Source organism: Thalassophryne amazonica, chromosome 13 (assembly GCF_902500255.1).
Source record: "Thalassophryne amazonica chromosome 13, fThaAma1.1, whole genome shotgun sequence".
NCBI lineage: Eukaryota > Metazoa > Chordata > Actinopteri > Batrachoidiformes > Batrachoididae > Thalassophryne > Thalassophryne amazonica.
Genome location: NC_047115.1, coordinates 36,754,493 through 36,985,194, shown reverse-complemented (window position 1 = coordinate 36,985,194; position 230,702 = coordinate 36,754,493). Strand labels below are relative to the sequence as shown.

Sequence of the window (230,702 nt, the reverse complement as noted above, 5' to 3'; positions counted from 1 at the left end):
TTAACCCTTCACGCCCCAGCACTGGTAGACACGGGGTCGGAAGGGAATCTGCTGGATAGCAGATGGGCAAAGGAAGTAGGGCTCCCCCTGGTGGCTCTGCCGGCACCATTGCAGGTGCGAGCACTAGATGGCACCCTGCTTCCATTAATCACACATCAGACACAGCCAGTGACCTTGGTTGTGTCTGGAAATCATAGGGAGGAGATCGTGTTCCATGTAACACCTTCTACCTCCCGAGTGATTTTGGGATTTCCATGGATGGTGAAGCACAATCCCCGGATAGATTGGCCGTCCGGGGTTGTGACGCAGTGGAGCGAAACCTGCCACCGGAAGTGTTTAGGATCCTCGGTTCCTCCCGGCACGACGGCTAATGAGGAGGTTAAAGTCCCCCCCAATCTATCGGCGGTGCCAAAGGAGTACCATGATCTTGCTGACGTTTTCAGCAAAGATCTGGCGCTCACTCTTCCCCCGCACCGACCGTACGATTGTGCCATCGATTTGGTCCCGGGCGCTGAGTACCCGTACAGTAGGTTATACAACCTCTCACATCCGGAACGCGAATCAATGGAGACCTACATCCGGGACTCTTTAGCTGCCGGGCTGATCCGGAACTCCACCTCCCCGATGGGTGCTGGTTTCTTTTTTGTGGGCAAAAAGGACGGCGGACTCTGTCCATGCATTGATTACAGAGGGCTGAACGAGATCACGGTTCGCAACCGATACCCGTTACCTCTGTTGGATTCAGTGTTCACGCCCCTGCATGGAGCCCAAATTTTCACTAAATTGGATCTTAGAAACGCGTACCACCTGGTTCGGATCCGGAAGGGAGACGAATGGAAGACGGCATTCAACACCCCGTTAGGTCACTTTGAGTACCTGGTCATGCCGTTCGGCCTCACTAACGCCCCCGCGACGTTCCAAGCTTTGGTAAATGACGTCTTGCGGGACTTCCTGCATCGGTTCGTCTTCGTATATCTGGACGATATACTCATCTTTTCCCCGGACCCTGAGACCCATGTCCAGCATGTACGTCAGGTCCTACAGCGGTTGTTGGAGAACCGGCTGTTTGTGAAGGGCGAGAAGTGTGAGTTCCACCGCACTTCTTTGTCCTTCCTGGGGTTCATCATCTCCTCCAACTCCATCGCCCCTAATCCGGCCAAGGTTGCGGCGGTGAGAGATTGGCCCCAACCAACAAGCCGCAGGAAATTGCAGCAGTTCCTCGGCTTTGCAAATTTCTACAGGAGGTTCATTAAAGGCTACAGTCAGGTAGTTAGCCCCCTGACTGCCCTGACCTCCACCAAGGTCCCCTTCACCTGGTCGGATCGGTGCGAAGCTGCGTTCCAGGAGTTGAAACGCTGGTTCTCGACTGCACCAGTTCTGGTGCAGCCTGATCCTGATCGCCAGTACATAGTGGAAGTGGACGCCTCTGACTCAGGGATAGGAGCCGTGCTGTCCCAGAGCGTGGAGGCTGATAAGGTTCTCCATCCTTGTGCCTATTTTTCCCGCAGGTTGACCCCAGCTGAACGGAACTATGACGTCGGCAATCGGGAGCTCCTCACGGTGAAGGAGGCTCTTGAAGAGTGGAGACACCTGCTGGAGGGGGCATCGTTGCCTTTCACGGTTTTCATGGACCATCGGAACCTGGAGTACATCCGGACCGCCTAGCGGCTGAACCCCAGGCAAGCCCGCTGGTCTCTGTTCTTCGGGCGCTTTGACTTCCGGATCACGTACCGCCCCGGGACCAAAAACCAAAAATCAGATGCATTGTCCCGGGTGCACGAAGAAGAAGCCAAAGCGGGGCTGTTGAACCCCACCGAGACCATCATCCCCGAGTCCACTGTCGTGGCCTCCCTCACCTGGGACGTGGAGAAGACCGTCCGGGAGGCCCTGGCAAGGAGCCCGGACCCGGGGACCGGCCCCAAGAACAGAATGTACATCCCACCAGAGGCAAGAGCTGCCGTATTGGACTTCTGTCACGGGTCCAAGCTGTCCTGTCATCCCGGAGTGCGTAGGACCGTGGCAGTAGTCCAGCAGCACTTCTGGTGTGCGTCCCTGGAAACCGACGTCCGGGACTACGTCCAGGCCTATACCATCTGCGCCAGGGGCAAGGCAGACCATCGGAGGACCTCGGGACTCCTCCAACCCCTGCCGGTGCCTCATCGCCCCTGGTCTCACATCGGCCTGGACTTCATCACGGGCCTCCCACCGTCCCAGGGCAACACCGTTATTCTCACGATAGTGGACCGGTTCTCCAAGGCGGCCCACTTCGTGGCCCTCCCGAAGCTCCCGACTGCCCAGGAGACGGCAGACCTCCTGGTCCACCACGTCATGCGGCTGCATGGGATACCATCGGACATTGTATCAGATCATGGTCCCCAGTTCTCTTCGCAGGTGTGGAAGAGTTTCTGTAAGGAGCTGGGGGCCACCGTGAGTCTCTCGTCCGGGTACCACCCCCAGACAAACGGCCAGGCAGAGCGGGCTAACCAGGAGTTGGAACAGGCCCTTCGCTGCGTCACCTCCGCGCACCCGGCGGCCTGGAGTCACCATCTGGCCTGGATCGAGTATGCCCATAACAGCCAAGTCTCGTCTGCTACCGGCCTCTCCCCTTTTGAGGCATGTTTGGGGTACCAGCCCCATTGTTCCCGCTGGTGGAGGGAGAGGTCGGTGTGCCCTCGGTCCAGGCCCACCTCAGGAGGTGCCGCCGGGTGTGGCGGACCGCCCGCTCTGCCCTGTTAAAGGCCCGGACGAGGGCCAAGACCCATGCGGACCACCGGCGTTCCCCGGCCCCCACATACCAGCCCGGGCAGGAGGTGTGGCTCTCGACCAAGGACATCCTTCTTTGTGTTGACTCCCCGAAACTGAAAGACAGGTTCATTGGTCCGTTTCGTATGAAGTGAAGCTCCAACTCCCGGCTTCACTGCGGATTCACCCTGTTTTTCATGTTTCCCGTCTGAAGCCAAACCACACCTCACCCCTCTGTGCTCCGGGACCTACGCCGCCTCCTGCCCGGCTCATTGACGGGGAGCCTGCCTGGACAGTCCGCAGGCTCCTGGACGTCCGTCGTAAGGGCCGGGGGTTCCAATATCTGGTGGACTGGGAGGGGTATGGACCTGAAGAACGCTCCTGGGTGAAGAGGAGCTTCATCCTGGACCCGGCCCTCCTGGCCGATTTCTACACGAGACATCCGGACAAGCCTGGTCGGACACCAGGAGGCGCCCGTTGAGGGGGGGGGTCCTGTTATGTGGGCCGCTGAAGAGGAGGTACTGCTGGCCCACCATCACCAGAGGGCGCCCTGCTTAGAGTGCGGGCTCCAAGCACGAGAGGGCGCCAGACCCAGAAGAAGTGACAGCTGTCATTCATCCTCTGCACCAGCTGTCACTCATTCATCATCATCATCACCATAAAGGCCGGACTGCAGCTCCACCTCCTCGCCGAGAAATCGACTACTACTACCGAATACCCCCCCCCAAAGTCCACAGTCTGCTCCTGCAGCCTGAGGCTGAACCTTCACCCCTGGGGCCTGGGAGGCTGGCCAAGTCCCCACAGAGACTGGGGAGGAAATGCGGGAAGGAGTAGCAGGAGGAGCCTGTGTCGGTAACTGCAGAGTGTATGGCTTGAGTCTGTCGTGATGAACAACCTGGGCCCATTCCATAGCATTCAGGGGGTTAACAATGCGGTATATTAGGGCAGCTTCCCCACCTGAAATCAACACCTGCACCACCTGATAGGGGCCTCTTCAGTGTGGCGCCAGCTTGGTGCAGTTTTTGGTGGAGTTATTCAGCTACATCACCACACCCATGCCGTAGGCGCAGTGACAGCGACTGTTGTAGTACAGTTTCTGTCATGAGATGCTGCCAAATTGAGCCTAGCCATGCTGAATGCTGGCTCCAACCACTCTGCCATAGAGGACACATACTCTGCCTGCGTTCGTGTGCCCCAGTGGTCTCGAATACCGACTGGTACATGCAGGTTAGCTGGAACCCACGCCTTTGTGCATGAGGAAGTAGGGGGTGAACCTGTGTCGCCTACCGAACAGTCTCCCCTAAAATTCGTTCCGCCCTGCCTTAAATCCGAAGCTTGATAGCTCCACCAGATGGATTGAGGATGCGGGCCAACGTGACCCTATTTCTCACACTATTCACTGTGTGAGCTACCTCTAGCCCTGTCAAATCTGGTTGGTTCCTCAAAGCGGGGGCTGACATTTGAAAATCCACACTAATCAGACATGAGCTCCAGAGTCCACTGTTATGGGAATCTCATTAGTTTCCACTACACCCTGACATAAGATGTGGGACGGTCATTGTAGTCCATAACAGTGGTGTCCTCAGTCATGTCATCAGTCACGTCATGTCACAAGGGGCCCTCATTTAGAGCAGCTGGTGTTTGTTCCTCAACACTCCTACTGCCCGTATCCCTGGTGATGGCCGTTGGTAGTTGGTGAAAGAAACGCACACCGCGCCTCCTTGGCTCTTCCTCGAGGCGGGACCTCCACTCAGGACTGGTGCTCCTGCCCCCAGATGACTTGGCAGCTGGAAAGAAGCCTCGGCTGCGTGGATAGTCCTGAGGCGGGTGGTCAGGAGAGCATCCCAAGCATCTATCGTAGGACCCCCTCGGCTGACATCTAGACTCCCCGCAAGCACAGCTACAGCATCCACCAGAGGGAGAGCGAAGGTCACGCTCCCTCCTGTCAGAGTCTCTGGCCCTCAGTCTCTGATTCTCACCATACATCTCCATCATTTTTGCATGCATGTCCTCATTTAATTTGTCCATTGGCCCTCTGTAGTCTATCAGTAGCTGACATAGACTGGACAGCACTACTCTGATCCAGGTAAATGTGAATGTACTCTGTCTCTCTGTAGGGCCTCCCTGGCATTTTCACAGTGCTCAGCTACAGTCAGGACCTCCTCAATGCCCGTGGCGCCCTGCTCCAAGCACTTACCTTGTCATCTGATGGTTAATAATCCCATTAATCCATTTGATCGCTTTGGGTGAAAAGACTCTGTCTCAGACGAGCTGCTGAGGTCTGAAATGATGCATGCACATTGGAGGCAGGGTGGACCAATTTTTAGGGGCGGACCATTCGGTCTGTGACACCGGGTCCAGGCCGGCTTGGAAACATTGAAACCTCTTAAAAAGAAGATCTGAATGTTCAGCTACAATTTGCCAGAAGGTACATCTGAGATGCAAGCCTAGATTTGATATTCTAGTGAAAGAAAATCCTCCTCTATACCACTTCATCATGAAGCTGTATAATTGGTGATACAAAATACAAAATATGCATTATGCACAATTTTTCCATGCAGTCATAGCCACAGAAGCCTATAACTTCTTCTGGGTTGTCTGGGTGTCTTGATGGCTTTCCTCCTTCTTGCACAGTCATTCAATTTTTGAGAACTGTCTACTCCACACAGATTTACCAAGGAGTGTCATACTGTTTGTGTTTCTTCAAAACTGATGTAAATAAAGTCCAAGAGACAGTTGGTGGCTTTGAAATGTTCATGTATCCATCTCCGGACTTGTCTCAAGAAAAGTGGCAATAAAACATATTATTTACAGGTCTTATACAAAAGGGGCCCATTACTTATGCAACCTATCATCTTGGCTTTTAGATTTTTAATGAATTTATATTAATTTATATCACGTTTTAGAGATTTGCTTTTAGTTTGAGTTTGAGGATAATTTTAGAAATGTTTATATTGAGAAGCCTGATTTACCTTTTGTATTTGAAATTTACAAAATTAAAATGTGTGACCTACCAAGAGGCTGAATACCTTTGCAAGGCACTGTGCAGTGTGATTAAAAGCAACTCCTTCACAGCGCAAACATATAAAACAAATGATACAGGAAAGGGGGATAAGGTGCACAGTCTGAGGTGTATATACAATTTCAAAAAAATAAAACTATGTATTTACAAAAAGTATAAAAGTATGTACAGTGTGATATATTGCATGTTATTAATTAGATGTTGCACAGTAGTATCTCATTGCTCATCATATGAGAAATGAGCAATGAGAAATGTTTGAGAGAGAGATGGTGATAGATACAGAAATTGCACAGTAGTGTATTTCACAGTAGGTGGGTACAGTCTGGGGGGTTAGACTCGAGCGTCAGTGCACTTGTGTTGTGGGCTGGGGTGTTTGGCTGGCTTGGTTTTTGTTTTCTGTTTCTCCCACCAGGTGGTATGCATTCAGGACTGAGTGGCTGAGCATTAGGACCTCACCCTGAACACCTGAGGCTTGTTTTCACGTGCAGGTCATCAGGACTCACAGCTGTGGTGTATTTTGTCTTGATTAGAGATTGCTGCATTTAAACCTTGAATGCACAGTGTGTGATTGCCAGAGACTTGACCTTGTGAGCAGACGTGTGAGATCGATGTCAGGAGAACAATCTCACCATCACGGACGCAGAGACCGCTCCAGGTTTGACGCCACAGTCTGTGAAGGAGGATTGGGTGAGGTCTCACGCTCTTCAGCACACTTCCTGAGGTAATTCGGTTTTTGGTGACTTTTATGAAGTAATGACAGTGGATTTGGTGTCCCTCACACCTTGTGTTAGTGAGCTGTCACGTTATGCTAGTTATGCTTCTGGTGCAGTGGAGATTTGAACTGAGTTGTTCCGTGCCTGCAGGGTAAGAAGCTGATGTATAGATTTAAGCCAGGAAGTGTTTGCTGATTGCGTACACCTTTGAGTTGTGTCTCTCTGTGTGGAGTTGGACTCACCTCATGTTTTCTTTCTTCACAGACTTGGTTTGTCGCGGCCACCTGGGGGGTGTCGGCGGGGTCCCTGGGTCCGAACTGCTGTGGCTCCGGACCGTTTGCGCTGTTGAGAGCGCGCCGTGTTTCCACCTCACCAGACCGCAGACTTTTTAGTTGTTTAGCACTGCACACTGTTATGTTTATTAAATTCTGTTATCTTTTGAACCGTGCTCTGCTTATTTTATGCTGGGTCCTTTCAAACGCTGGGTCGGTGCTCCGACCGCGTCCGAAACATAACAACTTGTGAGTTCAGGCTGGTTATGGCTGCGAGGGAAAACGCTGTTTTTCAGTCTTTTTGTCTTTGTTCGAATGCATCAACACCACCTCCCCGAGGACAACAGGTCAAACAGTTCAAATCCAGGGTGAGAGCTGTCCTTGATGGTTTTTTTTTTTTTTTTTTTTTTTGCTCTGCTGAGGCAGTGGGAGGTGTAAATGTCCATCAGGGAGGGGAGAGGGCAGCCAAAAATTTTCTGTGCTGTAACATAACAAAATGTGGAAAAAGTGAAGTGCTGTGAAAACTTTCTGGATGCGCCGTATATCGTTAGAGTCACATGGATTTGTTGCATTTATGTCACTGACATGTACCAAATCGGTTACTTAGTGAACCTGCTTTCCTCTGCCATGTGTATGAATCAATCTTGACCCCGAGACTCATCCTGGCACCTGCGCCTTGTACATTGTAAACCAATGTAATGACCTTACAGTACTAGGGTGGTGTTATTAATTATTATCTTTGTTAAGGAGGTCACATTTTCTTTGTCATTTGTCTGTCAGTCATTTATTCATTCAGTTACTTAGATTGTCTGTGGGATATCTCAAAAGAACGACAGAATTCTTTCAAATATGGCAGCAAGGTAGATCTCAGAATCACAAAGAGTTGATAAAATTTTCATGTGGGTCTGGGTCAAAGGGTGGCTCTTTGCCTTTACTCATTGATCAATGACCTTTGATATATCAAAAGGACATGAAATTTCATTTTGACTTGGTGGAAGGGTAGGCAATGGGACAGCAAATACTTAACTGAGTTTTACTACTTTGATCTTGATTCCGTCTTTCATCATGATACTGGTTACACCAAATGTCATTACAGGAGGAGTCAGGCACCAGAGATAGGTTTCTGACAGACACACAGATGGCAAAGAAAATACAACCTTGGTTGAGGTTCAAAATTCAAAGATCAACATTACAAATAACCAATAAAATCAGCAGTCTGAATCAATGATGAATGATGAGGATCAAAAACCACAAAGCTCAGTGTGCACATCAGAGGTTAGCGATTAGGCTCGAAGTAAGTAAAGGGTCAATGTAAACACAGCAACACTGGTCATTAGCTGAGGCACCGCTGTGGGCAGATGTTTGCATACACTCATCATAGACAAGACAACCACGGCAATATAGGGCTTTCAGTGATTTTAGTGGGCATGGGTAACTGTGTCATTGGGCAAAAGGTGAGGTACACCCTGGACAAACTGCCAGCCTCAAGGAATTTCAAAGTTGTGTCTAAATTCTTGTATTTTAAATTTAAGATGTATGATGCATAAATGATTCTGCTCCAGAGCTTAATAGAAATCATTGAAAACCCAAAATTGTGATGACATTTATGTCCACAATCAGTGTATGCAAGCTGCATTGCTTTTCAGATTTTTCCACCACTGGCCCTATTCCCCTTTCTTCCCCCCCCCCCCCCCCCCCCCCCCCCCCCACACACACACCCCTGTACGAGAACCACTGGGATGAATTTCAGTCCCGCTTTTCCAAGGCTTTGGCTGGGAAAAAAACAGATTTCTTCTTAATGTAACGATGATAAATGCGGTGAACATGACGCCTGAGCCATTACATCAATCTTATTTAAAGGGATCAAGGAGAGCACAGTTGTATAGTTTGCTCAGTCAGTTTGTGCTGTGGACTGCACACATGACCACAACATACTTACAATCTGAAATTGGTTGGGAGTGGTTTATGGTAAGTTATTACTCAATCATTCTGCTGTCGAGCACTTTAGCCTGAGCAGCACTGGGACATGTAAGATGATACCCGATGTGTCATTGTTCTCGTAACCCCCGGCTCCTACCCCTTGCTCCTTCAAGCATTGTGTGTTTGCTGTCAGTTAATGATTTAACCCCAGTGAGGAAACAACTCTCACCCACATCACTGACTCAACTGTTCCCTCAAGATCACAAGAAGAGCAACATGTTCTGGTTCTCGTTCCTGAGAGATATTCCCCACACGGTATGGCTGAAAATATTCCACTTAATCTCCCTCTGTTTAATTTAAAAATATTACATTTGTTATAGATCAAAGCTGGAGTCACTGGCTGAAGATCACAGAGTGGAAAACAAATATGTAAGTACAGTAAGTCAAATTTGTCACCCATCCCCTCATTACAACAACCCAATGATTTGACAGCACTGAGCTACTCTTTACAATGTGTGTGATTTATCTATATTTATTAGCAGAAATGGAATATAGCATTCAGGACCATTGTTCATTAATGTACAAATCTGTCATGGCTGGGGTTCATTTGTTGGTATGTTTTTATTTTGTCTTGGGTTCTGTGCTCTTGTGGATTTGTTTTCTGGTTTGTTTCGTGGACTGCACTCTCTTGTCTTTTGGTGTGGGCTTTGGTTTGGTGTGTGTCTGTTCCCTTTGTTTGCCACGCCCTTCCTCTGCTTGTCTCCCACACCTGAGTTTAACTTGATATAATCACTCCCTCTGTTTTAGTCCTGTTGTGCCTGTTCTCCATGCCAGATCGTTGTGCTTTACTGCCTTCGCTTCCAGCCTTCCTTCTGAGTTTTTTGTCCTAGTTCTGATTGCCTGCCGTGTTTTTTGACCACCTGCCCATTTTCTGGATCACACCCTGCCTGATGTACTTGTTACCGTTGCTGATTATTGACTGCCTGCTTGTGTACCGAATCCTGCATGTGACCTGACTAAACCTCTTTGAACACCAAGCGCCTGAGTCTGAGTCTAGCATTTGCATCCAGCCTCCTCTGGTTCCTGAGCCTGATGAAATCACCTGTAACAGTGAACGGATGTGGGCAACATGGTGGACTAACAGCTAGCGCTGTTGCCTCACAGTGAGAGTTTGCAACATGCAATCTCACAAGTAGATGACACTATATCCATACTATGTAGCTTTAAACACATCCAAGATACAGTGAGGAAAATAAGTATTTGAACACCCTGCAATTTTGCAAGTTCTCCCACTTAGAAATCATGGAGGGGGTCTGAAATGTTCATCTTAGGTGCATGTCCACTGTGAGAGACATAGTCCAAAAAAAAAAAAAAAAAATCCAGAAATCACAATGTAATTCTTATTCCGAATTAGAAGCACCTATTTGAGGTCGTTAGCTGCATAAAGACACCTGTCCACCCCACACAATCATTAAGACTCCAACTACTAACATGGCTAAGACCAAAGAGCTGTCCAAAGACACCAGAGACAAAATTGTAGACATCCACAAGGCTGGAAAGGGCTACGGGGCAACTGCCAAGCAGCTTGGTGAAAAAAGATCAACTGTTGGAGCAATTATTAGAAAATGGAAGAAGCTAAACATGACTGTCAATCTCCCTTGGACTGGGGCTCCATACAAGATCCCACCTCGGGGCATATCAATGATCCTAAGAAAGGTGAGGAAGGATGGACTACAGGACAACAGGCAAGCAGGTTGGTGAGAAGCAAATATTAGAAAATGGAAGAAACACAAGATGACTGTCAGTCTTCCTCTGTCTGGGGCTCCATGCAAGATCCCACCTCATGGGGTAAGGATGATTCTGAGAAAGCCCAGAACTACATGAGAGGACCTGGTCAATGACCTGAAGAGAGCTGGCACCACTGTTTCCAAGGTTACTGTGAGTAATCCACTAAGACGTCATGGGTTAAAATCATGCATGGCATGGAAGGTTCCCCTGCTTTAAATCAGCACACGTCCAGGCCCGTCTTAAGTTTGCCCATGACCATTTGGATGATCCAGAGGAGTCATGGGAGAAAGTTATGTGGTCAGATGAGACCAAAATAGAATTTTTTGGTCTTAATTCCACTTGCCGTGTTTAGAGGAAGAAGAATGCTGAGTACCATCCCAAAAACACCGTCCCTCCTGTGAAGCATGGGAGTGGAAGCATCATGCTTTGGGGGTGTTTTTCTGCACATGGGACAGGACGACTGCACTGTGTTAAGGAGAGGATGACCGGGGCCATGTATTGCGAGATTTTGGGGAACAACCTCCTTCCCTCAGTTAGAGCATTGAAGATGGGCCGTGGATGGGTCTTCCAACATGACAATGACCCGAAGCACACAGCCAGGATAACCAAGGAGTGGCTCCGTAAGAAGCATATCAAGGTTCTGGAGTGGCCTAGCCAGTCTCCGGACCTAAACCCAATAGAAAATCTTTGGAGGGAGCTCAAACTCCGTGTTTCTCATCGACAGCCCAGTAACCTGGCTGATCTAAAGAAGATCTGTGTGGAGGAATGGGCCAAAATCCCTGCTGTAGAGTGTGCAAACCTGGTGAAAAGCTACAGGAAACATTTGACCTCTGTAATTGCAAACAAAGGCTACTGTACCAAATATTAACATTGATTTTCACAGGCGTTGAAATAATTATTTGCAGCAGTAACATGCAAATAAATTATTAAAAAATCATACATTGTGATTTCCAGATGTTTTTTTTTTTTTAAAGTATGTCTCTCACAGTGGGCATGCACCTAAGATGAAAATTTCAGACTCCTCCATGATTTCTAAGTGGGAGAACTTGCAAAATCGTAGGGTGTTCAAATACTTATTTTCCTCACTGTATTATGTGTACAAGTACTGTGTTGACGGAGATCCCATGCTTGGATGATGGTAGTGGACAAAACAGAATTCTCTTAAAAGTAGCTCTCAAAAAAACAAGGACATAAAAAGATATGAAGAATGCACAACAGAGTCCAATTCTTTGACATCCTTTGACCCCAGAGATGCATAATGTATTTATATACGGTGCATCCAGAAAGTATTCACAGCGCTTCAGTTTACACATTTTGTTATGTTACAGCCTTATTCCAAAAATGGAGTAAATTTATTTTTGTCCCTCAAAATTCTATTCACAACATCTGCATAATGACATGAATTTTTTTCAATTTTTGCAAATTTATTAAAAATAAAAACTAATAATTCACATGTGCATAAGTATTCACACCATTTGCTGAAATTGTTGATGCACCTTTTGTAGCGATTACAGCTTCAAGTCTTCTTGAATATGATGCCACAAGCTTGGTGCAACTATCTTTGGGCAGTTTTCCTCTTTGCAGCACCTCTCAAGCTCCATCAGGTTGGATAGGGAGCGTCGGTACACAGCCATTTTCAGATCTCTCCAGAGATGTTCAATTGGATTCAGTTCTGGGCTCTGGCTGGGGCACTCAAGAACATTCACAGAATTGTCCTGAAGCCACTCCTTTGATATCTTGGCTGTGTGCTTAGGGTCATTGTCCTGTTGAAAGATGAACTGTTGCCCCAGTCTGAGGTCAAGAGTGCTCTGGAGCAGGTTTTCATCCAGGATGTCTCTGTACATTGCTGCATTCATTTTTCCCTCAATCCTGACTAGTCTCCCAGTTCCTGCCGCTGTAAAACATCCCCACAGCATGATGTTGCCACCACCATGCTTCACTGTAGAGATGGTGTCTGGTTTCCTCCAAACATGATGCCTGGCATTCACACCAAAAAGTTCAATCTTTGTCTCATCAAACCAGAAAATTTTGTTTCTCATGGTCTGAGAGTCCTTCAGGTGCCTTTTGACAAACTCCAGGCGGGCTGCCATGTGCCTTTTACTAAGGAGTGGCTCCTGTCTGGCCACTCTACCATACTGGCGTGATTGGTGGATTGCTGTCCTTCTGGAAGGTTCTCCTTTCTCCACAGAAGAATGCTGGAGCTCTGACAGAGTGACCATCGGGTTCTTTGTCACCTCCCTGACTAAGGCCCTTCTCCCCCAATCGCTCAGTTTAGACTCTACGAAGAGTCCTGGTAGGTCAGTACTCCTTCCATTTATGGATGATGGAGGCCACTGTGCTCACTGGGACCTTCAAAGCAGCAGAAATGTTTCTGTACCCTTCCCCAGATTTGTGCCTCGAGACAATCTTGTCTCGGAGGTCTTCAGACAATTATTTTGTCTTCACGCTTGGTTTGTGCTCTGACATACACTAAATGTGCGACCTTATAGTTAGATAGGTGTGTGCTGTTCCAAATCATGTCCACTCAACTGAATTTACCCCAAGTGGACTCCAATTAAGCTGTAGAAACATCTCAAGGATGATCAGTGGAAACAGGATGGGCCTGACCTCAACTTTGAGCTTCAAGGCAAAGGCTGAATACTTATGTATATGGGATTTCTTAGTTTTTTAAATTTTTAATAAATTTGGAAAAATCTGAAAAAACAAAAAAACTTTTTTCACATTGTCATTATGGGGTATTGTGTGTAAAAATTTGAGGAAAAAATGAATTTCATCCATTTTCAAGGCAGTAACATAACAAAAGGTGGAAAAAGTGAAGCGCTGTGAATACTTTCTGGATGCACCGTAATTACAACAACAAAACCCCAAATTCACAGTCCAGTAAGAAGGATTAAACAAATGCAGAGGGAAAAGTGATGAAAACACAATCTGAAAAGTCAAAGGACATAATTCGAACAGGAAAAGAACAGAATTCGGATGATAAAAGCCTCAGTAATTTTGATTCAAGGCCCACTGTTTCAAGGCCATCAAAAAGATAATAATAACAGAAAGTCATAGCTTATTAATTCTAGAAAGCATATTAAAAATGTGTTTTAAGTTTAAAAAAAGTTGACCATCTGATGTTTGCAGGCAGATTATTCCAGAGAAATAAAGAATGAGTTGAGAAAGCCTTATAGCCTGCTGACTTCTTTTTCACCTTTGGGCAACAAAGCAAGTCTGCAGATTATGAATATAGTGAACATAAAAGAACGCAAGGCTCCACAATCCCACAATACCATTCGGTGTTTTGTATGCGAGCAACACCACCATAAAATCTGCTTACATATGTAGACGGAGCCAGAAAATGCCTTTGAAAGCCAAGTTATTGACTTCCTGGGAAATACTCTAATTCTGAATTACACCGTAGTGTGCATTTACTTTCTGTTCTACCAGGTCTGTTTTATTTCACGGTGGATTTAGGAGACAAGAGGTGTTTTAACGATGAGAGAAAGTGCATGAAGAGGTGAGAAATTAGTTGTTTGGCTTTCGAGATCGGAAAAGCTTAACAGAATGAGGTCACTTGTTAACGTTGGCAAAATATAAGGGTGGCAAAATCCACGCTGTGGTTATTTCTGAGGAAACTCACATGCTTAGATCCATGCTGCTCAAGAACAACTTCAACAAAACTATACACGTCAAACATATTAGCAGACCCTGTTGATGTGTACATGTTTGTGTGTACATTGTGAAGCGGGTGTGTGGTATGCTGCCTGCTGCCACTGCATGTGGCAAGTGAACACGTGCCAGGTAATAAACGCTTTCTACCCAGTGCCCAACCACAGATGTCGTTTCAATCATCCTTCAGTCAGGTTGAAAACTAAATCCTGGAGGTCCATACCTGCGTGATTACATTCTCTAATTATAGTTTAGAGGAGTAACTCGTAGATGACTGAACGAGACGGGTCCTCGGGGTGTTGTGAATGTAATTATATCCTGACAATTAATAGGCCTGCTCCTCTGAGAAGTTTGTTATATGATGACATACCTGACTGTTTTTAGTTTCCCAGGGAAGCCTTTGACTTAGGATATAATTAAAAGGAAAAAACATGATATACAAAGATGATAATTATCCCAAAGTACAACAGTAAATACTGTTCGCTTTAATTCTGTAAGGAAAAAAAGATGATATTTATAGTTTTTATCAACAGACTTCATCGTCATCACAGGTGGTCAGTATAAACTACTGTATTTCAAATGCTGGAACTGAATTATTATGAATTATCTTAAAATCACTACAGCAGTGTTCAGTTCAGCGGAGGTTTACAAGAGAGACGTGGCTACTCATTTCTCAGCTGTGAATTACTAAAATCAAAATGGAACAAAGCTGTGCAAAAGTCAGTTTTGGGAAACTACACTGGACAACACAAGATTTCTGGGTTTTTTAAAATTATATATCCGTATGCTAGTCTACATTCAGACCCTGTGCTGCCTGCAGCCTTGAAAATTTCAAAACATGGTGGGATTGAATGAGAATGTTTTTCCAGAAGCATTAAAAAAAAAATCAACATTGGCGTAGCTACAGGAACAGATTTTAGGGTTTAGACTTGAATCACACCAGAAATATTCCACAGAATCCATATATATACTTCCCAAAATATTCCATACAAATACTTAGTATACATGTGAAGCCTGTTAACTCGCATATGCGTTAACTTGCGTGTTGGGTTAACTCGCATGTTGGGTTAACTCGCGACCGATTTGTGGACCGCAAAGATTTAGACGTATAAAAGTCAACATTTTTGTCAAATATGACACTTTTGAGTGGGGCGTGCACGAGTATTAATTTGTGCCCGCCCCACGTGTGAGGGGCGGGGGTAGGCGCGGGCCTCGGGTGTGTGTAGAAATTCCGGCCCAATCTGAACAGAATCAGATCATTTTTTCATTGTCATAGCGTCCACGTCGTCTCCAGCAAGTCCTATGAAGTACCAGCAAATTCTGGCTGTTAAAGCAAGCAAGTTTTCAAGTGTGCAAGTGGCCATCATGTCCGGTTGCAGGAAGGATCTAAAGAGGAAGGTCACATCCAGATCCGTAAATGAAAAGCTTTGAATCATCCAGAATTGGTTGCACTGACGAAGCCTTCATCACTGAAGTGCAACAGCCTGAGGAAGAAGATCTCAACCCCTCTCCAGATTAAAAAAATCATCTGGAGTGGGTGCATAATACTTAATAAATGTATATTTGTACAATGCCATGGCACCCTGAATAATACCATTTTTATGCATGTCTACTATAGTCTTTGAATTTTCCCAGGAGGTTCTTCTTCTTCAGTTACCAAGCTTCAGCTGCGTCATGGGACTGCACAGTGAAGCCCGTTTGCACACTGTGGAGTTAGTAGAACATCCAGATACTGTTCGAGGACTACTAAATGCATACTGAGTATTTGACAACCTACAGAATGTGATGTACTGCTTTTTGCCTACTATATAATAAGCTGATATGTGTATTCATATGTGGCAAAAGTTATGGCACAATTGGAGCTTTTTGAAACATATCAGGAAGAAGAAGGGCCTTTATTGTCATTGTACAAAGATGAATACATACAATGAAACTTGTCCTCTGCATTTAACCCATCCTAGTTACAGTTAGACACCATCCAACCACTAGGAGCAGTGGACAGCCACAGTCCAGCACCGGGGACCAACTCCAGATGTAGAGATGCTGCCCTGGTTAGGGGTAGAAAAAGGAGCATAACCCCAATGAGCATGTTTTGATAGTAGGAGGACACAGGAGTGCCTGAAGAAAACTCATGCAGACACATGCAAACTCTACATAGAAAGGACCAGGTGGAAAGCGATCCCACAACCCTCTTGCTAACAGTGCTAACCACTAAGCTACCGTGCTGCCCAAATATGAACTGATTGCTTCACAGTATGATTCAGTGTGTTAAAATCTTTGGAACCTGCTCCTTTATAAAATAAATTAGTGTTTTGAAACATTCTACAAACATATCAGCCAATTGTTTCAGAAAATGATACAATTACATGTTATGGATTTGGAAGATGCTCTTATCCAAAACATCTTACAATCACTATTTCCAGGAGTTTCAATGCACCTGAGTACCTGAAGCAATATGGGATTCGGTGTCTTGCTCAAGGACACGTTTACACACAGACAAGAGCAACTGTGAGTTGATTCACTTACTTTCCCTAAATGCACAACCTATTCTACCCACTGAGTTATACAACCTCACACCCAGTGTTTCAAACCACTTAAAACTAGGGGTTCACCAGTCCAATATATGGGATTAAGAGCAATCTAATACTAGCCGGCATGGGGGATCCAAGCCTTCTTTTGCACGCCAGAGTCACATTATGGAGCATGCATTCTTTCCCTTTAAGAGAGGAAAATATTTGTTTCACAGTTTGAGTTGATGTTTTGTTAGATAGCTAGGTTAGCAAAGTACATCCAGCAGAATGTATTTATGAACAAATTAGTTGTTTTAAAACAGAGGAAACCATATCACATAAGGTTTAACTATTGTATTGCATTGGACATAAAAAGTCATATTGTACTATTCCTACTTGAAACACTAAATGAAACAGTTGCTTCAGAAAACAATTAACTGTTTTCACCACTTAAGCCATTGAATCAATCAACACTATGAAAAAATGATTCATTTTTATCAAACAATTCAACACTAACTGCACAAATTTCTTTGGATAACATCAGCTATGACATTTTGGGCAATGTGATGTCTTTCTGTGCCACATAAGGGTGGCAAAATCCACACTGTGGGTATTTATTTATTGTGACCAGCCTAAGGCACACTTGTGCAATAATCATGCTGTCTAATCAGCATCTTGATATGTCACACCTGTGAGGTGGAATGGATTATCTCGGCAAAGGAGAAGCACTCACGAATACAGATTCAGATTTGTGAACTGGTCTGACAAGGTGAAGGGAGGCTCAAGCACAGAGAAGAAGATAATCCTGAATGGAAGGTGGCAGTACTAAAGGAAAACTTTCTACACTCTGTTCCCCAAGGGGGGAAAAAAAAAACAACCTGAAAAGCTTTACGAAAACTAGGGATTCTAAAACTCTCAACTCTTCCACTTCACTTCGTTCCCTCTTAGTGCTGTCATCTCTCCTCTGCCAGGATTTTCATCCTGGAGGAGCCACGTTTCATATTTTCCACTTGGCTGCCATCCTTTCCAGTACCACTCAGAAGGTGATCAAGAGAGTGCACGTGTGTACAGTATGTATCATGGATGGGCGTGTGCACATGCATGTGTGACAGGGGTGAAGACAGACAGCTGAAGGGAAGGCCAACCATGGGCCCGGGCCCTTGACATGCCAATCAGTAATACTTTTTCCCCGGGTTGAGGTGTGCTCTCCGTGAGGGTGTGTTCCTGCTGGAAACCTGTGTAATGAACAGAAGGCTGGCTCCCTGCCTGATCAAATTCCACCACAGCCTCGTATCTATGTTGCTTCCAAAAATGTTCAGCATACCAGTGGGTTTTATTGACTTGTCAGAGCAGACAGGGAAGAGCAAGCTCTGCCTTGTAAGGTGTGCACCTCAAGGATTTCAAAAGAAATCTTTTGGAAGGGTGCAAAGAACAACAGACACATCAGAGATTTGGCAGCCTTCATCCAAACTGGACTTAATAACTTTACATCGGGGAAGGGGGGCGCATTATCTCTATATACATCTCTATGAGGGAAACCCAAGTCAAGTGTAGTTGAATGAAACTGATTCATGCTGGCTCAATAAACAAACACAATTCAGCTGTCAAAGTCAACAACTCAAAGTTATCAAGATTTACAGGATGCGGAAATTAAGACAATATGTGATGTTCGCATAGATTTGACAGGGAAGGGAAAAAGAACAGCTAATACTTATCACGTTTGATAGTATTTTAATAAATTCAGTAAACAAGGGTTGTGTCACTGTTGTTCTTGCTGTTTCTCTGCCATTAATAGTTGATAATAAATACTGAAGGGGTCATATTGTCTACTCTGTGCATTTGGTTTAAACCTTGTGCCAAATCCCAATGTGGCTCTGCACCAGATCTGCTTTGCTGACCCTGAGGAAAAATAATAATTAAAAAAAATAATAAAATAAAATTCTACACTCTGTCAGCAAGCTAATGTAAGTCAACAGGTGTCTTAAAACACTACAATCTTTAGGTGAACAGACTATTTAATTTCAAGTTCTAGATACATCCTTTGTGATGCTGCTAACAATGTAAACTCTAATTGCAGCAAGATTTAGAATCATTGAACACGCCAAAAAAAAAAGTTTTATAGTGTTTGATGCAAATATTGGCACAAAATGAAAATAGTGTCCATTTTATTCCAAAACTTTGAATTGTAAAATGAGGCAGCTTTCCACATGCTAAGAATAAATGCTGTTTCTATTATTAGCTGCGTATTTTGTTTATGTTTGTTTTCATATTCCACACAGTTGTTTGTCCCTCTATGGCCACCATCATTTGATCCATATTTTACATATACAAAAGCACGCCTGTTGCTATGGCTAAACAAAAGCCGATAATCATTGACTAAATAACCAAGTAATATGATAGTGTACTCTTGAATTACAGAGAAGGACTTTAAAATTTAACTAGCATGTTGCCCGTGGGGATCCACAGGGTCTAGATTGGGTAGTGTTTATAAAATAGCTGACATTTTTCAAGGGTGGTAATAAATTAAGTAATGAGTTAGAGTGGTATGTCAGTCCAGAATGTTTTTAGAACCTTAGACCTCACCAATTTTTAGAAGAGGAACTCAGCCCTTTTATTTCCTGTTGTCTTTTTAATGTTATTTACTGTCTTAATGTATTTATAAATCGTTTAGGTTGTTGTTATATACACACTATTATTATTAGTATCATTATTATCATTATTTTATTATCACTTCTATTTTGTCATTTGATTTTTCTGTGGATCACAATGGAAATAAGTATGCAACTATGCAGCCTTGTCACGGCTATGTACGAGTAGTTGCGCGCAAGGAGAGAGAGAGAGAGAGAGAAGAAAGATACAGAGAGAGAGAAAACCTTGGACGCAGAGGGGAGAAGCTTGGCTCCATGATGCCACAGACTGCCTGGACACTCAGATAGATAGATTGGAAAAAGTCAGAACATATTATTTCCAGGAGTTAATGGACTTTATTAATGTGCCACAATCGTGATAGAATTTAAGAAGGTGAAAGTGCCACAGAGCTGCAGCCAGCAATCATGCGTGCGCATTCCGTCCATGAGGAGTGGACTGTGGACACGTCGTTTTGCTGGCTAGCCATCCGTCAGGACATAGACATATCCCCTTGCTGGTGATCAGTCCGTGAGCAGGAGTTAATGGACTTTATTTAACTTGCCACAATCCTGAGAGAACTTAGAGGTGAATGAAAGCTGCGGTGCGTGCGATCCGTCTGTGAGGAGTGGATGGTGGATGTGGATATGTCCTCTCGCTGGCAATCTGTCCTTGAGAAGTGGACGTGGACATGTCCTCTAAATGTGGAAACATTTACATTTACCCTGATGGACTACCCTGCAGTGGGGAATAAGTTTCATTACACTAGAAGTCTTTCAGAAAGCGCTGTAACTAGGTTTAAGGATATGATTCCTTCTTTATGTTCTCTAATGTCATATACCAACACAGAGCAGAGTAGCTACCTAAACTCTGTAAGGGAGTTAGAGTATCTTGTCAATAGTTTTACATCCTCATTGAAGACAACTTTGGATGCTGTAGCTCCTCTGAAAAAGAGAGCTTTAAATCAGAAGTGTCTGACTCCGTGGTATAACTCACAAACTCGTAGCTTAAAGCAGATAACCCGTAAGTTGGAGAGGAAATGGCGTCTCACTAATTTAGAAGATCTTCACTTAGCCTGGAAAAAGAGTTTGTTGCTCTATAAGAAAGCCCTTCGTGAAGCTAGGACATCTTTCTACTCATCACTAATTGAAGAAAATAAGAACAACCCCAGGTTTCTTTTCAGCACTGTAGCCAGGCTGACAAAGAGTCAGAGCTCTATTGAGCTGAGTATTCCATTAACTTTAACTAGTAATGACTTCATGACTTTCTTTGCTAACAAAATTTTGACTATTAGAGAAAAAATTACTCATAACCATCCCAAAGATGTATCGTTATCTTTGGCTGCTTTCAGTGATGCCGGTATTTGGTTAGACTCTTTCTCTCCGATTGTTCTGTCTGAGTTATTTTCATTAGTTACTTCATCCAAACCATCAACATGCTTATTAGACCCCATTCCTGCCAGGCTGCTCAAGGAAGTCCTACCATTATTTAATGCTTCAATCTTAAATATGATCAATCTATCTTTGTTAGTTGGTTATGTACCACAGGCCTTTAAGGTGGCAGTAATTAAACCATTACTTAAAAAGCCATCACTTGACCCAGCTATCTTAGCTAATTATAGGCCAATCTCCAACCTTCCTTTTCTCTCAAAGATTCTTGAGAGGGTAGTTGTAAAACAGCTAACTGATCACCTGCAGAGGAATGGTCTATTTGAAGAGTTTCAGTCAGGTTTTAGAATTCATCATAGTACAGAAACAGCATTAGTGAAGGTTACAAATGATCTTCTTATGGCTTCGGACAGTGGACTTATCTCTGTGCTTGTTCTGTTGGACCTCAGTGCTGCTTTTGATACTGTTGACCATAAAATTTTATTACAGAGATTAGAGCATGTCATAGGTATTAAAGGCATTGCGCTGCGGTGGTTTGAATCATATTTGTCTAATAGATTACAGTTTGTTCATGTAAATGGGGAATCTTCTTCACAGACTAAAGTTAATTATGGAGTTCCACAAGGTTCTGTGCTAGGACCAATTTTATTCACTTTATACATGCTTCCCTTGGGCAGTATTATTAGACGGTATTGCTTAAATTTTCATTGTTACGCAGATGATACCCAGCTTTATCTATCCATGAAGCCAGAGGATACGCACCAATTAGCTAAACTGCAGGATTGTCTTACAGACATAAAGACATGGATGACCTCTAATTTCCTGCTTTTAAACTCAGATAAAACTGAAGTTATTGTACTTGGCCCCACAAATCTTAGAAGCATGGTGTCTAACCAGATCGTTACTCTGGATGGCATTTCCCTGATCTCTAGTAATACTGTGAGAAATCTTGGAGTTATTTTTGATCAGGATATGTCATTCAAAGCGCATATTAAACAAATATGTAGGACTGCCTTTTTGCATTTACGCAATATCTCTAAAATCAGAAAGGTCTTGTCTCAGAGTGATGCTGAAAAACTAATTCATGCATTTGTTTCCTCTAGGCTGGACTATTGTAATTCATTATTATCAGGTTGTCCTAAAAGTTCCCTAAAAAGCCTTCAGTTGGTTCAGAATGCTGCAGCTAGAGTACTGACGGGGACTAGCAGGAGAGAGCATATCTCACCCGTGTTGGCCTCCCTTCATTGGCTTCCTGTTAATGCTAGAATAGAATTTAAAATTCTTCTTCTTACTTATAAGGTTTTGAATAATCAGGTCCCATCTTATCTTAGGGACCTCGTAGTACCATATTACCCCATTAGAGCGCTTCGCTCTCAGACTGCGGGCTTACTTGTAGTTCCTAGGGTTTGTAAGAGTAGAATGGGAGGCAGAGCCTTCAGCTTTCAGGCTCCTCTCCTGTGGAACCAGCTCCCAATTCAGATCAGGGAGACAGATACCCTCTCTACTTTTAAGATTAGGCTTAAAACTTTCCTTTTCGCTAAGGCTTATAGTTAGGGCTGGATCGGGTGACCCTGGACCATCCCTTGGTTATGTTGCTTTAGACGTAGACTGTGTTTCATAATTATTGTATGGCCTTGCCTTGCAATGTGGAGCGCCTTGGGGCAACTGTTTGTTGTGATTTGGCGCTATACAAGAAAAAAGTTGATTGATTGATTGATGGAAACTTGGCCTGCCTCTTCTTCTTCTGAAGCTTCACTGCCAGCAAAGTCAGGCGGTATGAATAAAATCTATCAATCCAGATTTGTACTGATAAAAACCTGAAAGAATTTTTCACCTTGGTGTAGGCTTGTGTAGAATTGCGGAGGCTTGGTGCACAGTAGCGCAGTGTTGTGCAGATTTACATACAGTAGCAGGGTGTTGTGTAGACTTGCTTAAAAACTACGTACTTTCTCCGTCCAGTGCTCTATGCAGAAAAAATTTAACATGTTTAATAAAAAAACTAAACGTTTAATTATTTGCGTATCCCTCAGCATATTGCTGCGTAGGGGAGCAAAACGCGGCGTAGAACTGCTTAAACTCTGTGTAGAACTGCTTCAACTCGACGTAGAGCTGCATAGCTCAGCGCAGTCGGTACACCGCAATACGCAACTCTACATTGGCCCCGGTGTGAAAGGGGCTATAAGCATACCAAACAGCAATTGTCAGCTCTCCCCGGTTTTTGCGTGATCAAAGCCATACACACACACACGCACGTGCACACATACACACACGGACACAGAGTCCACTTGGCTGTTATAATATAGAAGCCCTCCCAGAAGTGACATAATCAGAAAGTGTGGAAAGTCTGGTTAAACCTGGAGGCTATCTTGTGCCTTCACTGGAATTTACTCAGGACCGCATCATAAAAAATTTAAGTTTTCACTGACATTTATATATATACTGCCATCAAAATATCAGAAATGCAAACGGTTTAAGGTATCAATTTGAAAGATACTGTTTCTTATGTAGCAAGGTGAAGTCTGGATTGAAAAGATGTTCCAGCTTGCTTGGCTAGGGGGAATTTTCCTTTGGCTGACCTGGTAGAGTCTTCTTCTCGAGTGTGAGCAATCTGGTGTTCGAATCCCATCGCCATCCCTGCCACAAAAATAAGTAATCCGGTCACACTTCCCACGTCCTCTTGAGGCAGGCGAAAACATACCACTGTGTCACAGGGAAAGCAGGGATTCAAATTTAGACATCCATGATATACGTCACAGACAAGGCTGGGTAGGATTACTTTAAAATGTAATCCAAATGTATGTACATACATACATGTAATCCACATGTATTCTTTCAAAGTAATCCTACCCAACCTTGGTCACAGAAGATATGTCACAAAAGTCCAAAACAAGGCATTTTATGCATGAATTTTGCTTACAGCTAGGAAACTTTCCATATGCACAATCAGAATTATGGTCCTGTGAGGATGTTGAACATAAATCCCCAAATATATTTAACTGTAAAGCCTAGATCAAAAATTTTGCACCATATGATGCCTTAAAAGGATTACATTTGTAAGGAGATTATGACTGTTTTTTGACCTCCAAAGGGTGCAGTGATTGAAAAAGTTTGAGAACTGCTGGTTTACATGTATGAGTCAGTAAGTGTGGTGCGTGCATCCAAAGGCAAAACACCCCCTTTCCGGAAAGGCTTATCTGCTCGTATTTCCCACACTTCTGCAGGACGTGTGCAAACATTTTTAGTGAGTGGAAATCTTGGCTTAATTTTCACTGGTGCAATTAACTTGGCCAAAAAGAGCAAAGGTAAAGTGCCAATGCTGACAGTTGCTCCTCTGCTATCTGCCTCATAATGACTTTAACCTACCCCCCCCCCCCCCCCCCCCCGCTCCACTCCCCCTGTCTTTTTACTCTTCCCCTCTTCCCTCCGTCCTACAAATACAGTTAACTGCATGACTGTCCACAATGAATGGCTGCTAACAGCTGTCTTTTTTTTCTGGTTGCCTGTGAGAGCATGTAATTGCATTTGGCCCTGGGTGTACATGCACTCATTAAACCAGTGTCAGTGCCCATTACATTCCACAGCAGAGCATTTCAGGTACAGCGTGCACAAACACTGTGCTCTCCACAGGCCTTGGATGAGAAAGCATAGACGTAGATAGGGGTGGATTTTGGATTGACCCTTACTGAAATATTCCACACACATCAATGGCAGACCAAAGCTTTTTGAAACTTTGAACCAAAATTATTCAAAGTATCAAACTTCTGGAAAACCAAACTCAAGCAATGTTTTCAAATAATAATGATCCGTTTTAAAATTAAATAGCACAGTTGGCTCACAATATGGTGTTTTTAAGATGTTTGAATGAAACACTCAGTTCAGATAAAGATTTGTAGCTGACAAAGACTTTATCCATTTGCTTCATAAATTATCCAATATTACAAATGCTCAAGAAAAATCTCACAACAGTAACACTGGATGGATAATGGGGTGGATTTTGAGTATGAAACCCTTCATGAAATATTCCACACATAGTCAAGCCAGAAATGAAGCTTTCTGAAACTTTGAAGCAAATTACGCATTTGCTTAAAATGATTCACTGTTTTGAACAACGTAAAAAAAACAAACAAACAAAAAAATGACACAGTGGATTCCAATCATCCTTCCATCCATCCATTTTCTATACCCGCTTACTCAAAGTAAGGGTCACAGAGGGCTGGAGCCTATCCCAGCAGTCATAGGGCATGAGGCGGGGTACACCCTGGACAGGACGCCACTCTATTGCAGGGCCACATACAGACAAACAAACACATTCACACCCGCATGCACCCTACAGAGAATTTAAAGTTTCCAATCCACCTAACCGGCGAGTCCTTGGATGTGGGAGGCGCAACCGGAGGGAACCCATGCAAACACAGAGAGAACATGCAAACTCTACACAGAAAGGCCACATCTGGGAATTGATCCTATGACCTTCTTGCTGTGAGGCAAGAGTAACCACTAAGCAAACGTGCTTCCCCACAATCATCATTCTGTGTTTTATAAAGTTTGTAACATTAAATTACATCATTATTTTAGAAACTAATATCAAATGTATTAAATGCTGATGAAATAATAATAATGATAATAATAGTAATTCGAGATTTAAAAAACTGTCAAACTGATCCCACAAAGGACCAAGAGGGTGCAGGTTTTCTTTGCAACCACCCACTCCACCAGGTGATTTCAATGATTAACATCACTTTGAGCAGATGGAATCAGTTAAACAGTGAAATCAGCTAGTGGTGGTGGTTGTGAACCTGGGCCTCGATTGAGGCAGTGTGGAATTTTGATTTCTGATCTGCAATGCCCTTCCTGACACAACCCTTCTCATTTATCTGGACTTTGGACCAGTACTCAGAATGTACTGGCTGCACACCCCACGTGGCTGAGTTAATGAAACAACTGTTTCAGGTAATGATTTTCTGTTTAAAAATGCTCTGATCACAAAATTAAGCATCTGCCTCAGAAAGTTACCCACTGTTTCAATCGCTCAAAAACAGCAAATGAAACAATTGCTTAAAAAAAAAAAAAAAAATTCAGTGTTCCAAAACACTTAAAATACTACAATGGTGCCCCCACTCAAATCAAACAAAAGAAACAAACAGTACAAGCATCCTTGCTACACTTCTGCTTGAAAAACAAAGACAATGGTAAGAATTAATTGCAAAGATTCAGCTGTTTCATGACAGGAATGCCAGACTATTTCGATATAAACAAATCCAAAATAACAAATATTTCACTTTTAGCACTAAAATGGTTTGTTGAGCTGGAATTGGTTTGCTGGTCACAGTTGTGTATGCTCAGCTTGGATAAGATCTGCTATGCTGGGACCTGATCCATACTGGAATCAGATGCAGAATTCCAAAAACGCCCATCCATACGCCAAGTTTTTGCAGTGGACCATGTTTGTTAGTACTGAACAATCTTATCTCTTGTATCTCTGACTAAAAACATTATAAAGAACATTTACACAGGAAAGAAGATGCATTTGCGACTCTAGCCTGCTTCTGGGATCGCCTGATCTTCCCTGAGCCACTGTCACAGAGTCTGGTAGGTGGTGAAAAATAAACTACAGATTACACAAAACCACTTAAACAGGACTAATGTTCTCAGATGTCCCATCCATCAATTATAGTGATATATTTCAGTGCTGGATTCACTTATATTTTGGACCTCTGTGCTGTGTGAAGCAAACCATCAGTTGTGCATTGCCTCATTTTCTTCCACCATAATACTGCAGAGACAAAAACATTTGATGTAAAAACTCGCAGTGATGGACGTTAAACTCCTGTTGCACTTTTTGTTCCTCCTCACAGAATGTCAATGCTTTCATACTTATGAGGTCGAAGATAAAAGGTGAAATTTAATTCATGCAATGAGGTCTTTTATTTGTCCAAGCCCTGCATGCTGAGCAGTGCAGATGTGAAACATGTGCAGGCACATACTGACACCTAGTGTGAAGATTGTGCATGCACACATACCACACCTAGTAAATTAAATCTCTTAGCACACAGTTGCTCCAACTTGTATTGCTTTATTTAATGCGTACTGCACACTGCAAGGCACGACTTCAAGAATGAGGGATGAAATGATGCAAAAGTCCAATAGAAGGCAAAGTCTGCACAATGTGCCTCTTTCTGGACTGTTTACCACATCATCATATTCAAACCCTCCATTAACTTGTATTTTAATGGTCCGGATAACAGCCATAAAAATGCGAGAAACATTTCCAAAGGTCCACTTTTTGTTTGTGAATATTCCTCTAAAATGTTACTTTGCACGTCCTGTAAATGTGAAGGAAAAATGTCTTTCCGACGGACAAAATGTATGATCACTTTTCAAATTAAGACTAAAAACTCATTAACCATTACATCCTTGCTGAGTAACACGGCAAGTGCACCACAACCAAAGGAACATTCAGTGGACTGCATACCAGGTGCAACAGGCCCTTGATAGTGTGCCTTGATTAGAGAGAATGGCGTCAACTTTAATTTGTACTTCTGCACGTCCAGATTGCTTGGGGTTTTTAATGGAAATACACTGCGATTGGACAGGACATTTTATCCGATGTGAGCGAAAAATCCGTTGTACAAAATCTGTTATACACAGTGTTTATTAGATGGAAAACAATACAAACACTTTGGACTTTTTTGTCCGGTGACTGCGAATATCTGGTTTATACGATGACAGTTTAGGTGAGTTTTACTGTACATGGGACTGAACAATAAATTTACCTCTCAAAGCTTTGACAATGAAGTCAGCTTCCACCCCACACAGCTGACTTTATTTTCCCAAATTTTTCTTCTGTTTGGATCTGAAGGGAATCTGTACATCATGAAGCCCTTGCTGGGTCAATTTGTGCCTCCAAATGCACAGCAACCTGGCATTTTCAGCAAATAAAAAAATAAAATAGCTGGATTTCCATGCACAGAGATTAGCAGCGAGTGCTATTTTGAACCCATGATGGCACCACAAGTCACGTGACCGATTTTTAATTTTTTTTGACACCTCTGCTTTTTTTTTTTTTTTTTTTGAAGATCATGTCCATAATTTGAGTAGCTTGTTTATTTGTCACCAGAATTAAAGAAAAATGTACAGCTCAGTTTTTAATTAAACTTGGCAGAGAGGTGGGTCATGGTCCTAGAATGAACCAGTGGTGGGCACAGACAACCAAAAAATTAACTTCAATAACAGATAATAGATAACTGAAAAGTTATCTCTGATAAAGATAAAACGATAAACCACCCAAAAATGTATCAGAAGTTACACATAACCAATTACTTCCAGTATGGTCCCTGGTACATTTGCAACTACTAATAAACTGAATTTGAGTTTAAACACCACGATCGCTTCTGGTGGCATCAAAAGCGACAACAGATCCAAACAATGAGCCCACACTTCTGTCTTTGAACATCCTGTCCCCTGCTGGAAGCTCTTGTTTACTACATAGCTTCCAACACAGAAGCAAGCTGAGAGCAGCCATAAAGCCCAGCTCTCTACCCAACCACAACTTATGATTTATGGTTTTGATTTATAAATAACATTAATACCGACAGAATAACTCCATTAATGTCAATTCTGTCATTTGTACAAAGTTAAAATATAACATATCTTTTAATGTTGAATAATGCACTAATTCTGAGGTTTTATAACAAACACAGACAGATCGCAAAGGATTCTGGGTAAAATGTGCGTCTGCTAAACACTGATTGGTTCAGTCATTCATTATGTAAACCAACATGTTAATGTGATGTGTGTTGTGTGTTGGTGGTTACAGATAAATGTAAACACCAACTCATTTTTTTTATTTGTAAAAACAGGCATTTTTACGGAACCCTGGAAGTGTCATCGCAAAATGTTTTGCATGTAGAGAGAATGTGCGCACGTTTTATGATGTTGTGCGCACGTTTTATTATATTGTAAAACGTGCACTCAATATTGTCTTGACACATAAGTGTTGGCTATTCGCCCTATTGATGTCACAAATCCCACAAAACCTCGGAGAGGTCGCCGCGCTGCGAGATCTCAGTAACATTGAGAACTGCACTGAGACGCTCTGATCAAGCTGCACTTTAACCGCTGCACACAGACAACACCATTAACATCGCAACATAAAACTAGTTTTATATTGTGCCTAAAACTCTCGTGAATATATTCTCTGTGTTTATAGACGTTATTGTGTTTATTTTATGTAAACATGCGAGAATCACAGGCTGTGTCTCTGTTATTTTCAATGGGAGCTGCTGTGAGCTACGCTTGCTTCCTGATCGTGTCGTTCTGGAAGAAAGTGAAGTTTGCTCTTTAACGTCTTGATTATTGTTCTTTACAACACTGTCCTCTTTGTTTGAGACTAATATATATGTCTGAAATTCAGTTTGCATTTATTAAATTCCAGATTAAATGTAACAGACACGGATTATTTGTTATAATTGTTTTAGCAAGTTTGCAGGGTATCATGCAGCAGTCTCTTATTGTGGCGAAAAGCATAAAAAATACATTTTTGTAGTATAATATTAATTTACAACTGCCATCGTGTTGATTCTCTATATGTTGTTGACTGCAGCGACTCTCTGGCATGCAAGGGATTATGGGATACGTCAATAGGGCGAATGAACACTACTGGCCAGTAGATGGCAGTAGAGACCTTGAAAACTTGCCAAAACAAAATTCCAGATAATCCGTGTCTGCTACATTTAAGATGTGTGGAATTTAATAAATGCAGACACAATAACGTCTATAAACCCAGATAATATATTCACAAGAGTTTTAGGCACAAGAATTTAATGCTGTTGTCTGTAGAGCCTGATCAGTGTTTCAAATGCATTTCTCATGTCGTGAACGTACTGAGATTACCATATCCTACCCATAATGCACTGCTGGGCACAGCATGTATCAACACTAAAACCTTAAAAATTAGCACATTACTTTAAAACTAAAACATATATCTGATATTTTCACTTTATAAAACTTCAGACATGACATTAATTTAAATAACTTGTCCGACATTAGTTTGGTTAAAAGTTGAACCATAAGTTAAAAATGTATGGCTCTGGATGACTTGGGTGATATTGCGTGCATTTCAGTATGGGGTTAAGAGAAATGAATTTTTATTTTTGGGGGGGGAACCAGTGCTCCTTTGTTTACAGAGGATAGAATGGTTTCTTCTTAAAGGAGCTCTTCTCTGTTTTGCAGAAGGTAGAACTACACATCAGCTACAAAACATTTAACAGGTAGGTGCTCAAGTGATTTTAAGTTTTAAATATTTGTAGCTGTTCAGCTTTATTTACCATGTTATCGGTCTAAAAATTATCGGACAAAAATTTATCGCAAGATAATTAGTCTGATAATGGTTTTTAAAGTTATCTAAAAAGATAATCTGATAATGAAAACATTATCTTTGATAATTATCAGATTATCGGAACCGTGTATATATATATATATATATATATATATATATATATATACACGAGGGCTGTCAATAAAGTAAGGGTCCTTTTTATTTTTTTCAAAAACTATATGGATTTCATTCATATGTTTTTACGTCAGACATGCTTGAACCCTCGTACGCATGCGTGAGTTTTTCCACACCTGTCGGTGACGTCATTCGCCTGTGAGCACTCCTTGTGGGAGGAGTCGTCCAGCCCCTCGTCGGAATTCCTTTGTCTGAGAAGTTGCTGAGAGACTGGCGCGTTGTTTGATCAAAATTTTTTCTAAACCTGTGAGACACATCGAAGTGGACACGGTTCGAAAAATTAAGCTGGTTTTCAGTGAAAATTTTAACGGCTGATGAGAGATTTTGAGGTGATACTGTCACTTTAAGGACTTCCCACGGTGCAAGACGTCGCTCAGCGCTCTCAGCTGCCGTCGTCAGCCTGTTCAAGCTGAAAACCTCCACATTTCAGGCTCTATTAATCCAGGACGTCGTGAGAGAACAGAGAAGTTTCAGAAGAAGTCGGTTTCAGCATTTTATCCGGATATTCCACTGTTAAAGGAGATTTTTTTAATGAAAGACGTGCGGACGGATCCGCGCGTCGGGACGCAGCCGACGCGGTGCGGCGGCACAGGAAAAACACCTCCGTGTTGATAACCATTTGTAAAATCCAGGCGGCTTTTGATGGCTTTCAGTGGAGTGAGTATATGAGAAATTGTTTAACAGGCAGGACATGTTCCAACTTGTCCTTAAGGCTTTCAACAGAGGTGTTTTTCCTGTGGCGGAGCGTCGCGGCGGCTGCGTCCCGACACGCGGACCCGTCTGCACGTCTTTCATTAAAAAAATCTCCTTTAACAGTGGAATATCCGGATAAAATGCTGAAACCGACTTCTTCTGAAACTTCTCTGTTCTCTCACGACGTCCTGGATTAATAGAGCCTGAAATGTGGAGGTTAGAAAAGTATCCGACCTTATTATTTTTTTCAAAAACCATATGGATTTGAATCACGTGTGATTGCGTCAGCCAAGCTTGAACCCTCGTGCGCATGCGTGAGTTTTTTCATGCCTGTCGGTTGCTTCATTCGCCTGTGAGCAGGCTTTGAGTGAGGTGTGGTCCACCCCTCTCGTCTATTTTTTATTGCGAATAAATGTCTGAACGATTTGGATCTTTGCTGCATCAATTTTTTTCCAGAAACTGTAAGAGACCTCCAGGTGGACACCGTTCGAAAAATGAATATGGCTTTCAGGGATGATTTTATGGGGATTAAACAGATTACGGGGTGTTACTGTGACCTTTAAGGACGGCCCACAACTGCTGAGAGCGCAGCGTGCTCCCAGCGCCGATGGACAGGCTGACACCCCGCACAAACAACCAGATCATTTCCAACGTGAAAGCTTTGTTGATCCGGGACCTCGTCTGACTTTCACAAAAAGGCAGAAGATGTGGACATCAGCACTTTTTCCGGCACATTCCACCATTACAGGAGTTTTTTTTTTCATGGAAAAAGAAGCCGAGGGACGCGCCATGGAGCCGTTCATTACACGGGACAAAACCACCTCGGTGTTGGTCTCACAGGACGGCTTAAAGGTGGATTTCAGACGGATTCCGGTTGCTTTCCAGTCGTGTGAATATCCGATTGTGATTGTGCATGAGCTGAACATGCCAGAACATGTCCTGTGAGGCTTCATCACGGCGTTTCTTTTCGCCATGCAGCTCCACCGCGACGCGCGGAATTCCTCCGCGTTTGTTCCTCTTTCCATGACAAAAACTCCTGTAACAGTGAAATGTGCCGTTCATTTCTAAACTGGACGCTGTCTTGATCCAGTATGTCCTCTGACTAGCACAGGAATTGTGAAAAGCACTTTTTCCGGCACATTAAGACAGACGTGCGGAGGAGTTCGGCGCGTCATGGTGCAGCCGCTCGGGGCAAAGAAACGCCGTGATGAAGCCTCACAGGACATGTTGGGGCTTGTCCAGCTCAAGCTCAATTTCTCGGATATTCACACGACAGAAAAGCAACCGGAATCCGTCTGAAAGCCGTCCTGAGAGACCAACACCGAGGTGGTTTTGTTTGTGCCGCGTCAAGAGCGGCACGGTGGCGTGTACCTCAGCGACGCACAGAATTCCTCCGCCTTTGTTCCTCTTTCCATGAAAAAAAATCTCCTGTAACGGTGGAATGTGCTGGAAAAAGTGCTGATGTCCACGTCTTTTCACAATTCCTGTGCTAGTCAGAGGACATACCGGATCAAGACAGCGTCCAGTTTAGAAATGAACGGCACATTTCACTGTTACAGGAGTTTTTGTCATGGAAAGAGGAACAAAGGCGGAGGAATTCTGTGCGTCGCGGCGGAGCTGCATGGCGAAAAGAAACGCCATGATGAAGCCTCACAGGACATGTTCTGGCATGTTCAGCTCATGCACAATCACAATTGGATATTCACACGACTGGAAAGCAACCGGAATCCATCTGAAATCCACCTTTAAGCCGTCCTGTGAGACCAACACCGAGGTGGTTTTGTCCCGCGTAATGAACGGCTCCGTGGCGCGTCCCTCGGCTTCTTTTTCCATGAAAAAAAAACTCCTGTAACGGTGGAATGTGCCGGAAAAAGTGCTGATGTCCACATCTTCTGCCTTTTTGTGAAAGTCAGACGAGGTCCCGGATCAACAAAGCTTTCACGTTGGAAATGATCTGGGTGTTTGTGCGGGGTGTCAGCCTGTCCATCGGCACTGGGAGCGCGCTGCGCTCTCAGCAGTTGTGGGCCGTCCTTAAAGGGGCAGTAACACCCCGTAATCTGTTTAATCCCCATAAAATCGTCCCTGAAAGCCATATTCATTTTTCGAACGGTGTCCACCTGGAGGTCTCTTACAGTTTCTGGAAAAAAACTGATGCAGCAAAGATCCAAATCGTTCAGACATTTATTCGCAATAAAAAATAGACGAGAGGGGTGGACCACACCTCACTCACAGGCGAATGAAGCAACCGACAGGCATGAAAAAACTCACGCATGCGCACGAGGGTTCAAGCTTGGCTGACGCAATCACACGTGATTCAAATCCATATGGTTTTTGAAAAAAATAATAAGGTCGGATACTTTTCTAACAGACCTCGTATATATATATATATATACACTCAACAAAAATATAAACGCAACGCTTTTGGTTTTGCTCCCATTTTGTATGAGATGAACTCAAAGATCTAAAACTTTTTCCACATACACAATATCACCATTTCCCTCAAATATTGTTCACAAACCAGTCTAAATCTGTGATAGTGAGCACTTCTCCTTTGCTGAGATAATCCATCCCACCTCACAGGTGTGCCATATCAAGATGCTGATTAGACACCATGATTAGTGCACAGGTGTGCCTTAGACTGCCCACAATAAAAGGCCACTCTGAAAGGTGCAGTTTTGTTTTATTGGGGGGGACACCAGTCAGTATCTGGTGTGACCACCATTTGCCTCATGCAGTGCAACACATCTCCTTCGCATAGAGTTGATCAGGTTGTCAATTGTGGCCTGTGGAATGTTGGTCCACTCCTCTTCAATGGCTGTGCAAAGTTGATGGATACTGGCAGAAACTGGTACACGCTGTCATATACGCCGGTCCAGAGCATCCCAAACATGCTCAATGGGTGACATGTCCGGTGAGCATGCCGGCCATGCAAGAACTGGGACATTTTCAGCTTCCAAGAATTGTGTACAGATCCTTGCAACATGGGGCCGTGCATTATCCTGCTGCAACATGAGGTGATGTTCTTGGATGTATGGCACAACAATGGGCCTCAGGATCTCATCACGGTATCTCTGTGCATTCAAAATGCCATCAATAAAATGCACCTGTGTTCTTCGTCCATAACAGACGCCTGCCCTTACCATAACCCCACTGCCACCATGGGCCACTCGATCCACAACACTAACATCAGAAAACTGCTCACCCACACGACGCCACACACGCTGTCTGCCATCTGCCCTGAACAGTGTGAACCGGGATTCATCCGTGAAAAGAACACCTCTCCAACGTGCCAAACGCCAGCAAATGTGAGCATTTGCCCACTCAAGTCGGTTACGAAGACGAACTGGAGTCAGGTCGAGACCCCGATGAGGACGACGAGCATGCAGATGAGCTTCCCTGAGACGGTTTCTGACAGTTTGTGCAGAACTTCTTTGGTTATGCAAACTGATTGTTTCAGCAGCTGTCCGAGTGGCTGGTCTCAGACGATCTTGGAGGTGAACATGCTGGATGTGGAGGTCCTGGGCTGGTGTGGTTACACGTGGTCTGCGGTTGTGAGGCTGGTTGGATGTACTGCCAAATTCTCTGAAACACCTTTGGAGACGGCTTATGGTAGAGAAATGAACATTCAATACACGAGCAACAGCTCTGGTTGACATTCCTGCTGTCAGCATGCCAATTGCACGCTCCCTCAAATCTTGCGACATCTGTGGCATTGTGCTGTGTGATAAAATTGCACCTTTCAGAGTGGCCTTTTATTGTGGGCAGTCTAAGGCACACCTGTGCACTAATCATGGTGTCTAATCAGCATCTTGATATGGCACACCTGTGAGGTGGGATGGATTATCTCAGCAAAGGAGAAGTGCTCACTATCACAGATTTAGACTGGTTTGTGAACAATATTTGAGGGAAATGGTGATATTGTGTATGTGGAAAAAGTTTTAGATCTTTGAGTTCATCTCATACAAAATGGGAGCAAAACCAAAAGCGTTGCGTTTATATTTTTGTTGAGTGTATATAAACCGATGTCAAAATAAATAGAACAGTGCCATCTACTGGTGCCCAGACGCTCAGTACTTAGGGCGAATACTGCCATGAACACTACTGGCCAGTAGATGACAGTAGAGACCATGAAAACCTGCCAAAACAAAATTCCAGATAATCCGTGTCTGCTGCACTTAAGCTGCAGGGAGTTTAATAAACGCAAAGTGAATTTCAGACATCTTATATATATTACTCTGGAACAAAGACGACAGACAGTGTTTGACATAAGCAAGACATTAAAGAGCAAACAGGAATCGATTGCAATGACTCCAATTGAAAATAATGGAGAAGCAACCTGGGCTTCTTCTGGCATTTTTACATAAAACAAACACAGTAACGTCTATAAACCCAGAGAATATATTCACGAGAGTTTTAGGCACAATATACAAAGAGTTTAATGCTGTTGTGTCAGGGCGGGCGGGAGCCCGTCACCAGGAGCGGCTGGACCCGCAATGCAAACTCCCAGAGAAGGCTTTGGTGTAGGAGAAATCATGGTCTTTATTCCAGGCTTGGTTTCAGTACACATGTAATCAGTCAGCGTGGCAGAGGTACAAACAGGATCAGGCTGAGACGCAGTCACAAACGAGCAGGGTTCAGAGGCACAAGCAAACTCAGACATCCGAGATGAAGCAAAAGGCATGGTCGAGGTAAAGAGAGCAAGGATCAGAACACGGCAAGACAAAAACAGGACTATGAAGGGCGCTGGAAAGTGTACTAAGACAACAGTCTGGCGAGGAAGTGAAGAACTGTGGGGTTTAAATACATGTGGACTAATTAGTAACAGGTGGTGTTAACAAGGTGAATGTGAGAGGAAGGATCCAGGAAGGGGGCATGGCTAATTAACAAAGATACTATGTTGTGCAAGACAGTGAGGGAAGAGAACACAAGGTGGAGAGAAGAAAAGACAAAGATGTCTGAACAGGAGTCAAGAGTGTGACTAAAGGGAGTGACCACGGTGGCGTGATGTAATAGACAAAGACACGGGAGCAGGTGCAAGAGCGTGAGTGAATGAAAACACAAAGCAGACATAAACAAGGTGGGAGACAAAGACATGGGGCAGGTGCAGTGATGTGAAGTGAACATAAATAACTGGGCATGAGACGAGGAACAAACACTTGATGGGAGGTGCGAAGTGGAACCAAATGGCAAAAGCAGAACAGAGCTAAAATGGAAAGCAAGGGCAGAATATAATGTAATAGCAAACCAGACATGAACATGAGAACTGAAAGAAGACACCAAGACAAAACTGAACTGGACTGACTAAGAAAACAGAGTGGTAAAACAAACCAAAAATAAAACAGACTGTAATAAAACCTGACACCAAAGCACAACAGATAATATAACAAATGAGAATAAAATAAACAAATGGTAAACAATGGAAACACAAACTGGCTGAACCGAACTAGAACAGAACAATGGCTAAAGTGTGAAAAGCATAAAAGTGATAAGAAAAACATAACAGAATAACTCATGATGAAAATAATTACTGATAAATCAAAGCCGAAGCAGACGGAAAACCACAAAAAGGGGAAAAACAAGGGCTCAGTGCCCTGACCCGGCCAAATCCCTGACATGTTGTCCCTGTGGAGCCTGATCAGAGCGTCTCAAATGCATTTCTTATGTCGTGAATGTACTGAGATTACCCATCATGCACCTGGACACAGTATGTCCACACTAAAATCTTAAAAATTAGTGCATTACTTTAAAACTAAAACATATATCTGATATTTAAACTTTATAAAATTTCAGACGTGACGTTAATTTAAATAACTTGTCCGAAATTAGTTTGGCTAAAATTTTAACCATAAGTTAAAACTGTATGCCTCTGGATGACTTGGGTGATATTGCCAGCGTATCAGTATGGGGTTAAAAGAAATTAGCTTTTTTTCTTTTTTGTGACCAGTTCTTCTTTGCTTGCAGAGGATAGAACAGTTTCTTTTAGAACCAGCTCTCCTCTGTTTGCAGAGGACAGAACTGCACATCTACTACAAACCACTTAACAGGTAAGTACTCAACTGATTTTAGACTCCATAAATGTTTGTAACTGTTAAGCTTTGTTCACCATGCCTGCAAAAATATGTTAGCGGTCTAAAAATTATTGGACCAAAACTTATCAGAAGATAATTGGTTGGATGATGGTTTTCAAAGTTATCTGAACAGCTAACTGTGCCCACCACTGCCAAGCTCAAATAATGGAGTCCCCATGACCCAAAAAATGTGATTTTCAACTTAATGATCATGTGATCAAATCAATATGAAGTCAGGTCACTACTGGTAACTGTTCTGAAATAAATAAAAATTATAATGACAATAAAATAAAAAAGCTCTTGCAATGTTGAAGCAAGTCAAACAAAAGGTGAGGCAATAATCTGTGAATCACTGCTGACGCTCTGAAATGACGCATGCGCAGTGAAGGCTGGGGGGACCAATGATTGGGGGGAACTTCGGTCTGTGACACTGGAGCTCAAACATGTTGAGGCATTGTGCAGGTGAGAGAACGCAGCTACTCTGTCAAGGTGTGTCGGATAAAACTTACCGACACGACCTCGCCCATCTGCCTCATCTTCCCTTCTCCAATGGAAACCAAAAAAAGACTGCACTTTTGCGACTGCTTCGGTGACTGCATCCGAAAACAAAACAGTATACCATTTTTCTGTTGCAAGTAATGCTGTGTTTGTATTGTGCAAAGGCAAGCTGTCCCACGGAAGTGGTCAAATCCCATGATATCACGCAGGGGTTCAAACGAGACTGCGCTGCCCCATTTCATCAGGTTCAGGTTCCTCTGAGAGTTATTTGAGAAACAAACCATTCATTTTCAACCATCCTACCACGCCAAAAATCAAAAAATAAAAATGAAATGATGAAAAACAATAACGGCAACAAATCCATTTTGTGTTATGCTTCAAAATGCTTTGAGACTAAACACAATTGCTTCACATATGTTCTGGTTCAAAATGCACTAAACTGTAAATTTTAAACAACTGCCCAGGAAGTGATCCTCTGCTGCTTCAAATGCTCAAAAACTGCAAATAAAACCATTTGTTAAAAAATAAAAGCCATTCAGTGTTCCAAAATGCTAGAAGCACTGCAGTAATGCCTCAACCCACAGCAACAACAAAACATATTTTTATTTAAGAGCATAAATAATACTACATGATGCAGTACATGCTACACTACAGTATCATCAAGGCATATGCTGTAGCATGCAATACTACATAATACTGCATCATCATGCCACACTCTGGAGCTGCCTATGGTGTTTACCTACTTTTTGCAGCTACACGTGGTTGGAGTTTTATATATAACACCTGAAAAGTCAGAATTCTACATGAGTTTGCAAACAACAGTTTGCTTGATGGCCAGCAGACCAAGACTTTGGAAATGAAATAAACTGAAAGCTTATTCCAGCCTACATGTAAATTCAACCATAAATGCTGCTGATTTCCTTCATGCATATGGTTATTTACTCCAACATGTCCACCAGGTGGCAGTGTAAAACAGGAGGCAGACAGGTCTGGCACAGCGGCTTTCTTAAGCAAAGCAAATTTCAATATTGAATGGGATCCATCTGTTCATTATATGGCCTTTTAATCTGGTTAGTTACGAGATAATAACAGATAAATGAGGTCAATCCCTCCAATTACCAAAATAACTCAAAAACAGTAAATGCTAACAAAATGTAACCTTAAAATGTCTTGTTTTGTCAGTAACTCTGAAAAATGACTGCCTATTCAGCTTTGGAATTTGTGATTCTGGTAGATGGAGGGGAAGACCGGTCAGTCATTTTGGGCCATGTTGGAATTCATTCATTTTCTATACCCGCCTATTCCAATTACAGGTCACGGGGGAGCTGAGCCTATCCCAGTGGCCATTGGGTGAGAGGCAGGGTACACCCTGCGCAGGCTGCCACTCCATCGCAGGGCCCACATTAGAATTGTTTAAAATAATAATTTGTAGTTATTCTTTTATATATTAAGCAGCTTTCACACCTTGCCTAGTTTGGCCGCGTAACAGGTCATGTTGCAACTCAGTACAACTCAGCTAATTTCATCTACTTGCCTGTCAAGATTTGACACCAAGTCCTCCTGAGCAGGCACACCAATTAATAAAAGTCAGGAATTTTTTTTTCCCCAGAGCTACCTGGAGTCTCAGCCACCTTGGCCCCAGGACGGCTGTTGGCACAACTTAGTGTAATTCACCATGGCGTACACTCTATCCTCAACACTTGATATCTTGGGATAATTCTTTCTGTGCTTGATGTGAAAACTGAATGCCAAATTGTGATGATTCTGCACCAGGTCACCCAGAGTGGAGCTTAAGGTGAATATTTTCAAAAGTGGCATCAGTTTCCTTTCCCAACTTGTTCCAATCAATACTCAACAGTCTCTTTCTTTTGGAGTGGCACACATTAAACGTGTCAAGGTGCAGCTTGGGAAAACTCTGCTGTTTCAGAAATTCTACGCCGAACTTGACCTGGTGTGAGAGCTGCTAAAGTTTATGGGTTTTGCTCAAGCAAGCACAGATAAAGTAGGTCTTTTCTTTACATGCGATTTAGGAAACTGTATTCCTAATCGCAAAATCCAGGATTAGACTGTACATACACTGCACAAATCCTTTGTGATATCACCTACAGGTTTGAGCTGGTCTGAAGCTGAATGGGGCGGTTCCAAATGTTCCAATGTTCCAATCTTGGCAGTGCCAGACAAACTCCTGTACAACCCAAAAATCGGTGAAGAGGTGGTGTGTGGACAAGACGAATGTTACGTGGGGTGGACAAATAAAGCCCATGCATATCTCCCATCTTGGAGTACCCAAACAAGTTAAAGCGAGCAAGTTAATTTTGGTTTGGACGTTTTATTAATGGCTTATTTTGTTTCATAGACTGGGTGTGATCTTCATAATGGGTGGTTTACTTGTGGTTGTTAAAAATGACCAGTGTTGCCTCAGTAATCGTGGCATAACAGTGGCGATAACGTCACCAAGTTCTTGATAATTGCTAATTAGTGCCAATGATATACATTTAACTGGCGCAGCAAGCCAAAGACGAGCATGGTCGAGTCCACAGCAGCTAGCAGCCACAACTACTTCCCAGTCAGTAGGGTCTTCAATCATGTTGTGTGGGCCGCTGAAGAGGAGGTACTGCTCGCCCACCACCACCAGAGGGCGCCCTGCTTGGAGTGCGGGCTCCAAGCACGAGAGGGCGCCAGACCCAGAAGAAGTGACAGCTGTCACTCATCCTCTGCACCAGCTGTCACTCGTTCATCATCACCACCATAAAAGCCGGACTGCAACTCCACCTCCCCGCCGAGAAATCGACTACCATTACCAAGGTAATTTCTCTGTGAACTTAAGACTGTGTATCTGTCTAAACTCTTCTTTGCAGCCGTTTTCCTGTCGGTGAGACTCGTCTGTGGAGGTGGCGTTTGAGGTGTTCAGCGACGGCTTCGCAACACCTCCCACCCAGATAAGTGCTCAAACAGGAGCTGCACGAGTGTGTGCTTGGAGGTGGAGGCGCTTCCTCCCTCGTTAACTGTGGATTTACTGAGTGTGCGGACTCACACTCACTCATCATATTTCTGCTTTCTGCCAGCAGTACCAGGGTCGACAGCCGAAGACAGAGGCCACCTGGGGACTCGGGACTTGGCGGCTCCGGTGTTCTTCAGACCGTTGGTGGTGGAAGCCGTGTGGGATGCAGCTTCTCTCTCGTCGGGGGTCTTCTATCTTCGAGCCTGCCCACACGTCACCTGGTGTTAAATTGACTGTGCAGATTACAGTGCGTTTCGTTGTGTATTATCGCAACATTAAATTGTTACCTTTTTGGCTTATTCATTGTCCGTTCATTTGCGCCCCCTGTTGTGGGTCCATGCTACGACACCTTCCCAACAAATCAGCTGCATTTATTGGCTACAGTCCAAGAAGCCTTTCAAAATGACAAATCCTAGTCATGCCACTATGATCCATTCAGTCAACGAATGCGGCCATTGAACAATGTGCCCGGTAAATTGAGCTGTAAAATTCTTGGCCAAATATTGCACCATGATTAACAGTCATCTTCTCGTCCTTTTGCTTAGGGTTATGGCTTGATTGAGCTTGAGCTACACTGTAGTAGAGAAGCTTGAATCTTTGACTGGACTGGGTTGCTTGACGCGAGGACGTTTTCGCTTCAAATCGCAGAAGCTTCCTCAGCTAAAATTCTTGCTCTGGTAGTCTGACGTCTGTCTGACCCTTGTAGAGAAGAAAAAACAGAAGCCACAACTATACCAGCACCGCAGAGAGGGCGCCAGTGGACCTCAGTCTGCAGTTCATCTCCACCTTAAAGACACTAACCACATGTTAGAGGACAAGGAATTTAAAATCTTAGCAAGAGAGAAGAAATGGTTTGAGAGAGGGGTGAAGGAGGCATTCTATGTAAAACAGTTGAAACCCAGCTTTAACCGGGGAGGGGGTCTGAGACACGCTTTGTCCCCTGTTTACAATGGGGTACTCAGATCAAAGCAGTTTCAGTCTTTTGTTCATGGTAATGAGTCATTCACGTCATCAGGAGAGGCGTCAGTCCCATCGTTAGGAGGGACAGCTACCCTGTCATTAGGAGGGTGCTAACAAGAGCACAACAGATGCTAATTAAAGCAACTGTTTAGTCACTAGCCAACAGCAGTCTGCCTTTTGGTAGGAGGGGTCTGGTCAGGTTTAAAACTCCAGCTTTTGTGGCTTCTGTTTGTTCTTCTCTACAAGGGTCAGACAGAAGTCAGACTACCACAGCAAGAATTTTAGCTGAGGAAGCTTCTGCAATTTGAAGCAAAACATCCTCGCGTCAACTGACTGTGAGTCACAGTCAGTCAGAGCTGCGTGTCGTCAGAGCGAGCTGCAAAAAGTTTGTACCTGAGTTTTCAGAGGTGGTGTTTGTAGTTGCCATCTGCCACGCCGGTGTTTGCCAACCCGGACAGTGGGAATACCACCTCAACCGGCAACTTAGCCCCGCGACTGGACAGCAACAACGTCCGAGGCCCAACGTGGTGAATTCACTGAGGCCGCGCGCTGCGTCATTAGAGCCGCGCGTCACGAGTGTCGCTTCCCCGAGGCCTCGTGCAGCCACCGCGGATCCATCAGCGCGGAAACACCGAGGCCGCGCGGCACCAGCGCAGTGCAGATCCATCCCGGTGACAAACAACGCAGGCTGTTAACATCGGCGATCGACAAGCTGCTCATAAGCCGACCATGGGGCCTAAGAAGGTTCTGACAGCGGAGGAAGGTGACGATATTAAAAAATCTCTGGACTTTCTATCAGAGGAGATTTCTGTTGTGAAGCAGCAACAGAAATCAATCATGGATCTGGTGGAGGAGGTGAAGGCATTACGGCTCCAGAATGCCGAGAAAGACCGGCATCTGGTGCAGCTGGAAAATAGAGTGGCTGAATTGGAGCAGTACACCAGAATTAACGTCATCATCACAGGTCTTCATATCAAACCACGGTCCTACGCACGGGCGGTAACAGATGAGAGCGGAGGGGATCCCAGTGAACAGGAGGTCAGCTCTGTGGAAAAACAGGTTGCTGATTTCCTCCTATCTAAAGGTATAGAAATGGATTTAAATAACATTGAAGCGTGCCACCCTCTGCCCCGGAGAAATGACGGTGATAAACGAACCGTCATCATGAGATTCATCAACAGAAAACACAAAACAGCACTGTTAAAACAAGGAAGAAAACTGAAAGGGACAAACGTATTCATCAATGAACATCTCACCAAACGGAATGCCGACATCGCCAGGAAAGCACGCTTCTTGAAGAAACAGGGAAAAATCCAGCACACATGGACTTCAAACTGTAAAATATTCATCAAACTGAACGGATCACCAGAACAAGCAAAAGTCATGGCAATAAGGAACATCGAGGAGCTGGACAAATATGAACAATAGTGTTTCTTAAAGCGAGGATCTGGACAAATATGACCAATAAGGTATGAGGACACAAACACATCACAACACCATGACACAGACCAGAGGAACCTATTCATCTACTACCTATTCATCTACATCTGGAGACAAGAAGGATATAACTCAAAGGATTGCTGATCATGGAAAAGTAGAACTGAGAACATTTAAATACACAGACCACAATGTACTGGACTTGGAGCACAATATAGACCCGGACAATAATTTCTTCTCAAATATCAATGACAGTTGTTGCTATTATACAGATGAACAGTTTAATCGGGTCATTAGAACGGATAACAAATTATCAATAATCCATTTCAACAGCAGAAGTCTATATGCAAACTTTAACAACATTAAAGAATATTTAAGTCAGTTTAAAAAAATATTTAACATAATTGCTATATCAGAAACATGGATCAATGAAGATAAAGGAATGGATTTTGAACTGGATGGATATGAATTTAATTGTGTAAACAGAAAAAATAAGAGTGGAGGAGGAGTGGCTGTGTATGTGGATAAGAACATGGATTATAAAATAGTAGACAATATGACAACTGTGATTGATAACTTATTAGAATGTATAACTATTGAAATATGTGAAGAAAAAAGCAAAAATGTATTAGTCAGCTGTATATATAGAGCACCAGGATCTAGTATTGAAACATTCACTGACTGTATGGGAAAAATGTTCTCAAAAACTAATCAAAAAACTGTGTTCATTTGTGGTGACTTAAATATTGATCTGCTCAATCCAAATAAGCATAAAATAACAGATGAATTTATCAGTATAATGTACAGTATGAGTTTATATCCAAAAATCACCAGGCCAAGCAGAATTACATCCCATAGTGCCACCTTAATTGATAATATATTCAGCAATGATATTGAGAATAACACTGTGAGTGGATTATTAATCAATGACATTAGTGATCATCTACCAGTTTTCATCGTTTATAATAGAAACCATCGGCGGAATCAGCCAGAGGAGAAAATAAAATACAGGCGAGTGCGGACAGAGGAAAACATGAACACACTAAAGAAGGATTTACAGGAGCAAAACTGGGAAAAGGTATACAGTGAAAGTGATGTTGATAGTGCATATGAAACTTTTTTACAAATATTTACATCATTATATGATAAAAATTGTCCAATTAAACAAGACTACAGAAAACAAAAAATCCAAGCTCGACCATGGATGACGAAAGGGTTACGAAATGCATGTAATAAGAAAAATACACTGTATAGAGAATTAATAAAACTAAAGACTAAAGAGGCAGAAAATAGATATAAGAAATACAAAAATAGATTAACTAATATTATACGGGTATGTAGGAAGGAATATTATAGTAACATATTATATAATAACAAAAACAATATTAAAGGAATATGGGATATATTAAATAGCATTATCAAAATGGTAATAAAAAACAGAGTTACCCTCAGTATTTCATTGATAATAATGTCAAGAAGGAAAATAAGGATGAGGTAGTCAACGGTTTTAATAATTTTTTTGTAAATATTGGACCAAGCTTGGCAGAAAAAATTCCCGATTCCCAATCTGAGGATTGGGATAATAATCTTATAGAAAGAAATCCCTGTTCAATGTTCCTCACAGCAGTGGATGGAAATGAAATTATAGACATTGTGAATAATTGTAAATATAAAACATCTACCGATTTAAATGAAATTGATATGGTGGTGGTAAAACAGGTCATTGAATGGATTGTAGAACCATTAACATACATCTGTAACTTATCATTTCAAACCGGTAAATTTCCCAATCAAATGAAAATAGCTAAGGTTGTGCCGCTGTATAAGACTGGGGATAGACACCACTTCACAAATTATAGACCTGTTTCTTTGCTTCCACAATTTTCCAAATTATTAGAAAAGTTATTCAATAATAGATTAGACAAATTCATAAATAAACATAAATTACTTACTGATAGTCAATATGGATTCAGAGCACATAGTTCAACATCACTTGCATTAATAGAATCAGTTGAGGAGATTACAAACGCCATAGACCACAAATTACATTCAGTTGGAATATTTATAGACCTTAAAAAGGCTTTTGATACAATTAATCATGACATATTAATCAATAAACTTGAACAGTATGGGATTAGGGGGTTGGTGTTGCACTGGGTGAGAAGCTACTTAAGTAACAGAAAACAGTTTGTGAAGTTGGGGGAATATACATCATCATGCTTGGACAATGCTTGTGGCGTCCCACAGGGGTCAGTATTGGGTCCAAAACTGTTTCTAATTTATATAAATGATATTGTCAATGTTTCCAAAATATTAAAATTAGTATTATTTGCAGATGACACAAGCATTTTTTGTTCAGGGGGGGATTTGCAGGAGTTACTGAGGAGGATCAGTATAGAAATGGGAAAATTGAAAATATGGTTTGACAGAAACAAATTATCATTAAACTTAAGTAAAACAAAATACATGTTATTTGGCTATTGTAATACAGACATACAGGTTCAGTTACAAGTCGAGGGGGTAGATATTGAAAGGGTACATGAAAATAAGTTTCTGGGGGTGATAATAGATGATAAGATAAACTGGAAGACTCATATAAAACATATACAAAGTAAACTGTCAAGAAGCATTTCAGTTCTAAACAAAGCAAAACATATTCTGGACCACAACTCACTCCGCATTCTTTACTGCTCACTGGTTTTACCATATTTACAGTACTGTGCAGAGGTATGGGGTAATACTTATAAAGGTACAACACAATCACTATCAGTAATGCAGAAAAGAGCTATAAGAATTATTCATAATACTGGCTATAGAGATCATACAAATCCACTATTTTTACAATCCAAATTCTTAAAATTCACAGACTTGGTTCATTTTCAAACAGTACAAATTGTGTATAAAGCAATAAACAATTTACTTCCAGCAAATATTAAAAATATGTTTTTTAACAGATCAGGAGATTACAGTCTGAGGGGGAAATTTAATTTAAAGCATCAGTGGGCACGAACAACATTAAAAGGTTTCTGTATTTCTGTCTGTGGGGTGAGGATGTGGAACAGATTGGGAGTGGGGCTCAAGCAATGTCCAAGCATGAACCAGTTCAAACAGCGGTACAAAAATATGGTTTTTTCTGGGTATAGGGAGGAGGAAGGGTAATGAGGGTTAGGGTGTTTTTGTTTTTTGCTTCGGCTTGTAAATATATAGTATTTTGTATGTAAGTAGGTATGTGAAGGTGTATATTTATGTTTGTGTATATATATGTGTATATATGTATATGTGTATATATGTGTATGTATATGTGTATGTATGTTGATGTGTGTATGTATATATATGTGTATGTATATGTATATATATATATATATTGATATCGATTTAGGTGTGTAGGAATCTATGTGTATATGTGGCAAAGGGTATTACTGGTTGTGGGGAAGAAGGGGTAGGGATAAATAAGCTGATGCTTCACCCTACCCCTTTTCGGACATGTTGGGTACACAGTAGGAACTTTTTTGTTGTTGTCTTTACTGATCTATCTTGTAATTGTTGTTGTATCAAATGTTCGAAATAAACAGTTTTCATTCATTCATTCATTCATTCAAGCAACCCAGTCCAGTCAAAGATTCAAGCTTCTCTACTATGGAAACCACCTGGACAACTGAGAGTCTACACAGAAACTGGAGCTACACTGCCTCCTCTAGTTCCATTGGTACTGCTCGGGGTCATTTGCAAGAATTCAGAAAACGGGCACAAATATGGATGACATTGACAGACTGCAAACGGAATGCTGTCTGTATAAATGGGTTGCTGCAAACTTTACCCCAGCACCCTCTGGTGGCCATTTTTGGGCGCTGAAAACATTGCCGAACTCGGTACAAGTACATGTAATTTGGTCACTTTTCAAAAGAGTCAGACTCATCAATCAAGTCAGTTTAATGTACAAAGGTTCATGTCAGATCAGCTTGATGTATAAATCCCATCGTTCCTGGCAATGATAGTTGTCAGCTGGCTGTTAGAAGCAAGTTAGAGAGAAAACCAAACCAGTTGATTTCAGTAGACAAGCAATAGTACAGCCCGGGCGTTTTCACCATGCAGCTAGTCGCGGAAGCACAAATTCTCGCCTTCTGATTTTCCACTTCGCCGGAAGTGACGTGTATCCACCACTACCCATAAGCCTGAAAGCCACTTTAAAAAAAATTGTTTTTTGAAAAAGTGCATAATATGTACAGTAGTGTTCAGAATAATAGTAGTGCTATGTGACTAAAAAGATTAATCCAGGTTTTGATTATATTTCTTAGTGTTACATGGGAAACAAGGTACCAGTAGATTCAGTAGAGTCTCACAAATCCAACAAGACCAAGCATTCATGATATGCACACTCTTAAGGCTATGAAATTGGGCTATTAGTACAAAAAAGAAAAGGGGGTGTTCACAATAATAGTAGCATCTGCTGTTGATGCTACAAACTCAAAAATATTACGTTCAAACTGCTTTTTTTTTAGCAATCCTGTGAATCACTAAACTAGTATTTAGTTGTATAACCACAGTTTTTCATGATTTCTTCACATCTGCGAGGCATTAATTTTGGTTGTTGACTAGTGTGCTTGGGGTCATTGTCTTGTTGAAACACCCGTTTAAAGGGCATGTCCTCTTCAGCATAATGCAACATGACCTCTTCAAGTATTTTGACATATCCAAACTGATCCATGATACCTGGTATGCGATATATAGGCCCAACACCATAGTAGGAGAAACATGCCCATATCATGATGCTTGCACCACCATGCTTCACTGTCTTCACTGTGAACTGTGGCTTGAATTCAGAGTTTGGGGGTCGTCTCACAAACTGTCTATGGCCCTTGGACCCAAAAAGAACAATTTTACTCTCATCAGTCCACAAAATATTCCTCCATTTCTCTTTAGGCCAGTTGATGTGTTCTTTGGCAAACTGTAACCTCTTCTGCACGTCTTTTATTTAACTGAGGGACTTTGTGGTGGATTCTTGCAAATAAATTAGCTTCACACAGGCGTCTTCTGTCACAACACTTACAGGTAACTCCAGACTGTCTTTGATCATCCTGGAGCTGATCAATGGGTGAGCCTTTGCCATTCTGGTTATTCTTCTATCCATTTTGATGGTTGTTTTCTGTTTTCTTCCACGCGTCTCTGTTTTTTTTGTCCATTTTAAAGCATTGGAGATCATTGTAGATGAACAGCCTATAATTTTTTTGCACCTGCGTATAAGTTTTCCCCTCTCCAATCAACTTTTTAATCAAACTACGCTGTTCATCTTGAACATCCCATTTTCCTCAGGCTTTCAAAGAGAAATGCATGTTCAATAGGTGCTGGCTTCATCCTTACATAGGGGACACCTATTTCACACCTGTTTGTTCCACAAAATTGACGAACTCACTGACTGAATGCCACACTACTATTATTGTGAACACCCCCTTTTCTACTTTTTTTTACTAATAGCCCAATTTCATAGCCTTAAGAGTGTGCATATCATGAATGCTTGGTCTTGTTGGATTTGTGAGAATCTACTGAATCTACTGGTACCTTGTTTCCCATGTAACAATAAGAAATATACTCAAAACCTGGATTAATCTTTTTAGTCACATAGCACTACTATTATTCTGAACACTACTGTATGATGCTGTTTTAGGGCCACATTGAATTTTTTTTTTTTAGACTTCGAGAATAAGTTGTAATATTACGAGAATAAAGTCGTAATTTTAAGACTTAGAGAATAAAGTCGTAATATTACGAGAATAAACTCGTAATTTTACGAGAAAAAAGTCGTAATATTATGAGAATAAAGTCATAATTTTACGAGAATAAAGTCGTAATATTACGAGAATAAATTTGTAATTTTACGAATAAAGTCGTAATATCACGAGAATAAAGTCGTAATATCACCAGAAAAAGTCATATTGCGAGAAAAAAAGTCATGACTTTTTTTCTCGTGATATTACTTTATTCTCGTAATATTGCGACTTTATTCTCGATGTCCAAAAATAAATAAATAAATAAAAAAAATTCAATGTTGCCCTAAAACTCCGTTGTAAATACGACCCCTTTAACCTGCCATGTGCTTTTGACCAGTATATCCAGTATTTCATTATTTCAGTTATTGCTTTAAATACACTTTTGTAAGCTACATGGTGAAATGTCACGGTGTTTTTTTTTAGATTCGTGCTAAATAATGTGTGCTTGACAGTTTTCTGGAGACTTGTATATACAGGAGACAAAGAGAGAGAGCGAGAGAGAGAGAGAGAGAAGGAAGGAAGGAAGGAAGGGGGGGAGATCCATCATAGAGATGCGCTGCGCAGACCGTCCGCTCCCCGACCGACGCATCTTCCTGGCCTGCCCCTTCCCTCTCTCTCTCTCCCGCTCACTGCCTGTCTCTCGCTCGCTCCCTGTCTGTCTGTCTTGCTGCTAGCTTACCTGACGCCGGGAAGCACACAAAGCCAATAAGAACCGCTGGCTGGTATCAGCCGGGCCCTGAGCGCACTATGCGGCGGTAAAGACCGCTGTTTGCGGTGTTATCAGGGGATGTAGAAGGAGGCGGAGAGGAAGAGGCGCCGCTCTCCCCGTCGGACTGCGCCGTGTCTGCTCTGCCCAGCCCGCTGCATCGCTGAGCGGCCTGCCAAGCGCACAAGATGTCGACCAGAACGCCATTGCCCACAGTGAACGAGCGGGACACCGAGAACGTAAGTGCTCATATCCACAGACATCGCCGTGACGTGGGTATAACAGTCAACGGGGATGTGTCTATGTTTTGCGCACTAACCGGTGTTGGTTTATGGCGGCAGCTTTCTGGGCTCCACCAATGAGCACATTGTGGCTTGTTTTTTTCTTTCTTCTCTCTCCTCCTTCCCGCTGCTGGGGATGAAATAACCGAGAATAAAAGCGCGGGTTTAGGTGCAGCTCGGTTGTCCCAGTTTCAGCACACAATAGCCTTTACAACGCACTGCGTCAGCGTGCCGGCCCGAAATGTTCCGAATGAAAAGGTGGCCCGTGTAAAATGGTGCCGCTCCGCTCGTGTCACTGGGGGGGATTTTGTGCTCCACAAATATTTTGTGAGGATGGGGGAGGATGTTGCCCTAGTTTTCAGCAATGGTTGGTTGCACTGCAGTGCAACATCCATCACCTTTGAGGCCCCGTGGTAACCGCGCAGGAGGAGGAGGAGGTGGTTATTGTTAGCCTCGCTATCCGCACCATCAGCAGCAGCACGTATGAAAAAAATGAGTGGACATCTAGCATGTTTAGAAACGACCATTCCCACTGCGCGTGCGCAGACACGTATTTGCATCAATGAGGACCGTTGTGTCCTGGTCCTGACAGACTGTGACATATCTGGGTTCATGTGTTTTTCCTCAAAAACAAAGTGTAATCACACATTTCCTTGTGCATTGTTACAGTGTTGTCCAAACATTTCTGTATTAATTTAAAGACATGCAGGTTGGGTAAATTGGAAACTATAATTGCCCAGGTCTCCCTTGCAAAAGAGGCCTCGATCTCAATGTGACTAACCTGGTTAAATAAAGATTTTTTAAAAACTAAGTACTGTTTCAGACAGGCTTGCGGTTATACCTCAGGTTTCTCTGTCTGCACAGATTTCTTCTGATAAAACAGCACATGATAAGTAGTAGGGGTGTAATGGTACACAGAAATCACAGTTCAGTATGTACTGTGGTTTTGGGTTCATGGTTCGGTATGTTTTTGGCACAGTGGAAACAAGCAAAACATTAAACTGCTGTTTTAATTAAAGCAGAGAGAGAGAGAACTTCTTTGGACTGATATGAATCGTTGGCAAAAGGCTGCTTAAATTCCAGAGGGAGCTGAGTTTGCACTGCACATTGATGTACAACCAGTTCCATACCCAACCACAAATGAACAATCCTGGTGTTCTGGTGATTTGTGCTTCTTTGATGAAAAATGCTATATCACCAATCGATAGTAGAGTCCATTGATTGGTGCTACCTTATCAAAAAACATTAGCAGTAACTTTGGGTACCATTTGCAATTTTGTAGCTCATACTCCATAAGTAAATTGTCCGTAAGGTTAAGGGACACAACTTTAAGTTAATTTTTGACTGTCAGCACATCTTATTTTTGCTGAAAGTTAACTTTTCAAATGAATAGTTGAGACCTTGCTGCACATTTGAGCAACTTTTGCCGCCATCTAGTGGGCGATGTGAGCATTTCAGGGCTTCTGCACATTGCCTACTTGAAACCCAAAATTCAGTAAAAAAAAAAAAAATCATAAATGTCAGAAATTCATTATTTTTTTTAACAGGCAGAGCTTTGACCTCCCAGTATTAATTTATAAAAAATTTAGATTTTGATGAGTTTTACAGCTCTTGAGTTTTGGGATGCGGAAGGTTTTGCCCAAAGGACAGACAGTATGACAGCAATTTGTCTTGACAAGCACTTTTTGTTCGAAATGTATTATGTTTTATGTATTTAAGTTAGAAACAAGGGTATGTGTGCCATCAGAGCATTAGGAGCATGTTTTGAGACTCTTTTTCATATGATTTTAAAGTGACTGTATTTCGATAGATCAATTTCCACTATCAGATAATGCTCCCAGTAAACACATACTATCTTTTACACCTTCACTCACTCTGTGTACAGTTAGAACACGGGGAGCATGTTTTGATATGCAATTGTGTTTTTGCATATGATTTCAAAGGAAGCATACTTGGTGTTCTTCAAAGTTACTTCAGCATGGTTGCATGGATTTGTTGATCTTGAAAATATGACTCTGTGCAAAGCCACATGATTGCACATCTCAATAGCATAGCTCAACAGAACGTCGAAATTGGGGCTGCAATGAACGATTATTTTGTAATTAGTAAATTGCTGCACCTCAAGCCGTTCTATAGCTTTTGCCTGATTTACATGTCTTGACATAATAATTAAATGAGGCGGCATAGTCCTCCTAAACAGTTGTGGCTGGCTGTGCTGTACACATGGGCTGAAATAGCAATATCCAGTCCTTTCTTTATCATTACTGAGGGAGCACAGAGTTCGCGGTTCACCTTTCGCGGCCTCGCAGTTTCGCGGATTTTTTAGTGCAATTTTGCACGCTTTTTTTTTTTTTTTTTTTTTTTACAGCGCATTGTGTTCTGCGTCCTTATCAGGTGGGTCGGTCGCGGCACCGGTCGGCATCACCGCGATTGCCTCCGATGCGCTTACTGAGTCTGCGGGCTCGGTAAACACAGCAGCGGGCCACTCACACTGCCCCCTCTCTGCTGTGCAGAGCTGCGCCAAATCTGGCAACAGGTCCAGAGACTATGCTCGCTGTTTTGATGTGGATGTTGACCACAGCCGCAGAGCTCCGTGGCCACCAAGAGAGGACTTGGATTCTTTGCAGGTCCCGCATCCGTACCTCCGGACGCAGTGAGCAATTATAATCTTCTCGCCCAGAAGAAAAAAAGAGAGTGCTTACACAGGAGAGAAAAGTGAGAAAATGTTAATGCCTGTTTGAGAAAAGTGTATAAAGTGTCTAGTGAGGGGTTTTACAGCCTTAAAACATCTATAATAATTGCAAAAAATAGCACTGAGTACTTCGCGTATTTCGCTTATTGTGGGTTATTTTTAGAATGTAACTCCCGCGATAAACGAGGGACCAGTGTGTGTGTGTGTGTATATATGTATATATATATATATATATATATATATATATATATATATATACTCAACAAAAATATAAATGCAACACTTTTGGTTTTGCTCCCATTTTGTATGAGATGAACTCAAAGATCTAAAACTTTTTCCACATACACAATATCACCATTTCCCTCAAATATTGTTCACAAACCAGTCGAAATCTGTGATAGTGAGCACTTCTCCTTTGCTGAGATAATCCATCCCACCTCACAGGTGTGCCATGTCAAGATGCTGATTAGACACCATGATTAGTGCACAGGTGTGCCTTAGACTGCCCACAATAAAAGGCCACTCTGAAAGGTGCAGTTTTATCACACAGCACAATGCCACAGATGTCGCAAGATTTGAGGGAGCGTGCAATTGGCATGCTGACAGCAGGAATGTCAATCAGAGCTGTTGCTCATGTATTGAATGTTCATTTCTCTACCATAAGCCGTCTCCAAAGGCGTTTCAGAGAATTTGGCAGTACATCCAACCAGCCTCACAACCGCAGACCACGTGTAACCACACCAGCCCAGGACCTCCACATCCAGCATGTTCACCTCCAAGATCGTCTGAGACCAGCCACTCGGACAGCTGCTGAAACAATCGGTTTGCATAACCAAAGAATTTCTGCACAAACTGTCAGAAACCGTCTCAGGGAAGCTCATCTGCATGCTCGTCGTCCTCATCGGGGTCTCGACCTGACTCCAGTTCGTCATCGTAACCGACTTGAGTGGGCAAATGCTTACATTCGCTGGCGTTTGGCATGTTGGAGAGGTGTTCTCTTCAACTTTATGCGAAGGAGATGTGTTGCACTGCATGAGACAAATGGTGGTCACACCAGATACTGACTGGTATCCCCCCCCCCCAATAAAACAAAACTGCACCTTTCAGAGTGGCCTTTTATTGTGGGCAGTCTAAGGCACACCTGTGCACTAATCATGGTGTCTAATCAGCATCTTGATATGGCACACCTGTGAGGTGGGATGGATTATCTCAGCAAAGGAGAAGTGCTCACTATCACAGATTTCGACTGGTTTGTGAACAATATTAGAGGGAAATGGTGATATTGTGTATGTGGAAAAAGATTTAGATCTTTGAGTTCATCTCATACAAAATGGGAGCAAAACCAAAAGTGTTGCGTTTATATTTTTGTTGAGTGTATATATATATACGAGGTCTATTAGAAAAGTATCCGACCTTATTTTTTTTTTCAAAAACCATATGGATTTGAATCACGTGTGATTACATCAGACATACTTGAACCCTCGTGGGCATGCAAGAGTTTTTTCACACCTGTCGGTTACGTCATTCACCTGTGGGCAGTCTTTGAGTGAGGAGTGGCCCACCCTCTCGTCGTTTTTTTTCATTGTTTAGGAATGGCTCAGAGACTGCTGCTTTGTTTGATCAGAATTTTTTCAAAACTGTAAGGCACAACTGAGTGAACACCATTCGATAAATTCAGCTGGTTTTTGGTAAAAATTTTAACGGCTGATGAGAGATTTTGGTCTGGTAGTGTCACCGTAAGGACGGCCCACGGTGCCTGACGGCGATCTGCGCTTCGAGGCGGCAGCGTCTCGCCGTTTCAAGTTGAAAACTTCCACATTTCAGGCTCTGTTGACCCAGTAAGTTGTCAGAGAACAGAGAACTTTCAGAAGAAGTCGGCATGAGGAGTTTATTCGGACATTCCATTGTTAATGGACATTTTGTAATGAAAGAACGTGTGGGCAGAGTCGCATGTCGGGCTGGACCCAACCGCGGGGGGTCGCGACAGGAAAAACACCTCCGTTGGAAACCTTAACGGGCAAGTTGGAACATGCCCAAGCTGTTAAACAATTTCTCAGATACTCACTTGTTGAAAGCCATCAAAAGCCGCCTGAATTTTACAAATGGTTTTCAACACGGAGCTGTTTTTCATGTCGCGGCGCACACAGATTCGCCGAGTCGTCACGGAAACGACTCTGCAAATTTGCGCGCACGTCTTTCATTAAAAAATGTCCTTAAACAGTGGAATGTCCACATAAAGTCCTCATGCCGGCCTCTTCTGAATCTTCTCTGTTCTCTCACGACGTCCTGGGTGAATTAAGCCTTAAATTAGGATGTTTTCAGGTCGAAACAGGCCGACGACGGCGCCTGGAAGCGCTGCGCGACGTCCCGCTCTGTGGGAAGTCCTTAAAGCGACAGAAACACCCCATAATCTCTCATCAGCCATTAAACTTTTCACCGAAAACCAGCTTAATTTCTCGAATAGTGTCCACTCGGATATTCCTCACAGGTCCAGAAAAAAATGTGATAAAGCAACGCGGGCCGTCTCGAGCAGCGTGTGAAACAAAGGAATTCAGCCGAGAGGGCTGAACCACATCTCACTCAAGGCCTGCCCACAGGGAAATGACGTCACCGACACGCGTGAAAAACTCACGCATGCGCACGAGGGTTCAAGTATGATTGGTGTAATCGCACGTCATTCAAATCCATATAGTTAAAAAAAAATAAAAGTGTCGGTTTCTTATCTAATAGACCTATATATATATATATATATATATATTAGGGATGTGACTCGTACAACAACTCACGATTCAATTCAATTCCGATTCTTGGGGTGATGATTCGAATCAGAATCGATTTTCTATTGAAAGAGCTCTGAGAAATAGTTATATTGCTTAAAAAATGTTTATGTTTAAGAAAATGTAGCTTTACAAGGTTAATCAAGTGATTCTAGATGTAAATTTACTTATCTGCTTTGCTCCTACAGAGTTGGCTGGCAGTTTAGCGAAGCGCTGGTCAGGAGTCGACAGAGACTGCTGCTCCACTTCTTTTAGCTCCAGGTGATGGCGTAGCATGTGGGCTTGCAGATTTGAAGTGTTTCCGAAGTACTTGACTTTCATTTTGCAGATTTTGCACACTGCATAAAATCATGTCAAGCTCCTTCTTACTCTGGAAATAATAAAATCCAAAATGCGCACAAACATTTGCCTTCAGCAAAGACAGTGCTGGCTGAATTAGCTGTTCGTCCGCCATGCTCAGCGGCAGCTCACGAATGTTTGAAGCATGCCGGACCCTCCCCTCATGGGGACGCTGTAGTACGTAGGCCGTTGCCTGACAAACAGTACACGCAGCAAGTAACCAAGAAAATGTTTTAAAAAATGCTTTTTAAAAATCGATTCTTGGACATTTTGGATCGATTCAGAATTGTAATAAATACGAATCGTCGCGATTCGGACGCAAATCGATTTTTTCCCGGCACCCCTAATATATATATTAGGGGTGCCGAGGCTCTTGCTTGCCTCTACTGGTGGTTGGCTCTCACTGCGGTATTGTATCACTTCCTGTTCCGGAGCACAGCGGTGTTTTGCTGTATCTGTTAGCTGTTTAATTTGCGCAGTTAGATTGATCTAGTTAACTAGATAACGATTTGTTTCACAGTGTAATCTTCACGTGCCTTAACTAAAGCACTCCCTCTGCTGAATCACCTCTAAATTATTTACACATTATTCACTTTGTGTGTTTTTAGGAATCCGCTAGCTTAGCGCAGCTACTAGCTCTTAGCCGGTTTAGCATGGCGGCTTCTCCTGTCTCTCCCGCACTTTTATGCTCTGGGTGTGAAATGTTTAGTTATTCCTCGGCCTCCTTTAGCAGTAATGATACTTGTAATAAGTGTATCTTATTTGTAGCTTTGGAGGCCAGGCTGGGCGAATTGGAGACTCGGCTCCGCACCGTGGAAAATTCTACAGCTAGCCAGGCCCCTGTAGTTGGTGCGGACCAAGGTAGCTTAGCCACCGTTAGTTTCCCTCTGGCAGATCCCGAGCAGCCGGGAAAGCAGGCCGACTGGGTGACTGTGAGGAGGAAGCGTAGCCCTAAACAGAAGCCCCGTGTACACCGCCAACCCGTTCACATTTCTAACCGTTTTTCCCCACTCGGCGACACACCCGCAGAGGATCAAACTCTGGTTATTGGCGACTCTGTTTTGAGAAATGTGAAGTTAGCGACACCAGCAACCATAGTCAATTGTCTTCCGGGGGCCAGAGCAGGCGACATTGAAGGAAATTTGAAACTGCTGGCTAAGGCTAAACGTAAATTTGGTAAGATTGTAATTCACGTCGGCAGTAATGACACCCGGTTACGCCAATCGGAGGTCACTAAAATTAACATTGAATTGGTGTGTAACTTTGCAAAAACAATGTCGGACTCTGTAGTTTTCTCTGGGCCCCTCCCCAATCGGACCGGGAGTGACATGTTTAGCTGCATGTTCTCCTTGAATTGCTGGCTGTCTGAGTGGTGTCCAAAAAGTGAGGTGGGCTTCATAGATAATTGGCAAAGCTTCTGGGGAAAACCTGGTCTTGTTAGGAGAGACGGCATCCATCCCACTTTGGATGGAGCAGCTCTCATTTCTAGAAATCTGGCCAATTTTCTTAAATCCTCCAAACCGTGACTATCCAGGGTTGGGACCAGGAAGCAGAGTTGTAGTCTTACACACCTCTCTGCAGCTTCTCTCCCCCTGCCATCCCCTCATTACCCCATCCCTGTAGACACGGTGCCTGCTCCCAGACCACCAATAACCAGCAAAAATCTATTTAAGCATAAAAATTCAAAAAGAAAAAATAATATAGCACCTTCAACTCCACCACAGACTAAAACAGTTAAATGTGGTCTATTAAACATTAGGTCTCTCTCTTCTAAGTCCCTGTTAGTAAATGATATAATAATTGATCAACATATTGATTTATTCTGCCTTACAGAAACTTGGTTACAGCAGGATGAATATGTTAGTTTAAATGAGTCAACACCCCCGAGTCACACTAACTGTCAGAACGCTCGTAGCACGGGCCGAGGCGGAGGATTAGCAGCAGTCTTCCATTCCAGCTTATTAATTAATCAAAAACCCAGACAGAGCTTTAATTCATTTGAAAGCTTGATTCTTAGTCTTGTCCATCCAAATTGGAAGTCCCAAAAACCAGTTTTATTTGTTGTTATCTATCGTCCTTCTGGTCGTTACTGTGAGTTTCTCTGTGAATTTTCAGACCTTTTGTCTGACTTAGTGCTTAGCTCAGATAAGATAATTATAGTGGGCGATTTTAACATCCACACAGATGCTGAGAATGACAGCCTCAACACTGCATTTAATCTATTATTAGACTCAATTGGCTTTGCTCAAAATGTAAATGAGTCCACCCACCACTTTAATCATATCTTAGATCTTGTTCTGACTTATGGTATGGAAATTGAAGACTTAACAGTATTCCCTGAAAACTCCCTTCTGTCTGATCATTTCTTAATAACATTTACATTTACTCTGATGGACTACCCAGCAGTGGGGAATAAGTTTCATTACACTAGAAGTCTTTCAGAAAGCGCTGTAACTAGGTTTAAGGATATGATTCCTTCTTTATGTTCTCTAATGCCATATACCAACACAGTGCAGAGTAGCTACCTAAACTCTGTAAGTGAGATAGAGTATCTCGTCAATAGTTTTACATCCTCATTGACGACAACTTTGGATGCTGTAGCTCCTCTGAAAAAGAGAGCTTTAAATCAGAAGTGCCTGACTCCGTGGTATAACTCACAAACTCGTAGCTTAAAGCAGATAACCCGTAAGTTGGAGAGGAAATGGCGTCTCACTAATTTAGAAGATCTTCACTTAGCCTGGAAAAAGAGTCTGATGCTCTATAAAAAAAAGCCATCCATAAAGCTAGGACATCTTTCTACTCATCACTAATTGAAGAAAATAAGAACAACCCCAGGTTTCTTTTCAGCACTGTAGCCAGGCTGACAAAGAGTCAGAGCTCTATTGAGCTGAGTATTCCATTAACTTTAACTAGTAATGACTTCATGACTTTCTTTGCTAATAAAATTTTAACTATTCGAGAAAAAATTACTCATAACCATCCCAAAGATGTATCGTTATCTTTGGCTGCTTTCAGTGATGCCGGTATTTGGTTAGACTCTTTCTCTCAGATTGTTCTGTCTGAGTTATTTTCATTAGTTACTTCATCCAAACCATCAACATGTCTATTAGACCCCATTCCTACCAGGCTGCTCAAGGAAACCCTACCATTATTTAATGCTTCGATCTTAAATATGATCAATCTATCTTTATTAGTTGGCTATGTACCACAGGCTTTTAAGGTGGCAGTAATTAAACCTTTACTTAAAACGCCATCACTTGACCCAGCTATCTTAGCTAATTATAGGCCAATCTCCAACCTTCCTTTTCTCTCAAAAATTCTTGAAAGGGTAGTTGTAAAACAGCTAACTGATCATCTGCAGAGGAATGGTCTATTTGAAGAGTTTCAGTCAGGTTTTAGAATTCATCATAGTCCAGAAACAGCATTAGTGAAGGTTACAAATGATCTTCTTATGGCTTCAGACAGTGGACTCATCTCTGTGCTTGTTCTGTTAGACCTCGGTGCTGCTTTTGATACTGTTGACCATAAAATTTTATTACAGAGATTAGAGCATGCCATAGGTATTAAAGGCACTGCGCTGCGGTGGTTTGAATCATATTTATCTAATAGATTACAATTTGTTCATGTAAATGGGGAATCTTCTTCACAGACTAAGGTTAATTATGGAGTTCCACAAGGTTCTGTGCTAGGACCAATTTTATTCACTTTATACATGCTTCCCTTAGGCAGTATTATTAGACGGCATTGCTTAAATTTTCATTGTTACACAGATGATACCCAGCTTTAGCTATCCATGAAGCCAGAGGACACACACCAATTAGCTAAACTGCAGGATTGTCTTACAGACATAAAGACATGGATGACCTCTAATTTCCTGCTTTTAAACTCAGATAAAACTGAAGTTATTGTACTTGGCCCCACAAATCTTAGAAACATGGTGTCTAACCAGATCCTTACTCTGGATGGCATTACCCTGACCTCTAGTAATACTGTGAGAAATCTTGGAGTCATTTTTGATCAGGATATGTCATTCAAAGCGCATATTAAACAAATATGTAGGACTGCTTTTTTGCATTTACGCAATATCTCTAAAATTAGAAAGGTCTTGTCTCAGAGTGATGCTGAAAAACTAATTCATGCATTTATTTCCTGTAGGCTGGACTATTGTAATTCATTATTATCAGGTTGTCCTAAAAGTTCCCTGAAAAGCCTTCAGTTAATTCAAAATGCTGCAGCTAGAGTACTAACGGGGACTAGAAGGAGAGAGCATATCTCACCCATATTGGCCTCTCTTCATTGGCTTCCTGTTAATTCTAGAATAGAATTTAAAATTCTTCTTCTTACTTATAAGGTTTTGAATAATCAGGTCCCATCTTATCTTAGGGACCTCATAGTATCATATCACCCCAATAGAGCGCTTTGCTCTCAGACTGCAGACTTACTTGTAGTTCCTAGGGTTTGTAAGAGTAGAATGGGAGGCAGAGCCTTCAGCTTTCAGGCTCCTCTCCTGTGGAACCAGCTCCCAATTCGGATCAGGGAGACAGACACCCTCTCTACTTTTAAGATTAGGCTTAAAACTTTCCTTTTTGCTAAAGCTTATAGTTAGGGCTGGATTAGGTGACCCTGAACCATCCCTTAGTTATGCTGCTATAGACTTAGACTGCTGGGGGGTTCCCATGATGCAATGAGTGTTTCTTTCTTTCTTTCTTTCTTTCTCTTTTTGCTCTGTATGCACCACTCTGCATTTAATCATTAGTGATTGATCTCTGCTCCCCTCCACAGCATGTCTTTTTCCTGGTTCTCTCACTCAGCCCCAACCAGTCCCAGCAGAAGACTGCCCCTCCCTGAGCCTGGTTCTGCTGGAGGTTTCTTCCTGTTAAAAGGGAGTTTTTCCTTCACACTGTCGCCAAGTGCTTGCTCACAGGGGGTCGTTTTGACCGTTGGGGTTTTTACGTAATTATTGTATGACCTTGCCTTACAATATAAAGCGCCTTGGGGCAACTGTTTGTTGTGATTTGGCGCTATATAAATAAAATTGATTGATTGATTGATATATATATATATATATATATATATATATATATATATATATATATATATATATATATATATATATATATATATTGATCATGGATCAAATATATATATATATTGATCATGGATCAAATATATTAGGCAAAAAAGTCCGCAAATTTGACAAACTTCACAACACAAATTCGGAAAATGACCTTACCTACAATTTGGAGGTAGATGATTGTAGAAAGAAGAGCTCGCTGAGGAGCAAATTAATTCAGAAAAAGCATAATTGAGAAAATTACATACAGACGTGATGGAGAGCTTTAAAAATGTCACGCATTGATGTCATTGCACGGCCACGGATTTATGGAGTTGGAGAAGGCATAAATCAGGCTTTAGGATTTTAAGGTACACTCTGCAGCTACCTTAGAAAAAAGAGTGACTTGACCAAATGTAATCTTTTATTGGACATAATGCCCACCGTTTATTTATATTTTTTCAGAGGAATATTTGACCCAGTCATTAAATGAGGCAGGTCCCAATTCAGGATTCCCCATAGATTAGGGATGTGAAACTCATCACTGACAACAATTCGATACGTACATATAGTGATACTGACAGTACGATGCGATACAATTCACCCCTGTTCCCAATCTGATGTGATTTGATATGTATTTAATGGCGAATCAATTCCTCACAATGTGATATGGTGCAATTTGATGCGGTACCATGTGATTCAACCTGATGCAAAAAAAGTAGCCCAAAAATTTAAATAGAAAATAAGAAGCTGCAATTCTGTATAGTACTATGATATTATTCTGATTCTACTAGAGGCAGAGGATTTGTTTTACTCCTTATAAGCAGGAAATTTACCAGATTCAACATTAAGGAACAGGAATTGGTTCCCTCATATTTGGAGCCCTTTTCATCACAGTCAGAACTTAAACAGTACAGTAAACAGTAAGACAACATCACTCTCAATGAGTGACTTAAAGTGAGTCACTCATTGACAGATTTCCGCCTTGGCAAAAGTAATTTGAGATACTTTCTTACCAGTTTTGCTGGAGCTGGGTTTATAATCCGCAGCCGTGTCGATACACTCGCATCGCGCACGCTTTTATCTAGATACGATTCGTATTGATTAATCTCCACATGCCTACCGTAGATTGTTTGGCGTTTCCTGACTATAACTAATCCATTACATAAATATAACAGATTTTGTCTGCTTTATACTAGTGTAGCGCCCGTAAGAAGTTTGTATTCCTATTGAAAATTGGGAGCTTAAGTAGATTTCTCTTGGATAGTCGTATAAGGCTGTTTGAAGGTGGAATCTACAAAGAAGTGTACTTATGTTATATTGTTATTTGAATACATTATTTTTGTTTAAAAAATCTGTTTTATTATCAATTATATGAAAATAAAATAGGGCTGCAGCTATCGATTATTTTAGTAATCGAGTATTCTATCGATTGTTCTGGCGATTAATCGAGTAATCGATAAAAAGTACTTTTGCGTTAATAAACAACATCAATAGTCCAGGGCTGTCCATAAGCAATGGCACAATGTCACTGAGCCAAAGTGTTGGCATTTTGCTGAAATGGCTATGGGATGTGGCTTTCTATTTTGTTTTCTCCAATTTGTAAAATTTAACCATTTTTAAGTTTTTTTAGTTTTTTTTTTTTGTTGTTTTTTTTATAAAGGTTGATGGACTGGGCCCCTGCATGATTTTCTTTTATCCCTCTTTCTCTGTAATTCAGCAGATGCATTTCAGCTGGAGGTTGAACATGCAAGCCTCGCAGTCAGATTTTTTAAATTATTATTTTATTTAAGTTACCGTGTTTGTGAAGTGTTATGTGTTGCCCAAAAATGCAAAAATTAAAAAAGTCAAACTCTCAGTGTGAGTCTGAGGGAAACACAGAAGAAAGAGTGGATTTCTGCTGTTTGTCAATGTAGCCGGGGACAGAGCTGTGACTTGCCCGGTCTGAGAGCCCCTCACACTGGGCAGAGAGAGAGACAGCAGCCGGCCACCGGGTCAATAGTCCCTCCCCACGTAGAGCAGACCGTGTGTTTTTTTAAAAATAGACAAACACGCTGCTTCGCTTTAAATGTACAGTAAGTCTACGAGGTCTGTCCATAAAGTATAGGTCCTTTTTATTTTTTTCAAAAACTATATGGATTTCATTCATATGTTTTTACGTCAGACATGCTTGCTTAATGAAAGACGTGCGGACGGGTCCGCGCGTCGGCTCACACCCGCCGCGACGCTCCGCCACAGGAAAAACACCTCTGTTGGAAGCCTAAAGGACAAGTTGGAACATGTCCAGCTGTTAAACAATTTCTCATATACTCACTCCACTGAAAGCCATCAAAAGCCGCCTGGATTTTACAAATGGTTATCAACACGGAGGTGTTTTTTCCTGTGCCGCCGCTCCACGCCAGCTGCGTCCCGACGCGCGGACCCGTCCGCACGTCTTTCATTAAAAAAATGTCCTTTAACAGTGGAATATCCGGATAAAATGCTGAAACCGACTTCTTCTGAAACTTCTCTGTTCTCTCACGACGTCCTGGATCAATAGAGCCTGAAATGTGGAGGTTTTCAGCTTGAAACAGGCTGATGACGCCGCCTGAGAGCGCTGAGCGACGTCTCGCACCGTGGGAAGTCCTTAAAGCGACAGTGTCACCTCAAAATCTCTCATCAGCCGTTAAAATTTTCACTGAAAACCAGCTTAATTTTTTGAACCGTCCACTTCGATGTGTCTCACAGGTTTAGAAAAAATTTTGATCAAACAAAGCGCCAGTCTCTCAGCAACTTCTCAAACAAAGGAATTCCGACGAGGGGCTGGACGACTCCTCCCACAAGGAGTGCTCACAGGCGAATGACGTCACCGACAGGCGTGGAAAAACTCACGCATGCGCACGAGGGTTCATGCATGTCTGACGTAAAAACATATGAATGAAATCCATATAGTTTTTGAAAAAAATAAAAAGGACCTATACTTTATGGACAGCCCTCGTATTTCAGATGATCATCGTGGACCATCTTTCTCTTAAAAGGTTTTTATTTTACTCTGTGTCACATTGGAAAGCGGTAGCCATCGTTGTTAATTTGGTTAGCTGTTATGCTCGTCTTCTTCTGTTTTTTTTTTCTGCGGGCATTGCAGCGCCACACACAGGCCTGGCATATGTACTACAACGTTAAACGAAGCTTCGACACACAGAATTTGCCTTTAACATTTTTTGTAATCGAATTATTTGAGTTACTTGACTAATCGTTTCAGCCCTAAAATAAAATTATTCCTGCTAAACAGATTATTGGAAGAGATTAAGACAAAATTTAACAGAACATTTAGAATATTTAAAACAGCAGATACTCAGTACTCCCATCGCCTGAACACAGTTTATTCAAACTTGAACTCCCAGCAAATCTAAGATTTTATTCAGCTTATGTACCTAATAAAACATTGTACAAATTGTGGAAAATATAAGATTCTATTCAGCTTATGTTCTTACTGAAATGTACAAATGCTTGGAAATTTGGTGGTGTTAGCAAAAACAGATTTTAGCTCACGTCTCCTTAGTGTTATGAAGTTAAACTCAGTTGCAAGGAACACTGACAACATACGTTTAACAGTAAAAGTATTTGCTGGGATGTTGGCAGTATAAACATTTATTGTGAAATGGTGTGAGCAACATGATCTATCTGATGTTTAACTTTGCTACTAGTAACATCAGCGAGCTAAGGGTAGATAAGCGATAGATAAGGGATTTCGATTATAACGGACAAAATTTGCTCGTCCACCTGAATCCATTATATGTGAGTTTTACTCAGTGTGTGTGTGTGTGTGTGTGTGTGTGTGTGTGTGTGTGAAAGGCAAAAAAAGAAAAATGTTTAAAACGGTGGGGAGTCCATGGGGAAAGAGTCCCACAAAGGTGAAAGGTTTTAGCCATGCTAATGCTCCCCTGAAGCATTTACTCAAAAAAAAGTCTGAAGGACCTAAATGACATGGTGAGATGCTGAAGAGCTTCGCTCTTTCATGTCCATGACATATACATATTAGTCTTATCAACTTTCTGTTTTTGCAGCGTTATCCTTGACCCAAAATACATAAGCATACCAAACGGCAAATATCAGCTCTCCCTGGCTTCTGCGTAATCAAAACCATACATACTCACGCATGCACGCCCACACACGGAGGCCACTTGGCTATTGTAATATAATAAATCAAAAAGTTAATTATATAATGAAGATGGATCAGGGGGTGTCTTTTTGAACATCCAAAATAAGGAGTAGGAGTTGATAAGCATTTCTGCTTCTTCCTGCTCCTTCTTGAGCATTTTTCTTTAGTTTCTTTTCTTTTTTTATCTACACTGTTGTTTTTTGGTGCTTTAGTTTTCATGTCTATTTCACATTGTGTCTGTTCGAGATAAAATAAATAAATAATAATTATAATACTGTAATAACTAACATTCAAGTTTTATTTACTACCAGTATGATGTCTAAGAAATCTGAAAACTGTAATCCTAAGGGTTGATAACGGTACTATAAGTACTATAAACTCAAGGTGTATGACAGCAGGTGTGTCTGCTCTGTCTAACAAAGTGAAACTTTTTGTTGTTAAACTATCCCATGTTTAGACCCAGATCACAGAATCACAACTCTTTTGAAATAGGTATGAGTCAAAATCAAAGACCTATTTTTCCACACCTCTTGAAGTAACCTCTCTGGACACAGTCAAAGAAAGATGAGTTTTTGACACCTCTTTTGAAGTAGGTGTGAGAAATGTATAGAGAAGTCTTTTGAACAATTCAATAACACAAAGTGTTTAACTTGTGCTGGACCTGATATAGTTGATAAAAAAAAAAAACCCAGTAAACATCTAAAAAATGAAAGACTGATTGACAGCCATTTTGATCCAGAATCATTGTATAACTTTGAGGCCCTGTCACACCTTGACAATTTAGCCTGCGTATGCCAACCGTATTAAAACCCATGCTGCGGCACATGCTGCCACACATCAAATAAATTTGAGGAACCGACTTTTTGCTGCCTGAAGGCAAAGATTTTCACAAGCCATTTTTTGAAAGTCCAAGTCATGTCTCACATCTTTGATCTTGAGTCCAAGTCAAGTCTCACAGGCCATCTGTTCTGTCCCTACAGCTGCATTGTTAAATCTTATTCTGAATTAAAAGCTGTATGATCTCATGTCCACCTAGGGGCATCTGGGGGCATGTCTCCCACCCCTGTGAAATTTTGTAAAAATAGAAGTGAAATGGTACAGTTTGGCATGTTACTTAGACAATTTTTGTTGACTGTGCATGATCAACCTTTGCATGAATATTTTTCAGGTAACATGACCATCAGAATTGCTATCATTTTCAACATCATCACCATCATCACATTCACCATCGTCATTTTCATCAATATCATCATCATTATCAACAATATAACCATCGACCATCGTCGCCATCATAACCTTAATCACAATCACCATCATTATCATCATCATCATAATTAGGGTTGGGTATGGAGAACCGGTTCTTTTCGGGTATCGTTAAGAAATGATTCAGTCCACTGATATCAATAGCCTTTTTGCTTAACGATTCCTTTATCGGTCCTTCAGAGTGGCCGTTGTTTTTGAGGGTGTTTGTCTGGAAAATGATAATTTCTCTACGTTGATTACAGACCTTGCAGCGGGTCTGTAATCAACCGCTTCTGCAGCGCGTCTCCACTTTGAAGCGGGAACCAATGAAGCAGTGCTTCGATCCGCTGGCTCGTTGGTTCTATGATTTGCTGCTCTTCAGAGGTGGCAAGTCTGCTTCTTAACCCCTCTCAAAGCCATTGAAGTATGTCAATCGTGAGTCAATTTTGTGTGGATTAAACTCACTAACTGGGTCTCTTGTTGCTGTCAAGAAAAGAGAATCATCCTCCATTCCGTTGGCACAGCTCCAAATGCTGCGTGGCTCTCTGCTGAGACAGAGACCAGTCAGAATTAATAAAGCGCTGCCTCAGCAGCAGTGGCTGCGGCCAGCCAGCCCAGCCCGCGTCTGTTTGATTCCAGCGTGTAGCCCCAGGGCCCACTAACTGCTAAACTGCATTGCATAACATCTTATTACTCAGAGAGATGGGTGGCTTTTAGTGCTGCAGAGAGAAGAAACACTCTCCTGGCTTTCCTATTTTTGTATATTTGTTATTTCTTTATATGTAGCATCTGTGAAAACACGTTATAGCTACCTTCCCCAAAGGATGGACAAGTGATGCATACTTTGCCTATTAATCATTGAATACTCCATGTCACCACCTGGTCAAGACACTTGAGTAATTTACAAATTTAGATTTGCAGTAACTTTGTAATAATGCATTCACGTCTACATGTGTGAGAGTGAAACAGACATATGACAGATCTAGTGGAATTGTAAAGGAATAAAGAAAAAGCATTCACCTACTTAAGTTGCTTAGGTTCTTAAGGTTGTCTGTTTTCTTGCCTTGTCACTTTCACATACTTGGTCAGATGGGACTGTTTGGTTCCTGCAGTGGATCTTCTGCCAGAACATAGACTATAAGAGTTGACGTGCACTCTGCAGGGTGTAGCATTTCCATGGTGAAAGCGGAGCAGGGGAACCTGGATAACCAGACAAAGGCTTTTATTCTCTGACTGGGTGTGGCACTCAGGAGCAGAGGATCATGGGATCTCTGATCCAGAGTGACATTAACAGCTGTTGTAGGGGGGGAATCTAAACAAAGCAGACCAACAGAGACAGTCTCTTTTGGAAGCTCCATGCTTACAGCAAGTTATTCTTCATATTCACCTTCAAATTCCACGTCACAGGGACACTTGTCATTATCAGGCTTTGATAACATTCTTACAGGCTATTTTGTACGTTGCACATTTTGTAGGTTTTTAAAGGAGTTTACCTTCTTTTGTTGTCTAATTTTGTCTTGCGGTTGATAACTTGTTTAGGTCAGCATGTTAAGGTGTCACAACAGCAGAGATGTGAGTCTGACTTGCTTTTATACGTTTGTTGTCATGAACGCAGATCGGTACATTGTGTTTCTGGGTATGTTCAGTGTATGTGGGTCCGGTTGTTACTTTGACACACAACCGTGCACACAGACAGAACACTGGATCCCCTTCTTGGAACTGGAACTCAGTTAAAGGGTTGCTGATTGTACATTGAGTATCTTAGCTTGGCACATGCATAACTCCACTGAGGCATGCTGTTGCATTTTGTGTACGAGTGCAGCCAGAGTATAAGAGTGATTTAACAAATCTAACAGTAAGTCATTGCTAAAACACTACAGAGGTCAGGCATCTGTTGTATTGCTTGTACATACTGTATGTAAAACTTACCCTAACCTACCATCTGTTTTGCATGATTATATTGCTGACCTCCAGATGTGTTGCTTTCCTACAGCACTCCTCGGTGGATGGCTTTGCTGATCCTCCAGTACCCCCAACAAAGTCTGCAAGTCGCCACAGCCTACCACGATGCCGCAACTCTTTCACTTCCACTGAGGAACACCCACATATCGGCAATTATCGCCTTCTCAAGACTATTGGGAAGGGGAATTTTGCCAAAGTCAAGTTGGCACGACACGTCCTTACAGGGCGAGAGGTGAGATAAAGGAGTATTTATGTTTTATTCCACAAAAGGAGACAAGGACAGCCACAAAGGTTGTTTGATTTGTCCACATCACCCACACAAGCATGGAGGTTGGTGCTTGTCTCTGGCTATGTCCCTGCCTACACACATCCCTTCAGAAAATTGCATTTTTTGCTGTTACACTCCTGTCCTTTATGTGCTGTAGCTTGACAAGCTGGAAAGAGAAAATACAATTGAAATTGCAAAAATAAAAAAAAACAATATCCAAAATTGTGGTGGCTATATTTGTGCTTAGACCACTTTTGCTCCAGTTTGAAGCAGTCATCATGGTCTGAGTGCCACTTATAGTACCAATAGCAGCAGACTCAGTGTGTGTGTGTGTGTGTGTGTGTGTGTGTGTGTGTGTGTATGTGTATAATACAATTCAGATATCGCTGTACTGGCATGAATATTATGTTCCCAATTATAAGAAACCCCCTTCTTGTAAAAAAAGAAAAGAAAAAAATGTGTTTTGAAAAAAATACCAAATCTTGAATTTAAGAAGAAAATGCCTTTAGGTGAATATAATGGTAATAAAAACACATTTATACAGAAAAAAATAGGTGAGGTTGCATAAAGCAGTAATAAAATGCTACAGTAAACAATGTATATTGGCCTACTCTTCCATATCTTCTTTGTCACGACCTCGAAATTTGCGTAATAGTGTAAGATCAACAACACACTCCCGGGACTTGTCATATGGGTGAGCATGTTCTTTTGGTTTCTCCCTTTTTTGGTTACACAGTAAAACTCACCAGTGTTAATTTAACACTGGTGAGTTTTCTGTGTAGGTTCACCGCAGCAGATCTGATCTATAACTGCATGTTAATTTGGCACATGTTTTTTGAAATAAGTGCGCAGACCATTTGGTCACCACACTGTCAGGACTTTTCATATGGGTAAATGCTGAAAAAGTCCTCAGATTCATGCATAGAGAAGAGAGAGGCAGTTGAAGAAAATTGTTTTGATGATCAGAAGTTGTGAACAGAGTCTTCTGAAAAGCTACCTGGCTGCAGAACATAAAGAAAGGTCCACTCCTATTTTCCTGATCCGAGGCGGAAGTAAAATAGGACACGACGTGTTATCACTTATCAAATGCTGCTTCTTTCTTTGTAAATCAACCCTTCAGTGAAAATAAAATTGCATGCTTCTGTTGTTGAAGTAAATTTGCAGGGAGAACTTTGTGCACGTCAAAACAGGCAGCACAGTGGACAGGAATGAAAGTTACTCTGACCTGGGAACCACGAGGCCTTTGAGAGAACTGTAAATGATGGTGATTTAACATGTTATTTGAAAATGTTATATGCTGGTTCTTGTGGTGATCTTATTAAAGTTATCGGAATGGCTATACGCCCAACCGTTGGTTCAGTAAAGTAAACACGCAAGCATCTACGCCCAGCCACAGCCGACCAATGAGCGTGCTTGTAAGTTCACTTCCGGTTTCAACGCGGGGAAAAAGGCGGATATTTTCCCGCCGGCTGCAGGAGGGTTTGCAGCCTGTGGAGGGGCTGTGATCTAAAGTGGTTCTGTTTGGCTCATCACACCCAGGGGACTGTGTCAAACTAACACCATCTTACAGGCAACAAGCAGCATTTTGTTCCTAAAAACTGTTTCGTCGTCGTTAACATGCTTCCGTTCAAAATGCTTATGAAGTTTGTCTGCTTTCATCCATTGCGGTGTTATTTTTTCACAGTAATTACAGATGACGCCGTTAAATGTGTCAAAAATACGCAGCTTTTCACGCCACAATAGAGCCTTAAAAAAGTGGTGTAAAAAACGTAGTTTAGATGCACAAAATGTGTCAAATTCATGATCACGGTTGGGTGAATAAGGTAAGACGTATTTATCTGCCCAACGGTTGGGTGAATAGCCTTTGCCTAATGTTATATGGATAAATAATTGTGGTGTAAAAATGCAGTCAAGTGCCAAAAAGACAAGTCTGAACTGTATCTAAGACCATGATAGGAGTATGTTGGTAAGTTGAACTCATGCTATTCACCAAAACAGTGCCACCTGTTGTTGCGGCTATATGACATGAAAATGTGTAATTTGTGAAGACATCCCCATATTTTTTGAGAAAATTGCATCTTATACATATTTGTGCTAATGTGGTAAATGTCACAAGATTCTCTAGGTCAAAAGTTGTCAAGTGATGAAAGCCTTGATTAATATAGCTTGATTTTCAGTAGCTTTAGTCTTGACACATTTGGCATTCTAGACATTGCAGATATGACACCACTCTGATGACAATATTACAACAGTCAGCTTGGGGTGGCCTGCATGCTCAGCACAACACAGCTTCTAATTTTACACACACAGCACAGAAAACTTAATCTGAGCTATCCACCGTTGGGGGCAAGTTTGCGTAGAGTGCACACTAAGTTTGCTTGGAGTTATGCCGAGTTGCACCGAGCCTGCCCTGGGCTATGCCAAGCGTGGGCTGGGTGGGGAGTCGGGGGATGAAAGAGCATGGAAAAATTGGATTTTTGCAACTTTTGCATAGTAGAGTGGCTGCTCAGGGGAACTCCTCACCTAAGGCGGTCAGGTAAGAGTCGTTTGAGGAAATCAGCCGAGGTGTGCCAACATGTAAGTTACCGTGTTACTGCAAAAAAAAAAAAAAAAAAAATGGCACAAACCTGGCTTAATGTGAGAGTATCGAAATTCATTCATCATATAAATCCACACTCTTCATGAAATTGTCACTTTATTATTGGTGACACAGGGTTCTCTGCAGGATTTTTTTCTTGGTGTAATCGGATGAAAAAAATCACCTTAAGAACTCAGGGTTAGGGGACTGTTTCGGCTTCAACCCTGCTGAAGCTTTTGCTTTATGGGCTTATAAAGGGCCTTCTTTGGTGTTTTTTTTTTTTTTTTTCTAAATTTCAAAATGTAGAGCAATCAGAAATTAATCTTGAAGTTAAAAAAAATATTTGTAAGGATTTTCTATAGTAAACTGCTGTGTATAAATTAGCAGTTCTGATGCTCCTGTGTATTGACACACCTTTCTACATTCTTCCATGTTTGGGCCTGATGCCTCGTTTCTTTTAGCTTTAAAGTAAGGCAGTAACAAAGACTGGGGGAGCACTGAGACTGTGACACCGGGATAAGTTCTCCCCGAAGGAATGGAGGATGTCTCATTTTGGGGAAAAAACCCAGTCTCACGGCAAGTCATGATTCAGCAGCACAAAATATACATTAATCTATTGGTTCATGATATTGTGACGAAAAGCGCCTCATTTTCGTCACGGCAGCACAAATTCATTCTAATTCATTCTGTGATAGCTGCACAAAATTAAAAGTGAAGGGGGGGGGGGGGGGTCCGGTCTGGTTATGGTTAGGTGGGGGGAAGGAGTAGGATTAGGTTGTGGTTAAGGTTAGGGTTGGGGGTAGGAGTAAGGTTACTAATAGTGAGTTAAATAAAATCCCAGTCACGAAAATTTGACTGATTTTGTCCCGGGGGGACAAAAAAAAAAAAAACATGAGACTGGCCTGGGAAAAACAGTTTCGGTCAGTTGTAGTATGTTGTCTGTTTTATGTTTGGAAAGAGGTGTCATTCGATTTAAAACTGCGATTCACTTTGAACTTTTTGATTCTGGAATGATCCATGTTTCCACCTTTACTCGGCAGAGAGCCGCAGCAAATCCCACAACACACACACACATACACACATATGGAGCGGAGGATATTATCACTATTATTATAATTTTCATGAGGGACAGTAACATTAATTTACGAACCAGAGAAGTGGGAGATGTTAATGTTGCAGTCCATGTCAGAGAACCGCATCGTTGGCTGCCCTGCAAAAAATGCACGTTAATGAACAAATAAAAACTGTCTAGTTGAAGTGATGGACGTTTCTCGCTCCTGCCTGCATCAACAGAAAAAGAATCCCTTTTAGCGACTTTAATCAGCAGAAAAGGTGAGTCACGACTGACATCTTTAAATGGCTTTGATATAGATTGATGAATAAATTGTGGCTTCTAAATCAAAACCAGCTGGTCAACAGTCAACGCAGAGAAATGATTATGTTCTGATTACACACCCTCCAAAACAACGTAACACCCCAACTGCAGTGTAATTTTTTTTATTATAACAGTGTAACTGACCGTTGCGCTGTTGTAATGCTGGTGAGAACCCTATGACAGCTGTGCTATGTGTTAATTGGCTAACCACCGCCTGTGTCGATGAACTTTAGTGCTTTTTGAATAGTGTTTTGGCTGGAAACAGTCATCTGTATCTGGCAACACTGATCATGGTTGAGTGCTGCCTGCGGAACAGGGACAAGATTGTGAGAAGTTATTTGTTTTTAAATTCAAGATCTGTGAGTCATGTCACTTTCAGTATTTCCACCCTCAGGGTGATTTGTCACTATTTCTTTTGTTTTGCTCAAGAAGAAGGTGGTGTTTTGTATAAATTACAGTGTTTGCAAGAATTTCCAGTGGATTGTAGAAGGAAAAGATGCATACATGTGTGTCAGATTGGGGGAGTGGTGGTGGATATTCTTATCTACAAAGGGGGGGCATGTTTGGGAGCCACTCACTTATATTAAGATGGCCACTTTCATATTAGCTGGCCATGACCATCATCTGATTATAAAGTTCGGCACTACCCAAGTATCAACTGGTGTAAATTCAGGTCAGTATAATTTGTGGTCGACATGTAAGACAGTATGGGATAGAAGACACTTACTCCCTTCTTGTTAATCTATCTGGTCAGTGGCTTGGAATTGCATGGCGTCTGTTGAACTCGTTCGTATGTAAATAATGTATTTTGGGCTCATATATGTTTGTCTGGTCATGTCAGGATGATGTCCAAGTATTGGATTTATTTAGGTTTCACCTTGCTATTGCAGTGTGAGAATTATAAGTTCCACAATGACATCACAGGCTTTCAGCCCTCTTTCAGTAAACCAAGCAAAATCCCTGAGGTGAATGCAGTATTAACCAAATGCAAAAGAATATTCTAAATATCAGAAGAAAACAGAAGCAAATACAATTAATCGGATATTTCAAAATAATATCCTTGTTCATGGTGATGTCACTATACATTGAGCTTGTACTCATGCCTTTGGCAGTCATTGGTCTCCAGATATAAAATGCAGCTCATGTTTATGCTCGTTTGAAACAAATAGTAATAAACAGCATTGCAAAGTGGCAAAATGTGTCATCGAATAACACCAAGAACGACAAAATGAACATCTGTTCCCACACAGAAAGAAAACAATAACAGTGATCGGTTGTATTTAATTCCAGTATAGATGACTTTCTTTCTGCACGTGCTGTGCATGGACTCAGTCTGATGGGGAAATGGATCAACTCATGTACGAGGTCAAAGTGCTCAGGCAGTTCATTTACAGGAGCAGCAGTCATCCAATCCCAGCTCCGTGAGGTGAAGTTCTAGCAACACTTTCTTCTCCGTCCACCTGATAACGTGCCTAAACCCTATCCCCAAATCTATCCTGTCACCTAACCCTATCACCAGCCTGTAGAAATTTCTCCATGGGATTGGTGGTGGAATGAGGTCTCCAGTCACTGAAAAATAATAATAATAACAATAAAAAACCTAAAACATTCTCCTATCGCAAAACACCCACATCCAGCTGGACTAGTGCTAATGTGTCATCTCGTAGGGATGTATTGAATGCATAACTACATTGCATGACCTGACCTGTTAACAAGTTTGAGACCACTCGGAGCAAAAATTGCAATGGAACATAAATTTTCACTGAACCTTTCATTGAACATGAAACGCTGCACTTTATCTGATCTCCTGTCATATTCTGCCATAGTTGGATTTAAAAATGTAAGGTTTTGTACATTGAAATACAACTTGAAAGCATAGTAGATGAATGCATTTTGGAGGAGGATGTGATTGTTTGAATAGCAATTGTAAAACTTGTTCAGTTTGTACATTAACTATCATTGCCTTGTTCAAACAATCTTTCTTGGATGAATCTTGGATGCCTTGGGGATATCAGAGCACACATGTTTATTTATTGTTCCCACATGAAGATATTGTCAGCTGTTATCCAGCTCATATTTTTCTCCTCCGTCATGTCCTTGTCCGACTGCTTTGCTGGGATTCCAGAGGCCTCCCAGTTAGGGAAGCTCTTTCCTAACTTAAACCCCATCCCTGATTTTAACCAAGACCTAGTCTTAAGTCTAAATGTAAATAATTGGTGCTTCATGCACAACCTTTAGGTCTTACCAGAATAGTGAGTCAGTCCTCACTTGCTGACTGTGTGAAGATATTTTTATCTCTACAATGTGATTAATATTAGTACGCTGCTGTCCTGTCAAAGTGACAGATGCCCTTCTACACTGTGTCTGTAATTAAAGCTCCTGTTACCCAAAGAGAAGACGGTGACCTACGATCTGCTCATTGTCTCTCGCTCAGCAGGACTCACAGCACCTTTCGCACAATGCCAGCTCTGATGCACACATGCATCCTTTAATCCTCAAAGTTACCTTTAATGCTTGTTCACATCACAGCATTAAGGGTGCAGATTTCCTGTTGGGTCAAACAAGAAACTGTTCGGTCTTGCTGCTGTTCTTTTGTGCTAATAATAACCAAGAGTATTTGATATGCTACCTGTCGTTTGCCTAGAAGGTCAAGCACTGCTTTATATGTGAGCGAGCCTTTGCCGGCTCATCAGAATGCAGAAACACAGGTTTGCTGGGAAAAGAACAGGTGGAAAGAACGTAACACACTGAAGTGATGCAACTTAGCTTCGGCCCACTCAGATTTAATTCAGAGCAAAACATTAATGGTTTGATGTCGCGCAACATTTGAAAGAGACCTAGTTAGACAAGTGAGACAAACGCAGCCGCCTTGAGATGACAGTGTCCTGTATCTGCTAAAGGAGTGAATAGTCATCCACACTCTTTCTCTGGCAGACATGGTCAGCTCGACTGGAATGGAAATGGAAATACTACCATATATCTGCAGTTTCTGTTAACATAAAAAGCCTGACCACATTGTGTAAGAAATGACCTTATACTGTACATGACACAGGTACTACCTTCAGTGGTCTCAGTTGTGCACTGAAAAGGAAGTCAGAAGGGAAATAAAAGATGAGGAACATGCGAAGCCCACTGACTCCATTTCCCCTCTGTCTCTCTCCTCCATGTCTTTACTGCGCATTTTTCTGTTTGTGATCATAGGACCTGTGTACAGAGAGGAACATATGGCTTTTGCATTACGAAGGCATTGAATAATTAACAGAGATGCACGTTGCCCTTCTGTCGCTGAGGAACTAAATTATTCACCCTCATGTCCATTAGAGTCAAACACACACAGTCGACTACGTACTTGTACACAAACACATCTAATGATGCGTTCTGTGTGTTCATTTTGTCTGACAGGCAGGAATGAAAATGTTGGTACAGAAAAGTCGTGAATCTGTGTGACACATAATCCAAATTTAACACCTACCTACTCTATGATAGGAGGAAGCATGTACGTCTGTGCATCTGCCCACTTGAGACCGGCTACAAATAGACGCCACCCATGCACTGCATGTGTCTATACGCTGCGCTCCTCCCTGCAGCCTTTTGCTCATTCCCCTACTTGTCCACTCGTGCCATTCCCACTTTCACAAACATTCACCCAGGAAGGTCACGCTCTATAACTGTGACAAGCCGACGTGTGAAGATCACGGTTGCCTGTGAATGAGATCTAGCACGTGGCTTGATGACAAAACATTAGCGCAGCCTTTAATAATACACAGCAGAACGTGAGAGCGAATGAAAAATAAATACAAGTACATAATATCAACAACCAAGGCACAGAAAAAAAAAAATCTATTATTAATTTATACAATGAGCCGTCATGAGAACCATGGCCTCCAAATCCGAGGCCATGGTTCTCAACCGGAAAAAGGTGCCTTGCCCTCTTGAGGTCTGTGGAGTGTCCTTGCCTTAAGTGGAGGAGTTTAAGTATCTCGGGGTCTTGTTCACAAATGAGGGGCGGATGGAGCGTGAGATCGACAGATGGATCAGTGCAACGTCTGCAGTGATGCGGTCGCTGTATCGGACCGTTGTGGTGAAGAGAGAGCTGAGTAGGGGGGCAAAGCTCTCGATTTACCAATCGATCTACATTCCGACCCTCACCTATGGTCATGAGATTTGGCTCATGACCAAAAGAACGAGATCGCGAGTACAAGCGGCAGAGATGAGTTTCCTCCGCAGGGTGGCTGGGCGCTCCCTTAGAGATAGGGTGAGGAGCTCGGCCACTCGGGAGTAGCTCGGAGTCAAGGCGCTGCTCCTCCATGTCAGAAGGAACCAGCTGAGGTGGCTCAAGCATCTTTTCCGGATGCCCCCTGGACGCCTCACTGGAGAGGTGTTCCGGGAGGAGGCCCCAGGGAAGACCCAGGACACGCTGGAGGGACTACGTCTCTCGGCTGGCTTGGGAACACCTTGGGGTTCCCCTGGAGGAGCTGGGGGAGGTGTGTGTGGATCGGGAGGTCTGGGTGACTTGGCTTGAGCTGCTGCCCCCGCGACCCGACTCCGGATAAAGCGGAGGAAAATGGATGGATGGATGGATGGATGGATGGACAGTGAGCCCATTTAAGAAAAAAATATTAATAATCATAAATAGAATTCTTGTCCGGGGCAGTGGTTAGCACTGTTGCCTCACAGCAAGAAGGTCATGGGATTGATTCCCACCTGTGGCCTTTCTGTGTAAAGTTTGCATGTTCTCCCTGTGTTTGCGTGGGCTCCCTCCAGGTGCTCTGGCTTCCTCCCACATCCAAAGATATGGAGGTTAGGTGGACTGGAAACTTTAAGTTGTCTGTAGGTGTGCATGCAGGTGTGAATGTGTTTGTCTGTCTATATGTGGCCCTGTGACAGACTGGTGTCCTGTCCAGAGTGTACTCTGCCTCACGCCCTATGACTGCTGGGATAGGCTCCCCGCCCCACCCCCACCCCCGTGACCCCCATTGAGAGTAAGTGGTTGAAGGTGAGTGAGTGAGTGAGAATTCTTGTCCAAAATATTAATTAGTCAGACAAAATTGATTTGATTTTATTTAATTATACGAGGCCTTGACACTTCTGAGATACCCCCAGTGATGTCATGTCATATATGGCAGTCACATCCTACACTGAAATGCAAGGGATTGCTGAAGTATGTCAAAGTTTGGGATGGAACTTAGGAAATTTTTGAAAATTCAGACATGGTTACAACAAAAATTGTGGGCAAGTTTTCAAACTGTGACCTTTCCAGATGCATGTCCATGAAAGTATGGGCAAAGCTTTACTGCCTGCTACTGTATCAGCGCTTACATTGTTGTCTGGGTTTGATTAAATTACATTTCTGATTATGAATGTTGTACTGTTGGACTGAATCACATTGCTAAGAATAACCTGTGTTCTGCTAACTATGACTCAGCACTTGCTTTTTGGTTCTTGAGTTAACAGGCTGCTTTTGCTCAGAAACTGAGTCTGCATCCACCAAAGCATGATCATTGGGTATAGAATAAGGCTAGGTGATGCAAATTATAATAGTGTTGTCTATGATGAGTCTCCAAAATTAATTCAGATTTTTGTTTGTTTGTTTGTTTTCTTTTTTTTTCTTTTGTCTTTCCTGCATCTTCAGGGAAGTTTAAAGGTCAATGATTCTGGTGAGAAAATGTCAAAATGAAATTTGAGTGTGGTGAAGATGGGTATTATTATGAAATAATGCCACATACGTTTGAAACAGAAGAACCATGTACAACTGGGTGAAAAGGCCAAACTTCAGCGCAAAGGCTATTAGAACACAAAACAGGTCAAGCACTAGTGCCACACATTCCCGCATCCACCACACTATGGAATCCCCCTGTGTCATGCTTACAGACAACAGGTGTATTCTTGCCTCCTAAAAGTAGCCATCAATCTGTCACAGCCAGATGATGCATGCGTGTCTCCTTTGCTTTTTCCAGCTGCTGGGGTCATCAACACTGAGGCACCTGTGTGCTGAATTGTACATGGAGAAGTGTGCTGCATGGCTAAAATTTTATAGCTGACATTAGCTCACAAGGCAAATATTATGTCTCATCTTAATCTTCCTACGTACCCACTCATGTTTCATTCCAGCAATACCCAAGGATCCTCCATAGAGACCTTGTACCAGAGTACCCACTCATTTGACAAAAAATTCATTCCAACAGTACCCAATAATCCTCCAAAGAGACCTTGTACCAAACATCTAGTTCCAGATCTAGTATATCACAATTGTACAGTAATACAAGAACCTCTAAGACTACAAAGACCTGGACCTTCAGTCTCCTACAAAGGTGTTGTCATCATCAAACATCCTCAGGGACCTTGTGACCCCAAAAGCTCTTCTTAGGTGTTACTTCATCTCAGTGGCATGAGACATGAACCAGAGACATGAACGCCACTGCAGATAAGGGAATCTCTTGACAAGTTTGGTACTTTCACTGCATACAAACACACTTCTGACGGCTGAGTCAGAAGTCATGGAAAGTTTGGATCTTAGTCATGACATTCCAACTCCTCTCTGTCCTTTTCATGTGCTGCAATTAGGACTTTTCTTTTTTCCCCACAAAGATCACAGCATCATCCCCAAAATCAGTGTCAGCAAAGGTTTGCTCGCTGACAACGGCATGTTAAACTGGACTTCACAGTCCTGCAAAGTGAAGCTGCAAGTAAAAAGTCTCCCTTCACAAGATATCACTCACTGCAGTGGGAGTATAGATGAGGCAACAGAAGGACATCCACAGTTCTGCCTATGAGCCTCATAATACTCTCCTTGATGAGGATGATATCTGACAAAATCAAAAGGACCTGGTCTGCCACAGCATCTCCCACTGATAAATTTTAGGAGTGGGCTTCCAGATGTACATTGTTGCATTGTCATGGGGACAACACCGTAGTAACACATCAGTGTCCGCCCTCATACAGTGGAGAAAATAAGTATTTGACCCCCTGTCGGTTTTGCAGGTTTTTCCCACCTACAAAGAATGGAGAGGTCTGTAATTTTTTTTTGCATAAAATAAGTATTTGACCCCCTACCAACCAGCAAGAATTCTGGCTCTCACAGACCTGTTAATTTTTCTTTAAGAAGCCCTCTTATTCTGCACTCTTTACCTGTATTAATTGCACCTGTTTGAACTTGTTAGCTGTATAAATGACACCTGTTCACACACTCAGTCAGTCACACTTCAACCTGTCCACCATAGCCAAGATCAAAGAGCTGTCGAAGGACACCAGGGACAAAACTGTAGACCTGCACAAGGCTGGGATGGACTATAGGACAACAGGCAAGCAGCTTGGTAGAAGATAACTGTTATGATTATTAGAAAGTGGAAGAAACACAAGATGACTGTCAATCTCCCTTGGTCTGGGATTGCAAGATCTCACTTTGTGGGGTAAGGATGATTCTGAGAAAGCTCAGAACTCCACAGGAGGACCTGGTCAATGACCTGAAGAGAGCTGGAACCACAGTCACAAAGATTACATTAGTAACACATGATGCTGTCATGGTTTAAAATCCTGCAGGGCAGCAAGGTCCCCCTGCTCAAACCAGCACATGTCCAGGCCCGTTTGAAGTTCACCAGTGACCATCTGGATGATCCAGAAGAGGCATGGGAGAAGGTCATGTGGTCAGATGAGACCAAAATAGAGCTTTTTGGAGTCAACTCCACTTACCATGTTTAGAGGATGAGAACAACCCCAAGAAAACCATCCCAACCGTGAAGCATGGGGGTGGAAACATCATACTCTGGGGGTACTCTTCTGCAAAGGGAACAGGACGACTGCACCGTATTGAAGGGAGGATGGATGGGGTCATGTATTGCGAGATTTTGGCAAACAAGCTCCTTCCCTCAGTAAGAACATTGAAGATGGGTCATGGCTGGGTCTTCCAGCATGACAATGACCCCAAACAAACAGTCAGGGCAACTAAGGAGGGGCTCTGTAAGAAGCATTTCAAGGTCCTGGAGTGGCCTGGCCAGTCTCCAGACCTGAACTCAATAGAAAATCTTTGGAGGGAGCTGAAACTCCAAACCTGAAAGATTTGGAGAAGATCTGTATGGAGGAGTGGACCAAAATCTCTGCTGCAGTGTGTGAAAACTTGGTCAAGAACTACAGGAAACGTCTGACCTCTATAATGGCAGACAAATGTTTCTGTACCAATTGTTAAGCTCTGTTTTTCTCGGGGGTCAAATACTTATTTTATGCAATAAAATGCAAATTAATTATTAAAATCATACAATGTGATTTTCTGGATTTTTTTTTTTTTTTTTTAGATTCTGTCTTGCACAGTTGAAGTGTACCTATGATAAAAATTACAGACCTCTCCATTCTTTGTAGGTGGGAAAACCTGCAAAACTGACAGGGGGTCAAATACTTATTTTCCCCACTGTATGTAGATGGATAATCACACACAACTGCACAGTCTCTTTAACACTGGCTGCTGAACACTAGTGGTATGAGCGTGTAAGCTAACAGGTTGCTCTTTTGGGTAACACTTTACTTGACGGTATCATCATAATAGTGACATGACACTGTCATAACTGTTACATGACACAGTCATGAGCATGTCATAAACATTATGTCAGTGTCATAAACGTTTACACTGTTGTCATTAAGTGACATTTCGCTTTTGTCATGACAGGTTGTCATACAACTGAAGACCAAAACATAGCTGCAAAACCTCTATGTGGAAAAGGTGTTTCCATGTTCCGTTTATTTTGTCATCTAAAACCGCTAACATAAAAAAGGCTTTTTTTTTTTCTTTTTTTTTTAACACAAACTGTGCCAGAAAGACCGGAAATCGAGTTGTGCGCAGTGATTTCTGGCCACGACTCTGTCACAGCACTCATTTGGATTCGCAGCACTCAAGGCACCTCTGACTTCATTGTACTCAGCTACAGTTATCTATTTCTCCAATTATTTCTGTCATTTCTAGCAAAGGATTATTGCAATTAATACGCATAGCGAGAAGGCGTTCAGTTAATTGTGATCGTAGCTTGGACCCAGTGTATTTTTCTGAGAGGTTATTTGCTAAAACATAGAGATTTGGATGGGTTACAACATTCGCCAAACCAGTCACATTGTGCAACAGTCATACATTTTAAATTGGAATTATAATTGATTAAATTGAAATGATCCATAGTGGAGCCCTGCGTGCAATTATTTTCTTCGTCTTACTCCTGCAGCCCGCTCCCACTGAATTTTGAACCATTACCGCCTGTCTTGCAGGAGACAACACGTAATCTAGGCTGTTAATAAAATGATTCATGGGGTTGTTTGCTTTGTTTCCCTGGCCTGTATGCCTTTTGACGCACTGGTGAGGAATAGTGCTCCTATTTTGTTGTTTTCATTTCATTTAAAGACAGCTTCATATGTGTGCCATATATGGGAATGCAGTAAAGCAAGACTGTCGGTTTGCAGTATGTGTACCTGTTGAGTATATTTTTCATGTCTAAATACCATAAAACCTCTGTGGAACGAACATATGAATAATATGAATAATAATATGAATTGAAATTCACAGGCATTTGTTAATTTTTTAACTTATTTCATACATAGACAGTTGAACTCATAATTCAGGAACATTCAAAATTTGATGGACTTCATGTACAATCATGGATTTACATTCATCTGTCTATAAAGCAAGAAATGATGTGCATCCTTTATTCTGAAAATTTTTGGGATTCATTTTCAAAACCATTATTTTGAATAACATTGTAACATTCATACTTCCAAGATGGCATGGCTTGCTGGTGTTACTGGTAGCAACGTTAAACAACATCTGATAGCTCATGTTGTTCGAACCGTTTCATAATAAAAAGTTTAATGCCAGCATCCCAGCAAATACTTTTATTGTGAAAGGCATGCTGTCAGTGTTCCTTGTGAGTTTAAGTTGACATGAGACGTTGGTTGAAATCTATTTTTTGGATGACGCCAACAAATTTCCCACTATTTGTACAACATTTCAGTAATTACATAAGCTGAATAAAATATTATATTTTCCCACGAATTGTACAATGTTTCATTAAGTACATAATCTGATTAAAATCTTATATTTGCTATGAGTTCAAGTTTAAATAAATTAGTTTCAGGAGGTCGGTGGGATACTGATTTGCTGTTTCAAATATTCTAAATGTTCTGGTTAATTTTGTCTGAGTCTCTTCCAATAGCCTGTTTAATAGGAATGCTTTTATTTTTATATAATTTATAATAAAACTGATTTTTTTAAACAATATGAAATACTATATTCAAATAATAATACAACATAAGTACACCTCTTTCTACATCCCACCTTCAAACACAGCCTCATACAACCATCCATGAGAAATCGACTTAGGCTCCCAATTTTCTATAGGTATACACAGTTCCTATGGGCACTGCACGAGTATAATTCATTTCAGTACTTTATTACAATTGATTTCCTACAGTTTTTACTCTTTAATAGATAAACCATTCAAAAATGATGAGATATATTTTGTAAAATAAAACATTTTGAGGTAAAATTAAAACACTGTGCTAAATACTGGACAGGTATATTTATTGGTTAAGATTTTTATTATTTATATTACAGCTGATGGTATTTGAAAGCGCTGCACAGGTGGTCCACTCACAGAAAATGTTCAGTCAAAAATTTTTTTCAGTTGCTTGCAGCCATGCCAAAAAGGCAAAAGATAACTTCTGGTCATGTCACTTTGATTAATATCAAGTTGTAATAATCATGACAACCCAGAAAATGTCAACTTGTCATTACAAAAACTTAATGACAGCAGTCAGAAACGTTTTGACATAATACTTATGACACGTTTATGACTATCATGTAACAGTTATGACAGTGTTGTGTCACTATTATGACGATACCTTCAAGTAAAGTGTTGCCCCCTTTTGTTTTTCACTTGTCCTGCTTTGTCACACATGTAACTTCTACAATTTTAACTCTATTAAGTATTTTCCCGTCTTTTTAAGAAAGAAAAACTTTATAAACCAGTGTTTTTGTAGTATTGTGGCAGTGATCTGAAAGAAAAATAAATAAGGTCGCTTGGGCAATGATATTAATCCCTAAATTGCTCCCGGTGTGCAATCGAGCACCTTGCATGGCAGTATGCTAACATTGATGTGTGAATGTTTGAATGTGAGGCATCGCTATAAAGCATTTTGAGTGTCTGCATCAGATGGAACAATGCTCTAGAAATGCAGTTTATATCACATTTAGTATTCAGTTCTACAGTTTTAAAGTAAACTCCAACAACAGACTTCATTTAAAATTCCTGTTGTCATTAAAGACATTCAGCCTCACAATTTGGAACCTAAATATCAAGGTTGTGTTTCATCCTCTGCTACAAGATGTACACAGGTCCGTCACATCTTGCCAATACCTGAGACATGAAATAACGTCAACATAGGCATTCATACATGGGTGATTCTTAGACTACGGGCACTTATTATGTCCTTTGATCATATTGTATGAAAAACAGAAAAAAGGGGAATTTCACACTTTTATAGTTATCTTTACAATGAAAGTGTGTTAAGAAATTTGTTCTAGTAGTCTATGATGACTTTTTCACCTTTTTTCAGCATCATTATATGCAAATATTGCCGTTTTGTGCTTGTCCCACACCCAGACTTTTGAGCTTCAGTGATAAAAATGAATGGTAAAGAAACGTTTTTTCTAATGTTTTAAAATATCTCTGAATAAAATATCAGTAAAATAATCAAAACATAATTGGGGATTCAATGTCATACAACTGGTGTGATTTTTTTTTTTTAAACAAAATGTAGTTGTCCCACACTATTGCCGTAATTTCCACCACAACATTGTAATGTCCCTTTAAACAGTTTGTATGAAAGATTGTTTGGGTAGTTTCTATGGAGATAAACAGTGACATCAGAGCACATGTATATAGCGCCAAATCACAACAAACAGTTGCCCCAAGGCACTTTATATTGTAAGGCAATGGTGTGGTGGAAATTACATTTACAAGGCCAATAGTGACCGTAGTTAAAGAATCACCCACATGTGTATCCCCACCTACATGTAGTTTGTGAATGCTTCAGGGTGGCAGTTCCCTGCTTTGACTCACGGGGCTTGTTCAGTAATTTGAGAAATACTGCACACACCAAAATTAAGAAGTGTTAGTATACATTATGGTATTTTTCAGCATACTTTGTATGGAGCATTTTCACTGTAACCACTATGTTAACCAGTTCATTGGAATAACAAACCATCCTAGTTATGTGAGTTTGACATGGTCTGTTAGGACACAGCTGAAGAGTCTAAATGCTCTCAGACCCGAGAAGCCTTCTTGGGTTTAATGGTTTGAATTATCTGACCAGCCACCCCAAGCCTTGCATGCTTGCTAATGTGGTATAAACCAATTTTGTTATAATTGCCCAGTGGTTTGGTTGAGGGAAAATGTTGTGCATTGCTTCAAACCATAAAACGATTTTTCACCAAAGAAGTGGCATTAACTTTTATTTGGTCATTCTGTTGAATGCTGCTATATAATTATTGGTGTAAAGACACAAATTAACACTGAAGCATTGTGCAACAGCTTAAGGACAGGTAATGTTTGACTGTAATTACATCATAGTGTAAAACTGCTTTGTCTGCGGCCTGCTGGCGTAACGTACGGACTAACTGATGAGTTCAGCTCATGTGTTTGTGAAAGGTGCAGAGCTGTCAGAAACTGCGGGAAGCAGGTCTGTTTCAGAGAGCAATTTGTGTGATTACTGTGATTGACATGTCAATCCGCTGCAGAAAGATCTGCCAAGCTAATGCAAGCGAAGTGTCCTACGAGGGCTGTCAGTAAAGTATAGGTCCTTCTTATTTTTTTCAAAAACTATATGGATTTCATTCATATGTTTTTACGTCAGACATGCTTGAACCCTCGTGCGCATGCGTGAGTTTTTCCACGCCTGTCGGTGACGTCATCCGCCTGTGAGCACTCCTTGTGGGAGGAGTCGTCCAGCCCCTCGTCAGAATTCCTTTGTCTGAGAAGTTGCTGAGAGACTGGCGCTTTGTTTGATCAAAATTTTTTCTAAACCTGTGAGGCACATCGAAGTGGACACGGTTCGAAAAATTAAGCTGGTTTTCGGTGAAAATTTTAACGGCTGATGAGAGATTTTGAGGTGATACTGTCGCTTTAAGGACTTCCCACGGTGCGAGACGTCGTGCAGCGCTCTCAGGCACCGTCGTCAGCCTGCTTCAAGCTGAAAACCTCCACATTTCAGGCTCTATTGATCCAGGACGTCGTGAGAGAACAGAGAAGTTTCAGAAGAAGTCGGTTTCAGCATTTTATCCGGATATTCCACTGTTAAAGGAGATTTTTTTTAATGAAAGACGTGCGGACGGGTTCGCGCATCGGGATGCAGCCGGCGCAGTGCGGCGGCACAGGAAAAACACCTCCGTGTTGATAACCATTTGTAAAATCCAGGCGGCTTTTGATGGCTTTCAGTGGAGTGAGTATATGAGAAATTGTTTAACAGCTGGACATGTTCCAACTTGTCCTTAAGGCTTCCAACGACTCCTCCCACAAGGAGTGCTCACAGGCGGATGACGTCACCGACAGGCGTGGAAAAACTCACGCATGCGCACGAGGGTTCAAGCATGTCTGACGTAAAAACATATGAATGAAATCCATATAGTTTTTGAAAAAAATAAAAAGGACCTATACTTTATTGACAGACCTCGTATAGTGGTGCAAAGCTCGCTCATGGCACACTGTCACAGACAGGAAGTGCCAAATTTTGAGTCCACAGTGAAACAGGAAATGTCAAATGTTGAACACTTCCTGGATTGACACTTCCTGGATGGACAATAGGGGAGATCTCATGGGATCTCATGAGAATTAAGTAGCAAGTTGACAATGAAACAGGAAGTGCCAAATTTTGAGCCCACAGTGAAACAGGAAATGGATCAACACTTCCTGGACCTACAGCAGAAGATTTAACCTGTTTTTCGTTATGTTGTTTTTGCACTGCTATGTTTATCCTCTGTAAAGTTTTTGTGTCATTTTTTTGTTTGTCTCAATTAAGAAAAAGAAAAGAAAATTTAAAAAAGAGAAAGAGGAGCTATTGCGGGGATTCAGTGCACAATCGACACTGAAACAGGAAATGCTAAATGTTGAGTCGACATTGAATCTGGGAACACTAAAGTGAGAGGGAACGCACATCTTGACAGCACATGAGGTCAATCAGTGACTATTCACTGTGTAAATTGCATGAAGGTTTTTAGCCATGCTAATGCTGCCCAGAAGCATTGACTCAAAATAAAGTGTGAAGGATCTAAATGAGATGGTGAGGACTTTCCAGGCATGTGAGATGCTAATAAAGAAAAATGCTTAAAATGTGAGGGGTTAAGAGGGCCGTAGTTGGGGGTCTGGGGGGTGAAGCTCCCCAGAAGCTGAAGGTTTTTAGCCTTGCTAATGCTCCCCAGAAGCATTTACTGAAAAATAAGTCTGATGGATGTAAATGAGATGGTGAGGACCTTCCAGGCATGTGAGACACAAATTAGTAAAAGTCCTTAAAGGACCTAAATGACATGTTCAGATGTTGAGGAGCTTATTAGTAGACATATTAGTAGATCATAACTTGTGGAGTCAGATTGTGCAACATGGCTTGGCAGCCACACAATGAAAATCCATTCTCTTTGTATCTGTCTGCTATGAGTCTATGTTCTTCTGAGTGTCTGCATGTGCACATGCTTTAAAGGCACATCAGAGTGTAAAAGCTCCTATTTTCACATCCCCATCAAGATGAGACATCATTATCAATGAGTAATCAGAGCTTCATCTATTCACAAACTGCTGACCAGAAAAAGATTTTAGGTGTGTTCTGACTGAATGCACTGATTCAGCTGTGACATGTTTTGACAAAACACATTGTAAGAGCATATTGAAATAAAGAGCATTGTTCAATTCAAGATTAGCCATGATTTTTAAGTGAAAACAATAATTCAAAACTAGAATTTGTAACATTTTTTTAATCACATTCTGTTTAAATCCACCCTATCTGACTCTTCTTTTTCCGTGTTTTCTTCTCCTGTTTTCTTCTCCTGCTTAGGTTGCAGTGAAGATTATAGACAAAACCCAGCTGAATCCCACCAGCCTTCAGAAGGTAAGACTTTTTTGGAGCCACGTGGTATCATGAATGTCCTGCTCTGTTCCTGACTTTTCCATTAGTCATTCCTGAGAGTTCCTGTGGCTCTGTTTCTTTGCTCTTTGAACTCAGGAAGGGCTGTTTTACATAATGTAATCAGATGTAGTCAGGAGAGACCACAAGCCTTGTTTAATCTCCAGCTCCCGCCACGCGCTTACTCTGTTGGTTTGGTGTTTAGAAGCAACTAAAAATACCTCTGCCAGTGCATTCATTGCTTACTCCTGTGTAGCAGTCACAGCCAATTAGAAACACAGGTCTTGAACCCTTTCCTAATTACACAGTCCAAATCTAGATTTTTTTTTTTTTTTTTTTTTGCAGATTACACACTCACACACATCTGTACATATTTGATCTTCATGCTAGGTTAGAAGATCGGAAAGAAAACAGTTTGTGCACCTACAGGGAGTTTCAAAACAAAAAACGTGAAAGTGAGAGCACTCCCTTTCATGACTGCTGTTCCATTATTGGATGCCTCACCAGAGCCACTCTTTCATTTTAAGGTTTTGTAAAGGATAAAGTAATTGCTAAGTAACTGCCTTGGTGACTCATTATAATAATAGCAGATTGCAACCGCCACACCTACGTACAGAAACAGCAGTGGATGTCACAGGGCCTGTTGTTGCACTGGATTGAGTGAATATGGGGCAGCGCAGTTTCATTTGAACCCTTGTATAATATTGTGGGATTTGACCACTTCCGGGGACAGCATGCCATTGCGCAACACAAACACAGCATCACTTCACACGGAAAGATGGTGTACTGTTTTGTTTTTGGCTGCAGTCGCAGAAGCAGTCGTGAAAAGTGCAGCTTTTTTTTTCAGTTCCCAGTGGAGAAGGGAAGACAAGGTAAATAGGAGAGGTTGTGTCAGTAAGTTTTAGTCTACACACCTTGACAGAGTAGCTGCAGTCTCTCACCTACATAACAGCCTCAACATGTTTGAGGTTCGGGTCATAACACACATGTCCGCTTTCCACCGCATCGTCACTTTTTCTTTGCATTTTCACTTTGTTTTTTGCCCAAAAACTCAAAGAAAGTGCCATGTTTCTGATGGGGACATACGAGGGCTGTCCCCGAATGCATACCTGCCAACATTTGAATGAACCAATACGGGACACCCACGCTTCGCAGTGAGTGGCAACGCCATGAAGCAAGCGTAAGTAGTGGGGTCTGGGGGTGTGCTCGGACCCACACAAATGTGGGACTAATGGGCGTCCCACACATTCTTGCGGGACTCGGGGGTAAATACCACCCAATACGGGACGGTTGGCAGCTCTGCAGATGTAGGATTATTAAGTCATATGCGTCGTATTTTAGCGCCCGCCCACAAGCGAGACTGCACTGCCCACTTCCTGCAGCAAGGGGTTTAATAACAAAATAACAACAAATAATCTTTACAATATCTGCCCTCTCACACTGTACTGAATGGAAATAAGAGGAGTGAAATCCTTGAGTTTTGCAGCATTAAACCTATCAATGCTAACATATTAGACAGCTAAAATTCAGGATGCAGACCTGGATTGCTGGTCTGTCCAGTTATCATTTGCATGATACACTAACGGTATCTGTAACTGAATTAGGTCTAAATGGGCATGACTCAAAATATGAAGCCAATAAATGCAAAGACGTTCAAAGCTCTCAGTCTAATCTGACAGTGAGTTTTGTCGTTGTTGTTGTTGACAGCTGATCTCCCCACAGGCTTGGGTAACGAACCTTTAAAAGCACATTAGGAGTGTGGCATTAGGAGTCCGTCACTGTCACTTTAACTTGAGTAAACCTGTGTAGGTCATGAGTGGGTTTGTGCTGCTTGGCAAAGAACACAGCATGACCGATGTCATGTGAGACTGCAGACCAATCAGATCTCTGTTTAATTATGCATTGGCTCTTTCAGATGTCAGCTGCAGATAGAAAACACCTAAGAGGGGTCAGTGTTTAAAGTCAAATGATTTCAAAGATTAACTACTCATGACGAACGTTTAGGCATATTTCTGTAATGCATGTGTAAAGCGTGCTGCTGCTGTTGTGTGTTTGTGTTTCTGAGATTAGTTTCTTTCTTGCCCTGTGTATGTTTTTGTATCTTTTTAAGGTCCTTTGCTCAGAACTGTAGATTGGTAATATCATACAGACATGCTATCTGCAGTGCAGAAACGTGACTTATGCTGCAGCAGTTGTCTTCTGGATTGAATCGATTGTCTCACTGACCCTTAGTGGTCTAAGATATCCTTGTGAAAGCTCAACTGAGGATGAATAAAAGGAGAAGACCTGCAATAATATAGGTTGTGCTTGGTTTTGCTTGACTTTGGAGCGGTTAGTTAATGATCTTTACTGGCTTTCAAGTTAGTAAAAAGAACATCAACATCAAGAGTTTCTGATCAGATGTTAGGATGAAAACCAAGCTGGGGTTAAAGGTCACAAACTTCAGACCACTGCTCAAATCTAATCAAATAAAATTTACAAGTTCACAGATGGAACGTGGATTATTGGACTTTTCATCATGGTTGCGTTCAGAGTTTGAAAGCTATAAAGTCATTAAAAATATTTTTCCCTGGAAATTCCAACTGGGCTACACCTGTACTGTAAAAAACCCTGATAGTTATTAGAGTAATTAGTGCTTTGGGTTTTGGGGATGTTGGAAGAAAACAGTCTGAATTTCACAATATTTCTCTCATACATTAGGCTGCTCTTACACAGTTCTCATCATGACTCGATATGAAAATGTAGCATAAAAATGTTCAGCTCATCAATCACTTTTAATCAGTGTTAAGCTTTAGACACCATACCCATACTCTTAATTCTGTTTTCAATTTTCCACTCTATGTCCAACACACACTCAGTGTATTTTTCCAGCACTGCAGCTTTGACAATAATTTGATAATCCCAGAGAGTACACGTTCAGTGTTAAAGTATCGTATTGTAAATAGCTGAGAAGGCACTTTCTGGAAGCAGCTGGAAGTGGTGGGGGTGGTGGGTCCAAAATATTGATTTTATGGCTCATGCACTTTCAAATGTGTTAGGACAGATGAGGCCTTTGAGGATGTCTAACATCATAAAAAAGATATAATAAAATAAAAGGCAGATGTAACAAATGACTTTGCACAAAATAGTCTTTTTAACAATTCCCTTATTTAATGAATCCTTTTAACATGCACTATTTTCATTTTCAGTTCTGCCAACTGAAAGTTAAAACCTTAATGTAAAAACTCAATTTCAAATCAAAAGCTTTATTTCTATCATGTTTGAAACTACTAATTTCTTTTTTCTAGTCAGTAAAGTCATGTTAACTGCTGTGTGTGAACACTGTGTGCTGCTCCTGCATGCATGAAGTGACACCTGTAAGCTGTTGCCTCATTTACCAAAAGTTCAGTTGGTTTCCTACAGTCTGGTTAACAATATGATCCTAACCTTACTATCACACGTGGTCAGTCACAGCTCTGACAAATTTTGCTTAATGGTTTAACGAACTTTGTGAGTTATGTAAAGCATATTTTATTTATTTATTTGCTGTTTTATTTTTACAGTTTCATAAGTGTTAAAGATGCAGAATTAGTTAATTCTCATGTACACCGTTTTGGTCACAATGAGCTGAGATTGTCACTTGTCGCTGTCCATCAGCACACAACCACAAAGTCACAGAGTTGTATTCGCATTTCACATACAGTATTGTTCAGAATAATAGTAGTGCTGTGTGACTAAAAAGATTAATCCAGGTTTTGAGTATATTTCTTATTGTTACATGGGAAACAAGGTACCAGTAGATTCTCACAAATCCAACAAGTCCAAGCATTCATGATATGCACACTCTTAAGGCTATGAAATTGGGCTATTAGTAAAAAAAAAAGTAGAAAAGGGGGTGTTCATAATAATAGTGTGGCATTCAGTCAGTGAGTTCGTCAATTTTGTGGAACAAACAGGTGAATGGCGCGGCACAAAACCACCTCCGTGTTGGTCTCACAGGACGGCTTTCAGATGGCTTTCAGACGGCTTTCGGTGGCTTTTCAGTCGTGTGACTATCTGAGAAATTGTGCATTAGCTGGACAGAACATGTCCTGTGAGGCTTCGTCACGGCGTTGCTTTGCTCCGTGCGGCTCCGTCCCAACGTGCGAATTCCTGTGGTTTTGTCCCGCGCCATTCGCGGCACGGTGGTGCATTCCTCCGCTCCTCTTTCCTTGACAAAAACTCCTCTAACAGTGGAATGTGCCGTAAAGGTCTTGATATCCACGTCTTCTGCCATTTCTGTGGTAGTCAGACGACGTCCCGGATCAACACAGCATTCAGTTTGGAAATGATCTGGTCGTTTGAGCCTGTCGATCGCCGCTCGGAACACGGCGCGCTGTCAGCCGCTGTGGGCAGTCTTTAAACTGGCTGTAACACTCCTCAATCTGTGTGAGCCCCATAAAATCGGCCCTGAAAGCCATCTGAATTTAGCGAATGGTGTCCACCTGGCTGTCTGTCACAGTTTCTGGAAAAATTTGATGCAGCAAAGTTCCAAATCATTCAGCCATTTCCCTGACAATGAAAATCCGACGAGGGGGGTGGACCAGTGCTCACTCAAAGCCTGCCCACAGGCAAATGACGCAACCGACAGCTGTGAAAAAACTCACGCATGCGCACGAAGGTTCAAGCTTGGCTGATGCAATCACATGTGATTCAAATCCATATAGTTTTTGAAAAAAATAAAAAGGTCTTTTACTTTTTGGACAGACCTCGTATACTGCATTCGTAACAAACAGCTACAGAGATTGCTGAAAACAGAGTACTGTTTTTTCTGATGATGCAGTGCGCTCTTATCATGTCCACATCTACTGGCCTGGTGTGTCCAGCCGGCCCCGCGTGCATGTTCAGTCCAACATGCGTGTGCTGTGGATGGCGTACCACAGGACAGATACCGCGTCATGTGGAACAGAGCTCACATGGGTGACGTGACATTCAGATTGGCCACTGCGTGTTATGATCTGACTATCCATTTCACCTGGGACAGCCTGTCAATGTGCATGCTGTGCGCTCGCTTGCTCAGCCCGTCGCAACAGCGCTATATATTTTTATGTATGTCCATGTGAGGACAGCAAGCAGAAACACGTGCGTCACAGTGGACAGTTACACTACGTGTTCCCCAGCTGTGACATCCAGAACCAGAGATCTCAACAGCTGCGGTTGCCAGTGGACACGCCCCCTGTCAGTTAAGCGCACACACCAACGTGTCACTCTGTGTCTGTGTTATGTGATCATTTCTTTTAGTTATTTTTACTGCTATTTAGTTGTCCCCCCCATCCGCAACACATCCCCCACATGTGTTGCTGGTGGGGGTGGGGGGCGCAACACACACACGATTCACACACATGGCACATGTGTTGCGGGGGGAGTCGACACTCTGGCACGCCACATGTGCGTTGCTGTTTTGCAACGCTACACTTGTGGGGGTACTTAGACAGATTTTCAGCCAGCTCAAAACTGATCATCTGCTCACTATTTCTGTGCTAACAGCATGAATGGCCACACATTTTTTTAAGTGCCAAGCGAGCGGTGTTAGATGTTCGTGTGTGTCACCCAGAATTTGGCTGACACCTGCTGTGAGAGGGATCGAATGGGCTATCACAGGGCACACGCTGTCTTTCAGTCGCTGGTGTGTGCAGATAGTTGTAGTAACAGGTGTACAAGGTGTTGGAGGCAGCTACGATTTGTAGCGACAGCTGTACATGGCGTTAGAGGCATCTCCAATTTTACACGAATTGCACACGTTTCCTGCTTTGTGCGAAGTTCGACTATATTCGTACTATGTGTGAAGGGGCCCTGTAGCCATATAATAAAACTGATGATTTACAGGTATTATACCAAAGGGGCCGATTACTTATGCAACCCACCATCTTGGCTTTTATAATTTTAATTAATTTATATCAAATTGTAGAGTTTAAGGAAGATAATTTTAGATATTGACAAGCCTGGTTTACTTTTTGTATTTGAAATGGCATAAACAAATTAAAATGTGTGAAACGCCAATAGTTTTGCAAACCACTGTAAATAAATTGAACTGAATTGAATGGTGGCGCCGCAATAGACTAGTGTCCTGTACAGGGTGTACCATGCCTCACACTCTGTGATTGCTGAGATCGGCTCCAGACCCTTAATTGAACTAAGCAGGTGAAGAAAATGAATGGATGAATTGAATCATGGGCTGCTGTTTTCTGAACTGAAGCCTCCTTCTAATCCTCCTCATCAACATGAAACCCATGCACACCATGCTGCCCCCTTCAGCAGAAGACAGTTTTGAAATGCTAACAGAAACATTTTAGCCTTTTCAAAAAGGTATGGGTAAAACACAGTAGAAAGTATCATGTAATGGGAATAAAATGTACTTGACTGTATTTGACAGTATGTGATTAAACTTTGAACCCTCGCATTATGTTACGGGTCAATTTGACCCATTTCAATTTTTGTGTTTACCAAAGTACTGGTTATTTTTTACTTTTCTACATGAAAGTTTGTGACTTTTCCTCATCTAAGGTCATGAACTGCTGTGTAAAATCTGGGCAGTTTGATATGTAATGGACTGTTTGTGCAGAGTTTGTATACAAAGATGATGTGGGAAGTCATTTTGACCCAGACAATTTAATATGGATAAGTAGCTAGTCAGATCCAAAATAAACGTGTCTCTTTGATGCACTTTATTTTCAGTGCCCAATTATTTGTATTTTGATTACCTTGGAAACTCGGGTGTGTGTAGAGGAGGAACTTTCTCTCGTCCTTGTCACTGTTCTCATGTCATCTCCTTGACCAACACACCACAAATGAGCTCCAGAAGGTTTACAGCTGAAGAAACTTTATCACAGATTTTGACCCGGGATAGTGATGCAGAGGAAGAGATTTCAGAGACAGAGGATCTTTCAGAGACTGAGGACAATGTTATTGGTGATCCAGATTGTCAGTTTTTCTACAGTGAGAAGGATTCAGAGGATGAGTCTGCCATTGTCTCTCCATCAGATAAAAGCCAAGGAATGCACCAATCATCTTGCTGGAACCAACCTTGCTGAAACACAGGTAGAGGTTACTTGGAGGAGAAAAACCAACACCAGAGAAATAAGTACTTGTTAGAGCTGATAGAGGCCAGGTTACCACAGGAGGAACACTGAGTTTCTGGAGAGTATGGAGTGAAGAGAACAAAGGCAGGTGAGATAACTGTAGACGTAGGCGTGGCAAATCAGCTCCATCATGCTGTGCCAGGATGAGCAGGAAGGGAGGGGGAGCTGAGTATGGAGTGCCTTACTTGAGAGAGTAGTCACATGACGAGTGGGGAAAAAAGTCACGTGACTTATGGTGCCATCTTGGTCCCAAAATAGCATTGGCTGTTAATCTATCTGCATGTAAATCCAGGTATTTACATGCAGATAGATGCCTCGATCGAAGCTTCGTTTAAAGCTGTAGTAGTCCATATGCCAGGCCTGTAGGTGGCACTGTAATGCTCCCACAAAAAACAGAGAAGAAGACCATAGAGCATGCCCATAACTAATGTAAGCGATAATCAATGTAGCAGGCGATGCTACAAGTTTACAAAGCCACATGCTGAGTAAATAACGCATTTTAAGAGAAAGGGTCTGAGCGGATCGTCTGAAATGGACTTATTATGCATTTAAAGTGAAGCAGTGTGTTTATATATATATATATATATATTCATATAAAAAAAATGCCTATATTCAGATTTGATAAGAGTTTTTATCAACAGGCTGTAGAGTTAATTTATCAGTGCAGCTGTTGTGGAAATGTTGCACTTCACAGCCGTTTTTTTCAAAGGCTTTGTTATTCGACAAGTATCCACAGAAAACAAGGAATTTGCCTTCGGTTTGAGCTGCTCTGTACGGCATGTAGAAATATACACTAAACACAGAATAAATCACAGTAATAAAAAGTGCAAATGAAATGTGCAATAAGAAAAAAAAAAAGAATGTCCTTTCCACAGACTGAAGATTTCACAGAGCGCCCGGGCTTATGATTTGGCAAAGCTCCAAAACTCTTAATAATGTGAAAAAATAAATAATTACCTGGGAAAACAGAGAGAGGGAACATCTTAAACTGAAAAATCTGCATGATGGCACAGCGACATTGTGCCATTGCTTGCTTGGGGAGAGCCCTGCCACTACTGATATTGTTTAAAAATACAAAAGTACTTTTTTATCCTATTACTTGATTAATCAATAAAATAATCGATAGAATACTCAATTCCAAAAATATTCGATATCTGCAGCCATAATTTGAATGCACAAATAGACACAACAAGGGCTTCATGATGTACAGATTCCCTTCAGATCTGAACAGAAGAAACATTTGGGAAAATAAAGTCAGCTGTGTGGGATGGAAGCCAACATCATCATCAAAGTTTTGAGAGGTAAATTTATTGTTCAGTCCCATGTACAGTAAAACTCACCTAAACCGTCATCGTATAAACCGGATATTCACAGTCACTGGACAAAAAAGTCCCAATGTTTTTGTATTGTTGTCCATGTAATAGACACCGTATATAACAGATTTGTCGCTCACATCGGATAAAGTGTTCCATCTGATCGCAATGTATTTCCATTAAAACCCCTGAGCAGTCTGGACGTGCACAGTAACAGAAGTACAAATTAAAGTTCAGCTCTGACACTCGCCGATTTGAGTAAAGCGGGGACCGGAGTCATTTCCGTGATTAAAAGCCCGACCATTTATTTTTTTCACACCGTGTTCAGACTCTGATCCACAGCCTGACGTGAACCTGTTAAATCAAGTGATTTGACAGTTTTCTACTTTCATCCTTCATTTGCCATCATATTATGATAGTTGTTGCAGTGCACACGCTGATTACGCACGTCATTGTGTGACATGGAATTATAGCTGTGCAGCTGCATAAATCAGGCTTTAAATTAATTCAATAAATCATTATAAATTGTAAATTTGATAGCTTAACTATTTTTATATTTATTTTGATACCACCTGTACCTGGATGTGTTGCTGTATGTGGTTAAATGATAAAAAAAAAAATGTTGAAAACAAAAAAGGTTCATTCAGTAGTTCAGCGCAGTTGGAACCAAAATGGCGCCATGTTCTGAGTTGACGCCGCTCTCTCAATTAAGGCACTCTAGCAGTGTAGCCACAAAGGCAGCACCACAGCATGCTTACATTGGAATTCTGGTATTACCTGGAGTGTACAAGTCAAAGGGAGAAGCAACTGCAAAATGAAGAGAATAGAAGGCCACTCTTTCAAGCAACAGTCTGGAGACATTTCACATGACATCTCGTGTGATCCGATTTTACAACCGCAATCCCAGAGCTGGTTGACATGAAAGAGACAAACGAGCTGCAATCAGAAATGTATGGGATAAATGGGTAAAAATTCTACCTTTGTTGTACAATCCTGGTCCCCATGTTACTGGAGATGAGCGTCTTGTTCCATTCAGGGAGCATTGTCCTTTCCAACAGTACATGCTCAACAAGCCCGCCAAGTATCTAACTATGCATGAAATATGCAAGTATACACTGGCAAGCTACCTGGAGAAGAATCTGAGAAGAATTTGGATGCATGTGGTGCAGGAGATGAGTGAAGGGCTGCAAGGTCATAACATCACATGTGACAACTTTACATCCTACCACCTGGGAGATGTACTTCAGAAGAGAAAGCTGACTACAGTAGTGTTCAGAATAATAGTAGTGCTATGTGGCTAAAAAGATTAATCCAGGTTTTGAGTATATTTTTTATTGTTACATGGGAAACAAGGTACCAGTAGATTCAGTAGATTGTCACAGATCCAACAAGATTCATGATATGAACACTCTTAAGGCTATGAAATTGGGATATTAGTAAAAAAAAAAAAAAATTTTAGAAAAGGGGGTGTTCACAGTAATAGTAGCATCTGCTGTTGATGCTACAAACTCAAAACTATTATGTTCAAACTGCTTTTTTAGCAATCCTGTGAATCACTAAACTACTACAACCCCTGGCAAAAATTATGGAATCACCGGCCTCGGAGGATGTTCATTCAGTTGTTTAATTTTGTAGAAAAAAAGCAGATCACAGACATGACACAAAACTAAAGTCATTTCAAATGGCAACTATCTGGCTTTAAGAAACACTAAAAGAAATCAGGAAAAAAATTGTGGCAGTCAGTAACGGTTACTTTTTTAGACCAAGCAGTGGGAAAAAAATATGGAATCACTCAATTCTGAGGAAAAAATTATGGAATCATGAAAAACAAAAGAACGCTCCAACACATCACTAGTATTTTGTTGCACCACCTCTGGCTTTTATAACAGCTTGCAGTCTCTGAGGCATGGACTTAATGAGTGACAAACAGTACTCTTCAGTAATCTGGCTCCAACTTTCTCTGGTTGCTGTTGCCAGATCAGCTTTGCAGGTTGGAGCCTTGTCATGGACCATTTTCTTCAACTTCCACCAAAGATTTTCAATTGGATTAAGATTAGGACTTTCAGGCCATGACATTGACCCTGTGTGTCTTTTTGCAAGGAATGTTTTCACAGTTTTTGCTCTATGGCAAGATGCATTATCATCTTGAAAAATGATTTCATCATCCCGAAACATCCTTTCAATTGATGGGATAACAAAAATGTCCAAAATATCAACGTAAACTTGTGCATTTATTGATGATGTAATGACAGCCATTTCCCCAGTTCCTTTACCTGACATGCAGCCCCATATCATCAATGACTGTGGAAATTTACATGTTCTCTTCAGGCAGTCATCTTTATAAAGCTCATTGGAACAGCACCAAACAAAAGTTCCAGCATCATCACCTTGCCCAATGCAGATTCGAGATTCATCACTGAATATGACTTTCATCCAATCATCCACTGTCCACAATTGCTTTTCCTTAGCCCATTGTAACTGTTTAGGTGTTAATAATGGCTTTCGTTTAGCTTTTCTGTATGTAAATCCCATTTCCTTTAGGCGGTTTCTTACAGTTCGGTCACAGACGTTGACTCCAGTTTCCTTCCATTCGTTCCTCATTTGTTTTGTTGTGCATTTTCAATTTTTGAGACATATTGCTTTAAGTTTTCTGTCTTGACGCTTTGATGTCTTCCTTGGTCTACCAGTATGTTTGCCTTTAACAACCTTCCCATGTTGTTTGTATTTGGTCCAGAGTTTAGACACAGCTGACTGTGAACCAACATCTTTTGCAACATTGCGTGATGATTTACCCTCTTTTAAGAGTTTGATAATCCTCTCCTTTGTTTCAGTTGACATCTCTCGTGTTGGAGCCATGATTCGTGTCAGTCCACTTGGTCCAACAGCTCTCCAAGGTGTGATCACTCCTTTTTAGATGCAGACTAACGAGCAGATCTGATTTGATGCAGGTGTTAGTTTTGGGGATGAAAATTTACAGGGTGATTCCATAATGTTTTCCTCAAAATTGAGTGAGTCCTTATGTTTTTCCCTCTGCTTGGTCTAAAAAAGTAACCGTTACTGACTGCCACAATTATTTTTCCTGATTTCTTACAGTGTTTCTTAAAGCCAGAAAGTTGCCATTTGAAATGACTTTAGTTTTGTGTTATGTCTGTGATCTGCTTTTTTTTCTACAAAATTAAACATCTGAATGAACATCCTCCGAGGCCGGTGATTCCATAATTATTTCTGAACACTACTGTATTTTGGGAACTTTCAGAAGAAATGAGATAGAACTTCCCAGTGAAATTCGGAAGATACAGGGCAGACCTCTGCATTCCGCGATATGTGTTTTCACTGAGAAAGCAACAGTTGTTTCATACAGCCTAAAGCAGTGGTCTCCAAACTATTCCAGAAAGGGCCGAGAGGGTGCAGCTTTTCTTTGCAGCCACTGACTCCAGCAGGTGATTTCACTCCACCTGTTCAAAGGGATGTTAATCAGTGAAATCACCTGCTGAAGTCATCATGGAGGGTTCTGAAATTTTTATCTTAGGTGCATGTTCACTGTGAGAGATATAATCTAAAAAAAAAAAAAATCCGGAAATCACAATGTATGATTTTTTTAAAATAATTTATTTGTATGTTACTGCTGCAAATAAGTATTTGAACACCTACCAACCAGCAAGAATTCTGGCTCACACAGACCTGTTAATTTTTCTTTACGAAGCACTCTTATTCTGCACTCTTTACCTGTATTAATTGCACCTGCTTGAACTTGTTGGACAAAACTGTAGACCTGCACAAGGCTGGGATGGACTACAGGACAACAGGCAAGCAGCTTGGTAGAAGACAACAGCTGTTATGATTATATATTAGAAAGTGGAAGAAACACAAGATGACTGTCAATCTCCCTCAGTCTGGGATTCCATGCAAGATCTCACTTTGTGGGGTAAGGATGATTCTGAGAAAGCTCAGAACTACACGGTGAGGACCTGGTCAATGACCTGAAGAGAGCTGGGACCACAGTCACAAAGATTACTTTAGTAACACATGATGCTGTCATGGTTTCAAATCCTGCAGGGCAGCAATGTCCCCCTGCTCAAGCCAGCACTTGTCCAGGCCCATTTGAAGTTCACCAGTGACCATCTGGATGATCCAGAGGAGGCATGGGAGAAGGTCATGTGGTCAGATGAGACCAGAATAGAGGTTTTTGGAATCAACTCCACTTAGCATGTTTAGAGGATGAGAACAACCCCAAGAAAACCATCCCAACCGTGAAGCATGGGGGTGGAAACATCATACTCTGGGGGTGCTCTTCTGCAAAGTGGACAGGGCGACTGCACCGTATTGAAGGAAGGATGGATGGGGTCATATATTGCGAGATTTTGGCAAACATCCTCCTTCCCTTAGTAAGAACATTGAAGATGGGTCATGGCTGGGTCTTCCAGCATGACAATGACCCCAAACACACAGCCAGGGCAACTAAGGAGGGGCTCCATAAGAAGCATTTCAAGGTCCTGGAGTGGCCTGGCCAGTCTCCAGATCTGAACTCAATAGAAAATCTTTGGAGGGAGCTGAAACTCCAAACCTGAAAGATCTAGAGAAGATCTGTACGGCTGAGTGGACCAAAATCCCTGCTGCAGTGTGTGCAAACGTGAAAGACTACAGGAAACATTTGACCTCTGTAATTGCAAACAAAGGCTACTGTACCAAATATTAACATTGATTTTCACAGGTGTTGAAATATTTATGTGCAGCAGTAATATACAAATAAATTATTTAAAAAAATCATACGACCTCAAATAGGTGCTTCTAATTCGGAATAAGAAGTACATTGTGATTTCTGGATTTTTTTTGTTTTTTTTGTTTTTAGATTATGTCTCTCACAGTGGACATGCACCTAAGATGAAAATTTCAGACCCCTCCATGATTTCTAAGTGGGAGAACTTGCAAAATCGCAGGGTGTTCAAATACTTATTTTCCGCACTATATATACAACCCCTGGCAAAAATTATGGAATCACCGGCCTCGGAGGATGTTCATTCAGTTGTTTCATTTTGTAGGAAAAAAGCAGATCACAGACATGACACAAAACTAAAGTCATTTCAAATGGCAACTTTCTGGCTTTAAGAAACACTATAAGAAATCAGGAAAAAAGTTGTGGCAGTCAGTAACAGTTACTTTTTTAGACCAAGCAGAGGGACAAAAATATCGACTCACTCAATTCTGAGGAATAAATTATGGAATCACCCTGTAAATTTTCATCCCCAAAACTAGCACCTGCATCAAATCAGATCTGCTCGTTAGTCTGCATCTAAAAAGGAGTGATCTCACCTTGGAGAGCTGTTGCACCAAGTGGACTGACATGAATCATGGCTCCAACACGAGAGATGTCAATTGAAACAAAGGAGAGGATTATCAAACTCTTAAAAGAGGGTAAATCATCACGCAATGTTGCAAAAGATGTTGGTTGTTCACAGTCAGCTGTGTCTAAACTCTGGACCAAATACAAACAACATGGGAAGGTTGTTAAAGGCAAACATACTGGTAGACCAAGGAAGACATCAAAGCGTCAAAACAGAAAACTTGCAATATGTCTCAAAAATCGAAAATGCACAACAAAACAAATGAGGAACGAATGGGAGGAAACTGGAGTCAACGTCTGTGACCAAACTGTAAGAAACCGCCTAAAGGAAATGGGATTTACATACAGAAAAGCTAAACGAAAGCCATCATTAACACCTAAACAGAAAAAAACAAGGTTACATTGGACTAAGGAAAAGCAATCGTGGACTGTGGATGACTGGATGAAAGTCATATTCAATGATGAATCTCGAATCTGCATTGGGCAAGGTGATGATACTGGAACTTTTGTTTGGTGCCGTTCCAATGAGATTTATAAAGATGACTGCCTGAAGAGAACATGTAAATGTCCACAGTCATTGATGATATGGGGCTGCATGTCAGGTAAAGGCACTGGGGAGATGGCTGTCATTACATCATCAATAAATGCACAAGTTTACGTTGATATTTTGGACACTTTTCTTATCCCATCAATTGAAAGGATGTTTGGGGATGATGAAATCATTTTTCAAGATGATAATGCATCTTGCCATAGAGCAAAAACTGTGAAAACATTCCTTGCAAAAAGACAATGGGTCAATGTCATGGCCTGCAAATAGTCCGTATCTTAATCCAATTGAAAATCTTTGGTGGAAGTTGAAGAAAATGGTCCATGACAAGGCTCCAACCTGCAAAGCTCATCTGGCAACAGCAATCAGAGAAAGTTGGAGCCAGATTGATGAAGAGTACTGTTTATCACTCATGAAGTCCATGCCTCAGAGACTGCAAGCTGTTATAAAAGCCAGAGGTGGTGCAACAAAATACTAGTGATGTGTTGGAGCGTTCTTTTGTTTTTCATGAATCCATAATTTTTTCCTCAGAATTGAGTGATTCCATATTTTTTTCCCTCTGCTTGGTCTAAAAAAGTAACCGTTACTGACTGCCACAATTTTTTTTTCCTGATTTCTTATAGTGTTTCTTAAAGCCAGAAAGTTGCCATTTGAAATGACTTTAGTTTTGTGTCATGTCTGTCATCTGCTTTTTTAAACAAATACCACAGATTTTGTTTATTTCTATTTCTGTCCAGAGATCAAGGATCCAGTGACCAATTTCATATTTATTTACTTTAAGACTAAATAAAATGTTGACACAGAAAACCTGTAAAGCCTACTTTTAGAAACCGCATTATATCGCATTGTGAGGAAATGAATCGCCATCAAATACATATCAAGTTGCATCGAATCGGGAACAGGGGTGAATCATATCGCATCGTCAGTATCATATATTGCTGTATCCGCCTGACTACCAGGACATACATATATATATATATATATATATATATATATATATATATATATATATATATATATATATTGCCAAATCAACATGTAGATCCACCTCAAATCTGCTGTGGCGACCCTGGGTGAAAACAAGGGAGAAACTGAAGGGACTAATTATGACATCGGAACAGTTACAACCTAGGCTGTCTGATATTTTACCAAGCGTTCCTGGTTACAGTTTGATTAATTTTTAATGTGTGATGAAAGAAAGGCTTTAATAAAGGCAAGATTTTTTTGGCATTTCTTCATTTTACTTCTCATTACAGAAGATAATTCAAACAAAAAGTTTTTTTTAAGAACTGAAACCTCATTGATAACTACATATGGAGGAAAAAATAGTGTGACCTCCATGCCTGGTTTCCTTTATTCCCTCTGCAATGGTGCCCACCACATTTGTCGTGCTTTTGTTGTTTTTTTGTTCAGGGATGGCGTCCAAATTGACTCCTGAGTTGATTACTCACCCCCCCCCCCCCCCCCCCCCAACACACACACACACACACCCTACACTGGCAGACTCACTCATGAAAAATAAGTTGGCAAATTTGTAGATTACTCATGCGTGAGTGGTTGTGAAAAGCACTCGTGCCATCTCAAAAAATGGTCGCAATATGCGAGCATCTGGGGGAAATGCAGAGCACTGGACCACAATTTTCAAATTTCCTGCAATCAGGTGGACAACTTCAGTTAACGTATCGGCTGGTGCTCACACCAGTGGGCTTGCCGCTACCGAAAACCAGCGAAGCAGAGAATCAATGAACAGTGAGTTGAAGCACTGCTTCGTTGCTTCAAGCTTCAAGCAGACCCGCTGCAGTCTTTAATCAGCATAGAGAAATAATCATTTTCTCTATAAACTCCCTCAAAAAGAATGGCCGCTGCTGTGTCCCGAACTGTCCGTGGTGCATTCAATGTGCCTCTGAAAAAAAATTGATGCAAGCAGGCAGCGGGCAATGCAACACGATTCAACCTGTCATTCGAATTGATGCACACTGAATGAATCGATCTACTCACATTGCGCACGTTTGTATCTAGATATCGATTTATATCGATTAATCTCCACATGCCTAACACAGATGTATCTCTGAGCACAAGAGAAGATACGAAGCCACAAATGATCCTACAACTACAACTCCACCAAAGGAGGAGTTGGCAATCTGTACAAAGTCACAGCAACATACAGCTGCCAGTGCAAGACTGCCCGTTGGCCCTTGGTGATATTCTACAATATTGTGGATGTATCTGCTTACAATGCCTATGCCCTGTGGACTAAAATCAACCAGCAATGAAATGTTGGCAAATTGTACCAATGTCAGCTTTTCCCCGAAGAACTCGGCAAAGCAATTGTCCCTCCTAAGATCCAGGGGCGAACCAGGCTAGCTAATTTCCCAGCAGCTGCAACTGTCATTGAGAAGGTCAATGCTCAGGTCGTCTAACCAGTCCGCAGTGGATCCAGTGGATGCAGTTGTAAAGAATCGGAAATGATGCCAGGTCTGTCCCTCCCAAGAGGACAATAAAACAATTACTTCTTGCGTGAAATGCAAGAATTACATCTGCAGACAGCACACAGTTACATTCTGTCCGTCATGTAGAGAACATTAAAGATGTTGAACATAGAAAATCTGAGAAAATGAGGAAGTTAAACAAGAAAAAAAAGTGTTTGTGAGGAGGGGAAAACTTTAACTAAATAGTTCTTAAATATAGTGTTGGAATTAAAAATGTGTCTCTTTTCTAAATGTTTATATAATTAAAATGAAGTTGTTATTGGTTTAACCTGTTTTTTTGACTGTTTTGAGTGGATTTACACAGTACAGGTCAAAATGACTCGAAACATAATCAATGTAACTTTTTTCAACATAATACAAGGGTTAACACGTTTTACCCCACTGGCAACACTTGTTGCCGAAGTGTATCACTGTCTTTTTCTACTCACAATAAAAAATGTCAATGCTACTAATGCAACTTTTTCCACTTATAAAAAAATCTGGCCATAAATGGGTTAAGTAAGTGAATATAAAATACGAATACAAAAAAATCTAGCACAATATCCACAATTTTGAAATCTTGACAGGAGGAATAATCATTTTAGGAGCTAACCTAAAAGATTAATCCTCTTTCTCCAAATTAAATAGTTTGGAGAAGTCTTTTTTCTCATTCCTAGTCTTTGGAGGGTACATGCATTTGGCTTTGGCCAATGACTAATTAGTCATTGGGTAAGTTTCATGCACCAGATCGATCCAAACAGCATTTTTCTTTTACCTATGTAATATACCATAGACCTGTCTGCCACCTCTTGTCTAGGCTTGTTGCAGGGAATAATTTTCTAATCATGTATAATGGAAATTAGAAGCAGGTGTGGTTGAAGTTACATGTGCAGCAGCTTAAAATTAACTTGTTTGTCAGGTCAGGTCTGGGAGCATTCCCTGGTGACGTGCATTGCTGCATTCACCACACAATAGAACCGCCTTAGTTCCTGGATGGTAGCCACTCAGTCAGACAACTGGTCCTTCTCCATCACTTGAAAGTAGGCATCTATATGCCACAGCCATGTGGGTGTACCCTTGGCCTAACAACCTTCGCAGATGCAAATATCTGCTGATTTGCATGTGAATGTCATGCACCAGAAGCCACCAAATAACACTATTTTTGGAATTGTGTGAAAGAGGAATGGCCATTTTTCTTTATCCTACATGGCTGCTATGGACACTGACATTTTTTTTGGTCTATTGGGGACGCTAGGGGGAGGCTCTTTTGGAAAATGTCTGTTGTCCGTGAGCCATTATAGCCACACCATCTTAATTTTCATTTCCACACAGTAAGTGAAGAACACTTTGTCTGATTGAAAATATTTATTGGCGGAGTATTGGGGATTGCAGGAAATATCCATTTGAAAATTGTGGTCCAGTGCTCTGCATTTCCCCCAGATGCTCGCATATTGCGACCATTTTTTGAGATGGCACGAGTGCTTTTCACAACCACTCACGCATGAGTAATCTACAAATTTGCCAACTTATTTTTCATGAGTGAGTCTGCCAGTGTAGGGGTGTGTGTGTGTGTGTGTGTGTGTGTGTGTGTGTGTGTGTGTGTGTGTATGTGTGTGTGTGTGTGTGTGTGTGTTGGTGGTGGGGGGGGGGGTGATTAATCAACTCAGGAGTCAATTTGGACGCCATCCCTGAACAAAAAACAACAAAAGCACGACAAATGTAAAAAGGAAGCGACTTTTACATACCCATGTGGGATGCACTACATGTAAAGTCTTAATTGTATATTCTGTTTCCTTCTCGGCACGAGCAGCCCGCGGAGCTTTTAGCTCCATCACACCGCCTACTGCTGTGTGTGAAAAGAAAGCAGAGCCATTCAAAGAAAAAAAAAATGTGCACTGTCTGCCATTAGTCAGAAATTTCTATCCAAAATTCCAATATTTACCCATGGTGAAGAACAGATGTATCGAGTGGACTGTTCCTTGCCTGTGAGCGTGTTCTGTGTGCTGGCCCGGTGGGCACCGTTGCAGAGGGAATAAAGGAAACCAGGCATGGAGGTCACACTATTTTTTCTTCCATATGTAGTTATCAATGAGGTTTCAGTTCATAAAAAAAACTTTTTCTTTGAATTATCTTCTGTAATGAGAAGTAAAATGAAGGAATGCCAAAAAAATCTTGACTTTATTAAAGCCTTTGTTTCATAACACATTAAAAATTAATCAAACTGTAACCAGGAATGCTTGGTAAAATATCAGACAGCCTAGGTTGTAACTGTTCCAATGTCATAATTAGTCCCTTCAGTTTCTCCCTTGTTTTCACTCAGGGTCGCCACAGCAGATTTGAGGTGGATCTACATGTTGATTTGGCAGATGTTTCACACCAGATGCCCTTCCTGACGCAATTCCACATTACATAGAGAATGGACCTGGGTGGGCTGGAACCGAGAGATTTTTGCACTGGAAACAAGCGCATTTATTAACCACTTGGCCACCATCCCTGCATAATAATAATAGTAATCCTTCCATTTTCTGTACCCACTTGCTCCAATTGAATGTCATGTGGGGACTGGAGACTATCCCAGCAGTCATGGAGTGTGAGGTGGAATACACCCTGGACAGGACACCAGTCTATCACAGGGTCACATATTGACGGCCCTATAGCTACGGCAATTTAAAGTTTTATACAAAGCCTATACAGATCCTTGTCATTTGACTGGTGCTTTGTATGTCACGTGATATTGATGATTTGTCCCATTTGCCATTGTGTTCCATTTACTGTGCAAATTTGGTTCCATTCGTTTTGTACCATTGCATGCCCTGACCACTGCACGCTCACACTAGTGGTGACGGCGTGTAGCTTAAAAACAAACAGCTGCCCAACACAGTGCCGAGATTCGCTGGATAATGGACAGGAAGACTGGATGCACCGATGGGGCTTGCGGGGGCACAGTAGGTGCCTGGGTGAGACAGGGCATCTCAGTCTTGGTGCTGAGCTTTGGTGGACACCACAGCACCGGAAAAGGTGTAAGTCCCTTTTCTCTTGTTTATAAATGAATAAAATATCAAATGACAAGGATCTGTTTTAATGAATGTTTTTTTTATTCATACAATGGAAAGAACCCACACACACAGGGAGAATATGAAAGCTCCACCCAGAAAGTCCCTGTCCAGAATGGTGTGCTGTCCAGGGAGGACCCTGCCTCATGCCCTGTGACTGCTGGGATAGCCCCCTCAAATCACCCTTAATTAGGGTAAGCTGGTATAGAAAACTGATAATGGTGTTTCCGCTAAATTTTCACTTCAGTAGTAACTGCAATTGAAGATCAAATGTTTAACTATATTAATTGCAGTCACAAGAAAGCAAGGCTTCCAACAAACATGGCTGAAGGAGATATTTCATTGCCATAGTATTTATCAGTAATGTAGTTAGGGTGTCAGGAGAAATTAATAATTATGTTGCAGGATGATTTGTAGTTTGCACCCCTAAATTTTCTACTTGTGCTCCTAAAACTTTCAGTAAGGGACTGCAGTGCTCCTACTGGAAAAAAGTTAGTCTGGAGCCCTAGGGTCAGTAAATCACATTATTGTAAAGTGCCTTTTTTGTTGTTGTTATTCTTCAGATACACCATATCCCATCTTTTAGAGAACCAGTCTTTTGGTATGGAAATAATTTCTATAAATCATTATCACATCTAGAATAAAACCACACACAAATTAAAATACAAGCAAGGACATATACTACACTCTTTTTTTGTTTTTTAAAATAGATACCCTCTTGACAAACAGGCAAACAGACATACAGTAGTGTTCAGAATAATAGTAGTACTATGTGACTAAAAAGATTAATCCAGGTTTTGGATATATTTCTTATTGTTACATGGGAAACAAGGTACCAGTAGATTCAGTAGATTCTTACAATTCCAACAAGACCAAGCATTCATAATATGCACACTCTTAAGGCTATGAAATTGAGCTATTAGTAAAAAAAAAAGTAGAAAAGGGGGTGTTCACAATAATAGTAGTGTGGCATTCAGTCAGTGAGTTCGTCAATTTTATGGAACAAACAGGTGTGAATCAGGTGTCCCCTATGTAAGGATGAAGCCAGCACCTGTTCAACATGCTTTTCTCTTTGAAAGCCTGAGGAAAATGGGACGTTCAAGACATTGTTCAGAAGAACAGCGTAGTTTGATTAAAAAGTTGATTGGAGGGGGAAAACTTATACGCAGGTGCAAAAAATTATAGGCTGTTCATCTACAATGATCTCCAGTGCTTTAAAATGGACAAAAAAAAAACAGAGACGCGTGGAAGAAAACAGAAAACAACCATCAAAATGGATAGAAGAATAACCAGAATGGCAAAGGCTCATCCATTGATCAGCAGCAGGATGATCAAAGACAGTCTGGAGTTACCTGTAAGTGCTGTGACAGTGAGAAGATGCCTGTGTGAAGCTAATTTATTTGCAAGAATCCCCCACAAAGTCCCTCTGTTAAATAAAAGACATGTGCAGAAGAGGTTACAATTTGCCAAAGAACACATCAACTGGCCTAAAGAGAAATGGAGAAATATTTTGTGGACTGATGAGAGTAAAATTGTTCAGTTTGGGTCCACAGGCTGCAGACAGTTTGTGAGACGACCCCCAAACTCTGAATTCAAACCACAGTTCACAGTGAAGACAGTGAAGCATGGTGGTGCAAGCATCATGATATGGGCATGTTTCTCCTACTATGGTGTTGGGCCTATATATCGCATACCAGGTATCATGGATCAGTTTGGATATGTCAAAATACTTGAAGAGGTCATGGTGCCTTATGCGGAAGAGGACATGCCCTTGAAATAGGTGTTTCAACAAGACAGTGACCCCAAGCACACTAGTCAACAACCAAAATTAATGCCTCGCAGATGTGAAGAAATGAAAAACTGTGGTTATACAACTAAATACTAGTTTAGTGATTCACAGGATTGCTAAAAAAGCAGTTTGAACATAATAGTTTTGAGTTTGTAGCGTCAACAGCAGATGCTACTATTATTGTGAACACCCCCTTTTCTACTTTTTTTTACTAATAGCCCAATTTCATAGCCTTAAGAGTGTGCATATCATGAATGCTTGGTCTTGTTGGATTTGTGAGAATCTACTAAATCTACTGGTACCTTGTTTCCCATGTAACACTAAGAAATATACTCAAAACCTGGATTAATCTTTTTAGTCACATAGCACTACTATTATTCTGAACACTACTGTATAGCAATGAATTTGTAACCTTCTTGGACTTGCCCATTGTCATTTGCAGCCCTGTCAGAAATAAAAAGTGTAACCTCTTTCCAGAGGGAGACGTGCATGAAAAGGCATGCTTTTTCTTCAGGGTGCTGGATGTTTTTGTTATTTTCATGAATTCAGGAGTGTGAGATGGGACTGCATTGTTTGTGTGAATGTCAACAACATTCCCTGTCACCCTATCTGCCTTTGTCTTTCACAGTTTTATTGACCAACATGAAGCAATAGTTGTTTACTGCTGCATTGTTTTGGAATACTATATGTACACATGAATGCACACACACAGACTTCCAAAATTCATCCTATCAGCATTCTCCATGTTAAATGAGCAGCTGTGCAGCTGTGACTGAAATAGTGCCGCCAGTTCCCGTTAAGGGTTCCAGTCTCATATCTCCTGTTCTCCTTCTGCTTGGGGACTCTGCTGTAATTAAGGCTACTTTGGGAGTCTGGGTGCCCCTAGGTGGCTGGAAGTAGGTCACTGGAACAGATAACTGAGATTCAGCTCCACTTGATATGGTGTGTTTTCATGTGTAACATGCAAATTAGGCTTTTGCAGCTTTTCCTGGTGTCAAGTATTTGCCATCTAAATGGTCTATTTTCATCCATTTCTATTAGATGGAAGACATATTTTCTGAAACGTGCATCCAGCCTCAAAACTGCTGCCTGATAAGATGTGTCAGTCTTTGCACATTTATACTTCTTGACATTATCTGTATTCTTAGCAGACTGAATCAAAGATTCCACACTCGTTATCTCCCATCAGCCTCAGTGTTGTCTGTTTCCATATTGACCTTGTATTGACAGGGACTGTTTGTTGTGCGTGTTGTTGTTTTCCACTGCGCTTCTTGGATTTGCTCTAATTTTTGTTTCAAAGTGGCTGCACGCATGTTTTCCATGTGAGGGGCTTTAGGGCAGTGACGCAAACGAAAGAGATGAAGAGATGAAACGGTGATTCTGTAGTCCATCTGTCGTTCAGACTAGTAAAGACTGTCAGTATTGACTGATGGTGTGTCTCATGTATAAACATGTGGTGTGATCTATAGCTGTGATTTTTACCATATGTTTATTCTTGTCTAATGCAGGAAATGTACTGATTGTGTTAGCGTGTTTCCACTTTGTTAGTGCAGGGGAACCTCTGAGAGCAACACACACTAGCAGTTAGTGAATATGAAGCAGGGATTGCCACACAGATAGTGTAGCTATTCTGAGCAGCTGAGGAGATGAAGATTCTTGTGGAGCATTTTATTGGTTAAAAATATGCTGAAGAATATGGGCTTTCAAACCATCAAATGCATGGACAGTCGTTTTAGTCACCACCTGTATTGCCTCTCAGAAACTGATAAGATACGTATCATTGGACAATATATTTCTGTCCTTAATTCTGCTTATATAAAATTTAAATGCATTTGTAAGTTACAGTGTACAGTACCCCGCAAAAGTACTGGGCCCCTTGGTGTTTGACACATTGTCATTTGTTTATGGCATTTCAAATACAAAAAGTAAATCAGGCTTCTCAGTATAAAAATTGGATTTTTTTTTTTTTTTTTTTTTTTTTAAAGATCTGAAAGTTCAGCTACAATTTGCCAGGAGGTACATCTGAGATGCAAGCCTAGATTTGATGTTTTGGTGGAAGAAAATCCTTCTCTGCGCTAGTTCATCATGACGCTGTATAACCGGTGACACAAAATGCAAAAAAACCACAATGCACAATTTCTCCAATCAGTCACAGAAGCCTACAAATTTTTGTGGGTTGTCTGGGTGTCTTGGTGGCTTTTCTCACTCTTCTCCTTCTTGCAGACTCATGGGGCTTTCACACTGGAAGCGTCACCTGCTCAGAAGCATCGCGAATCGTTCTAAAAAGCATTATTTTCAATGAGATGCTTTTCTTTTCTTTGTGTCACTTTAGCTCGGTTGTTGACGTGACGCCAAGCGAGGCTTCGCTGGGAGCGCACATTTTGGCTTATCGTCATACTGCCACAGTCAAAGTTCAACCCAGTCCCACTTTCGCTGCTATACACTGTGATGTAACTTTGTGCGGCATCAGGCCAAAACATGGAAGACTGCAGTGCAGAAACCACTGATCTGTAAAAAACACTGTTATATACAGGTCAGTGGCAGAAATGTGTCACACAACTGCTCATTTATACACAGCAGTTTTCTGAAGAAAATCCTTCCAATGTTTTTATTTTTTTATCTGTTTTATTGTTTTACTTCTGTTTTTAATTATGTATTTGAATTTTTAAATTTTTATTTATTAATTTAAAAATTTTTATGTTGAGCTGTTCTATGTGAGGCGCCTTGAGATGGCTTTTGTGATTTGGTGCTTTATAAGCCGATTAAATTTAAATTGAATTGAAATTGAACAACATTTTATTGAGTCTTAAAGTAATAAATATGAAATTGGTCACTGGATCCTTGAACTCTGGACTTAAATAAACTCTACATGGTGGATCCTTGATCTCTGGACATAAATAGAAATAAACAAAATCTGTAGTTATTGTCAAAACCATTTCCTTTCACACATTATTGGCATGAATGTGTTTCCATACAGCTGAGCTGAGCTCTTGCAGCTGGCTGCGCTGCACCCCAGGATGTAATTTATAAAGAATGCAGAACATCTTGTTTTGGGAGGGAAAAAAATGTTTTAGTCGATTGTAGTTTCTTGTCTGTATTACGTTTGTAAGAGGTGTCATTTTATAGAGAGCTTCAGTTCGTTTTGAAGTGCCTCCGATGCGCTTACCGAGTCTGCAGGCTCGGTAAACGCTGCAGCGGGCCACTCACAATGCCCCCCCCCCCCCATCTGCTGTGCAGCGCTGCGGCCAACTCCGGCAACAGGTCCAGAGACTACGCTCACTATTTGGATGCGGAGCGCTCCGGCAGCCCCCAAGGATAGACTTCTTGCAGAAAAATCTGCAGCGCTGCAGGGTCTCGGTAACCGCAGCCACAGAGCTCTGTGGCCACTGAGAGAGGTTTGTATCTTTTAATGACTTGGATTCTCTTCGGGTCTCACATCCATACCCTGCAGCGGTAACACCGGAGGCAGTGTGAACGAGGGGTGACCCCTCGCTTATTAATTCCGACCGGACTCTGTCTTGGCAGAGAGCCGCGCAGCGTTTGGAGCTGTGTCAACGGAACGGAGGACGATTCTTGTTTCTTGACTGCAACAAGACAAGAGTCCCAATTAGTGACTTTAACCCACACAAAAGTGACTCACGATATTTTAATGGCTTTGAGAGGGGTTAAGAAGTGGACTTGCCGTTTCTGAAGAGCAGTGAATCAAAGAACCAACGAGCTAGTGGATCGAAGCATTGCTTCATTGGTTCACACTTCAAAGTGGTGTTGCGCTGCACAAACGGTTGATTACAGAGCCGCTGCAGGGTCTGTAATCAACGTAGAAGAATGATCATTCTCCTGACAAACACCCTCAAAAACAACGGCTGCTCTGAAGGACCGATAAGTGAATCATTAAGCAAAAAGGTTATTGATATCGGTGGATCGAATCATTTCTAACGATACTTGAAAAGAACCTGTTCTCGATACCCAACCCTAATGGTAAATCTGTGTGGAGTAGACAATTCTCAAAAACTGATTGACTGTGCAAGGAAAAGAGTGAGGAAAGCCACCAAGACACTGGCAATAAAACTGATTTACAGGTATTATACCAAAGTGTTCCATTAGTTATACAACCCATCATCTTGGCTTTTAAATTTTTAATTAATTTATATCAAGTTGTAGAGGTTTACTTTCAGTGTGATTTTTGGGCAGATAATTTTAGAATTTTTTAAAAAATTTTTGTATTTGAAATGGCATAAATAAATTCAATTGTCTAAAATACTGTGTTCCAATACTTTCGAAGGGCACTGTATAAGCATTGGGCCCAAATTTTGACCTTGGCACCCCACATTGGCTTTTAACTGATTTTTCTCGAAATCAGATTGCTTTCTCTGCGGCTGTCACTCAGTCATTCTACCAAGTTTGATCCACATAGTAGCAAAATTCTTCAAGTCATTTTGTTCAACCTCAGGGGGACACAAAAGCCTGAAGACCATGCACACTTTACAGGGTGTGGGTGTAATAACCTTTTAGTATTTACCATCTGCTGCATTTATATGTTTTGGCATTAGAGGGCCTCTATGATTGTGCAGCTCATTTTGGAATGTCCACGCTAAAGTGATTGTGCTGTAAGCTCATGTGCTGCTGCTTTGCAGTGTTGACTCTGTGATGCTGCTGACTGGCTGTTCAGGTTGACAACTGGCCTGATAGCTGGACTGCAGTGTCTGCTCTTTATCTTTATTGGGCAGGGGTCACTGCAGGGTAGTCATGTTAGTCATGTTTCTCTATGTGCACTCCAATAACCTGTGATTCTCAGATCTTTCTGTGTTCCTGTTCAGTGAAATCCAGTTTAACCTCATACACTTTTTGGAGTTTATTGTGGCTCATCAATTTTAATAATAATGTATTCTAACGGTGCTTTCTGAGCAGAAAGAGCCCCACTACTGGTAATGTCATTTTACTTATTAGATGTATTAAATGCCACTCTTTGTCTTTACAGCTCTTCAGGGAAGTCCGAATAATGAAGATATTAAATCATCCAAATATAGGTATGTTGAAAGAAGAAACTGCAGCTTATTCCTTAGATATTTGCTCATCGAATGGATTGGCTTAAAAGCAACATATAACAAGAGCAATCCGAGATTTCTGATGTCCGCCAATCTGGATCTGGATCACCTCCAAAATTCAGTGGAGTCTTCCATGGCCTAATATCTATCTGTGGTGAAAATTTCATCAAAATCCGTACATTAGTGTTGACATAATCCTGCTGACAGACAGACAGACAAATAAATAAACGCTGATTATTTTATTACGTCCTTGGCGGATGTAAATATATGTGAGCCATTGAAATGTGCACACTTAGAAATCTAATGGCCCATTCACACTCTGATGACTAGCCCAGCGTTTGCCGAAGGAGAGTGAAAAGTTGCTTGCCATTGACCAGCGCTGAGGCTCACCAGACTCCGCAGAAGCTAGGTCAACATCAGTCAGGCAACGTTGATGTTCTTCGTGGTTCTGGAAAAATTTTCAACATACCTAAAATGTTTGACGTTCATGCTAAAATGCCAGTAGGATTTGAGCTCCGCTACCACTATGTCACCTGTGGTAGCACGCTGTTACTGCTGCGTTCCTCTCTGCTGGTCAGCGTCGGAGGCTTGATTGGCTGTACCACCTACTCTGGATCCCTTGGGCATGAAGAAATATGTAGAAATGTGAAGGAAGGTATAAAATCTGTTGCAATGACGCAGTGTGAGTCAGTGGCCCACCAGTATAATGGCGTACTCTACTGGGCTACATCGAGCTGCGTTGAAGGCAGGAAATGTGGACCCTTGGAGCCTTTGCTGGCATTTTCACAGCGATTTTTGTGAATCTGCTACATCTGCTAGCTTCAGGCACCTCACATCATAGTGTGAATGGGCTACAACATTCTGGGCACAAAATGAAAAGCTCTCAAGTGTTCTCAGTCCAGATTGAAGAAATGACCACCTAAAATTGATATTCTGTATGGCATTCGTAATATTGGCATATTTCTGCTGTTGTATTTGAAAATTTGGTGTGTGTGTGTGTGTGTGTGTGTGTGTGTGTGTGTGTGTGTGTGTGTGTGTGTGTGTGTGTGTGTGTGTGTGTGTGTGTGTGTGTGTGTGTGTATGCGTCTGCGTCTATACGAGTATGTATGTATGTATGAGTATGAGTATGTATATAGACATACACTGTATTTTTTTGGAGTACAAGTTACATCTTTCTTCTTTACTATCAGCTCCTTAATTTGGAATTATTCTGCATTGTTTGTTGGGAAGGTGTCGTAGCACGGACCCACAACAGGGGGCGCAAATGAACGGACAATGAATAAGCCAAAAAGGTAACAATTTAATGTTGCGATAATACACAACGAAACGTACTGTAATCTGCACAGTCAATTTAACACCAGGTGACGTGTGGGCAGGCTCGAAGATAGAAGACCCCTGACGAGAGAGAAGCTGCGTCCCACACGGCTTCCACCACCAACGGTCTGAAGAACACCGGAGCCGCCAAGTCCCGAGTCCCCAGGTGGCCTCTGTCTTCGGCTGTCGACCCTGGTACTGCTGGCAGAAAGCAGAAATATGATGAGTGAGTGTGAGTCCGCACACTCAGTAAATCCACAGTTAACGAGGGAGGAAGCGCCTTCACCTCCAAGCACACACTCGTGCAGCTCCTGTTTGAGCACTTATCTGGGTGGGAGGTGTTGCGAAGCCGTCGCTGAACACCTCAAACGCCACCTCCACAGACGAGTTTCACCGACAGGAAAACGGCTGCAAAGAAGAGTTTAGACAGATACACAGTCTTAAGTTCACAGAGAAATTACCTTGGTAATGGTAGTCGATTTCTCGGCGGGGAGGTGGAGTTGCAGTCCGGCTTTTATGGTGGTGATGATGAACGAGTGACAGCTGGTGCAGAGGATGAGTGACAGCTGTCACTTCTTCTGGGTCTGGCGCCCTCTCGTGCTTGGAGCCCGCACTCCAAGCAGGGCGCCCTCTGGTGGTGGTGGGCCAGCAGTACCTCCTCTTCAGCGGCCCACACAACAGGACCCCCCCCCTCAACGGGCGCCTCCTGGCGTCCGACCAGGCTTGTCCGGATGTCTTGCGTAGAACTCGGCCAGGATGAAGCTCCTCTTCACCCAGGAGCGTTCTTCAGGTCCATACCCCTCCCAGTCCACCAGATATTGGAAACCCCGGCCCTTACGACGGACGTTCAGGAGCCTGCGGACTGTCCAGGCAGGCTCCCCGTCAATGAGCCGGGCAGGAGGCGGCGTAGGTCCTGGAGTACAGAGGTGCGAGGTGCGGTGTGGTTTGAGACGGGAAACATGAAAGACAGGGTGAATCCGCAGTGAAGCCGGGAGTTGAAGCTTCACTGCGGCCGGGTTGATGATCTTGAGGATCTTAAAGGGTCCAATGAATCTGTCTTTCAACTTTGGGGAGTCGACACACAAAGGGATGTCCTTGGTCGAGAGCCACACCTCCTGCCCGGGCTGGTATGTGGGGGCCGGGGAACGCCGGCGGTCCGCATGGGCCTTGGCCCTCGTCCGGGCCTTTAACAGGGCAGAGCGGGCGGCCCGCCACACCCGGCGGCACCTCCTGAGGTGGGCCTGGACCGAGGGCACACCGACCTCTCCCTCCACCAGCGGGAACAATGGGGGCTGCTACCCCAAACATGCCTCAAAAGGGGAGAGGCCGGTAGCAGACGAAACTTGGCTGTTGTGGGCATACTCGATCCAGGCCAGATGGTGACTCCAGGCCGCTGGATGCGCGGAGGTGACATACCGAAGGGCCTGCTCCAACTCCTGGTTGGCCCGCTCTGTCTGGGGGTGGTACCCTGACGAGAGACTCACGGTGGCCCCCAGCTCCTTGCAGAAACTCTTCCACACCTGTGAAGAGAACTGGGGACCACAATCTGATACAACATCCGATGGTATCCCATGCAGCCGCATGACGTGGTGGACCAGGAGGTCTGCCGTCTCCTGGGCCGTCGGGAGCTTCGGGAGGGCCACGAAGTGGGCCGCCTTGGAGAACCGGTCCACTATCGTGAGAATCACGGTGTTGCCCTGGGACGGCGGGAGGCCCGTGATGAAATCCAGGCCGATGTGAGACCAGGGGCGATGAGGCACTGGCAGGGGTTGGAGGAGGCCCGTCGTCCTCCGATGGTCTGCCTTGCCCCTGGCGCAGATGGTACAGGCCTGGACGTAGTCCCGGACGTCGGTTTCCAGGGACGCCCACCAGAAGCGCTGCTGGACTACTGCCACGGTCCTACGCACTCCGGGATGACAGGACAGCTTGGACCCGTGACAGAAGTCCAATACGGCAGCTCTTGCCTCTGGTGGGACGTACAGTCGGTTCTTGGGGCCAGTCCCCGGGTCCGGGCTCCTTGTCAGGGCCTCCCGGACGGTCTTCTCCACGTCCCAGGTGAGGGTGGCCATGACAGTGGACTCGGGGATGATGGTCTCGGTGGGGTTCGACAGCCCCGCTTTGGCTTCTTCTTCGTGCACCCGGGACAATGCATCTGGTTTTTGGTTCTTGGTCCCGGGGCGATACGTGATCTGGAAGTCAAAGCGCCCGAAGAAAAGAGACCAGCGGGCTTGCCTGGGGTTCAGCCGCTTGGCGGTCCGGATGTACTCCAGGTTCCGATGGTCCGTGAAAACCGTGAAGGGCAACGATGCCCCCTCCAGTAGGTGTCTCCACTCTTCAAGAGCCTCCTTCACCGCAAGAAGTTCCCGATTGCCGACGTCATAGTTCCGTTCAGCGGGGGTCAACCTCCGGGAATAAAAGGCACAAGGATGGAGAACCTTATCAGCCTCCACGCTCTGGGACAGCACGGCTCCTATCCCTGAGTCAGAGGCGTCCACTTCTACTATGTACTGGCGATCAGGATCAGGCTGCACCAGAACTGGTGTGAACACTGAATCCAACAGAGGTAACGGGTATCGGTTGCGAACCGTGATCTCGTTCAGCCCTCTGTAATCAATGCATGGACGGAGTCCGCCGTCTTTTTTACCCACAAAAAAGAAACCAGCACCCATCGGGGAGGTGGAGTTCCGGATCAGCCCGGCAGCTAAGGAGTCCCGGATGTAGGTCTCCATTGATTCGCGTTCCGGACGTGAGAGGTTGTACAACCTAATGGACGGGTACTCAGCGCCCGGGACCAAATCGATGGCACAATCATACGGCCGGTGCGGGGGAAGAGTGAGCGCCAGATCTTTGCTGAAAACGTCAGCAAGATCATGGTACTCCTTTGGCACCGCCGATAGATTGGGGGGAACTTTGACCTCCTCATTAGCCGTAGTGCCGGGAGGGACCGAGGATCCTAAACACTCCCGGTGGCAGGTTTCGCTCCACTGCGTGACTACCCCGGACGGCCAATCTATCCGGGGATTGTGCTTCACCATCCATGGAAAGCCCAAAATCACTCGGGAGGTAGAAGGTGTTACATGGAACACTATCTCCTCCCTGTGATTCCCAGACACAACCAAAGTCACTGGTTGTGTCTGATGTGTGATTAGTGGAAGCAGGGTGCCATCTAGTGCTCGCACCCGCAATGGTGTCGGCAGAGCCACCAGAGGGAGCCCTACTTCCTTTACCCATCTGCTGTCCAGCAGATTCCCTTCAGACCCCGTGTCTACCAGCGCTGGGGCGTGAAGGGTTAAATCCCCACAAAGGATTGTTACTGGGATTCGTGCAGATTTGCGGGGTTTTCCCGCATGCGTGTTATGTCCCACCCTTAGCCCAGTTTCTAAGGACGGTCGTTGTAGTTTGGCCGTTTGGGGGCAGTCCCTCTGCATGTGCTCGCGAGAGCCGCAGACAAAACACTCCCCTCGGGCCAGCCTCCTTTGTCTGATATTTGATCTTAATTTGGCCCTGCTCGTGTCCCTAGCCTCCTCAGCAGGGGGAGCTGTAGCCATACGGAGCTCTCTGGCAGTGAAGCGTGGGGACGACGTCACCTTGTCGGAACCGGAAGGGGGAGGGACGGCTCGTGCCCGGTCACGCCCCCCGGCCTGCTCCCGACGATGCTCGTTTAAACGGTTGTCTAAGCGTATAACTAAATCGACAAGCCCGTCAAAATCCCGCGGTTCCTCCTTAGCCAGTAGGTGCTCCTTAAGGACCGGGGTGGCGCGGAGCGCAACGTTATTCCAGCCAGACCTCGCCGCCGCGATGCGGAAGTCGACTGCATACTCGGCTGCGCTACAGCGCCCCTGTCTCATCGACAGCAGCACATTCGAAGCGGTCTCGCCTCTGTTGGGATGATCAAACACTTGTTTGAACTCCCGTACAAACCCAGTATAAGACGTTAGGAGCCGTGAATTCTGCTCCCAAAGCGCCGTAGCCCATGCGCGTGCCTCTCCTCGAAGCAAATTAATAACATAAGCCACCCGGCTAGCATCTGATGCGTACATGACAGGGCGCTGTGAAAAGACGAAAGAACACTGCATGAGGAAGTCCGCGCACGTCTCGACACAGCCCCCGTACGGTTCCGGAGGGCTTATGTATGCTTCAGGGGACGGTGGGGGGGTTCGTTGAACGACCAGTGGAATGTCTGATACAGGCCCAGGACCAGCCAGAGGAGTGGCTGCAGCAGCGACCTGATCGCGCGCTTCCACCCTGGCGGTGAGAGCCTCCACCCTCCGATTAAGGAGGACACTCTGCTCGGTCACTAAATCTAACCGAGCCGTGAAGGCGGTTAAGATATGCTGCAGCTCACTCAACACGCCTCCCGCTGACGCCTGCGCTCCTGGCTCTTCCATTGGCCGTTCAAGCTCGGGTTGACGCCCCTCGGAATCCATGACGATGGCCGAGAAATCCTGTTGGGAAGGTGTCGTAGCACGGACCCACAACAGGGGGCTCAAATGAACGGACAATGAATAAGCCAAAAAGGTAACAATTTAATGTTGCGATAATACACAACGAAACGTACTGTAATCTGCACAGTCAATTTAACACCAGGTGACGTGTGGGCAGGCTCGAAGATAGAAGACCCCCGACGAGAGAGAAGCTGCGTCCCACACGGCTTCCACCACCAACGGTCTGAAGAACACCGGAGCCGCCAAGTCCCGAGTCCCCAGGTGGCCTCTGTCTTCGGCTGTCGACCCTGGTACTGCTGGCAGAAAGCAGAAATATGATGAGTGAGTGTGAGTCCGCACACTCAGTAAATCCACAGTTAACGAGGGAGGAAGCGCCTCCACCTCCAAGCACACACTCGTGCAGCTCCTGTGTGAGCACTTATCTGGGTGGGAGGTGTTGCGAAGCCGTCGCTGAACACCTCAAACGCCACCTCCACAGACGAGTCTCACCGACAGGAAAACGGCTGCAAAGAAGAGTTTAGACAGATACACAGTCTTAAGTTCACAGAGAAATTACCTTGGTAATGGTAGTCGATTTCTCGGCGGGGAGGTGGAGTTGCAGTCCGGCTTTTATGGTGGTGATGATGAACGAGTGACAGCTGGTGCAGAGGATGAGTGACAGCTGTCACTTCTTCTGGGTCTGGCGCCCTCTCGTGCTTGGAGCCCGCACTCCAAGCAGGGCGCCCTCTGGTGGTGGTGGGCCAGCAGTACCTCCTCTTCAGCGGCCCACACAACATTGTTAGAGTGTTCTTTTTATTATTGGCATTTATTCTTTCATTGTTAAAGGTTTTTTTGTTTGTTTGTTTAGTACATACCCTTATATACATGTTACTATAATAATAATTATTAGTAACAAAAGTGTTATTTTTTAGTATATTAGTTGTACCAGAGTATAAATCACAGGACCTTCCAAACTAGTAAAAAAAAAAAAAAAAAAAAAAAACCTATACTTTGTAAAATGCATTTTATTGTGTTTTTTATTAAATAAAATTTAGCTGTGTTGACAATTCTGATGACATCATTTAGGCTCACAAAAAGGTGAACCCCATTAACTCTCGTATGTGTAACTCGCGTTTCGACTTGACTCACGATCGATTAGTGAGTACTCTGTAAAGGCTACTGTATGTTTTTGGTCAACCTCATTAACTCACGGTTTCAGATAGCTCACAGTTTGAATTTTTTGGAGGTTCACCTGTATTAGTTTTAACTTTGCAGAGAGGAGGTGACTTTCAGTATGCTAAAAAATCAACTGTCACTAACGTATAATGCCACCTTATATGTGCCAGACTTGTTTCATACAAGCTTTTGTTTTTCCCCTCTCCCTTTAAAAAAAATTTCTCCGGCAGTGAAATTGTTTGAGGTGATTGAGACAGAGAAGACACTTTATTTGGTGATGGAGTATGCCAGTGGTGGTGAGTGAACGCATAATTCATACCCAGCAAATGTGACTATTGCAAGAATTTTTTGTACATTATTTGTGGTTGCTATCTGCACTGGTTGGGTGCTGAAACAATGCCATAATCATGTAACGCTTTCAGCACTGCATGCCATAAGTTAATTCTGTCCTTTAATATTCAATTTAATATTAGTCAGAAGCATATGGTGTTTGCACATTCCTAACTTTCTGTGCTTATCGTGTTAAGATGGTTCTTTCTGGTGCTTTCCAGAAAACATGAGTGTAGATTTCATGTATTATTTTTAACAGTGGCTTTCTCTGTGCCAAAGCTGTGACTGGTGAGGCAACAAGCAAAAGCTGTTACATCCACTTTCTCCAATCACAGTCACTGAAGCTTGTTACTGCGTTAGACTTGTCATAGTTTTCATGATGGCTTTCCCCACTAGTCTCCTTTTTGCATTCTCGCAGTCGGCGTGACATCACACATGACATAATTTCTAGGCGCTATCTTTGTTTAGGGGAAATGTGAGCATGCCCACAAAGTTTGTTGTTTCTGTACTTTCAAGATTGTTTTTTTGATGATGTATCAGTACGAAGAGAATTTATCACCTGAGGCACGGAAACGATACAGAAAGAAGCTGGAGTTGGCAGGAATCCGAAAATATCTATAAGATTATTGCAGCCAACTGGTTAGACGATACTAAACAATGGCCTGAGATTGATTACAAAGACGTCTGCACATACTTCATCAAGAGTCTTTGTGAGTATTCTTTTATATATATAAGAATATATTAATAATTGTATCAGTTAAGCCCCGATCACACGGCACTAACGATGGGCACCGAAGCCAAAACGAAACAAGAAATCTGGACTTATGTTGACTTTCGGAGACATTGTTTAACCGTCATCCAGCTTTGTTTCTGTAGCTGGTGCTTTGTCAGTATTTTCAAACTTTTGAAAAAATGTGAACGGCTCCTGACGACAACCTCAATTCATAAATGATAAATATTAACACAAAAAGTACTTACCACATGAAATGGGCAGAATACAGATAGCAGGACCAGACTTTCGTTGATACTCCCCATTGGTGTTTACAGTGGCCCTGTTGATTGCAGCGAGCCATTTTTCATGCCTGCATTTCTCAGATGGTAATATAGAACTGCCGTTCGGGATAACTCTTGGTTGGCTGTACAACCCGGAACACAACAACTTTTGGGCATTTTCGTGCTGCTTTCAATGTTACCGAAGTCACTCAATTCTCCCAAACAAAGATGGCAGCTCCCTTCTGGCTAGGAAGTTCCCGGATGTCTGACTGTGAAAATGGCCACTCTAGACAGATTTGCCATATTGTTCAAACTCTTACCTTTTCTTAATGACTGATTTAACTCAAATCTAAGGCAAATGTAAATCAGCTCTAATGAAATAGTGAGAAAAGAACAAGCTTCTTTTTGTGAAACAGCTTAGCAGCTGTTGTCCAATTATTTATGGCCCTTTATAAAATGGGCATCCACACACAAAATTGCTGCAATTCTAACACCGTTGATCCACTTTGGAGTGATTACCCTCAAATCAATGCTGAGAATCTGCAATTCAAGCTCATATTCATTATTTGGTATGAATTCTAATATTTTGTGATAATGTTTTTTAAAAACCCTTTGCTGCTATGCATATATTTGTGGCTCTAACGGTATATGACTGATGTGTATAGCTGTGACACAAGTAACACCAGATGATGTCTACGGTCACAGTCAGGATGATGATGATTCTGATTGGTAATTGTGTGATGTCTTTATACTTCAGGAGAGGTATTTGACTATCTGGTAGCTCATGGCAGAATGAAGGAGAAGGAGGCCAGGTCCAAGTTCAGACAGGTGAGTCATCACTATTGCGGGACCCTCTGTCGTCATTCAATTACTTTTTCCAGCAGAAACACTGCACCAAGATCAGGCGTTGTCACTAACTGCAGAGGAAAGATGGAGGGCAGATATATCTGGAGAGCAGGGGTTGAGGACACTTCCTTTGCAGATGCTGCGCTGACACCTAGTGGTGCCACGACAGCAATAGCCCATCTACAGTGTATTTCTCTTATGCTCAATTATGGCTTGTAATCAAATGAAGCATCATTACAATCAGTCGTATTTTAGAATTTAGAATTTTTGTAAATACTGTATCATCTAACAAAACAAATGTTTTGATTACATCGACACTGTCACGTTTCAAAATCCCTTAATGATGGTCTTCCATGACTCGGTGCCAGTATGTGTGATGCACTCTGGGCTGTGTCTGCATGTAAGACTGTGCACTACAGACGGGTCAATACTCAGAAAGATCAAAGTGCTTGTGAACGTGCATGAGCGTACTCAGGTGGGTGGAATGTGTGAATGATTTTCACTTGATTGCTTTTGTGGGATACTTTGTATTGTTTAGCATTTTTGGTTTTTAATCATTGTTTCCTGTTCTTGTTGTTATCAGTGCTGTGCTGCAAATGGAACCTTAATTTCCCTGACCTTGCCCAAGGCATCAATAAAGTTCTATCTATCTGTCTGTATGGCAGTGACATTCTGTCATCTGCCATAGCAACAACTTACTTTGTGTTAACTTGTAAACATGAGGTAGGGGTGAGATCAGACATGAAAAACTGACAACATTAACCTTAAAAAAGATGCCACAATCCACCATACTGGGTTTGAATCTTCACACAGTGGTGAATACGGTGAGAATGATGTGTGTGTTTGTTTTTCAGATTGTATCCGCAGTGCAGTATTGTCACCAGAGAAGGATAGTACACCGGGATCTAAAAGTGAGGGTGTAAAAAAGTGCTTTTATGTGTTAATAAACCTGACGTCTTCTTCTTATCGTGATTATATTGTGTCAGTTAATGGGATTTGGCAGTCTAGACGGTGATTTCCTCAATGTCTCCCCTCCTTAGGCTGAAAACCTGTTGTTAGATGCAGACATGAACATCAAAATAGCAGATTTCGGATTTAGCAACGAATTCACCGTGGGCAGTAAATTGGATACGTTCTGTGGCTCCCCGCCCTACGCTGCTCCAGAACTCTTTCAGGGCAAGAAGTACGATGGACCAGAGGTGGATGTTTGGAGCCTTGGGGTTATCCTCTACACCCTGGTCAGCGGCTCACTGCCTTTTGATGGACAGAACCTAAAGGTGTGTCACTGTATTTGTTCTGTGTCACTGCCTGTGTTTGTGTTCATGTGCTGTTGTTCATACAGACATTAATGTTTTAGTTGATTGAAGGAATCCCTGTTTCCGCCAGTTAACATAATTCTCTGTGATAAAATATAACGTCTCTTAATAACATTATGAAAGGAAGCAACTGTCTCTGCAGCCAGTGAATACTTGCTCATGCTTGGAGTTAACTGAATGTTTGCTTCCCTTTTTAAGTACAGTCCAATAATGGCCTTGCAGTTTTACACCGTAAAAGGAAAAACCACATAAAGAGCCCTATCCTGATGATTTGCATAATGCAGTCATATACAGTTGCATCTGTTGGTGTGTTCAACTACACTTCATGTATTCTGAGCATAAAATAAGGCACATGGTGCAATGGGGATGTATTTAGTCAGTAAAGAGTGACATCTCACATTATGTTAAGAGCAGGGTGAACTGGAAGTTAGCCCAGTGCGATTTGGATAGTGGAATCAACTGAGAGGGTGTCTGGCGAGTTAATGGATCTGTGTGTAACGCATTAAAAAGCACATGCAGAGAGTACTCACCAAAGCTCCCTGAGGTGAAATAGTTAAGGTGAAGTTTTATTTGTCCATCACTTCTTTTATTTTGTTAATTGTTTTCAGTTTGTTATTGTACTCACCTTGTGAACCTGCTTATGTAGGCATGTCTCAGTCTTGTGCTATATAAACAGCAGGAAAACTATGCTCGACTTAAGACCACATTTTTGGTGTTCTGTGGCGCAGATGCTTTCTGCTGCCTCACGTTCCAGTGCTGTTCCTGACATAATTTAAGACCAAGGGCATGTTGAGTAGAAGTGTACTTGCTGTTTAAATGATATTGGATTTGGCAGTAAAAACTGACAGCAGCATAGGTTGGTAACTACTATAATAATGACACTTGCACTGAGCTCTGCACTGCTTTACTATGACTATAGGATAGTACCCACAGTGTATTGATATATTTTTGGACAATAAGTCGCACTGCAGTATTGGTCGCATCTGTCCAAAAATACATTGTGAGGATAACAAAAAAGTCTCATCAGTCTACAAATTGAATTTCTGAAAGTGGTGCTACTTCTTCATGCACGAAAAATTAAAATGTGCATTATTTATTTAGCGAGCAGAAGCTAACAAGCAATTAATATTATTGTATGATGCAGTGTAATTAAGCATTTGAAAAGTCATCACATTTATTTATAACACAAACACTGACCTCAGATTTTGGTTGCCAACCTGCTGTTGCTGTCTCTTACAGTCCAAACAAGTGGAAGGTCAAATAATATTAATTAATTATATTCCGTCTTTGTTGACAGAGTGTGGTCTTTCAGTTTGAGAACATGATTTCTTAATTTTCTAATTCTCTAAGATATTAGAACGTCTCTCATTCAAGACTTCTTCCTGTTTACGGCAGTTGGCATGGTGTGTTACCTCCACTTTCTGCACAAATTGTGAATTACAGTACCTCATTCAGTATACAGGAGCAGCTTCTCATGTGTGTAGATGGTCCCATATTTTTGCCATAGATGAGAAGGCAGTATTTTTTTCCTACAGTGCATCCAGAAAGTATTCAAAGCACTTCACTTTTTCCACATTTAATGTTAAAGCCTTATCCAAACAGAGTAATTTCATTTTTCCCTCATAATTCTACTCACAACACCCCATCCTGACAACATGAAAAAAAATTGTTTAGTTTGTGTGTGTGTGTTTGTTTGTTTTTTTGTTTTTTTTTTGGCAAATTTGTAAAAAAAAAAAAAAGAAGAAATCACTTGTACATAAGCATTCACACCCTTGCTCAATACTTTGTTGATGCCACCTTTGGCCACAATTACTAGTCCAGTCATATTGAGACCTGACCCACGACTAATTACATTTTTTTTTTTTTTTTTTTTTGGTGGGATCCTCCTCTGATATACCCCAGGAATAACATGCGCAAACTAGAGAACAATGGAAGGGCCCCAAAATATGCTACTTTATGTTAATTAGGTATGGACATCAAAAGAACCAGTCAAACAACTGGAAATCTTGTTTCTGTCATGAAACAAAGGACTGAAATGCTATACAAATACAGCTGTAGTGTTGTTAGAATACTAGAAACTTTAAATCGGGTGTCTGACAGATTCCAGTTGTTTGACTGGTTCCTTTGATGTTCATACCTAATTAACATGAATTAGCATATTTTGGCACTTTCCACCCATTGTATTCTTCTCTATTTTAATATGTTATTCAATCAATCAATCAACTTTTTTCTTATATAGCGCCAAATCACAACAAACAGTTGCCCCAAGGCGCTCCATATTGCAAGGCAAGGCCATACAATAACCATGAAAAACCCAAACGGTCAAAACGACCCCCCTATGAGCAAGCACTTGGCCACAGTGGGAAGGAAAAACTCCCTTTTAACAGGAAGAAACCTCCAGCAGAAACCAGGCTCAGGGAGGGGCAGTCTTCTGCTGAGACTGGTTGGGGCTGAGGGAAGAACCAGGAAAAAGACATGCCGAGAAGGGGGGCAGAGATCGATCACTAATGATTAAATGCAGAGTGATGCATACGGAGCAAAAAAAGAAAGAAACAGTTGCATCATGGGAACCCCCCCACAGTCTACGTCTAAAGCAACATAACACAAGGGATGGTCCAGGGTCACCCGATCCAGCCCTAACTATAAGCCTTAGCGAAAAGGAAAGTTTTTAAGCCTAATCTTAAAAGTAGAGAGGGTATCTGTCTCCCTGATCTGAATTGGGAGCTGGATCACAGGAGAGGAGCCTGAAAGCTGAAGGCTCTGCCTCCCATTCTACTCTTACAAACCCTAGGAACTACAAGTAAGCCCGCAGTCTGAGAGCGAAGCGCTCTAATGGGGTAATATGGTACTACGAGGTCCCTAAGATAAGATGGGACCTGATTATTCAAAACCTTATAAGTAAGAAGAAGAATTTTAAATTCTATTCTAGAATTAACAGGAAGCCAATGAAGAGAGGCCAACACGGGTGAGATATGCTCTCTCCTGCTAGTCCCCGTCAGTACTCTAGCTGCAGCATTCTGAACCAACTGAAGGCTTTTTAGGGAACTTTTAGGACAACCTGATAATAATGAATTACAATAGTCCAGCCTAGAGGAAATAAATGCATGAATTAGTTTTTCAGCATCACTCTGAGACAAGACCTTTCTGATTTTAGAGATATTGCGTAAATGAAAAAAGGCAGTCCTACATATTTGTTTAATATGCGCTTTGAATGACATATCCTGATCAAAAATAACTCCAAGATTTCTCACAGTATTACCAGAGATCAGGGAAATGCCATCCAGAGTAACGATCTGGTTAGACACCATGCTTCCAAGATTTGTGGGGCCAAGTACAATAACTTCCAGTTTTATCTGAGTTTAAAAGCAGGAAATTAGAGGTCATCCATGTCTTTATGTCTGTAAGACAATCCTGCAGTTAGCTAATTGGTGTGTATCCTCTGGCTTCATGGATAGATAAAGCTGGGTATCATCTGCGTAACAATGAAAATTTAAGCAATACCGTCTAATAATACTGCCCAAGGGAAGCATGTATAAAGTGAATAAAATTGGTCCTAGCACAGAACCTTGTGGAACTCCATAATTAACTTTAGTCTGTGAAGAAGATTCCCCATTTACATGAACAAACTGTAATCTATTAGACAAATATGATTCAAACCACCGCAGCGCAGTGCCTTTAATACCTAGACATGCTCTAATCTCTGTAATAAAATTTTATGGTCAACAGTATCAAAAGCAGCACTGAGGTCCAACAGAACAAGCACAGAGATAAGTCCACTGTCCGAAGCCATAAGATCATTTGTAACCTTCACTAATGCTGTTTCTGTACTATGATGAATTCTAAAACCTGACTGAAACTCTTCAAATAGACCATTCCTCTGCAGGTGATCAGTTAGCTGTTTTACAACTACCCTCTCAAGAATCTTTGAGAGAAAGGAAGGTTGGAGATTGGCCTATAATTAGCTAAGATAGCTGGGTCAAGTGATGGCTTTTTAAGTAATGGTTTAATTACTGCCACCTTAAGGCCTGTGGTACATAACCAACTAACAAAGATAGATTGATCATATTTAAGATTGAAGCATTAAATAATGGTAGGACTTCCTTGAGCAGCCTGGCAGGAATGGGGTCTAATAAGCATGTTGATGGTTTGGATGAAGTAACTAATGAAAATAACTCAGACAGAACAATCGGAGAGAAAGAGTCTAACCAAATACCGGCATCACTGAAAGCAGCCAAAGATAACGATACATCTTTGGGATGGTTATGAGTAATTTTTTCTCTAATAGTCAAAATTTTGTTAGCAAAGAAAGTCATGAAGTCATCACTAGTTAAAGTTAATGGAATACTCAGCTCAATAGAGCTCTGACTCTTTGTCAGCCTGGCTACAGTGCTGAAAAGAAACCTGGGGTTGTTCTTATTTTCTTCAATTAGTGATGAGTAGAAAGATGTCCTAGCTTCACGGAGGGCTTTCTTATAGAGCAACAAACTCTTTTTCCAGGCTAAGTGAAGATCTTCTAAATTAGTGAGACGCCATTTCCTCTCCAGGTACGGGTTATCTGCTTTAAGCTACGAGTTTGTGAGTTATACCACGGAGTCAGACACTTCTGATTTAAAGCTCTCTTTTTCAGAGGAGCTACAGCATCCAAAGTTGTCTTCAATGAGGATATAAAACTATTGACGAGATACTCTAGCTCCCTTACAGAGTTTAGGTAGCTACTCTGCTCTGTGTTGGTATATGACATTAGAGAACATAAAGAAGGAATCATATCCTTAAACCTAGTTACAGCGCTTTCTGAAAGACTTCTAGTGTAATGAAACTTATTCCCCACTGCAGGGTAGTCCATCAGGGTAAATGTAAATGTTATTAAAAAATGATCAGACAGAAGGGAGTTTTCAGGGAATACTGTTAAGTCTTCTATTTCCATACCATAAGTCAGAACAAGATCTAAAATATGATTAAAGTGGTGGGTGGACTCATTTACTTTTTGAGCAAAGCGATAGAGTCTAATAATAGATTAAATGCAGTGTGAGGCTGTCATTCTCAGCATCTGTGTGGATGTTAAAATCGCCCACTATAATTATCTTATCTGAGCTAAGCACTAAGTCAGACAAAAGGTCTGAAAATTCACAGAGAAACTCACAGTAACGACCAGGTGGACGATAGATAATAACAAATAAAACTGGTTTTTGGGACTTCCAATTTGGATGGACAAGACTAAGAGACAAGCTTTCAAATGAATTAAAGCTCTGTCTGGGTTTTTGATTAATTAATAAGCTGGAATGGAAGATTGCTGCTAATCCACCGCCCCGGCCCGTGCTACGAGCATTCTGACAGTAGTGTGACTCGGGGGTGTTGACTCATTTAAACTAACATATTCATCCTGCTGTAACCAGGTTTCTGTTAGGCAGAATAAATCAATACGTTGATCAACGTATTGATTTATTCTGCCTAACAGAAACCTGACGTATTGATTTATTCTGCCTAACAGAAACCTGGTTACAGCAGGATGAATATGTTAGTTTAAATGAGTCAACACCCCCGAGTCACACTAACTGTCAGAATGCTCGTAGCACGGGCCGGGGCGGTGGATTAGCAGCAATCTTCCATTCCAGCTTATTAATTAATCAAAAACCCAGACAGAGCTTTAATTCATTTGAAAGCTTGTCTCTTAGTCTTGTCCATCCAAATTGGAAGTCCCAAAAACCAGTTTTATTTGTTATTATCTATCGTCCACCTGGTCGTTACTGTGAGTTTCTCTGTGAATTTTCAGACCTTTTGTCTGACTTAGTGCTTAGCTCAGATAAGATAATTATAGTGGGCGATTTTAACATCCACACAGATGCTGAGAATGACAGCCTCAACACTGCATTTAATCTATTATTAGACTCTATTGGCTTTGCTCAAAAAGTAAATGAGTCCACCCACCACTTTAATCATATCTTAGATCTTGTTCTGACTTATGGTATGGAAATAGAGACTTAACAGTATTCCCTGAAAACTCCCTTCTGTCTGATCATTTTTTAATAACATTTACATTTACTCTGATGGACTACCCAGCAGTAGGGAATAAGTTTCATTACACTAGAAGTCTTTCAGAAAGCGCTGTAACTAGGTTTAAGGATATGATTCCTTCTTTATGTTCTCTAATGCCATATAACAACACAGTGCAGAGTAGCTACCTAAACTCTGTAAGGGAGATAGAGTATCTCGTCAATAGTTTTACATCCTCATTGAAGACAGCTTTGGATGCTGTAGCTCCTCTGAAAAAGAGAGCTTTAAATCAGAAGTGTCTGACTCCATGGTATAACTCTCAAACTCGTAGCTTAAAGCAGATAACCCGTAAGTTGGAGAGGAAATGGCGTCTCACTAATTTAGAAGATCTTCACTTAGCCTGGAAAAGAGTCTGTTGCTCTATAAAAAAGCCCTCCGTAAAGCTAGGACATCTTTCTACTCATCACTAATTGAAGAAAATAAGAACAACCCCAGGTTTCTTTTCAGCACTGTAGCCAGGCTGACAAAGAGTCAGAGCTCTATTGAGCTGAGTATTCCATTAACTTTAAACTAGTAATGAGTTCATGACTTCTTTGCTAACAAAATTTTAACTATTAGAGAAAAAATTACTCATAACCATCCCAAAGACGTATCGTTATCTTTGGCTGCTTTCAGTGATGCCGGTATTTGGTTAGACTCTTTCTCTCGATTGTTCTGTCTGAGTTATTTTCATTAGTTACTTCATCCAAACCATCAACATGTTTATTAGACCCCATTCCTACCAGGCTGCTCAAGGAAGCCCTACCATTATTTAATGCTTCGATCTTAAATATGATCAATCTATCTTTGTTAGTTGGCTATGTACCACAGGCTTTTAAGGTGGCAGTAATAAACCATTACTTAAAAAGCATCACTTGACCCAGCTATCTTAGCTAATTATAGGCCAATCTCCAACCTTCCTTTTTCTCTCAAAAATTCTTGAAAGGGTAGTTGTAAAACAGCTAACTGATCATCTGCAGAGGAATGGTCTATTTGAAGAGTTTCAGTCAGGTTTTAGAATTCATCATAGTACAGAAACAGCATTAGTGAAGGTTACAAATGATCTTCTTATGGCCCGGACAGTGGACTCATCTCTGTGCTTGTTCTGTTAGACCTCAGTGCTGCTTTTGATACTGTTGACCATAAAATTTTATTACAGAGATTAGAGCATGCCATAGGTATTAAAGGCACTGCGCTGCGGTGGTTTGAATCATATTTGTCTAATAGATTACAATTTGTTCATGTAAATGGGGAATCTTCTTCACAGACTAAAGTTAATTATGGAGTTCCACAAGGTTCTGTGCTAGGACCAATTTTATTCACTTTATATATGCTTCCCTTAGGCAGTATTATTAGACGGTATTGCTTAAATTTCATTGTACGCAGATGATACCCAGCTTTATCTATCCATGAAGCCAGACGACACACACCAATTAGCTAAACTGCAGGATTGTCTTACAGACATAAAGACATGGATGACCTCTAATTTCCTGCTTTTAAACTCAGATAAAACTGAAGTTATTGTACTTGGCCCCACAAATCTTAGAAACATGGTGTCTAACCAGATCCTTACTGTGGATGGCATTACCCTGACCTCTAGTAATACTGTGAGAAATCTTGGAGTCATTTTGATCAGGATATGTCATTCAAAGCGCATATTAAACAAATATGTAGGACTGCTTTTTTGCATTTACGCAATATCTCTAAAATCAGAAAGGTCTTGTCTCAGAGTGATGCTGAAAAACTAATTCATGCATTTATTTCCTCTAGGCTGGACTATTGTAATTCATTATTATCAGGTTGTCCTAAAAGTTCCCTAAAAGCCTCAGTTAATTCAAATGCTGCAGCTAGAGTGCTGACGGGGACTAGAAGGAGAGAGCATATCTCACCCATATTGGCCTCTCTTCATTGGCTTCCTGTTAATTCTAGAATAGAATTTAAAATTCTTCTTCTTACTTATAAGGTTTTTGAATAATCAGGTCCCATCTTATCTTAGGGACCTCGTAGTACCATATCACCCCAATAGAGCGCTTCGCTCTCAGACTGCAGGCTTACTTGTAGTTCCTAGGGTTTGTAAGAGTAGAATGGGAGGCAGAGCCTTCAGCTTTCAGGCTCCTCTCCTGTGGAACCAGCTCCCAATTCAGATCAGGGAGACAGACACCCTCTCTACTTTTAAGATTAGGCTTAAAACTTTCCTTTTTGCTAAAGCTTATAGTTAGGGCTGGATCAGGTGACCCTGAACCATCCCTTAGTTATGCTGCTATAGACGTAGACTGCTGGGGGGTTCCCATGATGCACTGTTCTTTCTCTTTTTGCTCTGTATGCACCACTCTGCATTTAATCATTAGTGATCGATCTCTGCTCCCCTCCACAGCATGTCTTTTTCCTGGTTCTCTCCCTCAGCCCCAACCAGTCCCAGCAGAAGACTGCCCCTCCCTGAGCCTGGTTCTGCTGGAGGTTTCTTCCTGTTAAAGGGGAGTTTTTCCTTCCCACTGTGGCCAAGTGCTTGCTCACAGGGGGTCGTTTTGACCGTTGGGGTTTACATCATTATTGTATGGCCTTGCCTTACAATATGGAGCGCCTTGGGGCAACTGTTTGTTGTGATTTGGCGCTATATAAAAAAAAAATTGAATTGAATTGAATTGAATTGAATCAATTATTATATCATTTACCAACAGGGACTTAGAAGAAAGAGACCTAATGTTTAATAGACCACATTTAACTGTTTTAGTCTGTGGTGCAATTGAAGGTGCTATATTATTTTTTCTTTTTGAATTTTTATGCTTAAATAGATTTTTGCTAGTTATTGGTGGTCTGGGAGCAGGCACCGTCTCTACGGGGATGGGTAATAAGGGGATGGCAGGGGGAGAGAAGCTGCAGAGAGGTGTATAAGACCACAGCTCTGCCTCCTGGTCCCAACGCTAGACAGTCACAGTTTGGAGGATCCAAAAAAATTGGCCAGATTTCTAGAAATGAGAGCTGCTCCCTCTAAAGTGGGATGGATGCCGTCTCTCCTAACAAGACCAGGTTTTCCCCAGAAGCTTTGCCAATATTCCTGGGGTATATCAGAAGAATCCCGCATGAACCATTTATTTTATTTATTTATTTATTTTTCCAATTAGTGGTGGGTTGGAGCCTTAAATTGAATAACTTCACTGGACTAGAGAGCCTCAAGTCTTCTTGAAAATGATGTCACAAGTTTAGTGCACCTATTTTTGGGCAGTTTTACCCTTTACTCTTTGCAGCATCTCTCATGCTCCATCATTTTGGATGAGGAGCATCAGTGCACAGCCATTTTCAGATCTCTACAGAGATGTTCAATCGGATTCAGGTCTTGGCTCTGGCTGGGCCACTCAAGAACATTCACAGAGTTGTCCTGAAGCCACTCTTTTGGTATCTTGGCTGTGTGCTTAGGGTCATTGTCTTGCTGAAAAATGAACCGTTGCCCCAGTCTGAGGTCGAGAGCACTCTGGAGCAGGTTTTCATCCAGGATGCATTTTGCTGCATTTTTCTTTCCCTCAATCCTGACTAGTCTCCCAGTTCCTGCCGCTGAAAAACATCCTCGCAGCATGATGCTGCCACCACCATGCTTCACTGTAGGAATGGTGCCTGGGTTGCTCCAAATATGATGCCTGGCATTCACACCAATACGTTCAGTCTTTGTCTCATCAGACCACAGAATTTTATTTCTCATTACCTGCCAGTGCTTCAGGTGCCTTTTGGCAAACTCCAGGCAGGATGCCATGTGCCTTTTACTAAGGCGTGGCTTCCGTCTGGCCACTCTACCATACAGGCCTGATTGGTAGATTGCTGCAGAGGTGGTTGTCCTTCTGGAAGGTTCTCCTCTCTCCACAGGAATGCTGGACCTCTGACAGAGTGACCATCAGGTTATTGGCCACCCCCCTGACTAAGGCCCTTCTCCCCCGATCGCTCAGTTTAGACGGGCGGCCAGCTCTACGAAGAGTTCTGATGAATCCAAATTTCTTCCATTTCCAAATGATGGAGGCCACTGTGCTCATTGGGACCTTTAAAGCAGAAATGTTTCTGTACCCTTCCCCAGATTTGTGCCTCGAGACAGTCCTGTCTTGGAGGTCTGCAGACAATTCCTTTGTCTTCATGCTTGGTTTGTGCTCTAACATGCACTAGGGACCTTACATGTAGACAGGTGTATGCTTTTCCAATCATATCCACTCAACTGAATTTACCTCAGGTAGACTTAAAGGTGATAGAGAGAGGTTGAATGGGGCATTAATCCTTGTTCTGTGATGTGATATGTAGCCCCCAAAAAATGGTTGGGTCTGTAGTGGCTGAGAACCTTCCTAAAAGGCTCTCTGAAACAGCTATGTTACTATGCTGGGTTTAAAATGCCTTGTTTGCCTTTAATGGCGTTGTTTCGGAGCTTATTTGGCAACCTCATTATGAAATGCAAGTAGGTGGCGCTGATCGGTTGCCGTTGTTTGATTGGCTGCCCTTGCTCTCACTGAAAAGAAAGCATTATTTATTTATTTTCATTGCTTTTATATTTTCTGTTGTGTTTCTATTCAGGTTTTTTTTTGCCTCTTTCTCTAAAATTGTATATAATAATCATTAGATTATTAATATATAAACAAAAATAAATTTAAGAAATATTACAATTTGAAAACAAATGCACCCGAACGTGATGACAGCTGCAATGCTAACTTTAACATTGAAAATGCCATAGACATGCTAACACGTTAGCATCGCTCCCGTTTTTAAGTTATAAATACATCTATCAACTGTTTCAGAAGAACATAACAGGTCGGTTTAACATAGAAAAGGTAAATAATACTCACAGACGTATGCTCTTAAGAAAATTAAGCAAAAGAAAGAAAGAATAATCGAAGCATTGCTTCAGTTTGCGAAGCACTGCTTCGATTGGTTCAAGGTTCAAAGCAAAGCCGCGCAGCAGAAAAGTTGTTTACGGACCCGCTGCAGGGTCTGTAATCAATACAGAAATGATCATTTTCCTGACAAACACCCCCCAAAACAACGGCCACTCTGAAGGACCGATAACATAATCGTTAAGCACAAAGCTTATTGATGTCGGTGGATCGAGTCATTTCTTAACGATACCCAAAAGGAACCGGTTCTCGATACACATCCCTAGCTGCTAAGGGGTTAGCTCATTCCCTTTAGAGGAACAAACCAGAGCTAACGTTCCATTCTAACGTGCAATTCTTACAACAGGAATATGGCGCAACACAAATTTAAAACAAAAGAAAATGTGATACTCACAGGCTGTACTGATTGCTGGGGTTGATTTTGTCGCAGAGTCGGAACTGACCCTCTACTGAGTATTAAATGCCGACTGAAGCCAGCTCGAAATCATGCAAGGTTTGTGAAACAGTCCTCCGTGAAATGCGCAGAGCAAAGAAATAGTCGGCGGTTGTATGTACTGGGAATGCGGTCAGTGATCACATACATTGCTTTCCGTGTGAAGATCGTAGTCCGCTAAAACAGCCTGGGAAAGCACACCTGTAGCTTGCGATTGCTTCTCTTCGAGTGTTACGAATGGGTGGGCACAGCCTTATGAATAATTCATTTCGAAGCGGCGTGTGTGAAAGGGGGTGGGTGTGGGTGTGTGTGGGGGGGGGGGCTATTGGTGAAAAAGTGACGTAAGTTTTCTCTCAAACACGGATTGGCCTGTTTTCTAGGGGCAATTCAAAAAAGGAGAAATACTTGAAACAGAGGTACTGAAACTTGCTGGCACTTCATGTGTATTCCCCACAGCGGGGAGACTCTGAACTAACACCAAAAACATGAAAAAGATGATTTTGATTCTCTATCCCCTTTAAGCTGTAGAAACAACTCAAGGATGATGGCGATGACGTGGCCAGTGGCAACAGGATGCAGCTCAGCTTAATTTTGAGCTTTGTGGCAAAGGCTGTGAATAATTATGTACATGTGATTTCTTAGTTCTTACTTTTAATAAATTTGCAAAAAAAAAAAAAAAAATCCACATTGTCGTGTGTAGAATCTTGAGGAAAAAAAAGTATTTAATCCATTTTGAATAAGGCTGTAACATTAGAAAATGTGCAAAATGTGCAGCACCATGAATACTTTCTGGATGCACTGTATATATATAAGTCACTTCGAACTACAAGTCACAGGACCTCCAAAACTATTGTGTCCCACCTGGACCTTTCTGTGTGTAATTTTCATGTTGTCCCCGTGTTTGCGTGGGTTTCCTCCAGGTGCTTCGGCTTCCTCCCACTTCAAAAAACATACTAGGTTCTCTCACCCAATGACAATTGGGATAGGCTTCAGCACCAACATGACTCTTAAATGGAATTAACTGGTATAGAAAATGAATAGATGATACCCTCATTTGGTGTTGTATTGACTGTAGTGGCGAGTACTGTTTAGACATCAATTAAAATCCAAACATTGGTGACTGCAGAGGCCATAGTGTATGAGTTACATTGTTTTCATAGTTACTGAACCATTCAGTGACCCCTTTCTTCCCTTTGCATTTGGGAAATTCCTAGTGTCTGTCCACTCATTTATTCCTGTTTTTCCTTTAACTTGTCACATGCTTGTATGTACAACACCTGGCAAAAATAATGGAATCACCGGCCTCAGAGGATGTTCATTCAGTTGTTTAATTTTGTAGAAAAAAAGCAGATCACAGACATGACACAAAACTAAAGTCATTTCAAATGGCAACTTTCTGGCTTTAAGAAACACTATAAGAAATCAAGAAAAAAGATTGTGGCAGTCAGTAACGTTTACTTTTTTAGACCAAGCAGAGGGAAAAAAATTATGGAATCACCCTGTAAATTTTCATCCCCCAAATTAACACCTGCATCAAATCAGATCTGCTCATTGACATTGACCCTATGCCATGACATTGACCCTATGTGTCTTTTTGCAAGGAATGTTTTTGCAGTTTTTGCTCTATGGCAAGATGCATTATCATCTTGAAAATGATTTCATCATCCCCAAACATCCTTTCAATTGAAGGATAAGAAAAGTGTCCAAAATATCAACGTAAACTTGTGCATTTATTGATGATGTAATGACAGCCATCTCCCCAGTACCTTTACCTGACATGCAGCCCCATATCATCAATGACTGTGGAAATTTACATGTTCTCTTCAGGCAGTCATCTTTATAAATCTCATTGGAACAGCACCAAACAAAAGTTCCAGCATCATCACCTTGCCCAGTGCAGATTCGAGATTCATCACTGAATATGACTTTCATCCAGTCATCCACAGTCCATGATTGCTTTTCCTTAGCCCATTGTAACCTTGTTTTTTTCTGTTTAGGTGTTAATGATGCCTTTCGTTTAGCTTTTCTGTATGTAAATCCCATTTCCTTTAGGCGGTTTCTTACAGTTCGGTCACAGATGTTGACTCCAGTTTCCTCCCATTCGTTCCTCATTTGTTTTGTTGTACATTTTTCGATTTTTGAGGCATATTGCTTTAAGTTTTCTGTCTTGACGCTTTGTCTTCCTTGGTCTACCAGTATGTTTGCCTTTAACAACCTTCCCATGTTGTTTGTATTTGGTCCAGAGTTTAGACACAGCTGACTGTGAACAACCAACATCTTTTGCAACATTGCGTGATGATTTACTCTCTTTTAAGAGTTTGATAATCCTCTCCTTTGTTTTAATTGACATCTCTCGTGTTGGAGCCATGATTCATGTCAGTCCACTTGGTGCAACAGCTCTCCAAGGTGTGTTCACTCCTTTTTAGATGCAGACTAACGAGCAGATCTGATATGATGCAGGTGTTAGTTTTGGGGATGAAAATTTACAGGGTGATTCCATAATTTTTTCCTCAGAATTGAGTGATTCCATATTTTTTCCTCTGCTTGGTCTAAAAAAGTAACCGTTACTGACTGCCACAATCTTTTTTTCTTGATTTCTTATAGTGTTTCTTAAAGCCAGAATGTTGCCATTTGAAATGACTTTAGTTTTGTGTCATGTCTGTGATCTGCTTTTTTTCCTACAAAATTAAACAACTGAATGAACATCCTCCGAGGCCGGTGATTCCATAATTTTTGCCAGGGTTGTAGTACGTACTCTGTAGTATGCTTGAGTGCACAGGCCCAAAACTAGATTGCTCAAATGACTTAATTAAAAATGGAATTTCCTGCACTTTTAAATGCAGCCATTGCTTGTCTATCATTTCTATGGAAGCATTCTGGAAGCTCATCACCCTGCGTCAGTAATGCAGCAGCATTGCAGGAATGCAGCAGGCAGGAATTTTAATTTGCTAAACGCTTTCACAGCTGTGATCTGGAGTCATCAGGGGTTTTTTGTTGTTTTTTCTTAGGACAATCTTTTTTGTTACAAAACTCTAATTTAGTTTAATCTTTGTTTGGTGTGTAGGAGCTGAGAGAGAGGGTTCTGAGGGGAAAGTACCGCATTCCTTTCTACATGTCAACAGACTGTGAAAACCTGCTGAAAAAAATTACTAGTTCTCAACCCTGTCAAACGAGGCAGTTTGGAGGTACTGGCAGCATTTGCATTGTTGCAGCTTGGCAGTTATTTGCATTACATCTTGGAGTGTTTTGCACAGCAGCCTGTTTGATGTTTGACAGACAGTGCTAATGATTTAAACATCATCTGTAAGCATGTAATGGCCCTGTCACACCTTGACAATGTAACCTGCGTATGCCGATGTATGAAAAATATGCCGAATATGCTGGCATATGTCTAATAAATTATGGGTAGGTTTTGTATAAGTAAGAGCATGTTGGAGCACACTGATATGCGGCATAGTACAGCGAGTTCGTTGAAAATTTTAGCCATGCACAGTATCGTTGGCACACCCATACACGGCCATAAGTTGTGGGTAAGTTATGCAATTTTGACACGTTTCTTGTAAGTTACTTGCAAGTCCAAAAATACGGTCCATTGATGCTTTCCATTGATTGGTTCAACAGCTAAGAGCTGCGGTCCTCATGCGAACAGTGACTGTTTCAAATATTTAAACCATTCACACACTGAAGTAAATATAAGTCTTAATCTTACCTGTTCGTTTCAGTAAACATATCCATAGAAAGCTTCCTGATTTTGTAAAAAGACATCTGAAAATACTTTAGCTCCTTGTCGTGGCTGAAGAAATGTAGCATATTAAAGAAGTCCCTCTGTGTTTTGTCTGCTCCCGGTGCATTTCTCAGCCTGAACTAGAGAACGCCACAACAAAAAAATTAACTTTTTTAAAAGTTGAAAGAGTCACAGCGCCTCATGTATTCTCGTCAGCATTTATCACAGACATCAGTCGATTCTTCAGCATTCTGCACGCGATGAAAAGAAATCCTATGATCCCAAAGACAAAAATAAAATAAAATTAAATAAATTGTTAAATTACTCTGTGTGGCCTCAGTGTAAAGGGGTGAAGCCACATGACAGCATCCATGCGCTAGGTGATGTGGATGTGAACATTTATATGCTGTTCCTGCCAAACAAAAGGGTTCTGTTGGTGGTTTAAATGCAAACCAAGCCAGAATGATCTGTTCTGACCCATACCATACCGACCCAGAACACTTGGTGGAAACGGGACTGTTGACATACACTGGCTAAATCGTCATGGTGTGACAGCTGCATAATTGATGATGTTTATTAGATAACAACAAAACAAATGAATTTATCAGTAGAGATTTGTAAACACTTTCTCTGGGAACATAGAGGAGTCTGAGTAAAGAATGCAGAGTAACATTACATACTGTTTGTTGAAGTGTTGTCAAAATGATTAATTCAGTTAAAATCCTTAGACTTCCGCACAAAAAGATGTTGCGGATAGTCGGCTGCTGTTAATAGTACATTTCTGCATGATTGACAAGTATTGATCACGCTGTTGAACTGCGGATGATGTTTATCCATCTCCCAATAAATTATTAATCATTGTGTTATGTTTCCATGAGCGGAGTTTTCTTTTTTTCTTTACCAGCAAATCATGAAAGACCATTGGATGAATGTGGGTCATGAGGAGGAGGAGCTAAAACCTTACATGAGCCTGAGGCAGACTTCAATGACTCATCCAGAATAGGTGAGCGTGTGTGTAGATCTCACCCGTTATGTCACATTTGGTCGACAGACACTGATGTTTATTTGTCCTGTTACCTGACCACAGAGCTCATGGTGACGATGGGCTTCCCGAAGGATGAGATCACAGATTCTCTGCTTGGACAGAAGTACGATGATGTCATGGCCACTTACCTACTGTTGGGCAGAAAAGCTCCAGAGGTCAGCCGCTTTGAAATGCCTGACTTTGTCTTAGCATCATCACTAGTACATCATTGCTCACTCTGTGTTTTTGTTGGTGCTTTTCAGTTTGAGGGGAGTGAGCCCCTGACTAACAGCATCCTGGGTCAGCGACAGCGACCGACCAGTGACATCAACAACAGCTCCAGCATTTTCTCCTGCTCACCCTAAGGTCACACCGCAGCATCTCGGCCAATCAGAAGCAGCGTCGCTACAGTGATCATGGTGGGGATGATGATGATGGTGGTGGTGGTGTCGGTAGGGAAGCCAAGTAAAGTAAACTCGTCCATCTCAGCTCTGAGAGTGCTGCTGGCTGCATGTTGTGTAGTGGGAGGCTGCCCTTGGTCAATGACGATTCACCAAATAATTATATATCATGTCTGTCCCGATGGCGTGCATCAGATCAAACACTGCCAGCTCCACAAGTACTCTTATGGAGTTGAAGAAATCTGAAAAATCCCCAGAAAAACACAATTTTTCTATGAGCAAATGAATGTTTTGGCCTTGTCTTGAGAGGTGAAACAGTGTGCATTACATCTATGTTTTGACATAAAACATTTCCTCATGTCCATATTTTGTGCACTTCAACATGCTAAGCAATCAGTTCCCCTGAACACTGCACTGGTTGTGTGGCAGCTCCTTCGACGTCATGTGGTGAACATTGTGTTTGGCACCATCTGCCGGCTGGCTGCTTTCCTGCCGCTCCGTCAGGGCAGCACCTCAAAAGCATGAGGAGGGGAAAGTAGCTTTGCTGTGTACCTGCTTACTCATGTCTTCTGCACCGATAGAGACATGGTGAGCAAAATGTTGTTGCACAGTGGAATTTATGACATACGTGATTCTTTGGTGTCAGTGGTTTTGCTCAGTGGTACTTAACAAAGACCATGGATTGTCATTCACAAATTACAAAACCCACTGCTGAGCAGATATGGACCACACAGTGTTTTACCTTGTGCAAACCTGCAAGCACTGGGATTGTTTTCTTCCAGTCACTCCATATTCTAGAAATTTGTCAGCAAGTAACTGTTCACAAATTGGGCAGCAAGTCACAATAACATAGCCAGTAGTTAGTCATAAAAAGAATTCATAATTTTATAGTGTCATTAATTGTGCAGAGAATTGTTTGCTAGCCTGCGAGTTTGTGGTGGTCAGATAAGTGGCTGGAGAAAATTAGGACGACACCGCATGATCAGATTCAATTAATAATATTTGGCAATAAGTCTTACTTCAGATAGATGGAAGGACTAAATATGATGGGGTAATACAGGCACGTGCATGCAGTGAGGTGTGGGTTTAGAGAAACGGCAGTTTGCAGGTTTATTTCTCTTAACAGTAAAGCCAATGAATCATGTGCTGCATGTAAGTAAAAAAGAAAGAGAGTGAACACTTTGCTCTGCAAAGGAAGAGGACAACTTGCATTGACTTCCTACAGCCCATATCGGCTCTATAAAGTGATGAGATACAGTATGTGCTGGAAAGCATGTTATTCAGTATGCCAAGACAAAAGTCGCAAACCATCCACCATTACATATTCAATCTTTGTTTTACGAGTAAGTGGTCACTGCAGAAAACATATATATTTGTATATATATATATATATATGTGTGTGTGTGTGTATATGCAAGGGGTGATGGAAAGCTTTTGAGTCTGGCCCCCCAAAAAAATAGAGTGTGGTTCTCCGTTTGTTGCATTCTGAGAAACCAACATTTCTCTTGAGAATGCATGAAATTTTGACTCACTGTGTGCAGTCTTGCAGACATAATGTTGTTACACTCTTAAAATAATGGCCTGTGTCATATTTTCAAGATTTCCAGAATACTTAAAAAAGGAACCAATTTTGTATGTACTCTTGATATACATTATACTACAGGGGTAGAATTACATGATCTCTTCAACTGAGGATATTGGTGATTTTATCAGCGGTGGCCAGCATCACGAGGGGCTAACTGAGGCAAATAATAATAATAATAGTCATTTTTGCCAAAAAAAAAAAATGACTTGGACCATTATTTTAAGAAGGTGTTGATATTTCATTGATGTGAGTAGGGTGTATCAGATTGCAAAATGGACAAAGCTCAGTATCTCACGAAAAAGGGAATGTCTATGAAGGAGATCCATGAGGATATGGTAATGACATTAGGGGAGGATGTCCCGTCTTATGCTACAGTTAAACAATGGTCAACCAAATTCAAGAGGGGCCGAATAAGTGTCAAAGGGTGGAGCACAATCAAGAAGGCCCAGAACTGGCACCTCGATGATCCAGAAGGTCTATGATATGGTCCTCACTCACAGAAAGTAGGTGAGCATCACATAACCAGTACTTTAGGCATTTCCCAAGAGAAAGTTCATTTGGTTCTGATGGAAGAACTGGAAATGACAAAATTTTTCAGAATGATGAATCCCAAGGCTTTTTATGGCCAATTAGAAATGTAAAAGGTTTTAGGTGTCTAGAGAGACTGTTGGCTTTTGGAGGCTGATCTGGGTAAGGGCCCTGTCCCACTGGGGAGAGGATTAATTGCGCATGAATTGAGTATGCAAATTGCGGGCGTTCGTTGTCGTCCGCAACAAAAATGGCCAAAAATGACAAATGTCCCAGTATGAATTACGGATATATTAATAATATATAGCGATATATGATGAACAATCACGGTAATATAACGCATGTAGTGAGGAAACTGATCCGACACATTGTGATTATCATGGCAGTATTATGGGTGTATTATGAATGCATAGTGCACGTGTTGCGCTTGCACGGCATCTGCATTGCGGTCATAAAGAAGCGCACTCGGGCCGTCAGCATCACTATTCACACCAACAATACAGCCTCTGGAGCATTTGCTGGACTTGGACAAGTTGATCACAGAGTGTTGTCATGCGAGGGTTAACTATTCATGAGTTTGGGGAGCGGGAGGGGGAAGCCGCTCGGGGTGTGAGACGGTGATTTTTTATTTATTTATTTATTTTTTGAGTGAGTTGTGGCTAAACAGCAACTCCTGGAAAGTCCTGGATTGCAGCAGCTACGTCTTTGTGGATCTACACAACCGGACCGGCACTGACTGGCAGGTATGTCGCTTTCTGCCACACTTTGGGTTTATGTGACGTGTTTTATGCATTCACAGATTGTCCGCAAATCAGCTGCAAAGCAGATGTAATAACAACGTTGTCTGTTTTACACACTGTCCCGGTCTGTTGCCAAGCCGCAAATCCCCGTCAGTTGCGGATATCAGCGGTTAACGGCAGATATACAGCGCATAGAGTGAGTATGTAGTGTATGAATTGAGTATATATGGAGTATGTAAGGCGGATGTCATCCGCATTCAGATTTTTGAACAGCTCAAAATCCTGGCTGCAGACATGCGTGCCTCTGTGGATGATCACGGGCGTGTTCGGATGACGGCCAACTGATACAGGCATGTTACACGGATATTGCGGATGTTTGGCGAATATGGGCCAATTTTGTGTGCAATCCATATGCAAATCCTTCTAAACACCAGTGGGACAGGGCCCTAACTTCATGCAATGATTCATAACCATGGACAAGACCTGGGTCCATCACTGTGAACCAGAGTCCGGACAACAGTTGAAGCAATGAACACATGTCTTCTCCTGCGCTGAAGAAAGCAAAAGCTGTCTCATCTGCCTCTTTCCTCTGGGATCCTGAGGGCATCATAATGGCGGACTATTTCCAGAAGCGACAGACCATCAATGGGACCTGTTATGGTTCTTTTTTGCGGCAACTGCGGAAGAAAATAAAGCATAAGCTGCGTGAAACCCTCAATGAGGTGTTCTGTTTCACCAGGACAATGCTCCAGTCCACACGCCGGTCATCATGATGGCTGCCATTCATGAATGTGGCTTTGAACTTGTTCCACACTCACCTTATTACCCTGATTTGGCTCCTTCAGACTTCCATCTGTTTTCAAACGTGGAAAGGCATCTTGCTGGAACTCATAATAATTCTGGTAATGATTTCATACCTGCAGTGGTTGACTTCCTTGAGCTCCAGTATAAGACCTTCTATGAGAATGGCATTAAGGCACTGCAGTGACACGGGAAAAAGTGTGGACTTACAACCCCTGGCAATAATTATGGAATCACCGGCCTCAGAGGATGTTCATTCAGTTGTTTAATTTTGTAGAAAAAAGCAGATCACAGATATGACACAAAACTAAAGTCATTTCAAATGGAAACTTTCTGGCTTTAAGAAACACTATAAGAAATCAGGAAAAAAAATTGTGGCAGTCAGTAACGGTTACTTTTTTAGACCAAGCAGAGGGAAAAAATATGGACTCACTCAATTCTGAGGAATAAATTATGGAATCACCCTGTACATTTTCATCCCCAAAACTAACACCTGCATCAAATCAGATCTGCTCGTTAGTCTGCATCTAAAAAGGAGTCACACCTTGGAGAGCTGTTGGACCAAGTGGACTGACATGAATCATGGCTCCAACACGAGATGTCAGTTGAAACAAAGGAGAGGATTATCAAACTCTTAAAAGAGGGTAAATCATCACGCAATGTTGCAAAAGATGTTAGTTGTTCACAGTCAGCTGTGTCTAAACTCTGGACCAAATACAAACAACATGGGAAGGTTGTTAAAGGCAAACATACTGGTAGACCAAGGAAGACATCAAAGCGTCAAGACAGAAAATTTAAAGCAATATGTCTCAAAAATCGAAAATGCAACTGGAGTCAATGTCTGTGACAGAACTGTAAGAAACCGCCTAAAGGAAATGGGAATTACATACAGAAAAGCTAAACGAAAGCCATCATTAACACCTAAACAGAAAAAAACAAGGTTACAATGGGCTAAGGAAAAGCAATCGTGGACTGTGGATGACTGGATGAAAGTCATATTCAGTGATGAATCTCGAATCTGCATTGGGCAAGGTGATGATGCTGGAACTTTTGTTTGGTGCTGTTCCAATGAGATTTATAAAGATGACTGCCTGAAGAGAACATGTAAATTTCCACAGTCATTGATGATATGGGGCTGCATGTCAGGTAAAGGTACTGGGGAGATGGCTGTCATTACATCATCAATAAATGCACAAGTTTACGTTGATATTTTGGACACTTTTCTTATCCTTTCAATTGAAAGGATGTTTGGGGATGATGAAATCATTTTTCAAGATGATAATGCATCTTGCCATAGAGCAACAACTGAAAACATTCCTTGCAAAAAGACACATAGGGTCAATGTCATGGCCTGCAAATAGTCCGGATCCAATTGAAAATCTTTGGTGGAAGTTGAAGAAAATGGTCCATGACAAGGCTCCAACCTGCAAAGCTGATCTGGCAACAGCAATCAGAGAAAGTTGGAGCCAGATTGATGAAGAGTACTGTTTGTCACTCATTAAGTCCATGCCTCAGAGACTGCAAGCTGTTATAAAAGCCAGAGGTGGTGCAACAAAATACTAGTGATGTGTTGGAGCGTTCTTTTGTTTTTCATGATTCCATAATTTTTCCTCAGAAGTGAGTGCTTCCATATTTTTTTCCCTCTGCTTGGTCTAAAAAAGTAACCGTTACTGACTGCCACAATTTTTTTTCCTGATTTCTTATAGTGTTTCTTAAAGCCAGAAAGTTGCCATTTGACATGACTTTAGTTTTGTGTCATGTCTGTGATCTGCTTTTTTTTCTACAAAATTAAACAACTGAATGAACATCCTCCGAGGCCGGTGATTCCATAATTTTTGCCAGGGGTTGTACATGGGCATTATGTAGAAAAATAAAGCAATACATTAATTTAGTTACGCTTTCTTCTTGGTCTGACTCAGAACTTTTCTATCGCCCCATATATATATGTATGTGTGTATCATTTTGTGATTTGTGACCCAGTATTCACTGTGAACCACTCTCAAAATCTGTTCTTACCATGATCACATTTTCTCCTGTGCATACAACCATTTCATGAATGAGGTCTAATGTCTTTGTTAGTTTCTGTTTGAAATACCTGGTGGTGTAAAAATAAAGACATTTGGCATAACCTTGTCTTGTACTTGTGTATCTCCTAGTGGGTCCATCTGTGCCCCCTGCAGTCTCGTACACAAAGCGTGGCCAGGCCCTGAGTGTGGAAAGTGACCATAGAGAGGAGTGGGACGGAGCTCGTCGGCTGGAGCTCAACACCTCAAAAGGAGATGTTCCTGCCTCCCCACTAGGGGTGCAAGAAAGGAAGAAAACTACTACTGCTGTAGGGGTGAGGCAGTGAACAGCGTGCACACAGTATTGTATTTTTAATTGCTAATCTCTTTGACAGTCCACCCTTTACTGAGATTAAATTCCATGATCTTGTTTTTTCACAAACAGACCAATGGATCAATGACTCGTAGGAACACATATGTGTGGAGCGCTCCTCTACTGACCGCTATTCCGCCATTCCAAATGGCAAAGACAGCAGGTAAATGCTCACACACCCTGCTACAAACAAGCAGGACGTGGATCTTATTTCCAATACTGTATTTTTGCCGGTAGTTTAACCGAGGTGTCAGGGAGCACGCCATCTCTGCAATGAGCTCAACACGACCTCGTCACACAAAGTCCATGTCATCATCAGGGCACCCCTCAAAGAGCACACTGCCCCCTATTGATGACAACACAGAGCTTAAAGCCAGGTGAGCAACTTTATAAAATCTTTCCATCTAGAGTAACGGCATGCACCAAGGAAGTGCAGTCATGCATATGAGACTGACGTGACTCTAAAACTCACTCTGACACTGAGCTAATACACTGGGTTTTTTTATGATATTATTCCCTCTGTTTGTGCACGTTGCAGCTCTTTCCCCGTGGTCCATCCACCTCTCCTTCTGCTCACAGCATCAGCACTCCAGAGAAGAACCGTTTCCCACGTGGTACCACCAGTCGCAGCACCTTCCATGGGGCTCAGCTCCGAGACCGGCGCAGTGCCACATACAATGGCCCCCCAGCCTCACCCACACTGTCCCACGATACGGGTGCTCTGGCTCAGCAACGCAGAGGAACCTCCACTGGAATCATCAGCAAAATCACCTCCAAATTTGTCCGCAGGTCAGTGAAGACCAAAAAAAAAAACACTTGGATGTACTTAATTATTCTTACACCTAACAGACATGACATTACATTACACAGAGCTTTTCAGTTTGTTTCAATTTATTTTCATTTATATAGCACCAAATCACAACAGAGTTGCCTCAAAGCGCTTCACACAGGTAACACCTGTGCACAGCCTTACTCTCAGTAAACATGTAGGACACAACTAAACACAATGCTGTCTGATAGATCAGGGAAAATGCATTGGTTATAATGCTGATATTCGATACATCATAAACCGTCAATCACTATCCGGTCTACTGTGTTATCATTACCCCGTGGTCATACCTTATCAAACTGTTCCATTGCCACCATTACAGGTATATCATTTGGCCACGTATCCTCAAAATTTCATGTGTTGAATCAGTTTTGACACTAATGTGCACATTGGTTGCCAACCTCTAATAAAGTCCACAGAACAAGAAGTAGTTGTAGCGCCAGCATATAGTAAAAAGGAACAATAAAACAGTAGTAAATGATGGCAAGAATTGTTGGTTAATAGGGCATATATAGAAGCTAGTACAAGTTTAAGTTGTTGTAACAAATGATTGGAAATGACAGTTCACATGTCTTGACTTGGGATGACACGAGAACTCATACTTTCATATCAACTTCCAAACTTCTGAAAATGTGACTATACTTGTTTTTCTGCATCCACATCAGTACTGGTGCAGATTTAAGCATTGAAAGATAACTTCCACTGCAGTAGAAATGGGCTTGCTGCCCGAAATCTGTACATTTATGTTTAAAACGTGCATTACTTGCATCCTTGTGCAAACATCATGAATCATCACTTTGGTAGCGCTGAGTCAGGGGCAGCTCACTGCAACATAATGTTACTGTTGCAAAAGCTGGCCAAAAGAAAATGTTGCAGACACTGTTGTTTGATATAACAAAACTGTCTCTTTTAAGAGTTGTTTGATGGAGAAGCCCCAAAGCTTCATTATTTTGAAGGGTAACCTTTTATCTTTGTCACCACAAAAGCTTGTTGTCACACTGACATTTACTGTAATAATAACTTGTACAACCCCAGTTCCAGTGACGTTTGGGACGTTGTGTAAAATGTAAATAAAAACAGAATACAATGATTTGCAAATCCTCTTCAACCTGTATTCAGTTGAATACACCACAAAGACAAGAGATTTAATGTTCAAATTAATAAACTTTATTTTTGTGCAAATATTTGCTCATTTTGAAATGGATGCCTGCAACACATTTCAAAAAGTTTGGACGGGCAGACTGGGAAAGTTGATGAATGTTCAAAAAAACACCTAATTGGAAACATGTGAGTGTCATGATTGGGTATAAAAGGAGCATCCACGAAAATCTCAGCTGTTCACAAGCAAAGATGGGGTGAGGATCACCACTTTGTGAACAACTGCATGAAAAAATAGTCCAACAGTTTAAGAACAATGTTTCTCAATGCTTTCATTTGCAAGGAATTTAGCGATTCCATCATCTACAGCAGGGGTGGCCAAGTTCGGTCCTTGAGAGCCACCTTCCTGACACTCTTAGTTGTCTCCCTGCTCCAACACACCTGGATCCAATGAAAGGCTCATTAAAAGTCTGCTAACGAGTCTTTCATTGCATCCAGGTGTGTTGGAGCAGGGAGACAACTAAGAGTGTCAGGAATGTGGCTCTCGAGGACCAGACTTGGCCACCCCTGATCTACAGTCCATAATATAATCAGAAGATTCAGAGAATCTGGAGAGGCATCCATTTCAAAATGAACAAATATTTGCACAAAAACAAAAAAGTCTTAAAAGTTTGAACATGAAATATCTTGTCTTTGTGGTGTATTCAATTGACTATAGGTTGAAGAGGATTTTCAAATCATTGTATTCTGTTTTTAATTCACATTTTTCACAATGTCCCAACTTCACTGGAATTGGGGTTGTAGCACAATACGAAAAGAAAAACTCATTTTTCCTTTTGCTTCTCCAGCAAGCATAAGTCATTATGATTAGATATATGCATAACAACTCCAGATCAGCTAACAGTTTCATAAACTGCTGTAAATTTTTTTTACACTGTGTAATTTGTCTTGGGATATTTATTATTACAGTAAAAATTAACCATATTCCATATTTACATGTCATTGAATTTAGTGTGTAAAAATGCACCAAATATTACCATTTCACATTTTCTTGGGAGGCTGAGTCCTCCTCCCCCAACCTCTGTCACTTCGCGCCTTTGCTTTGGCGGATTTACTTATTTTAAAATTTCCCAATGACATCCCTGCCATTAGAATTCATTTATATACCCCATCCACTGTCACATTTTCATTTGGTTGGTCTGCTTTATTTTCACAGAGTCGCTCTTTGACTCTGTCTCTCCTCTTGTATGCCGTAAATCCGTAGGTTATTCCATCTAGCCCTCGATTCCAGATCATTCAGTTATGTCTCATTTTCTGGTCTTGTATTATCTCAAGCAGTGCACAGTTTGCTTCATGATTCCGCAATTCTATTTCCTCTGTGTGCATCAGAGTGGCACTTATCTTCTTTTGTTTCCCAATGTCTGTGGTCATTTTTGCAAACGTCTGGTCAGTGTTTTCTTTGAGTTGAGTTTGAGTCTCAGCTCACTTCTCATTTGAGCTGTAACATCTTCATTGATTTTTTTTTAGGTCTGTTTTCATTTCATCCATTCGATTTGTTTGCTAATGCTATCCAGGCTGCTTTGAAACGACGCCATGTTAGCTTCAGGTGTTAACGTGCTCTCATTACTCAAGTGAGTTTCTTAACCTTGAATGTCCAGGTTCTTTTTAGTCTACATTTATGTTGAACCTCCACTTATATTCTTAGTTTCAATGTTTGTCATCACGTCTATCTCAAGTTTGAGCGGAGTTTATTAAGTTAGCATACGGGAGCTCCTGACTTATGCGTTCATGCTGCGCTACCGTCCCACCAGAGGTTGGCTCACTGCCACTTTTAGGACCACAGTGAACGATTCTGACTTTTAGCATTTTTAGAGCTGTACATCTAATATTACACTCTCACACCATATTCTTGGCTGCCTGAGAGTTGGTTGATAACTACTTTTTTCACCACGAGCTTAAGGTTTTGCTCATAACTTAGTTGCTGGCTAACTGACCCAGCTTTTCAGGGAGAACACTGTTTCTCCCATCATTTAGCACTGTTAGCTAGAGGGGTGGGACACTTCAGTCCTTTGAAACGCATTCATTTCACAATTATTTGGCACCACCTACTGTTGTGGATGTATGACATATAAAAGTCTTGACCCTGAATATAAGAAGACCACATTTTTTCTATTTGTATCTCCAAGAAAAACAATGTGTTGTATTCTGAATAATACCGTAGTAAAATTAAGCTAAACCTGCCTAATGAGATTAATACTGTTTCTGTGTTCCGATGAGATATATCAACCTTTTCAGTACTGCTGTCAACACTGACCCTGCTCCTTTAAAAGTTGGTCTGTTCCCACTTCTTATTGCTTCCTGTGCTTTTGTGCTGTTGTTTTGCTGTCAGTATAAAAAGTAAAACACAGAGCATCCTTGTCCATACACCAGTCAGCTCCTGGTGTCGCCTTCATGCTAGCCCATCAGGTAGAGGCTCACAGCTGTCTCTCCTTTTGTCCCCGCATAGAACTGTGTCTTTCAGGTCAACCAGGAGGTAGGAGAACACATCGCTTGCTGCATATTGTGCCCCTGTCCAAACCCCCCTCCCACTCTGTGCCCACTTATTAGCCTGTGTTTTCTTAACCCCTTACATATCTGCCCACTACACCACATCTGTATCTACTGACACCCTTGTTATGCCGTGTATTTCCTTCCCTTGTGCCAACTGCCTCAAGAACAATCCTCATGGTTCACCAGCCACTAAGCCAAAAATATCTGCATCTCAAGTTGCTGGCTTCTGTCCTTACTCTCCCTGTCTCCGTGCTGAGCTTCCGAGAAATGATCAGGCAAACTAAAAGGCTGAATCACCCATGTGAAAACACTTTTCTGCTCCTGACAGATCAGTGGGGATGCAATAGTTGTTTACTGCTGCATTGTTTTGGAATACTATATGTACACATGAATGCACACACACAGACTTCCAAAATTCATCCTATCAGCATTCTCCATGTTAAATGAGCAGCTGTGCAGCTGTGACTGAAATAGTGCCGCCAGTTCCCGTTAAGGGTTCCAGTCTCATATCTCCTGTTCTCCTTCTGCTTGGGGACTCTGCTGTAATTAAGGCTACTTTGGGAGTCTGGGTGCCCCTAGGTGGCTGGAAGTAGGTCACTGGAACAGATAACTGAGATTCAGCTCCACTTGATATGGTGTGTTTTCATGTGTAACATGCAAATTAGGCTTTTGCAGCTTTTCCTGGTGTCAAGTATTTGCCATCTAAATGGTCTATTTTCATCCATTTCTATTAGATGGAAGACATATTTTCTGAAACGTGCATCCAGCCTCAAAACTGCTGCCTGATAAGATGTGTCAGTCTTTGCACATTTATACTTCTTGACATTATCTGTATTCTTAGCAGACTGAATCAAAGATTCCACACTCGTTATCTCCCATCAGCCTCAGTGTTGTCTGTTTCCATATTGACCTTGTATTGACAGGGACTGTTTGTTGTGCGTGTTGTTGTTTTCCACTGCGCTTCTTGGATTTGCTCTAATTTTTGTTTCAAAGTGGCTGCACGCATGTTTTCCATGTGAGGGGCTTTAGGGCAGTGACGCAAACGAAAGAGATGAAGAGATGAAACGGTGATTCTGTAGTCCATCTGTCGTTCAGACTAGTAAAGACTGTCAGTATTGACTGATGGTGTGTCTCATGTATAAACATGTGGTGGATCTATAGCTGTGATTTTTACCATATGTTTATTCTTGTCTAATGCAGGAAATGTACTGATTGTGTTAGCGTGTTTCCACTTTGTTAGTGCAGGGGAACCTCTGAGAGCAACACACACTAGCAGTTAGTGAATATGAAGCAGGGATTGCCACACAGATAGTGTAGCTATTCTGAGCAGCTGAGGAGATGAAGATTCTTGTGGAGCATTTTATTGGTTAAAAATATGCTGAAGAATATGGGCTTTCAAACCATCAAATGCATGGACAGTCGTTTTAGTCACCACCTGTATTGCCTCTCAGAAACTGATAAGATACGTATCATTGGACAATATATTTCTGTCCTTAATTCTGCTTATATAAAATTTAAATGCATTTGTAAGTTACAGTGTACAGTACCCCGCAAAAGTACTGGGCCCCTTGGTGTTTGACACATTGTCATTTGTTTATGGCATTTCAAATACAAAAAGTAAATCAGGCTTCTCAGTATAAAAATTGGATTTTTTTTTTTTTTTTTTTTTTTTTTAAAGATCTGAAAGTCAATTCAGCTACATTTGCCAGGAGGTACATCTGAGATGCAAGCCTAGATTTGATGTTTTGGTGGAAGAAAATCCTTCTCTGCGCTAGTTCATCATGACGCTGTATAACCGGTGACACAAAATGCAAAAAACCACAATGCACAATTTCTCCAATCAGTCACAGAAGCCTACAAATTTTTGTGGGTTGTCTGGGTGTCTTGGTGGCTTTTCTCACTCTTCTCCTTCTTGCAGACTCATGGGGCTTTCACACTGGAAGCGTCACCTGCTCAGAAGCATCGCGAATCGTTCTAAAAAGCATTATTTTCAATGAGATGCTTTTCTTTTCTTTGTGTCACTTTAGCTCGGTTGTTGACGTGACGCCAAGCGAGGCTTCGCTGGGAGCGCACATTTTGGCTTATCGTCATACTGCCACAGTCAAAGTTCAACCCAGTCCCACTTTCGCTGCTATACACTGTGATGTAACTTTGTGCGGCATCAGGCCAAAACATGGAAGACTGCAGTGCAGAAACCACTGATCTGTAAAAAACACTGTTATATACAGGTCAGTGGCAGAAATGTGTCACACAACTGCTCATTTATACACAGCAGTTTTCTGAAGAAAATCCTTCCAATGTTTTTATTTTTTTATCTGTTTTATTGTTTTACTTCTGTTTTTAATTATGTATTTGAATTTTTAAATTTTTATTTATTAATTTAAAAATTTTTATGTTGAGCTGTTCTATGTGAGGCGCCTTGAGATGGCTTTTGTGATTTGGTGCTTTATAAGCCGATTAAATTTAAATTGAATTGAAATTGAACAACATTTTATTGAGTCTTAAAGTAAATAAATATGAAATTGGTCACTGGATCCTTGAACTCTGGACTTAAATAAACTCTACATGGTGGATCCTTGATCTCTGGACATAAATAGAAATAAACAAAATCTGTAGTTATTGTCAAAACCATTTCCTTTCACACATTATTGGCATGAATGTGTTTCCATACAGCTGAGCTGAGCTCTTGCAGCTGGCTGCGCTGCACCCCAGGATGTAATTTATAAAGAATGCAGAACATCTTGTTTTGGGAGGGAAAAAAATGTTTTAGTCGATTGTAGTTTCTTGTCTGTATTACGTTTGTAAGAGGTGTCATTTTATAGAGAGCTTCAGTTCGTTTTGAAGTGCCTCCGATGCGCTTACCGAGTCTGCAGGCTCGGTAAACGCTGCAGCGGGCCACTCACAATGCCCCCCCCCCCCATCTGCTGTGCAGCGCTGCGGCCAACTCCGGCAACAGGTCCAGAGACTACGCTCACTATTTGGATGCGGAGCGCTCCGGCAGCCCCCAAGGATAGACTTCTTGCAGAAAAATCTGCAGCGCTGCAGGGTCTCGGTAACCGCAGCCACAGAGCTCTGTGGCCACTGAGAGAGGTTTGTATCTTTTTAATGACTTGGATTCTCTTCGGGTCTCACATCCATACCCTGCAGCGGTAACACCGGAGGCAGTGTGAACGAGGGGTGACCCCTCGCTTATTAATTCCGACCGGACTCTGTCTTGGCAGAGAGCCGCGCAGCGTTTGGAGCTGTGTCAACGGAACGGAGGACGATTCTTGTTTCTTGACTGCAACAAGACAAGAGTCCCAATTAGTGACTTTAACCCACACAAAAGTGACTCACGATATTTTAATGGCTTTGAGAGGGGTTAAGAAGTGGACTTGCCGTTTCTGAAGAGCAGTGAATCAAAGAACCAACGAGCTAGTGGATCGAAGCATTGCTTCATTGGTTCACACTTCAAAGTGGTGTTGCGCTGCACAAACGGTTGATTACAGAGCCGCTGCAGGGTCTGTAATCAACGTAGAAGAATGATCATTCTCCTGACAAACACCCTCAAAAACAACGGCTGCTCTGAAGGACCGATAAGTGAATCATTAAGCAAAAAGGTTATTGATATCGGTGGATCGAATCATTTCTAACGATACTCGAAAAGAACCTGTTCTCGATACCCAACCCTAATGGTAAATCTGTGTGGAGTAGACAATTCTCAAAAACTGATTGACTGTGCAAGGAAAAGAGTGAGGAAAGCCACCAAGACACTGGCAATAAAACTGATTTACAGGTATTACCAAAGTGTTCCATTAGTTATACAACCCATCATCTTGGCTTTTAAATTTTTAATTAATTTATATCAAGTTGTAGAGGTTTACTTTCAGTGTGATTTTTGGGCAGATAATTTTAGAATTTTTTAAAAAATTTTTGTATTTGAAATGGCATAAATAAATTCAATTGTCTAAAATACTGTGTTCCAATACTTTCGAAGGGCACTGTATAAGCATTGGGCCCAAATTTTGACCTTGGCACCCCACATTGGCTTTTAACTGATTTTTCTCGAAATCAGATTGCTTTCTCTGCGGCTGTCACTCAGTCATTCTACCAAGTTTGATCCACATAGTAGCAAAATTCTTCAAGTCATTTTGTTCAACCTCAGGGGGACACAAAAGCCTGAAGACCATGCACACTTTACAGGGTGTGGGTGTAATAACCTTTTAGTATTTACCATCTGCTGCATTTATATGTTTTGGCATTAGAGGGCCTCTATGATTGTGCAGCTCATTTTGGAATGTCCACGCTAAAGTGATTGTGCTGTAAGCTCATGTGCTGCTGCTTTGCAGTGTTGACTCTGTGATGCTGCTGACTGGCTGTTCAGGTTGACAACTGGCCTGATAGCTGGACTGCAGTGTCTGCTCTTTATCTTTATTGGGCAGGGGTCACTGCAGGGTAGTCATGTTAGTCATGTTTCTCTATGTGCACTCCAATAACCTGTGATTCTCAGATCTTTCTGTGTTCCTGTTCAGTGAAATCCAGTTTAACCTCATACACTTTTTAGTTTATTGTGGCTCATCAATTTTAATAATAATGTATTCTAACGGTGCTTTCTGAGCAGAAAGAGCCCCACTACTGGTAATGTCATTTTACTTATTAGATGTATTAAATGCCACTCTTTGTCTTTACAGCTCTTCAGGGAAGTCCGAATAATGAAGATATTAAATCATCCAAATATAGGTATGTTGAAAGAAGAAACTGCAGCTTATTCCTTAGATATTTGCTCATCGAATGGATTGGCTTAAAAGCAACATATAACAAGAGCAATCCGAGATTTCTGATGTCCGCCAATCTGGATCTGGATCACCTCCAAAATTCAGTGGAGTCTTCCATGGCCTAATATCTATCTGTGGTGAAAATTTCATCAAAATCCGTACATTAGTGTTGACATAATCCTGCTGACAGACAGACAGACAAATAAATAAACGCTGATTATTTTATTACGTCCTTGGCGGATGTAAATATATGTGAGCCATTGAAATGTGCACACTTAGAAATCTAATGGCCCATTCACACTCTGATGACTAGCCCAGCGTTTGCCGAAGGAGAGTGAAAAGTTGCTTGCCATTGACCAGCGCTGAGGCTCACCAGACTCCGCAGAAGCTAGGTCAACATCAGTCAGGCAACGTTGATGTTCTTCGTGGTTCTGGAAAAATTTTCAACATACCTAAAATGTTTGACGTTCATGCTAAAATGCCAGTAGGATTTGAGCTCCGCTACCACTATGTCACCTGTGGTAGCACGCTGTTACTGCTGCGTTCCTCTCTGCTGGTCAGCGTCGGAGGCTTGATTGGCTGTACCACCTACTCTGGATCCCTTGGGCATGAAGAAATATGTAGAAATGTGAAGGAAGGTATAAAATCTGTTGCAATGACGCAGTGTGAGTCAGTGGCCCACCAGTATAATGGCGTACTCTACTGGGCTACATCGAGCTGCGTTGAAGGCAGGAAATGTGGACCCTTGGAGCCTTTGCTGGCATTTTCACAGCGATTTTTGTGAATCTGCTACATCTGCTAGCTTCAGGCACCTCACATCATAGTGTGAATGGGCTACAACATTCTGGGCACAAAATGAAAAGCTCTCAAGTGTTCTCAGTCCAGATTGAAGAAATGACCACCTAAAATTGATATTCTGTATGGCATTCGTAATATTGGCATATTTCTGCTGTTGTATTTGAAAATTTGGTGTGTGTGTGTGTGTGTGTGGTGTGTGTTGTGTGGTGTGTGTGTGTGTGTGTGTGTGTGTGTGTGTGTGTGTGTATGCGTCTGCGTCTATACGAGTATGTGTATGTATGAGTATGAGTATGTATATAGACATACACTGTATTTTTTTGGAGTACAAGTTACATCTTTCTTCTTTACTATCAGCTCCTTAATTTGGAATTATTCTGCATTGTTTGTTGGGAAGGTGTCGTAGCACGGACCCACAACAGGGGGCGCAAATGAACGGACAATGAATAAGCCAAAAAGGTAACAATTTAATGTTGCGATAATACACAACGAAACGTACTGTAATCTGCACAGTCAATTTAACACCAGGTGACGTGTGGGCAGGCTCGAAGATAGAAGACCCCTGACGAGAGAGAAGCTGCGTCCCACACGGCTTCCACCACCAACGGTCTGAAGAACACCGGAGCCGCCAAGTCCCGAGTCCCCAGGTGGCCTCTGTCTTCGGCTGTCGACCCTGGTACTGCTGGCAGAAAGCAGAAATATGATGAGTGAGTGTGAGTCCGCACACTCAGTAAATCCACAGTTAACGAGGGAGGAAGCGCCTTCACCTCCAAGCACACACTCGTGCAGCTCCTGTTTGAGCACTTATCTGGGTGGGAGGTGTTGCGAAGCCGTCGCTGAACACCTCAAACGCCACCTCCACAGACGAGTTTCACCGACAGGAAAACGGCTGCAAAGAAGAGTTTAGACAGATACACAGTCTTAAGTTCACAGAGAAGTTACCTTGGTAATGGTAGTCGATTTCTCGGCGGGGAGGTGGAGTTGCAGTCCGGCTTTTATGGTGGTGATGATGAACGAGTGACAGCTGGTGCAGAGGATGAGTGACAGCTGTCACTTCTTCTGGGTCTGGCGCCCTCTCGTGCTTGGAGCCCGCACTCCAAGCAGGGCGCCCTCTGGTGGTGGTGGGCCAGCAGTACCTCCTCTTCAGCGGCCCACACAACAGGACCCCCCCCTCAACGGGCGCCTCCTGGCGTCCGACCAGGCTTGTCCGGATGTCTTGCGTAGAACTCGGCCAGGATGAAGCTCCTCTTCACCCAGGAGCGTTCTTCAGGTCCATACCCCTCCCAGTCCACCAGATATTGGAAACCCCGGCCCTTACGACGGACGTTCAGGAGCCTGCGGACTGTCCAGGCAGGCTCCCCGTCAATGAGCCGGGCAGGAGGCGGCGTAGGTCCTGGAGTACAGAGGTGCGAGGTGCGGTGTGGTTTGAGACGGGAAACATGAAAGACAGGGTGAATCCGCAGTGAAGCCGGGAGTTGAAGCTTCACTGCGGCCGGGTTGATGATCTTGAGGATCTTAAAGGGTCCAATGAATCTGTCTTTCAACTTTGGGGAGTCGACACACAAAGGGATGTCCTTGGTCGAGAGCCACACCTCCTGCCCGGGCTGGTATGTGGGGGCCGGGGAACGCCGGCGGTCCGCATGGGCCTTGGCCCTCGTCCGGGCCTTTAACAGGGCAGAGCGGGCGGCCCCCCACACCCGGCGGCACCTCCTGAGGTGGGCCTGGACCGAGGGCACACCGACCTCTCCCTCCACCAGCGGGAACAATGGGGGCTGCTACCCCAACATGCCTCTAAAGGGGAGAGGCCGGTAGCAGACGAAACTTGGCTGTTGTGGGCATACTCGATCCAGGCCAGATGGTGACTCCAGGCCGCTGGATGCGCGGAGGTGACATACCGAAGGGCCTGCTCCAACTCCTGGTTGGCCCGCTCTGTCTGGGGGTGGTACCCTGACGAGAGACTCACGGTGGCCCCCAGCTCCTTGCAGAAACTCTTCCACACCTGTGAAGAGAACTGGGGACCACAATCTGATACAACATCCGATGGTATCCCATGCAGCCGCATGACGTGGTGGACCAGGAGGTCTGCCGTCTCCTGGGCCGTCGGGAGCTTCGGGAGGGCCACGAAGTGGGCCGCCTTGGAGAACCGGTCCACTATCGTGAGAATCACGGTGTTGCCCTGGGACGGCGGGAGGCCCGTGATGAAATCCAGGCCGATGTGAGACCAGGGGCGATGAGGCACTGGCAGGGGTTGGAGGAGGCCCGTCGTCCTCCGATGGTCTGCCTTGCCCCTGGCGCAGATGGTACAGGCCTGGACGTAGTCCCGGACGTCGGTTTCCAGGGACGCCCACCAGAAGCGCTGCTGGACTACTGCCACGGTCCTACGCACTCCGGGATGACAGGACAGCTTGGACCCGTGACAGAAGTCCAATACGGCAGCTCTTGCCTCTGGTGGGACGTACAGTCGGTTCTTGGGGCCAGTCCCCGGGTCCGGGCTCCTTGTCAGGGCCTCCCGGACGGTCTTCTCCACGTCCCAGGTGAGGGTGGCCATGACAGTGGACTCGGGGATGATGGTCTCGGTGGGGTTCGACAGCCCCGCTTTGGCTTCTTCTTCGTGCACCCGGGACAATGCATCTGGTTTTTGGTTCTTGGTCCCGGGGCGATACGTGATCTGGAAGTCAAAGCGCCCGAAGAACAGAGACCAGCGGGCTTGCCTGGGGTTCAGCCGCTTGGCGGTCCGGATGTACTCCAGGTTCCGATGGTCCGTGAAAACCGTGAAGGGCAACGATGCCCCCTCCAGCAGGTGTCTCCACTCTTCAAGAGCCTCCTTCACCGCAAGAAGTTCCCGATTGCCGACGTCATAGTTCCGTTCAGCGGGGGTCAACCTCCGGGAATAAAAGGCACAAGGATGGAGAACCTTATCAGCCTCCACGCTCTGGGACAGCACTGCTCCTATCCCTGAGTCAGAGGCGTCCACTTCTACTATGTACTGGCGATCAGGATCAGGCTGCACCAGAACTGGTGTGAACACTGAATCCAACAGAGGTAACGGGTATCGGTTGCGAACCGTGATCTCGTTCAGCCCTCTGTAATCAATGCATGGACGGAGTCCGCCGTCTTTTTTACCCACAAAAAAGAAACCAGCACCCATCGGGGGGTGGAGTTCCGGATCAGCCCGGCAGCTAAGGAGTCCCGGATGTAGGTCTCCATTGATTCGCGTTCCGGACGTGAGAGGTTGTACAACCTAATGGACGGGTACTCAGCGCCCGGGACCAAATCGATGGCACAATCATACGGCCGGTGCGGGGGAAGAGTGAGCGCCAGATCTTTGCTGAAAACGTCAGCAAGATCATGGTACTCCTTTGGCACCGCCGATAGATTGGGGGGAACTTTGACCTCCTCATTAGCCGTAGTGCCGGGAGGGACCGAGGATCCTAAACACTCCCGGTGGCAGGTTTCGCTCCACTGCGTGACTACCCCGGACGGCCAATCTATCCGGGGATTGTGCTTCACCATCCATGGAAAGCCCAAAATCACTCGGGAGGTAGAAGGTGTTACATGGAACACTATCTCCTCCCTGTGATTCCCAGACACAACCAAAGTCACTGGTTGTGTCTGATGTGTGATTAGTGGAAGCAGGGTGCCATCTAGTGCTCGCACCCGCAATGGTGTCGGCAGAGCCACCAGAGGGAGCCCTACTTCCTTTACCCATCTGCTGTCCAGCAGATTCCCTTCAGACCCCGTGTCTACCAGCGCTGGGGCGTGAAGGGTTAAATCCCCACAAAGGATTGTTACTGGATTCGTGCAGATTTGCGGGGTTTTCCCGCATGCGTGTTATGTCCCACCCTTAGCCCAGTTTCTAAGGACGGTCGTTGTAGTTTGGCCGTTTGGGGGCAGTCCCTCTGCATGTGCTCGCAAGAGCCGCAGACAAAACACTCCCCTCGGGCCAGCCTCCTTTGTCTGATATTTGATCTTAATTTGGCCCTGCTCGTGTCCCTAGCCTCCTCAGCAGGGGGAGCTGTAGCCATACGGAGCTCTCTGGCAGTGAAGCGTGGGGACGACGTCACCTTGTCGGAACCGGAAGGGGGAGGGACGGCTCGTGCCCGGTCACGCCCCCCGGCCTGCTCCCGACGATGCTCGTTTAAACGGTTGTCTAAGCGTATAACTAAATCGACAAGCCCGTCAAAATCCCGCGGTTCCTCCTTAGCCAGTAGGTGCTCCTTAAGGACCGGGGGCGCGGAGCGCAACGTTTTCCAGCCAGACCTCGCCGCCGCGATGCGGAAGTCGACTGCATACTCGGCTGCGCTACAGCGCCCCTGTCTCATCGACAGCAGCACATTCGAAGCGGTCTCGCCTCTGTTGGGATGATCAAACACTTGTTTGAACTCCCGTACAAACCCAGTATAAGACGTTAGGAGCCGTGAATTCTGCTCCCAAAGCGCCGTAGCCCATGCGCGTGCCTCCTCGAAGCAAATTAATAACATAAGCCCCCGGCTAGCATCTGATGCGTACATGACAGGGCGCTGTGAAAAGACGAAAGAACACTGCATGAGGAAGTCCACGCACGTCTCGACACAGCCCCCGTACGGTTCCGGAGGACTTATGTATGCTTCAGGGGACGGTGGGGGGGTTCGTTGAACGACCAGTGGAATGTCTGATACAGGCCCAGGACCAGCCAGAGGAGTGGCTGCAGCAGCGACCTGATCGCGCGCTTCCACCCTGGCGGTGAGAGCCTCCACCCTCCGATTAAGGAGGACACTCTGCTCGGTCACTAAATCTAACCGAGCCGTGAAGGCGGTTAAGATATGCTGCAGCTCACTCAACACGCCTCCCGCTGACGCCTGCGCTCCTGGCTCTTCCATTGGCCGTTCAAGCTCGGGTTGACGCCCCTCGGAATCCATGACGATGGCCGAGAAATCCTGTTGGGAAGGTGTCGTAGCACGGACCCACAACAGGGGGCTCAAATGAACGGACAATGAATAAGCCAAAAAGGTAACAATTTAATGTTGCGATAATACACAACGAAACGTACTGTAATCTGCACAGTCAATTTAACACCAGGTGACGTGTGGGCAGGCTCGAAGATAGAAGACCCCCGACGAGAGAGAAGCTGCGTCCCACACGGCTTCCACCACCAACGTCTGAAGAACACCGGAGCCGCCAAGTCCCGAGTCCCCAGGTGGCCTCTGTCTTCGGCTGTCGACCCTGTACTGCTGGCAGAAAGCAGAAATATGATGAGTGAGTTGAGTCCGCACACTCAGTAAATCCACAGTTAACGAGGGAGGAAGCGCCTCCACCTCCAAGCACACACTCGTGCAGCTCCTGTGTGAGCACTTATCTGGGTGGGAGGTGTTGCGAAGCCGTCGCTGAACACCTCAAACGCCACCTCCACAGACGAGTCTCACCGACAGGAAAACGGCTGCAAAGAAGAGTTTAGACAGATACACAGTCTTAAGTTCACAGAGAAATTACCTTGGTAATGGTAGTCGATTTCTCGGCGGGGAGGTGGAGTTGCAGTCCGGCTTTTATGGTGGTGATGATGAACGAGTGACAGCTGGTGCAGAGGATGAGTGACAGCTGTCACTTCTTCTGGGTCTGGCGCCCTCTCGTGCTTGGAGCCCGCACTCCAAGCAGGGCGCCCTCTGGTGGTGGTGGGCCAGCAGTACCTCCTCTTCAGCGGCCCACACAACATTGTTAGAGTGTTCTTTTTATTATTGGCATTTATTCTTTCATTGTTAAAGGTTTTTTTGTTTGTTTGTTTAGTACTACCCTTATATACATGTTACTATAATAATATTATTAGTAACAAAAGTGTTATTTTTAGTATATTAGTTGTACCAGAGTATAAATCACAGGACCTTCCAAACTAGTAAAAAAAAAAAAAAAAAAAAAACCTATACTTTGTAAAATGCATTTTATTGTGTTTTTTTTAAAAAAATTTAGCTGTGTTGACAATTCTGATGACATCATTTAGGCTCACAAAAAGGTGAACCCCATTAACTCTCGTATGTGTAACTCGCGTTTCGACTTGACTCACGATCGATTAGTGAGTACTCTGTAAAGGCTACTGTATGTTTTTGGTCAACCTCATTAACTCACGGTTTCAGATAGCTCACATTTGAATTTTTGGAGGTTCACCTGTATTAGTTTTAACTTTGCAGAGAGGAGGTGACTTTCAGTATGCTAAAAAATCAACTGTCACTAACGTATAATGCCACCTTATATGTGCCAGACTTGTTTCATACAAGCTTTTGTTTTTCCCCTCTCCCTTTAAAAAAAATTTCTCCGGCAGTGAAATTGTTTGAGGTGATTGAGACAGAGAAGACACTTTATTTGGTGATGGAGTATGCCAGTGGTGGTGAGTGAACGCATAATTCATACCCAGCAAATGTGACTATTGCAAGAATTTTTTGTACATTATTTGTGGTTGCTATCTGCACTGGTTGGGTGCTGAAACAATGCCATAATCATGTAACGCTTTCAGCACTGCATGCCATAAGTTAATTCTGTCCTTTAATATTCAATTTAATATTAGTCAGAAGCATATGGTGTTTGCACATTCCTAACTTTCTGTGCTTATCGTGTTAAGATGGTTCTTTCTGGTGCTTTCCAGAAAACATGAGTGTAGATTTCATGTATTATTTTTAACAGTGGCTTCTCTGTGCCAAAGCTGTGACTGGTGAGGCAACAAGCAAAAGCTGTTACATCCACTTTCTCCAATCACAGTCACTGAAGCTTGTTACTGCGTTAGACTTGTCATAGTTTTCATGGCTTTCCCCACTAGTCTCCTTTTTGCATTCTCGCAGTCGGCGTGACATCACACATGACATAATTTCTAGGCGCTATCTTTGTTTAGGGGAAATGTGAGCATGCCCACAAAGTTTGTTGTTTCTGTACTTTCAAGATTGTTTTTTTGATGATGTATCAGTACGAAGAGATTTCACCTGAGGCACGGAAACGATACAGAAAGAAGCTGGAGTTGGCAGGAATCCGAAAATATCTATAAGATTATTGCAGCCAACTGGTTAGACGATACTAAACAATGGCCTGAGATTGATTACAAAGACGTCTGCACATACTTCATCAAGAGTCTTTGTGAGTATTCTTTTATATATAAGAATATTAATAATTGTATCAGTTAAGCCCCGATCACACGGCACTAACGATGGGCACCGAAGCCAAAACGAAACAAGAAATCTGGACTTATGTTGACTTTCGGAGACATTGTTTAACCGTCATCCAGCTTTGTTTCTGTAGCTGGTGCTTTGTCAGTATTTTCAAACTTTTGAAAAAATGTGAACGGCTCCTGACGACAACCTCAATTCATAAATGATAATATTAACACAAAAGTACTTACCACATGAAATGGGCAGAATACAGATAGCAGGACCAGACTTTCGTTGATACTCCCCATTGGTGTTTACAGTGGCCCTGTTGATTGCAGCGAGCCATTTTTCATGCCTGCATTTCTCAGATGGTAATATAGAACTGCCGTTCGGGATAACTCTTGGTTGGCTGTACAACCCGGAACACAACAACTTTTGGCATTTTCGTGCTGCTTTCAATGTTACCGAAGTCACTCAATTCTCCCAAACAAAGATGGCAGCTCCCTTCTGGCTAGGAAGTTCCCGGATGTCTGACTGTGAAAATGGCCACTCTAGACAGATTTGCCATATTGTTCAAACTCTTACCTTTTCTTAATGACTGATTTAACTCAAATCTAAGGCAAATGTAAATCAGCTCTAATGAAATAGTGAGAAAAGAACAAGCTTCTTTTTGTGAAACAGCTTAGCAGCTGTTGTCCAATTATTTATGGCCCTTTATAAAATGGGCATCCACACAAAATTGCTGCAATTCTAACACCGTTGATCCACTTTGGAGTGATTACCCTCAAATCAATGCTGAGAATCTGCAATTCAAGCTCATATTCATTATTTGGTATGAATTCTAATATTTTGTGATAATGTTTTTTAAAAACCCTTTGCTGCTATGCATATATTTGTGGCTCTAACGGTATATGACTGATGTGTATAGCTGTGACACAAGTAACACCAGATGATGTCTACGGTCACAGTCAGGATGATGATGATTCTGATTGGTAATTGTGTGATGTCTTTATACTTCAGGAGAGGTATTTGACTATCTGGTAGCTCATGGCAGAATGAAGGAGAAGGAGGCCAGGTCCAAGTTCAGACAGGTGAGTCATCACTATTGCGGGACCCTCTGTCGTCATTCAATTACTTTTTCCAGCAGAAACACTGCACCAAGATCAGGCGTTGTCACTAACTGCAGAGGAAAGATGGAGGGCAGATATATCTGGAGAGCAGGGGTTGAGGACACTTCCTTTGCAGATGCTGCGCTGACACCTAGTGGTGCCACGACAGCAATAGCCCATCTACAGTGTATTTCTCTTATGCTCAATTATGGCTTGTAATCAAAATGAAGCATCATTACAATCAGTCGTATTTTTAGAATTTAGAATTTTTGTAAATACTGTATCATCTAACAAAACAAATGTTTTGATTACATCGACACTGTCACGTTTCAAAATCCCTTAATGATGGTCTTCCATGACTCGTGCCAGTATGTGTGATGCACTCTGGGCTGTGTCTGCATGTAAGACTGTGCACTACAGACGGGTCAACTCAGAAAGATCAAAGTGCTTGTGAACGTGCATGAGCGTACTCAGGTGGGTGGAATGTGTGAATGATTTTCACTTGATTGCTTTTGTGGGATACTTTGTATTGTTTAGCATTTTTGGTTTTTAATCATTGTTTCCTGTTCTTGTTGTTATCAGTGCTGTGCTGCAAATGGAACCTTAATTTCCCTGACCTTGCCCAAGGCATCAATAAAGTTCTATCTATCTGTCTGTATGGCAGTGACATTCTGTCATCTGCCATAGCAACAACTTACTTTGTGTTAACTTGTAAACATGAGGTAGGGGTGAGATCAGACATGAAAAACTGACAACATTAACCTTAAAAAAGATGCCACAATCCACCATACTGGGTTTGAATCTTCACACAGTGGTGAATACGGTGAGAATGATGTGTGTGTTTGTTTTTCAGATTGTATCCGCAGTGCAGTATTGTCACCAGAGAGGATAGTACACCGGGATCTAAAAGTGAGGGTGTAAAAAAGTGCTTTTATGTGTTAATAAACCTGACGTCTTCTTCTTACGTGATTATATTTGTGTCAGTTAATGGGATTTGGCAGTCTAGACGGTGATTTCCTCAATGTCTCCCCTCCTTAGGCTGAAAACCTGTTGTTAGATGCAGACATGAACATCAAAATAGCAGATTTCGGATTTAGCAACGAATTCACCGTGGGCAGTAAATTGGATACGTTCTGTGGCTCCCCGCCCTACGCTGCTCCAGAACTCTTTCAGGGCAAGAAGTACGATGGACCGAGTGGATGTTTGGAGCCTTGGGGTTATCCTCTACACCCTGGTCAGCGGCTCACTGCCTTTTGATGGACAGAACCTAAAGGTGTGTCACTGTATTTGTTCTGTGTCACTGCCTGTGTTTGTGTTCATGTGCTGTTGTTCATACAGACATTAATGTTTTAAGTTTGATTGAAGGAGTCCCTGTTTCCGCCAGTTAACATAATTCCTGTGATAAAATATAACTGTCTCTTAATAACATTATGAAAGGAAGCAACTGTCTCTGCAGCCAGTGAATACTTGCTCATGCTTGGAGTTAACTGAATGTTTGCTTCCCTTTTTTAAGTACAGTCAATAATGGCCTTGCAGTTTATACAACTTAAAGGAAAAAACAACATAAAGAGCCCTATCCTGATGATTTGCATAATGCAGTTCATAGTACAGTTGCATCTGTTGGTGTGTTCAACTACACTTCATGTATTCTGAGCATAAAATAAGGCACATGGTGCAATGGGGATGTATTTAGTCAGTTAAAGAGTGACATCTCACATTATGTTTAAGAGCGAGGGTGAACTGGAAGTTAGCACAGTGCGATTTGGATAGTGGAATCAACTGAGAGGGTGTCTGGCGAGTTAATGGATCTGTGTGTAACGCATTAAAAAGCACATGCAGAGAGTACTCACCAAAGCTCCCTGAGGTGAAATAGTTAAGGTGAAGTTTTATTTGTCCATCACTTCTTTATTTTGTAATTGTTTTCAGTTTGTTATTGTACTCACCTTGTGAACCTGCTTATGTAGGCATGTCTCAGTCTTGTGCTATATAAACAGCAGGAAAACTATGCTCGACTTAAGACCACATTTTTGGTGTTCTGTGGCGCAGATGCTTTCTGCTGCCTCACGTTCCAGTGCTGTTCCTGACATAATTTTAAGACCAAGGGCATGTTGATGTAGAAGTGTACTTGCTGTTTAAATGATATTGGATTTGGCAGTAAAACTGACAGCAGCATAGGTTGGTAACTACTATAATAATGACACTTGCACTGAGCTCTGCACTGCTTTACTATGACTATAGGATAGTACCCACAGTGTATTGATATATTTTCTGGACAATAAGTCGCACTGCAGTATTGGTCGCATCTGTCCAAAAATACATTGTGAGGATAACAAAAAAGTCTCATCAGTCTACAAATTGAATTTCTGAAAGTGGTGCTACTTCTTCATGCACGAAAAATTAAAATGTGCATTATTTATTTAGCGAGCAGAAGCTAACAAGCAAATTAATATTATTGTATGATGCAGTGTAATTAAGCATTTGAAAAGTCATCACATTTATTTATAACACAAACACTGACCTCAGATTTTGGTTGCCAACCTGCTGTTGCTGTCTCTTACAGTCCAAACAAGTGGAAGGTCAAATAATATTAATTAATTATATTCCGTCTTTGTTGACAGAGTGTGGTCTTTCAGTTTGAGAACATGATTTCTTAAATTTTCTAATTCTCTAAGATATAGAACGTCTCTCATTCAAGACTTCTTCCTGTTTTACGGCAGTTGGCATGGTGTGTTACCTCCACTTTCTGCACCAAATTGTGAATTACAGTACCTCATTCAGTATACAGGAGCAGCTTCTCATGTGTGTAGATGGTCCCATATTTTTGCCATAGATGAGAAGGCAGTATTTTTTTCCTACAGTGCATCCAGAAAGTATTCAAAGCACTTCACTTTTTCCACATTTAATGTTAAAGCCTTATTCCAAAACAGAGTAATTTCATTTTTCCCTCATAATTCTACTCACAACACCCCATCCTGACAACATGAAAAAAATTGTTTAGTTTGTGTGTGTGTGTTTGTTTGTTTTTTTTTTTTTTTTTTTGGCAAATTTGTAAAAAAAAAAAAAAAAAGAAGAAAATCACTTGTACATAAGCATTCACACCCTTTGCTCAATACTTTGTTGATGCACCTTTGGCCACAATTACTAGTCCAGTCATATTGAGACCTGACCCACGACTAATTACATTTTTTTTTTTTTTTTTTTTTTGGTGGGATCCTCCTCTGATATACCCCAGGAATAACATGCGCAAACTAGAGAACAATGGAAGGGCCCAAAATATGCTACTATTTAATTAATTAGGTATGGACATCAAAAGAACCAGTCAAACAACTGGAAATCTTGTTTCTGTCATGAAACAAAGGACTGAAATGCTATACAAATACAGCTGTAGTGTTGTTAGAAATACTAGAAACTTAAATCGGGTGTCTGAAAGATTTCCAGTTGTTTGACTGGTTCCTTTGATGTTCATACCTAATTAACATGAATTAGCATATTTTGGCACTTTCCACCCATTGTATTCTTCTCTATTTTTAATATGTTATTCAATCAATCAATCAACTTTTTTCTTATATAGCGCCAAATCACAACAAACAGTTGCCCCAAGGCGCTCCATATTGCAAGGCAAGGCCATACAATAACCATGAAAAACCCCAACGGTCAAAACGACCCCCTATGAGCAAGCACTTGGCCACAGTGGGAAGGAAAAACTCCCTTTTAACAGGAAGAAACCTCCACAGAAACCAGGCTCAGGGAGGGGCAGTCTTCTGCTGAGACTGGTTGGGCTGAGGGAAAGAACCAGGAAAAAGACATGCCGAGAAGGGGGGCAGAGATCGATCACTAATGATTAAATGCAGAGTGATGCATACGGAGCAAAAAAAGAAAGAAACAGTGCATCATGGGAACCCCCCCACAGTCTACGTCTAAAGCAACATAACCAAGGGATGGTCCAGGGTCACCCGATCCAGCCCTAACTATAAGCCTTAGCGAAAAGGAAAGTTTTAAGCCTAATCTTAAAAGTAGAGAGGGTATCTGTCTCCCTGATCTGAATTGGGAGCTGGTTCCACAGGAGAGGAGCCTGAAAGCTGAAGGCTCTCCCTCCCATTCTACTCTTACAAACCCTAGGAACTACAAGTAAGCCCGCACTCTGAGCGCGAAGCGCTCTAATGGGGTATATGGTACTACGAGGTCCCTAAGATAAGATGGGACCTGATTATTCAAACCTTATAAGTTAAGAAGAAGAATTTTAAATTCTATTCTAGAATTAACAGGAAGCCAATGAAGAGAGGCCAACACGGGTGAGATATGCTCTCTCCTGCTAGTCCCCGTCAGTACTCTAGCTGCAGCATTCTGAACCAACTGAAGGCTTTTTAGGGAACTTTTAGGGACAACCTGAATAATAATGAATTACAATAGTCCAGCCTAGAGGAAATAATGCATGAATTAGTTTTTCAGCATCACTGCTGAGACAAGACCTTTCTGATTTTAGAGGATATTGCGTAAATGAAAAAGGCAGTCCCTACTATTTGTTTAATATGCGCTTTGAATGACATATCCTGATCAAAAATAACTCCAAGATTTCTCACAGTATTACCAGAGATCAGGGAAATGCCATCCCGAGTAACGATCTGGTTGACACCATGGCTTCCAAGATTTGTGGGGCCAGTACAATAACTTCATTTTATCTGAGTTTAAAAGCAGGAAATTAGAGGTCCTCCATGTCTTTATGTCTGTAAGACAATCCTGCAGTTTAGCTAATTGGTGTGTATCCTCTGGCTTCCATGGATAGTAAAGCTGGGGATCATCTGCGTAACATGAATTTAAGCAATACCGTCTAATAATACTGCCCAAGGGAAGCATGTATAAAGTGAATAAAATGGTCCTAGCACAGAACCTTGTGGAACTCCATAATTAACTTTAGTCGGTGAAGAAGATTCCCCATTACATGAACAAACTGTAATCTATTAGACAAATATGATTCAAACCACCGCAGCGCAGTGCCTTTAATACCTATGACATGCTCTAATCTCTGTATAAAATTTTATGGTCAACAGTATCAAAAGCAGCACTGAGGTCCAACAGAACAAGCACAGAGATAGTCCACTGTCCGAAGCCATAAGATCATTTGTAACCTTCACTAATGCTGTTTCTGTACTATGATGAATTCTAAAACCTGACTGAAACTCTTCAAATAGACCATTCCTCTGCAGGTGATCAGTTAGCTGTTTTACAACTACCCTCTCAAGAATCTTTGAGAGAAAGGAAGGTTGGATTGGCCTATATTAGCTAAGATAGCTGGGTCAAGTGATGGCTTTTTAAGTATGGTTTAATTACTGCCACCTTAAGGCCTGTGGTACATAACCAACTAACAAAGATAGATTGATCATATTTAAGATTGAAGCATTAAATAATGGTAGGACTTCCTTGAGCAGCCTGGCAGGAATGGTGGTCTAATAAGCATGTTGATGGTTTGGATGAAGTAACTAATGAAAATAACTCAGACAGAACAATCGGAGAGAAAGAGTCTAACCAAATACCGGCATCACTGAAGCAGCCAAGATAACGATACATCTTTGGGATGGTTATGAGTAATTTTTTCTCTAATAGTCAAAATTTTGTAGCAAAGAAAGTCATGAAGTCATCACTAGTTAAAGTTAATGGAATACTCAGCTCATAGAGCTCTGACTCTTTGTCAGCCTGGCTACAGTGCTGAAAAGAAACCTGGGGTTGTTCTTATTTTCTTCAATTAGTGATGAGTAGAAAGATGTCCTAGCTTCACGAGGGCTTTCTTATAGAGCAACAAACTCTTTTTCCAGGCTAAGTGAAGATCTCTAAATTAGTGAGACGCCATTTCCTCTCCAACGTACGGGTTTATCTGCTTTAAGCTACGGTTTGTGAGTTATACCACGGAGTCAGACACTTCTGATTTAAAGCTCTCTTTTTCAGAGGAGCTACAGCATCCAAAGTTGTCTTCAATGAGGATATAAACTATTGACGAGATACTCTAGCTCCCTTACAGAGTTTAGGTAGCGACTCTGCTCTGTGTTGGTATATGACATTAGAGAACATAAAGAAGGAATCATATCCTTAAACCTAGTTACAGCGCTTCTGAAAGACTTCTAGTGTAATGAAACTTATTCCCCACTGCAGGGTAGTCCCATCAGGGTAAATGTAAATGTTATTAAAAAAATGATCAGACAGAAGGGAGTTTTCAGGGAATACTGTTAAGTCTTCTATTCCATACCATAAGTCAGAACAAGATCTAAAATATGATTAAAGTGGTGGGTGGACTCATTTACTTTTTGAGCAAAGCCGATAGAGTCTAATAATAGATTAATGCAGTGTTGAGGCTGTCATTCTCAGCATCTGTGTGATGTTAAAATCGCCCACTATAATTATCTTATCTGAGCTAAGCACTAAGTCAGACAAAAGGTCTGAAAATTCACAGAGAAACTCACAGAACGACCAGGTGGACGATAGATAATAACAAATAAAACTGGTTTTTGGGACTTCCAATTTGGATGGACAAGACTAAGAGACAAGCTTTCAAATGAATTAAAGCTCTGTCTGGGTTTTTGATTAATTAATAAGCTGGAATGGAAGATTGCTGCTAATCCACCGCCCCGGCCCGTGCTACGAGCATTCTGACAGTTAGTGTGACTCGGGGGTGTTGACTCATTTAAACTAACATATTCATCCTGCTGTAACCAGGTTTCTGTTAGGCAGAATAAATCAACATATTGATTTATTCTGCCTAACAGAAACCTGGTTACAGCAGGATGAATATGTTAGTTTAAATGAGTCAACACCCCCGAGTCACACTAACTGTCAGAATGCTCGTAGCACGGGCCGGGGCGGTGTATTAGCAGCAATCTTCCATTCCAGCTTATTAATTAATCAAAAACCCAGACAGAGCTTTAATTCATTTGAAAGCTTGTCTCTTAGTCTTGTCCATCCAAATTGGAAGTCCCAAAAACCAGTTTTATTTGTTATTATCTATCGTCCACCTGGTCGTTACTGTGAGTTTCTCTGTGAATTTTCAGACCTTTTGTCTGACTTAGTGCTTAGCTCAGATAGATAATTATAGTGGGCGATTTTAACATCCACACAGATGCTGAGAATGACAGCCTCAACACTGCATTTAATCTATTATTAGACTCTATTGGCTTTGCTCAAAAAGGTAAATGAGTCCACCCACCACTTTAATCATATCTTAGATCTTGTTCTGACTTATGGTATGGAAATAGAAGACTTAACAGTATTCCCTGAAAACTCCCTTCTGTCTGATCATTTTTTAATAACATTTACATTTACTCTGATGGACTACCCAGCAGTAGGGAATAAGTTTCATTACACTAGAATCTTTCAGAAAGCGCTGTAACTAGGTTTAAGGATATGATTCCTTCTTTATGTTCTCTAATGCCATATACAACACAGTGCAGAGTAGCTACCTAAACTCTGTAAGGGAGATAGAGTATCTCGTCAATAGTTTTACATCCTCATTGAAGACAGCTTTGGATGCTGTAGCTCCTCTGAAAAAGAGAGCTTTAAATCAGAAGTGTCTGACTCCATGGTATAACTCTCAAACTCGTAGCTTAAAGCAGATAACCCGTAAGTTGGAGAGGAAATGGCGTCTCACTAATTTAGAAGATCTTCACTTAGCCTGGAAAAAGAGTCTGTTGCTCTATAAAAAAGCCCTCCGTAAAGCTAGGACATCTTTCTACTCATCACTAATTGAAGAAAATAAGAACAACCCCAGGTTTCTTTTCAGCACTGTAGCCAGGCTGACAAAGAGTCAGAGCTCTATTGAGCTGAGTATTCCATTAACTTTAACTAGTAATGAGTTCATGACTTCTTTGCTAACAAAATTTTAACTATTAGAGAAAAAATTACTCATAACCATCCCAAAGACGTATCGTTATCTTTGGCTGCTTTCAGTGATGCCGGTATTTGGTTAGACTCTTTCTCTCCGATTGTTCTGTCTGAGTTATTTCATTAGTTACTTCATCCAAACCATCAACATGTTTATTAGACCCCATTCCTACCAGGCTGCTCAAGGAAGCCCTACCATTATTTAATGCTTCGATCTTAAATATGATCAATCTATCTTTGTTAGTTGGCTATGTACCACAGGCTTTTAAGGTGGCAGTAATTAAACCATTACTTAAAAAGCCATCACTTGACCCAGCTATCTTAGCTAATTATAGGGCCAATCTCCAACCTTCCTTTTCTCTCAAAAATTCTTGAAAGGGTAGTTGTAAAACAGCTAACTGATCATCTGCAGAGGAATGGTCTATTTGAAGAGTTTCAGTCAGGTTTAGAATTCATCATAGTACAGAAACAGCATTAGTGAAGGTTACAAATGATCTTCTTATGGCCTCGGACAGTGGACTCATCTCTGTGCTTGTTCTGTTAGACCTCAGTGCTGCTTTTGATACTGTTGACCATAAAATTTTATTACAGAGATTAGAGCATGCCATAGGTATTAAAGGCACTGCGCTGCGGTGGTTTGAATCATATTTGTCTAATAGATTACAATTTGTTCATGTAAATGGGGAATCTTCTTCACAGACTAAAGTTAATTATGGAGTTCCACAAGGTTCTGTGCTAGGACCAATTTTATTCACTTTATATATGCTTCCCTTAGGCAGTATTATTAGACGGTATTGCTTAAATTTTCATTGTTACGCAGATGATACCCAGCTTTATCTATCCATGAAGCCAGACGACACACACCAATTAGCTAAACTGCAGGATTGTCTTACAGACATAAAGACATGGATGACCTCTAATTTCCTGCTTTTAAACTCAGATAAAACTGAAGTTATTGTACTTGGCCCACAAATCTTAGAAACATGGTGTCTAACCAGATCCTTACTGTGGATGGCATTACCCTGACCTCTAGTAATACTGTGAGAAATCTTGGAGTCATTTTTGATCAGGATATGTCATTCAAAGCGCATATTAAACAAATATGTAGGACTGCTTTTTTGCATTTACGCAATATCTCTAAAATCAGAAAGGTCTTGTCTCAGAGTGATGCTGAAAAACTAATTCATGCATTATTTCCTCTAGGCTGGACTATTGTAATTCATTATTATCAGGTTGTCCTAAAAGTTCCCTAAAAAGCCTTCAGTTAATTCAAAATGCTGCAGCTAGAGTGCTGACGGGGACTAGAAGGAGAGAGCATATCTCACCCATATTGGCCTCTCTTCATTGGCTTCCTGTTAATTCTAGAATAGAATTTAAAATTCTTCTTCTTACTTATAAGGTTTTGAATAATCAGGTCCATCTTATCTTAGGGACCTCGTAGTACCATATCACCCCAATAGAGCGCTTCGCTCTCAGACTGCAGGCTTACTTGTAGTTCCTAGGGTTTGTAAGAGTAGGAGGGAGGCAGAGCCTTCAGCTTTCAGGCTCCTCTCCTGTGGAACCAGCTCCCAATTCAGATCAGGGAGACAGACACCCTCTCTACTTTTAAGATTAGGCTTAAAACTTTCCTTTTTGCTAAGCTTATAGTTAGGGCTGGATCAGGTGACCCTGAACCATCCCTTAGTTATGCTGCTATAGACGTAGACTGCTGGGGGGTTCCCATGATGCACTGTTTCTTTCTCTTTTTGCTCTGTATGCACCACTCTGCATTTAATCATTAGTGATCGATCTCTGCTCCCCTCCACAGCATGTCTTTTTCCTGGTTCTCTCCCTCAGCCCCAACCAGTCCCAGCAGAAGACTGCCCCTCCCTGAGCCTGGTTCTGCTGGAGGTTTCTTCCTGTTAAAGGGGAGTTTTTCCTTCCCACTGTGGCCAAGTGCTTGCTCACAGGGGGTCGTTTTGACCGTTGGGGTTTTACATCATTATTGTATGGCCTTGCCTTACAATATGGAGCGCCTTGGGGCAACTGTTTGTTGTGATTTGGCGCTATATAAAAAAAAAATTGAATTGAATTGAATTGAATTGAATCAATTATTATATCATTTACCAACAGGGACTTAGAAGAAAGAGACCTAATGTTTAATAGACCACATTTAACTGTTTTAGTCTGTGGTGCAATTGAAGGTGCTATATTATTTTTTTCTTTTGAATTTTTATGCTTAAATAGATTTTGCTAGTTATTGGTGGTCTGGGAGCAGGCACCGTCTCTACGGGGATGGGGTAATAAGGGGATGGCAGGGGGAGAGAAGCTGCAGAGAGGTGTATAAGACCACAGCTCTGCCTCCTGGTCCCAACGCTAGACAGTCACAGTTTGGAGGATCCAAAAAAATTGGCCAGATTTCTAGAAATGAGAGCTGCTCCCTCTAAAGTGGGATGGATGCCGTCTCTCCTAACAAGACCAGGTTTTCCCCAGAAGCTTTGCCAATATTCCTGGGGTATATCAGAAGAATCCCGCATGAACCATTTATTTATTTATTATTTATTTTTCCAATTAGTGGTGGGTTGGAGCCTTAAATTGAATAACTTCACTGGACTAGAGAGCCTCAAGTCTTCTTGAAAATGATGTCACAAGTTTAGTGCACCTATTTTTGGGCAGTTTTACCCTTTACTCTTTGCAGCATCTCTCATGCTCCATCATTTTGGATGAGGAGCATCAGTGCACAGCCATTTTCAGATCTCTACAGAGATGTTCAATCGGATTCAGGTCTTGGCTCTGGCTGGGCCACTCAAGAACATTCACAGAGTTGTCCTGAAGCCACTCTTTGGTATCTTGGCTGTGTGCTTAGGGTCATTGTCTTGCTGAAAAATGAACCGTTGCCCCAGTCTGAGGTCGAGAGCACTCTGGAGCAGGTTTTCATCCAGGATGCATTTTTGCTGCATTTTCTTTCCCTCAATCCTGACTAGTCTCCCAGTTCCTGCCGCTGAAAAACATCCTCGCAGCATGATGCTGCCACCACCATGCTTCACTGTAGGAATGGTGCCTGTGTTGCTCCAAATATGATGCCTGGCATTCACACCAATACGTTCAGTCTTTGTCTCATCAGACCACAGAATTTTATTTCTCATTACCTGCCAGTGCTTCAGGTGCCTTTTGGCAAACTCCAGGCAGGATGCCATGTGCCTTTTACTAAGGCGTGGCTTCCGTCTGGCCACTCTACCATACAGGCCTGATTGGTAGATTGCTGCAGAGGTGGTTGTCCTTCTGGAAGGTTCTCCTCTCTCCACAGGAATGCTGGACCTCTGACAGAGTGACCATCAGGTTATTGGCCACCCCCCTGACTAAGGCCCTTCTCCCCCGATCGCTCAGTTAGACGGGCGGCCAGCTCTACGAAGAGTTCTGATGAATCCAAATTTCTTCCATTTCCAAATGATGGAGGCCACTGTGCTCATTGGGACCTTTAAAGCAGAAATGTTTCTGTACCCTTCCCCAGATTTGTGCCTCGAGACAGTCCTGTCTTGGAGGTCTGCAGACAATTCCTTTGTCTTCATGCTTGGTTTGTGCTCTAACATGCACTAGGGACCTTACATGTAGACAGGTGTATGCTTTTCCAAATCATATCCACTCAACTGAATTTACCTCAGGTAGACTTAAAGGTGATAGAGAGAGGTTGAATGGGGCATTAATCCTTGTTCTGTGATGTGATATGTAGCCCCCAAAAAATTGGTTGGGTCTGTAGTGGCTGAGAACCTTCCTAAAAGGCTCTCTGAAACAGCTATGTTACTATGCTGGGTTTAAAATGCCTTGTTTGCCTTTAATGGCGTTGTTTCGGAGCTTATTTGGCAACCTCATTATGAAATGCAAGTAGGTGGCGCTGATCGGTTGCCGTTGTTTGATTGGCTGCCCTTGCTCTCACTGAAAAGAAAGCATTATTTATTTATTTTCATTGCTTTTATATTTTCTGTTGTGTTTCTATTCAGGTTTTTTTTTGCCTCTTTCTCTAAAATTGTATATAATAATCATTAGATTATTAATATATAAACAAAAATAAATTTAAGAAATATTACAATTTGAAAACAAATGCACCCGAACGTGATGACAGCTGCAATGCTAACTTTTAACATTGAAAATGCCATAGACATGCTAACACGTTAGCATCGCTCCCGTTTTTAAGTTATAAAATACATCTATCAACTGTTTCAGAGAACTAACAGGTCGGTTTAACATAGAAAAGGTAAATAATACTCACAGACGTATGCTCTTAAGAAAATTAAGCAAAAGAAAGAAAGAATAATCGAAGCATTGCTTCAGTTTGCGAAGCACTGCTTCGATTGGTTCAAGGTTCAAGCAAAGCCGCGCAGCAGAAAAGTTGTTACGGACCCGCTGCAGGGTCTGTAATCAATACAGAAATGATCATTTTCCTGACAACACCCCCCAAAACAACGGCCACTCTGAAGGACCGATAACATAATCGTTAAGCACAAAGCTTATTGATGTCGGTGGATCGAGTCATTTCTTAACGATACCCAAAAGGAACCGGTTCTCGATACACATCCCTAGCTGCTAAGGGGTTAGCTCATTCCCTTTAGAGGAACAAACCAGAGCTAACGTTCCATTCTAACGTGCAATTCTTACAACAGGAATATGGCGCAACACAAATTTAAAACAAAAGAAAATGTGATACTCACAGGCTGTACTGATTGCTGGGGTTGATTTTGTCGCAGAGTCGGAACTGACCCTCTACTGAGTATTAAATGCCGACTGAAGCCAGCTCGAAATCATGCAAGGTTTGTGAAACAGTCCTCCGTGAAATGCGCAGAGCAAAGAAATAGTCGGCGGTTGTATGTACTGGGAATGCGGTCAGTGATCACATACATTGCTTTCCGTGTGAAGATCGTAGTCCGCTAAAACAGCCTGGGAAAGCACACCTGTAGCTTGCGATTGCTTCTCTTCGAGTGTTACGAATGGGTGGGCACAGCCTTATGAATAATTCATTTCGAAGCGGCGTGTGTGAAAGGGGGGTGGGTGTGGGTGTGTGTGGGGGGGGGGCTATTGGTGAAAAAGTGACGTAAGTTTTCTCTCAAACACGGATTGGCCTGTTTTCTAGGGGCAATTCAAAAAAGGAGAAATACTTGAAACAGAGGTACTGAAACTTGCTGGCACTTCATGTGTATTCCCCACAGCGGGGAGACTCTGAACTAACACCAAAAACATGAAAAAGATGATTTTGATTCTCTATCCCCTTTAAGCTGTAGAAACAACTCAAGGATGATGGCGATGACGTGGCCAGTGGCAACAGGATGCAGCTCAGCTTAATTTTGAGCTTTGTGGCAAAGGCTGTGAATAATTATGTACATGTGATTTCTTAGTTCTTACTTTTAATAAATTTGCAAAAAAAAAAAAAAAAAATCCACATTGTCGTGTGTAGAATCTTGAGGAAAAAAAAGTATTTAATCCATTTTGAATAAGGCTGTAACATTAGAAAATGTGCAAAATGTGCAGCACCATGAATACTTTCTGGATGCACTGTATATATATAAGTCACTTCGAACTACAAGTCACAGGACCTCCAAAACTATTGTGTCCCACCTGGACCTTTCTGTGTGTAATTTTCATGTTGTCCCCGTGTTTGCGTGGGTTTCCTCCAGGTGCTTCGGCTTCCTCCCACTTCAAAAAACATACTAGGTTCTCTCACCCAATGACAATTGGGATAGGCTTCAGCACCAACATGACTCTTAAATGGAATTAACTGGTATAGAAAATGAATAGATGATACCCTCATTTGGTGTTGTATTGACTGTAGTGGCGAGTACTGTTTAGACATCAATTAAAATCCAAACATTGGTGACTGCAGAGGCCATAGTGTATGAGTTACATTGTTTTCATAGTTACTGAACCATTCAGTGACCCCTTTCTTCCCTTTGCATTTGGGAAATTCCTAGTGTCTGTCCACTCATTTATTCCTGTTTTTCCTTTAACTTGTCACATGCTTGTATGTACAACACCTGGCAAAAATGATGGAATCACCGGCCTCAGAGGATGTTCATTCAGTTGTTTAATTTTGTAGAAAAAAAGCAGATCACAGACATGACACAAAACTAAAGTCATTTCAAATGGCAACTTTCTGGCTTTAAGAAACACTATAAGAAATCAAGAAAAAAAGATTGTGGCAGTCAGTAACGTTTACTTTTTTAGACCAAGCAGAGGGAAAAAATTATGGAATCACCCTGTAAATTTTCATCCCCCAAATTAACACCTGCATCAAATCAGATCTGCTCATTGACATTGACCCTATGCCATGACATTGACCCTATGTGTCTTTTTGCAAGGAATGTTTTTGCAGTTTTTGCTCTATGGCAAGATGCATTATCATCTTGAAAAATGATTTCATCATCCCCAAACATCCTTTCAATTGAAAGGATAAGAAAAGTGTCCAAAATATCAACGTAAACTTGTGCATTTATTGATGATGTAATGACAGCCATCTCCCCAGTACCTTTACCTGACATGCAGCCCCATATCATCAATGACTGTGGAAATTTACATGTTCTCTTCAGGCAGTCATCTTTATAAATCTCATTGGAACAGCACCAAACAAAAGTTCCAGCATCATCACCTTGCCCAGTGCAGATTCGAGATTCATCACTGAATATGACTTTCATCCAGTCATCCACAGTCCATGATTGCTTTTCCTTAGCCCATTGTAACCTTGTTTTTTTCTGTTTAGGTGTTAATGATGCCTTTCGTTTAGCTTTTCTGTATGTAAATCCCATTTCCTTTAGGCGGTTTCTTACAGTTCGGTCACAGATGTTGACTCCAGTTTCCTCCCATTCGTTCCTCATTTGTTTTGTTGTACATTTTTCGATTTTTGAGGCATATTGCTTTAAGTTTTCTGTCTTGACGCTTTGTCTTCCTTGGTCTACCAGTATGTTTGCCTTTAACAACCTTCCCATGTTGTTTGTATTTGGTCCAGAGTTTAGACACAGCTGACTGTGAACAACCAACATCTTTTGCAACATTGCGTGATGATTTACTCTCTTTTAAGAGTTTGATAATCCTCTCCTTGTTTTAATTGACATCTCTCGTGTTGGAGCCATGATTCATGTCAGTCCACTTGGTGCAACAGCTCTCCAAGGTGTGTTCACTCCTTTTTAGATGCAGACTAACGAGCAGATCTGATATGATGCAGGTGTTAGTTTTGGGGATGAAAATTTACAGGGTGATTCCATAATTTTTTCCTCAGAATTGAGTGATTCCATATTTTTTCCTCTGCTTGGTCTAAAAAGTAACCGTACTGACTGCCACAATCTTTTTTTCTTGATTTCTTATAGTGTTTCTTAAAGCCAGAATGTTGCCATTTGAAATGACTTTAGTTTTGTGTCATGTCTGTGATCTGCTTTTTTTCCTACAAAATTAAACAACTGAATGAACATCCTCCGAGGCCGGTGATTCCATAATTTTTGCCAGGGGTTGTAGTACGTACTCTGTAGTATGCTTGAGTGCACAGGCCCAAAACTAGATTGCTCAAATGACTTAATTAAAAATGGAATTTCCTGCACTTTTAAATGCAGCCATTGCTTGTCTATCATTTCTATGGAAGCATTCTGGAAGCTCATCACCCTGCGTCAGTAATGCAGCAGCATTGCAGGAATGCAGCAGGCAGGAATTTTAATTTGCTAAACGCTTTCACAGCTGTGATCTGGAGTCATCAGGGGTTTTTGTTGTTTTTTCTTAGGACAATCTTTTTTGTTACAAAACTCTAATTTAGTTTAATCTTTGTTTGGTGTGTAGGAGCTGAGAGAGAGGGTTCTGAGGGGAAAGTACCGCATTCCTTTCTACATGTCAACAGACTGTGAAAACCTGCTGAAAAAATTACTAGTTCTCAACCCTGTCAAACGAGGCAGTTTGGAGGTACTGGCAGCATTTGCATTGTTGCAGCTTGGCAGTTATTTGCATTACATCTTGGAGTGTTTTGCACAGCAGCCTGTTTGATGTTTGACAGACAGTGCTAATGATTTAAACATCATCTGTAAGCATGTAATGGCCCTGTCACACCTTGACAATGTAACCTGCGTATGCCGATGTATGAAAAATATGCCGAATATGCTGGCATATGTCTAATAAATTATGGGTAGGTTTTGTATAAGTTAAGAGCATGTTGGAGCACACTGATATGCGGCATAGTACAGCGAGTTCGTTGAAAAATTTTAGCCATGCACAGTATCGTTGGCACACCCATACACGGGCCATAAGTTGTGGGTAAGTTATGCAATTTTGACACGTTTCTTGTAAGTTACTTGCAAGTCCAAAAATACGTCCATTGATGCTTTCCATTGATTGGTTCAACAGCTAAGAGCTGCGGTCCTCATGCGAACAGTGACTGTTTCAAATATTTAAACCATTCACACACTGAGTAAATATAAAGTCTTAATCTTACCTGTTCGTTTCAGTTAAACATATCCATAGAAAGCTTCCTGATTTTGTAAAAAGACATCTGAAAATACTTTAGCTCCTTGTCGTGGCTGAAGAAATGTAGCATATTAAAAGAAGTCCCTCTGTGTTTTGTCTGCTCCCGGTGCATTTCTCAGCCTGAACTAGAGAACGCACAACAAAAAAATTAACTTTTTTAAAAGTTGAAAGAGTCACAGCGCCTCATGTATTCTCGTCAGCATTTATCACAGACATCAGTCGATTCTTCAGCATTCTGCACGCGATGAAAAGAAATCCTATGATCCACAAAGACAAAAATAAAATAAAATTAAATAAATTGTTAAATTACTCTGTGTGGCCTCAGTGTAAAGGGGTGAAGCCACATGACAGCATCCATGCGCTAGGTGATGTGGATGTGAACATTTATATGCTGTTCCTGCCAAACAAAAGGGTTCTGTTGGTGGTTTAAATGCAAACCAAGCCAGAATGATCTGTTCTGACCCATACCATACCGACCCAGAACACTTGGTGGAAACGGGACTGTTGACATACACTGGCTAAATCGTCATGGTGTGACAGCTGCATAATTGATGATGTTTATTAGATAACAACAAAACAAATGAATTTATCAGTAGAGATTTGTAAACACTTTCTCTGGGAACATAGAGGAGTCTGAGTAAAGAATGCAGAGTAACATTACGTACTGTTTGTTGAAGTGTTGTCAAAATGATTAATTCAGTTAAAATCCTTAGACTTCCGCACAAAAAGATGTTGCGGATAGTCGGCTGCTGTTAATAGTACATTTCTGCATGATTGACAAGTATTGATCACGCTGTTGAACTGCGGATGATGTTTATCCATCTCCCAATAAATTATTAATCATTGTGTTATGTTTCCATGAGCGGAGTTTTCTTTTTTTCTTTACCAGCAAATCATGAAAGACCATTGGATGAATGTGGGTCATGAGGAGGAGGAGCTAAAACCTTACATTGAGCCTGAGGCAGACTTCAATGACTCATCCAGAATAGGTGAGCGTGTGTAGATCTCACCCGTTATGTCACATTTGGTCGACAGACACTGATGTTTATTTGTCCTGTTACCTGACCACAGAGCTCATGGTGACGATGGGCTTCCCGAAGGATGAGATCACAGATTCTCTGCTTGGACAGAAGTACGATGATGTCATGGCCACTTACCTACTGTTGGGCAGAAAAGCTCCAGAGGTCAGCCGCTTTGAAATGCCTGACTTTGTCTTAGCATCATCACTAGTACATCATTGCTCACTCTGTGTTTTTGTTGGTGCTTTTCAGTTTGAGGGGAGTGAGCCCCTGACTAACAGCATCCTGGGTCAGCGACAGCGACCGACCAGTGACATCAACAACAGCTCCAGCATTTCTCCTGCTCACCCTAAGGTCACACGCAGCATCTCGGCCAATCAGAAGCAGCGTCGCTACAGTGATCATGGTGGGGATGATGATGATGGTGGTGGTGGTGTCGTAGGGAAGCCAAGTAAAGTAAACTCGTCCATCTCAGCTCTGAGAGTGCTGCTGGCTGCATGTTGTGTAGTGGGAGGCTGCCCTTGGTCAATGACGATTCACCAAATAATTATATATCATGTCTGTCCCGATGGCGTGCATCAGATCAAACACTGCCAGCTCCACAAGTACTCTTATGGAGTTGAAGAAATCTGAAAAATCCCCAGAAAAACACAATTTTTCTATGAGCAAATGAATGTTTTGGCCTTGTCTTGAGAGGTGAAACAGTGTGCATTACATCTATGTTTTGACATAAAACATTTCCTCATGTCCATATTTTGTGCACTTCAACATGCTAAGCAATCAGTTCCCCTGAACACTGCACTGGTTGTGTGGCAGCTTCCTTCGACGTCATGTGGTGACCATTGTGTTTGGCACCATCTGCCGGCTGGCTGCTTTCCTGCAGCTCCGTCAGGAGCAGCACCTCAAAGCATGAGGAGGGAATAGCTTTGCTGTGTACCTGCTTACCATGTCTTCTGCACCGATAGAAGACATGGTGAGCAAAATGTTGTTGCACAGTGGAATTTATGACATACGTGATTCTTTGGTGTCAGTGGTTTTGCTCAGTGGTACTTTAACAAAGACCATGGATGTCATTCACAAATTACCAAAACCCACTGCTGAGCAGATATGGACCACACAGTTGTTTTACCATTGTGCAAACCTGCAAGCACTGGGATTGTTTTCTTCCAGTCACTCCATATTCTAGACATTTTGTCAGCAATAACTGTTCACAAATTGGGCAGCAAGTCACAATAACATAGCCAGTAGTAGTCATAAAAGAATTCATAATTATAGTGTCATTAATTGTGCAGAGAATTGGTTGCTAGCCTGCGAGTTTGTGGTGGTCAGATAAGTGGCTGGAGAAAATTAGGACGACACCGCATGATCAGATTCAATTAATAATATTTGGCAATAAGTCTTACTTCAGATAGATGGAAGACTAAATATGATGGGTAATACAGGCACGTGCATGCAGTGAGGTGTGGGTTTAGAGAAACGGCAGTTTGCAGGTTTATTTCTCTTAACAGTAAAGCCAATGAATCATGTGCTGCATGTAAGTAAAAAAGAAAGAGAGTGAACACTTTGCTCTGCAAAGGAAGAGGACAACTTGCATTGACTTCCTACAGCACATATCAGGCTCTATAAAGTGATGAGATACAGTATGTGCTGGAAAGCATGTTATTCAGTATGCCAAAGACAAAAGTCGCAAACCATCCACCATTACATATTCAACTTTGTTTTACGAGTAAGTGGTCACTGCAGAAAACATATATATTTGTATATATATATATATATATGTGTGTGTGTGTGTGTATATGCAAGGGGTGATGGAAAGCTTTTGAGTCTGGCCCCCCAAAAAAATAGAGTGTGGTTCTCCGTTTGTTGCATTCTGAGAAACCAACATTTCTCTTGAGAATGCATGAAATTTTGACTCACTGTGTGCAGTCTTGCAGACATAATGTTGTTACACTCTTAAAATAATGGCCTGTGTCATATTTTCAAGATTTCCAGAATACTTAAAAAAGGAACCAATTTTGTATGTACTCTTGATATACATTATACTACAGGGGTAGAATTACATGATCTCTTCAACTGAGGATATTGGTGATTTTATCAGCGGTGGCCAGCATCACGAGGGGCTAACTGAGGCAAATAATAATAATAATAATAGTCATTTTTGCCAAAAAAAAAAAAATGACTTGGACCATTATTTTAAGAAGGTGTTGATATTTCATTGATGTGAGTAGGGGTGTATCAGATTGCAAAATGGACAAAGCTCAGTATCTCACGAAAAAGGGAATGTCTATGAAGGAGATCCATGAGGATATGGTAATGACATTAGGGGAGGATGTCCCGTCTTATGCTACAGTTAAACAATGGTCAACCAAATTCAAGAGGGGCCGAATAAGTGTCAAAGGGTGGAGCACAATCAAGAAGGCCCAGAACTGGCACCTCGATGATCCAGAAGGTCTATGATATGGTCCTCACTCACAGAAAAGTAGGTGAGCATCACATAACCAGTACTTTAGGCATTTCCCAAGAGAAAGTTCATTTGGTTCTGATGGAAGAACTGGAAATGACAAAATTTTTCAGAATGATGAATCCCAAGGCTTTTTATGGCCAATTAGAAATGTAAAAGGTTTTAGGTGTCTAGAGAGACTGTTTGGCTTTTTGAGGCTGATCTGGGTAAGGGCCCTGTCCCACTGGGGAGAGGATTAATTGCGCATGAATTGAGTATGCAAATTGCGGGCGTTCGTTGTCGTCCGCAACAAAAATGGCCAAAAATGACAAATGTCCCAGTATGAATTACGGATATATTAATAATATATAGCGAATATATGATGAACAATCACGGTAATATAACGCATGTAGTGAGGAAACTGATCCGACACATTGTGATTATCATGGCAGTATTATGGGTGTATTATGAATGCATAGTGCACGTGTTGCGCTTGCACGGCATCTGCATTGCGGTCATAAAAGAAGCGCACTCGGGCCGTCAGCATCACTATTCACACCAACAATACAGCCTCTGGAGCATTTGCTGGACTTGGACAAGTTGATCACAGAGTGTTGTCATGCGAGGGTTAACTATTCATGAGTTTGGGGAGCGGGAGGGGGAAGCCGCTCGGGGTGTGAGACGGTGATTTTTTATTTATTTATTTATTTTTTTGAGTGAGTTGTGGCTAAACAGCAACTCCTGGAAAGTCCTGGATTGCAGCAGCTACGTCTTTGTGGATCTACACAACCGGACCGGCACTGACTGGCAGGTATGTCGCTTTCTGCCACACTTTGGGTTTATGTGACGTGTTTGATATGCATTCACAGATTGTCCGCAAATCAGCTGCAAAGCAGATGTAATAACAACGTTGTCTGTTTTACACACTGTCCCGGTCTGTTGCCAAGCCGCAAATCCCCGTCAGTTGCGGATATCAGCGGTTAACGGCAGATATACAGCGCATAGAGTGAGTATGTATTGTGTATGAATTGAGTATATATGGAGTATGTAAGGCGGATGTCATCCGCATTCAGATTTTTGAACAGCTCAAAAATCCTGGCTGCAGACATGCGTGCCTCTGTGGATGATCACGGGCGTGTTCGGATGACGGCCAACTGATACAGGCATGTTACACGGATATTGCGGATGTTTGGCGAATATGGGCCAATTTTGTGTGCAATCCATATGCAAATCCTTCTAAACACCAGTGGGACAGGGCCCTAACTTCATGCAATGATTCATAACCATGGACAAGACCTGGGTCCATCACTGTGAACCAGAGTCCGGACAACAGTTGAAGCAATGAACACATGTCTTCTCCTGCGCTGAAGAAAGCAAAAGCTGTCTCATCTGCCTCTTTCCTCTGGGATCCTGAGGGCATCATAATGGCGGACTATTTCCAGAAGCGACAGACCATCAATGGGACCTGTTATGGTTCTTTTTTGCGGCAACTGCGGAAGAAAATAAAGCATAAGCTGCGTGAAACCCTCAATGAGGTGTTCTGTTTCACCAGGACAATGCTCCAGTCCACACGCCGGTCATCATGATGGCTGCCATTCATGAATGTGGCTTTGAACTTGTTCCACACTCACCTTATTACCCTGATTTGGCTCCTTCAGACTTCCATCTGTTTTCAAACGTGGAAAGGCATCTTGCTGGAACTCATAATAATTCTGGTAATGATTTCATACCTGCAGTGGTTGACTTCCTTGAGCTCCAGTATAAGACCTTCTATGAGAATGGCATTAAGGCACTGCAGTGACACGGGAAAAAGTGTGTGGACTTACAACCCCTGGCAATAATTATGGAATCACCGGCCTCAGAGGATGTTCATTCAGTTGTTTAATTTTGTAGAAAAAAGCAGATCACAGATATGACACAAAACTAAAGTCATTTCAAATGGAAACTTTCTGGCTTTAAGAAACACTATAAGAAATCAGGAAAAAAAATTGTGGCAGTCAGTAACGGTTACTTTTTTAGACCAAGCAGAGGGAAAAAATATGGACTCACTCAATTCTGAGGAATAAATTATGGAATCACCCTGTACATTTTCATCCCCAAAACTAACACCTGCATCAAATCAGATCTGCTCGTTAGTCTGCATCTAAAAAGGAGTGATCACACCTTGGAGAGCTGTTGGACCAAGTGGACTGACATGAATCATGGCTCCAACACGAGAGATGTCAGTTGAAACAAAGGAGAGGATTATCAAACTCTTAAAAGAGGGTAAATCATCACGCAATGTTGCAAAAGATGTTAGTTGTTCACAGTCAGCTGTGTCTAAACTCTGGACCAAATACAAACAACATGGGAAGGTTGTTAAAGGCAAACATACTGGTAGACCAAGGAAGACATCAAAGCGTCAAGACAGAAAATTTAAAGCAATATGTCTCAAAAATCGAAAATGCAACTGGAGTCAATGTCTGTGACAGAACTGTAAGAAACCGCCTAAAGGAAATGGGAATTACATACAGAAAAGCTAAACGAAAGCCATCATTAACACCTAAACAGAAAAAAACAAGGTTACAATGGGCTAAGGAAAAGCAATCGTGGACTGTGGATGACTGGATGAAAGTCATATTCAGTGATGAATCTCGAATCTGCATTGGGCAAGGTGATGATGCTGGAACTTTTGTTTGGTGCTGTTCCAATGAGATTTATAAAGATGACTGCCTGAAGAGAACATGTAAATTTCCACAGTCATTGATGATATGGGGCTGCATGTCAGGTAAAGGTACTGGGGAGATGGCTGTCATTACATCATCAATAAATGCACAAGTTTACGTTGATATTTTGGACACTTTTCTTATCCTTTCAATTGAAAGGATGTTTGGGGATGATGAAATCATTTTTCAAGATGATAATGCATCTTGCCATAGAGCAACAACTGAAAACATTCCTTGCAAAAAGACACATAGGGTCAATGTCATGGCCTGCAAATAGTCCGGATCCAATTGAAAATCTTTGGTGGAAGTTGAAGAAAATGGTCCATGACAAGGCTCCAACCTGCAAAGCTGATCTGGCAACAGCAATCAGAGAAAGTTGGAGCCAGATTGATGAAGAGTACTGTTTGTCACTCATTAAGTCCATGCCTCAGAGACTGCAAGCTGTTATAAAAGCCAGAGGTGGTGCAACAAAATACTAGTGATGTGTTGGAGCGTTCTTTTGTTTTTCATGATTCCATAATTTTTTCCTCAGAAGTGAGTGATTCCATATTTTTTTCCCTCTGCTTGGTCTAAAAAAGTAACCGTTACTGACTGCCACAATTTTTTTTCCTGATTTCTTATAGTGTTTCTTAAAGCCAGAAAGTTGCCATTTGACATGACTTTAGTTTTGTGTCATGTCTGTGATCTGCTTTTTTTTCTACAAAATTAAACAACTGAATGAACATCCTCCGAGGCCGGTGATTCCATAATTTTTGCCAGGGGTTGTACATGGGCATTATGTAGAAAAATAAAGCAATACATTAATTTAGTTACGCTTTCTTCTTGGTCTGACTCAGAACTTTTCTATCGCCCCATATATATATGTATGTGTGTGTATCATTTTGTGATTTGTGACCCAGTATTCACTGTGAACCACTCTCAAAATCTGTTCTTACCATGATCACATTTTCTCCTGTGCATACAACCATTTCATGAATGAGGTCTAATGTCTTTGTTAGTTTCTGTTTGAAATACCTGGTGGTGTAAAAATAAAGACATTTGGCATAACCTTGTCTTGTACTTGTGTATCTCCTAGTGGGTCCATCTGTGCCCCCTGCAGTCTCGTACACAAAGCGTGGCCAGGCCCTGAGTGTGGAAAGTGACCATAGAGAGGAGTGGGACGGAGCTCGTCGGCTGGAGCTCAACACCTCAAAAGGAGATGTTCCTGCCTCCCCACTAGGGGTGCAAGAAAGGAAGAAAACTACTACTGCTGTAGGGGTGAGGCAGTGAACAGCGTGCACACAGTATTGTATTTTTAATTGCTAATCTCTTTGACAGTCCACCCTTTACTGAGATTAAATTCCATGATCTTGTTTTTTCACAAACAGACCAATGGATCAATGACTCGTAGGAACACATATGTGTGTGAGCGCTCCTCTACTGACCGCTATTCCGCCATTCCAAATGGCAAAGACAGCAGGTAAATGCTCACACACCCTGCTACAAACAAGCAGGACGTGGATCTTATTTTGTGCCAATACTGTATTTTTGCCGGTAGTTTAACCGAGGTGTCAGGGAGCACTCCATCTACTGCAATGAGCTCAACACGACCTCGTCACACAAAGTCCATGTCATCATCAGGGCACCCCTCAAAGAGCACACTGCCCCCTATTGATGACAACACAGAGCTTAAAGCCAGGTGAGCAACTTTATAAAATCTTTCCATCTAGAGTAACGGCATGCACCAAGGAAGTGCAGTCATGCATATGAGACTGACGTGACTCTAAAACTCAACTCTGACACTGAGCTAATACACTGGGTTTATTTTATGATATTATTCCCTCTGTTTGTGCACGTTGCAGCTCTTCTCCCCGTGGTCCATCCACCTCTCCTTCTGCTCACAGCATCAGCACTCCAGAGAAGAACCGTTTCCCACGTGGTACCACCAGTCGCAGCACCTTCCATGGGGCTCAGCTCCGAGACCGGCGCAGTGCCACATACAATGGCCCCCCAGCCTCACCCACACTGTCCCACGATACGGGTGCTCTGGCTCAGCAACGCAGAGGAACCTCCACTGGAATCATCAGCAAAATCACCTCCAAATTTGTCCGCAGGTCAGTGAAGACCAAAAAAAAAAAACACTTGGATGTACTTAATTATTCTTACACCTAACAGACATGACATTACATTACACAGAGCTTTTCAGTTTGTTTCAATTTATTTTCATTTATATAGCACCAAATCACAACAGAGTTGCCTCAAAGCGCTTCACACAGGTAACACCTGTGCACAGCCTTACTCTCAGTAAACATGTAGGACACAAACTAAACACAATGCTGTCTGATAGATCAGGGAAAATGCATTGGTTATAATGCTGATATTCGATACATCATAAACCGTCAATCACTATCCGGTCTACTGTGTTATCATTACCCCGTGGTCATACCTTATCAAACTGTTCCATTGCCACCATTACAGGTATATCATTTGGCCACGTATCCTCAAAATTTCATGTGTTGAATCAGTTTTGACACTAATGTGCACATTGGTTGCCAACCTCTAATAAAGTCCACAGAACAAGAAGTAGTTGTAGCGCCAGCATATAGTAAAAAGGAACAATAAAACAGTAGTAAATGATGGCAAGAATTGTTGGTTAATAGGGCATATATAGAAGCTAGTACAAGTTTAAGTTGTTGTAACAAATGATTGGAAATGACAGTTCACATGTCTTGACTTGGGATGACACGAGAACTCATACTTTCATATCAACTTCCAAACTTCTGAAAATGTGACTATACTTGTTTTTCTGCATCCACATCAGTACTGGTGCAGATTTAAGCATTGAAAGATAACTTCCACTGCAGTAGAAATGGGCTTGCTGCCCGAAATCTGTACATTTATGTTTAAAACGTGCATTACTTGCATCCTTGTGCAAACATCATGAATCATCACTTTGGTAGCGCTGAGTCAGGGGCAGCTCACTGCAACATAATGTTACTGTTGCAAAAGCTGGCCAAAAGAAAATGTTGCAGACACTGTTGTTTGATATAACAAAACTGTCTCTTTTAAGAGTTGTTTGATGGAGAAGCCCCAAAGCTTCATTATTTTGAAGGGTAACCTTTTATCTTTGTCACCACAAAAGCTTGTTGTCACACTGACATTTACTGTAATAATAACTTGTACAACCCCAGTTCCAGTGACGTTTGGGACGTTGTGTAAAATGTAAATAAAAACAGAATACAATGATTTGCAAATCCTCTTCAACCTGTATTCAGTTGAATACACCACAAAGACAAGAGATTTAATGTTCAAATTAATAAACTTTATTTTTGTGCAAATATTTGCTCATTTTGAAATGGATGCCTGCAACACATTTCAAAAAAGTTTGGACGGGGCAGACTGGGAAAGTTGATGAATGTTCAAAAAAACACCTAATTGGAAACATGTGAGTGTCATGATTGGGTATAAAAGGAGCATCCACGAAAATCTCAGCTGTTCACAAGCAAAGATGGGGTGAGGATCACCACTTTGTGAACAACTGCATGAAAAAATAGTCCAACAGTTTAAGAACAATGTTTCTCAATGCTTTCATTTGCAAGGAATTTAGCGATTCCATCATCTACAGCAGGGGTGGCCAAGTTCGGTCCTTGAGAGCCACCTTCCTGACACTCTTAGTTGTCTCCCTGCTCCAACACACCTGGATCCAATGAAAGGCTCATTAAAAGTCTGCTAACGAGTCTTTCATTGCATCCAGGTGTGTTGGAGCAGGGAGACAACTAAGAGTGTCAGGAATGTGGCTCTCGAGGACCAGACTTGGCCACCCCTGATCTACAGTCCATAATATAATCAGAAGATTCAGAGAATCTGGAGAGGCATCCATTTCAAAATGAACAAATATTTGCACAAAAACAAAAAAGTCTTAAAAGTTTGAACATGAAATATCTTGTCTTTGTGGTGTATTCAATTGACTATAGGTTGAAGAGGATTTTCAAATCATTGTATTCTGTTTTTAATTCACATTTTTCACAATGTCCCAACTTCACTGGAATTGGGGTTGTAGCACAATACGAAAAGAAAAACTCATTTTTCCTTTTGCTTCTCCAGCAAGCAAAAATATAGTCATTATTGATTAGATATATGCATAACAACTCCAGATCAGCTAACAGTTTCATAAACTGCTGTAAATTTTTTTTTACACTGTGTAATTTGTCTTGGGATATTTATTATTACAGTAAAAATTAACCATATTCCATATTTACATGTCATTGAATTTAGTGTGTAAAAATGCACCAAATATTACCATTTCACATTTTCTTGGGAGGCTGAGTCCTCCTCCCCCAACCTCTGTCACTTCGCGCCTTTGCTTTGGCGGATTTACTTATTTTAAAATTTCCCAATGACATCCCTGCCATTAGAATTCATTTATATACCCCATCCACTGTCACATTTTCATTTGGTTGGTCTGCTTTATTTTCACAGAGTCGCTCTTTGACTCTGTCTCTCCTCTTGTATGCCGTAAATCCGTAGGTTATTCCATCTAGCCCTCGATTCCAGATCATTCAGTTTATGTCTCATTTTCTGGTCTTGTATTATCTCAAGCAGTGCACAGTTTGCTTCATGATTCCGCAATTCTATTTCCTCTGTGTGCATCAGAGTGGCACTTATCTTCTTTTGTTTCCCAATGTCTGTGGTCATTTTTGCAAACGTCTGGTCAGTGTTTTCTTTGAGTTGAGTTTGAGTCTCAGCTCACTTCTCATTTGAGCTGTAACATCTTCATTGATTTTTTTTTAGGTCTGTTTTCATTTCATCCATTCGATTTGTTTGCTAATGCTATCCAGGCTGCTTTGAAACGACGCCATGTTAGCTTCAGGTGTTAACGTGCTCTCATTACTCAAGTGAGTTTCTTAACCTTGAATGTCCAGGTTCTTTTTAGTCTACATTTATGTTGAACCTCCACTTATATTCTTAGTTTCAATGTTTGTCATCACGTCTATCTCAAGTTTGAGCGGAGTTTATTAAGTTAGCATACGGGAGCTCCTGACTTATGCGTTCATGCTGCGCTACCGTCCCACCAGAGGTTGGCTCACTGCCACTTTTAGGACCACAGTGAACGATTCTGACTTTTAGCATTTTTAGAGCTGTACATCTAATATTACACTCTCACACCATATTCTTGGCTGCCTGAGAGTTGGTTGATAACTACTTTTTTCACCACGAGCTTAAGGTTTTGCTCATAACTTAGTTGCTGGCTAACTGACCCAGCTTTTCAGGGAGAACACTGTTTCTCTCCATCATTTAGCACTGTTAGCTAGAGGGGTGGGACACTTCAGTCCTTTGAAACGCATTCATTTCACAATTATTTGGCACCACCTACTGTTGTGGATGTATATGACATATAAAAGTCTTGACCCTGAATATAAGAAGACCACATTTTTTCTATTTGTATCTCCAAGAAAAACAATGTGTTGTATTCTGAATAATACCGTAGTAAAATTAAGCTAAACCTGCCTAATGAGATTAATACTGTTTCTGTGTTCCGATGAGATATATCAACCTTTTCAGTACTGCTGTCAACACTGACCCTGCTCCTTTAAAAGTTGGTCTGTTCCCACTTCTTATTGCTTCCTGTGCTTTTGTGCTGTTGTTTTGCTGTCAGTATAAAAAGTAAAACACAGAGCATCCTTGTCCATACACCAGTCAGCTCCTGGTGTCGCCTTCATGCTAGCCCATCAGGTAGAGGCTCACAGCTGTCTCTCCTTTTGTCCCCGCATAGAACTGTGTCTTTCAGGTCAACCAGGAGGTAGGAGAACACATCGCTTGCTGCATATTGTGCCCCTGTCCAAACCCCCCTCCCACTCTGTGCCCACTTATTAGCCTGTGTTTTCTTAACCCCTTACATATCTGCCCACTACACCACATCTGTATCTACTGACACCCTTGTTATGCCGTGTATTTCCTTCCCTTGTGCCAACTGCCTCAAGAACAATCCTCATGGTTCACCAGCCACTAAGCCAAAAATATCTGCATCTCAAGTTGCTGGCTTCTGTCCTTACTCTCCCTGTCTCCGTGCTGAGCTTCCGAGAAATGATCAGGCAAACTAAAAGGCTGAATCACCCATGTGAAAACACTTTTCTGCTCCTGACAGATCAGTGGGGATTGAGCAAAAGTAGCGATCTGCAGAGGAGACGATGCATCTGGTTTTTGTGCAGATCTTAGTTTGTGCTTCAGAAACTCACCTCATTGTATGCTGAACCCTGAGACCCAGGAGTTTGGATTCTTTCCTGGCATGACGCCCGACACCCCTCTCTGTCCAGTGATGGTGGAGGCCATGGAAAACATTTTTAACATGGGATCATGGGAGTAACGGTTTATTCCTGGTTTATTTCAGGGTGCCTAGTGAGGGAGAGGCCAGTGCCAGGACAGAAACACCAAGGTGAGGATTCCACTGGGAAGGATTTTCACAGAGCTCCTTTAACCAACCTCTACCTTCTTCAATATCTCTCTCTCTCTCTCTCCCTCTTCAACCTTTTTCTGTCTTCATCTGTTGCTGTAGGAGTGTATCAGGTGACGCCAAAGAGGACGGGGGTCGAGACTCTAAGCCGCGCTCGCTGCGTTTCACCTGGAGCATGAAGACCACCTCCTCCATGGAGCCCGCAGAGATGATGAGGGAGATACGAAAGGTCCTGGATGCCAACAGCTGCGATTACGAGCAGCGCGAACGCTTCCTGCTATTCTGTGTCCACGGCGACGCGCGCCAGGACAACCTGGTTCAGTGGGAGATGGAAGTGTGCAAGCTGCCCCGCCTTTCACTCAACGGCGTGCGCTTCAAGAGGATATCGGGCACGTCCATCGCCTTTAAGAATATTGCCTGCAAAATTGCCAATGAGCTCAAACTGTGACAGCAGATGGAGTCCCAGCTGGACTATGGTGAGCTCTGGTAATCGTCATCTCATCACTGGATTAGTGTTGGTCTTCAGGACAAATTTCAGCACTGACGTTCCTCACCGCGCAGAATCAGGGTGGACCCGGGCTGGTAACATGCAGTCCTAGCCATGAATGTACTGTACAGGGTAGTGGAGAGATATGGTAAGGTTTATTCTCTGTGACGGAGACATAGCAAAAACAGCAACCCTCCTTTTTGTTTTTTCTCCTTCCGTCCAGCCCTCTCATCAGACCGCTGCTCCTCATCATGGGACACATTCATATAACACATGCAGTATGCAACTGAAGACGACCATCCTGCAATAACGTTTTCAATCTCTTTTTTCTAAATGCCTACTACTATCACGCTGAATAACCATTGATATTACTGAAAGCTGAAATAACCGCTTTTCCACCTGTGTTACATCAGTATATAGTTCAAGCTGGAGCCCGTACTAAAACTATGTAAAAAGAAAGAGAAAAAAAAAGAGTTGTACTGTATGCATAACATCTGCAGGTACTGTATTGTACATTCATTTTGAGTTCTGTATAGAATTGTATTGTCAAGACTTTTTTTTTTCCATGGGATTTTTGTTCCTTCCTAACATAAGTGATGTCTTTTAGATCATTTTGGTTTGTGAGTTTGTTTTTTTTTCTTTTTTAAGAGCCACCATACAAAATAGTGTTTTTAATTTTATTTAAAGAGCACTAAATTATTTTGTGAAATATTAAGGGATGTATTCCCTTGCTTTTTATGTTATTTGCCTACAAGAAAAGAAAAAACTACTAAGTTGCACCACATAGGTTTAAGTAGTTACTTCAGTTAAAACTGAAAAAGTGTTCACTTTATTTTCTCTCAGCAGCAGGTTGGTGATTTGGAGATCCTGCTGCAATTGCACAAGTTTTTTCCAGGGTGATGTGTAAGAACATGAGAGTATGCACCTTTCTTTCATGTTCGTTTGGTAGTTCTCAGTTATCTAAAAGCAGGGCTTAATTGGTTTACTTTAGAAAGCAGTGGACAAGATGCCTTTATCCAAAAGGAAGAAAGATACATGAACGCGAAACATTTGTCATGAAAGTTTTCTCACGGAACCTTTTTGAAGAGCCTGATTTAGCCCTGCCACCTGTGTGATTGTGCAGGTACTTGTGTATCTCCTCACTTTTTTTTTTTACTTCAGCAGATTTTTGTTGTATTTATTCCATTACGTTGTAATGTGCTGCTTTGTAGAACTGAGGCGTGCACTTTGTGGGAGAAAATAAAAAGGATTTTATTTGTTTGTATTTATTTTGTTTTATTTCTTATGTCTAAACTTGAAAGTGACTGGTTTTCAACAAGCAACAAAGGTGAAGATGTACTACATTATTTCCTGCATTCATGAAGTTACAGCAGATTTAGGAACTGCTTACCTCTGTATTTGTGTGGTCTGTGTGCCTAGTATCTTCAAAAAGACTCCTTGTTTCAAGCTGAAACTTTCTGCACACGGTTACTTCACTAAGACCTTGGAGAGGTTTGATGTTGGGATATATATACACACACACACCATCTTATTGGGGAGGTGATGGTCTAGTGGTTAAGGCATTGGGCTTGAGACCAGAAGATCCTTGGTTCAAATCCCAGCCTGACTGGAAAATCACTAAGGGCCCTTGGGCAAGGTCTTTAATCCCCTAGTTGCTCCCAGTGTGTATGGCAGCACTCTCACATCAGGGTGAATGTGAGGCATTATTGTAAAGTGCTTTGAGCGTCTGATGCAGGTGAAAACGTGCTATATAAATGCAGTCATAGTGGAGCTGGAACCTATCCCAGAGTTCACTGGGCAGGGTCCTTGGACAAGTTGAATGTTGGGTGCATTTCGTATCTAATTGCAGCCATCACAAGGCTGAATCTGAAGCCTTGTGTCTCAAAGTCACTTCACTTGAATCCTCGGGACAAGTTCAGTTAGATTTGAATTGCTTCCACCAAGGGGTCAAGTCTTGGGAACCCTGTGTGCACAGTGACATTATGTGGTCTTCATGGATTGTGATGAAACATGCTCGTGTAGATTACACTTTGCCACAACCTTGCACAAGTTTGAGGTTGGGCTTGGCAATGCAGGTTAGGATCAGTATTGCAGTTTTTGTTAAAGAAACTCCAGTGTTCATACACAGCTCACACGGTGTAAAGAGTTGATGTAAACCTTTATTCACTGGAAATACCATGAAATCAGTTAACTTAATCCAAATAATTACATAATTGTACTTTGCAAACATGTTAATCAAAGGTAAAATTATGAGCAACACCTTCAGTTTCATTTCAGTTCTGTAAACTGCAAAAATACATAGGTCCAAGTGTGCCTGGAATCTTATCTGTATGAAAAAGTCCCCAATACTTTAAACATTATACAAACTATTAATGATAAAATGTATGTTGTATGGGAAAAACAGATAATCACACATTTTGTGAAATTCTAAATTACAAATTTAAAAACAACCTCTTGAACAAATGCATTAATTTGTCTTCGTGCCTCTCAAACTTACAAAAGCTTCATTTACAAATCATTTAGTAGGTCACAAGTGGAAAGACAAAAATGTAAATATTTTATTTTGGCAGATTGGTTCAGTCAAGGTTAAAAATTATAATTTTACTTTTTGTAGACAATATATGAGATTACAGTCATATAAACATTGTTGAACACAATAAATCCTATTGGTTGATGTTCATTTTAATGAAGCTGGAAATTTCAAGCATTGCATTCATCAGGACGGGATGGCCTGTGTGAGGCCTTGGATCATGCATTATCACCTTGAAAACTGGATTTAATCCCAAATTGAGATGCATGTGTTAACTCATTGTGAATCTCAACCAGATGTACTCCGCTGAGATGCATGCATGTACCGCAACATTTATCATGCACTGATTTCAAAGGAAGATTAAAAAAATAATGCCTGCTATTCTGGTGTTAGGGTTGATAAATCCTGCTCAAAAGTTATTCCAGCTATTAACCGGTGAAATAACCAATCAACCTGTCACAGGATGAAATGTTCAGTTGCTGAGATCGATGACTAGGTGCTCGTAGATCTGTGTTTTCCCTTTAAAACTAGAAGCAAGCACAAACTGTCGGTTGTCAATGAAAACCGGACAGAAAGCCCTTGGTGACTGAATGTTAAGCTCCTGAAATTGGACAAACTCGCCTGTCTTTGCGTCCCAGCGATACACCTGGGTGAAGGAGTAATCGCTGCCCAGGATAGCGTATTGCCAACTGCCCACAGCAAAAGGTTGAAACACCATGGAGCCACGAGAAGGCATGGTCTGCATTTCTCGAAAGAGCGCCCCGTCCCAACGCATCACTTTGGAGTCACCAATGAAGCGCGTCAGACAGATGAAGAGGTCAGGTTTGACCAGGAAATGCTTGACGGCGTAGACGTCCTCCATCTCTGGGATGTCGGTTCGTCGGTCAAACAGCTTGGTGGCTTTGTTCCACTGGTAGATAACTGGTCTCTGGGAGCTGCTGGACAGGATCAGGTGAGGTTTGGAGGAGATCTCCATGTACTCCACATCTGTATCTCTGTACCATGGGTGGAGTGACTGGTGGGAATAGAATCCATTGCCATTCCACTTATAGATGGTGGTGGATCCAGCCTTGGAGCTGTCTGCGATGATGAAGAAAGATTCTCCATCTATGCGGAATGTCTCAACATCGTTGGGTTTGCGAATTTTCAGAATGTCGATGTCCTGGATCTTGATGAATTTGTTGGTAGAGGTGTCACGCCTATAGATGTGTGAGCCGCCAAACAGCTGAGCCACAACTATAAAGAGCTGGCTGTCAATGACCAGAGCTTTGCAAATTACTGTGGATGTACCTGATGGGGAAAAGCAAGGGCAGAAATCACAAATGTCATCAGTGCAGATCTCCATGTAGTGGCTCATGTTCCAGTGTCACCACCATTTTTAAAGTCACGCAGCCCTTTCACAACTACACAATACAGTGTGTTTACTTACTGTCAATGTCGTCAAAGTTTCTGAAGACCATTTCCACATGATCCCACTCCAGAAAGCTACATTTTCCAATGAAGGGCTGTGCAAATACCACATACTGGTCGTTCCCAAAAGAAAATGAGTCCACTGATATAGATTCAAACTTCAGGGATTGATAAGAAGCAAACTCTGTGAGGGGAAAAAACAAACCCAGGCTTGTTGATTTGTGAACATTCTGCTGATCAGATACATTCTAAATTAAAAAGGGACTCCATGTGAGCCCAAGGAATTCTGAAATTTTTCATTCGGATTACCAATGTTGTTTGTAACCTTCTTACAATACAATTTTTTTTCACATCACTCTTATATGAATTATACAACCCCCAATCAGAAAATTTGGGACAATATGAAAAAAAAAATATATATATAGTTTTATGTGTTGTATTTTATTAATGTCTTATTTTATATATATATATATATATATATATATATATATATATATATATATATATATATATATATATATATATATATATATATATACGTGGTCTGTTAGAAAAGTATCAGACCTTTTTATTTTTTTCAAAAACTATATGGATTTGAATCATGTGTGATTGCATCAGCCAAGCTTGAACCTTCATGCGCATGCGTGAGTTTTTTCACGTCTGTCGGTTGCGTCATTCGCCTGTGAGCAGGCTTTGTGTGAGCAGTGGTCCACCCTTCTTGTCGTTTTTTTATTGCGAATAAATGTCTGAACGATTTGGAGCTTTCCTGCATCAATTTTTTTCCAGAAACTGAGAGACCTCCAGGTGGACACCGTTCGGAAAATTAATATGGCTTTCAGGGACGATTTTGTGGGGATTACACAAATTAAGGAGTGTTACTGCCACTTTAAGGACGGCCCACAACTGCTGAGAGTGCGCCGCGCTCCCAGCGCTGATCAACAGGCTCACAGCCCGCTGGAACAACCAGATCATTTGCAACGTGAAGGCTTTGTTGATCCGGGACGTCGTCTGACTTTCACAAAAAGGCAGAAGGCGTGGACATCAGCACTTTTTCGGCACATTCCACTGTTACAGGAGTTTTTTTTTCATGGAAAGAAAAGCGGAGGGACGCGCCACGGAGCCGTTCATTACGCGGCACAAAACCACCTCCGTGGTGGTCTCACAGGACGGCTTTCAGGTGGATTTCAGACAGCTGTTGGTTGCTTTTCAGTCATGTGATTATCCGAGAAAATGAGCATGAGCTGGACATGCCCCAGCATGTCCTGTGAGGCTTCATCACGGCGTTGCTTTGCGCCATGCGGCTCCACCGCGACACGCGGAACTCCTCCGCACGTCTGTCTCAGTGTGCCAAAAAAGTGCTGATGTCCACGTCTTTTCACAATTCCTGTGCTAGTCAGACGACATACCAGATCAAGACAGCGTCCAGTTTAGAAATGAACGGCACATTCCACTGTTACAGGAGTTTTTGTCATGGAAAGAGGAGCGGAGTTCCGCGCATCACGGTGGAGCCGCATGGTGCAAAGCAACGCCGTGATGAAGCCTCACAGCACATATTTGGGCATGTCCAGCTCATGCTCAATTTCTCGGATAATCACATGACTGAAAAGCAACCGACAGCCGTCTGAAATCCACCTGAAAGCCGTCCTGTGAGACCAACACGGAGGTGGTTTTGTGCCGCGTAATGAACGGCTCTGTGGTGACAGTCAGCAATTTTCCGTATTCAGTGAGAGGCTGACAAGGAAATTATAGATTTTTTTTTTTATCTTAACGAGCAGGAATCACAGACAGCAACAAATGGATTATTTAACTGTGGAGTTGCCTGGATTTAAATAAGTAGGATATGTTTTTTTATCTTCTATAAGTGCCAGAATTTTCTGTTTTAATATGAACGCTGTGCAAAATGTTTCAGTGAAGTAAATTAATGTCCGTGTGGTTAATGTTGGAAACTGACCGTGGACATCTTGTCACTTTTTGTTTGTTTTTTTGCTGCACCAGACATTAGCTGACAAGGAACACATAATGACAGAAGGATAGAAAGAAACAGACAGGTGATTTATTCTTTATTTGTGAGGAAACCAGACATTTTATTGAAATGGGCGGTCCCACAAACATAATCTTTGGGTGAATTTGTGCAAACACCCACCCCCACTTCAAGCTGAATTTCGTGCAGCGCGCCCAGAGCGCTCAGACGCATGAATACTGTATTTTTTATTTCCGATATCTGATCCAGTATTTTTGGTTAATATCAGACTGACAATGATGTGAAATATCAGAGTGGTGCACTCCTAGCTTCTAGGAACCTCAACAATATTTAACTGTAAAATAGAATTTTGCAGATTCTTACATTTACCTGTGGTGATGCAGTCAAAGGACTGCGGTACCAGATCATTGATCTTCCTGTCCAGGTGCGAGGCCGGGCCTTTACAGTAAATCTGGTCCACAGTAGCGTTGGTGTTGTAGATCCACTCCACCAGCCACTTCAGCTTACAGTCACAGACTAACTGGTTCCCCCGTAAGTCCCTAAAGAGAGAACGTGACAATCAGACTCACAGGCCAACATGACAAGATTCAGTCACCGGCGTACGACATTTCTCTCTGTCCCTCACAGTTTCTCATTGTTCTCTGCGATGTCGAGACGGACTGAGGAGACGCACTCCTCCCTGTCGCTGCATTTCATTTTAATGATACTAAAAGCGCCAGCTGCCCACGCTTTTCTCAAACCTTGGCTGACAGTGTTCCATATAGCAGACCGCAGATAGCACATAGTTGTTATGTAACACAGTTTGTCTCTTTGCTCAAAGATAATACAAAAATAAAACGTGCACTTACACTTTCGACAAGGCCTCCAGACCTTTAAATAAATCTTTAGGCAAAGTCTCCAGATTATTGTAGGCCAAACTCCTGGAAAAGAGGAATGATTTGTCACGTTATTATTTAATAATTTGTGCAAAGTGCTCTCAACCTTTTTCCCTGCATAGTGATTTATGACCATAAATATTCTGCTGTTTGGATCTTGTACACGCGCTGTGCACAGCTTTGTTTATGCAGCGTTTCCTCACATAAGGAGATCTGTTTAAGAGCTCAGGCACATTGTGCCGCCCTAGAGACTGAAGGCACTGCTTATTGTGTGTTATGGGAAACATTATGCTATTTTTAGAGCTGCCTCCTCAGCCATTACATGGCTTTTTGGACTACAAAACGATGGAAAAATGAGGTAGATATCAAAATTAATATAGTTAGATCATAGGAATTTACTTCATATTCACCAGGAATTATCTAAGCTTTATCACACCAAAAAAAAAAAACAAATTAGATATCATGGCTCCAATTCATTCTCAACACTGTAGTCATGGCAACCAGGCGGGGATAACTCAACTTCTTCTCATTTTTAAAGTACATTCTTTAAAAAATAAGTAAATAAATAATATTCTATTTATTTAATATAGTTATGCACAAAATTTGGTTGTTTAAATGAAGGGTTCAGAAGCAAATTTTTAGTTGAGTTGGCTGCTTAGATAATATCATGCAAAATATCAAAGAATTTGAACATAGCATTTGCATTTTATTTAATATGGAAATATGTGCATTTTCTAATATGGTTTCCTATAAATTCTCATTTTACATTGCATTTCTCTCCATTAAAAAAACCTGTTTTGCTGGGTCTTAAACCTGAACCTTTCAAAGGTAAACGATAAATTAGTTTTGTTGGACCGGATGATATAACTAGATTAAGTCACCACAACATTTCATATTTAGCGCATAAAATATGTTGAGTATCTTTATTGTTATTTGATGAATTTTTTAGCCTAACATACAAAGAATTTTGGAAATGTCACTTGTGATCAGAATCTGCCGAACCAATGTGATAAAATCAATTCAAGTCAGTTCACTTGAATATATATTATAATACCTCTGTGGCCTCTGTGTGCATGCGCGCGTGTATGTGTGCGTGTGTATGGCTTTGATCACACGAAAACCAGGGAGAGCTAATATTTGCTGTATGGTATACTTATGTTTTTGGGTCAAGGACGAACGCTGCGAAAACAGAAAGTTGATAGGACATATATTTTTGGAGAAATTAGCAGTTTTAGCGAACCATTAAACAATGGATGCTGTGCTGCAGTGCACCATCAGAGTTTGGAGTTTTGAGGTTTTAAATGTTATTGTGGTTTACGTTAGTTTAACAGTGTTGTTAGTGTTATTGACAGAGGTGTAAAAAGCCAGCTTCACGACTTAAAAACCCTCCCACATGTTGCTTCTACCTGTGCACCTAAAACAGGTGATCTCAATAATTAGCTCATCCACCTGCCTGAAGAGCTGAACTAATTACAATCAGCTGGCTTATTAGGAAGAGGGAACAAATATCTGGCTGGACTTTTACTTTCTGAAGCTGGAGTTTTACACCTCTGGTTATTGATTTATTATGTTTTTGTTGCTCAGTTGGTTTTGTCAGTTTAGATAAGTCTCATGTTGCTATTACCATGAGTGACTTCAGTTTCATGTTGGTACCATGAGTGAAATATTTAGTGGGTTTAATGTCTTCAGCCACTGTCTTTGTTTGTCAAATTAAAACCACCTGTTTACAGCAGCTGTGCGTGCGTACGTGCCTGCGTGTGTGTTGCTAACTACTTTCTGGACTCACGCTATTCCAGTAGGGGCTGGTATCTTTATATTAAAAGCGTGAGTGTGGTGAGTGATTTTAAATTCAATGTTAGTACATAATGTAATTGTAAATATGTTAAAAATACATGGATGAGACAAGAAAGTGAAAACACTTATTTCCATTGTGGTCCATTTAAAAATCAAATGACAAAATCGAACTAGAAACAAAATAATAATAGTGTATATGATAACAAGAACCTAAACAATTTATAAATACATTAAGACCATAAATTAACATTAAAAAATACAGAAAAAGGGTTGAGTTCTTCTTCTAAAAATTGTTGAGGTCTAAGGTTCTAAAAACATTCTGGACTCACACTCCATTCCAACTCATTTAGTTTAATTTAGCCTTTATTTAACCAGGTTAGTCCCATTGAGATCGAGATCTCTTTTGCAAGGGAGGCCTGGACAATTATAAAGTTTCCACGTCACCTAACTTGCATGTCTTTTAAATGTTGAAGGAAACCGAAGCACCTGGAGAAAACCCACGCAAACACAGGGAGAACATGTAAACTCCACACAGAAAGGCCACAGGTGGGAATCAAACCCATGACCTTCTTGCTGTGAGGCAACAGTGCTAATCACTAAGCCACCATTATACAAGCATTGCTTAATTTATTACCACCCTTACCACAAAAATGTCAGCTACCCATTTTATAAACATTAATACAATAACATGCTTTTGGAGGGCGGTATGCATTTTCAGAGGCCCAACGTCAGGGCCCGTCAGATATTCGCCCTCGTCTAGCTCGGGCAAATATCTGTCATTTTTGGTGACAGGACATGGATGGAGGGACTCTGAAAATGCATACCGCATGACAACTGCATGTTATTTGCATTATTATCACTTACTGAGAAACACAACACGTGGAATCACATTAACAATATTTAATGTCATTTCAAAACGCACGACACCCAGCAAACATGTACATAAAAAGTTGTCTCACTTTAACTTTTGTCGTGTTGGCTGGTACCGTGCTGCTCTCCAAATTTGCCAGTGCGTCCTCATCAAGCTGGCTGCTTTGGCTGCTGTTCATTGTCGTACTATCCATGATAAAATCATCCAGAATATCCACATTGGGACCAACACACACTTCTCGCCTTTTCATCTTTTCCTTTGTGAACAGTTTTTGGGCTGCGTGCGCGCTATGACACATCATCACTTTACGCAGAGCGGGCGGGTATCTCAATAGGCAGGTATAGCCGGGTAGCGTAAATGTAAATCTTTGCTACCGGCCCAGCAACACCTCAGTAAGTGATAATAATACCCAATATAGATCCTGTGGATCCCCACGGGCAACAAGCTAGTTCATTTATATAGAAACAAATCACATGATAAGTCACTTAAGGTGCTTCACAAAGGCAAGGTTGAACCTGACCCACCCCCTAAGCACAAAGCACAATTTAGCTGTCAGACATGCAAGACACAGACAATTACTGATCCAGTGGTCATATCAATCAACTGTCCAAACTATCGGGTAGTTAAAAATCAAGGAACTGTCCAGTAAAACATAAATTGGGATTAGCAGTAAATTCACAGGTCTGATCCCAGTGGGAACTACATCAAACGTTCTTGTCCCAGAGCACTCCTCATCATGCTAGCAGGCACCAGACCTTCAGTCTCCAAGGCTTTGCACCTAGACGATTTGCACTAACCTAGACAGCCATAGCTGAAACCAATGCTTTGTAATCACACTGACACCTGCACTGCATTTTGGGAAATGCACTGCCACCAAAAACAATGCCCACAACAACAAAGTGGTGGAACAGGTGGTTTTCTATGTTTGCCCCCAACAAGAAGGTCTAGACCACCTTTGCCTTGTTCTACTTTTACATCTGGCATTGCATCAGGAAGCATCCGGTGTTTGGAACATTTTTGCCAAATCAACATGCAGACCCATAATGGAGCTGTTGTGGCAACCCAGAAGAAACCAGGAGAAGCCAAAAGAAATGAGTCTTAATTTGTACCAAAAACATCACTTTACTAGGTGAACACTGACAGAATGTAATTTTTTTTTCTGTTTACTTACAGGTGCACCAACATTTTCAGCCCATGGAAAGCTGTCGGAGAAATGGACTTGATTTGATTGTTTTCAATGAATCTGTGAAAGTTTGTAAAGTTAAAAATCAGTGATGACAAACACGTTTTTCAGAACCATATCAGGGTGCATGTGTGACTTTGACTCACAAGTACTCCAGATGAGGAAGACCGAGGAAAGCATCCTCGTTTATAGATTCCAGTGTGTTGGCTGTGAAAAGGCTGGTCAAAGCAATCAATAGTTAACACTCACAAATATTTCCAAATCCACTATTACTATACTACACATACACATCTTATACTGTATTTTCCGGAGTACAAGTCGCACCTGTCAAAAAAATGGTTCTTGAAGAGAGGGAGAAAAAAAACATAATCGCACCGGAGTATAGGTCGCACCTTTTTCTGTGTTATGAGCGCTTTAATTTGGGATTTTTGTGCATTGTTGTAGTGTATTTTTTATTACTGCCATTTATTCTTTTATTGCTGGAGTTTATTTTGTTTAGTTCTTTGATTCTTGGGAAAGTTCTATACAAAATAGTCATTATGATTACGATTATTATTAATAATAATAACAAACTTGTGAAATTTCAGTATATAAATAGCACAGGAGTATAAGTCGCAGGGCCTCTCAAATTAGTAAAAAAAACTGCGGCTTATACTCTGGAAAATACTGTATTAGTCTATAAAAAACTGCACAGAAAAAAAAATTATCAGGCATCAAACTCACTAATAAAGAAGAAAAAGAAAAAAACTACATCAAACACAACATTCTTATCAAAATCCTAAGTGTCTAAAAACTTTTGCACAGCACATTTTTGTACACCATAGATGGTATCACACCTGCTGGCAGAGGTAATAATGTGATTCAAAACTGCAGATTTAGTCATAATGCATGCAATAGAAAACCACCGTAAAAATTTCATATTCATGGTGCAAAAAATGAGCTCAGGGCCACACTGATATAAGGTTGAGGACTATGTCAGGGCCCCGGGCCCCCAGTTGGCCACACAGGTGTTTGATTATTTTAAATTCATTCATTCATTCATCTTCTACCACTTAGTCCAGTTAAGGGTTGCGGGGGGCTGGAGCCTATTCCAGCAGTCATAGGGCGCAAGGCGGGGTACACCCAGGATAGGACGCCAGTCTGTCACAGGGCCACAAACAGACAAACAAACACAGACACACCCACACACACACACCTAAGGACAATTCTAAAGATTCCAATCCACCTAACCCGCATGTCTTTGGATGTGGAAGGAAACCGGAGCACCCAGAGGAAACCCACGCAAAACGGGGAGAACATGCAAACTCCACACAGAAAGGCCACGGGAATTGAACCCATGACCTTCTCGCTGTGAGGCAACAGTGCTAACCACTAAGCCACTGTACTGCCCTGATTATTTTAAATAATATGCAATATTTTACATATTTTCATTTCTATCCATTGCGGCAATTTGAATAAAATGTTGAATATAATAGCGTTTTCTTCATCAGTATGTGATTCACACAAAAAAATCAAAAATAAAATGTGAGAATTTTTTTAATCTATTAAAGAAACCAACCAATTATGAAGTTACACACCTCCTTTTCACCGTGTGTGTGTGTGTGTGTGTGTGTGTGTGTGTGTGTGTGTGTGTGTGTGTGTGTGTGTGTGTGTGTGTGTGTGTGTGTGTGTGTGTGTGTGTGTGTGTGTGTGTGTGCATCTGCCAAAAATGTTTATATTTAGACCCTGACATTCGAAAAAGAAGCTGATTTGGATACCAGATGATTCTAAATTAGTAGTCTAAATGAATGTTTGTCTGTCTTGAAATGTTAGCCCTGTGATGGACCTAACTGGAAGAAAACAGATGGATGTAAATGTACTTGAGACCTTGCCTGGCACCCGGGCCTCCAGTTGCAAACTGTGAATTTAGATCATCATTTTCGACTGTAGATTGGACTTAATTTGAATTCAAAAATGAAGAATTACTAAAACAAGATCATCCAAAACACAGCAAAACACACACAAAGATCAAAAAGGCATAAAAATCATATTTAGCACAGTTCGGTCATGAAGGTTGTGACTATCATCCACAACATATCACACAAAATCTATATCATGCAACTCACAGGAATGACTAGTTCTCACGATGAGGTTATTCTGATTATGACAATTATAAAAATGCAAATTCAAGATATGGACATAAAACATACATGCGAGATTTAAAGAATTTACATCAAGAACAGTTGTGGATCCTCATTGCATCCGAGAGAGGAGTAACAGAATTTATGAACGCCTATAATCAGTGGTGGCGCCAGGAAATTTTTGTTGGGGTGGGGGGGGGCCTGGGGTAAAAGTTGGAGGGGCTCCACAAAATGTCATTGAAATTAACAATATATAGTAAATTGCTTTATAAATACCAAGGTACAAGTATATGTTTTAGTCACCCGTGCTCCTCTAAAATGTGGTATCAATGCACACACACATCACTTAGAATGATTGCCGAACAACGATATACAGCTTCTGTATATTCTGCGTTACTGCGCGGCTGCGGCCGACATGCTTGATGAATTCCTGCGCAAAAAGTAGTTCCCAGATAATTGTGATATATTCCTGTGAGATAATAAGTATATCTCATCTAAACCAATTCTAAAATTTACCAGTAATAAAATTATAAAGATAAGTGAAGTTTTAAGAGTGGCCGTAATAAATATGTAGGAAACCTAAATTTTTGGAGTATGGAGTTAAATTTGTCTCATTAATACTTGCAAATGCACAGAGAGTAATTTACAAATATCCTTTGATTTGTACACGTGCTTTGTGATCCACAAACACAAATTTCTGATTTGTAACTTGTGTGTGGGTTTTTACAAATAAATGTTTATTTGCAAAACTAAAAATTCTAATTGTGAAGGGTGATTCAGCATTGGTGGATCACCGAACACACACATTCATCACTTTGCTCAGTTATGCAATATTGAGACATTCTCAGTGCAAAACTGCAGTTGAGATCCACAAATGTCAGTCGATATTCACATTAGGTTTAAGGATATGATTCCTTCTTTATGTTCTCTAATGCCATATACCAACACAGTGCAGAGTAGCTACCTAAACTCTGTAAGGGAGATAGAGTATCTCGTCAATAGTTTTACATCCTCATTGAAGACAACTTTGGATGCTGTAGCTCCTCTGAAAAAAAGAGCTTTAAATCAGAAGTGTCTGACTCCGTGGTATAACTCACAAACTCGTAGCTTAAAGCAGATAACCCGTAAGTTGGAGAGGAAATGGCGTCTCACTAATTTAGAAGATCTTCACTTAGCCTGGAAAAAGAGTCTGTTGCTCTATAAAAAAGCCCTCCGTAAAGCTAGGACATCTTTCTACTCATCACTAATTGAAGAAAATAAGAACAACCCCAGGTTTCTTTTCAGCACTGTAGCCAGGCTGACAAAGAGTCAGAGCTCTATTGAGCTGAGTATTCCATTAACTTTAACTAGTAATGACTTCATGACTTTCTTTGCTAACAAAATTTTAACTATTAGAGAAAAAATTACTCATAACCATCCCAAAGACGTATCGTTATCTTTGGCTGCTTTCAGTGATGCCGGTATTTGGTTAGACTCTTTCTCTCCGATTGTTCTGTCTGAGTTATTTTCATTAGTTACTTCATCCAAACCATCAACATGTTTATTAGACCCCATTCCTACCAGGCTGCTCAAGGAAGCCCTACCATTATTTAATGCTTCGATCTTAAATATGATCAATCTATCTTTGTTAGTTGGCTATGTACCACAGGCTTTTAAGGTGGCAGTAATTAAACCATTACTTAAAAAGCCATCACTTGACCCAGCTATCTTAGCTAATTAAAGGCCAATCTCCAACCTTCCTTTTCTCTCAAAAATTCTTGAAAGGGTAGTTGTAAAACAGCTAACTGATCATCTGCAGAGGAATGGTCTATTTGAAGAGTTTCAGTCAGGTTTTAGAATTCATCATAGTACAGAAACAGCATTAGTGAAGGTTACAAATGATCTTCTTATGGCCTCGGACAGTGGACTCATCTCTGTGCTTGTTCTGTTAGACCTCAGTGCTGCTTTTGATACTGTTGACCATAAAATTTTATTACAGAGATTAGAGCATGCCATAGGTATTAAAGGCACTGCGCTGCGGTGGTTTGAATCATATTTGTCTAATAGATTACAATTTGTTCATGTAAATGGGGAATCTTCTTCACAGACTAAAGTTAATTATGGAGTTCCACAAGGTTCTGTGCTAGGACCAATTTTATTCACTTTATACATGCTTCCCTTAGGCAGTATTATTAGACGGTATTGCTTAAATTTTAATTGTTACACAGATGATACCCAGCTTTATCTATCCATGAAGCCAGAGGACACACACCAATTAGCTAAACTGCAGGATTGTCTTACAGACATAAAGACATGGATGACCTCTAATTTCCTGCTTTTAAACTCAGATAAAACTGAAGTTATTGTACTTGGCCCCACAAATCTTAGAAACATGGTGTCTAACCAGATCCTTACTCTGGATGGCATTACCCTGACCTCTAGTAATACTGTGAGAAATCTTGGAGTCATTTTTGATCAGGATATGTCATTCAAAGCGCATATTAAAAAAATATGTAGGACTGCTTTTTTGCATTTACGCAATATCTCTAAAATCAGAAAGGTCTTGTCTCAGAGTGATGCTGAAAAACTAATTCATGCATTTATTTCCTCTAGGCTGGACTATTGTAATTCATTATTATCAGGTTGTCCTAAAAGTTCCCTAAAAAGCCTTCAGTTAATTCAAAATGCTGCAGCTAGAGTACTGACGGGGACTAGAAGGAGAGAGCATATCTCACCCATATTGGCCTCTCTTCATTGGCTTCCTGTTAATTCTAGAATAGAATTTAAAATTCTTCTTCTTACTTATAAGGTTTTGAATAATCAGGTCCCATCTTATCTTAGGGACCTCGTAGTACCATATCACCCCAATAGAGCGCTTCGCTCTCAGACTGCAGGCTTACTTGTAGTTCCTAGGGTTTGTAAGAGTAGAATGGGAGGCAGAGCCTTCAGCTTTCAGGCTCCTCTCCTGTGGAACCAGCTCCCAATTCAGATCAGGGAGACAGACACCCTCTCTACTTTTAAGATTAGGCTTAAAACTTTCCTTTTTGCTAAAGCTTATAGTTAGGGCTGGATCAGGTGACCCTGAACCATCCCTTAGTTATGCTGCTATAGACGTAGACTGCTGGGGGGTTCCCATGATGCACTGTTTCTTTCTCTTTTTGCTCTGTATGCACCACTCTGCATTTAATCATTAGTGATCGATCTCTGCTCCCCTCCACAGCATGTCTTTTTCCTGGTTCTCTCCCTCAGCCCCAACCAGTCCCAACAGAAGACTGCCCCTCCCTAAGCCTGGTTCTGCTGGAGGTTTCTTCCTGTTAAAAGGGAGTTTTTCCTTCCCACTGTAGCCAAGTGCTTGCTCACAGGGGGTCGTTTTGACCGTTGGGGTTTTACATAATTATTGTATGGCCTTGCCTTACAATATAAAGCGCCTTGGGGCAACTGTTTGTTGTGATTTGGTGCTATATAAAAAAATTGATTGATTGATTGATTATTGGCAGAATTATTGGGGGGGCTTAAGCCCCCCAAGCCCCCCCCCCCCCCCCTTGGCACCGCCACTGCCTATAGTGGTACCTTCAACTGAGTTTGTAAACTTTGCAAGACATGACCAGACATTTAGACATTTTACAATTATCATTATTATTATTATTATTATAACCTGGTAGTCGTACATTTTGACAGCTGCAGTGACCTCCTGCAGGTTATTTATTTGGAGTGGTGGAGGAGGGTGGGTCCCCTCTTCAAAGCAGGGATTCCCCCAAAAACATAAACCTCATCCTAAACCCGGATCAGACCTGATGCACAAACACTGTGTCAGACACTGGATTAAGGCCCAGATATAATCCTGCAAGATTAAAAAAAAGTCCCACTGCTTCTAAATCGCATGCAATAAGAACATGCGTGCGTGTGGTTAAAACATGGCGTTGGTCACATCACGGCGTGCAACAAAGCTCGGAAAAGAGGATTTCTCACAGGAGGTGCAGAGCAGGCGTGTGGATGAAGCTCTCTTTGGGGATTTCAGTGAATTCGGACTTGACGAACGATCTGAGGAAGAAAACACGACATCAGCCACACACATACGTGTTTTGCAAACACGCACACGCAAGATCCATGTGACTTACAGCGATATGACATCGGACGGGAAGCTGCGAGGGATCGAACCCGCGCTCTCGCACAGCGCGTTATCTTTCGTGCAGGTACAAGACGGCGGGCAGCGGGGCTGCCGGCTCCGCTTGCTGTCCGCTATAAGTACAACGCACGCCACCACGAGCACGCCGAGCCACATTTTGGACATCTTCTTCCCGTTTCCCCTCCTTGCGAACCGGTGCTGGCACGACGTGCGCGTCGAGCAGCCGAGCGCATGAAGCGGGGTGTCCGCTGTGGCTCCTCTGACGGTTATGTCGGCGCTGAGACAGACGCAGCGGCTCCGCCTCAGCACAGGAGCGCCGTGCGGGCGGCAGGTGGAGATCCCAGCGGGAGCGCACGCAGCATCTCCATCCAAAACCACGCCTATGGGAGGCTTTCAGCAAAGCGCACAATCCTGCGGGGATTCCGCGGGCTCCTGTGATTTTTTTTTCTTCTTATTTTAGAGGTAAATCAGCTGTGGAGAGGCTGCTGGAGGAAACCTCAGCGGCTGCTGCGTACAGCGCCGACGCACAAGCTCTAGTCTGCACGGAAACCCGCTGATTTATTTACGGCGCATCCGGAAAATATTCACAGCTCTTCACTTTTTCCATATTTTGTTATGTTACAGCCTTATTCCAAAATGGAGTAAATTGTCGTTCCCCCCCCCCCCCCCCCCCCCCCCCCCCCCCCACACACACACACACACTTTCAAAATTCTACCCACAACATCCCATAATGACAAAATGAGTTGTTTGTTGAATTTTTTGCAAATTCATTAAAAATAATAATTTAAAAAAACTAAGAAATCACATGTACATAAGTATTCGCACCCTTTGATCAATACTTTGTTGATGCAGCTTTGGCAGCAATTACAGCCTCAAGCAGGGCTGGACTGGGACAAAAATTCAGCCCTGGACTTTTTGAGCCAGACTGGCTCACTGCTACAATCTGCGTGCAGACAGGGGTGCCACCAGGGATTTTGGGCCCCATGAGATGAAATCTTACTGCCCCCCCATGCGAAAATTTTAGTACTGTTTTACATAAAACTATGCATTTTAATGATATTTTTGACTATCATTCCCATATTTGTGAAAAGAAAAACTTGATTGTACAGTTACTTGGTAGGGGAAGCACTGAAAATACAGTTAAATTCATTTAAATTATTTGCTGCAAGACTGATTCTCTGACAAAAATACATATATGAGGCTGGTTGTTGTTATTTAGTCTTTTGATATCCAGAAAATGTAAACATTTCTCTCATTGGACTGAGAGCAATCACACAGTCTGCGCACACTAGAAATGTTTTCTGTTCCTACCACAAAGTGTGTGTGTGTGGGGGGGTGACAGTACCGAACTACTGACCAAACATTATACTTGAGTGATATCTGATGCCTTTCAAACTATTAAAATGGTTCTGAAATAAATACAGACTACAGGCTTTTTTTCTTTCAGAACAATTTTTTATTATTATTTAATGCTTTTTTTCTCCATAATATTTGATTAATTCAACACACAAGTGCTCACGTCCTTCCTCAGGTGGTACTTGGGCTTGTTCAGGTGGGCTGGGGGGGGGGGGGGGTCACTGACTGACAGAATGCTGCTGCTCTTAACGTGTCTGTTCAGAACATGCATCATTTTTGAGCAGAGCACCTTGCTAAATGTTTGCCTGCATTGATTATTTAACTAAAACAACAGTGAAATGTATAAATCCAGAGTTTTCTTCTGAAATATGAGCTAATATGGAGAGAAACATGAGATATCTTATAAACTATGGACAAAGTTAGGAACAGACAACAGGCTAATATTCCAGAACTTTCCATCACATGAACCACTAATAGACCCACCATGTCTATGAAAGAACTGGGTGACATACTGTAGACCCTTCGCTTCTTTCTCCTGTCTGAGCTTTTTTCTTTTCTTTTTTGCCTCCTGAATCTGAGGTATCCTGCTGTCTCCTCCTCCACTCATCTGTGAAACGTTTTTAGGCTTTGCAGCAGTCGGTGGAGTGAACCATTTTATGTTAATAGAGAGGGAATAGAGAAGTGTTTCCAAAACAAATAAACTTGGTGTTTGATTGTAAGTTCATTATTGAGTGCCATATTATTTTGTCAGTATTGTAACTGTATTGGGGGCCTCTCTGGCCCCTGTTAACAACCCAGTCTCACGGCAAGTCGTGCTTCAGCAGCACGAAATATACATTGATCTATTGGTTCGTGATATTGTGACGATAAGCGCCTCATTTTTTTTTGTCACAGCAGCACAAATTCATTCTCATTCATTCCGTGATAGCTGCATGGAGTAGGGTTAGGAATAGTGAGTTAAAAAGTTTGAAAGCCTGCCCAATCCAGTCTATTGCTTCCTCTCCTCTGTAGCCCAACAGGTGTTTTTCATAATATAGATCTTCTTTTGGCTGGTCCCTTTAGGTTTGCCACAGCAGATCATCCATCTCAGTCTCACTCTGTATCTTCCTCTGTAACACCAACCACCTGCACGTCCTTCCTCATCACATCCATAAACCAGCTGTTGTTTCTTTTCTGTATTTCATGACCACAGATCTTTTTCTTCCTACTTTTCCAACAGCAGGATGCTGTGGGAGCCCTATAAGGTCTTCTTCACATCTCATTTCTTTGTTTCGAGATTAATATGTTTACGTGCTGTGCCTGGAAAGCTTACGTCAGACAATTCTGGGAAGAGACGGCCACAATTTATTCATTTTCTTTTTAAAGTTCAATCCATGCTGCTCTGGCACTTCCAGTTCCTCCGCTCCTGAAGTGATTACAACACTTGGCATTTGGTCTCTGTTAGAAACGTATGCTGTAAAAGTGATGCGGACCATTCTCACCAAGCTCACTCTCTGATTTGTGGCTTGCTGCTGCATTGGAAGAAAAATACAATTAGAAGTTAAAGATGTCAGAATGCTTAAATGTGAGAGGAATGCATGAAGTCAATATAAAGAACAATGCAAGTCAGAAGAGCCTCTTTTTAATGGGCTTTGGAGAACAGTGGATTATATTGTTGGGCTGCAACATGATGGGTAGTGTCTGCGCTTCATAAATGTCATCATTCATCACAAGAATAGAACACACAGTGTCCAGCATCTCTTTGCAAACAGCTATTGATATGTTTGAGTCTGGTGTTTTTCACTTTTAAAGAGGACATACGGTGCAAAATTAGTTTTAATCTTCCTGTAACACTTCAATATTATGGTCTATAATGTTCAGTATCATTAAAGTTCCACATTTCGGTATCTGTGCATGCAGTTTCCCAGATATAAATTGACGTTAGGCCTGAAATGACTCATTTTAGACTTATGTGACATATGTCACATAAGCCTTTTTCTGGATTTCCATTTGCTCTGTGAGAAATGGCCACTGACTGGGTACAACCTCTGTGAAACTGACATGTCATTCTGTTGAAGAATGGCACTTGAAGATGGTCTCTGGTGAGTAGCAGTTCTTTCTCATTTCCTTTATAAATTATAGTGGGCGATTTTAACATCCACACAGATGCTGAGAATGACAGCCTCAACACTGCATTTAATCTATTATTAGACTCTATTGGCTTTGCTCAAAAAGTAAATGAGTCCACCCACCACTTTAATCATATCTTAGATCTTGTTCTGACTTATGGTATGGAAATAGAAGACTTAACAGTATTCCCTGAAAACTCCCTTCTGTCTGATCATTTCTTAATAACATTTACATTTACTCTGATGGACTACCCAGCAGTAGGGAATAAGTTTCATTACACTAGAAGTCTTTCAGAAAGCGCTGTAACTAGGTTTAAGGATATGATTCCTTCTTTATGTTCTCTAATGCCATATAACAACACAGTGCAGAGTAGCTACCTAAACTCTGTAAGGGAGATAGAGTATCTCGTCAATAGTTTTACATCCTCATTGAAGACAACTTTGGATGCTGTAGCTCCTCTGAAAAAGAGAGCTTTAAATCAGAAGTGTCTGACTCCGTGGTATAACTCACAAACTCGTAGCTTAAAGCAGATAACCCGTAAGTTGGAGAGGAAATGGCGTCTCACTAATTTAGAAGATCTTCACTTAGCCTGGAAAAAGAGTCTGTTGCTCTATAAAAAAGCCCTCCGTAAAGCTAGGACATCTTTCTACTCATCACTAATTGAAGAAAATAAGAACAACCCCAGGTTTCTTTTCAGCACTGTAGCCAGGCTGACAAAGAGTCAGAGCTCTATTGAGCTGAGTATTCCATTAACTTTAACTAGTAATGACTTCATGACTTTCTTTGCTAACAAAATTTTAACTATTAGAGAAAAAATTACTCATAACCATCCCAAAGACGTATCGTTATCTTTGGCTGCTTTCAGTGATGCCGGTATTTGGTTAGACTCTTTCTCTCCGATTGTTCTGTCTGAGTTATTTTCATTAGTTACTTCATCCAAACCATCAACATGTTTATTAGACCCCATTCCTACCAGGCTGCTCAAGGAAGCCCTACCATTATTTAATGCTTCGATCTTAAATATGATCAATCTATCTTTGTTAGTTGGCTATGTACCACAGGCTTTTAAGGTGGCAGTAATTAAACCATTACTTAAAAAGCCATCACTTGACCCAGCTATCTTAGCTAATTATAGGCCAATCTCCAACCTTCCTTTTCTCTCAAAAATTCTTGAAAGGGTAGTTGTAAAACAGCTAACTGATCATCTGCAGAGGAATGGTCTATTTGAAGAGTTTCAGTCAGGTTTTAGAATTCATCATAGTACAGAAACAGCATTAGTGAAGGTTACAAATGATCTTCTTATGGCCTTGGACAGTGGACTCATCTCTGTGCTTGTTCTGTTAGACCTCAGTGCTGCTTTTGATACTGTTGACCATAAAATTTTATTACAGAGATTAGAGCATGCCATAGGTATTAAAGGCACTGCGCTGCGGTGGTTTGAATCATACTTGTCTAATAGATTACAATTTGTTCATGTAAATGGGGAATCTTCTTCACAGACTAAAGTTAATTATGGAGTTCCACAAGGTTCTGTGCTAGGACCAATTTTATTCACTTTATATATGCTTCCCTTAGGCAGTATTATTAGACGGTATTGCTTAAATTTTCATTGTTACGCAGATGATACCCAGCTTTATCTATCCATGAAGCCAGAGGACACACACCAATTAGCTAAACTGCAGGATTGTCTTACAGACATAAAGACATGGATGACCTCTAATTTCCTGCTTTTAAACTCAGATAAAACTGAAGTTATTGTACTTGGCCCCACAAATCTTAGAAACATGGTGTCTAACCAGATCCTTACTCTGGATGGCATTACCCTGACCTCTAGTAATACTGTGAGAAATCTTGGAGTCATTTTTGATCAGGATATGTCATTCAAAGCGCATATTAAACAAATATGTAGGACTGCTTTTTTGCATTTACGCAATATCTCTAAAATCAGAAAGGTCTTGTCTCAGAGTGATGCTGAAAAACTAATTCATGCATTTATTTCCTCTAGGCTGGACTATTGTAATTCATTATTATCAGGTTGTCCTAAAAGTTCCCTAAAAAGCCTTCAGTTAATTCAAAATGCTGCAGCTAGAGTACTGACGGGGACTAGAAGGAGAGAGCATATCTCACCTATATTGGCCTCTCTTCATTGGCTTCCTGTTAATTCTAGAATAGAATTTAAAATTCTTCTTCTTACTTATAAGGTTTTGAATAATCAGGTCCCATCTTATCTTAGGGACCTCGTAGTACCATATCACCCCAATAGAGCGCTTCGCTCTCAGACTGCAGGCTTACTTGTAGTTCCTAGGGTTTGTAAGAGTAGAATGGGAGGCAGAGCCTTCAGCTTTCAGGCTCCTCTCCTGTGGAACCAGCTCCCAATTCAGATCAGGGAGACAGACACCCTCTCTACTTTTAAGATTAGGCTTAAAACTTTCCTTTTTGCTAAAGCTTATAGTTAGGGCTGGATCAGGTGACCCTGAACCATCCCTTAGTTATGCTGCTATAGACGTAGACTGCTGGGGGGTTCCCATGATGCACTGTTTCTTTCTCTTTTTGCTCTGTATGCACCACTCTGCATTTAATCATTAGTGATCGATCTCTGCTCCCCTCCACAGCATGTCTTTTTCCTGGTTCTCTCCCTCAGCCCCAACCAGTCCCAGCAGAAGACTGCCCCTCCCTGAGCCTGGTTCTGCTGGAGGTTTCTTCCTGTTAAAAGGGAGTTTTTCCTTCCCACTGTAGCCAAGTGCTTGCTCACAGGGGGTCGTTTTGACCGTTGGGGTTTTACATAATTATTGTATGGCCTTGCCTTACAATATAAAGCGCCTTGGGGCAACTGTTTGTTGTGATTTGGCGCTATATAAAAAAAATTGATTGATTGATTGATAAATCATTGCTTGTTTGAATCAGCTATTTCAGTTAAATATAGGGGAAACTGGGGCACAGTGGATCAGAAATGTTTTGTGGCAGAATAAACACATTATGCACAGGTTTAGGTCATTCGATTGTGGATTTAATACAGCAAGTTATTGTTTATAAAGCTGTGTTCTTTATTTGTCTCCAAGTGTAATTTACAGGTGTTTAAAATCGATGTTAAAATATTTGATTCACTGTGCCCCGTGAATCAGTGAATTCAGTGAAATCAGGCACAGTGAATCAACTTAGAATATAATGAAAAAAACACATGATTATAAAGATTTCTTCAAAATTATTAAATATATGCTGATGCACATACAAACTATAATCCAGCAAACTAGCTATGTAATGTGTGAGTGTCTTATATTGTGATATAAGTCCTTTAGAAACTATTATAAATACAACGGTCATCATTTTTGTTGAAATGTGAAAACAGTTTATATACACAAATTATATAAATAATTCATGGAAAAATAAATGTATGAGCTTCAACAAGTAATATGTGTCATCCACTTGATACTGGGGCTTAGTAAATCACTTTCTAGACTGAATCACTGTGCCCCGATTCACTGTGCCCCGGGTGCATGTGACACACGAATCATGATATCAAATAGCTGATAGTCTGGAGAAGACATAACACATACTCATCAGTTGGAAGGGGTAGTCTTCTAACTCATAACAATTTTTTGGGCCACCTTTCCTCTGTTGTGAGAAATAAATACAAAGACACTGACATCCACAATGTATATTTTTTGATAGGAAAAAGTGACTTTACTTGCCACAGTTTTACCCTTAATGTATCCAAAAACAAAACACTAATTTATAAGGGGGATGTCTTTATGCATAAAAATATGGCATAACTGCTACAAATATATATGTAGTTTTGCAGAAATAGATACTGATTCACTGTGCCCCGTGATTCACCATGCCCCAGTTTCCCCTACATATATTTGGACTTATAAGACATGCTATATTTGTTTCTGAAACATGATGTATTAGAAATATATTGTGCATTTGTTTGATAAGTACATTTTGTATTTATAAAACAAAATGCATTTGTATTTTAATGTCGTTGTAAAGTTGTTAAACTGTGTAAAATTTTGGCAGGATTTTATCTCTACAGTCCTCCAGTTACACAGTACTGAACAGGTTCTAGGCTCAGGTCAGTGCGGACAGATTTCCTATTGATCTGTTTCATTCAAGCCTTTAACAACTTTTGCAGCACTGTCTGGTCTAAACGCTCAAATTACGTCTTGCTGTGGGATGGAGATTCACTGAAGTGCCTGTTTCAACAATATTCATCTTCTCAGTACACTATTTGGGTGACTGACGCTATGAAACATCTGCTGCCATCTAGTGGAGGAAACCAGATAAGGCAGGTTCTCTGTCAGTCTGAGTGTTCTAATATTTGATGATTGTTTTGTTTGCAGTTTTTTTTCAAATGTAGTTTGTAATTTGTTAATGTAGATCTGAGGACACTCTGAATATTACCCAGAGTCATAATGCACATGTTGGTGGTAATTCTGGACTATAAAAGGACGCGAGAAAACTTACCATGTATTCCAGAATATAAATCACAGTTTTTTTTGTATTAGTAGACTTATACTTAAGTCATATATATGGTGTAACTTTAATAACAATTTATATATCCTGGTGAATTCTGACATTTATCACTAATGTGTTGTGGCCCCACGTCTGTTCTGTGCTTGTATTGACTTTCTGTTGGATAAGGCTTGACTTTGTGGTCAATGCTGTGGTCTTTGTAAAATCAATGGATGTCCTGATTGCAGCACATGAGAAGCTGAGTAAGGAGTCTGAGTGTCTGGGTTTGAGATTGTCCCAAGACTAATAAGATCCAGGCTTTTAATGACATCATGAACTCAATCACCAGCACTGTGTATGTATGTGGCAAACGTGTCATGTGATATTCATGCCCCTGGGACCTCGACCTTTGAGATCAAGAGATGTCTGGGAAGACCTTATGGAGTCATCAGGTTGTTGGACAGAAGTGTTTCACACTGCTGATGCCTGCAGGAGAGCAATGATCCAAGTCTTTAGGGTCTGAGTACTTCCATTCTGACTGTGTAGTTGTGAAACCTGGACACCAGGACACATTTCTCATGGAGATCTAGACAAGGTGTACTACTTGCTCCCAGGGGCGTCGGACTGGGGGGTTAAAGGATACTATGTACCCAGGGCCCAGAGCATGGGGGGGGGGGGGGGGGGGGCACAAAAAAACTGGCATTTAATACATTTTTGTGTTGCATGTTATTAATGTCCATACAATTCATGTTGTAAAAGAATAAAATTAGAATGAATGTATAAATGTTGCAAAACGTAATTCTGCTCTAACAATAATATTGAAAGATCTCTGAGGGCCCTTCCCACCCCTGCACAGTTGTACAATGGTTTAGTCCAGGCACACAGGTGGCACGCTGCCCCACACACACACATCCCAAACAGGATCTGACAGAAAGAGGAGGTGTTTAGTAGAGCTAAAACAACTAATCGATTTAATCGATTATTAAAATAGTTGTCAACTAATTTAGTCATCGATTAGTTGTTAAATAGCTTTGTTTTACCGCAGATGTTTTGTTTCTTCCATATAAATTAACTATTTCTGCAGCACGGCTTTGCTTTGAACCTTGAACCAATCGAAGCAGTGATTCACTTTGTTGATTCATTGCTTTATTTCACTTTATCTTAATTTTTCCCCACTAAAACCCCAAAAAAGCATATGTCTGTGAGTAATATTTACATTTTTTTTGTTAATCTGACCTGTTATGGTCTTCTGAAACAGTTGATAGTTCTTTTTTATAACTTAAAAACGGGACCGATACTAATGCGTTAGCATGTCTATGGCGTTTTCAATGTTAAAGTTAGCATTAAGCTGTTGCAGCTGTCAGCACATTTGTTTTCTGTATAATAATTCATGGCTCAGCGTTTGTTGTTGTAAAAGAGTCAAATGTATTACAAATTGTAATATTTTTTAATTTATATTTTATTTAAATATTAGTAATAATAGCAACAACAATAATAGTAATAATAACCAGTAATGCTACAATGCAATTTTAGAGAAAGAAACAAAAGAACCTGATTAAACACAATAGAAAAGATAAATCCAACTAACAGTGAATATAAATAAATAAATATAGAAATAAATAACTATTTCCTGTGAACACATAGTGACTCTTACACCTGCACTTCACCCCTGTTTTATTTAAGTTTAATGACAATTTGTTTTGGTCAAACCACATCCAGGCTGTGTTTTTACACAAGTAAAAACACAAATAAAATACAGTTAACTACACATTTGTGTCTTTTTTCACGAAAATATGTTTTAAAGATCACATATTACACTTTAGTCAGGCCTTTAAAATTGTTTCGTGGACTCTTGCTGTCATATGTTGTCAGTGGTTGAGATAGTTGCTGTAGGCATCTAAAAATGCTCATAATCGGGTGAAACCTGATAGAAATCTCTCTATGATGTGTCTGTGATGTATGTATGTGCAAAATAAAACAAAACGCTACTCCAGGTATGTTTTTGACGACAATATAACATAACTTTGTTACAAGCTCAAACGTTGATGTTGCATGATAAAGGCCTTTTAATAAAACCTCTCTTAAAGAAATAATGGCAAAACTCACATGCAAGTAAAAAAAAAACCCCAAAACGATTAATCGAAAAAATAATTGACCGATGAATTGATTACTAAAATAATCATTAGTTGCAGCCCTAGTGTTTAGGCTGAAATAAAATATGTCTTTCCTAAAAAAAAAAAAAAAAAAAAAATCAAAGTCTGGATTTCAAAAAAGAAGAGAAAAAAAGGACAGGGTAAGAAAAATAAATGAGGGAAAGCAGCTGCTAACCAAATTCTTTGAAAAGAGAGTTGAGCTTGAAAGGTATATTGAGTTGCGTTGAGTTTTGCCATTATTTCTTTGAGTTATTATTAAAAGGCTTTTATCACGCAACATCAACGTTTGAGTGCATTCCCATCTGTTAAAATGCATAGGAATGCACCAAATTGCACCATTTTTCTAGAAAATGGTGCAATTTGGTCCCCCAGACTCCCCAACTCAATATTGCTCCCCCACCTTTAAAAAGGGTTCTGACTCCCAGGTGTGATCTAAGGTATACATGATTTAGACCTGGTTTGACTATGCATTAGAAATTTGGTGTTTGCGTTAATAAAAAGAACATATCAGTGTGTGTGTGTGTGTGTGTGTGTGTGTGTGTGGGTGGGTGGGTGTCAGGGGTGTCTTCAATATGGCTAGTACCTAGGGCCCAGAATTTGGTGCTACGCCCCTGCTTGCTCCCATATCCTCTTGACTACCAAGGTAGTCAGGAGGATATAGCTATGAAGGGCTGAGGACTCGTAACCTTATGAAAACACGATTCACTGTAGTAGGTAATTTATACACCAATAAACAGATGGTTATGAATGCTATGTTCCATTTTTGCTAATAAATATCCCTTAGTCCTGCACATTTAAACAATCATTCCCGCAACCTGATAACGAACGTTTAGCACAACTTGTTCCACAAAATTCTACTATTCTGAAATTATCCTAAAGTAATCCTTAAAATGAAGCCTTAAAAAAAAAAAAACATTTCTTTCATTTAAAAGCCTAAACCTGTCCCTAAAACGTTACAAATTTTCTCGTCGCCAACGGGGGGCGCTGCAGTCTAACTAAAGACCAGAAGAGACTTTACTACCTTGCTTTGCCTGGGAGGTAAAACCTACCTGAGTCCACATTCAGGAGTGTAAACTGTTTGAAAACGGTGAACATAAATGTTTTCTGTGTTGTATGGGGGTGACTGTAGTGTTGCTCTGACTTCATCGCCGACCCTGAGCCGAGCCGTGGCTCGTCAGTGAGGCTGCCCCCTGGTCTGCTGGTTTCCTCTCCTGTCTCCTCCTCGCTCCCCCAGTCAGGACTTCTGCTCTCACAGCAACATGCTCCGGGTTTGATGTCTTCTTTGTCAAAATGCTGCGGGTGATTGTTGAGTCTGCGAGTGACATCCCCAAAAAGAAACTTGGGAATCCTGACCCTATAGCTGCGATTGTGTTCAGAGGTGAGAAATATGTAGTTTAATTTTATTTTAAATTCATACTACTGCAGTATGAGCACTCTGTTCATGCTGCCTTAAACAGTTTCCTTTATGCAAGTAGATTAAAAAAACAACTTGTGGTTTAGGGCATTAATTTTAACTCCTTGAAACTTGATTTGAATATTTGTGCAGTGATTCATGCACAAAACGAAGAGAACATCCTTATACGGTCAGGAGTAAGACCTCTGTCCTCAACCACCAGCAGCCACAACTAGGCCAGTTTATTTTAACGCATAATGAGCTGTTTTAATAAGCTAAACATGCTTCTTTTTTAGGTAGTTTTACAAATTAGACATTTTATGATTGGATTTCCTTTGCTTCTTCTTCATTATTAATTTGCTCCAAATAAAATGTTCTACAGGAGTGCTGAAACTGCACTTTTTCTTTTCAGCGTAAAAGCAAATTTGGTGACTATGCTGTTTTTGTGCTTTTAGGTGAAAAGAAGAAAACTAAAGCTATCAACAATGAATTGAATCCTGTTTGGAATGAAGTAAGTGGGGACTTGTGTGTTTCATGGTGTGACTTGTATGACTGAAGTTAATTTCAAGTACAGTTCCACTTTTACTTGTTAATATTACACAGATTGTAATGCTTTCTTTATATTTGCTTCCAGGTGCTTGAATTTGATCTGAATGGGTCTTCATTGGATGTGTCCTCTTTTATCGATGTGGTTGTGAAAGACTATGAAACCATTGGCAAAGACAAGTATGTGTATGACCAGTATCCATCAGAATACTCTTAACTGCATCTGTACAGCCTACAGACAAAAATTTATATTTTGAAAAGTAATGCTTTCTATATAAACATTAACCAAACACCTATTTAGAATAATCAACTGGAATGAATGTCAAAATATTATATTTTTAAGAGGCCTTAAATGCAGGTAATGACTGAGAGTAGAATTCACTGTTCACAAAGTATTGTGAAAATCCTAGTTCATAGCTTCAGTGATGATTTTAACACTGTTGGTCTGCACGTTGTTGGAGTGTATTTCTCAGAGTTGATCATGTCAGTATCAATTCCACTTTCTATAGGTACATTTTTACCCAAGGCCATCAAATATGGCCACCAGGTATTGCAAAGGATTTGCATCCATCTGTTTGCCCATCCATCTGTCTGTCCATCTGTCTGTCTGTTTGTCTGTCTGTGCTAAGCATAAGTCCAGTCCTATTACTGCCAGAGTCATCAAATTCATAGGGAACATTCTTGGGACACAGACCTTGGACAAGTTCAAAGATGGCTAACCTTGACCTATTTTAAGAGGTTAAAAAGTCACATTCTGTTTAAATTTGGTTTTGTTTTGTTTTTGAGTCGCGGGGTGAGAGCCAATCAGAGTAGAGCTGCACCATTGTCAGTAGCTGCTCTCTCCAAAACTGCTTCGTTTTGTGTATTTATATGCATAATATGAAGCGTCCAGCCCCTCTCCAGGAGTTGGGTAGTTGAAAATCAGCACTTCCAAATCCGAGGCCATGGTTCTCAACTGGAAAAAGGTGCTTTGCCGTCTTCAGGTCGGTGGAGTGTCCTTGCCTCAAGTGGAGGAGTTTAAGTATCTCGGGGTCTTGTTCACGAGTGAGGGACAGATGGAGCGTGAGATCGATAGATGGATTGGTGCAGCATCTGCAGTGATGCGGTCGCTGTATCGGACTGTCGTGGTGAAGAGAGAGCAGAGTAGGGGGGCAAAGCTCTCGATTTACCGATCGATCTACGTTCCGATCCTCACCTGTGGTCATGAGATTTGGCTCATGACCGAAAGAACGAGATCGCAAGTACAAGCGGCCGAGATGAGTTTCCTCCGCAGGGTGGCTGGGCGCTCCCTTAGAGATAGGGTGAAGAGCTCGGTCACTCGGGAGGAGCTCAGAGTTGAGCCGTTGCTCCTCCACATCGAAAGGAGTCAGTTGAGGTGGCTCAGGCATCTTTTCCGGATGCCCCCTGAACGCCTCACTGGAGAGGTGTTCTGGGCGCGTCCCATTGGGAGGAGGCCCCGGGGAAGACCCAGGACACGCTGGAGGGACTACATCTCTTGGCTGGCTTGGGAACGCCTTGGGGTGCCCCCGGAGGAGCTGGGGGAGGTGTGTGTGGATCGGGAGGTCTGGGCGGCTTTGCTTGAGCTGCTGCCCCCGCGACCTGACTCCGGATAAAGCGGAAGAAAATGGATGGATGGATGGATATGCATAATATATCTCATATATTATGTAAAAGCTAGTGAGAAATAAACACTTCTGAAACTGAAAACATTGTTTTTGGAACCAAATAACACCTGTGAACTTATTTATAAGACATTTCACGGACGTTAGCGTGGTGACATCGCAGGATGATAGCTAGCTGCAAAACTCTGTTTCGTTTGTAACTATAACCTCTGTGTAATTTATTATGTAAAAGCTAGTGAGAAATGAACACTTCTGAAACTGAAAACATTGTTTTTGGAACCCAATAACACCCCTGAATGTATTTATAAGACATTTCGCCGACGTTAGCATAGTGACATCACAGGCTGGTAGCTAGCTGCAAAGCTCTGTTTCATTTGTGTGTAAATATAACCTCTGTGTCATGTATATTATATAAAAGATAGCAAGAAATAAACACTTCTGTTAGATAATATCGGTGCTAATTCCTTATTTTATTATTTTGTTAGTTATCAAGTATTTGCTTTTGCTATCTGTTTAGAAGTGTTTGGAACCTGGTTCAAAGTCAGAAGAGTTAAGTCTTACTTCCATTACACATGCGAAAGTTTCAGATATAGCAAGCACTTCCCTCTGTCTGTGGGGAGCCAGTAAGATTAGGTTTGTGAGATTAAAAACCACCCACTGTACCACCTACATTTTCTTGTATAACAACCCACTTGTCAGCCATGTTTGGGGTCTTCAGAAGATGAAGTCCCATGTGGGCTGTGTCTCTGGAGACCTGGGCCTGGTTTTCAGCATAACTTTCAATAAATTCAAACTGAGGAATATATCGATTTTGTTCTTTGTAAGGAACATTATTGCAATATGAACCGGGAAGAGTAACACTTCCAAAACAGAAAACGCTGTTTTTGTAACCTAATAACCTCGGCAGTCATTTACAGTGATGCCGGTAACGCGTTACTTAGTAACGCGTTACTCTAATCTGACCACTTTTTTTTAGTAACGAGTAATCTAATGCGTTAATCTTTCCAAATCAGTAATCAGATTAAAGTTACTTCTCCATGTCACTTTGCGTTACTATTATTTTTCATTGTGGGTCGATAGCAGCATTCAACTTGGTCCGTGGGCAGGAGGTCGGGGTTCGACTGAACTGCCCACTTTAAGCGAACTGTGAGCTTTTCATCCGCGTTTTTTTGCAGCTGCTCGACTCGTCCTCACCTCTTAAAGCACGGTGATCAGCACACCTGCACTGAGCTTTACAAAGACATTTTTGTACTGTTTTTCCTCCTTTATTTAGAATTGTGAGCTGAGCCACTCTGTATCTGGTCGTTAAAAACAGCTGATCCTCCGCGACGCGTCAACAACTAACACTATTTTCCACTCAAATGCACCTAAACACTCTTTCTGAGGACCACATGATGTGAAAACGCAATAAAACTTTCTTACCTGTAAATCTGGTCATGTTTTCTGCATAAATAAATGTTATCCATTCTTTGTGCTCAAACACCAAAGCAGGGGCGAATCCAGATGGAATGGGGGCGTGGGGCAAGGATGTGCCCCCACAACACCCCTAGATTAAAGGTCCAATTTTGAAGCCGTTTTTTACTACAACTACTAATATTGCTTAAAATAATAATAATTTCGACAAGAAAAATGTTTATAGAGAATTTAAATGTTAGAAAAATGTTAGAATTTAATAGTTACATTTATAAACAATGTAGGTTCGAAATTGCAAGTTTTACTGTTACAGTGCTGTCAACAGTTAAATATGAGGTCAAGAAAGAGGTCTTTATTTTACTTTTTATAAAACAAGTATTTATTTTCATTGAAGTCAAGAAAGGGTGACTATAAAGTGAGTTTTGGCAAAACAGGTATTGTCATGTTGAGGTGGCAGAGGGTTGTTTTCGGCAGCTGGGAAAAGTAACTAAAAAAGTAACTAGTAATCTAACTTAGTTACTTTTACAATTGAGTAATCAGTAAAGTAACTAAGTTACTTTTTCAAGGAGTAATCAGTAATCAGTAATTGGATTACTTTTTCAAAGTAACTGTGGCAACACTGGTCATTTACAAAAGATTTTACAGATGTTAGCATGCATGCTAACTTCTGCTAACTCAAAGGTAACTTCCTATGGAGTTAAATTTGTCTCATTAATACCTGCAAATGCACAGAGGGTGATCTACAAATATTCCTTGATTTGCACAACATGAACAAATTATGATTTGATTTGAACATATACAAATTGTACGTAAGACAATAGGATCTTAATAATTAATTAAACAACTGCAAATGATAAAGAACATAATGCTCATATGGTCGACTTTTAATTTAGCAATGCGTTATATTTAACTTTTGCTGAGTGAGTGAGTGAGTGAGTGAGTGAGTGAGTGAGTGAGTTGTGAGTGACAAGTGACAAGTGACAAAGTTTTTTTATTCGGCACACAAAATATTCAAATAGAAAAAAATGAACAATTCCACAAACAAACACAGACAAAACTAGTGAGTCCGAAAGGGTGTGGGCTGAAGCAAAGCTTATTAGCGCCCACCCCTGCTAGTACAAGTCCAACAATTCTAATCAGTCATATTTACATAAATACAAATTCACTACTACATGTCGACACACAGACATACACATCAATATACTATTCACTTATAATTATATTTATATAGTACCAGATCACAAGAAAATCGAATCAAGGCACTTTACGCCAGTAAGGACTAACCTTACCAACCCCCAGAGCAAGCACTAGGCAACTGTGGTGAGGAAAAACTCCCTATAAGGAAGAAACCTCAAGCAGACCAGGCTCTTGGGGGTGACCCTCTGCTTAGGCTGTGCCATATATACCTATATACATACGTATATACATTACAAACATAAATATATACATACATATACACAGTCACTTATATACATATACATATACACCTACCCATATCTATATATCTACATACACATATACATACCCACACATTCAAATCTACAATAAGTCCCACTTATAAATTGAACATTCCATATAAATCAAATGATATTTGCTTCTTTATGATACTTAGACATAATGTTCTTTTTGAGTAGTTTCTTAAATCTTACTAAGGTACTACTCATTCTAACCTCTGTTATGCTTCAGTAAATAATCATTTAATCTTTTAGCAAATATTTTTTCCAAAATTTTGGAAAATTGTGGCAGGAGTGATATAGGTCTATAATTAGAAAATGTGTGTTTGTCACCAGTTTTAAATAGAGGAATTACTTTGGCTATTTTCATTTGAGAAGGAAATTTACCAGTACTTAGTGACATATTGCAAATATAATTGAACGGTTTTACTATACAATCAATAACTTTTTTAATAAAGCCATATCCAAATTATTAAAATCAGTCGATTTCTTACTTTTTGAACCATGAACCAGATCAAGTATTTCCCTTTCATGAGTACCACCAATGAACATTGAAACAGATTTGTTAAACGTTGAATTATTTACCCAGAAGTTATTAGTTGATGAGTCAGTTTTACTGGCAAGATTTTTACCCACATTAACGAAGTATTCATTAAAGTGTTCAGCAACAGACTCGTCGTTATCAATCGTGATGTAGTTGTTACTCTGAAAAAATAAAGGATAATCTCTAGTTACTCTATTCTTTTTTACTATTTCATTTAATATGTTCCATGTGTTTTTGATATTATTTCTATTTTTGACAAGTAACTCATTATAATATATTTTTTTACTGAGTCTCATGATATTGATTAACTTATTCTTATATGTTTTATACTTACTTTCAGCTTCCTTAGTTCGTAGTTTTATGAATTGTTTATATAGTACGTTTTTCTTTTTACATGCCCTCTGAAGCCCTTTAGTTATCCATGGTTTGTTGCTATATTGATTTCTATATATTTTGTCAACAAATGGACAGTGTTTATTATACAAACTGGAAAAAGTGGAAATGAAAGCATCATATGACCTGTCAACATCATCAACAAAAACATCTGACCAATTCTGACTTGATAAATCCTCCCTTAAATTATCAGTTGTTTCAGGTGTTACTTTTCTACTCATGAATTTGATATTGCTTCGATACATACAACAACCCTCCAATGCAAAGACTGAGAAAACTGGCAAGTGATCACTGATATCACTGACCAGTAGTCCCCCACTAAGATTACCGGATATAACGTTAGTTAAAATATTGTCAATGAGAGTTGTTGTATCCATAGTTATTCTGCTAGGATGAATGATGGTTGGAAACAGTCCTAAACAGTACAAGGTGTTTATAAATGAGGTAATTTGTGGATGATTGTGAGGGTTTAAAAAATCTATATTGAAATCTCCACAGACAAATAAATGCTTATTTCTGTTGATTTTGTTGTACATTCCTAAGATGATGTCTTCAAAGGTGTCAATATTTGTCCCAGGAGCTCTGTAAATGCAACTAACAACTATGTTTTGGAGTTTATAGATGTAATTTCTATGGTAACACATTCCATGATGTTGTCCACTGTAAATGACATGTTGTTAATGAGTTTACAGTTATAATCTGACCTTACAAACAATGCAACGCCTCCGCCCCTTTTCGTCTGCCTATTAACCAGGAACAATTCATAACCATCAAGATATACCAGATCTTTATTATCCTCATTTAACCATGTTTCTGAAATTGCAATAACTGAAAAACGTTTTTTGGATGTTTTCAAACAATCATTAATAGTGGACAGATTACGAGAAAGACTTCTGCTGTTGAAATGTATAATTGAAAAATCTTCATCATTGATTTTATAATTTTTGAATTGTTCTTCTGTAAAATATTTGCACTGTCTCACAATATTCTCACTGAAAAAGGTATCAGGATCATTTTCAGATTCGAAGGGGTGGTTAGCAGAGTTATTATAATTAAATGTATCTAGACAGTTGAGGGAGGAAAAGGAAAAATAAGTTATTATAAGAGAGGCAATGTTTTTGTGTGTGTGTGTGTGTGTGTGTGTTTGTTTAATAGTGGTGTTATGACAATGCTGTTGTTTCACACATAGAAGGATGTGGGTTCAAACCCAACCTGATGTATTTGTGTGGGGTTTTCCAAACTTAACCCCCCAATCGCACTTTCAGGGCGTCCACCTTTTGTATTTTCTTTGTTGTGGGATGATGGGGTAGTAGTGGTGGGGGGAGGGGTCATATTGGTATCATGAAAGTGCACCATGAGTTAGCACTCCTGGATAAATGAGGTTCAGCTCTTAAGCCGGGTTCACACGGCAGGATAATTAGGCCGATATCGGACCCGATCTTCCCCTTCCGACAATCTTAAGGACGCCCCGACAATCGTGATGACGTCAAAGATAATCTTATCAGATATTCCTGCCATGTGTGGTGTGTTCAGAGCGCTCTGATCTGCTCGGAAGGGCGTCAGGAGTGCTCCGATCGCAAATCGGGGATATTCAACATGTTGGATTTTTTTGGTCTGATATCACAGCATGTGTTGTGTCCTCCGACCACAAACGAGCACGCAGCCTGCTGAATGTGACGTGCAGCCAATCAGAAAGCGAGGTGATGGACATACGGAGTGGAAAATAAAATCAAAACAGCTGTTCTGACTTACCAGAAGGTCCGGTGGTCACGCTGTCTCCACTTCTTTAAAGAAGGCCTTGTCTTTTTCTTTTTGTATCGTTTATTCCCTCTGTTTTAAATAGTCCACAAAGTACCTCCGTTTGTTTACTCTGAAGTCACGTTTAATCTCGAGATTTTTGCGAGATTTCCTGTCTAAACTGTAAATGTTTGTGTGTGAAATCTGTTCGTGTGTGGTGGTGTTGTTATTACCATGTGGCTGGACACCACACACTGTACGACCAAACCTGTTAGATCCATGATTTTTTATCTTCACGTGTGTGGTCTCTCAGGTTTTGGAAACCTAAAGA

At 41.7% G+C, this 230,702-nt stretch overlaps 3 protein-coding genes and 1 long non-coding RNA gene across 4 annotated transcripts in view; 3 read left to right on the top strand and 1 right to left on the bottom strand.

The window, feature by feature from the left end:
- Positions 1-49,095: 49,095 nt before the first annotated feature.
- Positions 49,096-195,093, top strand: mark1 (MAP/microtubule affinity-regulating kinase 1). The gene is made up of 18 exons (XM_034185198.1): positions 49,096-49,512; positions 67,792-67,992; positions 87,054-87,107; positions 113,709-113,757; positions 120,920-120,985; positions 122,770-122,840; positions 123,713-123,769; positions 123,899-124,135; positions 180,571-180,690; positions 182,138-182,237; positions 182,320-182,432; positions 182,520-182,673; positions 188,488-188,669; positions 188,780-188,871; positions 188,950-189,090; positions 189,254-189,505; positions 193,780-193,824; positions 193,945-195,093. The coding sequence occupies exons 1-18, from the start codon at positions 49,462-49,464 to the stop codon at positions 194,288-194,290; spliced, it is 2,331 nt and encodes a 776-aa protein (XP_034041089.1). The 5' UTR covers positions 49,096-49,461; the 3' UTR covers positions 194,291-195,093.
- On the top strand, positions 162,994-165,981 carry LOC117523626. The gene is made up of 4 exons (XR_004564558.1): positions 162,994-163,059; positions 164,828-164,898; positions 165,770-165,825; positions 165,955-165,981. It is a non-coding gene; the product is annotated as an uncharacterized LOC117523626 (long non-coding RNA).
- A 1,378-nt stretch (positions 195,094-196,471) lies between the features above and the next one.
- LOC117523624 (leucine-rich glioma-inactivated protein 1-like) lies at positions 196,472-211,689 on the bottom strand. Its single transcript, XM_034185197.1, has 8 exons — positions 211,191-211,689; positions 211,042-211,113; positions 205,120-205,191; positions 204,962-205,033; positions 201,099-201,170; positions 200,620-200,789; positions 198,289-198,453; positions 196,472-198,149 (listed from the first exon to the last, which is right to left on the bottom strand). Exons 1-8 carry the CDS (start codon positions 211,361-211,363, stop codon positions 197,332-197,334), a joined length of 1,614 nt encoding a protein of 537 aa, XP_034041088.1. The 5' UTR covers positions 211,364-211,689; the 3' UTR covers positions 196,472-197,331.
- Positions 211,690-222,344: 10,655 nt separating this feature from the next.
- The window catches only part of LOC117523130 (myoferlin-like), a 71,673-nt gene continuing 63,315 nt past the window's right edge, over positions 222,345-230,702 (top strand). The window contains 3 exon segments of the mRNA XM_034184550.1: positions 222,345-222,647; positions 223,118-223,173; positions 223,297-223,388. Of these exon segments, the coding sequence (XP_034040441.1) occupies positions 222,560-222,647; positions 223,118-223,173; positions 223,297-223,388 (236 nt within the window). The 5' untranslated portion in view covers positions 222,345-222,559.

Coding starts and splice junctions, on each gene's coding strand:
- mark1 (XM_034185198.1), top strand. CDS start 49,462: ATGTCGACCAGAACGCCATTGCCCACAGTGAACGAGCGGGACACCGAG. Junction 49,513..67,791: donor ACGAGCGGGACACCGAGAAC/GTAAGTGCTCAT, acceptor GCTTTCCTACAG/CACTCCTCGGTGGATGGCTT. Junction 193,825..193,944: donor GCCAGGACAGAAACACCAAG/GTGAGGATTCCA, acceptor CTGTTGCTGTAG/GAGTGTATCAGGTGACGCCA.
- LOC117523624 (XM_034185197.1), bottom strand. CDS start 211,363: ATGTCCAAAATGTGGCTCGGCGTGCTCGTGGTGGCGTGCGTTGTACTT. Junction 205,034..205,119: donor CTTCCTCATCTGGAGTACTT/GTGAGTCAAAGT, acceptor AAACTTTCACAG/ATTCATTGAAAACAATCAAA. Junction 200,790..201,098: donor CTGGAGGCCTTGTCGAAAGT/GTAAGTGCACGT, acceptor TTCTCTCTTTAG/GGACTTACGGGGGAACCAGT.